Source organism: Nicotiana tabacum, chromosome 6, assembly GCF_000715075.1.
Source record: "Nicotiana tabacum cultivar K326 chromosome 6, ASM71507v2, whole genome shotgun sequence".
NCBI classification, from domain to species: Eukaryota; Viridiplantae; Streptophyta; class Magnoliopsida; order Solanales; family Solanaceae; genus Nicotiana; species Nicotiana tabacum.
In genome coordinates, this window is record NC_134085.1 from 173,584,683 (window position 1) to 173,873,040 (window position 288,358).

At 38.9% G+C, this 288,358-nt stretch overlaps 2 protein-coding genes and 1 long non-coding RNA gene across 10 annotated transcripts; 2 read left to right on the plus strand and 1 right to left on the minus strand.

The window, feature by feature from the left end:
* Positions 1 to 48,940: 48,940 nt before the first annotated feature.
* LOC107763003 (serine/threonine-protein kinase ATM) lies at positions 48,941 to 140,963 on the plus strand. 8 transcript variants are annotated; one of them, XM_075255955.1, is made up of 79 exons: positions 48,941 to 49,265; positions 49,442 to 49,553; positions 49,634 to 49,777; positions 51,194 to 51,355; positions 51,450 to 51,645; positions 51,757 to 51,913; positions 51,999 to 52,138; positions 52,983 to 53,070; positions 53,358 to 53,461; positions 54,176 to 54,274; positions 54,486 to 54,542; positions 54,778 to 54,862; positions 56,397 to 56,471; positions 58,374 to 58,415; positions 58,506 to 58,576; positions 66,023 to 66,071; positions 67,927 to 67,998; positions 71,379 to 71,516; positions 71,617 to 71,706; positions 71,785 to 71,972; positions 72,217 to 72,817; positions 72,908 to 72,979; positions 73,077 to 73,229; positions 74,070 to 74,195; positions 74,327 to 74,454; positions 83,277 to 83,433; positions 84,056 to 84,102; positions 84,174 to 84,237; positions 84,385 to 84,459; positions 84,548 to 84,667; positions 84,853 to 85,038; positions 85,598 to 85,719; positions 85,804 to 85,873; positions 85,988 to 86,115; positions 86,604 to 86,760; positions 86,842 to 86,982; positions 87,092 to 87,190; positions 87,287 to 87,333; positions 91,557 to 91,749; positions 91,882 to 92,070; positions 93,347 to 93,418; positions 93,753 to 93,822; positions 102,549 to 102,666; positions 102,761 to 102,884; positions 103,910 to 104,050; positions 104,205 to 104,318; positions 105,257 to 105,304; positions 105,425 to 105,529; positions 105,691 to 105,777; positions 109,019 to 109,312; positions 112,566 to 112,675; positions 115,489 to 115,555; positions 115,639 to 115,713; positions 115,978 to 116,094; positions 117,703 to 117,867; positions 117,941 to 118,036; positions 118,722 to 118,873; positions 119,431 to 119,632; positions 119,738 to 119,785; positions 119,883 to 119,966; positions 120,518 to 120,601; positions 120,947 to 121,027; positions 121,170 to 121,259; positions 121,397 to 121,459; positions 121,657 to 121,797; positions 121,907 to 121,963; positions 122,144 to 122,203; positions 122,585 to 122,679; positions 123,012 to 123,120; positions 123,635 to 123,724; positions 124,182 to 124,261; positions 124,350 to 124,428; positions 128,955 to 129,001; positions 137,802 to 137,901; positions 138,101 to 138,232; positions 138,546 to 138,680; positions 138,764 to 138,829; positions 139,902 to 140,048; positions 140,663 to 140,963. In XM_075255955.1, exons 1-79 carry the CDS (start codon positions 49,188 to 49,190, stop codon positions 140,738 to 140,740), a joined length of 9,045 nt encoding a protein of 3,014 aa, XP_075112056.1. In that variant the 5' UTR covers positions 48,941 to 49,187; the 3' UTR covers positions 140,741 to 140,963. The 8 variants fall into 8 exon arrangements, 7 of the variants coding, with proteins under 7 accessions (XP_075112056.1, XP_075112058.1, XP_075112057.1 ...); XM_075255957.1 differs by having other exon boundaries at positions 115,978 to 116,058; XM_075255956.1 differs by having other exon boundaries at positions 86,604 to 86,745.
* Positions 140,964 to 149,375: 8,412 nt separating this feature from the next.
* On the plus strand, positions 149,376 to 150,098 carry LOC107763002 (pectinesterase 3). The gene has a single exon (XM_016581407.2). It carries the CDS (start codon positions 149,376 to 149,378, stop codon positions 150,096 to 150,098), a length of 723 nt encoding a protein of 240 aa, XP_016436893.2.
* A 2,550-nt stretch (positions 150,099 to 152,648) lies between these two features.
* LOC142181516 (uncharacterized) lies at positions 152,649 to 154,045 on the minus strand. Its single transcript, XR_012710171.1, has 2 exons — positions 153,872 to 154,045; positions 152,649 to 153,028 (listed from the first exon to the last, which is right to left on the minus strand). It is a non-coding gene; the product is annotated as an uncharacterized LOC142181516 (long non-coding RNA).
* Positions 154,046 to 288,358: the final 134,313 nt, after the last annotated feature.

Genomic DNA, 288,358 nt, shown 5'->3' on the forward strand with positions numbered 1-288,358 from the left:
AACTTGAATTTGTGGCACTTGACATCACCGGAAGGAACTATTTATCATGGGTTCTTGATGCTGAAATTCACCTTGACGCTAAAGGTCTTGGAAATACTATTATACAAGGAAATGAAGCATCAAATCAAGATAAAGCGAAGGCCATGATTTTCCTTCATCATTATCTACATGAAGGGTTAAAATTGGATATTTAACCGTAAAAGATCCACTTGAATTATGGATTAATTTGAAGGATCGATATGACCACCTAAAACTTACGGTATTACCGAAAGCTCGGTATGAGTAGATACATTTAAGGTTGCAAGACTTTAAAACCGTAAGTGAGTATAATTCTGCTATCTTTAAAGTAAGTTCTCTATTAAAATTATGTGGAGACACTATCACAGATGAGGACTTATTGGAAAAAACATTTTCTACTTTTCACGCTTCAAATGTGGTGCTACAACAACAATACCGTGAAAAAGATTTTAAGAAATATTTTGAGTTAATCACATGCCTACTTGTGGCTGAGCAGAATAATACACTATTAATGAAAAATCATAAAGCTCGTCCCACCGGGTCAGCTCCATTTCCGGAAGTGAATGCTGTAGCAACATATGATAAGTTTGAAAGAAAACAAAATAATTACTATGGTTGTGGACATGGTCGTAAATGTGGACGTGGCAGGGGGCGAAACAATTATCGTCATTATGGTGAAAATAAATTGGAGAACAATAAGGGTTCTCAAATTAATCATTCAAAAGGTAAAGCTAGTATGTGTCACTGATGTGGTATGAGAGGTCATTGGGCATGCATTTGTCGTACGCCAGAACATTTTGTCAAACTTTATCAAGCCTCCCTCAAGAAAAAAGAAAATAATGTGGAAGCACACTTGACCTTTCAAAATAATGATAATGAAGCGGGTCCCTCAAATAAATATGATTCTAAGGCACATCTTGCATATAAAGATAATGATTTTGAAGGCCTAACAAATATTACTCATTTAGAAGTTGGAGACTTCTTTGAGGATATTGACTGAAGAACTAATCATCTTACTGAGGAATGAAGCTATAAAAGTTGTTATTTTTATGTTTGCAACTAGTTTATTTTTCTTGAGTGTATTTTCTTAATGCATCATGTGTTGCTAGTTTCTACATTCCTAATGTATTTCTTAATGTTTTTTTTTAGCTTGTCTTTCATATTTCTTATGATTTATTTGTTTTTTTTATGAAGAATATGAAAATTCCCCAGTCTTCAGTTGGACTCAAGATTAATAAAGATGATATATGTCTTCTGGATAGTGCTACAACACACACTATTTTAAAAGATAAGAGATATTTCTCTTATTTGGTAATGAAAGAAGCGAATGTTAATACAATATCCGGTACAAGATTAATTGAAGGTTCTGGAAGAGCCAATTTATTACTACCAGGAGGAACAAATTTGACTATTGATGAAGCACTATATTGTAGTAAATCTCAAAGAAACTTATTAAGTTTCAAAGATATTCGCCAAAATGGCTATCATATTGAGACTACAAATGATGAAAAGATTGAATATCTTTATATTACTACAATAATGTCCGGTAAGAAATATGTGCTTGAAATGTTACCTGCTCTTTCCTCCGGCTTATAATACACAAGTATTAGCAGGATTGAAACATATGCCATAGTAAACGAGAAGTTTACTAATCAAGATAATTTTATTATTTGGCATGACCGGTTGGGCCATCCTGGTTCTAATATGATGCGTAAAATAATTGAGAATTCACATGGACATGCAATGAAGAATCAGAAGATTCTTCAATTTAAGGAATTCTCTTGTGCTGCATGTTCTCAAGGAAAATTAATTATTAGACCATCAACTATTAAAGTTAGGATAGAATCCCCTACATTTTTGGAACGTATACAGGGTGATATATGTGGGCTCATTCACCCTCCATGTGGACCATTCAAATATTATATGGTTTTGGTAGATGCATCTACAAGATGGTCACATGTGTGCTTACTATCAACTCGTAATATGGCATTTGCGAGATTGTTGGCTCGAATAATAAAGCTAAGAGTACAATTTCTAGATTATGCAATTAAGACAATTTGTCTTGATAATGCTGGTGAGTTTACATCCCAAGCCTTTAATGATTATTGTATTTCAACTGGGATAACAATTGAGTATCCGGTTGCTCATGTTCATACACAAAATGATCTAGTAGAATCATTGATCAAACGCCTCCAATTAATTGCTAGACCAATGTTTATGAGAACAAAACTTCCCATTTTAGTATGGGGTCATGCTATTTTGCACGCAGCAGCACTTGTGCAGATAAGGCCCACAAGTTATCATAAAGTTTCCCATTGCAATTGGCTTTTGGTCAGGAGCCAAATATTTCCCATCTTAGGACCTTTGGTTGTGCGATATATGTTCCAATTGCTCCATCACAACGCACAAAGATGGGTCCTCAAAGAAGGTTGGGGATATATGTTGGATATGAATCTCCTTCTATTATAAAATATCTAGAGCCGATAATTGGAGATTTATTTACGACAAGATTTTCTGATTGCCATTTTGATGAATCAGTATATCCAGCATTAGGGGGAGAAAATAAGCAGCTGAAAAAGAAGATAGATTGGAATGCATTATCACTGTCTCATTAAGATCCTCGAACAAATCAATGTGAACAAGAGGTTCAAAAGATTATTTATTTACAAAATATTGTAAATCAATTGTCAGATACATTCACTGACCTACCAAGGGTGATTAAGTCACATATTCCAGCTGCTAATGCTCCAATTCGAATTGATATCCCGGCAGGACAATTAAGTAAAGCAAATGAGTCTAAGTCATGCTTGAAACGTGGTAGACCAATCGGTTCTAAAGATAAAAATCCTCGAAGAAGAAAAGGAGCAAGTGATCAAAGTGAACATAACACAGAGGTAGTGGCTCAAGAAGAGCCCCAAGACATAAAAATGATAAGACCTTAGGAGAGGTCCAGGTACCTGAAAATAATGAAAATGAAGAGATATCAATAAGTTATGTCTCAACCGGGAAAAGATGGAACCGAAATAATATTGTTATCGATAACAATTTTGCTTATAATGTTGCTGTTGAAATAATGCAACAAGATGAGGATCTTGAACCAAAATATGTCAATGAATGTAGACAGAAAAATGATTGGCCAAAATGGAAACACGCTATCCAGGCAGAGTTAACTTCACTTGGAAAACGTGAAGTCTTCGGACCCATAGTTCGAACACCTGAAGGCATAAAGCCAGTAGGGTATAAATGGGTTTTTGTGCGAAAACGAAATGATAAAAATGAAGTCGTTAGATATAAAGCGCGACTTGTGGCACAAGGGTTTTCCCAAAGGCCTGGAATTGATTATATGGAGACATATTCTCCTGTAGTGGATGTTATCACCTTCAGGTATCTCATAAATATGGCAGTGCAAGAAAAACTTGATATGCATCTAATGGATGTTGTTACAGCCTATTTGTATGGATCATTATACAACGAAATTTTTATGAAAGTACCTGAGGGATTTAAAGTTCCAGAAGCATATAAAAGTTTTCAAGAAACTTGTTCAATAAAGCTTCATAAATCTTTATACGGATTGAAACAATCAGGTCGTATATGGTACAATCGCTGAGTGAATACCTGTTGAAATAAGGGTACAAGAATGATCCAATTTGTTCTTGTGTCTTTATAAAAAGGTCTGGATCTGAATTTGTTATAATCGTCATATATGTTGATGATTTAAATATCATTGGAACTCCTGGGGAGCTTCCAAAAACAGTAGACTGTTTGAAGAAAGAATTTGAAATGAAAGATCTTGGAAAGACAAAATTTTGTCTTGGTCTACAAATTGAGTATATGAAAGATGGAATATTTGTCCATCAATCAACATACACCGAAAAGATTTTAAAGCGATTTTATATGGATAAAGTACATCCATTGAGTAGCCCGATGGTTGTGAGATCACTTGATATAAAGAAAGATCCATTCTGACCTCATGAAAATGATGAAGAGCTTCTTGGTGCCGAAGTACCATATCTTAGTGCAATTGGGGCATTAATGTATCTTGCCAATAATTCCCGACCAGATATAGCTTTCTCAGTAAGCTTATTGGCAAGATTTAGTACTTCGTCAACACAAAAACACTGGAATGGTATTAAACATATATTCAGATACCTCCAAGGGACCATTGATATGGGTTTATTTTATTCAAATGAATCCAAGTCATCATTGATTGGTTATGCAGATATGGGATATTTGTCTGATCCACACAAAGGTCGATCTCAGACAGGCTATTTATTTACAAGTGGAGTTACAACCATACCATGGCGTTCGACAAAACAAACTATGGTTTCTACTTCTTCAAATCATGCAGAGATAATAGCCATTCACGAAGCAAGTCGAGAATGCGTTTGGTTAAGATCTATAACTCAACACATTCAGCAAACATGTGGTCTTTCTTCGAAAGAGAATATTCCAACAATATTGTATGAAGACAATGCTGAATGCATATCTCAATTGAAAGGAGGATATATCAAAGAAGATAGAACAAAACACATTTCACCGAAATTCTTTTTCACTCATGATCTTCAGAAGAATGGTGAAATAGATGTACAACAAGTTCGTTCAAGTGATAATTTGGCCGATCTGTTCACTAAGGTGTTACCAACCTCAATATTTGAAAAGCTGATATATAAGATTGGTATGTGTCGTCTTCGAGACATTAAGTGATTTTTCATCAGGGGGAGTAACTACACGCTGCACTCTTTTCCTTAACCAAGGTTTTATCCCACTGGGTTTTCCTGGTAAGGTTTTTAATGAGTCAGCAAGCAATGCATATTATAAATAGCTATGTACATCCCAATATATTTTTTTTGTAAGTTTTTAATGAGGCACATTATCTTACATGGACATCCAAGGGGGAGTGTTATGAATAGTTTGTACATTGGATACTACTTTGGATACTACATTGAATGCTACATTGGATGCTCATGTTGTGAATAACTTAAAGATTAAATTTCTTACTTTATGTCCATCATCTTTAATTTTTATGCCTATAAAAGGCCATGTAATTGCAATGGAAAAATACACCAAAGTGAAAGAAGAAAATACTTTTCCCTTCTCTCTAAAATACTTTTCCCTTCTTTCTATTTCTTCTTATTTACATTTTATTGCATTACTATTATTCAATATTTTGCTCTCCACTACTCAACCCTGGCCCACTCACAAAATATTCCCTGACAAATACACTCACAAAAAGTCAAGCATTCACTGATATAAACACTCACGGAATGCAGAGAGGGGTCTCCCTCTTAGTCACTTCCTCTCCATCATCTCTCTCATTCATTGATATAAACACTCACCACACAAGAAAGGAAAAAAGAGAGCAAAAAAATAGTGGGTGGGGAACGAGATAAAAAAGACAGTAGAGAAAATAGGGGGAAGGGAAAGAATAGATCTGAAAAGGAACTGAAAAAACAGAGTAGAGTGACAAGGAGGAGAAGGAAACGAACTGAGGGAGAAACAAAACCAGAGCAGATCTGCCCGTTCTATCTCCAAAAAACCAAGCATCTTCCACCATTTTCCTCCATAATTTCAGCCATGGGAGCTTCAAAAGCTGAGGTCCGTTTCTGCCGTACGAAACCAGCAAAGCTCGTTCGAGAAACCAATCTCAAATGACTGATTCAACACCTGAAACCAGTCCAAAAACCAATCAGTGACGAGGTATTGTTGTTCGAGTTTGAGGGTCCGTCGAGGTCGAGTTTTCCGGTGTGGTCTTTCGTTAACGGGTTTGTTCGGGTTGCACCGTTGGAGGCTCTCGGTCGTGGTCGCTGCTCTTGGCTCGATTATTGAGTAGCAAAAATTCTAAAGTTTGGATTCAATCAATACAAGGTCTATTTTACTTGTCTGACCAACTTTTTTATAATGCTACATACTCTTCTTCGTTTCTCTACTTATAGTCATGTGAATATTCATCTTTAAATGTGATTATGGTTTGTTTTTTGCCTTATTGTTAGCTTATATGCCTATAAAATTTTGTTTAGTTGTTTATTAAGTTGACAATTTTTATAACCTCTATTTGCGGAACCTTTCAAATATAGGCCTCATGGGTTTGCGTAAAACTAATAAACTTTGTTCAGATGGTTGAATATTGTTTTCTTGGTTCTATGTTTGCATGAGATTTGGCACGCCAATTGCTTGGCATGATTTATGTTGCCTTCATCCTATTGCTTTTATTTTTGTCACTTTGTGGCAGATTTTGGTACTATCCATATCTAGAGAAGATTAGTTCCTTTTGTTTTGATCAATCAACTTGTCAAGTTGTAACTAATTCATACTAGTTTGCTAATATTTAAAGAGCTAATTACAACTCCATATCTCTAATTCACGATCTTACAACGATTTCAAAATAGTTTGAGTAAACAATCTCATATGAACATTGTACCTTGTTTTAGGCGCGATTAATAAATAAATTATCGTGACTATGGGTACGGTTCCCGTGGCATAGTCATGATACACAAATCTCATTCGGGTGTGCATTTCATGTGACCTGACCATAAATTTGAATAAAAGTTAAAATAAACATGTTATAAATCGCGGGTGCATTTCATGTGACGTGATTCACAATATGTACAAAAAATAACGAGTGCACAATATCGTGACTCGTTCAAATAATTCCATAAATAATTAAAAGTGGTTAAAAAATAAAAAATGCACAATAGGTCTAAACATGTAATCAATCAGATAATTAGGCAATTATTAATAGTTGAGCGACCGTGCTAATACTACAGAACTCGAGAGTGCCTCACACCTTTTTCCGGGTTAACAGAATTTTTTACCCGGTGACTTGGGACACCATAAATTATCACAAGTGGCGACTCTGAATTTGAATATAAATAATCCTGTTTCGGTTATTGTCACTTTAATTGGAAAAACTCCCTATCCCCCTTGGGAAAAAGGAGGTGTGATAGCTCTGGCGACTCTGCTAGGGATAAGAACCCAGAACTTCTGGTTCGGGGTTCAAAATTCGAGCTTAGAATAGCTATTATGATTGGCTTTAATGATTGTCTGATTTTTTACGTGTTCGAGCCTAATGTGCTAAATGCCTTTTTTTACGGCTTTGATATTGATTGAATTGTATATATAAATTGTTACGAAACTCTCTACTCTCTGAGTCTTCTAAATCTTCTGGGGAGCGTGCGCTTCGCGTGGCTTCTTTTATGTTAAAGTCACATCCTAATTTTAGAACGAGGTCCGGACAAGTTGCAAAGCCGGTGAAGCTTTTGTATTCTCGGTACGCTGCCCCCCGCGGCTCGAGTTGCCCGCTCGGATAAGCCAGGTCTAGAACAATACACCCCAAAATTTAAACTTAGAATAACATAGCCTCATGCCAGATCCCTAGTAGGTACGCTTGTTTGCATCACGTGCATTTGACTTTGGGGACTCAATACAGGGGTTGGGTCCGTCTTGGACAAGTGTACCCAAATTAAAAAGACCATCATGATGCATCTTACGTGTTACTCGCACATTTGTTTGTTTCGGCTTGCATGTTGACCGGCTTCTAGAATAGGGAAAGAAATTTTTTAAAAAAAAAAGCAAAAAAAAAAACAAGAGTGAGGTAGGTATTTGAAAATCCTGAAACTCTTCCGAAATTCTGGAAAAAAAAAAAGAAAAAAACAGTTATTTCAAAATGAGCCAAAATTTTCAGGGGCCATGTTTCCTCTGTTCCGTCAAAACGGCGGAACTACACGGGTCTGATTCTCACCGGATGTAAGATACGTAGGCAAACCTCATCAGTTCCAGCCCACAATTTTCAAAAATTTCAAAAAAATACTTTTTCTTTACTTCCTTATTTAGAAAGTCTTTCTTTTAGACCCCAATTTCAAATAAAAAAAATCCAAAATATTTTTTAGTTTCGTCTCAAAATCCAAAAATATTTTCATTCTTCTTTTGAAAATTGAAAACAACAGTCAAGATCCAAAAATATTATCTTTCTTCTTTAGAAGTTTTCTTTCACACATTCAAAATAGAAGTCCAAAAATCCAAAAATATTTCCTTTCTTCTTTAGAAGATTTTCTTTCGAAATTCAAAAAAAGATGTATATATTTTCTTTCTTCTTTAGAAGTCTTTCTTTTTTTAAAAAAATCCTTAAAAAAATCAAAATTCAAAAAAAAAATCTTACTTCTTTATAAGTCTTTCTTTCGGAAATTTAAAAAAAAATCAAAATCCAAAAAAAAAAGAGTTAGTTTATTTACTTTATTCCTGATCTTCCCGAACTACACAAGATCTGATTCATGTTCCAACATGATACGTAGGCAACCCACATCAGGTTCGATCAAATGATTTTTAAAAAAAAAAGGAAAAAAAGAAGAAGAAAAAAAGAGAAAGGAAAGAAACAAAAAAAAAGAAAAAAAAAGAGTGTTCATTCTAACATGCTAGTTGTTTTGAAGTAAAAGATAATCAAAGGTAGTCGGTTTGTTGTTTTGCAATGGCGAGTCACAAAAACAATCCAAGAACCGTCGGAAATAAATGCATCTTCTCAACCAATGGAACAAGCACCACTGTTGTTGATCCAAAGTCACGAAAAGGCAAGTAGGCAAGTTGGTGATAAAATAGATGCAACTTCTACCAGTTTTAAGCACAATAGAACATGCTCTGCTTGGATGATCTTTGATGATAGGGAGACATGAGAATTCGTCCAAGTTCTTTGACGAATTAAGTACTGTGAAAATTCCCATGATGTCAATCCTGAAATCCGACAGCCAATATGGGGAACAGTTTGATCAAAAGTCAGAATTTGAGTGTTGAATCCATAGCAATAAAAACTGTCGAACACCGTAGTAATGCTAATGTGCAAGTCTGTGGTGAGATGTCACTTAGCAACTGGAAAGTCACTCTTCTTTTAGACAGAGAGGAGTCATGGTAGCTTATGTTGTCGTCTTTTCTTCTTCTTTTTGTGCTATTGGACCCTTCTATCCTTTATTCAATAAAAAAAGGCAGTCAGTCATTGTATGTCCATTTTGTGCATAGTTCTTTTCATGTAGTTCTAATGACATGACATGCATGCGGAATTTTTGGCCAGATCTTAGAAAACTGATTTGGTCTTGAATTGGACAAGTGAGAAAGAGACACTTTTGAAGAAGAATAGACACGTGAAACATTTGGAAAATAAGCATGAGCTAAGTTTACATGGAACCAAAGCAGTCATGCTCATGAAAATTAAGGATATCTACCTTTTGAATCATTTGAGAAGATCGGGCTTAAGGATAATCGGACGGGTTGAAGTGTGTTTAGCACTAAGAGATAGAAAGTGTTTTTCAATAGAAGGTATATTCCAGACAACTTGAAATGGATCAGTTAGTGGCAAATTGCATCTTCTACATCAAGACAAAATCAAAGAAAAGTCACTCAAATTGACAAAGGCCATTCACAACGAGGAAAGAATTGTTCATACAGCTTTACACTGAAAAAGACCTAAGTAGACACGCATGTTCATCAATGATGCGATCGCAAAAGGATACTATAATTGGCGTTCTCGAGGCTGGGAGGCCCTTTTTCTGCTATCCAAACAATTTATACCCTTTGTTATCCCTTTTGAACCTACGTTATTTTCTTTGACCATCCTCTTTTGGAGTCAAGTTTAGAGTCAAGAGTCAAAGAAAATGGAAAAAATAAAAAAGAAAAAGAAAAAGAATCCATATCCCGAGAGTACAAATTGGGGCAATTCTTAGAAAGTTCATGTAAAAAAAATGAAGAAAAAAAGAACGATCACAGGTCCATGCCCTCAGAAAATAAAGGCTATGGCAACTTGTTTTGAAAATGAAAAACAAAAGAAAGGAAAAAAAGAAGAAAGAAAGATGAAATAAATTAGCTAGGTCACATGTTTGAACTACGTTCGACCTGATTCCTTAAAAAAAGGGATACGTAGGCAACCTTAACGGTTCAGTCCAACCAAATAAGAATACAGAAAAGAAAAATAAATCCAAAAATCCCCAATAGCTGAAACTGGGGCAAAGATTTTATTTTACTTTTGAAAGAGTCGATTCCAAGAGTTGTAAGTCTACAACCCTCTTATTTTGAGTCTATTTTTGAGCCTTCATGACGTCCTTTATTTCCAACCCTATCCAAAATCCTTCCAAATAAAGACCTCCAGATATGCCTTCAAGACTACCAAGAGAAGCATGCAATGAGCAATGGTTGTCACACGATATAGAACACTATCAAGATGCTCGCACAAGAAAACAAAAGAAAAATAAAAATAAAAGAAATTATAGTCTTACTAGTGAAAATCCTCACGGGCACTATAAGGAGGCAGTAAGCAGAGATGAATAAATGAGACAGACTTGTTGGTGAAAACTCCTCGGGGCACCACTAGTCGAAAGTAAGTCATGAAGCCATGCAAAGGATAGGCACGAACAAGCCCGACTTCAAAGGTCATAAGAATGGTAAAAGGGAAGATTGGATTAGTTTGATAGATCAGGCCGTTAAGTCCAAAATGCATGTCATGATCATTAAGGCTAGTTACCGTAAAAAAATTCCTTTTGTCCTTCCCGACAGAGGCATTCCTTTGTATATTGTTTTTTTTTTTGCATCATTGTGTCCTTCACTTTGAGTCCGTCCTTGTCAAAACGAGCAAGAAAGGATTTCAAAATCTGCTACCAGCTTTTCAGTTGCACAAAGTAAATTTTCCCGGCACACTCAGTTATTACTTTCAATATGTCTTGAGGATTCATGCAAATGCTACCCCAAAAGACTCTTGTCAGCCAACTTAGCACAAACAAAGATAACTTGTGATTCTCTCAGACAAACAAATTGCTCAAAAGTAGAAAGTCATTCAAGATATCAGAAAAGGTCACTTAAGCAAAGATCTCCAGTTAGGATAAGGCTGATTGAGCCGCAAATACACATGGTACTAGGTGTGAAATAATCAAAGTTGGTGTAGAATAAAAGTCTCTTGAGACCGACTCAAGCTGATCGAGCAAAAGCCAAGCTGCTCAAGACTCAAGGCCACAAACCGATCACTCTTTTAAAACTGACAAAATTTTCTTTATTTGAAAGAAGAACATAGCAGTAAAGAGAAAGTGGTTCAAAAAAAAAAGAAGAGAAAAATAAAGAAAAAAATAGGAAAAAAAAGAAAAAGAGAAAAGGAAGAGAAGAGAAAAGCCGACAAAGGGAAGTTTCTCAAATCTTTGCATTTATTTGTCTTGATAGTATGCATAAAATCTTGTCATTGCTCTTCACATTTTTTCCTCCTGGGGTAATACATCCTAGTCTGATGGATTTCCTCCCAATAAAAATCTTAGTCTGATGAATCTTTCTTCTAAGATAAAGAAAACCTAGTCTAATAAATTTTCTCCTAGGATCGAAATCTTAGTCTGATGAATCTTTCTCCTAAGATAACAAAAAAAAAGACCTAGTCTGATGAATCTTTCTCCTAAGATAACAAAAAAAAAGACCTAGTCTGATGAATCTTTCTCCTAGGATAAACATCTTAGTCTGATGAATATTTCTCCTAAGATAAGGAACCCTAGTCTGATGAATTTTTCTCCTAGGATAAAAATCTTAGTCTGATGAATTTTTCTCCTAAGATAGAAGACCTAGTCTAATGAATTTTCTCCTAGGATACAAAGTCTTAGTCTGATGAATCTTTCTCCTAAGATAACCAAAAAAAACCTAGTCTGATGAATCTTTCTCCTAGGATCGAAATCTTAGTCTGCTGAATCTTTCTCCTAAGATAGAAGACCTAGTCTGATGAATTTTCTCCTAGGATACAAAGTCATAGTCTAATAAATCTTTCTCCTAAAATAAAAAAATACCTAGTCTGATGAATCTTTCTCCTAGGATCGAAATCTTAGTTTGATGAATCTTTCTCCTAATATAGAAGACCTAGTCTGATGAATTTTCTCCTAGGATACAAAGTCTTAGTCTAATGAATCTTTCTCCTAAGATAACAAAAAAAAAGCTCCTATGATCGAAGTCTTAGTCTAATCAATCTTTCTCCTAAGATAACCAAAAAAAAAGACTTTGTCTGATGAACTTATTCCTAGGATCGAAGTCTTATTCTGATGAATTTTTCTCCTAAGATGAGAAAACCTAGCCTGATAAATTTTCTCCTAGGATAAAAATTATAGTCTGATGCATTTGTCTCCTAAGATAATAAATTAGAAAACCTAGTCTGATGAATCTCTCTCCTAGGATAAACATCTTAGTGTGATGAATCTTTTTCCTAAGATAACCAAAAAAAAGTCTAGACTTTTTTTGAAAAGAAAGAAGAGTCATGTTCATGCCTTTGAAAAATATTTCTTCTTGGTTCGTTTTAGCATAAAGTACGCAATTCCCTAGTCTCCTTTTCCAACATAGGGTCACCACTCCCTAATTGATGCCAGCATAACCTGATGCCAACATAGGGTCACTACTCCTTAGTTGATGCCAACATAGGGTCTCCACTCCCTAATTGATGCCAGTATAACCTGATGCCAACATAGGGTCAACATCCCCTAGTTAATGATTTTCCAACAATAGGGTCTCTAATCCCTAGTTGATCTTATTTTAGATATAGGGTCTCCACTCCCTAAACTCTTTTTCCAAAGGATACACAATCTTGACTTTTATTGATTTCAATAAAGAAGTAGTTTGGAATTTTGTTACAATAACTCACGAAATTTTCCTAGTGAAAACTGGGGCAGAAAAATTTTGTTCGTTTGTTTGTTTTGGTGTCTGAGAAGGTTTTACCTCGAGGCACAGGGTTCGAGATGATCAAAAGAAGGAGTCTCAATCCAGAATTAAAAAAAAAAAAGTGAACTCAAAGTGCAGAAGCGGAGAAAATATGTGAACTGCTCAAGATGTGATTGAAGTCACAAGCTTTGCATGTCCCGCCTTGATCCGAGAAGTTGAAAAAGGAATGAACCAACACCTGTAGCTAACAAGAATCAAGATTCAGATCAGGGTCTGCATGAAGAATAAATCAAGACTTAAGATCAAGCTTTAGAAGACTCATAAATAGGAATCTTGTAACTCGTAGCTGATAGACTTAGTTAGTCTTTTAATTTTAAATTTGATGTAATAACAGGACCACAGACCGGAGCATCGACGAAACCTCGCTCAACCCTCAAACTCATCACTCCATCATTCTCCTTGAACTACACACGACCTGATTCCCTTATGACTCGAGATATGTAGGTTGTCCAAAACCAGGACTCGGTTGCACCCTTTCCTTTGTTTATTTTCCCTTTTGAATAAACATTTGGTCAAAAATTAATTGCATGGCTCACTTTGTCTTTTTCTGAAAACTTTTCATATTTCCAAGCAAAGAGGGGCAGTTGTGTAACGACCTGGCCGGTCGTTTTAAGAATTAACATCCCAATCTCATATTAACTACTTTCCCCGTGTTTGTTTATGCTATTTTGATTTGCCGGGATGTTTGGTTTTGAGCTTCGGAGTGTTTTGGGACACTTAGTCCCTAAATGAGAGTTTAAGTTTTAGAAATTGGACCGTAGTCGGAGCAGTGTGAAGATGGCCTCGGCATGGAATTCTGTTAGTTCCATGAGCTCCGCTGAGTGATTTTGGGCTTAGGGGCATGTTTGGATTGTGTTTTGGAGGTTCGTAGCTTATTTAGGATTGAAATACTAAAGGTTGAATTTCTGAAGTTTCCGGTTCGATAGTGAGATTTTGATATCGGGGTCGAAATGGAATTTAGGAAGTTAGAGTAGCTCCGTAGTGTTGAACATGATGTGTGTGAAAAATTTCAGGTCATTTGGACGAGGGTTGATAGACTTTTTGATCGAAAGTGTAATTTGAGAGTTTTTGGAATTCTTAGGATTGAATCTGATGCTAATTGGTTGATTCGATGTTGTTTGAGGTGTTTTGAAGATTTGTATAAGTTTGAACAGTGGTATTGGACTTGTTCGTATTTTTGGTTGAGGTCTCGAGGGCCTCAGGATGATTTCGGGGGGTTGTCGGAATAATTAGGAGTGGCTTGAAGCAGCTGAAATTGCTGATCTTCTGTCATAATCGCACCTGCGGTTGGGTTCCGCATATGCGGAGCCGCAGAAGCGAGCGCTTCAACGCAGAAGCGGCACCGCATCTACGTAAGGGTAATTGTAGGTGCGGAAGCTGGGTTTTAGTGAATTGTCGCATATGTGACTTTAGTTCCGCAAAGGCGGGACCGTAGGTGCGGTCCCATGCCTGCAAAAGCGGGTTTGTTGGGCATAAATAAGAATTTCGAGGGTTTGAAATCAAAAGTTAGACAATTGATTTAGAGCTCGGGAGAGGGCGATTTTGGGAGGATTTTGAAGAGGAAATCAGTGGGTAACGATTCCTAATTCCTTTCTAGTTGTATTCCTTTAATCTAATCTTAGCTTTGTCAATTAATTTTAGAATATGGAATGAAAATTGAGGGAAAATTGGAAAAAGTCCTTAGACCTAAATTTTGAGTTTTAATTGGGGATTTGACATTGGATTTGGATAATTTTGGTATGGTTAGACTCGTGAGAGTATGATGATTCTGAAAATATAAATTTTATCTGATTCTGAGACGTGAGCCCGAGGGGCATTTTGGTCATTTTACCTAATTTCATGTATTAGCTTAGAACTTATTTGTAGAATTAGTTACTTGAAGTGTTATTTACATTATACAATTGAATTGAATAAATTTGGGCCATTTGGAGTCGAGTACTCGTGGCAAGAACGTGGTTTCGGGTTAATTTTGAACCGGTTCGAGGTAAGTGGCTTGCCTAACCTTGTGGGGGGAACTCCCCTTAGGATTTTGGTATTATTGATATTTGAAATGCCTTGTATGTGAGGTGATGAGTGTGTACTTGTGCTAATTGTTGAAAATCCGATTTTCCTTAAGTAACTATAATTGTGTTTCCTTTCCTGTTTATACTACTTGTAATTTAAGCTTGTTGTTAGCTTAGGGAAGCATGTATAATTGACTTAATTGCCTTACTTGTACAAACTGCCTTATTTGGATTATGGGCAGCATGCTAGGCTTGAGATACCTGCTTTACCTTGGTATGGAATTGAATTAAATTGTGTATTCTTTGTGTTGTTGCTATGTGTTTACTTTGGGACTACGGGACGGTATCCCGGGAGATCCCCCTGCATGTTTACTTTGGGACTACGGATCGGTATTCCGGGAGATCCCCCTGCACTTTTATATTAGAACTACGGGACTGCACCCGATAGATTCTCCCAGTACTGAGTATTTATATTTAGGACTACGGATCGGTATTCCGGGAGATTCTCGCACATTATGAGTTGGACTACGGAACGATATCCCGGGAGATCCGTTGGATATTTATATTTGGGACTACAGGACGGTATCCTGGGAGATCCCCGGTTGTTATCTCTGTGTTGAGTTGTATTCCTTTCCGTGATTATTTCGTCTTTGTTATATTTGTTGTTGTGGTTGTTATCTCTATGTTGAGTTGTATTCCTTTCCGTGATTATTTCGTCTCTGTTATATTTGTTGTTGTTCTTTCTCTCCTGTGTTACTTCTTACCATTGCACTTAATTATGCCATCTTATTCTGTACTGTTATACCTTGTATTTCATTTAACCTCAGTAGGGCCCTGACCTTACTCGTCAATACCCGACCGAGGTTAGGCTTGGCACGTACTGAGTACCTTTGTGGTGTACTCATGCCCTTTTCTGCGCATGTTTTTCATTTGCAGATCTAGGTACTTCCACTCAGTCTTATCATCCTTGAGGCGAGGCGCTTTGTAGAGACTTCGAGGTATACTTGCCGCGTTCGCAGACCGAGGAGTCCCTTTCTATTTCTTGTACTAGTATAGCCCTTATGTATTTTCCTTTTGATAGACATTTCTGGAGTTAGAGCTTTTCATGTATCTTTTAGCTTGTGATTCATGGGGTTCCGTATTTTGGGAGTGTTAGGTTGAGATTATTGTATTGTTATATGCCAGGCAGCATTTTAAACACTATTTCATTTTGTTATTTCGATTTTATATTATTTTCTTTCCGCAAATTGTTTCTTTTCCGCATTTGTTAGGCTTACCTAGTCGTATAGACTAGGTGCCGTCACGATAGTTCACGGAGGGCGAACTTGGGTCATGACAAGTTGGTATCAGAGCTTTAGGTTTATAGGAGTCATGAATCACAAGACGGTTTATTAGAGTCTCGCGGATCGGTACAGAGACGTCTGTACTTATCTACCAGAAGCTATGTAACTGTTAGGAAAATTCCACTTCATTTGATTTCCTTGTTGTGTGAGATTTTGACATCACAATTCTAAACTTTTGTCTTCTATTCTCTCACAGATGGTGAGGACACGTGCTACCAGAGATGACCAGGCACCCGCGCCCCCTACTGGAGCCGTTAGAGGTTGGGGTCGGGGTAGAGGCCGAGGACACGTCTGTGGTGCAGCCAGAGCACCCGCGCGAGCTGCCACCAAGGTACCACTAGCAGTTCTATCCGGAGTCCAGGTACCTGATACGCCTACTGCTACTACTACTCCAGCTCTCCAGAAGACTCTTGCGCAGTTCATGAGCATGTATACCACTCTGGCTTAGGCAGGGTTGCTTCCCCTTGCTGCAGCTATATCTTAGGTCGGGGGAGGAGCACAGACTCCCGCCGTCCATACTCCTGAGCAGTGAGTGTATGTTGATCAGGTCCTAGAGATTATTCTTGTATCGCCTGAGTCCCAAATCGGCTCGATGACAGGGTAGCGGCTTCAGAGGATGAGAAGTGGAGGCTTGAGAGGTTCAAGAAGTATGATCCTCATGTATTCAGTGGGTCAGCATCATATGTGTCTTGGGATTTCTAGAGGAGTGTCACTGTATCCTCCGCACTATGGGTATATCAGGATCAAGTGGGGTTTCTTTCACTACTTTCCAGCTTCGAGGAGCCACCTATGAGTGGTGGCGTACCTATGAGTTAGACAGTCCAGATGAGGCAGCTTCACTGACTTAGACTCAGCTTTTGGATATGTTCCTAAGAGAGTTTGTTCCTAAGAGCCTCAGGGACGCATGGCACGCAGAGCTTGAGCATTTGTTCCGGGGTGCTATGACTATCTCGGAGTATGTTGTCTGTTACACTAGCTTGGATAGACATGCCCCAACCTTGGTTTCTACTGTTCGCGAGAGGGTTCGCCGGTTTATTGAGGGGCTTATTCCCAGCATCAGGTCTAGTATGGCTCATGAGTTAGAGATGGATATTTCTTATCAGCCGGTGGTGAGCATTGCTAGGAGAGTGGAGGGTATGCATGCGAGGGATAGAGAGGAGAGGAAGGCCAGGAGGTCTCGAGAGTCGGGCCATTATTCTGGTGCCCGTGCTCCAGCTGCAGTTCGTCATGGTAGGGGTTATATGAGTCGCCCCGTTCATTCAGCTCTTCCAGCAGCCAGTGGTATTCCAGCTCCTCCTAGGCCTCAGGAGCCTTATTATGCATCTCCAGTATCTAGTGCGCCTCCAGCGTGGGGTGCTTTCAGTGGTTAGTCCAGCAGACCTGGCCTAAGCCAGTCACAACTGCCACGTCCTCCCAGAGCTTGTTTTGAGTATGGTGACACACGTCATATGGTGAGAGATTGCCCCAGACTTAGGAGGGGTGCACCTCCAAAGATTTCCCCAGACTTAGGAGGGGTGCACCTCCAAAGACTTCTAAGCCATAACATGCCCCACATAGTTCTCAGGCTATGATTACAGCACCAGTTGCTACCCTACCTGCTCAGCCAGCTAGAGGTGGAGGTTGGGGAGGTAGAGTTCGCCCTAGAGGGGAGGCTAGGCCAGGCCAGATATTATGCCCTTCATGCCCGTATCGAGGTTGTTGCCTCTGATTCTGTCATTACAGGTATTGTCTTGGTTTGTTATAGAGATGCATCTGTTTTATTCGATCTAGGCTCCACCTATTCTTATGTGTCTTCTTATTTTGCCCCGCATTTGGGTGTATCTCGGGATTCTTTGAGTTTCCCTATTTATGTTTCTACTCCTGTGGGATATTCTCTTATTGTAAATCGCATTTATCGGTCGTGTGTGGTTGCTCTTAGTGGTTTTAAGACTAAAGCAGATTTTTATTGCTTAGCATGGTAGATTTTAATGTTATCTTGGGCATGGACTAGTTGTCACGCCATTATGCTATTATTGATTGTCACGCCAAAACCATGACATTGGCTATGCCAGGTATTTCGCGAGTTGAGTGGAGGGGTACTTTAGATCACACTTCCAGTAGAATTATTTCATTTCTTTAGGCTATGCATATGGTTGAGAAGGGGTGTGATACGTATCTAGCTTATGTGAGAGATGTCAGTATTGATACTCCTACAATTGATTCAGTCCCAGTAGTATAGGATTTTCCTGATGTGTTTCCAGCTGATCTTCCGGGCATGCCGCTCGATAGAGATATTGATATTGGCATTGATCTGTCGCCGGTCACTCAGCCCATTTCTATTCCTCCTTATCGTATGGCTCCTCTTGAGTTGTAGGAGTTGAAGGATCAGTTATAGGAATTGCTTGATAAAGGTTTCATTCGACCTAGTGTATCACCTTGGGGTGACCCTACCTTGTTTGTGAAGAAAAAGGATGGTTCTATGCGTATGTGCATTGATTATTGCCAGTTGAACAAAGTTACAGTGAAGAACCGGTATTCTTTGTCTCGTATTGATGATTTGTTTGACTAGCTTCAGGGTGCACTAGTGTTTTCTAAGATTGACTTGCGTTCAGGTTACTACTAGTTGAAGATTCGGGAGCCGGATATCCCAAAGACTGCTTTCAGGACTCGGTATGGTCATTATGAGTTCCTTGTTACGTCACTTGGGCTAACCAATGCCCCAACAACCTTTTATGCATTTGATGCACAGTATGTTCTAGCCATATCTTGATTCGTTCGTCATTGTCTTTATTGATGATATTCTGGTATATTCCCGGAGTCAGGAAGATCATGAGCAGCACCTGAGGACAGTGCTTCAAACTTTGAGGGAAAAGAAGTTATATGCAAAGTTCTCGAAGTGTGAATTTTGGTTGGATTCTGTGGCCTTCTTGGGTCACGTGGTATCGAGTTAGGGTATACGGGTGGATCCGAAGAAAGTGGAAGCAGTGCAGAGTTGGCCCAGACCATCTTCAACTACAGAGATCCGTAGTTTCCTTGGCTTGGCGGGTTACTACTGTCATTTTGTGGAGGGGTTTTCATCGATTGCAGCCCCTATGACCAAGCTGACCTAGAAGGGTGCTCTGTTCCAGTGGACGGAAGAGTGTGAGGCGAGCTTTCAGAAGCTCAAGACAGCTTTAACTACAACCCCAGTTTTGATATTGCCTACATGTTCGGGGTCTTATACTGTCTATTCTGATGCCTTGAGGATTGGCCTTGGAGCAGTATTGATGCAGGATGGTAGGGTGATTGCCTACGCATTCAGATAGTTGAAGGTACATGAGAAGAATTATCCTGTCCATGATCTCGAGTTAGTTGCTACTGTTCACGCCTTGAAAATCTGGCGTCATTATTTGTATGGTGTGCCTTGTGAGATTTATACTGATCACTAGACCTTGCAACACTTGTTCAAGCAAAAGGATCTTAATTTACGCCAGAGGAGGTGGTTAGAGTTGCTGAAGGACTATGATATCACCATCTTGTATCACCCGGGCAAGGCCAGTGTGGTAGCCGATGCTTTGAGTCGCCGGGCGGAGAGTTTGGCTTATTTACCAGTAGTGGAGAGGCCTATGGCGATGGATGTTCTGGCCTTATCCCATTAGTTTGTGAGAATGGATCTTTCGAAGCCCAGTCGGGTTCTAGCTTGCGTGGTTTCTCGGTTTTCCTTATTTGATCGTATCAGGGAGCGTCAGTATGATGACCTTCATTTGCTTGTCCTCAAGGACAAGGTTCTGCACGGTGATGCCAGAGATGTGACTATTGCTGATAATGGGTTATTGAGGATGCAAGGTCGGATTTGTGTACCCAATGTGGATGGGCTTCGGGAGTTGATTCTAGAGGAGACCCATAGTTCGCGGTATTCCATTCATCCGGGTGCCGCAAAGATGTATCAAGATTTGAGACAGTACTATTGGTGGAGGCGGATGAAGAAAGATATAGTTAGAATTGTAGCTCGGTGCCTCAATTGTTAGCAAGTGAAGTATGAGCACTAGAGACCGGGTGGGTTGCTTTAGCAGATATAGATTACAGAGTGGAAGTGGGAGAGGAACGCCATGGACTTCATAGTTGGACTTCCACGGACTTTGAAGAAGTTTGATGCCATTTGGGTGATTGTGGATCGGCTGACCAAATCCACGCACTTCATTCCTATATGTACTACTTATTCTTTGGAGCGGTTGGCGGAGATTATATCCGGGAGATTGTCCGTCTGCATGGTATTCCAGTTTCCATCATTTCAGACAGGTACTCAGTTCACATCACTATTCTAGAGGGTCGTACAACATGAGTTAGGTACTCGGGTGGAGTTGAGCACAACATTTCACCCTCTGACGGATGGACAGTCCGAGCGCACTATTCAAATTCTTGAGGATATGCTTCGCGTGTGTCTGATGGAGTTTGGAGGGTCTTGGAATCAGTTGTTGCCACTGGCGGAGTTTGCTTACAACAACAGTTATCAGTCCAGCATTCAGATGGCACCATATGAGGCTTTGTATGGTAGGCGATGTAGATCCCCGGTGGGTTGGTTTCAGCCGGGTGAGGCTAGATTATTAGGCACAAACTTGGTTTAGGATGCTTTGGAGAAGATTAAGGTGATTCAGGATAGACTCCGTACAACCCAGTCCAGACAGAAGAGTTATGCGGACCGGAAGGTTTGTGATGTTTCTTGTATGGTTGGAGAGCGGGTTCTACTTCGGGTTTCGCCTATGAAGGGCGTTATGAGATTTGGGAAGAAAGGGAAGTTGAGTCCGAGGTTTATTGGTCCTTTAGAGATATTGAAACGTGTTGGGGAGGTTGCTTATGAGCTTGCCTTACCTCCCAGATTGGCAGGAGTTCATCTGGTATTTCATGTTGTGATACTCTGGAAGTATCACGTTGATCTGTCACACGTATTGGATTTCAGTTCGGTCCAGTTGGACAAGGCTCTATCTTATGTTGAGGAGCCAGTGGTGATATTGGATAGGCAGGTTGGAAAGTTGCGGTCAAAGAATATTGCATCAGTAAAGGTTAAGTGGCAGGGTCAGCCGGTCGAGGAGGCGACCTGGGAGATCGAGCAGGATATGCGAAGCCATTACCCTCATCTTTTCACTAGTTCAGGTATGTCTCTATGCTCGTTCGAGGACGAACAAATGTTTAAGTGTAGGAGGATGTAACGACCCGGCCGGTCATTTTAAGAATTAATGCCCTGATCCCCTATTAACTGCTTTCCCCGTGTTTGTTTATGCTATTTTGATTTGCTGGGATATTTGGTTTTGAGCTTCGAAGTGTTTTGGGACACTTAGTCCCTAAATGAGAGTTTAAGTTTTAGAAATTAAACCGTAGTCGGAGCAGTGTGAAGATGGCCTCAGAATTGAATTTCGTTAGTTCCGTTAGCTCCGTTGAGTGATTTCGGGCTTAGGGGCGTGTTCGGATTGTGTTTTGGAGGTTCGTAGCTTATTTATGCTTGAAATGTCAAAAGTTGAATTTTTGAAGTTTCCGATTTGATAGTGAGATTCTGATATCGGGGTCGGAATGGAATTCCGGAAGTTGGAGTAGCTCCGTAATGTTGAACGTGATGTGTGTGCAAAATTTCAGGTCATTCGGACGAGGTTTGATAGTCTTTTTTATCGAAAGCGTAATTTGAGAGTTTTGGAGTTCTTAGGCTTGAATCCGATGTTAATGGTTGATTCGATGTTGTTTGAGGTGTTTTGAAGATTTGTATAAGTTTGAACAGTGGTATTGGACTTGTTCGTATTTTTGGATGAGGTCCCGGGGGTCTCAGGATGATTTCGGAGGGTTGTCGGAAGAATTAGGAGTGGCTTAAAGCAGCTGAAGTTGTTGATCTTCTGTCATAATCGCACCTGTGGTTGGGTTCCACAGGTGCGGAGCCGCATAAGCGGCGCTAGCATCGCAGAAGTGGAAAGGGGAGAGCCAGCAGGGACCGCAGAAGCGGGCGTTTCACCGCAGAAGCGGCACCGCATCTTCGTAAAGGTAATCGCAGGTGCGGAAGCTGGGTTTTAGTGAAAGTCGCAGATGCGACTTTAGCTCCGCAAAAGCGGGACCGCAGAAGAGGGTTTGCTGGGCAGAAATAAGAATTTCGAGGGTTTGAAATCAAAAGTTAGACAATTGATTTGGAGCTCGGGAGAGGGCGATTTTGGGAGGATTTTGAAGAGGAAATTAGTGGGTAGCGATTCCTAATCCTTTCTAGTTGTATTCCTATAATCTAATCTTAGCTTTGTCATTTAATTTCGGAAGTTGGAATGAAAATTGGGGAAAATTGGAGAAAGTTCTTAGACCTAAATTCGAGTTTTAATTGGGGATTTGACATTGGATTTGGATAATTTTGGTATGGTTAGACTCGTGAGAATATGAGGATTTTGAAAATGTAAATTTTACCCGATTCTGAGACGTGGGCCCGAGGGGCATTTTGGTTATTTTACCTAATTTCGCGTATTAGCTTAGAATTTATTTGTAGAATCAGTTACTTAAAGTGCTATTTACATTATGCAATTGAATTGAATAGATTTGGGTCATTTGGAGTCGAGTACTCGTGGCAAGAACGTGGTTTCAGGTTGATTTTGAACCGGTTCGAGGTAAGTGGCTTGCCTAACCTTGTGTGAGGGAAACTCCCCTTAGGATTTTGGTATTATTGATATTTGAAATACCTTGTACGTGAGGTAACGAGTGCGTACTTGTGCTAATTGTTGAAAATCCAGTTTTCCTTAAGTAACTATAATTGTGTTTCCTTTCCTGTTTATACTACTTGTAATTTAAGCTTGTTGTTAGCTTAGGGAAGCATGTCTAATTGACTTAATTGCCTTACTTGTTCAAACTGCCTTATTTGGATTATGTGCAGCATGCTAGGCTAGAGATACCTGCTTTACCTTGGTATGGAATTGAATTGAATTGTGTATTCTTCGTGTTGTTGTTGTGTGTTTACTTTGGGACTAGGGACGGTATCCCGGGAGATCCCCCTATATGTTTACTTTGGGACTACGGATCGGTATTCTTGGGGATCCCCTTGCACTTTTATATTGGAACAACGGGACTGCACCCGGTAGATTCTCCCAACACTGAGTATTTACATTTGGGACTACGGATCGGTATTCCGGGAGATCCCCGCACATTATGAGTTGGACTACGGGACGGTATCTTGGGAGATCCACTGGATATTTATATTTGGGACTACAGGATGGTATCCTGGAAGATCCCCAGTTGTTATTTCTGTGTCGAGTTGTATTCCTTTCCGTGATTATTTCGTCTTTGTTATATTTATTGTTGTTCTTTCTCTCATGTGTTACTTCTTACCATTGCACTTAATTATGCCATCTTGTTCTACTCTGTTATACCTTGTATTTTATTTAACCTCAGTGGGGCCCTGACCTTCCTCGTCACTACCCGACCGATGATAGGCGTGGCACTTACTGAGTACCGCTGTGGTGTACTCATGCCCTTTTCTGCGCATGTTTTTCATGTGCAGATCCAGGTACTTCCACTTAGTCTTATCATCCCTGAGGTGAGGCGCTTTGTACAGACTTCGAGGTATATCTACCACGTCCGCAGACCGAGGAGTCCCTTTCTATTTCATGTACTAGTATAACTCTTCTACATTTTCCTTTTGATAGACATTTTTGGAGTTAGAGCTTTTCATGTATCTCTTAGCTTGTGATTCATGGGGTTCCGGATTTTGGGAGTGTTAGGTTGAGATTCTTGTATTGTTATATGTTAGGCGGCATCTTAAACACTATTTCATTATGTTATTTCGGTTTTATATTATTTTCTTTCCGTAAATTGTTTCTTTTCCGCATTTGTTAGGCTTACCTAGTCGTAGAGACTAGGTGCCGTCACGATAGTTCACAGAGGGCGAACTGGGGTCATGACAAGCTGTGAGCACCTAATTTTTTACTATATTTGAATTTTTCATCACTTTTTAGTATGTAAATATATGCAAAGTTTAATCTTGATGTTTCAGCTTAAAAGCACAAAAAAATGTCATTTCTAGAGTAGTAATTTTAGTCTACCCAAAGAAAGAAAATTCAGAATAAAAACGTTTTCCTTCAATATTATTAAGCTACTAATGTTATCATTATTTTTATATATTCCGTAGCCTAAAAATAGTTAGTATTTAATTTTTAGTACTTTATTTATTAGTTTTAAAAAAAAAAGACAAAAGAAAATGAAAGAATGAAATAAAATCAGTGTTTTATGCCATCTCACGGCAAAAGAATAATTGGTAACAAACTTCTTATGTCAAAAGACCCGTTTGGCCATTACGAGCACATCTTTTTCAATGCACAATATAACTTATTAGTACTTTGTTTGGAATTATTCAGTATTTTTCTCTTCACTACTCAACCTTGGTCCACTCACAAAATATTCCCTAATAAATACACGCACAAAATAGCTATGCACACACGAAACACAGAGAGGGGTCTCCCTCTTACTTCCTTCCTCTCCATCATCTCTCTCATTCATTGATATAATCATATAAACACTCACCACACAAGAAAGGAAAAAAGAGAGAAAAAAACAGAGGGTGGGGAACTAGATAAAAAAGACAGTAGAGAAAATAGGGGGAAGAGAAAGAACAGATCTGAAAAGGAACTGAAAAAACAGAGTAGAGTGACAAGGAGGAGAAGGAAACGAACTGAGGGAGAAACAAAAACAGAGCAGATCTGCCCGTTCTATCTCCAAAAAACCAAGCATCTTCCACCATTTTCCTCCATAATTTCAGCCATGGGAGCTTCAAAAGCTGAGGTCGTTTCTGCCGTACGAAACCAGCAAAGCTCGTTCGAGAAACCAATCTCAAATGACTGATTCAACACCTGAAACCAGTCCAAAAACCAATCAGTGACGAGGTATTGTTGTTCGAGTTTGAGGGTCCGTCGAGGTCGAGTTTTCCGGTGTGGTCTTTCATTAACGGGTTTGTTCGGGTTGCACCGTTGGAGGCTCTCGGTCGTGGTCGCTGCTCTTGGCTCGATTATTGAGTAGCAAAAATTCTAAAGTTTGGATTCAATCAATACAAGGTCTATTTTACTTCTCTGACCAACTTTTTTATAATGCTACATACTCTTCTTCGTTTCTCTACTTATAGTCATGTGAATATTCATCTTTAAATGTGATTATGGTTTGTTTTTTGCCTTATTGTTAGCTTATATGCCTATAAAATTTTGTTTAGTTGTTTATTAAGTTGACAATTTTTATAACCTCTGTTTGCGGAACCTTTCAAATATAGGCCTCATGGGTTTGCGTAAAACTAATAAACTTTGTTCAGATGGTTGAATATTGTTTTCTTGGTTCTATGTTTGCATGAGATTTGGCACGCCAATTGCTTGGCATGATTTATGTTGCCTTCATCCTATTGCTTTTATTTTTGTCACTTTGTGGCAGGTTTTGGTACTGTCCATATCTAGAGAAGATTAGTTCCTTTTGTTTTGAGCAATCAACTCGTTAAGTTGTAAAAATTCATACTAGTTTGTTAATATTTAAAGAGCTAATTACAACTCCATATTTATAATTCACGATCTTACAACGATTTTAAAATAGTTTGAGTAAACAATCTCATATGAACACCGTAGCTTGCTTTAGGCGCGATTAATAAATAAATCATCATGATTATGGATACGGTTCCCGTGGCATAGTCATGATACATAAATCATGTTATAAATCGCGGGTGCATTTCATGTGACGCGATTCACAATATGTACAAAAAAATAACGAGTGCACGACATCGTGACTCGTTAAAATAATTTCATAAATAATTAAAAGTGGTTAGTAAAAATATACAATAGGTTTAAACATGTAATTAATCAGATAATTAGGCCAATTATTAATAGTTGAGCGACCGTGCTAAAATTACGGAACTCGGGAGTGCCTCACACCTTCTCCTGGGTTAACAAAATTCCTTACCCGTTCTTCTGTGTTCGCGGACCAAAAATAGAGTCAAATTTTCTCGATTCGGAATTTTAAACCGATGACTTGGGACACCATAAATTATCCCAAGTGGCGACTCTGAATTTGAATATAAATAATTCCGTTTCGGTTATTGTCACTTTAATTGAAAAAACTCCCTATCCACCTCGAGAAAAAGAAGGTGTGACACCACCTTCTTCACATAGCCTTCAACATGTCGCATCTCCAAATCTCCACCACAAAGTTTGTCTCAACGTGCATAGAACACCGATCAAATTTCTCAGAAAAAATTACGATTATCGTCAAATATGTTGCGACTAGAACTGAACCCACCAAGATGAACCTGTATTGCACCTCGCTCTGATACTACTATTATATCGCGGAAGAGGCAACCCGAAAATAAAGAAGATAAAGAACACCAAATTTTAACGTGGAAAATCTTTCAAATCGAAGGTAAAAACTACGGGATCACAAAGATCCCAAAAGCTCCACTATAACAATAAGAGGGTTACAAAAGCTCTCCAAATTGGCTACACAATAAGTTCCAAACACGGAGCAATAATAGCAACAAGAGCAACAACTAATCAATTGAAGAAAGTGGAAAATCCACAAAAACAAAGCTACTGTTCGAGGCTAAAAAATCAGATGCTACGAGCTTCAAATCCGATCTTCACCTTTCAAATCAAAGATCAAGATATTGCAAACACATAGTCAAAATTTCAGCCTGATCCAACGATTAACGAATTGGAAAACATGATTTGAAGTTGGTTAGTCGGAATAAAAATTTGCAGCAAAAAAAATATTTTTCTTCTCTCTTCTCTTTTGATGAAAGCTCTCTCAAAAATCACTGTTATATGCTTAAGTCTTTCAAAGACTTGTATCAATGAGCATAGAACAATTCTCCTAGTTTATCATATTTATAAATCATGAGTGGCGCTTTCTTTTAAAGCCAAAACCACTCAAAATAGGAACAAAAATCGAATCCAATTCCGAATAGGAATGAAAACCAAAAGAGAATAGAATTAGGCTATTAGACCTTTGGCTAGACAACATACGCATGTGCCCAACGGGGAGAGGAGGAGGGGGGATAATTAGGATGAAAGTTTGTATGCACATAATAAATTATCTTACATTATAATTTAAATATAATTTGTACGTAGATCCAACAATATGTTTGATAAGATGGACGTCATTTTTCATTAAAATATTTTACAGGAGAAAGTCATTTTTGATGTTTGGATACGAAAATCCAAAATGGGCAGAATAACTTCACTCATTTAAGGACACTAGTCTTTAGGGTACGCGCGTTACGTGTGTACCTCGTATTAATGAATATTAAATTTTAAAAGAATAACATAAATTTTAAACTGAAATTTTGATTGAATTATCATAAAAGAAAAGTTAAAACAAAGTATAAATTTATTAATATAATAATTGTTTGGTGTACTCCTATATATAGGTGGTATTTTCCTATTTTAAATTTGTACATGAGTGTGCTCTTATTTTAGGACTCCTTTATTACATACAACTGCAATGTTTATTTATGTTTCTTTATTAATCATATAAGAATTAAGTATTGTCACACCTCCTTTTCGCGCGCCCGTCCTGAAGGGTAAATGCGCGAGGGAGTTTTTCCAATTTAAGTGACAATATTCGAAATGAGATTATTTTTTAATTCAGAGTCGCCACTTGGGAAAGGTTTGGTTTTTGATGTCCCAAGTCACTGATTTATCTTGAATCCCAAATCGAGGAAATTTTCGACTTTTCCAAATGAAGTCTGTGAACCAGAAATTCTAAGTAAGGAATTCTGTTGACCCGAGGAAAGGTGTTAGGCACCCTCGAATCCCGTGGTTCTAGCACGGTCGCTTAAATTGTTATAATGACTAAATATCTGATTTAAATACATGCTGTGACTTATGTTGCTTTTATTAAGTTTAAACCGCTTTTATTATTATCATTTATTTTTTATAGAATTGCAACGTCGTGAAAATGCATCTCGAACCACGTCACAATCAATGCACCCGTAGTTGTTAACACATTTCAACTCCGTTGAAATTTGAATTTGGGTCACATAAATGCGCACCCGAATTTAAGAATGTAATTTGATTAGATCGCGCCTAAAGAGTCTGACGCGTTATTATCTTTGGGGAAGACAGTGAAATTCACTAAACAGTCATTCCCAAATCCTAAGTATTTATTATGATCGATTATTGAGGGCCCCGTGATTTGCATTTTATTTGGCGTGGCTCGTCTCATTATTTGAAAGGATAAACCTACAGCGACTACATTTCTATTATGTTTGTCTCTAAAAATGTGGAAGAAAGAAAATACATGTTAATTAAATTACATGCTTGGCCAATTCTGGCCTCTTATTAGTTATTGGATTAATTCTGTTGAAGAAAGAATTGAACATGCTAATTAAAAAATGTGGAAGAAAGAAAATACATGCTAATTAAAAAGGTGGGGAATTTTGTGCCTTATTGAACATGCTTTCAATTTGATAAAAGAAATTGCATACAAGGTAAATAGTATGCTAAGCTCACCCTAGACATCTTTCAAGTTTAAATTTAAGCTAACTTTTAACTAGATTAATAGAATTGATTACTAGAAGCTACTACCAATGGGATTCGGGCGTGGTCCTATAAACTGCCTAACGAAACCCAATTTGATAGAGTTAGTTTAAATGACTCAGAATTATGATGCGTCTTTTGCCGAATTAAAAGCATCCTGCCTTACATGTTTGAAATAAAGATAGAAGCTGAGATTTAAACTGCCAATATACTAAGCACATGCGCACTCTACGTCATACAGACAACTGAACAACTAAAATCAATAGTGTTAAACAAAATAAAAGCTTCTATTAAGCACACACTACATAATGTATTTTTCTATTGAGCTACAAACTAAAAATTACATAAATCTAAACAAATTTAAAAAGCTGTAAGTGCAGCAGCCGATGATTAAAACTCCTTTGCATCTTTCATTTCATGCTTTTAACTGTTACATCAGTATGAGATTCAAATGTGTACCTGGAAAGTGCTTACAATTGAAGAGGCAGAAAGTCAGTAGAGCAGTAGTAGCATACACAAAGCAGCAGTACAGTAGGACTTAGTAAAACCAATAACAACAGCAGCAGGAATCTCTAGGAAAGAATAGAACCCAAAGAAGAAGCCAGTAGCTTGAAAAGTAGTACTTGAAAAATCAACAAACAACTAGGATGCCCGATAAATCCCACAGTACAAGAAGATTGCTAAGATTGCAAGCAGAGAAAATAAAACAGTAGTTTCTGAGCAGAAGACAAAACTGAAGTTCTTTGTTGTGAAACCTAAACTTTAACACACTAAGACCCTGGAAAATTCGTCTTTATGGTTTTTAAAACTCTTGCTCTCTTTCTGATTTTAGTACTCTCTCTTTTCTGATTTTTTAGAACTATCTCCTATTTTTCAGAACTCTCTTTCTGATTTTCAGAACTTCTTTGCTGATTTTCAGAACTAAACCCCTGAACTCTCTACTGTCTGCCCACTCTCTTCTTTTTTCTTAGTTTCTGTCTCTTATGTGTGTATTTGTATATCTCCCCCCTTCTCTCTTTCTCTGTCTGATTTTTTATCCCCTGTTTCTTCTCCTCTTCTAAACTGATGGAAAAAATCCTCTACTTATAGCCTCAGCCCATTCCACAGCCTGTTAGACAAACTCAATTCCCTCCCATGTTCTCCTGCTGTTCTTTCCACTCAACAGATTAAAATAAAGCCTTTCCCATCAAATTCTCCTGACAGCCTCTTTCTCATTATTATAAGGACTTATCTCTTATTATTTTAAACAAGTATGGGCAGCAGGAGTATGTCTTGACAACACATGCTGTCCATTACACTGCAATGCACATGCTGCCCAAGGTTGAAAATGAGTAAACAATGTCATCAATTAAACTAAAATCTGAGACCTATCCCAGACTGCAGCTATAAATCAATCCTTAAATGTTTTCTGATTTAGCTAACAGACTAATACACAGTGACAACAAACTAAATTGATTCACAATGCTTCAGTAAATCAAAATAGCATGAGTCGAATTGCTATCATTCCAACTGAAACTAATTGACGACGTATATCGACTCGACTATACTAATTATAACACAGGACAAGCAGTCGACCAAACAAACAACACAAAATAAGGCATAAAACTGTTCTTGACAATTTGCACGATACAGGGGAAAACCAGGCATTATTGATTCGACGATGTTAATCACATTGAAATATGTATACTACTATATGGATTCAACATAACAGAATAAACAATCGACCAATAACAGGTCTTATGGAGATGGAGAACAACTGACAACAGAAATCCCAAAATAAACAAACAAACTAAATAAACATGCCGATAAACTAATCTAGACTAAATAGATAACAAAAGGGAACAGTGAACAAACCAGAAAAGCTTAAACACAGATGACCCAGGCCCGAGCTTGATTTGACCATTTGAGGTCGAACAGATCTTAATCGAGGTGTTCTCAATTGAGAACACTTCGATTAGGGTCTATTAGATCCCGAACTTCCGTTAAATCTAAATAGACTCCACAAATTCTTGTGCTCTAGGGTTTGAATCTTCAGATTTGGGGTTTTGGGATTTGTGGGTGATTCGGACCAAACCAAGCTTGGTTTGGTCACGAGGGAGGTCAGAGGAGTGTCTAGTGTGAATCTGGGGTAGGTCGGTGTAGATCGAGGTTTTGCTCGAATCTTCAAATGAAGATTCGAGAACCTAGGGATTGATTCGAACTAAACGGTTGGTGGATTTGGATTCAGGGTGATTGAGTGGTCCTAGGGTGTTAGTCTGGTGGCCGACAGCGTTGATGCCGCCGGGTTTCAAACGAAAGGGGGCTAAGGCAGCTAGGGTTCTAAACCCAGGTCCGTCTCTGAAATGAGAGAGACGGAGGAACAGTGAGGAGGGGGGTCTGGCTCGAGGGGTGCGGGGTGAAAGAGGTGAGCTTATATACGGAGTGAATGGTTTGATGTTGGCCATTAGATCAGTCGAGATCAACGGCATGGATCCAAGGGTTAATCAAATAGTGTCGTTTGGTTTATTATTGGGGTCGGGGTTGGTCCGGGTAATGGGTCGGGTATGGGGTTATGGGTGAGTGATCTGGACCGTCAATCTAGTGAGATTAACGGTCCAAATTGAAGGTGACACAACGACGTCGTTTTGGACGGTCGTGTGGCCAGCTTAATTGGACCGGGCAAAAGGGATTTGGACTGGGTTATTTTGGTTTGGGCCTGTTCAAACTGGCCCAATCTGGAAACCCCTATCTTTTCTTCTTTAATTTAAAAATCCCACCTAAATTGTAAAACAAAACTATACAATTATTAAACAACTATCACACACATTAATATTCAATAAAAATAAAATCACTCAAGGACGACAAATAGAATAACAGCTGCATATTTTATGATTTTCCTTTTAATAACCGAAATATGGTTACACACGACATATTTTTTGTATTTTTGTTTGATAAGACTAAATGAGAATGGACAAAACCACAAATAACAACCAAAAATGTCACGTAAATTCCAAAAATTGTACAGCACGGCCATTTGTTATTATTTTGATTTCTTTTGGAGTGATTGTCGCATAAACAAAAATCACGTGCTCACAGCTGCCCCTCTTTGTCCGAAAACACGAAGAGTTTTCGTGCAAAGATAAAGTGAGCGGATACGAGCGATTTTTGCCTATTGGAATACTCCGTGTGAAGCACATTTTGAAAGATTTGACCGAATCTATGCTTCGAAGATTTCCTACATATCCTGGGCTAAACAGGAATCGGGTCCATGTAGTTCGGGAAATTTTGGTAGCTGGGACTACCGTGGGATTGCAATGCTTGCTGTTACTGCTGCTGCTGTTGTCGCTACTGCTTACCGACCCCTTATTACAACCAAAGGAAATTGAAACTGAACTGACTATTTATGCCTGTCAACCGCTAGTTACAAGATTCCTATCCATAATTCTTTTGTAACTTGATCTTGGGTCTTGGCTGATTCTGCTTGTAGACTTCGATCCGAATCTTGATGCTTGCAAATTGTAGGCACCTGTTTATTTCCGCGATATTGAGTGAGACGGGATTGGCGGAGTCGGGACCTTGATTAAATTTTGGAGTGATCCGCCCTTTGTTTGTTCCAATGTCTAGGAACATCTTCTTTTTGTCCTTTTCTTCTTTTCTTTATTCTGGATTGAGACTCATCCCGTAGGTCGTCTCGATCCATGCGCCTCGAGGCCAAACCTGCTGAGACAAACAAAACAAACGAACGAAATTTTCTCCCCCAGTTTCACTAGGAAAATTTTGTGAGTTAATTGCCATAATAATCTACAGCACTGATGCGGGGATAAAAAAACTAGTCTGCAAAACACAACTCAGAGGCTGGAGCCCTAATGTCGCCAAAGGTAAAAATGCTCAGTTCAGGGTTGGAGCCCTAATGCTGGCTAAATGGAAAATGCTCAGTTCAGGGTTGGAGCCCTGATGCTGGCTAAAAGAAAAATGCTCAGTTCAGGGTTGGGGCCCTAATGCTGGCTAAATGGAAAATACTCAGTTCAGGGTTAGAGCCCTAATGCTGGCTAAATGGAAAAATGCTCAGTTCAGGGTTGGAGCCCTAATGCTGGCTAAATGGAAAAATGCTCAGTTCAGGGTTGGGGCCCTAATGCTGGCTAAATGGAAAATGCTCAGTTCAGTGTTGGAGCCCTAATGCTGGCTAAATGGAAAATGCTCAGTTCAGGGTTGGAGCCCTAATGCTGGCTAACAGAAAAATGCTCAGTTCAGGGTTGGAGCCCTAATGCTGGCTAAATGGAAAATGCTCAGTTCAGGGTTGGAGCCCTAATGCTGGCTAAATGGAAAATGCTCAGTTCAGGGTTGGAGCCCTAATGCTGGCTTGCCAGGTTATGCTGGACACTATTCGGGTTATGTCGGAAAGATTTGTCAGGTTATGCCGGGAAAAAGGAAAGAGTTCTCGGGTTATGCCGGTAGGTCATCGGGTTATGCCGGAAAGATTCATCGGGTCATGCCGGGAATATTCGTCGGGTTATGCCGGGGAAGTCATCGGGTTATGCCGGAAAGATTCATCGGGTTATGCCAGAAAGATTCATCGGGTTATGCCGGAAAAGGTCCACGGGTTATGCCGGGAAGATTCGTCGGGTTATGCCGGGAAAATGTAAGAGTCCTCGGGTTATGCCGGGAAAGATTCATCGGGTCATGCCGAAAAGATTCATCGGATCATGCCGGGTAGATTTATGCCGGGAAGATTTATCGGGTTATGCCGGAAGATTCATCGGGTTATGCCGGAAGATTCATCGGATCATGCCCGGAAGATTCATCGGATCATGCCGGGAAGATTTATCGGGTTATGCCGGAAGATTCATCGGGGTATGCCGGAAGATTCATCGGATCATGCCGGAAGATTCACCGGATCATGCTGGGAAGATTCATCGGGTCATGCCGGAAAGATTCATCGGGTTATGCCGGGAAGATTTATCGGGTTATGCCAGAAGATTCATCGGGTTATGCCGAGAAGATTTATCGGGTTATGCCGGAAGATTCATCGGGTTATGCTGGAAGATTCATCGGATCATGCTGGAAGATTCATCGGATCATGCTGGGAAGATTCATCGGATCATGCCGGGAAGATTCATCGGGTTATGCCAGAAAGATTTATCGGGTTATGCCAGAAGATTCATCGGGTTATGCCGGGAAGATTATCGGGTTATGCCGGAAGATTCATCGGATCATGCCGGGAAGATTCATTGGGTTATGTAGGGAAGATTTATCGGGTTATGCCGGAAGATTCATCGGGTTATGTCGGAAGATTCATCGGATCATGCCGGAAGATTCACCGGATCATGCCGGGAAGATTCATCGGGTTATGCCGGGATTTTGATAGAAAAGGCTCCTTGGGTTATGCCAAGGAGATCCGTGGTTTATACCAGAATAGTTGAGGAATGAGGTCCTATGTTACCATGATTTTTCTTTTGGGTTTTTTTTTTATTTATTTATCAAAAATGCATGAAAGAATTCCGGGGAAAACTTACTTTTGGTCGTTTTCCCGCTGCAAAGCAGTTTCAACGTTCGCGCGCTTCATTTCTTTTGGGCTACACCTGCTTCTTGCATGGTTGCTTTGGATTGCACCTGCCTCAATTTTGCTAAACAAAGAAAAATTGTCAGTTTGAAAACGGTGGTTGATTCGGTGGCCTTGATCGTTCCAGTTGCTTGGTCTTGGACTAATTCCTGTTGAGAAACTTTGCCATTGATTGGATCCACAGGCGACCCGTTTTAAACCGATCAGACTCGCATTTCCGGATTTGTGATCATTTGTTCGTGTAAGGCTTTGGTTCTTTCATCCCATTCTGCTTGGGGATTCTTTACGAGGCCAACTCAGTGGGGATTTTTTATTGGGGAGACTTTGTGGGGACTTGTACAATGCAGACATGTTGGGGATTTGCTGGGCAGACTCTTTGGGGGATTTTGCAAGGGGAGACTCTGTGGGGATTCTTACAAAGGGAGACCCTGTGGGGATTTGTACAAAGGGAGACCCTGTGTGGATTTTGATCCTCAAACCTAAACTGCAGTGGCTAACCGCGTGGGACTTAACCTTTCCAACTTTATTTTGCCTTCGTAGGCTATTCTCTTCTTTCGAACGTCTTTACTTTGGAAGCAAATCAACTACCATGGTCAGTCGGGATGGGACTGACGCACCACTGAGGCCGTGTATTTTCTTTGACTCTTGCCAGGCGGGGCCCTATGAAACCGGTCCTGCCACCTTTTCTTTGTAATTGTTACGGAATCAGAGTTAGATCGAAAGAGATTCAAAGAAAATTATGCAAAAAGGAAAGCATATGAGTTTAGAGAGAAGCGTCCCTTTCGGGGAGAAAAGAAGGACTTATCTGGAGTGCATGCTGGCTTCAAACTGACATGACATGCCTTTTGGACTGGATGTCCGATCCGTATCAAACTCCAGCTTCTCATGAACCTATTGATCTGGGTTTCTAAACCGGAGAACCTTTCCAGGACTTTCAGTGATGAAGTATCCTTTTTCCGGTCGACCACGCCCTTTGCGGGTTTTCGCTAATCGACCTCTCTCATTTTTGATTTCTCTACTCTCATCGCCTCATGGTGCCCGAAGGTTTTCACCGATAAGACTCTCTCACTTTATTCTTCTCAATTTGATTTCTATCAGATTCTAACAATGATGTTTTCCACTTCCCTGTTTTTGCCGAGTAATCAGAAGGACTTGGACAGGGTTTGGGGTGAAAATTCCCATAGGATTGAACTACAACTTTGGAACCTTTTGGGCGGGATCATTGCCGAACCATTATAACTTCTGCCCCAGTTTCACTTTTGGGGGACTTCTCGGATTTTTATTTTGGTGTGACTGAACCCCAGGGAGAGGTTGCCTACGTATCCTTTCGGAATCAAGTCAGACGTAGTTCAGGCCACTTTTGTTTTTTTTTGTTTTTTTTTTTGCTTTACTTTGTTTTTCACTTCCTTTTCCTTTCCTCATTTTCATTGTATCTATATATATTTTCTTATTTTTCTAATTCTTTCTTCTTCTTCCCTTTTTTTTTCTATTTGTCCTTTTCATTTCAATTTCTCTTTTTCTTTCATTTTGTTTTCAATAATACTTTCAGATTCCAAAGAGGGCAATCAAAGAAGAGTAATCGACTCAAATGGGTTTGCAAAAGGTTGATAGTGTTTGGGTAGCGAGAATGAAAGCCTTCGTCATCTCAAACTGTGCAAAGACATCGCCAGAGCGATTTAGACATAGCACTGCATCTGCTTTCAAAGCGGGGTCGGCGTCATTTCTTTCGACGTCGCCGAGATACAAATGCTCTTCTTCGTAATATTTTCCAATGATGTATGGACCCTTCTTTGTCGATACAATTGCTCGGGACAAACAACAGTCATTAAAGTTAACATTCCGTACGGATCTAAACCCATTTACTGTCCTCAAACTCCGCTTTAGTGACGGACATTTTCCAAACCATGAACCAATTTTCTTTAGTTGTCCCTATTTCTCAAATTCTTTATATTTCAAATTTTTGACTCATTATTTGAAGTCTGACGGAGTTCTCGGGATCTGGGCATGAAGTCCGCAAGCATGTCATGTTATTTAAAGCTGCATCATTAGAATTGAAGAGAACTAAAAAAAAGAAAATATAGCAGATCTCTGAAAAAGAAAGTGAGTGATGAAAAATGATTTCATTTCTTGGAATTTTGGGAAGATAAAAAAAAAGGGTTGACATTCAGGAAATTAAAAAAAACAGGAACTGAAGGAAAACGATCTGAGTTACACCCTGGGGTAGCTCATGGTGCAGAGAAAGTGGCAGGACAGGTCCATTAGGACTTCCGTTTGATCAAGAATGGCGTAGCCTTCCAGTTTTGAAGCTTGGCGCTTGGTCCCATGTACGATACCTCAGCGGTGCTAGTGCCCTCTCCTGGCTGGATCACGTGTGTTTCGCAAATCTTTTTCCTCATCGCCTCACATATTTCCTCACTCTCTTCGAGCGGGAACGCCTTATCATCTTCCTCTTTACTGTATTTTGGCTTCTGTGGTATACGTCCAACAACCACTGGCTCGTTCAGCCGAGGTGGTTTGATCGTCCCCCATACCATATAGGCCTGCTTGGATACATCAATTTTTCCCTTTTCTTGCTCCGGGGTTGCCTTGGGCTTCCTTTCTGTATTAGCAATAGAAATTATGGTCTTAAGCGCCGGATCAAATTCCTTGTCTTCACAAATCATCCCAATTATCGGCCCGTTATTGTGGGCGGGCAGCGGATTATTGGTCACATTTGGGACGTCCTCGTCTTTCAACACAATCTTCCCTTGCTCTAACAAATTCTCTACAGCTTGTTTCAATGTCCAACAGTTGTTGGTGTCATGCCCCTCTACCCCTGAATGGTATGCACACCTGACACTCCCGCTGATATGATGGTGATCCCGGGTTCTGCCCGTTTGGTGGTATGGGCTGCAACAAATTCATCTGGACAAGCTTAGGGAATAGGGTGGAGTAGGGTTCACCGATTGGTGTATAGTTGGGTCTCCTGGGTGGTTCCCGAGGACGGAAATTATTCTGGGAAGGTCGAGGATTGTAGTGGTTTTGGTGAGGAGGCTGATTTCTGGGATGTGGAGCTTGTCCCCGATTGGCTGGCTGCGACCGCTGGACGTAAGGCTGGGTGCTCATGACCATGTAGGGTTGAGGAGCATAGGTCACATTTTGGTGGGGGAAATAATGTTGCGGGGTTCTTTCCGAAGAACAAAGCCCGGGATTATGATATTCTCCTGCCTCTGATGCCGCCATGGATGTCTCTTCCTTTTTATTCCCTCTTGCCATTCCTCCAGTCCCGCTTTGGACGGCTTGGGAGGTTGCCCTTATGGCTGCCTGACTCAAAATTCTACCCGTTTTCAGACCATTCTCCACCATCTCCCCAATCTTAATCGCTTCTGCGAAAGGCTTTCCCATGGCTGACATAATGTTTTGGAAATAGTCGGACTCTTGAGCCTGGAGGAAAGTAGTGACCATTTCTATCTCGTCCATGTGAGGTTTTACCCTTGATACTTGCTCGCGCCATTTGATGGCGTATTCTCTGAAATTTTCCGAGGGTTTCTTCTTCAAGTTTGACAAGGCATTTCTGTCCGGTGCGATGTTAATATTATATTAAAACTGTCCTACGAAATCTCTGGCAAGATCATCCCATATATGCCAACGAGATATGTCCTGGTCCATATACCACTCTGAGGCGATTCCTACCAGACTTTCCCCGAAGTATGCCATCAACAATTCTTCTTTGCCTCCGGCTCCCCGCAGTTGGTTGCAATACTTTTTGAGATGAGCAATGGGGTCGTCGTGTCCGTCATACTTCTCAAACTTTGGAGTTTTGAAACCCACGGGTAGATGCACGTAAGGGAACATGCATAGATCGGTATAGGAGACGCTCTTCTGTCCGCTCAAACCTTGCATGTTTTTCAAATTCTGCTCAAGGCTCCTCATTCTTTTGGCCATCTCATCTTGTTCAGCAATTTTGGGGTTTTGATCCTGCCCATGTGCAAACTCGTATTGAGTTTGTTGAGGATGAGTGCTAGTGGTGAACCGAGTTGGTTCCAGTGAGAAGGATGGTGCTTGAAAGGTGAATGAGGAAGAGTCAAAATTGGGCCTGTGTGTAGTGGGTTGTGCCATGATTGGGCAGGGCGGTGCGGTGAATATGCTTGTAGCGACATCCGTCGTTGACATCCAAGGGCAAGACTCAGAGGGTGATCCTGCGGAGTGGGCTGAAATGGCCGGGTACCCGAATGGGGTAGTTGGATAGCTTATAGGGATATTGGAAGTCCCACTTGTTCTGTAGAACAACTCAGGGAACTCAGGGATTACACTCGGTGGCTCCTTTCCATTATTCCAATCATCCAACATCTCCATCATGCGGAGCCTCAGGATTCTGTTTTCCTCAGCAGTTGCTGACTCGGAAGTCGGGACGGCCGAGATTGGACTCTCCTCAGAGACAGGAATTGTCGGCAAGGGAATTTCCGAAGACATCGCTATGCTCCCCTTCGATCTTGTGAAGTAGGTGTGAATACCCCCTCTTGTCTTAACAACGGGTAACTGAACACTCCCTTTTGACCTCGTGAGGTATGAATGTGAGGCCAGACTTCCACCAAACCAACCACCTTTCTAAAAACCTGGAAAGACTCAACGGCAAACAAACGGTTAGTTCGAAACAAATTATATATAGGTAATCTCACGTTGGGGCATGATGCACCTATACCGTTAAGTGAATTTCTACATGTTTGCAACGAAGACATGCGTCATTCCGGCTTCTTTTTAGGCTTCCCTTTATTTTATTTTATTTTATTTTTCCTTTTTTTGTTATTACTGTTTTCAATTTTTGCAGTTAAAATGTGACCGGATCCGATGAGGATTGCCTACGTATCACGATGCCGCGTGAATCAGATCATTACGTAGTTCAAAATAATAAAAGATAAACAATACTAAACATTTTTTTTCAATTTTCATATTAAAACAAACCGGGTTCCAAAGGTTTAAAGATGACCTACAAACTCGAAAATCAAACAACCCACGTATTCTAATTAAAAGATTTACAAACTCCAAAAACAACTGGCCAGCTTCCTTTCTCCGTTTGACAAATGCAACCGAACGGTTATTTTTGCAAACGTGGCCCCTTCCAAATTTCACATGAATTTTGAGGTCGGGGAGGATTATTTTATGACGCTTTACAAAACTTGTCCATTCTTTTACGAAAATAACCTTTCGACAATTGAAAGATACTCTAAGGCTATTTCGGCAAGAACGGTTTAAGACGCGGCCGAAGCTGGCTCGGCTTATTTTTGACTAAAAACCCAAACAGTATTTACTTGACCGCTGACTATTTTTTTTTCAAATTACAATAAAAACCGGGTGTTGCAAACACGGCCCTTCAGCGCCTCGGGGACGAAGATTTTTAAGGCTGTATGGGTCAACTGGACCAAAATCCTAAACATGACCCAAAAAGTGGTTGTTTATGCAAAGTCAGCCTTCCGGCGTCCCTTTCGGGAATATTCGGCTATTTTTGACAAAAACAGCATCACCCGACTTATTTATGACTCTTTTTATCGTTTTTCAAAAATGGAAAACTCAATATTGCAAACACGGCCTCTCAATGCCTCGGGGACGAAGATTTTTAAGGCTGTGTGGGTCAATTGGATCAAATCTTAAACATGACCCAAAAGGTGGTTGTTTATGCAAAGTCAGCCCTCCGGCGTCCCTTTCGAGAACATTCGGCTATGTCTTGATAAAATAGCGTCACCCGACTCATAAATTAAAATTCTGATATTTTGGCTATTTCTGAAAAAGGGGAGGTTAGACCCGATGAGGGTTGCCTACGTATCTCATACCCAGTGAGAATCAAACCGGCGTAGTTCGGGGCAGATCAGAAACTACGGAAATATTTATGAATTTTAAACTTCTTTTCACTTTTTTTTTTGAAATTTCGAAAATATTTTAAAGAGATACTACAAATGAAACAACATTTTTTTTTAATTTTGAACTTTCCCCCTTTTTACTTTTAAATAAATACCTTTATAATTTTTCCCTTTTTTATTTATTTATATATATTTTGGATTTTGAAAGTGATTAAAAGGAATAAATCAAACTAAAAGACAAACTTTGTTTTCATTTTTCTTTTTCTTTTTTTTTTAAGAAAATTCCGGCGAGGTTTTGACATTACTTGGACATTGGTTTTATTTTTCCAAAAATAAGTAATTATCTCCCTACCCTGCTATTCTTTTTTTTTTATATATTTTTCTTTTAAAAGTTTTTTTTTTTAGAAACCGGTCGGCATGCAAAACTGAAGCAAATAAATGCGCAAAACAAACGAGATGCAGCAGGATGGTCTTTTCATTTCAGGTTGCCTGTCCTAGACGGACCCAACCCCTGTGTTGAGTCCCTTTTGTCAAATGCAACATGATGCAAATGAACGTTCCTACTAGGGATCCGGCATGAGGTTTCGTTATACTAGGTTTATAACCTGGGTATATGTTCTAGACTGTGTACCCGAGCGGACAACTCGAGTCGAGGAGGGGGCAACTTACCGGGAACCAAAAGGCCATCCGGCTTCGTAACTTGTCCGAGCCTCTTTTTTATTTCAGGGTATTGCCACTAACAGAATAGGGAGTCTTAACCAGTAAGCACATCCCCGGAGGTGAAGAGAGAAGGGTTTCAGCACAGTTTATATATAGTTCAGATAATATCAAAGCGGTAAAAGACAACATTTAGCACATTATGCCAAAACATGTAATAAAGATCAGATAATAAAGCCAAATATAACAATTATTCTAAGCTCGAATTCTTGAACCCTGAACCGGAGGTTCTGGGTTAACAAATCCCCAACAGAGTCGCCAGAGCTGTCACACCTCCTTTTCGCGCGCCCGCCCCGAGGGGTAAATGCGCGAGGGAGTTTTTCCAATTTAAGTGACAATATTCGAAATGAGATTATTTATTTAATTCAGAGTCGCCACTTGGGAAAGGTTTGGCTTTTGGTGTCCCAAGTCACCGGTTTATCTTGAATCCCAAATCGAGGAAATTTTCGACTTTTCCAAATGAAGTCTACGAACCAGAAATTCTAAGTAAGGAATTCTGTTGACCCGAGGGAAGGTGTTAGGCACCCTCGAATCCCGTGGTTCTAGCACGGTCGCTTAAATTGTTATAATGGCTAAATATCTGATTTAAATACATGTTGTGACTTATGTTGCTTTTATTAAGTTTAAACCGCTTTTATTATTATCATTTATTTTTTATAGAATTACAACGTCGTGAAAATGCATCTCGAACCACGTCACAATCAATGCACCCGTAGTTGTTAACACATTTCAACTCCGTTGAGATTTGAATTTGGGTCACATAAATGCGCACCCGAATTTAAGAATGTAATTTGATTAGAACGCGCCTAAAGAGTCTGACGCGTTATTATCTTTGGGAAAGACAGTGAAATTCACTAAACAGTCATTCCCAAATCCTAAGTATTTATTATGATCAATTATTGAGGGCCCCGCGATTTGCGTTTTATTTGGCGAGGCTCGTCTCATTATTTGAAAGGATAAACCTACAGCAACTACATTTCTATTATGTTTGTCTCTAAAAAATGTGGAAGAAAGAAAATACATGCTAATTAAATTACATGCTTGGCGCCTCTTATTAGTTATTGGATTAATTCTCTGCGAGGTGGGGAATTTTGTGCCTTATTGAACATGCTTTCAATTTGATAAAAGAAATTGCATACAAGGTAAATAGCGTGCTAAGCTCACCCTAGACATCTTTCAAGTTTAAATTTAAGCTAACTTTTAACTAGATTAATATAATTGATTACTAGAAGCTACTACCAATGGGATTCGAACGTGGTCCTATAAACTGCCTAACGAAACCCAATTTGATAGAGTTAGTTTAAATGACTCAGAATTATGATGCGTCTTTTGCCGAATTAAAAGCATTCTGCCTTACATGTTTGAAATAAAGATAGAAGCTGAGATTTAAACTGTCAATATACTAAGCACATGCGCACTCTACGTCATACAAACAACTGAACAACTAAAATCAATAGTGTTAAACAAAATAAAAGCTTCTATTAAGCACACACTGCATAATGTATTTTTCTATTGAGCTACAAACTAAAAATTACACAAATCTAAACACATTTAAAAAGCTGTAAGTGCAGCAGCCGATGATTAAAACTCCTTTGCATCTTTCATTTCATGCTTTTAACTGTTACATCAGTATGAGATTCAAATGTGTACCTGGAAAGTGCTTACAATTGAAGAGACAGAAAGTCAGTAGAGCAGTAGTAGCATACACAAAGCAGCAGTACAACAGGACTTAGTAAAACCAATAACAACAACAGCAGGAATCTCCGGGAAAGAATAGAACCCAAATAAGAAGCCAGTAGCTTGAAAAGTAGTGCTTGAAAAATCAACAGACAACTAGGCTGCCCGATAAATCCCACAGTACAAGAAGATTGCTAAGATTGCAAGCAGAGACAATAAAACAGTAGTTTCTGAGCAGAAGACAAAACTGAAGTTCTTTGTTGTGAAACCTAAACTTTAACACACTAAGACCCTGGAAAATTGTTCTTTATGGTTTTTAAAACTCTTGCTCTCTTTCTGATTTCAGTACTCTCTCTTTTCTGATTTTTTAGAACTATCTCCTATTTTTCAGAACTCTCTTTCTGATTTTCAGAACTTCTTTGCTGATTTTCAGAACTAAACCCCTGAACTCTCTACTGTCTGCCCACTCTCTTCTTTTTTCTTAGCTTCTGTCTCTTATGTGTGTATTTGTATATCTCCCCCCTTCTCTCTTTCTCTGTCTGATTTTTTATCCCCTGTTTCTTCTCCTCCTCTAAACTGATGGAAAAGCCCCTCTACTTATAGCCTCAGCCCATTCCACAGCCTGTTAGACAAACTCAATTCCCTCCCATGTTCTCCTGCTGTTCTTTCCACTCAACAGATTAAAATAAAGCCTTTCCCATCAAATTCTCCTGACAGCCTCTTTCTCATTATTATAAGGACTTATCTCTTATTATTTTAAACAGGTATGGGCAGCAGGAGTATGTCTTGATAGCACATGCTGTCCATTACACTGCAATGCACATGCTGCCCAAGGTTGAAAATGAGTAAACAATGCCATCAATTAAACTAAAATCTGAGACCTATCCTAGACTGCAGCTATAAATCAATCCTTAAATGTTTTCTGATTTAGCTAACAAACTAATACACAGTGACAACAAACTAAACTGATTCACAATGCTTCAGTAAATCAAAATAGCATGAGTCGAATTGCTATCATTCCAACTGAAACTAATTGACGACGTATATCGACTCGACTATACTAATTATAATACAGGACAAGCAGTCGACCAAACAAAAAACACAAAATAATGCATAAAACTGTTCTTGACAATTTGCACGATACAGGGGAAAACCAGGCATTATTGATTCGACGATGTTAATCACATTGAAATATGTATACTACTATACGGATTCAACATAACAGAATAAACAATCGACCAAATAACAGGTCTTAGGGAGATGGAGAACAACTGACAACAGAAATTCCAAAATAAACAAACAAACTAAATAAACATGCCGATAAACTAATCTAGACTAAATAGATAACAAAAGGGAACAGTGAACGAACCAGAAAAGCTTAAACACAGATGACCCAGGCCCGAGCTTGATTTGCCCATTTGAGGTCGAACAGATCTTAATCGAGGTGTTCTCGATTGAGAACACTTCGATTAGGGTCTATTAGATCCCGAACTTCCGTTAAATCTAAACAGACTCCACAAATTCTTGTGCTCTAGGGTTTGAATCTTCAGATTTGGGGTTTTGGTATTTGTGGGTAGATTCGGACCAAACCAAGCTTGGTTTGGTCACGAGGGAGGTCAGGGGAGTGTCTAGTGTGAATCTGGGGTAGGTCGGTGTAGATCGAGGTTTTGCTCGAATCTTCAAATGAAGATTCGAGAACCTAGGGATTGATTCGAACTAAACGGTTGGTGGATTTGGATTCAGGGTGATTGAGTGGTCCTAGGGTGTTAGTCTGGTGGCCGACGGCGTTGATGCCGCCGGGTTTCAAACGGAAGGGGGCTAAGGCGGCTAGGGTTCTAAACCCAGGTCCGTCTCTGAAATGAGAGAGACGGAGGAACAGTGAGGAGGGGGGTCTGGCTCGAGGGGTGCGCGGGGTGAAAGAGGTGAGCTTATATACGGAGTGAATGTTTTGATGTTGGCCGTTAGATCAGTCGAGATCAACGGCCTGGATCCAAGGGTTAATCAAACGGTGTCGTTTGGTTTAGTATTGGGGTCGAGGTTGGTTCGGGTAATGGGTCGGGTATGGGGTTATGGGTGAGTGATCTGGACCGTCAATCTAGTGAGATTAACGGTCCAAATTGAAGGTGACACAACGACGTCGTTTTGGACGGTCGTGTGGCCAGCTTAATTGGACCGGGCAAAAGGGATTTGGACTGGGTTATTTTGGTTTGGGCCTGTTCAAACTGGCCCAATCCGGAAACCCCTCTCTTTTCTTCTTTAATTTAAAAATCCCACATAAATTGTAAAACAAAACTATACAATTATTAAACAACTATCACACACATTAATATTCAATAAAAATAAAATCACTCAAGGACGACAAATAGAATAACATCTGCATATTTTATGATTTTCCTTTTAATAACTGAAATATGGTTACACACGACATATTTTTTGTATTTTTGTTTGATAAGACTAAATGAGAATGGACAAAACCACAAATAACTACCAAAAATGTCACGTAAATTCCAAAAATTGTACAGATAGACCATTTGTTATTATTTTGATTTCTTTTGGAGTGATTGTCGCGTAAACAAAAATCACGTGATCACAAGTATAATTTAATGATTATTCTATCATTTCAAGTCGTCTTATATATGTAAAGTAACTTGCGTAAGTTCATATATTTAAGTTGGTGTAATTTTATGTGTTTATTGGCTTATATCAATGAAGTGGTAAATTCTCAATAGATTATATATATAGTAATGAATATAAGGAATTTTTACCTAATTTGATAAGTAGTGGTTCAAATCAGATTCATTCCTATTTATTCTCGTCTCATTGTTTTAGGCTTTGCAGCTCATGAAACAAGGGTTAAACATGAAATAGGACTTATGTTTACGAATGCAATAAGAAAAGCATTATAGTGTAGATGCATAATACAAATAAAATAAGGAAGAAGTATCTATACATAAATTCTTGATTGATTTAAATTCCTTAATATTAGGAAAAAACTTAAATGTCGGTAATTTTTTAAAATCTGGAAAAATTAGTATTGTTAATTATTAAACGTAGAAAAAATAATAGGGAACTAATAAGACATACATCGAATTTCTAACTAATTATTTTTATTGAATCACCCAGACAAATTATCTCAAATTTGAAATCCTTCGAGTCCAAAACATGAAATTGAAAAAGATATGTTAAGGGAAAATAATTGAGAAGTTGGTGTAGAAGATTTTAAGATAAAGAGCAAATAAAAACTATCTTCATATAAAACCCGAATTATTGTCAAAATGAAATTATGGTAGCTTTGTGTATTCAATAATAATGTGCTCTGTATATTCAATAATAATGTAGAAACGACTTTTACTTGTACTATCTATGTGTATTTTGCTAGGGCTAGTCATTGCTTGATTTTAGCACATTATCAAATCTTTTCTTCACAAAATTACTAACGTGGTTACAATTGCAGATTCTAAGGCTAGTTAATTATCATATCACGTTTTCTATATTACACTATGTTGTCTATAATAAATCTGTCTAAATAGAGTATTGCAAGACTTTAAGCAAAAGAAGATTTTAAGTTGGTCAGCATAAACAAACTACCAAGAAATCATAAGAAACGTAATAATGACTTTTTCGTTTTCCTTCTTCTTCACGATGCACTGCATATTCTTTTTAACTGATCTTCACGCTTATTAACAACAATAACATCTGTGTGCAACAATGGTTGATAACAACTATTCCTACTAATTAATAAATAAAAAATGTCATCGGATCAGAACTAACAAATAATACTCCTAAAACAAGAGGTAGTATGCATGCTAGCATAGTTTATGTTCTTAGTTGGTCAAATATCAGAGAGTTAAACACAACTCAAAAAGTAATTATCATAATTAAAAAGTCAAAAAATCCGAGCATGAATAAATATAAATTGTTTGTATTTAGAAAAAGAGAATCTGGAAATCGAGACTTGGAATAATAGCTCTTTTATAGAAGTTTTGCCTATATAATTCGAAAAGGAAAGAATTTATGATTAGGAAAAAATTAAATGACTATTTCTATATATTAGGAAAATAAATTAATGAATATTCAGATATTAAAGAAATAACTAAATGACTATTTTGTCTAGTGTGAACTCTGTTTTAAAAGGGTAGAAAAGACGAACACATTTCGCTAAGGGCCTTCGTGCTTTTAATATAGTATAGATATAGATAAGTCAAGTGAAAAATGATTTCCTATGCTTATAGATGAAAATTAATTTCGGTAAAATATCTTGACTTTTACTTTTATATTACTTGTTATCTGTCACGCTTAAATATTATTATTAATCTTTACCACAAAATAATTTATTCAAAAACTAAAATATATTATTTGGACAAATATTTTCAAACATTTTTCTTCAACCAAACAGGCCACAAACCCTTTTCTTTTCACACTAATAGAAAATAAACATAAAATTGTAAAGAAGTTGATGAAAATAAAAAGACATCGGCCAACAATTGATTAGGAGAATACATTTCGAAACAACAAAAATTATTAATTTTAAAAATAATAAAAGAGCATTTCATATGAAAGTTTTTCATAAGAATGTGCTTTTCATAAGGAAGTCATTTTCGATTATTCGATTGTCATTCAAAAATGATTTTGCTCATGTATGTATGGAATCGCTCCTTTATAATTATTTAAAGGTCAAATACATACACATGCCATTAAACTTGGTCAAATTTTTCATTTTGGCACTTTAACTCAGTCTTGTTCTATTTTGGCCCTCCAACTCCATTTCTTTTTTACCACTTTAATACAAAAGCCGACTAGATTCCATATGTGATTTGCCTCACTCTTGCAGGCGCATGAGAGTCATTTTTTAAGCCAAATTTCATACTCTCAACGCAGTGGCGGATCCAGGATTTAAGTCATATGGATTCAATTTTAATGTTTTTAATATTGAACCCATTATATTTTTAAAGTTATGTTTTCATATCTATTATTTTTGCAATTTTAATGAATTTTTACATACAAATTTTTACTCCGCGTCGAAAGTTATGGGTTCAGTTGAACCCATAGTTATTACTGAAAATATATAAAAAAAAATATTTTTTTCCCTAGGAGGGGGCAGAAAAACGAAAAAAAATAATAGTTTAAAATTACAAAAAAAAAAGTTAAAAAAAATTGTGAGGGGGGGGGGGGGGTCTATTTGCACGCGCTGCATTTTTACCTGGGATAAAAGTTTTTTGTGTTAAAGTGGAAAAGAAATGAGGTTGAAACGCCAAAATAGAACAAGACTGAGTTAAAATGCCTAAAAAAAAAAAATTGGGCAAATTTAATGGTCTGTCTATGTATTTGGCCCTATCTAAACCTTATGATACTTATTTCAACTAATATTTAAATATTATTATTAAATACGTGCTAAAAGTTTATTGACAATACAGAATCTTTAAACTTATGCTGGAATAATTTTAATACTTTTAGTTTTTATGAGAATATAAGTTTTCAATATTTATTATATTTCGATATTAGAAAAAGGATCCTTCCAAGTATAATGAGGTCCATCCATGACGGACAAATTACCTAGTTAAACTGATTAAGAGCCTATTTGGCCAAACTTTTAAGAAGCCAAAAAGTAATTTTTTTTTTTTTTTGCGAAAATTCAAGGTATTTGGCCAAATCAAAAAAGTGCTTTTGAGCAGCTGTGGAACTAGCTTTTCGGAAGAAGCTACTTCTTCCAAGAAACAGAAGCAGAAGTAGAAGCAAAAAAATTAATTTTTTCTTGACAAAAATATCCTTATCATAAATATTATATTTTCAAAATACTCCTCACTGATTTTACCCTTTTCTTTTTTACTTCTACCATCTTTTTTCTTAATTCTGCTTCTCTTATTCCTCTTTGGAATAGTCTACTATAAATAGATATCTTCTTTTTTCTTTTGTCATTTTTTCTTTTCTCCATCTCCTATTCCTCCTTGAATAGAATTAAAGATGAAAATATTGAAAAATGGTATCATGTATGAAGGAATTTCTTTAATATTTTATGTTGGGTTTTTCGATATATAGTGATTGTTATGGAGTAGATATTTAAGTTATAGTAAATGATATATTTTATATATTTAAATAATAATATAAACGATAAGTAGTTATATTAGATACACAATATTATTTCTTTGATATAATAATATTTTGTATTGATTAAAATATTTAATATATATTTTTACTTTAGATTTTATATTTTATTTAAAAAATAAAAATTAATTGAATTCTCTTATAAAAATATTATTATTTCTCTATTTTAAATAATACTAATTGTACACTTAACATTAATATTGTCCTTTTTTGCAATTTAACAATCAAGTACTTTTTGAAAAGATTGGTCAAACAAAATTTTGTTTATCAAATATTTCAAAAAATATTTTTTAAATAAATTAGTCAAATACAAACTGCTACTCTCCAAAATTACTTTTCTGAAAATAATTTAAAATAAAATTACTTTTTAAATAAATAGATTTTGCTGGCTTAGCCAAAGGGACTAAGATGAAATAAGTCGAAGTAAATAAGTTTCATTTTTTCGTTCCCAAACACGGTAGTAACTTCAACGAAGTCTTTTTCTTTTTTTCTTCTTTCTTCTTTTCTTTTCCTCCATCAGGAGTCCATTTCGCTGCGGCGTGGAGCGGACCAAAATCCAGAAAACACGGTTTGGAATCGACCCGTCTATTAAAGGGTCTTTTTGTCTCTAAACCCCATTTAGAACTCCGCTCACTCCCATTTCTCTACTTCACAATCAACAGCAACAGCCCTTCCTTCTCTTCCCGCCTATTCTCTCTTTATCAACCAAATAACATTGGCGATCAAGCCCTAGTTCTATTTCTTGGTATTCAGAATCTCATACAAACAGTGATATGGTCAATACTGTGACGTCCAGAGATATTCAGGACATTGTCTCCAAACTCTCGTCAGACAAAGCAAAATCTCGTGAAGTATAAATACCTATTGTTTGATTTTTATTTACTTATAAGAAATTGAATTCAATAAGTAAAGCTCAATTAATCTTGACGGAGAAAATTGATCAAAGAATTTGAATGTTAATGAACACCGTGGTTATAGTTATTTCCTTTTGAGTCTGGACTAATTGGTTTGCTTCTTATTAAAATAGGAAGGGATTAAGTTGTTAAATGCATGGCTAGAAGAAGGCCAAAGGTCTGTTGAGTTCTGCAGATACGTTGGAGAGAAGACCGCGAGGCTTAAACCAGGCGAAATTCCTCATTGTCAGTATAATAAATATAACAATGTTCTTTGCATATGTCCGCACTTGACAGATATTTGAGGGGTGTATAATTTTATGCAGCTGAGACGTGGCCCTTTCTTGTTACATTGCTTACTAAATGCGTGTCCCTGGAGATATCTGGGAGCAAAAAACGTTTGCCCAAGTTGAATTTTGCTAAAACTCTTCGGATTGTTGTCCAACGAGCAGAGGATGCCAAATTTTCAGGTACTATGGACTAGAAATATATTTTATTGTCATTGTCGATTCTGCCTTCTAGTCTGTGTAGAAATTTAGGTTGTTTCTTTTTATTTCCTGAAAGTGAATACACAGTTAAATGTGTTTTCTTTGTTTTGTGGAGAGATCCTTGAAAGTGATCTGCATTTGCCTATGGATGAATTCCACATAGATTGTATTCGTCTGCCGATATAAACTCGAACAGACATTAAGCAATACATAGGTTAGTCTGCTTGTTGCCCCATCCACCCAAACAGCTGAAAATGTTATTGCATGTCTCCAAATTTTGAAGACACGGGTAATACCCATGAGTAACCAATATCTTCTCGTTTTTATCTATCTCAGATTTGTGTGCACTGGTATAACTATTAGAGTATGTGTATTTTGATAAATGGTATTAGTTTTAGAATATTGCAATGTGGGACTGCTTTTCACAGATCCATTTCCAATGATTAAATTGATCTTTTCGAGTTGATATGCATTCTCTTCAATAAACATCCATGCTTGCCTTTGTTTACTTTTTGTGGCACTGAATCTCTTTGTTCATGTTGTTTACTTTGGGAGGTAACTGACCCGCTGAAACTCTTTGTTCATTTTGTTAACTTATGGAGGTAACTCACCCATATCCTTGCATGTCTGCCAGCAAAATATGATTTCATGTGGAAAATTTCGTATCATGATGGAACGTTCAAAGTTGCACGAACCTAAAATCTCAAACTATCATTACTTATTAAACAAAAATCTCAAACTTTCATTCCTTCGATGTAGACTTGTTGGAACCTTGAGGATTTTCTTCTACATACTTTTTTCTATTAAGATGAAAGGTCAATATTATCTCATGTTAATTTTTTTCAAGTATTGTGTGATTTTATTCATAATGGCAAAGCTCTCGTATGCACGAGGTATTCAAAAATAGAGGATCTATTAAAAGATATGATTCTCTACGAAAAGACACCCGATCTTTTATACAAGTAGGAACCTCATGAGTGCACCAAAAGACATTAAAAACTGGAGGCTATTCCTCAGATTTATAAAGATCAAGCTATTTCCCTTTTCTGCATCCTATCCACGTAAGTACCAATAGAGCAACATCTCACACCCAACGTCTTCTCTTCTGTCCTCTAAAGGGCCAACTAAATAGTTCATAGTGTCCAACATTGTCATTTTATCCTGAACCATCTTAAAAGTTCCCCCACAGACGTGATGCTTCCTGACAATGTAGTAAGATATGATTCGCGTCCTTTCTCGAGTGTTTACACTTGAAACACCAACATATGTGTTCTTTCTCAAGTTTTCGACCACCAGAATTGCACAACCACCAACCAAGCCAAAAAAAAAATAAACCTTTCTTGGTATTATCCATTTCAAAAATGATGAATTGTTTCATATATTTGTTATGTCTGGCAGGCAAAGATATGCCTCTTTTACCTGTGGCAAAATTGCTTTTCAATCATGTCTGGGATGTTTTAAAGGATACTCCTAGTTTTCAATCCGAGTATGGAACTATTCTCCGGCATCTTTTGGCAGTGAGATCTTACCGTTTTCACATGAGGAAGCGGGTTTACTGTTGTAAGTAAGCATGTATCTTTTTTTACAGCAAAGAGGTGCCTATAATCTAACATTGCATTTCAATCTTAACTATAGTTTTTGTGTTAATCTGCAGGTTTGGTGCTTCTATACATGGAAAAGATAGAAACAAGTTTAAAAGAAAAAAGTGATAGCCAAATAAATCCAAGAGAGGAGGTCTTTCGATGCATCTCGACACTTCATTCTCTCCTTGAAAACCCCCCTGGAGGTTTTCCTGATAGCCTTCAAGAGGATATTGTCAAGGGTTTTATTGAAATTTTTTCTTATGTAAGGTAGAGAGATATTCTGGTTCTCATGCCTTTTGTTCTATTTCCTTCTTTTTTTTTTCTTTCCAATTTTTAATTGTTTCACATTCCACTGAACTCTTTACTATTGTGGTTTAGGGATGAAGGGAAAATTTCACGCAAGCTAATCGAGTGCATTAACATATACTTGCTGAGGGATGGCCCAAATTTGGGTTCTAAATCCCTGGAAATCCATGATGCTCTGCATCATTTTGTCTTCCGATGTTGGATGACAACTCGTGATCGTGGGTTAAAGGTATACAATTTTATGAGATGCAGTACTTCATGCCTATATCTATGCATCGGACATGAATTTCTAATGTCCATCTCTTCTTTTATAGGATTCACTTGTTTTTTATGCAAGGCTACAACTAAATTTGACGAGGGATTTTGCTGATGGGAGCTCTTTATTAGAACAACTTCAGGATGTACTAGGGAAGGAATTAGATCAAATGAGCAGTTGGACCATCAATTTACCCTGGTTAGTACTGTTCGATGTGCTGTCCCAAGTGCCTGTGTATAGAGCTATCTGTTTTCGGTGTCATGGATGATTGGTAAACATGCTAAACGTGCTGGGGTTTTCAAAAGTTCATGGAAAAAAGGTCCCCCCCTCCCCCAAACGTTCTATACGAATGTATATGTTGGACACTTAAAGTTTCATCCAAAGCTCACCCCAATCTCCAAAATCTTGTCTTAGCACTCTTCTGATGGTCTTTCATTCCATTGTCCCATCTCTAGCTTTTCCTTTAAATCTTCAACCGTCTTCAAATTTGAGTCCTTCGTCTCAAAGCAGTGAAGTGGTAATCAAAAGCTAGAGCACATTTCATCTTCAGCTCTCAAGTTGCCCCCCCCCCCCTCCTATTTCCATCTGAAATCTGTGTCTGCAAATCCGCCAACCGATTGCTATTGACTTGTCTGAGCTTCCAATCAATCTGAATCTGCAAACTCACCAACTCATTACAATTATTTATTTCTCTTTATTTATTTTGGATCTCTGATTTTTGTTCAATTTTCCTTATAATTCAAGCATGAAGAATGAGCTCTGTTGCTTCAATATTATGATTAGCTTTGATTCTGAAGGACTTCATATATGAACTTCTATTTGGGTTATGAGCTTGGGATAAAATGAAACTCAAGCTTGAGCTCCCTCGTCAGTCGGATTTGAATGGCATCTTGGTTCAAATGATAGCTGAGCAGAGTCAGAGTGCCCATAACTCAGCTTGACCCCGTTCATTTACACTGTGATGAGTTGCCATCTTTAAGTTTATAAGTTGTCTGATCTTACGATTTTTCTCAATGTTTTAACGATGTTCCTTTCTGTACAGGAAAGACACAACCAGAAATGACAAATGTGGAAGCTTGACAAGCTCTCAATGCGGTCTTATGGAGCTTGCAGCACTTGTCTTTTACCGGGTAGTTGTTTGTTAAATTATTCTTGTTTCAACGTTGTGATCAGATGATGACGCTCTCTGTGAAATTTTAACTGTTCAATCTTATTTCCTACGAAATTGAGTCAGATATCCCTTGGTACTTCTGTAATTCTGGTATTATTATAGATTTTGGAAGGTTGATATCTGTATATCAGATTCTTCGATTTTGGATCTAATGCGCATATTTTATCCCCTTAAAAAGTTCTTAACATTTGTAAGCAACTAGAGGTAACTAGGATGACATACTAACTCCGTGATTATGATTATCAGGCATGTCTTAACACACCTATAGCATCGTCATCTGAGAAACGACTTAGAAGGGAGCATGTTGTAGTCCAGATAAGGGAGAGGCTCTCAAGGGGAAAGTGGCCGTGGTATGTAATCCTGTGTGCTGTTCCTAGTCTTTGCCTCTAGCTATCTACATAGTGACATAAGTATCACTATTGCAACTTTGCAGATGTAGTATTTGAAGGAGACCTTCCTATAGTTGCTCATCAGTTTTTGTGGTCTATTGATAGTTTAATAATCAAAGTAGAAATTTGATTCTTTGTTCCATGATTCATCATGTCTTTTACTGAAGGGCATCTAATGAGACAAGTTTGTTAGCAACACTCACCTTCTGACTTTTCCTCGAAGTCTTTCATCTGTTGTCTGTATGCATGATCTATTTATTACACATTATCAGACGTATATTCTGCTATTTCTTCATGATATTTTTGGAGAAAGCCTCTCGGATACTTAATTATTCCATAATTTTGGTTGTGGTCTGTGCCATTTCCTCCTCTCATTTTGAGGTTATTGGTAGAGAGAAGAGAAGTACAATTGTTTGAAGAGTTTTCACATTGATAAGGAGAAGGAAGCTTATTGTTCTTGTGATGCCCTTGTTTTTTGGTACACTGTTGAGCGCTTCCCATAAATTTATACTAGGCATTCAGACATGTCTGTTAGCATCAATTTCTGAGGTCACTGATACTCCAATTGACCTGGTTGCCATAAATCCGTGTGAATTGATTGGTAGCACGATCAACTTATTCTTGAGACATTCCTTAAAATTGTAAAGTTATTCACTTTGTATGTTTTGGCAATAGGCATGCAGCTTTCTGTTACCTCATCCACAATTATTATGGTCGCATAAAGAAGGATTTATTGATCTATTGGTTTGAAGGTATATGTGCAAGCTTTGAAAGGTTAGTTTTCTGGTCCTTGTTTTGGATGCATTGCCCTTTTTTTTTGTGTGTGTGTGTGTGTGTTGTAGCTTATGGATCTTGTGTCCTGTAAGAGCATCTAGCAATTTCTTCATGGCTACCTCCCTGTTATAGTTTTATAAATCTTTGCTTTTCGATCCTGTATATGAGTATGTTTAAACTGCGGATCTGGCACTCTTTGTTTTCTTTTCAGGATAATAAATGATGCAAACATGGAGCATAGTTATGAAGGTCTCTTGTGGGCATTGAGGTGTGTTCTGCCTGATTTTCATCGATATATTAGCTTTATCACGTTGTACTGGACATGTGGGACTGACTAGTCTTCTATTTTATATTATCACTGTTTGTGTTACTTCCATTTACTGTTGGTAATTTCTAACTTCTATGGTACTGCACCATAAGATTCTGCATTAGAATGCTAATATATAGGAGTACTCTGTTTCGTTTTTACATTTTCTTCTGAATTCTACTCTCAACCCATCTAGGAGTCTTCAAGGACTTTCTTTGATGCTGCGGTTTCCTGTTCCAGCACTGCAAACTTCTTCAGAGTTGGCATCCACATTTAATGGGGTAACAGTCTGTTCTTTCAAAATGTGTTGGCATATTCAAGTTTTTGACACCTTGGTGACCTGTTTGGCCTTTTGCTGTTAAATATAGAGAACTTTTTGTTGCCTTATAGCTGGTAAGATTGTTATTTGAATTATTTGCTTTTTTTGAGCTCTATCTTTCTTGTACTTGTGTGTTCATAGTTTATCAAAAGCTGTTAACTAAGAACTTAAAATTGGGGAAAATAGAACACAATTAAATGGTGCAAAGATAGAAAGATGAATTTTCTAATTCAAATTTGATGAAGTGACCTTCCTAACCTTTCTGCTTTTGACAATGGGGGAATTTGAGGGGGTGTTTTTGCAAGAGTGATAGACTTAAATTAAGTACACCAATTAGCTTGCTCTCACTTTTAAATGTTCTGGCTTTTGTCCTTGAAGTAGTTTTAAATTTGAGCTGTTGCTCTGTTTTTGGATTGAGACCCTTTATGGGGAATGTGAGAATGCTCTTTTCTTGATTATTCCATATTGATTTTCTTTTGAATTTGAGACAGATTTCTTTCCTAACCTTTATATGACTGCATAAGATGGAAGCTTCCCTGCCTAATCGTTTTTCTTTTATTGTCTTTGCTATTTTCCCTTTTTTTTTGGGGTCTCATGCTGGCATTTGCTTCGATTTCCTAAAACACGGGCAGAGTGGGCGATTAGCCTCTCACAGGGATAGTAGCTTGAGATATTCTTCCCTTTGCAGTCTAAGACCATCATGTCAGGAAGCGACTATTACATGGTTCTCTATCTCACCTCATGGATACGGGGTTTTCACTACAACATTAATAAAAATAACTTTACCCCCAGAAAATAGTGACTTCAGTTCACCAAAATCTAGCTTTCTCAGCTACAACATCTTATGCTAGGAAGAGACTTAATGAGCTTGCGATTTTGCATTTTATTAATTTGAAATACCATCTTATTGGATGAATTTCAGTAAGACACTGATAAAGAGCACACCAGAAATGCTCTCTCATTTCTTATCCTTACCAAATAAAGAAAATTCTAGTAAACAGTGTGAACTGAGCTTATAAGTGGAACTGCTGGAGTTCCACTTATAAGCTCAGTTCACACTGTTTACTAGAATTTTCTTTATTGAGTAAATTAAACATTTTAATAGGATATTTTGTATAGAAGCCTTAATCAAGTTTATTGAAAAAAGATTTGCATGTGAAATCACAAGGACGGGAAGATTTAAGTAAGGTGGACGAACAATCAGTAAGTAGTTAATACCTAGTAAGTAGTTAATACCTGATTTAACAGCATGACATACCCTGATTGGTGGTTTTTGCATTAGATGCTGAGTTAGCAGCACAAGCTCGGGTGGCCCAATATTCAAATATCCTTGTGGCAAAAAGAGGAAAGAGGAACAAATGTTTCACGCACAAGTCTTTTTTTAATTGTTCACTTGGGGGTTTGTGGTCCCTGGCAACCATTTTATTGGGACAACCCAATTAAATTCATCTATTTGTTTTTTGGTTTAAGGATTTAGCTCTTGACTGTATTTGCAGGTTGAAACAGGTTGGCGTACGATATGGAACTGTGTTATTGGTGGTTTGCCCACATTCAGTACTTTTACAGCAGTTGTAAGTTGTGACTTCATTGATCTTTTAAAGACGGAATCCTGTTTCTTTTTCTAGTATTTAGGTGTGGTATAATGCTGGTAGCGTGCTTCCAAGTACTCAAATATATTATTTCCAAATTTGATAAAGAAACACGACCAAAGCCACATGTAGGATAGGTATTAGAGGCTGGGCATGTAGAACTCAAAAGGTATCCATCAAGTAAACCAACTCATCTAAGGTCATGCTTTTTGCATCCCATTTTTTTGCGACACTATTTGATGTCAATAAGCATGAAGGACTTAATTCAATTTACATGTTATGTAATGTAAGGTGATAAACAGTATATTTTTTGATAGAAGTGAATACAAAGTTGGTTTGATAGGATAAAACCATCACATTGTGGTTACGGTTTAAATTGGTTAATAAATTAAGAATTCTTGAAACTGATCTGTGACAGGTCTTGGATGGTTCTGTTTATTTGTTCTTAGTCAGTTAGCTTCTTTTTGTTTTGTTTGATGAAGCTCGTCCTTAGTTTGTTGTTTAAACCATGACTTCTCGTCCTTTAGCCTTGTACTGCTTATTCTTCTATTGGAAGAATCTTTTGCGGAAAGCAGTCATGAATATCTTTTACTTCAATTACTAAAAGTTCATTAGTTCCATACTTCCATTTGCCCTGTACTCTGAATGACTAATGCAGTTGCAGTTGCATAGTAATTATGATGTTTAATTTGCAAGGGCTTCTAAGTCTTAAGTACCAATGCTAAGTGATTTTCCTACGGATTTGGGAATACTGAAGTACTTTAAATCTGAACATACTTTTATTTTCTTGATTTTTTCTCTGAATGTCGGATATCCTATTCAAACATTGCAGTGTAATTAGGTGTTTTTAAGTAAAAAAAAAAAATGCAATTCAAGTGATTCTGACTCGGGTATTTAGAAATCAATTGTCTGCCTTTGTTGACTCCAGCAGTATCGATAGAGTTTTATGGATATTTATGTCAGGATGAGTATATCTTCTTAAACTTAAGTTGCTTAAATGTTATTTGAGCAATGCAAGATTTTCTCTTATTTGCTGATTATTTCATATATCTGTTTTTTGTCTCTTCAAGTTTGTTTCTCTAAAAGCAACTGATTACTGTTCGTAGAAAAATGTCTGAAAGAGTACGGAATCATTTTTTTTAATAAGGTAATTAAATTTTGTTAACAATTGGGCCCCAAAATGCTTATATACAAGGAGTATACCGAAAAATAGAAAACCTACAAAAAGATAAGATTTTCTATGAATGACATCCAATCATCTGTACATAACGGAACTTGTTGGGTGCACCAAAAAGTTATAAGGAATAAGAGGCTACTCCTCAATTGTACAAATTTATCACAACACCATCAAAAGCTCTCCTATTTCTTTCTCTCCATACGATCTACATAAGTGCAAGTGTAACAACATTCCACGCCCTGCGTCTTCTCCTCCCTCTACCACACTTCAAGCTGAAAAGAATTTCTTTGACAGTGCCTGGCATCACCCACTCAAGTCCAAACTGTCTCAGGATTTCCCACCATAGCCTCGAAGTACCTGACAATGTAGAAGAACTTGTCTTTGGTTAACGAACCCTTCAAAGTCTCGTTTAAGGAAAATTGAACCGATGCCACAATGTACTTGGGATGCAAGTTCTCAACAAATAAGAAAGAAAAAAGTGATGCAAGTAACTTATCAGAACAGATTGGCTTCAACATATCTTCAGCCTGCACTACTGGTGGGAGAAAAACAAAGCAAATGAAATGTTTTCCATTGAAAAGTATATCTGATAAGTATTTAAGTTGTCTGCAAGCAGTTTTTTCTTGTGAAGAGAATATTCAGAATTCTTAAGTCTAAAACAAGTTATTAGGCTACTTGTTTACTTTCTTGTTTCCATGTATGTGCAGGTGGATGCTGCATTAAGGCTACTTAGAAACATAATACTCAATGTGAGCACTATCCTTTTGCAGACTTGTGATATTTTTCTTGATTTATTTCTGTTGGAATATTTGGACGTCTTTGTTTCTTATTTCTTTTAGGATAAAATGAATGCATACCTTGTGCCCCAAGACTTGTGGGATCTTCGATTACTTAAACGCGTGCCATCAATGTAAGTAATTCATTCTTTTCATATTATTATGGGAATTAGTATATGAGCCTACTGATGTCAGCATTATTTTGTTCTTTGGAATCTCGAATGTACGCTGGTAACTTATTGTAAATTGTCCTGTTAAAATGAAAAATTAAGTGCACAGTGCTGATGAAAACACTTAGTCTATTGTGTTAGTCAACTTATTATTTGCAAATATTTTGTGTTGAACTTCCACACAAGAGAAATGAATCGAAAATCTCATTAAAGAGGCACTTCTTGAATTATCTTCACTCTATCTTTTCGAGGAAGCATTCTTGTAGCTTAAACCTGCAATGAGCTATGATAAGAGTGGTATTACAACAATGTGCCATTCTAGAAGCCCTTAGGATAGGTAGAAATGGGTCTATTATAAGGTATCCTGAATCTGAACTAGAACAGAGAAGACTTGTGTACTATCTATGCATGCCATAGAGGTAAAGGTACAAAAGGTTAAATTGAAATGCCTTGTAGGGAATTTATAGATTCTCATGCAATGTCTTATATAGGTGATAGTGCCCCTATCAGACAGTATATCTTGAAATTGGTAATCTCTCAGACAGTCACAGCATGATGGTTATGTTGAAGGACTGAGTTTCTTCAGAGGTCACTGTTACTGCTTGCTTCCCAAAAAAATGGATACTGATGATCTCTGATGAATATGAGTTTGTAAATAAGTGCTCAAGTAGGTTTGTCTTACTAATTGACAGAAGAATCCTTGTAGAATGGGCTTGGATTTGAGTGTCGTCTGTCAAAAAATGAGCGTCGTCTGTTATAAAAGATGAAATGTGAAGGTTGGTTAGTAAATGGTTAAATTTCAGACATTGTTGATGATGTGTTTGCAACCTTGATTGTTCAACATGGTCATAGCTCCCTTACAGAAATGTCTGTACCATATTGGAATAAAGAAAATTCTGTTAGTGAAAGAAATTATGCATATTTCTGGGAACAACCTGTGCTTTACTAAATATAGTTCAACAGAATGTTTACTTAGTATAGCTCTCTAATCTCACCACAAATGTCACAATGAAATGATAACACCACCTCCTTATCAAGGAGAATCGATAAACCACCAAGACTCCCAACCACTTCGTACCAGAGGAGCATAGAATGCCATTCTGCCCCATATCTGGGGGACTTTAATGTTATTTGAGGATTCTAATAGGTTTTACAACATTTACTGCATGTAATGCGACATCTTTTGTGAGAGTAAAATTATACCTTAATTCCTGGTTTTCTTAGTATTTAATGGACTAGACTCTCTTCTTTTATGTCCTCTGAGATTATATGATTATTCTATGATGTATGTTTGAAGTAGTTTGATCACTTATGAAACTTTTGACTTGAAGTATTTTTTTTTTGAATTGGTAACTATTGTATATATTATAAAAATCAGTACATAGGTTGCACTGAAAACCAAATTTACATAGAGAGAATTTGAAGATATTCTAATTTAAAACCTAGCAGGATCCTAGTATGTCTATGATTGTCAATGTATCTTCTGTGTACATCTGTTTGCACCAAAAACAAAATAGAAGAATACAATTGAGTTTGATCTTCTGCAGTGGATTGCTTCTGTCTTCAAAACATCTAGTGTTCCTTTCCCCTCCAGACTGTCCACCAAATACAAGCCGGAACAGTCCTCCATCTATCTCTGCTAGTTGCTTCAGCTCCAGCTTCTTCCCAACTATAAATGACATCTTTAATCCTGTATGGCATTGACCATGAAATACCCCTAAGACTAATAAAGATTTTCCATAGTTGGTCTGTAATCTTGCAATGTAGAAACAAATGGTTGACAGTTTCTGCATTTTCCCCACACAGAAAACATCTTGAACACAGAGATATTCCCCTTTTTATGAGATTATCCTGGGTTAAAACCGCCTCCTTTGCTAGTAGCCAAGTGAAGCAAGCTACCTTGTATGGAATCTTTGTTTTCCATATATGTTTCCAAGACCATGTGTCTACCTGTTGATTATCATGATTCAAAATCTTATATGCATCCTTCACTCGGTAAACCCCTCTGTTGTGCCTCTTCCACCATATTGAATCAAAACCTTCCTGTAATCCTGTAAATGCATCCAGCTCTTTGTAGAGGTCAGTTAGTCTTATTATCTCCCAGTCATTCAGCTGTCTTCTTAGAGCTATTTCCCATCCTTGACAACTCCTCATTTCAGCTACTGTCTTATGCTGGTTTTGTGCTAAAACGAACATATCTGGGTATCTTTCCTTTAAGCTTCCAATTCCTAACCAGTTATCATTCCAAAATGATGTGTTCCTTCCGTTGTTCACTCTTATGGATGAGTGATTCTTCATTATTGGCCAAAGTTCTCTGATGGATTTCCACACACTTACTCCATGTGATGTTCTGACTTTTTTTGACACCCAGTTGTTTTCTTCACCATACTTTGCTTTGATCACTTTGGACCATAAAGATTGGGGTTCTTTAGAGTACTTCCATAACCATTTAATTCTAAGAGCCTTGCTTTGGTTCTTCAAATTCCTTATCCCCATTCCACCTTGTTTTTTATCCATTGTTAGCGTCTTCCAATTGACTAAATGGAAGACCTTTTTCTCCTTATTGCCTTGCCAAAGGAAAGTTCTTCGGAGTTTGTCCAATCTCTGTAGAACGCCTGCTGGAATTGGGAACAAAGACATCATGTAAGTAGGTAGAGAGTCTAATACTGAGTTGATTAGAACTAGCCTACCCCCAATGATAGGTACTGCGATTTCCATCTTGACAACTTCTTCTCACACTTTTCTATGACTGAATTCCAGATTTCTTTTGATTTGGATCTTGCACCAAGAGGCATCCCAAGGTAAACAGTTGGTAGGGACCCAAGTTCTCCTCCCAATATCTGAGTCAGTTGCCCCATATTGTTAACTTCATTAATGGGAAAAATATTGCTCTTTCTCCAGTTAATGTGTAATCCTGATACTCCCTCAAATAAAACCAAAATGATCCTTAAGAATCTAAGTTGGTCTTTTTCAGCATCACAGAAGACTAGAGTATCATCTGCATATTGGAGATGTGTGATCTCTAGATTGGTAGCCCCACTCCTGTTTACCTCAAAGCCTTTAACCCATCCACTGACTTTAGCCGTTTTGATCATGTTGTTTAATCCTTCCATGGCTATGATGAATAGAAAGGGAGATAAAGATCACCTTGTCTGAGACCTTTGTGTGAATGAAAATGACCTTTCGGACATCCATTTATAAGAATGGAAAATTTCACAATAGATATACAAAATTTCATCCATCTAATCCATTTTTGCCCAAAACCCATTTGTTCTAACATTCGTAGTAGGAAGCTCCAGTTCACATGGTCATAGGCCTTCTCGATATCCAATTTGCATAAGATTCCAGGTTCTTTCTTTTTTATTCTTGAGTCCACTGCTTCATTAGCAATCAACACTGCATCAATTATTTGTCTTCCTTTGATGAACGCCATTTGTTGAGCATCGACAATTTTCCCAACCACCCTCTTAAGTCTTTCAGTTAAGACTTTTGCGAGCAGTTTGTAGAAGCTCCCTATCAGACTGATCGGTCTGAAATCTCTCAATTCTTTCGCACCTGTCTTTTTTGGAATCAAAGCTATATATGTTGCATTGAAGCTTTTCTCAAACATCTCTTGTGAATGGAAGTTGTTAAAAGCCGCCATGATATCTTCCTTCAGAATGTCCCAGCACTTTCTGGAAAAACCCATTGTGTATCCATCTGGCCCTGGAGCCTTGTCACTTGCACACATCTTCAGACTGCTCAGCACTTCTTGTTCCTCAAAATTACTCTGTAAAGACTCCCTTTCTGATTCAGAAATGCTTGAACTATTTTCGAAATTGACTGTTGGTCTTCACTGTTCAGGTTCTGTGTAAAGCTCCTTGTAGAATTCTATGATCTCGTTCTCTATTCTTTCTGGATCCTCGATTACTTCATGTCGAATCATTATTTGGTCAATGTTGTTGTTTCTCTTGCGTGCATTTGCAGTCCGATGGAAAATTTTTGTATTCCTATCCCCTTCTTTGAGCCACAAAGCTCTTGATTTTTGTCTCCAAGCCAATTCTTCATTCTTGAGTTGCACCTCAATCTCCATTAGAGTGGCTGCTTTCCTGACTGATTCCTCCTCTGTCAACGCTCTTAGTTGTTGCGTTGTCTCAAAATCTGCTAGTTGACTTAGCAATTTTGATTTCTGCAGTCCCAAATTCCCTTCGTAACTTCTACTCCATCCTTTTAGCTTGCCCTTGAGAGCTTTTAACTTGCAAGCTAAAATGTAATCAGGTCTTCCTGAGAATTCAAAAGATCCCCACCACTCTCTAATTCTATCCTCAAAGCCTTCCACATTCAGCCACCAATTTTCAAACTTAAAGTATGATTTAGCTTGTTCCCACGCACCACAGTCTAGAGCCACAGGTGAATGGTCCGAAATCAACCTTTGTTGGATAGATTGCTTGATATTTCTGAACCTTACATCCCATTCTTCTGAGATGAGAAATCTATCAATTCTTGAAGCCGCTGTATGATTGTCCCTTTTGAACCAAGTATAGTTTCCTCCTTCAAGTCGAAGATCTATTAACTCCATATCTTCTATACAATCCGAAAACTCCACCATCGCTCTGGACCTCCTTGAACATTCCCGTTTTTCAGAAGGGTACCTTGTAACGTTAAAATCGCCACAAACCGCCCAAGGACCTTCCATCAATCCCCTCACTGCACCCATTTCTCTCCATACTTTTTTCCTTTCTATTCTACAATTTGGAGCATACACTCCTATTATGTGACATTGAAAATTCTGTAGAAGAGCGTCAAACTTACACGTCAAAGTGTATGCACCAGTCTGTAACACCTCCCCTTTCCATACTCTGCAATCCCATAACAACAAAATCCCCCCTCTCGTGCCGCTAGCTTCTAAACATGCATACCTCACCCATCTACCACCCCATATTTGCCTGACTATTTCCTCGATATCCCCCTCGACTTTTGTTTCTTGCATGCAAATAATGTCTGCCCTCCAATTCTGCACTTGACTTTTTATTATCTCCCTTTTCTTCTTATCGTTTAATCCCTTACATTCCAGGAAATTACTTTGATCATCATATAGAAATGATTGATAGATCTCTTCCCCTACTCCTTTTTCCATCACTCTTGAACTTGACATCGAACGAAGTTAAACCTTTTAATTCCAGTGATCCTTTGAATCTTTGTTTCTTCACCTCCAACTCTGTCTCCACCCTTCTTACCTGTCTGCAGCTGTCAATTTGCATTAGCAACTCCAGTACTTCTTCATGTCCTTGAAAATCTACTCCAAACATTTTCCCCAATTTGATCATATTTTGGTGGACCCATATTGTTGCATCCATGTCTTTATCCAGTGATGAAATGTGTTGCTGAACTGCTATAGGAATCACCTCCTCGATTTCCCACTCTTGAATAGAGCTAAGTTGCTTTAGGTGTTCCCCAGTGCTTCCCACATGTTCATTCCCCATCTCTGAGTTTATGCTTTGCTCCCCTTCCTTCTGTTCCGATCTTGCCCAATCTGCTCCTCCATCTGACTGATTGCAACTGATAATTGTTTCCTTTTGCATACTTTCGAGATTCACATTGAGGGTTTGGTCCCCTGGAGAACTCTTTTGCCCCTGAGTAAGAAGGCCCTCCCATTTCGTCGATATAAGGCTTCCGCCCAATATCATCAGAGATCTCACACGAGAGGTCATTAAAAATGACTTGTGCAGCCATATCGTGACACTTTACTGCTCTGATTCATCGAAGTTGAACCTTGTGCAAATTGTCCACTTGCCTTTCCTTTACCAGTGTTAAGCTCATACCGTGTCTTTCTTTCAGCCCAGATTGGGATGAAAAATTTGGTTCTGTCTCTTTCAATCCCCACCTCATTGGGAGTCTTTCTGCCATCACCAACAATTTTGATTCTTGCCCACTTAAGATGGTTTTTGAGATCAGTTTCTTCTTCTGTAGCTAACCATCCCCCACAGAGATCTCCTATTTCTTTGAAGGTCTTTTGTGACCATAGATGTAAAGGAATCCCCATGGCTCTAATCCAGCATGTTTCCTCAATTTGTGAGTTTGGAATGCAACCGGCAGTATGATTCCACCATTCCAGATGAAGCTTGAATTTTTTCCATCTCCATTCTCCTTGCACAATCTGCTCTGCCATGAATCTGTTTGGAAATTCAAAAAGAAACATGTTTCCTGTCATTTCATATATGTTTACTCCGTATGCTTTGTTCCATGAAGCACTAGCCCATCGCCTTATGTCTGCTAAAGTGGGTCTCTCATTGATTTCTTTCCCAAAAGACCCGATAATACATCTTTTTAGTAGGCCTGTATCCTCTCCTCCAGTAGGTTCCATAACAGAGATTTCCCCATTGTTCGTGTTGACCCTTGCCTCTCGAAGTGTATTGGACTGCCATTTACTCTCCTTAACTACTTGGGCATAAGGGATATTTTCCACAGTGTTTCTGGGTGGTGCTATGGAAATCAGCCTGGTGGTCTGATTAATGAATCTTTCTATCTTAGCTGCTATGTCTTTCCAGCCAGAGTTCAGAGTTAACTCTGGGAGTATTATTACTGACCTCCCTTCTCCCTTCAGTGACAGAATACTCATATATCTTCCATGAGCGTTATATTTCCTAGTACAGAAATGTTCTGTCATTTGTTCCTTGTACTTCCATCTCTTCACTAGATTGTTTTGATCTGTCGAGGCTTCATTAAGTGCAAAGCAGATCCATTCCATTGCCTTTCTGCCCATGGATGATCTTCTCATCATGTTGCGACTTCTCTCAACCCATTCAAACCATGTGTCTTTGTTAGAGTTCCATCTGGTGATGTCAAAAGATTTGAATCCTGCGTTGAAATATATCCTGTTGTCTCCCATATTGTACTAAAACCAGCTGCTCAACTTATGAAGGTTAGAGTTTGTTTGGAAGTTATCCCGGTGGGCTAGAAAACTCGAAAATGAAAGAGGAAAAACCAGAACCAGAAATCTGGAAGGTTCCTACCACCGGCCAAAATAAAAGTTGTCGGAATTCAGAAAGGATTGTATGGTTGTGGTCGGAATTCCCTAGTGATTGTGCTGTCTAGAAGAAATTTTTTGAAAAAGTGGTCGGAAATGTGCTCACGCGCCGGCGCGTGGCTTTGTCCTCGCCGGAGTCTGGCTGCGCGTGGGGGCGCGTGGGGGTGTTTTATCGGAGCTATTTTCAGAGGGGTGGCCGGAATTTGATCGGCGTTCTAATGGTGTTAATGGATTCTCAGAATTCCTTGTTCTCAGGCTCCTCGGGGAGTGTGCCTGAGAGAGTGAGAAAATCTCATGTCCAAATGCTTGATGCTTCTCATCATTGACTTGAAGTATTTTACTTGTTGCTCTTTTCGATCTGCACTGATTTTGCTGTCTTCTCATCTTTCCCCTTCGATTTTCAGATCTGTTTTGTGCTTCATTTCGTGTTACTTTTCAAGGAAAGGCTATCAAGTAAGTGCTCCTCTAATAAGTTCATTCTGATTTTTGCTTTATATTCCTCTTCGGTTTTCCGACAAGGGTTAGAAAAGAAATACATCCTAATCATTTGATGAAGGCATGGTGGTAAACACAATTATTGAAATTATTCATGCTGCTCTTTTGGTTGATGCACCAAGATAATGTCTTAACTCTGCATTTGCAGATAGATCTTTTAGTCCCTGGATTATTGACATTTTGTTAACATTTTGATGGTGGGCATCTTCTCTCTATCCACTCTTCAAAGTGCATCTAAGAGTTGTAGTCTCCTCACTGGGATTTAAAGAAAAATGAAAGCTGCTATTCCATCTTTACTAGTTTTATATCCTATAAATAGTTATACAATGAAGGCTTCTTTTTGATCAGTCAACATTTCAAAAAAAAAATTTAGTTTGTTTATTGTATCAGCACCAAGGATTTTGTAATTTCTGATACTTTAGCACCGAGGATTTTATTATACTTTGATAAGTTAGCACGAATTTTTTTCCACAAGGAAAAAACTACATTTACAGATGAAACTTCTGAAAGATGAATCAATTAATGGGAAATAGTAGATACAAGAATTTGCTTCATCTGTTCTTTATCCAAAAAAAAAAAAAAACCAAAATTTGATGTATCTGCAGAAACCTTTTAATACTAAGCCAATTAAGTGAAATATGCAGTGTTTTCAGAGGCTCATTTGACGCGCACTTAAGCCTTGAAGCTCAGGGTAGGCGCTTCGCCTCACTTAGGCTGCTTCAGTGTAGATAAGGCACTGCAACGTGCGCCTAATTGCTCATAAGTTGTATCCTGAATAGAGCTGTACTAGACAATAAATATGGTTGGCAAAAAATATATATTAATCAGTTGATTGTCAAGGAAATTATTATGAATTAAGTTGTCACTTTCTCTTCGTTGCGCCTTTTTTTTAACTAAAGCTCACACTTTAATTGCGCTTTGTGCTTAAAGCCTGGATAGACCTGGAGTGCTTTTTAACGCTTTTTTGCTTTTGACGATGGAAATATGACTTGTTATATGCTCTACCAGATTTTGGTCATCCTTGGAAGTCTCTCATATAAGGCTAACAAAGTGACAACAGTCACGATGAAACAACAATGGAACTAAAAGGCCTATTCGTAGGAGATTTAGTGCTCTTTTTTTCTTAATGTTTTAGAGATTTTCTCTGTTAGCAAGCAGGGAATACATTTTTTTTGTAGTTTTAGGGGTCGTTCAGTTACCAGGATGGGATAGACAAGGATATCCCATGTGATTAGCTATCCCACCTTCTATATGGGATAGCTAATCCCACCATTTTAGTACAAAATGGTTCCTGGGACTAATTAATACTCATAACCAAACACGGGATAAAATAATCCTGCATTTTATCCCGGAATTATTATCCCTTATCCCACCAACCAAACTATCTCTTAGATCATTGCTATCCATGTTTTAGAAAGCTTGCATAACTACCCTGGTGGACCCACACTGAAATAAAGGTTGTAGATTTGAACTTTCCATTTAATTTGGCTAGTTAAGAATAAAACAAAGGCTCTAGGACAGGCTTTGTTCTCATGTGAAGGGGATTGATGTAGCGTATATGTGGCCTTAATAAACTCAAGTACCATGGTGAATTTGGGCTTTTGTCAGATTGATTTAGTAGTGTATCTGGGAGCTTCTCTTCTTTGAACTCTTAACATTTAACATTCTGACAATTTGTATTGACCTTTTTCCATGGTTGGTGGTTTATATAGTTTTGCTTTATTGTGCATTAAAGATGTGTTTGGGAAAATTAACTTGCTTAGCTATCTTCTTTTATTCCTGTCTTTTAAAATAGTATCTTCTTTTCCTGTAGGGTGATCTTAGAGACGCTTTACATTTGAGGCAAAATCTTTTGAGAGCTGTTTTGGCTGTTCCTTTCTGGAAGGTTTGTTATATTATACTGTTATATGTTGTTAGATAGTTAGTAGTTATGTAAATAAGTGTAGTCCCACATGGAATAGGAGAAGAGTAGGTATTGTATGTTGTTATAAATAGGGTTCTTGTATTATAGTTAACACACATCAATAATATAATTTTCCTCTGTATTATTCCTCACACGGTATCAAAGCGTGAGTGAGACACATCTGGGAAAGTCAGACAGTCGCTGTACGTCAAATTCCGGCGACTTTCTAGGGCTGAATTACATCAGATCAGTCTCTGTTGGTGTTGTGCGAAAACCAATACCACCACAGGCCCCAGCTTCCCAGACCAAACCCCAATAATAACCTCCGGCAACCAACTCCTCACGCGCTCTCACACACCGATCAGAGGACAAATTTTCCAGCGAGATCTACTCCACGCGCTGGCGGGTGGAGCCTTTTCTGGCCATTTTTTGAAAAACTTTCTTCAGGACAGTGTGATCGCCCAGTGATTCCGAGCCTACTCTTCTCCTATTCCATGTGGGACTATACTTATTTACATAACTACTATCTATCTAACTTATGTTATTATCCCTTTTTTGTGGATAAAGTAGTATTTTGTTGATGTTTTAGGGTAATGAAACATCGTATACAAGTTGTATACCAAAGATAAGGAACCTACATAAAAATATTGTTCTCCAATCTCTACCAAAAGACAACCAATTGTCTATATAAATAGGGATCTTTTGGATGCACCAAAACTTAATGAAAAACAAAAGAGATGTCCTAATCTGTGCAAGATCATATTCACCCGTTTGGACGCGCGCCTGTTCCTTTCCTTTAAAGCACCCACATAACTGCATTTATCTTTTAACTGATTTTGGCCAACGATGGTGACTGAAAATGTGAAGAACATGAAAGGTGCAAGAATGTATTTCATGATTCTCCTACTCATTTGATGTTGTTCCTGGTACGCTTATTCTTTCCCCCATTTTCGGAGCATCTAATATTTAGTCTTTTGAAAGCCTACATAGGCACAGTAAATGTGTTAGAGCTGGACTCCATGATTGATTTACTCAGCTCTTTATACACATTGTAGAGCTCTTACATTTTTGGATGTACATTTCACCAGCATTATCTTTTTGCTTGTTTACATAAAAAAAAACACATATGTTACCTATTATAAAAAAAGCCTGTATTTGTGCAAAGGTTATAGCATCTGACCTTTTTGTCTTTATTTTTGCCCCAATTATTTTAGTAGTGCACAATTTATCGATACCAAAAACCCATATAAGAAAGCTGTATGAAAGAATTCTTTTCTACATAAGCATTCCAATCTTACATGTTTGGGTTAATCATGTTTGCACCAAAACTATGCCAAAAAAAAAATAAAAAAATAAGACCTCCATCTTTATTTGAAACAAGGTCTTCGCATTAAAAGCTTGATTATTCCTTTTTCTCACTCTAGTCCAGATTGCTGCTAGAGGAGTCACTTCCAATGCTCTATTTCTTCTTGTTGTTTACTATTTGAGTTTCTGACATTTAAGTAAAGCCCTGTATTTGGAATTACACAGCGAATAATTTCTGGATAAGAAAAAATATCTGGATCTAACTCCACATGTTGTGATGACTATGGAGTGAAAGAGTAGTTTGATCTACACAACTTCCCCTGCTTCTTTACGTTTGTAACACCCATTTACGTGGTTTCTTAATCAAGTTAATGGCTAACACACGTTTGTGTATATTCTGGACTATTTGGCTAGTGAGGAATAGAGCTTGCTTTGATGGACAGCGAGATCATATTGTTAGAGTTAGAAGCAAGTGTTTGCATAATCTGTTTATTTGGTGTAAGAGTAGTCTGATTGATAGTAGTGATCATTATATTGACTTCTTGGAGTTACTAGGGAAATGCTGTAATTGACTGTATGGTTATTCCCAGCAGTCTTTGGTAGCTTTCTTGTCCCGTCTTGATACTTGATTAATAAACCTTTACCTTATTAAAAAAAACACCCATGTTGGGTGCTTTTCCACGGTACCTCATTAGTGGTATTTACATGGTCTTGTCCTTTGCTTCCTTAGATGTTCCAGCTGTTACGTTGGCTGTTCTCCCAATTTTTCTTGGAGCCCTCCTATTCCACTGTTTGGGAAGGGTAAATCTTTTCTCCCTATTTAGTAGTTTTGACTTCATACTGAAGCAAAACCCCTCTAGTGCTCCTTCCATATCCTGGAGTTGCTCTCTTTCCCATAACATAGATGAAGTCAAATGAGTAGCTCCTTTTTCTCCTAACCATGGAAAGCCTACCGATGCTTCCATCCAAAATCACTATACCTCCTTCCCTCTTTGATGTATTCCCTACCCAGCTACCCTGATTTTGCGAGATGAAAAAGGCTGCTGAATTTCTCTTTTTCCAAAGGCGATCTCATGGTTCAGATTGTTCTTAGAATGTAATCCTACTTCCCCTTTTGGGTTCCACAATGGTTGGCAGTGAGGTTGAATTCTTCACAATCCACTCCTAACATGATCTTTCAGCCACTGATCTCCTCTATGACATCTCTTCCTCCACCCAGACCTTCCCTCCCATGAAATCTCAATTAATCAGTCATATTTTTCACCCGCAGACGACCACCCTTATTGTAAGAGGTAACCTTTGCTGCATGGGATGATATTTTGTTCACTTCATCTAATGGAGAATTTCCCTGGAAACGTTCGTTTATATCTGCCACATTAGCTGGGAAGTTGAGCAGATATGTAAATAAGTAGGGAACTAGAGAATCTGCTTTTGATTAGGGCAGTTTCCTCCTATGCAAGAGAATTTTGTTGCTGACTTGCTAATCTTTATATCTGGAGCACTGGGCTCCATGCTGTCCTTTCTTTATAACTGGTTCCAACGGCAGTTCCGAAATAAGTGGAGGGAAGAGAACCCACCTTGCTTCGAGCAATCTGGACAAGGTTGAGATATAATGGCACTTCTCCCTCTACTGCGTTTGAGATAATCTTCTGCTGTCTGACTTCTTGAAGCCAAATCAGGGTCCCTCTTTGATGTCTCTATTTCCCATCCTCTAGTGAGCCATTTATCAGCCCCTAGAACCTGACTGAAACATGAAAAAGTTGATCATGCTCTCCACTTGGGCGGCAAAATCCTTCTTTCTCATAATAAACTCCAGGATTCTCATAATGTTAACAAACCCCAGTTAACATGGTAATATGCTTCCTTAAAATCAAGTGCACCTGAAATTCTAGGATCCTCTCCTTCCAATCTGAAGTCAATCCACTCTTTGAAAATCAAAGGGGCATCAAGATATTGCTTCAAAGTGTAAGACATTATGGCACAATGATGTTGCATGTTCTCTGCAAAAGCACAAGGTGTTTTGGTTAATGGTGGTGCTTGACTGCTTTCACATGTAGGACTGTTCAATGTTGAATAAACAGCTGGTTGCTATATTGCCTACAGCTGTTTATGCTCTCTGTACTGGTGGTACACCATTGCTTGATAAAGGACTTTCCCCGTCACACTATGTTCCTGAAATTCTGAATGATGTGAAGGTATATATTGTTGTTTTTGCATAAGTTTATGCTTATACCTATTCTCTCTCTCATGAATACTGTTAAGTTGACTAAGATGCTGAAATGCCCATTGTTGTAGGTCGAAGATCATACACATGAAAGTGAGCATGAATTTTTTGAATGCTCCGTTGAAGTTCTTGCAAGAATTGGACATGAATCTGATCTGGAGGTGCTACACTCTTTTATTGTGTTTTCATCTCTTTGTGGTCAAAGTACTTCATTTCTACAGTCTTTTAACTGGTTTCAGGACGTTCAGTCACCTGGTTGCCAAAGCATACGTCTTCCCCGGCAGATCAGAGATCCACTTTGTCACGAAGTCGAAAATCACATTCTTGAAATTATAAAAGATGAAGAACATGAAAAGATGCTTCTATCTGATGTCATCTTCCTCTGTGCTATTTTATCAAACTTCATGTATTGTTCATATAGTACAAGGTCTGTCCTTTTTGATTTAATGTTTGCATGATTCAGTCTTAGTCTTAGTGATTGTCTCTGATAATGATGTTAATAGTCTTAGTCTTAGTGATTGTCTTTGATTTCCATACTGGTATATCATCGGTAGGGAACTGATTATTGGCATTATCTTTCCCTCTGCTTTTAAGTTTCATCTCTTGCTTGCAATGGAATGCCTTCATTAATCTTTCTATTTGTGTTGGCTTCATGTGCTGTTCACTCTTAGGCTAGGAGAAGAAATTATGCCTTGCCTTGCCACTCTGAGTCAATATGTGTCGAAGTTGTTGGATCGAGCTGCTTCTATCTTAGAGAAAAGTTATGACGACCTCGTTTGTGGTTTGTCGGGTTCAAGGTCAATATTTGACACAATTGGGACCATTGGTGTGTCCTTTGAAAGCTTTCTATGCTCCCCATTGTTTAATGAGATGCAAAACGACGACAACATAGATGTACTAGCTGCAGTAATTCAATCTGTGGAGAGGATTCTGAAGGTTCTTGCTAAACTGTATGAAGGATCCTCAAGTAGTGGAAGTAATTTTCATTCAAAGAGGGGCGACCTTGACTCTTCTGCATCTGTTTCTAGTCACGATTCTCATCCAGTAAATAGCCGTACTAGTATGATCATGGACATGGAGTTGGATGTGAACATTAGTTCCAAAGATACTGATGCTGTAAAAATTGGGGGAAAAGCTACTGCTGAAATATTGGCTTCGTCTGTAAATCAGAGAATGGAAGTCGTATCGATCATCACAAAGTTCTTTTCAGCTTTACCATTTCATACATGGGATGTCATCTTTGAGCTCATGGAGAAAGAAAGTGATCCAAGGGTAATCCTATTGGAATTTTTTGTTCTGGAATTGTTTCTTGATGATATCGCATTTTGTTGAGTTTTTTGTGAGCTTTTGATTTTTAATTAGGTCCTGGAAGTAATTATACACGGCCTTTGTCAACATCCTCATTGGTCTTCCAGCAGAAAGTTCTTAAATTTGGTAATGCGGCTCTTTGATGTTTATTTGTCTTAGTTATTGCATGTTATTTATGCTTTTGAAAACTCTGATAATTACTTAGTTCTTCTTTTCTTTACAGGTTACTTCCTTAAATGATTTCCTAGACATTCAGGCAAATCTCAAGGTCCAGTCTCTGAATGTGCTAGCTGCCATCTGCAGTTTGTTGGAGAGTCTTTTATCCTGTGAAGATGTTGCAAAGTTCAAAAAGAGTCGGGAAAAATTATCTGAAGAGGTATAATAGGTGTATCTTAGATTTTCCTGCATATTACACGGTGCTAAATGTAGTTCTAGTTAAACCAAGTTATGTATTCAAAAGAAAGTTCCTATATAACGTGCTCCTTAGAGCTCTTTCCTGCAGTGTACACTGGTAATGCTTCTCTGCATGTTTGCTTTTACCATTTTAAGGTCTTTTCAGATTGTATAGTACGCAAAATTCCATTCTTGATCATCGTGTACTTCGTATCAAGTAAAATTCGATTGGATGAAATGATACAGACAATCCGGATGTCTTGGATAGGAAGATACTTAATTGCTGCAGGGTCAACAAGTTTGGACCTCTTTAGCGAATAGTCAAACTTACAATAGGTTACAACAAGGATTCTGAAGTGTCAGAATTCTTACTGCTATTTATATTTAAAATTGGAATTTCTTGCCTTAAAAGTAGAAGAAAAGAAAATCCCACATATGAGATTTACCGGTAAAAGAAAAAGCTGAAGGATACCGGTCTCATGGTTTCAGCCAAGGCAATTTAAACATTGATTGACATGAAATGGAAGAATATCTATCAAAGATAACCTGCCAGAACTTCCTCCTACAAAGGTGCTGGTTAATTTAATGCCTCTTTTTTCGTTCTTCTTCTGAAATATATGCTCCTTTACAGTCCAAACTGCTAGATCTGTGATGCAGCTTAATGCCTTATTCACATAACATTTTAGTATTTTTTTTCTTTCAATCGGGAGGAAAGCTGTTTTCCTTTCTGTTGTACTTATCTACTTTCTTGAACAATAGAATCTCTTTTCTGGTTATTAACAAAACTTTCTCAAATTGCATGTCCTGTGAAATGGAATTATAGGGCTTGATTTCTCTTGGAGACCTGGTGAACAAAATTGCAGACAGCGACCTCTTTGATTGGGTTGGCCGGACCAAGCTTATTGATTGCATTTGCAATTTCATTTTAGTGGATCCTCAAATTGGTCAGGTATCACCTTCTAAAATCTTTATAAAGAAAGATTGGAACGAGATCACTTTTCCTTTTTGTCTAGTTTCAGTTTAATTTTTGATCTACAAAAACATATTCTCTTTCATGATACCTGCTTCAAATTTGAGCAGTCTATGATTGAAAAGCTGTTGTTGATGCTTCGGGATGCTGATTATCGAGTTAGGTTATGCTTTGCTCAACGAGTTGGTGTGCTTTTCCAAACTTGGGATGGTCATTTTGAACTATTCCAGGACATATGGTACGATGCTTGGTTTTCTTTTGCTTTTTGTTGCATATTTACCTTTTTAGTCTGTCAAACTAACTGATTGGCCAGACATAACTTATCCTAATAAATCTCAAGTGAGCATGGTTATCACACAATCAATTATATTTTTGCATGGAGTTGTTTGAAAGTTACTCAAAAGTTGATTGAAGACAATGTTCATAAAAAAGGTCACTCAAAAGTTTAATAAGACAAATTACTGTGAATTTGCATGGGTAGGTTTTCTAACTTAGCGCATGTTGTAAGTCTTCCCTACTTAAAATTAAGTACTTGGGCATGTAACTTTGGTTGGACTAAAGCATGAACCCCAATTTATTTTATGCTGTTCAATAGAAATAAGATATTGATTGTAATCTTTGCCTGGAGAATCTACAAACTATTGCATCTACCCCTTTAAAGAGCCCTACCATTTTTTTTTTGAAGCAAGCACATCTGCTTACAGTTGAAGAAAATATGTGCAGATTGAAAGCTTTACAATGATTTGCTAAATCTACTGTTATTCATCTTTTGTTTGTTGAAATAGTAATTTTCCTTTTCCCCTGATTTGATAAATTCTTTTCAATTAATTTTGTAATGCCTAAATGGGTCTATGGAATTAGAAAAGGAGATTCAAATAAAATTTGGGTTGAAGTCCTTGCTTATTTTGAATCAAGGAGACATGACTGAGTGGAGGAAGAACTATTTAATGTTTGTTTATCTTTCACTTATCAGGAATTATGGGTTATCATTTATTAGCATTTGTCATATTGTCTTTATCTCCTAGGCAAGGTTTCACTGCCATTTCCATCTGCAAAGTGGATCCAATAAGGCTTTCTATGCTTAATTTTACTTTAAGGTAGCTTTTGGGGGCCTAGGAGGGGAAGGATATATCACTGGATATCATTACTCACTGCTCAACACTCAATAGAGGGTGATTTGGCACAATTGAAGAATAGCCTCTTATCCCTTATTTCTTGTTGGTGCGTCCATGATGGTCCTTTATGTATTGTAGATTGGATGTTGTTCGTAGGAAACCATATGTTTGTGGGTTTTCTTTTTGGTATACTACTTGTATACGAGTGTTTCTGCATATGTGTGCAATTAAATCTTATCACTTTGTCCCAATAAAAAACACGGAATATGCATGTTTAGAAGTTGAATTTGCACTTTTTCTTTCAATTGGAAGTGTTTGTGAAAGGATCTTAGATCCAACCCAAAAATTGTAATGTAATAAGTGGGGTAGCCCAAGACCTTATAATGTCACTTGGAAATTTCTTACACTAGTAATTCGAGATGTTATATATGCCTAACACCATCCGACGTGTAATCAGTTGTAGGGTTTACATGTGGAATGATTTTTTTCCTAGTTCTTTTGTGGTTAATGAGTTCAAATTTTAAGAGAGCTCAATAGGCATAAGAGTGGGGCTGGTGTAGAGAGCAACTCAAGAAGCTAAAGCAGGGGTTTGGACTCGAGATAGTACGCTTAGAAGTGGGCTTGAAGCAAAGTTAATGATTTAATGGTTTGAGTTGATAGATATGCTTAGAGAGAATAGTTGTGATAATGACCTTACTAGTGGAAAAATTGGCTTACAAAAGCTAGGCTCTGATACCATGTAAAAGAATAAAGAAAAATGCTCTCAGGCACGTTCCCCGAGGCGCTTGAGAACCATGAATTCTAGGATTTCACCACCACCATCCGAGAGTCAACCCTGCTGCGACACAACCCCTGAAAACAGATCCAACATACGAACCTCCACGCGCGGCAGAGCTCTGGCGACCCCACCACCACGCACCGGCGCGTGACACTCACCCAGGCCAGATTTTAATTTTTTTCCTTCACACAGCCTCTTCGCGAGGCTGTTCCGACCCCATCCATCAAACTACCTCCATATTCCAACCACTTTTACTATTTTCCGGCGACGGGGAAGGATTTTTTAGGCCAGATTTCACTCCCTCTTCTTCATTAAGCCTCCTAGCGAAGCTCTTGGGGTACCTGCATTTAGCTACGATGGACTATTCAGAGAGAAGCTCCTATTTCTCTCTAGAATCTAAAAAATTGGAAAACATGTCCTTCATCAAAGCTGCCTCTTGGCCAGCCCTAGAACTAAGGGGCAGATGCCACCGCAAGCTCGACGAAGGGCAGGAGCCGCACTTCTCGTTGTCTGAGGAGCACACTCTCAGGCACAAGGGTTTCTTGGAATCTTGTCTGATTGGGTCTTTCTCCAAATGGGTTGGTTCTCTAGAGGCTGTTAGGAACTGGGCATCAGAGGCATGGAACGTCAAGGACGGGCTAAAAATATCGCAATTGGGGGACACACAATATATCTTTCGTTTTGTTGACAAGTCTCAAGCTTCAGAAATTCTTGTCAAAGGAAACAGGTGGTTTGATTGGAACTTTTTAAAGCTAGACAGATGGGTGGAGCACGATTGGTGTCTCGACCCTTGTTTCACCGGCGAATCATTGGTGGTCAACATGGTGGGTCTCCCGGTGCATCTTTAGTGTCTTGACCTATTCAAGAAAATTGGGGAAATTTGTGGGGGTGTTATTGATGTCAATTGCAGCTTACACGATCTCTCGTGAGTAAGGATTGTGGTGAGGAAAGGGGGCAAAATCCCTGTCTCCACTGTGGTGGAAGATGACTACTTGAGTTATAAGGTTTGGTAGAGCCCTGAATTTCGCCCTATCTTTATGCCTGTGATAGTGGTGGAAGAAAAGGGAAGGTCAAATAGAAGGTAGATGAGGGGAAATCAGTCTCTGAGGGGAGGGGAGGGCACACCAGATAAGTGGTCTAAGCCGGAATCAGATGTTAGATCAAGAAGACGGGAGGTTGAAATTTGGGAGAAGAAGACAATTTCAACAGGAGAAGACGTGAATGAGTTAGTGATGCGGGCTGGAAAGGCAGAATGGGCCGGTCCTCTTCTAATTATCATAGGGCCGGGCAAGTTTTCAGCAAGCATAGGCCTGAGTCTCCTCACATGGGCCCAACAACTTTTCCCAATTCTATTAGAATTGATCCAAAGTGGCCCAGATTATTTCAGCTGCGTCTGATAAGGCTCCTAAGCATATGGGAACAATTGTTCCTCCTTCTGCCAACGGTGCTTCGCAGAGTGGCATTTCTTCACCGAGTTCTAGTGACCAGCGCCCCTCTTCGATGGCTGCTGCTTCAGGGGCTGCACCGGCTAAAGGTGGTGCTGTTATTCCACGGCCTCCCACCTCTGATGGACCCAGCTCCATCGCCCCCTCATCTACTCTTGGGCTTAGTTGTGCTGAGGTTACTCTTCAAGCTTCTTCTTCATCTTCTGGGGCAGTGTTTGGAAAAGCGATCGCTTCGTCACTTTAAGCGCGAAGCGACATGGCATCGCTTTTTACTGCCTGAGGCGACGCGATCGTGTGAAGCGCACGCTTCAGTAAAAAAAAGCGACAAGGCGACGAGGTGAGTGAAGCGATCGTTTCTGTTAAAAAAAATTGCAGCTGGGCCCTTTTTAAAAAGAAAAAAGATTGGGCCTGTTTGTAAATTATACAAAACAGACCCCTAAGCTCACTATTATAGATCCTCGACAAAACAGAGTGTAAACAGACGCCTTCTCTCTTCTTCATCGCAAAACTAGGGTTTCTGCCATTTCTCCGGTCCAGGTAAATTCTTCTCCTCCTTATTTTTTTTCTTTCTTCTTCTTGTCCAAATTCTCCTTTTTTTTCTTTCTTTTTCCTTCTTTCTTCCTTCTTCTTCTTCTCTTCTCTTTTTCACTTTTTCTCGTCCAGCGTCTGCACAGCTAGGGCAGGTGCTGTTTTCTCCCCCCCTTTATTCTTCTTAATTTTAATATTTATTTTAGTTTATAAAATTACTTATTATATATATGTGTTATATTTTTTAGTTTATTTGATTAATTTTATATGTATTTCAGTTTAGAAAATTAATTATTATATATATATATATTTGATTTTTTTAATGTGTATTTCAGTTTATAAATTAATTATTATATATATGTTATATTTTCAGTTTGATTAATTGTAAAATGTATTTCAGTTTAGAAAATTAATTATTATTATTATTATTATATACACATTATATTTTAGTTTATTTGATTTTTTAATATGTATTTCAGTTTATAAATTAATTATTATATATATTATTATATATATTATATGTATTTTAAGAATTGCGCTTCACTTTAATGAAGCGTGCGCTTCGCTTTTGAAGCGAGGCGAGCCCCTGTCGCTTTTTTGCACTTCGCGCTTTCAAAAACACTGTTCTGGGGAGATTGTTGAGCATGCCCCAATTGATGTTACTGTCGGACCAGTATTTCTAGTTAATATGCCGCCAAAGGTTTCATGAAAAAGACGCACGTTCAATTTCGTCACGAATTGGAGGAGGGGATATGTCTTTTTGGATGGAGGATAAACTATTAAACTTTGGGAAGTTTCTAGGTGTTTCTTTTGAAGGGAAGGAAGATAGGGTGTTAGAACTGAGGGAGATTGAGCAACAATCTATTTATGATGGTGCAAGGAGGGAGTTGGGTCAAGGCGTTAAGCAAAATAATTTAGGGGATGTAGTGGTGTACCAGAGAAGGGGCCGGGTGTGTGACAGGGAGGAATGGAGCTCGGCTAAGGGGGATGGGGAAAAGGGGGATATTGGTACTTATGGAAGTTAAGATTCTTTCATGGAATGTGAGGGGATGAATGATCCAAACAAAAGGGCCATCATCAAAGTGGGAGTTAGAGAGTGGGGTGCTAACCTAGTTTGTTTTCGGGAGACAAAAATGGAAGTTTTGTCGGATGTGATTGTGAGTGTTTGGGGAGGTAGTTGGGTAAAATATGACTGGGTCCCAGCAGTGGAAAGTGCCGGAGGCATTCTTTTAATGTGGGACAATAAAAGCTTGGAGATAAAGGAGATTAAGAAGGGAGTTTTCTCTTTAGCAGCACTTGTCAAAGATAGAGTGAGTGGGGTGGAGTGGGGATTTGGGGGAGTGTACGGACCGGTAGGAGAAGGGTCCAAGGTATTTTTCTGGGAGGAACTGGCAAATGTGATGGGGGAATGGGATATTCCATGGGTTCTAAGGGGTGACTTTAATACTATTAGATTCTCGGAGGAGAGATTAGGGTGTAGTCTGATTTCGAGGGCTATGGAGGAGTTTTCTGACTTCATCAATGATCACTTTCTCATTGATCTTCCTCTGTCAGGGGAATGATTTACTTGGGCAAGGGCGGAGGATTCTAACTCAAGGTCTAGACTCGATTATCTGATATCGCCCTCCTGGGATGAGCTGGTGCCGAATGTGCTGCAGATTCCTTTACCTAGGCTGACTTCAGATCATTTGCCTATCTTGCTAGATGGATGCAGAGGGAGGGGGTGCGTGCTCCCTTCCGATTCGAGAACATGTGGTTGAAAGTGCCAAGATTTGGTGACAAGGTGAAAGAATGGTGGACGATCTACGGGGTGTCAGGGACACCTTCATTTCGTTTTTCGAAGAAACTTAAATTGCTCAAGGTAGATATTATTAGGTGGAATAAGGAGGTTTTTGGGAGGGTAGAGGTAAAAATGAGGGAGCTTATGCATGAATTGGGGGAATTAGAGAGAGGGGAAGGGACGAGGGAGTCAGATGAATCTGAGAAAGAGAGATTGGGGGAGGTTAAGAGGGAAATTGTCGAGTTAGCAATAGTCCAGGAGACTAGTTGGCAGCAAAAATCGAGGGCGCTATGGTTAAAGGAGGGGGATTCGAATACCAAGTTTTTCCATAGGGTGGCGGTTGCAAATCGAAGGAGAAACTTCATATAGTCCTTAGTTGTGGATAGGGTGAGGATTGAGGGAGAGGAGGGGGTAAAAGAGGCGATAGTGGGGTTTTATGAGAACTTATACAAAGAGGAAGTTAGTTGGAGGCCAACTTTGGGAGGAATAGAGTTCAACCACATAGGGGAGGGAGACAATGAGTGGCTAGAAAGGGCTTTCGAGGAGGAGGAGGTGCACGAGGCTGTGTCGAGTTGTGCTGGTGATAAGGCCCCCGGGCCTGATGGTTTCTCCATGGCCTTCTTCTAGCTCTGTTGGGACTCCATCAATGGGGAGTTGATTGAAGCCATTGAATACTTCCATGTGAATGGTGTTTTCGAGAGAAGTATCAATGCTTCTTTTATTACTATTGTGCCTAAGAAAGAAAGTGCATCTTGTATCAGAGACTACAGGCCTATTAGTCTCGTGGGGAGCATTTACAAGATTATTTCTAAAGTGCTTTCCAACAGACTCAAGAAGGTTCTTGACGTGTTTGTTTGGTCCTTCTAGAATGCGTTTGTGGAAGGTAGGCAGATCTTGAATGCTGCTTTGGTGGTAAATGAACTTGTAGACTCCAGAAGGAAAAATAGAGAACCCGGCTTACTATGCAAGTTGGACCTTGAGAAGGCTTTCGATCATGTCAATTAAGAGTTCCTGGATTTCATTATGATGCGGATGGGGTTTGGGGCAAGATGTAGGGGATGGATCAAGTTTTTCATTTCCTCAAGATGGTTTCTTTGGCAGCTCCAGGGGTCTCAGGCAAGGTGACCCCCCTATCCCCCATGCTCTATTCATTCTAGGGATGGATGCTCTGAGTAAAATGATGGATCGTGCTGTGGGCAGTGGTTTCTTGCGAGGATTCTCAGCTCCGATCGGGGTGCTCAGTGCCCGAAGGGTCTCTCATTTGCTCTTGCGGATGACACCCTGGTTTTCTGTGATGCCGATATGGATCAGTTGACCTACCTGAAGCAGGCCTTGCAGTAGTTTCAGATAGTATCATGACTCAAAATCAACCTCACCAAGTGTGAGATTTTTCCGGTGGGTGAGGTTGCTAACATTGATGCTTTGTCTTATGTTCTCAGATATAAGGTGGGCTCCCTTCCCACTACTTACCTGGGTCTCCCGTTTGGCGCTTCGCATAAGGATACTACGGTTTGGAATCCAGTGATCGAAAGGGTTGAAAAAAGATTAGCAGGCTGGCAGAAACAGTATTTGTCAAAAGGCGGTAAGGAAGTGCTTATTAAAAGCACTTTATCGAGTATGCCTACCTATTACTAGTCCTTGTTGCAAGCTCCCGTGAGCATCACATAAAAATTGGAGCGACTTCAAAGGAATTTTCTTTGGGATGCGGCGGATGGAACTAGAAAGTTTCATCTGGTGAATTGGCAGACAGTCACTTCCCCAAAAAAGTGGGGTGGACTTGGTGTAAAAGATCTTAGGGTATTCAACAGAGCTTTGTTGGGGAAGTGGCTGTGGAGATTTGGGGTAGAAGAGCATCCTCTTTGGAGGGAGGTCATCGCAAAAAAGTACGATTCCACGGGAGGGGGTTGGAGGACCAAGGCAACCACAACACCTTTCGGGTGTGGCATATGGAGGAGCATCATGAAGAATTGGGAAGCCTTCAGTGGCAACATCACTTACAGGGTGGGAGATGGAAGGAGAATCAGCTTTTGGAATCATAAATGGTGTGGAGAGGATACTCTGAGGGTCTCCTTCCCCCACGTCTTCAGAGTTTCAAACTAGAAGGAATTGATGGTCCAACAGATTCGTAAGGAGCATGTAGGGGGGGGGGGTAGTATGGGACCTCTCATTTAGAAGGAACATGCAAGATTGGGAGATTGCGAAGCTCCAAGCTTTGTTGACACTGCTATATGGGCAAGACAGGCCCCAACCATCTTGTGATTCTTGGAGATGGGGTTTGCGTGGCGATTGTTTGTTTACTGTAAAGTCGTTTTACCAGACTATGTTGGTGAGAGAGGAGGCCACTTTTCCATACTCCTCGATCTGGATTCCTAAGGCGCTCACGAAGGTGTGCTTTTTTGCATGGCTAGCGGCGAGGCAAGTGATTTTGACTGCTGAAAATGTGCGAAAGACAGGAATTAAGCTCAGAGGAAGAGGTTGATCATCTTTTGTTGCATTGCCCTGTGTCCTCGGCTTTGTGTAGGGCAATCCTGAGTCTTTTTGGTGTTCAATGGGTGATGCCAAGCACTGTAAAAGAAATGTTATATAGCTGAGCCGGTTTCCGTAGAAGAAGAAAGCAAAAGGCGTGGAAGTTCGCCCCGTTAGCTCTCATGTGGATAGTTTGGGGGGAGAGAAATAGGAGAGCTTTTGAGGGGATTGAGTCTCATTTTTCACATCTTAAGAATAGTCTTTTATCTTTGATCGCTTTTTGGTGCACTCATATAGCCCCTACTTGTATAGAAGATTGGGCATCTTTTGTAGAGAATATATTCTGATGTAAATTCTCTACTTTTTGGTATACTTCCTGTATACGGGAGTTCTTTCCGTTTTGATTAATACAATTTACCTTATCAAAAAAAAGAATATGAGCATCTAATTGGCAATTTTAAGACAATATGTGGAGTGGCCCAAGACCATTATAAATTCCTTTTTGGAAACCCTTACACACTATTGTATATTTTTAAAAAGTGCAGTGGAAGAGATATTGAGGTCTGAAATTTGTGAAAACTTGGAAGAAGGAATGAGCAAAATTTCAATGAATGAAAAGGGTTTTAGGGAGGCGGGGAGGGACAACTTCTTTCCTGCTTCATTGTCAAGCTGGTAATTCTTGATTGTTCTAATTTACTTTTAGTAGTTTCTCTTATCAGCATCTTTCATCCTCTTTTGCCTCTAATAAGCTGGTCAATTTGGAGTTGCATTTTGAGCATTTACCAGGAAAACATCCATTACATCTTTTATGCAGTTTCAGTTTTTAGGTTTATTTTTCTTCAGACCATTCTCTTTCACAATTGTTAATATTTTGTCTCTCTTTTGTTAGCATTTATGTTCTTGAATTGTTTAGCATTTCAATTATTCACCTAAAATTTGCTGTTCCAGTTCAAATTTTGGCACAAAGCTTGTGACTTGCTCCAGAGAGAAACTGGTGATGGCGAAGGAGGTTTTAGCTGCTGGTCCTCAGCCTCATACCATATTGGAAACGATAATTGTAACCCTAGCTCATCTTGCGCTGCACAGTGAAAAAATTGAATTGGAGGTATTCACGAGGCAGGTTTTACTTGAATTACACCCCCGCACCCCAACACACACAAAAAAAATAGAGGCTGGTTTTGCTTGGCAATTTTCATGTTGTTAGCTAAAAAATTTGAACATCTCTTACTGAGGAAGACGTGGTAACAAAATATGAGTCTTTGACCCTGTAAAATATAATTTATTATTAACATAAATGTAAACGGAAGGTGCACCATAAAGAGATTTTTACTGGCCCTAAAATGCCTGCTAGGTTGATTATTGAAAGAGGTTTGTTTTCCGTATTTAAAGAGGGGTATTTGCTTGAGCCTTTTCCTTGTCTTTGGTTGCTGTTGGTAAGAGGTTATCAGGTCCAATTGTATAAAAGTTGAGTGTCATGATAAACTTTAAGTTGTTCCAATTTAGCATGTGTTTCCATTGTGCTGAAACCCAAGTTATTTTTCTTTGTTGTTACCCAGCTGACACTTGACCTGATGAACATGATTTACATCTGATTTGTTTAAGGGGATTTATTGCAGTGAACATATTAATTTGCTGCAATTATTAGAGAGTGCATGTATATCTCTTCGCCCAAGATTAAATATTTTGACTTGATGAGGTTATATCTGTCCAATTTGTTGTTTTTGCAGGCTGTTTTTATGGTATGTGTTATTGCTGCTATTAACCCTTGTCTAAGGTAATCAAAAGTCATCAGCTGGTCATGTTTTTCTGGGAGGTCACTTGATTCTTATATTTTCCTGCTTTCAGGAAACTTGTTATTGTTGTCCTTGATAATCTATCAAGGGAGTTAAAGTATACTTCTAGGTCAAAGGTATAAATAAATCTCTGCTAGTATTTCCTTGTGTTGGTTCAAGAGCATAGGCAATTAGCCTTATAATTCCTGATGAAGAAGTGTGAGATTGTCAACCTGCTTGATTTTTTAAACATTTTTCTCTGGCACAATCTTGTCTGTTTGCAGTATATGGAAGAACTTATGGCGCCAATCCTCTTTAGTTGGGTTGCTTCTGGTGTAAATTTAGCTGCTCTTCTCGAGGTAGTGTGTTTCTTTTTTCTAATCCGACTCATTATCAACAATTTGTTGCAACCCAAGTAGCTGACACATTAGTTATACTTCACGCCAGGCAAGGGATCTGTTCGTCTTCAATGTAGAGCCTATCAATTTCATTCAGTCCTGCTGCCGTTGGCTTCTTCCATCTTTATTCTTGCATGGTGACATTTCCAACATGAATTGGCTTGCGAAGGTTGTTGTTTCTTTAGTCACTTTTCGTTCAGTTACAATTTTAAGTTAGCGATATACTTGTATGATTTCTCTAATATTCTTATGGTGCTTACTCCAGAAGTTCCATGCTTTCTCTGTTGAATATTCTCAGCTTTTAGTCACCGTTCTGCTCCGTACCTGAAATTTCTACATTTTCATCTTTTGCAGGTTGCTTGTGAGCCTCTTGCTGAAATGATTAAGAATCACTTTGTGGATATTTTCTCTGTTTGTATTACGTTACACTCCAGTAAGAAGGCTGGTTGGGAGAAGGGATCAGCTGTACTTGAAAGTTCAATTCTGGATATTGCTAAAATATCTGAAACTGAAAGAGACAAGCTTATAAAGAAGCACATGGTATGACTCTCTTTTATACACATCCGAGATAACATTTTCATGATTTATCTGAAATGAAATGTGTGAAGGGGAGCCTTGGCGTAATTGGTACAGTTGCTGCATGTGACCAGGAGGTCACGAGTTTAAGCCGTGGAAACAACCTCTTGTAGAAATGCAGGGTAAGACTGCGTACGATAGACCCTTGTGATCCGACCCTTCCCTGGACCCCGCGCATAGCGGGAGCTTAGTGCACCTGGCTGCCCCTTTTTTTTAAATCTGAAATGAAGTGTGTGCTATGCGAGGAAACTGCTGAAATTTTTCTTCTTGTGTAGAGATTTGCTCGCATGAACCTCATATCTAATTACATAGGTTTGGGATAACATCTGTTTCTCTGCATAGCAGTGGCTTCTATGGAGAGTAATCTACGATGCTATAATGTGATATGATTGTTTCAATTTTTTTTATAAGGCTGAATGTTTCATTTATTATCTCAATGTTACTGGAGTCTTCCTCTTTCACATGAAAAATCAATCTTCTTTCCCAAGGCTTCTATAAACAATTCCATCATATGTTTATGCAGGTTTCAATCGTGAATACTATTTTCTCTCTTGCTTCAACAGCTGTGGACCCTGTTCTTCCTTTATTTTCCAAGGAGACAATTGCACGTGCAATTATGACAGTTGTGGATGGATTCTTGGAGATGTGCAGTATCTTTTCTCGGTCATTTTTGTAATTTTATGCTGTTGTTGGCACGTCTTTAAATTTGCTTTTACTGCTTTCTTGTAGAGATGACTCTTGTCAAAATTTTGGCCTTATTGACAAGATTAACATTTTCCGACCTGATCGAGTATTTACGGTACTGCTCGCGATTTGTATATATATAATTCCCTGGTGAATTTTTTGTTTGACTATATGTCTTACCTAATAACTGCTGGTGGACAGTTTCTAAATAATGAATATTGCTGTGCAGTTTATAGTAGAGATGCATTACAAAGTTGCTGCAGCTGGTCATTTCAGGCACAAATCTGATAGGCTTGCTGGGATTGAAGTGCTTATTGATGTATTAGGGCATCGAGTTGCGGTTCCTAGTACTGCTAGGTAAGCTTAAATTGGACTTATGCCTCTGCTTAGGGGGACGGTATTTCATGGTGAGGCAAATGCGTCTCCCTTTCTCTTGTTAGCTTTGAACAAGCTGAGAAGGTCATCTGGGAAATGCAATAGCTTTTTAATTTATTGTTGTGTTTGATTGGAATTTCAAATGTTAATTATGAACTTTTCACTTTGCTTTTTATGTTTGTCCAGTATAGCTGTTTATTTATTTGAGCATAAACTTACAATTGTTTCATATTTTGAAGTAAAATAACTATGATGCACTTTCAGTATGACTTGAGTGAAATTGTCTGAGCTTTTGTTTGTCCTCAATTTTATTTACACATGGCTGATCGAGGTGGTACTTGTATGCCGTGGTTGTGGTGCTTTACTGCTTCCCTGCATTGCTTAGGTGGTGCTACTTTTGCTTCTTTTATTAAACATTTATTTCATGCTCAGAGGATCTCGCATCTAACATTAGTTTTTTTTTTTTCCAGTTATCTCCTAAACTTGATTGGTCAATGCTTGGACCTTGATGCTTTGCTGGACCAATGTTGTCGAATGATCTCTTCATTGCTAAAAATTTTCAAAATAAAGCAATTGGAGGGAACCGCTGTTGTCCTAGGTGAACAGCTTCAGGTTGATGCCACTGAGGTTCTTATTTTGATATTTATCTATATTATTTATGCCATAACTCAAGTGTTTTTTAACCTTTTGCCATTTTTTCCGTTACAGTTTTTAATTTCCAAGTTGGTAATGTGTTGCATTTCTTCCGAGTCTAGTCCCAAACTGTCAGCTGACACATCATCTCAAGTTTTGTCTCTGCTCAGCCAACTTACCTTGGACTCCGATCCATCTCTACACGAGTACATTAAAGTATGCATTTATGTTATTCTTATTACCTGAACAGTTTGGACCATCATAGTGCCTGAGTAGCCAGTGGAATGCTCATTGGCCTTACTAATTACTGTGTGCGTCACTTCAGGAACTAGAGCCATTCCCTAACCTCGATTTATTTCATGATATACGGATGTTCCACGAGAAACTATGTCAAAATTACTCGCCTAGGGAGCACTTGTCAATCGTAAGTAGTCACTTGGAACTTCAATGAACAGTTTGATGACCTTTCAGTTTATTATTCATAACACTTAATTTCATTTTTCTTATTTGGCTGTTTCAGTTAGGGAAACGATCTCGCTACCTTCCACCAAGGTTACTTGTCTGGAGGTAATACAGCTTCTACTTTTCATATTGTCTCTTCAATTGTTATCCTTTTAAGCATGACTTGGTTGTGTGGACTAAAATTGAGTTCTATAATCTTTTTTTACACATGTCGAAGTCGGTAAATAGAGCGTCGATCACTTGCTAATAAAGAACTATTACTTCTTAGTTTTAAAATAGAAGTAACAGAGTGAACTTCACTTCCGCCAAGATTACTTGTTTGGAGGTAATACAGCTTCTACTTTTCAGTGCCCCAATTCAGAGATAGTCTCTATGCTGTATCGCTTCTTCCCCAATTATAGAGGGCAACACCCACGCCCACTCTCCCCCACTACAAGTTACAACAATAACATTATGCCTCTGTCGCAAACAAGTTGGGGTTGGCTGTATGAATCCTCACTGACTATGTTTCTCCATTAAACTCTCTCTCCCCTTGCAAAGCATTTTTTTGCAAGATTTATTTGATAATTGTGTTTTCGATTGATTTGTTTTAGGTAGGTATTCCCTAAAACAGGAAGATGGGTTTGTTTTACAAGCATAAAGAGGAATGGTAGTAGGAACAAGTTAAACAGAACAACCTGCAGATTGCTGCATCAAAAGGTTTATAAATTAAATAGATTTCCAAGAGAATAATACCTTGAGAATAACTTGGGAGGTCTACTTGATAGAAATTAAGTTTCATGCAATTGATGAGTCGCGAGCCAGTGTTAACGATAGGCTGGAAGTTTGGAGACAGGCTCTTGAATCTAAGGGTTTCAAGCTGAGCAGGACGAAGACGGAATACTTGGAGTGTAAGTTCAGCGCGGAGCCGGGGGAAGTGGGCGTGGATGTGAGGCTTGAATCACAGGTCATCCCAAGTAGAGGCAGCTTCAAGTACCTTGGGTCGGTTATCCGGGGGAGGGGAGATCGACGAGGACGTCACACACCGTATTGGGGTAGGATGGATGAAGTGGAGGTTAGCATCTGGAGTCCTGTGTGACAAGAGAGTGCCACCGATACTCAAAGGTAAGTTCTATAAAGCGGTGGTTAGACCGGCCATGATGTATGGGGCTGAGTGTTGGTATGTTAAGAACTCACATATCCAAAAGATGAAAGTAGCAGAAATGAGGATGTTGAGGCGGATGTGCAGGCACACTAGGATGGATTAGATGAGGAATGATGATATTCGGGAGAAGGTATACGTGGCTCCCATTGACGACAAGATGCGGGAAGCGAGGGTCAGATGGTTCGGGCATATTCGAAGGAGAAACCCAGATGCTCCGGTAAGGAGGTGTGAGCGGCTGGTTGTGGAGGGCACGAGAAGAGGTTGAGGGCGGCCTAAGAAGTATTGGGGAGAGGTGATCAGACAGTATATGGCGAGACTTCAGATTTCCGAGGACATGACACTTGATAGGAAGAGGTGGAGGTCGAGTATTAGGGTTGTAGGTTAGGAGGTAGTTGAGTCTTGCCTTACCTTGTTACCTTTGTGAGCCTAGTCTGGTAGGGTTTTTGTCTAAGATAGCTAGTGGCAATGTTGTGTCTTACTATTTTGCTTTTCAGTGCAGGACCTATTTACTAGCCATCGCTTTTGCTTTGCATCTTTCTTCTGAATTTCATGTTGTTCCTATGTTTCCTATGATTTCTGTGGTGAAACTAATAGTCTCCTTTTGTCTTTTCATTTTCTTGAGCCGAGGGTCTTCCGAAAACAACGTCTCTACTTCTTCGGGGTAAGAGTAAGGTCTGCGTACACACTACCCTCCCCAAACCCCACTTGTGGGATTTTACTGGGTTGTTGTTGCAAGTTAGTATTGATGTTGAAGAGTAAAACAAAAAGAATTACTGTAATAATGGAACTTATAAACGAAAAAAGACTTTGACTTGGAAGCGTCGAACAATTTTTTTTTTTTTGGTTTCCTACCCGGTGCCCGGTACTCTCATTGAACCCCGACTATATCAGGATTCGCGCCGCGTAGGGCCCCATTCGGGGGGAAGCGCTCCCTACCAAGGATTTTTCCATACCCAAGGCTCGAACTCGAGACCTCTGGTTAAGGGAGGAGCAGTCCCATCCACTGCACCACATCCTTTGCTGGTGCGTCGAACAATTAATTTGATAACAAGAAACTAAAATTGAGCTCCGTCTGTCTCATTTTAATTTGACACACTTTCTGTTTTAATCAGTCTCAAAAAGAATGACACTATTTGATAACAATTAAAAATTAGTATCCCATGTTACCCTTGATGACATGATTTTTTTGGACTCACTTGATATAAAGTTCATTCTCTCATTAGGAGAGAGAAAATGAAGAGACGTGGAACTATCATCACTACTCCTTTAATTATTGATAGTATGGGCAATTTTGATACTTTGCATATTTTAAGTTATATGTGAAAAGTCTTTCTTGACTTAAACTCCATATCCATTCAAACAATTTGATATAAAATGGAAGGGAGTATTATATAATTTGAATTCTTGAAATTTTTTCTATTTTGAAGTTTGCTAATTCTGCACAGTTAATATGGTAATGTGAATCCAGCATTAATAAAATTATTTACCTTAAAAAAATGGTAATATAACATTAAAGATAACCACGGTAAAAATACAAGTAAAGCACCATAAGAATAAGGGGGAAAGTCACCACAAATATTAGGATTTAATCTTTTTAGTTTATTATGCTCTTGCTGGATAAGGTCTTGCGCAGTTATAATTAAGTGAATAAAAGTGCTTTCTCTCTAAGAGCTTAAGATTTTAGGTAAGAGGATCATACAATTCAACATGGTATCAGAGCAGGCAGAGGTGTTGAGTTCAAGTCTCATTGCTAAAAAAGGAATTTTCATGTGTTTGGTCCATGAAAAGGAATCAGCTCCACACGTGAGGGGTGTATTGAAGACATAATTAAGTGAATAAAAGTGCTCTTTCTCTAACAACTTAAGCTTTTAGATGAGATGGTCATTCAACTCAACAAAGTCCTTACATTTGTCCTAACATTAGGAAGTTGGAGATAGGATTCAATAGGTGTGCGTATAGCACAAAGTGTCCACCTTAACACAAACTAATATGGGATGGAAGTGAGCGGTGAGAAATTCAACTTAAACAAAAGGAACAATGATAAAAGTGGAACTAAAATAAAGACCCTTCAGGGAAAGAAAACCAGAAAAAGAGTCAAAAAGACTGATTTATCGTTTTTTACACTCTAAATCTTTATTTTTATGGGTAAGTACGGTGCGCTGTTTGTACACTCTAATCTGGAACTGGATTTTAAGAATTATCTGTTGGAAAAGTGTTTTTGATATTATTAATGTCTTGTTATGTAACTTTTAGTTGCCTAATTTGAAAATTAAAAGGAAGAGGTACTCTTGTGTACCCTCTTGGTACACTTTTTATTAATAGTAGTTTACCTTATTAAAAAAAAGGAAGAGAAGTACCAGAGTAACTCAGTAATATGAAAGTATATAAAGCATATTTTTCTTGAGTTCTAGCAATGTTTAAGTATTTTATTAATCCAATAATAGATAAAGCAAGTATCTGATTTATTCATTGTTATCATATGCAACGTTCAATCATTTGGAAGAGTGGTTTATACTTAATCCTGGTTGTCTTATGGAGGGTCTCAAGTATGGAATGAGTGCGTTAGTAGCTTTGATAGTTGTTAGGTGTCCCACATTGGTGGAGGAGAAGGTTATTGTTTCCTTATATGGTGTTGGACAATCCTCACCTCATGAACTAGCTCTTTTGGGGTTGAGTTTGACTCAAGGTCCATTTCTTATCAATAGTGCAGGAGAATCTTGGAGTCATGACTGAAGTTCAAATATACGAGCATTTATTTGATTACAGTATCATGGGAATCAAATCTATTCCCACATAATCCTTGCATATTAGAAGGAAATTAGAAAAGCTGACTTTGGAGGGTAATGTGAGGGGCATCTTTCTGGGAGGTTGGGTAGAAGATAATTTCTCTGATGTTGTAGTTGGCTTTCTCGGATTAATCTTGCTTGCAAGTTATCAAATTGATTTATAGGGTGCATTTTCAGCCAAATCTTATATTGAATATTTCTGGTCAAGTTTATCATCAGCATTTGTTCTCATGCAGTTAAATGTCCTTTTCTTAATATTTTCTTAATTTACTATCTTTACAATTAGGGTGAAGTCATAGATGAGTATACTAATCTGCTTCAGATTTCTCCCAATGCTATCTATTTTGGTCTGTTGCAATCGACTTTGGTAGTTAAAAGTTCTTCTCCTTTGGTGGCAGTCTAAAAGCATTACACAAAAAATTGTTTGAAGATGAAGCATACCCAGCACAAAAGAATGAGGAAAATATTTTCGAAGATGCATATTTGGATTCTGACCATGACATTGTCCACACAGTCTGGAACCTGGTGCACACATGTAGTTTGAGTGGTGCTGGCAATTTTGGGTCGCTGGTCTCTGATTTTTTATCTCGGGTATCATTTTTAGTATCGCTATGCTATTGAATTATTCCTTTTGCTGTTATTTCATTTATCTCGGCTGTCTACTTTCTTTCTTTTTTCTCTTCACGTATCTCAGTCGTTTGCTTTCTTAACTACAATTTGCAGGTTGGTATTGGCGATCCGCATGGTGTTGTGTTCCATCTTCCTATCCAGTCTAAATCTGTACATGAGCATAACTTCCACCTTGATACGGGCATATCAGATGACCTTCTGGTGGCAATTATGAGGCTTTTAAAGAAATATTTGATGGATGACTCTGTTAAGATAATTGACATAGCATCTCAAGCTTTGCGGGTGAGTAAACATACGATGGATTGTGTACTGTTATTTCAAGCAGATCTCTGCCAGAACCCATATTTCCATTCTGTACTATTATTCATAAGAAGTCATCATTTAAGTCAGTTTTAATGCACGAATTTTGGATTAGCATCAATAATCTCTATTGTACTTGTTAATAAGGCTGGTCACAAAGAAGGTGGTTCAAGCTTAGGCTTCATATCTAGTGACCTTAACTTACGTGCCAACCAATCAAACCACCCTGCCTTTCGACTTGGGAACCAGAAAGAAAAAACGAGAGACAAAAAGAATGCTCTGATGGAAGAGAATGGATGAACAAATGAAAGAAAGATTCTAAGTGATTACAGAGAGTTAGATACAGTGTTAGGTTATCAAGTTTTGCAGTTCCTGCATTGGGTTGGATAAATGCTATATGGTTATCTACTGAAGCTACATTGTTAACTGATGTATTAATGCTTGAACAAGCCGAGTCTATCAAAGTGAAGTTACTGAACATAATATCTGTGTCATTGAAGGGATCTTATGACTATTTTCATGATGTCCTTTACCCTCCAAGAACAATTTTGGTTCCTCAGATCCTCCTTATTGATTCCTTAGGCACCATTGGATATATGTCCAGTCTCTACTGTTGTGCTTATGTTCCGTCATCTGTGCTAGGAGATTAGCTTTGTCCATGTTTGAGATGTTAATTTCAGGTTGATACTCTGTTTTTGCATACCGTTTGAAACCTTTGAAATACATATTTCAAGGTTGCTCTTGTAATTTTTACACTGTGATATTCATTTTTGAGAATGAGGGCCTTTCATACCAATTAAAACCGAAGTCATTCATGAGGATCTGGTATAAAACCTTGGTACTTGTATTGCTGTTTTCAGATTCATGAGTGCATCCCAGCTTCGTGTGCAGCAGATCAGTTTTGAGTTCTTGAAATTGGTGTTTTATTGACCCTATTTCGGTGTTAAAAGGCCTGATGCAATTAGTCTTGGTAGAGAGTGCCAAGAGCGAAGTATATTTTATTGATTAAAATATTGAAGGTGCTTAATTAAAGATCCTGGTTTACTACATTCTTAGCCATTTGATCTTGGGTGCTCGTGTATTTTAACACCTGTGTCTGCTTCTCACTTTCATTCTTTCAGTAGTTGTTTCTTTTTTGTGTCATTCTCAACTATTCTGTGCAACAACTTCATAGTTTCTCTAACAGTCATGGTTTTCTGAGGATAAAAGTTCAAAAGATCTTTTATTCTGTTTTTCCTAAGCTCCTCTGTTCAAGCAGGGGATACTTTCAACTGAAAATGGTCAGAGGGCTTTGCTATCGTTTGATTCTTATCAGAGATCCCTTATTGAGGTAAGTGAAAATGTTCTGTTATAGTCCGTGCTGTTAGTTAAACCATATATCTGATTAATGTAACCTAACATCTGCAAAAGTTGGATGGAACACTTAAATTAACAAATCTTTTAAGTCAACAGCCTTTTTCTCTTGGAATGTATCTTGGATATAATTATCTGCCTTTTTTTTCGCTTGACATTCAGTAATATTAGTTCTATGATGTGTCAAAAAATGTTGAGACAGTTTGATACAACCAGTTTAGACAAATTGTCAGGGGTTTTGCTTATTATTTTTGGCGTTACTCATTTGTTTCCCAATATTGGAAGTTAAGCTGCTCTTAGTGTGTTTGTAGGTGCATTCCAAAGGTGTCAATGTCAACCTGGTTCAGAAACTCCTGGCAGATCTAGAAAGAAAGCTTAACGGTATTCAGTTCAGTGATTAAGTTTAAGTTTTGTTGGTCATCTTGTATGTTGTTCCGGGCTTTCTTTTGCTTGTACCGAATATTACTATATAACTGTTGAATGATGAGAGAAAAAACGTATTCCCATGTTCCTCTTAAAGTTGTGAAATAGCTTTTGTTATTTTATTTCTACTAGGACCTCTTTTGCCTGAGAAGTGAGGCTATTATTCCAGCATTTCCATCCTGGAGTTTAGACTCTGATGAAGCTTGTTTTTATATTCAATATTTCCGTTTTTTTTTGGAAAAAACATTTCTTTTTCAAAAGATAATGCGCATAAGTTTAGTACAGTTCGGCTTGTGAAACGGGTATATCAGCAAATGCGGGGAAAATTTGGCACTTCCTAGTTCATTCTGGATATTGTATTTACTTCTATGAATGCAAAATGTGTTATTTTAATGTCTTTCCTCAACTTGTTGTGTATTAACCTATTCTTGCAAATGAAATTCCTTACGAAAAGCGCTTGAATCTATAAGTTAAGGGGGAGTTGATGGAAGCCATTAAATACTTCCATGTGAATGGTGTTTTCGAGAGAAGTATCAATGCTTCTTTTATTACTATTGTGCCTAAGAAAGAAGGTGCATCTTGTATCAAAGACTACAGGCCTATTAGTCTCGTGGGGAGCATTTACAAGATTATTTCTAAAGTGCTTTCCAACAGACTCAAGAAGGTTCTTGACGTGTTTGTTTGGTCCTCCTAGAATGCGTTTGTGGAAGGTAGGCAGATCTTGAATGCTGCTTTGGTGGCAAATGAACTTGTAGACTCCAGAAGGAAAAATAGAGATCCCAGCTTACTATGCAAGTTGGACCTTGAGAAGGCTTTCGACCATGTCAATTAAGAGTTCCTGGATTTCGTTATGATACGGATAGGGTTTGAGGCAAGATGGAGGGGATGGATCAAGTTCTGCATTTCCTCAGTCAGATTCTCTGTCCTGGTTAATGGTAGCCCATGTGGTTTCTTTGGAAGCTCCAGGGGTCTCAGGCAAGGACACCCCCTATCGCCCATGCCATTCATTCTAGTGATGGATTCTCTGAGTAAAATGATGGATCGTGCGGCGGGCGGAGGCTTCTTGAGAGGATTCTCAGCTTCGATCGGGGTGCCCAGTGCCCGAAGAGTCTCATTTGCTTTTTGCGGATGATACCCTGGTTTTCTATGAAGCCGATATGGATCAGTTGCCCTACCTGAAACAGGTCCTTCTGTGGTTTCAAATAGTATCAGGTCTCAAAATCAACCTCGGCAAGTGTGAGATTTTCCCGGTGGGTGAGGTTGCTAACATTGATGCTTTGTCTTATGTTCTCAGATGTAAGGTGGCTTCCCTTCCCGCTACTTACCTGGGTCTCCCATTGGGCGCTTCACATAAGGATACTACGGTTTGGAATCCAGTGATCGAAAGGGTTGAAAAAAGATTAGCAAGTTGGCAGAAACGATACTTGTCAAAAGGCGGAAAGGAAGTGCTTATTAAAAGCATTTTATCGAGTATGCCCACCGATTACTTGTCCCTGTTGCAAGCTCTTGCGAGCATCACAAAAAACTGGAGCGGCTTCAAAGGAATTTTCTTTGGGATGCGGCGGATGGAACTAGAAAGTATCATCTAGTGAATTGGCAGACAGTCACTTCCCCAAAGAAGTGGGGTGGACTTGGAGTAAAAGATCTTAGGGTATTCAACAGAGCTTTGTTGGGGAAATGGCTGTGGAGATTCGGGGTAGAAGAGCATGCTCTATGTAGGGAGGTCATAGTAGAAAAGTACGATTCCACTGAAGGGGGTTTGGAGGACCAAGGCAATCACAACACCTCTCGGGTGTGACATGTGGAAGAGCATCATGAAGAATTGGGAATCCTTTAGTGGCAACATCACTTATAGGGTGGGAGATGGAAAAAGAATCTGCTTTTGGAATCATAAGTGGTGTGGAGAGGATACTTTGAGGGTCTCCTTCCCCACGTCTTCAGAGTTTCAAACCAGAAGGAATTGATGGTCCAACAGATTCGTAAGGAGCATGAAGGGGGGGGGGTAGTATGGGACCTCTCATTTAGAAGGAACATGCAAGATTGGGAGATTGCGGAGCTCCAAGATTTACTGACACTACTATATGGGCAAGGCAGGCCCCAACCATCTTGTGATTCTTGAAGATGGGGTTTGCGTGGCGATGGTTTGTTCACCGTAAAGTCCTTTTACCAGAGTATGTTGGTGGGAGACGAGGCCTCTTTTCAATACTTCTCGATCTGGATTTCTAAGGCACCCACGAAGGTGTGTTTTTTTGCATGGCTAGCGGCGAGTGGAGTGATTTTGACTGCTGAGAGTCTTGAAAGAGAGGAATTACACTTGTTAGTTGGTGCTATATGTGTAAGAGCTCAGGTGAAGAAGTTGATCATCTTTTGTTTCATTGCTCCGTGTCCTCGACTTTGTGGAGGGCGATCCCGAACCTTTTTGGTGTTCAATGGGTGATGCCAAGCACTGTAAAGGAAATGTTATATAGCTGGTCCGGTTTCCGTAGAAGAAGAAAGCAAAAGGCGTGGAAGCTAGCTTCGTTAGCTCTCATGTGGATAGTTTGGGGGGGAGAGAAATAGGAGAGCTTTTGAGGGGATTGAGTCTACTTTTTCACATCTTAAGAATAGTCTTTTATCTTTGATTGCTTTTTGGTACACTCATATAGCCCCTACTTGTATAGAAGATTGGGCGTCTTTTGTAGAGAATCATGTTCTGATGTAAATTCTCTATTTTTTGGTATACTTCCTGTATACGGGAGTTCTCTCCTTTTTGATCAATACAATTTACCTTATCAAAAAAATATGCGATGTTGCAACTTGTCATCAATTTACATCCAAATTTGTTCCTTCCTTTTTTTATTGGAAGTGTGAACTAGATTCCCACCACCATTATAAAGCAACTAAGTAGCGGGAAGTTGTAACTTAGGCGATGTAGAACTATCTCAATTTGTTTTTTTGTTAGTTTATTTCACATCTTTTATTCTTGATCCCGGAATTTTGATCCTTACTTTTCTCTACATTGTATTTTCAATTACTTTCCCCATATCTTCAACTTTTGATCTCGCATCTTAATCCTTAATTTTTCTTCAGAACATTATATTTTTTTACTGGGTGTGTTGTTGTTGTAACATTATATTCTTTTAAATACGTAGTCCTGTAATTTTTTGTTGTATTTTAGATGCTTTCTTATTACTATTTTCAGAATCCCAATTGTCAAAGCAACAAATTTCCTTGTCCTCTCGTGTACTGATCTGGGAATCAGTTCTCTTTCTATTAATTAAAAAGTTCAGTATATGCATCAGGTACCATAGGTTATAAGTTTGAGTGGCCCTTTTAGTTTCAAGCATCGGGGTTTGGCTGTATTATGGAAGGGAGAGTCGTGCCAACATCTGCAACATTCAGCATTGTCTGATGTCTTCCATTGATAGTGATGCAAGAATAGCTTGCATAATCTGCTTTCAGTGTTTGTATGCAATGCCATTTTTTCTTGGCTTCTATATAAGATCGAGCATTTGTTCCTAGAGGTGGCTTTAACAGATAATCAAAGAGATTGGAAGTAATTGCGTAGTTGAATTTGTTTCTCTCTTTATTTTGAGGTCATGATGTTACAACTTACAAGGATGAAAATTAGTAATATTTTGATGTGATAAATTTTGTTGGTTTGGAGGAACCATTTAAGATGTTTATCATCTATAGAAAGAAAGGAATCAGAGATGTTTTGAGGATAACCATAGTTCAATACAAAAACTGAAGATGAGCTGTTTAATGCTCTTTTATTTTTGGTGTAAACAAGAATATCTAGAAGAGAGTGAGTTAAGGGAGCTCGATTAGAGGGGTGGGTAGAAGAGGGATAGTATTTCTTATGGAACTTAAGATTCTTTCATGGAATGTGAGGGGGATGAATGACCCAAACAAAAGGGCTATCATCAAAGTGAGAGTTAGAGAGTGGGGTGCTAACCTAGTTTGCTTTCAGGAGACAAAAATGAAAGTTTTGTCGGATATGATTGTGAGGAGTGTCTGGGGAGGTAGTTGGGTAAAATATGACTGGGTTCCAGTAGCGGGAAGTGCCGGGGGCATTCTTCTAATGTGGGATGATAGAAACTTGGAGGTAAAGGAGATTAAGAAGGGAGTTTTTTCTTTAGCAGCTCTTGTCAAAGATAGAGTAAGTGGGGTGGAGTGGAGATTTGGGGGAGTGTACGGACCGGTAGGAGAAGGGTCCAAGGTATTTTTCTGGGAAGAATTGACCAATATGATGGGGGAATGGGACATTCCATGGATTCTCGGGGGAGACTTTAACACTATTAGATTCCCGGAGGAGAGATTAGGGTGTAGTCCGATTTCGAGGGCCATGGAGGAATTTTCTGAATTCATCAATGATCACTTTCTCATTGATCTTCCTTTGTCAGGGGAAAGGTTTACTTGGGCCAGGGCGGAGGATTCCAACTCAAGGTCTAGACTTGATAGATTTCTGATATCGCCCTCTTGGGATGATCTGCAGCCGAATGTGCTGCAGATTCCTTTACCTAGGCTGACTTCGGATCATTTGCCTATCTTGCTAGATGGATGCAGAGGGAGGGGGGTGCGTGCTCCCTTCCGATTCGAGAACATGTGGTTGAAAGTGCCAGGATTTGGTGACAAGGTGAAAGAATGGTGGACAAGCTACGGGGTATCAGGGACACCTTCATTCCGTCTTTCGAAGAAACTTAAATTGCTCAAATGAGATATTATTAGATAGAATAAAGAGGTTTTTGGGAGGGTAGAGGTTAAAATGAGGGAGCTTATGCATGAATTGGGGGAACTGGAGAGAGGGGAAGGGGCGAGAGAGTTAGATGAATATGAGAAAGAGAGATTGGGGGAGGTTAAGAGGGAAACAGTCGAGTTAGCAATAGCTTAGTAGACTAGTTGGCGGCAAAAATCGAGGGCGCTATGGTTAAAGGAAGGGGATTCAAATACCAAGTTTTTCTATAGGGTGGCGGTTGCAAATCGAAGGAGAAACTTCATAGAGTCCCTTATTTGTGGATAGGGTGAGGATTGAGGGAGAGGAGGGGATAAAAGAGGCGATAGTGGGGTTTTATGAGAACTTATACAAAGAGGAAGTTGGGGGAACAGAGTTCAACCACATAGGGGAGGGAGACAGTGAGTGGCTAGAAAGGGCTTTCGAGGAGGAGGAGGTGCACGAGGCTGTGTCGAGTTGTGCTGGTGATAAGGCCCCCGGGCCTGATGGTTTCTCCTTGGTCTTCTTCTAGCTCTGTTGGGACTCCATCAAGGGGGAGTTGATGGAAGCCATTGAATACTTCCATGTGAATGGTGTTTTCGAGAGAAGTATCAATGCTTCTTTATTACTATTGTGCCTAAGAAAGAAGGTGCATCTTGTATCAGAGACTACATGCCTATTAGTCTCGTGGGGAGCATTTACAAGATTATTTCTAAAGTGCTTTCCAACAGACTCAAGAAGGTTCTTGACGTGTCCGTTTGGTCCTCCTAGAATGCGTTTGTGGAAGGTAGGCAGATCTTGAATGCTGCTTTGGTGGCAAATGAACTTGTAGACTCCAGAAGGAAAAATACAGAACCCGGCTTACTATGCAAGTTGTACCTTGAGAAGGCTTTCGATCAGTTCAATTAAGAGTTCCTGGATTTCATTATGATGCGGATGGGGTTTGGGGCAAGATGGAGGGGATGGATCAAGTTCTGCATTTCCTCAGTCAGATTCTCTGTCATGGTTAATGGTAGCCCGTGTGGTTTCTTTGGCAGCTCCAGGGGTCTCAAGCAAGGAGACCCCCTATCCCCCATGCTATTCATTCTAGTGATGGATGCTCCGAGTAAAATGATGGATCGTGCGGCGGGAGGAGGCTTCTTGAGAGGATTCTCAGCTCCGGTCGGAGTGCCCAGTGCCCGAAGAGTCTCTCATTTGCTTTTTGCGGATGACACCCTGGTTTTCTGTGATGCCGATATGGATCAAGTTGACTTACCTGAAGCAGGTCCTGCAGTGGTTTCAGATAGTATCAGGTTTCAAAATCAACCTCGGCAAGTGTGAGATTTTCCCGGTGGGTGAGGTTGCTAACATTGATGCTTTGTGTTATGTTCTCAGATGTAAGGTAGGGTCCCTTTCTACTACTTACCTGGGTCTCCCATTGAGCGTTTCGCATAAGGATACTACGGTTTGGAATCTATTTATCGAAAGGGCTGAAAAAGGATTAGCTTGCTGGCAGAAACGATACTTGTCAAAAGGCGGAAAGGAAGTGCTTTTCAAAAGCACTTTATCGAGTATGCCCACCTATTACCTGTCCCTGTTGCAAGCTCCTGTGAGCATCACAAAAAAACTGGAGCGGCTTCGAAGGAATTTTCTTTGGGATGCGGCGGATGGAACTAGAAAGTATCATCTAGTGAATTGGCAGGCAGTCACTTCCCCAAAGAAGTGGAGTGGACTTGGAGTAAAAGATCTTAGGGTATTCAACAGAGCTTTGTTGGGGTAATGGCGGTGGAGATTCGGTGTAGAAGAGCATGCTCTATGGAAGGAGGTCATAGTAGAAAAGTACGATTCCACGGGAGGGGGTTGGAGGACCAAGGCAATCACTTTTCGGGTGGCATGTGGATGAGTATCATGAAGAATTGGGAATCCTTCAGTGGCAACATCACTTACAGGGTGGGAGATGGAAGGAGAATCAGCTTTTGGAATCATAAGTGGTGTGGAGAGGATACTTTGAGAGTCTCCTTCACCACGTCTTCAGAGTTTCAAACCAGAAGGAATTGATGGTCCAACAAATTCGTAAGGAGCATGAAGGGGTGGGGGGTTAGTATGAGACCTCTCATTTAGAAGGAACATGCAAGATTAGGAGATTGCAGAGCTCCAAGATTTATTGACACTGCTATATAGGCACGACAGGCCACAACCATCTTGTGATTCTTGGAGATGGGGTTTGCGTGGCGATGATTTGTTCACCATAAAGTCCTTTTACCAGAGTATGTTGGTGAGAGAAGAGGACTCTTTTCCATACTCCTCGATCTGGATTCCTAAGGCGCCCACTAAGGTGTGCTTTTTTGTATGGCTAGCAGTGAGAGGAGTAATTTTGACTGCTGAGAATCTGCAAAAGAGGGGAATTACACTTGAGTTGGTGCTATATGTGTAAAAGCTTAGGGGAAGAAGTTGATCATCTTTTGTTGCATTACCCTTTGTCCTCGGTTTTGTGGAGGGCGATCCTGAACCTTTTTGGTGTTCAATGGGCGATGCCAAGCACCGTAAAGGAAATGATATATAGCTGGGCAGGTTTCCGTAGAAGAAGAAAGCAAAAGGCGTGGAAGTTCGCCCATTAGCTCTCATGTGGATAGTTTGGGGGGAGAGAAATAGGAGAGCTTTTGAGGGGATTGAGTCTACTTTTTCACATCTTAAGAATAGTCTTTTATCTTTGATCGCTTTTTGGTGCACTCATATAGCCCCTGCTTGTATAGAAGATTGAGCGTCTTTTGTGGAGAATCATGTTCTGATGTAAATTCTCTACTTTTTGGTATACTTCCTGTATACGGGAGTTCTCTCCCTTTTGATTAATACAATTTACCTTATCAATTTTTTTTTTTTTGATGTCTTAGATCAATTGTGAGTCTTATAGAATCTTAGGCCTCTCTTCTGGTTTCCCCATTGTAATTATCAGAAGGTTACACTATTAGTGTAACCATTTTCATATTCAATACAAACATATTACCTTTTCAAAAAAATAAAAACATTGGGTTTAAAACTCATCATGGAGGAAATTTAGCGAAATACCGACGTGATAGTAAAAGTACGCAAAAACTTTTAATGCCATAAAGGGTACATTAGGGATGTGGATATCGTGGTAATTAAATCAAATGTGCAAAACCTAGCTTTATAAACATCATTCTGTGATCCAATTCGATGTCCAATAATAATGATATGACAAGGATTGGTTCCTGCCCATCTCATTTAACTGTATGTTCTTGATTCATCTACCACAAAAATCTTTAGACATGGGATTCTAAAAATGATTTTAAGAGAAGTGTAAGACTAGATGCCTTTGTTCTAAAGAAGGCAGGTGTACTCTAAACACTATTTCAAGTGATTTTAGTAGGTTACAGCAAGGGTTAATTGCTTTAAAAACATTTATGCTTGGGACCCTAGCCTAGAAAAAGGAAATGATTCATTCACTCTCCTTAAAGCTAAAGAATACTTATGTGCCACTACAAAGCCAAAATCATGAGGGATCCAGAAATGTAGATTTTGCCCCTATATTGCTTTGTTTCCTGCGTGGGGTTATTCTGGGAACCGGGTTATTATGGGAACCTCAGGACCTTGCTTCTCATGCCTTCATGAATGAAGGAGGCAAAACTGAGTTAGCAGGCTTAGAGTTTCAATCCAGCGCGTTTCGAAGTATAGGCCTTCCAATAGGAAATATGGGGTCCCTTTTGCTTTAAGAGAAGTCGAGATGCCTACAGGAAATGGTGGTAACAATGAGTATCTGCTAGTGAAAGTTGCATTGTAAAACTGAAATTGTTGTTCTATCAGGGCTAATCTAAACATCTGGAGAAATAGATGTTACTGTCATGTTCCATATGTTCAGTATTACACTGATAGGTGTACCATTGAGTTTGTGCTCAATTAGGCCATAAACTAGATCGTATTTGTCATTCACATTAACAAAAGGCTACTTCAGTTTCCATCTTTTCATGCATCTCCTGGCTTAATATCCTTGCAGTTGAGGCACTTTCCTTGAAGGATTCTGCTATATGGAAGACTGATGGAAAAACATTCGAGACATGGATTTGTCCTCTTGTCTGTGCTCTGGTTGAATATTGTGATGATATGATCCTGAGGTTATTTCTTCCCAGAGCATCCCTCCCTTTATTTAGGATTATCAGCTTTTTTGCTTTTGTTTATGCTGCTTTAGTAAGCTCATGGTCCTTTCAGATTGTGTCAAGATATTGTCTTGGTGAAATCTGAAGTTGCAGAACTCTTGTTCCCTCATGTGATGGTCAATTTGTCGAGTAGAAGAGACGTGGATGTTGATCTTTGTCAACTGATCTCCTCACAGGTTATTGTTACAGTTTCTTGTTCCATCTTGATTATCCTTGGCTTCCACTTATTTTAACGATTTTCACCATCTTGTGATGTGGCATGAGCATATAAAAGAAAGCAAATTAATTACTTCTGTTCAGTCAATTAACATAGAACATGTTTTGTTATGATTAACTTTTAAGTTTATGTTGTTCCATGGTTATTCTATTCATTTAGGTGTCTAAGCCATTTAACTGTTTGGGTGATTAACATGATTAGGTCTTATGTTACTGTGTACAGTCTTTCTTGTTCAATTAATTAGCAGTTTAGACTGGTTTTAATTAGTCATGAAACTCACTGAAGTATGCATACCTGCATATTCAATATGTATACACAGGATTCTTGCGACGGTCCGCCTTTGACCTTTGTTCTTGCAAAGTCTCCATTTCCATTATTTTCCTACATCATCCTATATTGGTTAAAGCATCAAGATATCTGTATATGCCCTTGTTTTCCACTTCTAATATAATCCAATCTATTTGATTAAATGAATCAATTATGCCTTTCCTATCTCTATTTAAATTGTTCAGAATTAGAAGATTCAATTGCATACTTCATTAGTCAGTTCATCACACATGAATATACTAAATGGATAGATAAAGGACGGGAATTGTAGATCATAGTAGGTCAAGAACATCAAAATAGTCAATGCTTTATAATGAAAAACATCTACCATTAGGATCTAATTTCAAAGAGATGAAACAATATGTATGAAAGTATGTAGTTCCCTTTTTCATAACCTGTGCTTACAAGCTATATATTTCTCTTTCTTTATTGCAATTAATATTATTTCAAGTTTTCCCATTTGCATGTGATATATTGAATTCACGTGTATCTAAAGCTATTGGTAAACATTGTAAATAAGTGCCTTTTTTTGGTGAACCAATCTGGAGTTCTTTGGACGAAATGTTTTAACATGCTTGTGGAAGTCAGTTCCAATAGGGTACTATTTCATCTTTCTATTGAGAACAAAATATCAATACTCTTTGCTTTTGTATGTAGGTGCAAGAGAACATTTTTACGGAGGACAATAAGTTGACCAAATCAATTCAAGTTATCTTAGATGCTCTTAACGAGCTTCGGTTGTGTCACGTGATGGAAAGAAGCACATCCTCTAATCCCTCTAAGCGAGAAAATGCAAAGGTTTAAATGATATGCATTCACAGATACTTCTTCATAGAGTGATACCTAATTTACTAATTTGCGGAATTTGTTCTTAAATTTCCTCTGTTGATTTTGTTTTAAAAAAAATTAAGTTCACTCAGTAGAGATGATATGAGTAACATAACAATTTCAGCAATATGGAAGGCCTTCTAGCTATGGATCAAAGTCACGCTCCACGCCTCTGAAGGCAAAGCATCAGACAACCACTTCATCTGTAGTATCAATATCCACATTGTCTTGGGAAAAGGTAAATAAATCCTAACATGTATTCTTCTGTAGCAACAACTCCTTCATCCTGTACATAAAACGTAGTTGTTGACTCTGCATAGTTGATTATCATTTGATAGTGTTTCTGATCTCTATTATGTTGTAGTGCAGTTGAACACTGCCATAGATTAGTATTCCCTGTTATTTATTGTTTGGCTGCTTGCTGACCAATTTTATCTGTTTTCTTGCTTTAATTGTTCTTTTCCAGTAACCCTTTGGGGTGGGACGGACCTTGCGGCTTCTGTTGGTTGTTCACCTGTTAAATCTTCAGTTACTTTTATGCTTGTGTGACCAGTTAATTCTTAAGTTTTGTGGTCTGTCTTTGGGCCTTATATTGCTCCTGATTTCCAGTCGTTATACCTGATCAACTTTCACACGTTCTAATTTAGGAGCTAAGCGTAGTTCTTGAACTGGCTTTTGCACCAATTATGAAAGCCAGGATCACCTGCTGGCTAATTTAACCAGATTGAAGGCTTAGATGGTTTTGGTGCAAGTATCATCATGACCGGAGCCCATTGGAAACCTGGTTTCACTTCCACTGAACTATTTCACCTGGTATTATCAAGGGGTTTCTGGTCAAATTTTGATTCTGAAGTTGTTGAAACATCTTTGCTAAATAATTATCCTCGTTCAAAAGTGTACATGTCAAGTTATTTTACCGAAGGATCCAAATCTTATTGACCATGCTGAGGGATTAGTATCCCATTTGTATAATTCCGTTCAGAGGATATGTGAAACACTTTCACATTTCAAAGATGTTGTAAGCTAGATTTTTTTAGAATTCCAAACTTGATGTCTTTCTCTTGGCCTCTAGTGTTCTGGAAGTTAGATTGAATTATTGAGAGAACAGTTTATGACCCAAGTTCTCTACTTAGGGTTACGGACTCATGCCCTTTCCATCTCCTGTTGTTTTACTAGGTTTATTGGATTTCTATGGATTATCTTGCTGTTGCAAGGTCTGCTATTGTGAGTGCCAAACTTTTATTCATGCTCTTCCATTTCCTTTTTCTCTTTGATGTTCTTACCTTTCTTACCTTGGCTCTCTCTCTCTCTCTCTCTTTCTCTCCTTGATGCCAAAATTGACAGACTTCTGGTGCTTACTTTACTGCTGTTCTTTACGTGGAACACTGGTGTGAAGAGAATTTCAATTCCCTGACATTGGGCCCTCCAGATTTCTCTCATGTTGAGATTGTGAGTTCATATGTGCATTTAATTGTTGGTCATCAGTTATCATTTGTTAGAGTCTCCTATTTGTTAACACTCCCGTTGCGGTCACTTAGCATATCGAAAGTAATGATTTTTGCTATGAAGCTATCCTATATTTTGAAGGCATACTTTCTTTGATGTTGCAGCTGCCATGGCACATTGAAATTCTTTTATCTGCAGTGACACAAATAAATGAACCTGACAGCCTCTATGGAATCATCCAATCTCACAAGGTCAGTGAACATAAACGCCAATCTCTGCTGCTTATTACATTTTTATTATCTACTCTGACTCTCATTTTAAAATTGTCTCTTGCCTGCTATATATACATGCCAAGAAATTAAGAACATAAATCTAGTTACCCAAACAAGATGTCCAAATAAGATCATCCATGCCCAAACCAATAAACTATTCATACCAAAGGGTTATATATCCATTGATAACTTGTGAAGAGTTTAACCGCATATAATCCCTTAACCAGCCCATCAAATAAGTGGACGATTCATTAAACTGTGAAACTTTACCCTGCCATAACGTGATGTGCTTCCAATGCCAATAAAAAGTAACCCATAGTATCTAACATCCAAAAAATGCCAAATAAATGCGCCCAAGCCGAAATATCACAAGTACCGCCTTATGGTTTAATCTTAGCTATGGCTCTTGAATTTATTGCTTCTGTGATAGCCTCTTGTGGTAATCCAAAAAAGGAAAAGAGGGAGAAAAAGAGTATAAGTGGTAGACTTGGAAGACAGGAGAATAAAACGTGAAAGAATATGCAGTGAGTGGAAGATTGTTGCTTCCTAAACCTCATGTTGGAAATCGGTGTTCGCTTCGTCGCTTAAAGCGATGAATGGATGAAGCTATGTGAAATGAAGGGTTATAACTTCATGAGTGAAGCCATGCACTTCAGGGAGGTTTTTGCTTGAAATAATGATGCCCAAAGTGATTTCAATGAGAAACGATCGGTTCTTTGAATCTCAACTTTAAGAAGTTGGATTAATATTGACTTTTTTGTATATTGGATGCTGAAATTAGTTTGTTAATTGCAATTTGATTATTATGGTTCTAAATTCTAATGTTTTTGAATTTCATAAGTTGTGCACTTCGTTTCTCTCTTTTTGCTTCAAAGTGATTTCAGTGAGTGGAAGTTGTGCACTTTTCGCTTGTAAGAATAATGAGAACTTGGCTTTCTTTTGCATCAAGACTCCATTATTCCCTGTCATAAACCCTTTGACCTTACTTCAGCAATTTGAGAAGCTACTAATTTTTTTAGTAGGGATTCTAGCTTCGCACGTTCAAGTGTCCTTGGACCAAATCATGGTATTTTTCTAACTGATCTTCTACGAGATTGAAGTATATACAGAAGTTTCTCTCAACAGTCGAAATCAAAGTAGTTTCACCAGAGCTTTCTAATTGTTTCGAAGTATATTTTTGATTGACGTTGCAATAATAGAAGTCTTCTAGTGTCTTTTGATTGACGTTGGAATTATAAAATGTTCTAGATCCACCCATCTATTTTATCCAATTTAGTATTTTATTTCGAGAAAAGAACTGATTATTCCACTTCCCATTTACCCTGTTCTTCAATCCGTTGTAACAAACGTATTGAGGGTGTACAGAAGAAATAAAAAGGATGAGATTCGAAGAGAAACTAGACCAACACTCAAAAAGCATCTGAAAGCTGAACGATTCGCACAGGAAAAAGAAGTTTATCTGAATATATTTTCCAAACAATGATAATAAATAGTTTAAGAATAAAGGTGATCAATTGTCAGGACTTCAGAGTGATTTTTAGCATCTGTTGAACATTAAAAATTGTTCTAACCTTATATCAAGTTCGTACTTACCTTTCATCAGAACTGACAAATCAGATCAAAGTTTAGAGAACTAGTCTGTTTGATAATAATAATAATAATGGGATTATTCATGCTGATACCTAACAAATTTTTACATAAGAAGCATAGTAGTGTTTCAATCCAGATCTTGAAAAATCTGAATGAGCTAACATGCTATTACTTTTATGTATTGAGATTTTACGTTGTTTTATTGTAATTATCTGGAATCTAAAAAAGAAGTTGACTTTCATTGTACAAAGAAGACACCAAAATACTGTATTAATATGATTCATTTAAGTTCACAGTTTAACTATTGATTTGAATTCTTCAAAGTAATGAAATAAAATTTTCGATAAGCAAACTCATCGAAATCAAGAAATTATATTTAGATTGATTCTATATAAGTTGACTAAATAACATTCAACTTATGTAATTCTTGGTCTCAATTCATATTGCAATCCCTTAAGTTTTCTAGATGAAATGGACATACTTTGTAAACAATATAAAAGTACGATTATGTCACAATATTCTTATTAAAATATTGTAGTCAAAGAATGAACATTTTGATTGCACAAATAGTAATATTGTCATACAATGAGACGTCGAAAGTACCAAGTAAACCATAAAAAGAGTACAAATAGATACTATACTCTTATTTTCTTATAAAAGAGCAGAAGGACACGAGTGATTCATATAGCTCGTCTCAACTAAGTTTAGCTTTAGACATTGTTGATTGTTCTAGAGAAAGACGTACTCTCTTTCCTGGAATTTTGTGTATAATTGTTTTAAATTATCATATGAAGAATTATATTGTGATTATTAGCATAGAAATTTTAAAAGCCTAAATGTCCATGACATTATTTTTTTCATTAAACTAATATCAATAGAAGGTGAATAAGGTAAACTCGATGATAAAAAAAACTTTGAAACACGCTTTCCCTCAAAATGGCTGGAGAAGGGCTGGGATCAGCAAAGCTTTCTTCAAAATATGGAACTCTATACATATAACAGTCTGGTGGGTCATATGCAGAGAAAGGAACTCCAGAATTAGACGAGAAAAAGGATTCTACATTTGGTCTTAAGTTAAAATCTATACTTTTACTTTTCTTTTAGAACATAGCTGTTGTAAATGATCCTGAAGCCATGGCTTACTTCATCAACTCATTGCATAACCTGTGAAGAATTACAGTTAGGTTGATATTTTAGATGTCACTACCAGCACTCTCTTTATGCTGTTTTTACTCAATATAATTACCTTCTCAAGAAAAAGAAAAAAAGAAGAGAAAAAGCACTCTTTTACTTGCTTTTGGATATTTCTATTTGTTCTAATACAATGTCCTTATTTAACATTTGGTAGAAGTAATAATTTGTTTTCCTTTACTACCATGTGCAATACTCATGCCCATCAAATTGACACTCAATTAACAGTAGGGCGTTCAATATAAGATGGGATAATAATCATGGTATTCTTCTTTTTGCAAAACATTCACAACCTAAACACTAGTTTAGCCATACTTTGGGAAGCCTGTCATATTCCCTGCTCTTTTCTTATGCTATTGCCCACGGAATTGTTGAATTTTGAAAATTTACCATTTGTGACCACCTCTTTGTCCGTTGCTTTCAATTCTGCTCTTTGCAGTTGACCTCTCAAATTATCACATTTGAACATGAGGGAAATTGGAGTAAAGCTCTTGAGTACTATGATTTACAAATTAGATCTGATCCAGTGGCTCAAGGAAGCAGTTGTACTCCTAAAAATTTTCTTCATTCATCTGGGTCCGCAGTAGATCAGATGATTGAAAAGAAACCATATAAGGGCCTTATTAGATCCTTGCAGCAAATTGGTTGCACTCATCTTTTGGATGTGTACTGCCAAGGGTTAACCTCTCAAAAAGGAAGATTTCAACATGATCCGGAGTTCACTGAGCTACAGGTTTGCCTCATAACTTTTCTTTTTCTGTTAACAAATAAGGAGCATGAATGTAGACACAATATTTAGAATGGAGGGCATTACAGGAATGCGACACAAAGGTGTAAACACAACAATATTACCTATATAATATTTGTGATGCCTTTGATCAATATTCCTAATAAAGGTTTGGTTAAATAATGCGGATTGAAAGTGTTTTTTTCATACTGTCAGTTAGTTATGTAAATAAGAATCGTCCTACATGAATAGCAGTAGTGTAAGTATTATTTATTGTTATAAATAGGGGTACTTGTATTATAGTTACGTACATAAATAATATAATTTTACCGTCTCATATTTCTCACATGGTATAAGAGCGGCAGTGAGAAAACATCCGGGAAAGAAAACCCAGCCGAAACAGTTGCCGTGCTTCAATTCCGGCGACCTTTTTAGGGCTGTTTTTCGTAAAACCAATTTCCATCAGTGTTGTACAAAAACCAACACCACCACAAGGTCCCCCAACCCCCGGCGACCAAACCCCAACAAACACCTCCGGCAACCGACTTCTCACGCACTGCCATGCGCCGATCAGAGACAATTTTTTCCGGCGAGATCTACTCCACGCGCCGGGCCGTGGAGCCCTTTCCGGCCACTTTTTGAAAAGCTTTCTCCATAACAGTTGGACCGCCTTTTAATTCCGAGACTACCCGTAATTTTCTTTTTTAATTTCGAGCACTTTGAAAATTTTCCGGCAATTACAGTAGTTTTCCAGCGGCTACAAGATTTTTCCGGCAACTAAAGTTGATTCGTTGATTTATTTGGTGCTAATTTGCCTTTGGCAGTTGATGTTTTTGGGTCTAAAAACACTGGTTCTGGAAGTTTATTATGATTACCTCGGAACCTTTAATGGGAAGTTCAAACTACTTAGCTTGGGCTTCTTCTGTCGAGTTGTGGTTAAAGGTCAAGGTGTTCAAGATCATTTAAAAAAAGGCTAGCGAAGGAGATGAAAAGGCCAAAGCACTTTGGGAGAAAGTCGAAGCTCAGTTATGTAGTATCTTGTGGCGATCTATTGATTTCAAGTTGATGCCCTTGTTCCGTCCATTCCGGACATGTTAGTTAGTTTGGTAAAAGCTCGTACTTTATACACTAATGACATATCTCGTTTCTATGATGTGATATTGCGAATGACAAGCTTGAAGAAACAAGAATTGGATATGTCTACTTACTTGGAACAAGTACATGCATTCATGGAAGAATTTGAGAAGTTGATGTCAGTTTCTGCTAGTATTGAAAAGCAATAAGAGCAACGACAGAAGATGTTTCTAGTTCTTACACTTGCTGAACTTCCTAATGACCTTGATTTAGTACGTGACCAGATTTTAGCTAGTCCGACTGTCCCTACAGTTGATGAATTATTCTCTCGATTACTTCGCCTTGCTGCAGCACCAAGTCACCTAGTGATCTCACAATGGAAGTATATGCCTTAGACATTCTTGAGGAGATTGGAAGGACGTGCTATAGACTTGTTGACACTCTGACGAATCTGAATTCTAAATTTCTGCCAGGACAGGGGGAGCCGCTTAGCGATCCTGCAAGATGTAGGCGGCTGGTTGGTAAATTAAATTATCTCACAGTGACTAGACCTGACATTTTCTTTCCTGTGAGTGTTGTAAGTCAGTTTATGGATTCTCCCTATAGGCATTAGGATGTAGTTGTCCACATTCTTCGATTTATAAAATCGGCTCCAGGTAAAGGGTTTATGTTTGAGGATAGAAGCCACTAGCAGATCGTTGGATACTCAGATGTTGATTGGGCAGGATCACCTTCTGATAGACGTTCTACCTCTGGATATTGTGTTTTAGTAGGAGGCAATATGATGTCTTGGAAGAGCAAGAAACAGAATGTAGTTGCTCCGTCTAGTGCAGAAGCAGAATATCGAGCAATGACTATGGCAACATGTGAGCTAGTTTGGATCAAACAATTGCTAAGGAGTTGAAATTTGGTGAAATAAGCCAGTTCGAACTTGTGTGCGATAATCAAGCTGCCCTTCATTTTACATCAAATCCGGTGTTCCATGGGAGAACTAAACACATTGAGATTGACTAGAGATATTGTTACAAAGTTTGTGAAGTCGAGTGATCAGCTTGCAGATATTTTCACCAAGTCCCTCACTGGTCCTCGTATTAGTTATATATGTAACAAGCTCGGTACATATGATTTGCATGCACAGGCTTGAGGGGGAGTGTTAGTTGTTATGTAAATAAGCATAGTCCTACATGGAATAAGAGTAGTGTAGGTATTGTATATTGTTATGAATAGGGGTACTTGTATCATAGTTAACGTTCGTCAATAATATAATTTTCCCGTGTCATATTTCTCACACATACTAACTCTTGCATTTCTTTTTTTAGAGAAGGACCTAATTTGTATCTTTTATAAATTCTATTTTATACCATGAAGAAGGATGGAGAAAACTAGGTAATAGTGCCCCATTAGTGTACAATAGTGTGATAGCAGCAACCAATTTATCGTCTTACTGCCTGATGTCTGTCTGGCTCATAAGCTTAGGTAATAGTGCCCCATTGGTGTGCAAAACCATGATACTAACGACCAAACTTAAACAGTTTGTCTTTCAAATCAGCTTGCTGTCTGATTATGTGTCGGACTTATGCAGTGCCATACATAAGATGACTCAAATGCTCAGCTGAAAAGCAGTTTTCCATGGGGTCATGTCCTGCGTCGACCTACAGATGCCCCGGTCTGTAGGAGTGAAATTATGGTAGGGGAAGGTGTTAAGAGGGGACAAAATAGACCTAAAATCACATAGAAGGAAGTTGTCTCGAAAAAACCTACAAATCCTTGGAATTAATGCAGACTTAGCTAAAGATAGGGAATAATGAAAGAGAAAAATCCATATATGTGATACCTAGTAGTTGGAAATAGGTTTTAGATTTGGTAGAGAACTTTAATACTATTATCAAATATATTATTATCTCTATATATAGTTAGCTTGTTTTTTACTTTCACTTTTATTTTATTTTGATAAAATGATGATGATACGAGTTGAGCTTAAAGAAAGAAATGAGGATTCATATCGCCGACCTCAACTTGTTTGGGACTGAGGCATAGTTGTTATTGTTGTTGTTCTTTCCCTGTCTCCATTTGCATGCTGCACTCAGTGGACCGAAACATGTCTACCACTGCTTCTACCAGCGTTCTTTACATGCTTCATGTTATGGATTGGTTTCTCATCAAGTGTTGCTTGTGCTATTTGTAGTATGAAGCTGCTTGGCGTTCTGGAAATTGGGATTTCTCACTACTTTATGGTGAATCCAGTGTCCTCTCAATTCAGCATGGAGGTGACCATTTCAATGAAAATCTCCACAGGTATGGTCAGGTCTTGCATTTATTGAAGTTCTAAATTGGTATTTGCCATGTTATCAACTTTGACATAGCAAGAAAATACATAATGTTAAAAGGAACTATTACCAAGTTTCTAGGATTTTTTTAAAAGCTTTTTTGGGATCGCTTTCAGGGTACTGTTGAAGCTAGTTGATTCATGCGGTCTGTTTTGTTCATTTGATTGTGGTGCATGAAGTGTTATATCTTGATTACACCCTGTACGGAGGTATACAAATGGCAATATTGATATTAACTATGTGGCGCTCAAATGAAGTCTTACACCTTTAAATGAAGCGTAGCACAGTAGTTAGCAATAATAAACCCAATAAAGGTTGGGGTTGAATCACGCAAGGAGTAGGTGTGTGCTAAAATGTCCAAATGCGTGTAAACTTGGTGATTCTTAAAGTAATCTTCAAACAAAAGAGTGGTGATTCAATTACTTCTTAATTTACTTCTAAAATTACTACTAAACTAGGCTAGGAATTTTATCGGACACGTAGTACGCAAGTAAAGATCTAGTTGTGACTATTAAAGAAAGGCATTAGGATTGCTCCCTCTTTGCGTGGGTTATGTTTTGGGTATATGAGTATTTAGTTCTATTTAACCAAGCTTGTATTATGGCCTAATATACTATTTCACCAACATAATGTCTTCCGACACTAAGAGGTTTTTACCACAAGTTGCTCTTCCAAGTCAACTAAGGTTCAATTATACATAATTTGATTAGCCCAAGTAGAAATCACACTATTCCTAGTTAGATGTCATTAAGTGATTAACTCACCTAATTCCTTGCTAATTGCTTTATACCTAAGATAAATTCCACTCTTCCAAGTTAGAACAAGCAAAATAGGCATGGATTTAGTGTTTGCAACCACAAAATCAATCAATAAAGCATAGAGCAATTGGATAATACAAAGCTTAATCAAATTTGGAACTTGTATTAATCACCCAATACCCCACTTAGGGCTCACAATCCTAGCTTAAAAAAACTCAGCTAGACATAGATGAAAAAGAAAATACAAAGTAAAATGAAAATCTAAACATGTAGCTAAAAGAGGGAAGAAAGATTGTGCAGAGAATGATGAAGCTTCTTTAAATTAGCTAAGAAGAGCTCCATAGGCTGCTACACCAATCTTCCTTGCCAACAGATGCCCTAGAATGACTTAAAATATCTTTCTCAAAAGTGGACAAAATTGCCCTTCGGACAATTGCGTAGGCTTGCTGCATTGGTGTAGGCTACCTGCGTAGCCTACGCAAGCTTCGAACTCTTCAGATTTATCTTATGCGTAGGATATCTGCGTTGCGTAGGCTAAAACAGAATGCTCCAAAAATCAATCTTTTCAGGTTCTTCGTTTGTGTAGCCTTCGTAGCCTTGCGTAGGCAGGACTATGTAGAGTTTTCAGCTCAAACTTCAGCTTTTCTTCCATTTTTAACTTGGACTTGGTCTTCTTTTGCCATAATTTTGATTCTTTTCATTCTTTAAGCTCACCCAAAGCTTCATTAGCTGAAAATGAGCCATTCAAAACATAATTTGTCCATCTATTCCAACAAATGGGGCATAAAACTCTATAAAAGCACAAGAGAAGTTAGCTAAAAAGCTAACTTATCAACGGCAGCAAAGAAAATAACCAGTGTAAATTGCCTCTGGTTCAACTTATCCGGAAAAAAAGCCTCTGTTTTTAATCCTCGCAGAAATGATACACAAATACAGGACCTAACTAAACTGCTGAAATGGATTCAGCTCCTAGCGCTTCTCTCTCTTCAAGTTCACCTGAAAGTGCAGTTACGATGAGTTGCTAAATTTTTATCCCCTCCCTTCTCTCATGTAATGATCCGTATCCCTTTCAAAATCTATCTAAAGTGTAGGAACAGGTGATTTGTGCTCTTTTAGCACTCCAGAACATTGACCAACAGTTGGCATATGTCCGCTTCCTTCAAATAGCACTCCAGAACATTGACCAACAGTTGGCATATGTCCGCTTCCTTCCTTCTGGTTGACACTGTTAAGATTACCTTCCATGCTACCGCCCTCGTGCAAAAAGCAAATGGGCCTCCAGGTTTTCATACCATATTCATTTTGTCAAATTGAATGTCCTCTGTACAACATTCCTTGAAGTTTACCCTTTCTACGGATACCTGCTCTGGGCATTCAGAATCACAGAGCCTCCAATACCCTGTGATTCGTGACTTCTGTGGTGTTACTTGACTTTTTACTGTTCCATTCTGAAATAATGAATATTTTCTAGAGCGTTAATTTTTTTTTTTTATTGGAAGAAATCTCTGGGGATTTGTACATTGCTGGTAAAATCATATCCGTGTGATGTTATACTTTGTCAGTTCTCCTTAGAGCATCTGAGCTTTGTTCATACCAATTTTTTCCTGCCTCATAGGTAGTAACTTGTAATTCCATCATAACTCCCATCTCTGGGAAAAATAAGAAATAAAAGTTCAAAAAACGGTTATCCATCTACTGATATATCTGCCAAGCTTTAAATGGTACATACAACAACAACAAACCCAGTAATAATCCCACAAATGGGGTTTGGGGAGGGTAGTGTGTACGGAGACCTTACCCCTACCTTGTAAAGGTAGAGAGGCTGTTTCCGATAGACCTTCAGCTCAAGGAACAATGACAACGAATAAATGGTACATTAGTTTGATAATATTATTTCCTTGCGCACGTTACTTGTATGATTTCTGCTGCATTCTCTCACAGTAGTTAATACTTATATTACATGTAAATAGTGCTCTCTACCTGTTGGCCTTGTCCTCACTGTGTTGTGCCTGTTGTAATTCAGCTGCTTGAGAGCATTAAAAGAGGGAGGATTTGATGAATTCCAGATAAAATTAAAAGATTCCAAGCAGGTATAGAAGTCCTACGTCATAGTTACCTTTTCATAGTTGTGTTTGGACATTTACACCTTGTAGCTGCTTTTCGATCTCTTTAGGAGCTTTTGCTGTCTATCTGTCATGCAAGTGCGGAGAGCACCAAATACATTTATCAAGCTATAGTTAAGCTTCAGGTATCCTGATCTCTCGGCTGGCAATTTGTGTTTTTTCATTTGCATGTATTACATTGTGTCCTTGTGGTCTGGTCCTTCCCCGGACCCTGCGCATAACGGGAGTTTAGTGCACCGGGTTGCCCTTTTTTTTTTTTTTTTTTTTTTTTTTTTTACATTGTGCTTAAGGTTCCCTTTCACTAAGCAACTTATCCATGAAAAGAAGAACAATTACATATATTAGTACAGAACTACAGATCCTTTGCAAGTTTATCCATTCTTATGCAGATACTTTATCACCTCGGGATGACTTGGGATTCACGTTGGACTTCATCTTGCACAATGCTGGATTCTTTGAAGATGCCAAAGGTCTCATCTAAACCTGTACTTCCATCAATTACTCAGGTATTATACAGTTTTTGTTTCTCTATGATAACAAAAACAATAATTACTCTTCAATCCCAAGCAAGTTGGATAGGCGGTGCGAAATCTCACTAACTATGCTACTCGATTTAAGCTCATGTTGCAATAATAATAATAATAATAATAATGATAATAATAATAATAATAATAATAATAATAATAATAATAATAATAATAATAATAATAATAATAATAATAATAATATAATAATAATAATAATAATAATAATAATAATAATAATAATAATAATAATAATGAATGTAGTAGCAATAGTATTAATAATAATAATAATAATAATAATAATAATAATAATAATAATAATAATAATAATAATAATAATAATAATAATAAAGTAGCAATACATTTTGTAATAAATATTGGCATGTAATTCTCAAATAGGATTAAAGGACTCTTGAAAACATAAGATGTGAAGTAAATGTATTAACCTGTCTAAAACATAGTCCAATTAATGGTATCCCCTATATAGATCTTTTTCTTTTTATTGTGCTTATTTTCGCTAGGCTTGTATGAATTCCAAGAGATTGAAGGTCGTTTTCTACTTTCCTTTAAACATCTCCGCTCACCATGGTTTCGCATTTAGAGACCAGTGCATCTGGAGGTCAATGCAGGACATGACCAGACCATTACAAGAAACCTCCTATTTTATCCTCGATGTGTTCTAATTGCACCTTCTATTGAACATGATCATTTCTAATCTTGTAGGACCGCACATTTATCTTAGCATGTCCTTCTTAGAGACACTCACAACATTGTTGGTTTTATAACTATTATAGACCTTTTTTTAGAAGGTAACAATTTTTGCATATATATTAAAATCATCAAAGATAAGTACATAATTACAGGGAAGAGTATAGGAGTCTCTTAGTTATTAATCTGTTACAAGGATTCTATGACATCAACAAAAGACTCATGATCTTCCATATACTCTTGTTTACTCCAAAAGTAGAAAAGGGCCAAACATTTCATCTTCAAGTTCTGGACAATGTTATATTTGTCTCAGAACGGTTCTATAGAACTTACCTTTCACTTGTATAGGTGTCCTTGTATCACATAACACTTTCGGTAGCACTTCTCCATTTCAACCATCCTATTTTGATCTTATGCATAACATCTTGTTCGTCATACCATTCTCCTGAAACTTCGAGCCTACATATGTAAATCATTTGCATTTAGGCACCACAATCCCGTTGGATACCACCTCAACTTCATTCTTCTCATACTGACTAAGCTTGCAGTACATATTCAATCTTACTTCTACTTATCCTAAAACTCTTACTTCTATAGTGCTTCTCTAAAGTTCAAGCTATTGGTTGACAATTGACACCCTTGCTAGTTTTGTCAACTAGCGAAATATTAAAAATATAACATTGTATCGTTCTACATATATGGCATGTGATAGTCTTAATTATCCTTTCCCGTAGATAATTGAATAGTTCTGATACCCATTTTGCCTCTGATGGCATCAGAATAAGAAGCATTTTGCATGTATATTATTCGTGATGCTTATCATGGACCTGGTTAGTAACGTACTGAATACTGTGCCTTTTGACTTGGAATTGGCCAATGCAGTTATCATGGCTAGACATGGACTGGAAGCGGACTTTGAAGCAAGCACAGTTACATATGAATTTGCTGGAACCATTTGTGGCATTTAGAAGAGTTTTGCTTCATATTTTAAATTGCCAGGATTATACTGTACAACATCTGCTTGAATCTGCAGCTACTCTCCGCAAGGTGATTCTGGTATAATGGGTACTCCCTGTAGAAATGATCACTATAATTTTTGCTAAATATCTTCTTTGTGTAGGTGGCTAGGTTTTCTCAGGCTGCTTCAGCTTTGCATGAATTCAAGTTTCTCTGTGCAGAAATGGGAGAACATTCCAACCTTTACTGGCTTGGACGAGTATGAACATGTTCTTTAATAAATTAATGTTTGATGCAATGCGACTGCTTGTCCGATTTGATTATTCTTTGTGCTCTAGTATCGAGTAACTTGGAAGGGTATGAACATGGTTTTTTATTCCATGAAGAATATATGCAAGTGGGCAGCTGTGCAATTTAGTTCTCATATGTTCCATTGATGTTTCTCAGGAAACCATAAGCTAAGACAAAATCCACTTTCTAAGAATTTGAGATTTTCGATAATGTGATACAAATGATTCAACAAAGAATCATAAATGAGACTTTAGAAGATGTTTGACCTGATTACCTGTTCTTGTCAACTAACAGCAAAAAATAAATAAAAAGGGATTTATAACCCATGCTGAAGTTATATTGGTATAACATTTTAAGAAAGTGCTAATACATTTGATTATGAGTTTTCTGAAGTTTTACATGTTTCCACATGTTTCTGGCTTCTGATATTTGATGAGTTAACTGACAAAATGAGGTATACTTTCTGTATAGTCCATGTTATGAAAGGTCTCAAGTAGTTCTTTTTGCTCGGGTTTACTTTGAGATCTTCAGATATTTCTTCCGCTGCAAGTTCTTACTCTTCGTTCACTTTAAAAATCGATGCTAAACTCTGCTTACTGGTTCACCACTTTCTATTATACTGGTACTAGTATGGTTCTTTTCATGTGCTGCAGCTTGAAGAAGCTAAGCTTCTGCGTGCTCAAGGCCAACATCAGATGGCAATCAATCTTGCAAAGTATATTTCACTAAACCACCAGACGAATGAAAACGCATCTGATGTTTTCCGGTTAATTGGGAAGTGGCTCGCTGAAACACGATCAAGCAAGTCAGTAGTATTCCAACAACGGAACTAAGTTTCCATATAAGTCTGATGTTTTTCATCTGTTTAATTGTGATATATATTTTGACTTCTTATCTGGCGCTCTCTCTCCCCACTTGCCCTAGTCTCTTCAGCTTCTTGATCTTATGTTTCCCTTTAAGGCCAGTATGTTTCACTTTTTATTGTTTCTTTCTCTTCAACAAGCTCTTTGAATGTCCCACCAATTGACTAGTACATTTAGGGATTGATTCCTGCCCAGCCATATCCAATTTCTTCTTGTTTTACTGTTACCGATTTCTGTCATAGCCTAGTACATCAGCCCATCCCCAATAGAGACGTCCATATTCAGAATGGCTCCAACGGGGCCGGGGGGGGGGGGGAGGAACTTGACATACAAATCTGTAGTCAAACAAAACAAAGGCTCCTGACGAACACTGAACCTAATGCAAGCATCATTCGAAAATAGATAACAGACAATAATAGATTTAAAGGGTGATACTGCATTTCACCTTCTGTACAAAAAAATGATTGCCGCTTTCTCACTCTGTAGTATGGTTATGCAGCTCAAGAACTATACTAGAGAAATACTTGAAGCATGCAGTCGTTCTAGCTGAGGATTGCATGGCACGAGGAAAGGTTTCCGCCATAAAACGAAGTCAACTGCATTTCCATCTTGCGCACTATGCGGATGCTCTGTTTCGTAGTTATGAAGAACGACTTAATTCCAGTGAATGGCAGGCAGCAATGCGGTTAAGAAAGCACAAGGTATGCTATGGAACTGAAATAAACCAAAGAGTAATAGGAAGTCATGAAACGATGGTGGCAAATCAATAATCCCATGGTTATTTATGTAAATTTTTTATTTTTCAGACAAGGGAGCTGGAAGCATTAGTTAAACGATTAAGAAGTTCAACAAAGGTAAGCTTGATGATGGTCATCCTTTCTTTTTGGTGTTATAGAGATAGGATGATTCTGAATTTGCACCTATTTAAATGTGATATTTCTCTAATACTAGGGAGAAAAGACCGACTTATCAGCAAAAATACAAGAGTTGCAGAAGCAGCTGGCAATGGATAAAGAAGAGGCTGAAAAATTGCAGGTGGCATGATAATTACTCTCTTTAGCACTGCTTCAGGGAGAACCCTTTTATCTTCTTTATTTTAAAAAAACTAATTTTAAGGTGGTTTCTACTGTATTCCAGATGTTTTTTCTCATTGATTCACGTGTAGCATTGCAGCTTTAAATATGTTTAGTCTTAATTTCCCATTGGCAACTTTTAACAATTTTGAATTTGCTAATAATGTTAAGGTACATAAGAGCTGTATAAATGATCTTGTAGGTTATATGGCGGGAAATTACTATTAAAATATTATCGTTTTATTCTGTCAAATGAAGTACTTTGAAAAGACAATTCAAATTAAAGTAGCTTTTATAATTCTCCTTAATTTTTGTTACACTGATAAACCTTTGTCCTAGTCTTCACTGTTGTTAAAAGTTATTGAACTGTTCCTTCTCCTCTTTTAAAGTTCAGGAGGAGTAATTTTAACACTTGCAATTATTTCCTGTGCAAACTGTTGCACATTACCTGAAGCTGATTATGCGTTTGTTAACTGTCATGATTTGCTTTCTTTTCTTATCTTGGCTGTTCAGGAAGACAGGGACAACTTTCTGAGCACGGCGCTTGATGAATATAAACGCTGTTTAGTAATAGGAGATAAATATGATGTCAGGGTGGTATGTATTGCTTGCTGCTTTCTGATTTTATGGGTTTTTCTGCTGAGACCAAGTCCTGGATCCTTTTTTTTTTGGGTGGGAAGGGGGAGGAGAAGATTTGAAGTTATTTTGTTCTAAATCAGCTGAAACAATGATTATAGATGAGTCTAATCGTTGATTTTTTAATTATATAGTTTGTCAAGATTTATTTTAATGGATGAAATGCTTCTGTTTTACTGCCTTTAAATGGGGAAAGTAGAAATGTTTCAAGATTTTTTCGGCAAACCAACACTGTATGCGGTCATTAGAAATTTCATTAAGCTGTCTCTGGCTTTATTTAAATTTTTAGAGCTACCCTTTTTACAGGTATTTCGACTTATTTCACTGTGGTTTGGTCTCTCATTTAGACCAATTGTTGTGGATAGCATGCTCGGCACAATAAGTGAGGTATACTTCGATCATTGTTATAAGTTGACATCGGAAGCTTTACAAGGCTGTATCTTCAAAAATAATCTGTTTTGTATTTGCGTATTTTATATTAGCTCTAGACTGTAAATTATTCAGGATACAATGTATCATTTACTTTCAGGTTCAATCTTACAAGTTTATTCCACTAGTTTACCAAATTGCTTCAAGGATGGGAAGCACAAAAGAAAGTCAGGGAGCTCAAAACTTCCAGGTATAACCTGAGACTCTGTGCTTGTGCTTTTTGCTGTTTCACTTTGATTTGCTTTTATCTGTTGGTTGAGTTGATACTTTTTTTTTCATAAAAAAAGAGGTTTCTAGGTGACTGAATATGAATTTTGCGTTATGCAGTTTGCTTTGGTTTCTCTCATCAAAAGAATGGCCATTGACCATCCATATCATACGATATTTCAGGTAATTAGGGCACGATATGTGAAGTTGAATGTTCCATATTGTTTCAAACTTTTCTTTCTTCTAAATTTTAGTGGCAGTTCGCATCAGAAAGATATTTAAAATATCTTAACTTGAAGGATGCACTCCTTTCTAGTATTTCATGAATATGTTTATCAACCTACTACATCAGGATTTTATTTTCCTGGTGGTTGTGTCAGCTTCTAGCTTTGGCAAATGGTGATCGAATCAAAGACAAACAACGTAGCAGAAGTTCTTTTGTGGTTGACATGGATAAAAAAGCCGCTGCAGAAAATCTGTTGAAGGAGTTATCTTCGTATCATGGAGCTGTCATCAGACAGGTACTGACTCATCAGCATTCTGGTTAGATTTTCGATTATAATTCAGCAAGTTTTCTTTGTGTATTTTATATTTTGTGCACCATAAAGTGGTTATCTCTTTGGTAAACAGATGAAGCAAATGGTTGAGATCTACATTAAACTAGCTGAATTAGAAACAAAAAGGGAGGTAAGCAGATGTCTTCATCTTCTTGTTATATTGATATTTATCTGCTTTATGTTCCATTCTTCTTTTTTCATTTCTTTCTTTTTCTCGTTGGATGGGGGTGGCGGTAAGGCTTGTTTTATTGTAAGTGGAACTGCAGCATCTTTTGCTATTTCACAACTAACAACTAGAATTTTTGAGCAGGATACTAACAAAAAGGTTAATCTTCCGAGGGAAATTCGCAGCATCCGAGATCTTGAACTTGTAAGTTCAATAGTTATTTCTTTCAAACTGTAATTCAAGTCTACATTACTGTTCTCGGCGTCCGCTGTCTGGGTCTGCACCCTGAGTGACAAGCAGTCTTGGATGATAATTGTCCTAGGCTTTTTCAACCTGTACTTGTTGCAACTCACTTCTGCATGTAGGCTGGCTTGATGCTTTTATCAGTAAAAAAGTGAGGGATTGGAATATAAGAGCAGATTTTCTCTTATGAGGTTCTTTTTTTTTGGTTTTTTTTTTTGTGTGTGTGGTGTGTGTGTGTGGGGGGGGGGGGGGGCTCATGTTTGCTATAGAATCTTCTGAATTTAGTTCTCTTGTTGGAGTCGATTGATACAGCTAACACCTCTTGGTATAATGTGTCTTCAGGTTCCTGTGGTAACAGCCAATATAGCAATTGACCCGAGTTGTCAATACACTGAAGGCTCCTTTCCGCACTTTAAAGGATTAGCAGATTCTGTCACGTAAGTAACAAAGTATACATGCCACTCTGTAGCAGTTTCTTATGGTTTTCCTGTGACTTAAACTGTTGTGCTTCGGAGTGCAATAAATGGAGTTAGATAGTTATGTATATAAGTAAGTCTAGTCCCACATTGGAATAGGAGTAATATGTACTTTGTAGAGTATAGCTATAAATAGGACTTCTTGTATTATATTGAAAAACTAATATCAATAATATAATTTCTCCCGTGCTTTCTCACAAATGGTTTAAGTGCTCTAGATGTAGTTCAATACAACAGGCTGTTCAAATACAGTTGTCATAGTTCTCCTGTGTTTTAACTATTGTGTTCTACAGTGTGATGAATGGTATAAATGCGCCAAAAGTTGTTGAATGTTTCGGCTCCGATGGCAATAAATACCGACAACTTGCAAAATCTGGCAATGATGACCTGAGACAAGATGCTGTACGTGCTTAAACTCTTTCTTTTACATCCGCTATATTTGGCACACTGAAATTCAGCACAAATACATGACAATTTTTTTACTAGCATGCTTTATGAGAATCATGGAAGATTGAGGGGAGTGTCAGATACCACAGAGTTAGTTCTTTTCTTTACATATCTGTCAAATTTGGAAGCATGGACTAGCATCAATGTTTAAGGCTTATAATCCATTATTTCTGCTGGTTATTGTAGAAGCATTAATTCCGTTGTTATCAGTGATTGCCCGTTCTTCCCTGATTTCTTGGTGTACTTTTACCTTGTTTGATCCCAGCCATAAGTAAGAGCCTTATAGGTGCTGGTAAAATGTATAGTTGGCCTCTTGTTTATTTCATGTCTGTGGATGCCTTCCCTTTCTGCTTGTAATTTGTGTTGTGTGCATTGAGCTCAAGAAATGGTATGTCATGGATTGCAAATTCCCTGCTATAGGTTTTCTTTTCTCGTGAGTATTGATATACATTTTGAATTTAATACACAGGTGATGGAACAGTTCTTTGGCTTAGTAAATACTTTCTTACAGAACCATCGGGACACTTGGAAAAGAAGGCTGAGAATTCGCACTTACAAGGTAACATCTTAAAAGGGTAAAAGCACCTTCAATTCCAAAAAAAATTATAATGGAAAACAAAAATCCTTGACTTAAGTTCCTCTTTGAAGGGGCGCGTGCCAAATTATTTAATTCTTTTCTGTTGAACTTAAAACTGTACTCTTTAATTACACTTGTTTTGCTTAATGATAATCTTTCAATTACTATCTATACTATTCTTCCCTACTGCTTAATATGACTATTAACTATATCACCTCCTGATTTAATGTTATTGAGTAGATTGTTCAAGTCTATCTTGCCTAGGAGTTGTATAAATATTGGTTCACGATCTTATGGTACTTTGTTAATCATATGCTTGTTAATGCATTCCACATGGTTCGGCAGGAATGAGTTGTTATATGACCTTGTACAAATTCTCCAGCTCATTTTATATACTTCCTCTGTCCACTCATTTTAGATTGTTGTGTTTGTGAGACAGGTTGTACCTTTTACTCCAAGTGCGGGTGTTTTGGAATGGGTGAATGGCACTCTTCCACTCGGTGAATATCTTATAGGCAGGTCAGTGGAACTAGCTTCTGCATTGTTCTCTACCCGTATATTTCATGGATTGAGTTGCTTATTGAACCTTTTGTTATTAAAATACCAGCACTAGAGATGGAGGAGCCCATGGACGCTATGGAGCAGGAGACTGGACATTCATGAAATGCCGGCAGCACATGACTGTGGTAAGTGCCACAACTTATCTGCTTAGTTTGTTTTCCACTTTGCAAATCTTGCTGTAAATCTCTCAACCATTACATACATTCACTGTATTGCTAGCAATTCAGCTGGTGCCTCAACAGTCTTTTGAGGCTTTGGAGCCTTAATGCCCTGCTAAGTTGAATTACTAAGCAAAATGTTTTGACAAGTTTCTCTTCTCTTGCAACAATAGGCGTGGGTAAGGATTTTGGTTACTGAACTCTTTAGCAGACTCCATAAGCATGTACCAAAAGGTAGGAATTCTAGAGAGGAGAAAAAATGTATGATTGAGAGACAAGGGGAGTAAAAACTTAAATCTACTACCTATTTGGGGTTACCGCTGGGTGCTTCGAGCAGAGATCTTGCGGTGTGCAATCCGTTGACAGAGAGAGTAGAGAAGCAGTTAGCGGTGTGGCAAAAGAGATACTTGTCGAAACAAGGGAAGCGCGATGGCAAAAGAGGTACTCGTCGAGAGGGGGGAAAGAAGTATTAATCAAAAGCACACTTTCTAGCATACCAACTTATTTGCTGTCACTCGTCGAAACAAGGGAGACTGGACATTCATGAAATGCCGGCAGCACATGACTGTGGTAAGTGCCACAACTTATCTGCTTAGTTTGTTTTCCACTTTGCAAATCTTGCTGTAAATCTCTCAACCATTACATACATTCACTGTATTGCTAGCAATTCAGCTGGTGCCTCAACAGTCTTTTGAGGCTTTGGAGCCTTAATGCCCTGCTAAGTTGAATTACTAAGCAAAATGTTTTGACAAGTTTCTCTTCTCTTGCAACAATAGGCGTGGGTAAGGATTTTGGTTACTGAACTCTTTAGCAGACTCCATAAGCATGTACCAAAAGGTAGGAATTCTAGAGAGGAGAAAAAATGTATGATTGAGAGACAAGGGGAGTAAAAACTTAAATCTACTACCTATTTGGGGTTACCGCTGGGTGCTTCGAGCAGAGATCTTGCGGTGTGCAATCCGTTGACAGAGAGAGTAGAGAAGCAGTTAGCGGTGTGGCAAAAGAGATACTTGTCGAAACAAGGGAAGCGCGATGGCAAAAGAGGTACTCGTCGAGAGGGGGGAAAGAAGTATTAATCAAAAGCACACTTTCTAGCATACCAACTTATTTGCTGTCACTCTTACAGTCCCCTGGTAAGGTGACCGAGATGTTTGGAAGACTTCAGCGGAACTTCTTATGGGACATGGCGGAAGGAACAAGTCATTTAGTGAATAAGAGAGTTGTCACATCTCGAAAGGTATGGGGATGAATCAGAGTGGAAGATCTCAAGGTTTTTAACAAAGCTTTGTTAGGAAAGTGGATATGGATATTTGGGATGGAAGAGAACGCATTTTGGAGGGGCGTGATAGCGAAAAAATATGGTATAATTGAAAGGAGGACCAGAAACATCACAGTTCCATAGTGGCTTGTGGAGAAGTATCGTGAAGGGGCGGGGAGACTTTAGTGGACATATTTCTTTTAGGGTTGGGGATGGAAGTACTGTTAGTTTTTTAGCGCATAAGTGGTGTAGGGAGAACGAGTTGAGGGAAGCCTCCCCTAACTTGTATAGTGTATCAAGCCAAAGAGGGATGACAATTCAACAAATCTATAAGTCTCATGAAAGGATAGTTTATTGGGATTTGAGATTCAGGAGGGACTTACAAGATTAAGAGATGGTGAATTTCACAATGTGGTTGAGATGCTGTATGGGTTGAATACGCCAAACTACATATCAGACGCATGGAGATGGTTGGATGCAATTTTCACTCTTAAATCATATTATAAGAGGTTGCTAAGGGGAGGAATGCATCTTTCCACATTGCTCTATTTGGACTCCTAGAGTGTTGAGAAAGGTGTGTTTCATTGCATGGTTGCAGCAAGGGGAGTGATTTTAACAGTGGAAAATCTAAGAAAGAGGGAGAATCACTTATCTTGGTTGGGGTTTCATGTGTAAAAGCTCGGGTGAAGACGTAAATCATCTTCTATTGCATTGTCAAGTGGCTAATCGGTTGTGGAGGGTGGTGCTTAATTTGTTTGGGACACAACGTAGAAGAGGCGTTGCATAGCTGGGTTCACCCGAGGGGAAAGAGAAGTCCTAGGGCATGGCAGGTTGCCCCATTAACATTCATGTGGGTTATTTGGAATGAAAGAAATAGGAGGGCATCTGAAGTATAAAGTAGTTTTTTGTTTCTAGTTTCTTTTCAATGTTCTCATGAAGTCCCTATTTGTATAGAGGATTGAGCCTCTTTTGTTGAGAACCATATTTTGGTGTAGGTTCTCTTCTTTTAGGTATACGGCTTGTATGTGGGGTTTCCCCCAATTATTAATAAAATTATTTACCTTATAAAAAGAAGTTTAGTTTTGTTATGGACAATAGCCCACAAGTCTTGGTAGGAGATAGAGATCAATCGGTATAGAGAGGCTATTCGAACAATGGCTCAACTCAAATCAAGAGGACGAATTTACATATCTCCTTAAATCCGAGCAGGATAGAAAGCATATGTTAACTGTGGTTCTTTTAACATTAGAGATCTACTTTGAGCACGTACTTGTTACTCTAGTCATGCATTGGGTTAATCAATAGAATACAAGGTGAGGTTTTATGGTGTATGGTATTCCTAGATGATATTTTGTTAATTGATGGAATTGGTGAGAAAATAAACTAAAGTGAAGAACTCTTGATAATAAGGCTTTTAGGACATGTCGAAGTGAGATGGAATATATGCACTGCAGGTTCATCCAACATAAGAAAAATGATGTTGAGGTGAGATTAGACGACTCAAATATTTAGGCTCGGTATTTTAAGAAAATAATGATGGATGAAGACTAAGTTTCATGGAAGTGTCGGGATACGTACCAGAGTGAAAGGCAAATTCTTGAAAACAATTGTGAGACCAGAAACACTATATGAGAGTGAATGTTGGTCCTATAAGTATTCACAGCATGAGTATGACAAAATGTAGATGTTTAAATGAAATTGTGGTCATATAATATTAGATAAGACTACAAAATGTAACGTGCGACAGAAGGTGCAAGCAGATTCATAGATGTGATACCATGATGGCTAAAGGTGTCGAGAAAAAGGTTGAGGTTGATAGAAATTCGCGTAGAGAAGTATCTCAAATGATTTACAATTTCTTAGACCTTATGTGGACTTAGCGAAAAATAAAACACATTAGGGGTGAAGTATCAGTATTGTTCGATACCAGCTATTCGGATTAGGATTAGTCGTCGTTGGGACACATTAACTAGATCCGGATGTTTACTGGAGTCTCATAAGTTTGGTTGGAGACTATTCAATAATGTAGGGATTGGTGAGAGATTTACAGAATCCATAGTTTTAGAGAATTCCTGTTACTGAGTAATGTAACGAAAGAGGCTCAAATTTAGTCCAATAAATACACAGATTCATGTAATCAACTCCAACTAGTTCTGAGTGAGACATAGTTGTTGTATCCTCTCTCAGTGTATCCCACTTAAATCTTTTCCGTTTCATCCACGATATGTTTGTTTGTAACCAGAGAAACATCATTGAGGTTAAACAGGAACAATTTGCTTACTTTTTGGGCAAGCTTACCTCAAGTATATGTTCATGCTTGGAGGGGCTTTCGAGGAAATCCCTCAACCTTTTGCATGTTATAGCAGCTTCCTCCCGCAATCTCTTTTGACATGTAGGAATATCTAAATCGGAGATAGTAAATGGACGAGAAACTTTATATGACCTTAGAGCCATGACTTTGAATAGTATTAAAAATGGACTTTGAGGTTAACTCAACTCCAAAAGTTAGCTAATGAGGTGAGTATTGCGGAACACTATATGTGGAGGTAACAGTCTATTCCCTCAACCAATGTGTGACAGTTTAACTCTTTGCATTGGACATGGACATTTGGAGTGTGAACTATAGAATGTAGGGTCTAACATTGCGTAAATCAAGAATAGGAATGGGTCTGGTTTTGATACCATGTGAAAAGCTGGACCTTGGGTTTAAATTAACTCCAAAAGCCAGAGCAGAAATGTTAGGATTGCCGAGGATCATAGACACCAGCTCATTCCCTCAGGCCTCAACCAATGCGTAAATTCTAACAAATAGTGCAAGCAATTGAAACTCGTTTGAGAATGCAGAATGCATGACATAAAATGAGATATAAAGATTATGTGAAGCTGCATACAGTTGGATTGTAATTCTTAGTTTCAAGTTAGTCATACCGATAGATTTGCTTTTAGTTCCATAGGCGTAACTCTGTTCTTTTTCTTTCTTTTATTGTTGGGGGGAGGTGTTGGTCAGTCATGCTGGCTTTAGTTATTATGTTCAGTGAAGCTCAAACACCATATTTAAAAGTGGCTGTATGAGTTGAACAGTAGAAGGACATGGCATAAACGTGTGACATCTTTTATTATAATTTAAAATTGAAGCTCAAAGTGCATCAATTAGCACATTGAAACTCGAACACCATATCTAGTTGGGAGTCTTGTATATGACTTATTTCAATAATGTTCACTTTTTTTTGTGTAGGAAAGTAACAAGCGGAAGGCCTTCCAGGAAGTCTGTGATAACTTCAGGTATTACTCACAGCATAAGCAATTCAAAAATGGCTCTGACTTGGGAAACGTGCCCAGCTTTTTTCTCTCTCCTTTTGAAACATGTCTTGCCGGCATCTCTGTACTCCGTTACTCTCCTCTAACTTTCTTTACCATGGAAGCCAAGATATTTTTTATTTCAGGTGAGAAATCTTTTGAGATCACCGATGGCGAGGGGTGGTTTACTATAGTTGAAAGGGGAAGAAGATTTTCGTGTCAAATTAACATAGATGAGGAAAGTCTCAGGCGAGTTTGCACAGCACTCAGACAAGCAACCGAAAGGGAGGGGAATTACTACAGACGTTGGGGGTGGAGTTCACAGTCATACTATTACAAAGCCTTTGTAAATTTCAATAGCTGTGGTAGATTCATACGTATTGAAGCATGGTTGGGGAGCAGGAAGAAGGCAGTGATTATTCCTGAAGCAGATTACAACTTGGGATGGGAAGATATAGCAAACAAAATTTTACACTTTCTGGGGAAACAAAGTACAAGCAGATCTAGACTTCCTCCTACTCTTCAATCCTATGCAGAAACAACAAAAATTTCTCGGTCGCCGGTGACGAAGCTTCCAGCAAGGATGGTTAACACTGTCAAAGCAGTTAACCCACGCGCAGATGACGGGAATCGCTATTTTCTCTCAAGGTGCTTAGTCGGCACTTTCAACGATCCCTTCAACTACAGCCCCAACCATGAGGTGATACAAAAATGGTTTCTGAATAGGTGGAAGGTTTGCGAGGGTCTGAAAGTAACTCCAATGTCCCACAATCAATTTCTCTTTGAATTTCCATAAAAAAAAGAAGCAGTGATAGTCCATGCTGGAGATTGGTTCTGGAACGGTCGACGCCTTTCATTGGAGTGGTGGTCGCCGGTGGCGGGCACTGAGTTAGCCTCGCAGAGATCTGGTAAAAAATGGATTAAGGCTTTAGGAATTCCCATTAATGCTTGGAACCTCGAGACATATAGAATCATTGGCGACATGTGTGGTGGCTTCATAGACATTGACGAAGATACGAGGCACCAGAATCACTACCTCTGGGCAAGAATCTGTGTTAACAATGGTAATATTGAATGTCCAGATAAGATAGAGCTCGATGTGGAGTGCTGGAGTTTCGAAATATCAATTCTGAAGGAGGTAGCAGCCTCGCCAAAACCTTTCCGGCCAACCGATGCAAAAATAGCGGCCAAAACTAAGGCGATATGTTTGGGGGAAAACGATAGGGTTGCAGTCAGTTCAGAGCACGTGGAGGGACAGCTGTCAAATGGTCACTTTAATTCAAAACTTTTGGGCCCTCTTCCATCCCTTCTCCATACACGGGCTAATAATAATATTAGCCAGTGCAGGCCCAATAAAGAAAGCACCTCAGGAGTCATTAAAGAGAAGATGGTGGGCCAATCTTTTAATTATTACAAAGCCCCAAAAAAGAAGGCCCAACAAAAGATGAAGGCAACTAAACCCACAATCATTCAGGAATGGCGTGCTAAAGGGCCTCTACTGGATCTACGACTTAATTCCAGCATTGCTATTCCTTCTTCTTCTTCAACCTTCTATCAGCAGCCCCAATCCATAGTGCCATTCTCTGAAGCAGTCACGCATGCAACACCTGTGACACACTCAGAAGCTGATGACGAAGCTGGTGATGAATCAGAAAATTTTCTTTCTAATGTAAGGGGTCTTCCTCAACAACTGGGTTGGTCCGATGCTACCTCTACTGCATTAATGCGCTCAGAAACAGATTCATACATTGAGTCACTTTCTCTACCATGGCATGATGATGAACATCTGGAATTACAGGGATTCCAGCAAGGAATTCAACAACCTACAACAGTAGAAACCTCCAAATGGACCAAATTGGTGTTGGGTAAAGTATGCAAGGCTTTCGGGATCAACGGTGCTGGATTTGAGCATGAAATTTTTGACTTAATCATGAGAATGGACCAGAAAAGACAGGTTCAACTACAACAAAGGGGATCACCCTCTTCAACTAGTAAGAAGGGGAAAGGGAGGAAAAAGGGGAAACTGAGGTCCAGAACTTAATATGTGGCATCAACTATGAGGGAAGGAATAAAAAGGAAAGGGGCAGGCAAGGCAAGGCTCTTTTCAGATGAAAGTTAAAATTCTCAGCTGGAACATTAGGGGCCTCAATGACAGGGATAAACGGAGCACTATCACATCACTAGTTAGGAAGTGGAAAGCTAATATTCTGTGTCTTCAAGAAACCAAAATGGAGAATATTCCAACCAATATGATTTACCAAATTTGGGGGAATAGGTGGGCTGAATGGGCAGACTTGAAGGCTAGTGGCACTAGGGGTGGCATTCTTATTCTATGGGATAAGAGATTGTGGAGGTGTATTGACTCTCACTAGGGGTGCTTCACTAATACTTGCTTTCTTGAGAGCCTCCATGAGGACTTCAGATGGGGGTTTACAGGTGTTTATGGTCCTCACTCCAATGCTGAAAGGGAAGATTTTTGGCAGGAATTGGGATCAGTCAGAGGTATTTGGGAGGAACAATGGGTTGTTGGAGGGGATTTCAATGTATGTATGTATGAATCTGATAGATTGAACTATTATAGAAGGACCAAAGCTATGAGATGCTTCTCTGAAGCAATTGAGGACCTGCAGCTAATGGATTTGCCATTACATGGAGCACAATACACCTGGTTAGGAGGGGAGGATATTTTCCAAGCCTCAAGAATTGACAGGTTCTTGGTCTCTACAGAATGGAATGAAAGTTTTAGAGCCATCAAGCAACTAGCACTCCCAAGAGTCATCTCAGATCACAAACCTTTATTGCTAGAAAGTGGAGAATGGGATTCAACAACATCTTACTTTAAATTTGAAAACATGTGGCTTCAAAGAGAAGGATTCATTGATATGGTGAAAGGGTGGTGGCAAAATTACACAATAAGTGGCAACCCAGACTTTGTGCTTATTCAGAAGTTGAGGAGCTTGAAGAAGGACATCTCCAAGTGGAACAAAGAAGTTAATGGCATGTTAGACACTAAGAGAAGCAGGGCTCTTGATGAACTCTTAGCCTTAGAAAAAGCAACTGAAAGCAGAGCTCCAACTCAAGCAGAAAAACAAAGGTTTCTGACTCTAAGAATGAAGTTGGAAGAGATTGCTAAAGCTGAAGAAATTTCTTGGAGGCACAAATCTAGATGCTTATGGCTAAAAGAAGGGGACAGGAACACTAAATACTTTCAAGCGTTGGCCAACTCTCATAGGAGATGCAACTCAATAGACACGCTCAAGATAAACAATGAGATTACAGAAGATAAAGAATTGATCAAAAGGGAGATATTAAACTATTACCAATCTCTATACACAGATAAGGAAGAGTGGAGACCATCTTCCAACTTTGAAGATGTTGCCAGACTATCAGAGGAGGAAAGTGAGCTGCTTGAAAAAGGTTTTGAGGAAGATGAAGTTTATGCTATCATTCAATCATGTGCCCCAGATAAAGCCCCAGGTTCAGATGGCTTTACCATGGCCTTCTTTCAGAAGTCATGGGATTTCATCAAACCAGACATTATGGCAGCACTAAATCATTTTCACCAACATTGTTACATGGAGAGATATGCAATGCCTCTTTCATTGCCTTGATACCTAAGAAGAAGGGAGCTATTGAGCTTAGGGATTACAGACCAATAAGCCTTATTGGTAGTATTTATAAGATTGTGGCCAAGGTGTTGGCAGAAAGACTGAAAAAGGTTATTGGAAAGTTGGTTTCTTCTCATTAAAATGCTTTCATTAAACACAGACAGATTACTGATGCAGCTCTCATAGCTAATGAAGTGTTGGATTGGAGGCTTAAAACTGACACACCTGGTGTTATGTGTAAACCTGGATATAGAAAAGGCATTTGATCAATTAAACTGGTCTTACTTGCTATCTATTTTGAGGAGAATGGAGTTTGGAGACAAATGGTTAAAGTGGATCAGATACAGTATCTCTATGGTCAAGTACTCAGTCTTAATCAATAGAGGTCTTGTTGGTTTCTTTTCACCTCAGAAAGGAATTAGGCAAGGGGATCCTCTTTCCCCCTTCCTATTCATACTAGCCATGGAGGGTTTAAGTAAAATGGTGGAAAAAGCCAGAGAAATGCAATGGATCCAAGGATTCAGTGTAGGCACAAACACCGGAAACTCAGTCACTATCTCACATTTATTAGACGCTGATGACACACTGATTTTCTATGAGGCAGATAGAGCCCAAGTCTTGTACCTGAATCTTACACTCCAGCTATTCGAAGCATTGTCAGGACTTCACATCAACAAGCAGAGAAGTATTATATATCCAGTCAATCGGGTGAGCAACATTGAGGAGTTGGCAAGGATCATCGGTTGCAGTATAGGGTCATTGCCTACAACCTATTTGGAATGGTGCAGTGGAGAATTTTGAGAAAAGACTGGCTTCATGGCAACAACAATACCTCTCTATGGGAGGAAGACTCACTCTCATCAGCAGTGTGCTTGACAGCATACCCACCTATGTCATGTCGATGTTTCCCATCCCTAAAAAAGTACTTAAAAGGCCGGACAAGATCAGGAGGGACTTTCGATGGGAAAGAAACAACAGTTCTCACAAGTATCATTTGATTAAATGGGATAAGGTATTGCAACCTAAATGCAAAGGTGGATTGGGGGTCAGAAATCTAGACAAGCACAATAAAGGTTTGCTAATGAAATGGCTCTGGAGATATGGCACATGTGAATCAAGTCTATGGAAAGAGGTGATCAATGCAAAACATGGGATTAAAGACAATTGGAGCACCAAAACTATCAGTGCATCCCATGGAGTAGGGCCCTGGAAGCATATTAGCAAACTGGAGAATGAATTTTTTCAGAATATTCATTTCAAACCAAGCAGTGGATGTCATATTAAGTTTTGGAAAGATAAATGGCTAAACAACACTTCTCTCATGGAGGACTATCCTAGCTTATTCAACATTGCCTTGGACAAGAATTCTTCTATTGCTCATAACAGAGCAAATGATAATTGGAATGTGCAACTCAGAAGATCTGTTCAAGATTGGGAGATAGAAGATTTGATGGAAATGCTAGCAAGATTAGAGGCCTACAACATTCATGAGAATGCTCCAGACAGTATGAGATGGGGATGTAAAGGTCTTTATACTGTTAAAGATTGCTACATGCAATTTAACAATCAGAATCAGGTATTGCATTCATGGCCTTGGAAACTGATATGGAGAACAAAGTTACCTGTGAAGGTGACATGCTTCAACTGGATTGCCCTTCACGAAGCCTGCTTAACGCAAGATAACCTATGCAGAAGGGGATTTCAGCTGGTCAACAGATGTTACCTTTGCAGGAGACACTAGGAAACAGTTAGTCACCTACTTCTACACTGCTAGTAGCCACAGACCAATGGAACATGTTCTTTTGTATTTTTGGTCTAAGTTGGGTAATGCCACAGACCCTGAGAGAGGCACATATGAGCTGAAGTCTTTGGGAGGCTGATAAGGTCATCAAGAAGATCTGGCTTATGATCCCTGCAACTATTTTTTGGTGTTTATGGAACGAGAGGAATAGTAGATGCTTTGATGACACCTCAACCTCGAACCAAGCAGTGGATGTCATATTAAGTTTTGGAAAGATAAATGGCTAAACAATACTCCTCTCATGGAGGACTATCCTAGCTTATTCAACATTGCCTTGGACAAGAATTCTTCTATTGCTCATAACAGAGCAAATGATAATTGGAATGTGCAACTCAGAAGATCTGTTCAAGATTGGGAGATAGAAGATTTGATGGAAATGCTAGCAAGATTAGAGGCCTACAACATTCATGAGAATGCTCCAGACAGTATGAGATGGGGATGTAAAGGTCTTTATACTGTTAAAGATTGCTACATGCAACTTAACAATCAGAATCAGGTATTGCATTCATGGCCTTGGAAACTGATATGGAGAACAAAGTTACCTGTGAAGGTGACATGCTTCAACTGGATTGCCCTTCACGAAGCCTGCTTAACGCAAGATAACCTATGCAGAAGGGGATTTCAGCTGGTCAACAGATGTTACCTTTGCAGGAGACACTAGGAAACAGTTAGTCACCTACTTCTACACTGCTAGTAGCCACAGACCAATGGAACATGTTCTTTTGTATTTTTGGTCTAAGCTGGGTAATGCCACAGACCCTGAGAGAGGCACATATGAGCTGAAGTCTTTGGGAGGTTGATAAGGTTATCAAGAAAATCTGGCTTATGATCCCTGCAACTATTTTTTGGTGTTTATGGAACGAGAGGAATAGTAGATGCTTTGATGACACCTCAACCTCGAACCAAGCAGTGGATGTCATATTAAGTTTTGGAAAGATAAATGGCTAAACAACAGTCCTCTCATGGAGGACTATCCTAGCTTATTCAACATTGCCTTGGACAAGAATTCTTCTATTGCTCATAACAGAGCAAATGATAATTGGAATGTGCAACTCAGAAGATCTGTTCAAGATTGGGAGATAGAAGATTTGATGGAAATGCTAGCAAGATTAGAGGCCTACAACATTCATGAGAATGCTCCAGACAGTATGAGATGGGGATGTAAAGGTCTTTATACTGTTAAAGATTGCTACATGCAACTTAACAATCAGAATCAGGTATTGCATTCATGGCCTTGGAAACTGATATGGAGAACAAAGTTACCTGTGAAGGTGACATGCTTCAACTGGATTGCCCTTCACGAAGCCTGCTTAACGCAAGATAACCTATGCAGAAGGGGATTTCAGCTGGTCAACAGATGTTACCTTTGCAGGAGACACTAGGAAACAGTTAGTCACCTACTTCTACACTGCTAGTAGCCACAGACCAATGGAACATGTTCTTTTGTATTTTTGGTCTAAGCTGGGTAATGCCACAGACCCTGAGAGAGGCACATATGAGCTGAAGTCTTTGGGAGGTTGATAAGGTTATCAAGAAGATCTGGCTTATGATCCCTGCAACTATTTTTTGGTGTTTATGGAACGAGAGGAATAGTAGATGCTTTGATGACACCTCAACCTCGAACCAAGCAGTGGATGTCATATTAAGTTTTGGAAAGATAAATGGCTAAACAGCAGTCCTCTCACGGAGGACTATCCTAGCTTATTCAACATTGCCTTGGACAAGAATTCTTCTATTGCTCATAACAGAGCAAATGATAATTGGAATGTGCAACTCAGAAGATCTGTTCAAGATTGGGAGATAGAAGATTTGATGGAAATGCTAGCAAGATTAGAGGCCTACAACATTCATGAGAATGCTCCAGACAGTATGAGATGGGGATGTAAAGGTCTTTATACTGTTAAAGATTGCTACATGCAACTTAACAATCAGAATCAGGTATTGCATTCATGGCCTTGGAAACTGATATGGAGAACAAAGTTACCTGTGAAGGTGACATGCTTCAACTGGATTGCCCTTCACGAAGCCTGCTTAACGCAAGATAACCTATGCAGAAGGGGATTTCAGCTGGTCAACAGATGTTACCTTTGCAGGAGACACTAGGAAACAGTTAGTCACCTACTTCTACACTGCTAGTAGCCACAGACCAATGGAACATGTTCTTTTGTATTTTTGGTCTAAGCTGGGTAATGCCACAGACCCTGAGAGAGGCACATATGAGCTGAAGTCTTTGGGAGGTTGATAAGGTTATCAAGAAGATCTGGCTTATGATCCCTGCAACTATTTTTTGGTGTTTATGGAACGAGAGGAATAGTAGATGCTTTGATGACACCTCAACCTCGAACCAAGCAGTGGATGTCATATTAAGTTTTGGAAAGATAAATGGCTAAACAACACTCCTCTCATGGAGGACTATCCTAGCTTATTCAACATTGCCTTGGACAAGAATTCTTCTATTGCTCATAACAGAGCAAATGATAATTGGAATGTGCAACTCAGAAGATCTGTTCAAGATTGGGAGATAGAAGATTTGATGGAAATGCTAGCAAGATTAGAGGCCTACAACATTCATGAGAATGCTCCAGACAGTATGAGATGGGGATGTAAAGGTCTTTATACTGTTAAAGATTGCTACATGCAACTTAACAATCAGAATCAGGTATTGCATTCATGGCCTTGGAAACTGATATGGAGAACAAAGTTACCTGTGAAGGTGACATGCTTCAACTGGATTGCCCTTCACGAAGCCTGCTTAACGCAAGATAACCTATGCAGAAGGGGATTTCAGCTGGTCAACAGATGTTACCTTTGCAGGAGACACTAGGAAACAGTTAGTCACCTACTTCTACACTGCTAGTAGCCACAGACCAATGGAACATGTTCTTTTGTATTTTTGGTCTAAGCTGGGTAATGCCACAGACCCTGAGAGAGGCACATATGAGCTGAAGTCTTTGGGAGGTTGATAAGGTCATCAAGAAGATCTGGCTTATGATCCCTGCAACTATTTTTTGGTGTTTATGGAACGAGAGGAATAGTAGATGCTTTGATGACACCTCAACCTCGAACCACTTACTCAAATCTAAATGCCAGCTCAACCTTTTTTTCTGGACAAAGTTGTCCCCCGTAAATAGTACAGGACACCTTTTGGACTTTATTAGCTCTGTTGTCCTAGATTGAGACTTTGTTTTGGGGTAAACAATGTTCTCCTGTAATTTTTTGTTTATTTAGCTCATATGCCTCTTGTAACTTTGCATCTTCTTGATGCCTTCTTAATGAAACATATTACTTCATCAAAAAAAAAAACGTCAGGTATTACTCACCTTCCATAAGACCTTGAGCTCAAGTTGTTTGAGCTATCTAATTTTCTTCGCTGCAGGCCTGTCATGCATCACTTTTTCTTGGAGAGATTTTTTCATCCAGCTGACTGGTTTCAAAAGAGGCTTGCTTATACCAGAAGCGTGGCCGCAAGTTCAATGGTACTTCTTCCAGTGATTTAGCAACTTCCCGAAACAGTTCCCTCTCTTCAAATATTTCCTAGTAAACCAGAAAAGAAATTGTGTAATCATAAACAGAAATTAGAGAACTGTGTTTGAGCTTAAGTTCTTGCTAGATATTTAATGTCAAGATCTTGATTTATCTAGTAGTTTTGAATGTTCATACTTCTTTTACATTCAGGTCGGATATATTGTTGGACTAGGAGATCGGCATTCCATGAATATCCTTGTAGATCAAGCCACTGCAGAAGTTGTTCACATAGATCTTGGGGTTGCATTTGAGCAGGGCCTTATGCTGAAAACTCCCGAAAGGGTTTGTTTATTTCAACCTTGAGTACTTCTGTTCTGTTAGATTAGTTATATTAAAGTTGGTCATATTCATAAAGAAAAGTTAATCAGATGTGTAAATATGTATTAGTGGCCCACATTGGATGGATTTTTTATATACGCTATATAGGGTATCTACAAAAGAACTTAGGTTGAAGTCACTTGTCTTCTTGCATTCCTAATCTTTTCACTCATACTCTCACATATCCTATGTCACTCTTTTGTTTTTATAAGATCATGTCATTGTTTAAATTTCTTCAGCCTGTATCTCAATGGTCATCCATAATGATCTATTGCAGGTACCCTTCAGGCTGAGTAGGGACATTATTGATGGCATGGGCGTAACTGGGGTGGAAGGGGTTTTTAGAAGATGCTGTGAGGAAACCCTGTCTGTTATGCGGACAAACAAAGAAGCACTGCTTACCATTATCGAGGTACCGCATTTCAGATGCCTATGCCTACCACATTAGGAGTTTAAACTGTGTCCGTCAGTCATACTTACAGACCTTTGCTGCAGGTCTTTATCCATGATCCTTTATACAAGTGGGCTTTATCCCCTCTAAAGGCTTTGCAACGTCAGAAGGTATATCAATGATGGCGTTTATCCTTTTCTGAGGTCCACTTGCAATGTTAGTGTCATATTCATTAAGAAAACTGAAAGTCAAAAGTTCATTTAAGATACAAGGTAAAAGTGGTAAAAAACATTACTGATGAAATGTCATTCTCTGTGATTCTTGAATGTATGGGATTTTATCAATTTAGGAGTCTTGCTTAGAATGGATATCAATAATTTGACATGGTGCACCTGCAATGGATCTTCCTAATTGATATATATAATATTTTTAAAGTGCTAATTTATATATTTGCAGATATGCTTAACATAGGTTATTGGTCATTACATATGAAAGCACGCTTTTTGCTAACTTGTACGAAAACCCTGATTCTGGTTTTGTTTTGTGACCTAGACTGTCATTCCACTTCCATTAATGTGACATTTATAGGCATATTATCCACAATGCATATGCACCTGTCTCTGTCTGAAGGAGCAACCAGAAAAGTATTGTTGTGTGGGTTGTCTTGGACATTACAGCTGGTGAGACATGCATATGCATTTTGAACCTGAATTTTGTATATTAAATAAGTGTCTACATTATCTAAGTAGTGTTTTTGCTTGTGAAGTTCAATGAGATGGGATAAATCCAACACTCTTCTTTTTCCTCGAATAAGTAAACAAAATCCAACTTTCATAATGCCCAAATTTAACATTAGTCCTTGATACCACTCCTAATTTGAAAATTTTGGTTTCGAACAGACTTGTCAGAAAGTATGTGGCATGCGGAGGCGTAAAACTAATTGAACGGCTGAGTATGAGCAAGTCAAGACCTCATACTGCTCTGTTCCAAAGTACACTCAGTTTTGTAGGAGCCCATTAGTTTATAGGTGGTGAAACTAGTTTTAGCTAGAAGCAAGTTCTTGTCTTACTATCGTAAAGCACTTGACTTACTACCCAGTTCCCATTAGAATAGCCTGTAGTCATGTTTTTACAATTCAAACTTAAAATGCGTGTATATATGAACTGGTTGATATCTGAAGAAGGTATAATAATGTTCATCTTCGCATTTACAAAGGCTTATTGAACTATTTCTGCTTGTTAGGAAAGTGAAGATGATCTGGAAACCAGTTTGGAAGACTCTCAACAAGATGACTATGAGGGGAACAAGGATGCTGCTAGAGCCTTGATGCGTGTTAAACAAAAGTTAGATGGATATGAAGAAGGTGAAATGAGAAGTGTTCATGGGCAGGTAATCTGTTAACCGGAATAAGGCATCAATTCGCACACACTATACACTAATAAATTATTAATCTGATTATTAATTTTAATCCCTGCTAGCCCAGTGATATGTCTTATTGCTCTTTGTTTAATTAAACTTGAGAGCATCATTCTTTACCTTCTACACAAATAATACACACTACTATATGAATGCTCTTTTCAGAAATTGTGCTTTCAGGTTCAGGCAACTCTAATTATCTTTATTTGCTTTCTCTCTTGACTGAAATTGATCAGCAAATTCTTTCCAATAGCTATATGGGTTTAGATTGGTCTCCTTTATTTTTACTATTTTTTGGAAGAGCGGAGGCATTTTTGTAATGAAACTAAACTTATCTTGAGTGCTAGTTAGAAAAGAAAGATTAACAAAGATAGCAGTGTCTTGAAATAATATTGAAACAGTACAAGTCCAGGCAAGTGAGGAGGTAGTTCTATTACTTGAATAGACAACCCTAGAATTGGCTGATAGGGTACTGTGCTTCTAAGACGCATACTTTCCTTTTACTCAAACTTGAATTTCCCATTGGTATCTCAATCTATGTTGCATAAAAGAAAGGAAAGAGGTGATAAGTGCCCCCCTTTTTGCAGGTTCAACAACTCATACACGACGCCATTGATCCTGATCGTTTGTGTCATCTGTTTCCTGGATGGGGAGCTTGGCTATGAGAGCTTTCAAACTAGTGTCAAGCACTGATTAAATTTTTTAGGTTCTTCCTTTTCTTTTTCATTTTTTCCTCAGCTTTGATGAGTGTAATCTTGTGCGTGATCTTAGGTTATGGGTGTAATTTAGTGTCGCTGTAATGAAAAGACCTCATGTAAAGAAGTCCTGTAAATATGTCAGCAACGCCGTCGTTTATTCTAACTTAAGCTCATGTTTTGAGTTTCAGCCTCATATTCGGTTCTCCCCGTGCATCTACAACTTAAGCTATCACAATCTCACTTTCAAATATAATAAGACGACAACAACAACCCGGTATAATCCCACTTAGTGGGGTCTGGGGAGGGTAGTGTGTACGCAAACCTTACCCCTAAGGGTAGTGGGGTCTGAGGCTTTGAAAACAGCCGGCATCCTTCCCTCCAAGAACTTCTCACCTTGCTCTTGGGGAGACTCGAACTCATAACCTCTTGGTTGGAAGTGGAGGTTGCTTACCATTAGAGCAACCCCTAGTCTTTCAAATAATAAGACAAAATTTGGAATTAGAGCTCTTTTTCTCGCGATTGAAACCTTGAACTTTAGCTCAAAACAAATTTATACTCCTCTACAGCGCAATTTTCTTTTTTCTTTCTCTCTATTTGTCCTCCCGTAGAATTGGCTCTCAACAAGACAGGGAAATGCCTGAAAATATTTTATTTTCTTTTTCTTCTTGTACATATACAAGAACAACAGGGATCATCCATGTATTTACACATTTACACCTGTCTACAACATATAGCATAGAACTCTCTCGAGACAAATAAAAGTCTAGGAATCCTCGTTAATAAAAATTCCTTCAACTAACGATTTGGTATTGAACATCAGTAGAGCTGTTATCTCGCAGGATTCCATTAAGCGATCGGAGTATCAAAAATAGATCCTCGTTCTCAACAGCTTCTTGGCTTTGACCTCAGCAATTAAAAAAACATCTTCGGTCTTCACTCCTGTTACTTCCAAATTTAGCTTCGAAAATTTTCCAAAAGTTTGGAAAGAAACAAGATGGATGAATCATTCAGTAACAACTACAAGGAAAGCCATGTGCAAGATCAGTCCTCTTCAAGAACCAAAAGGAAACTACGTTTGATAATCTGTCTGGTAACTCTCTTCCCGCTCATAATTGCTGCTATCATCTCTGCTTCAGTAATACTAAAACAAAAAACAGAGTCCAAATCACTGTCCTTTAACCCAACAAACGCTATTACAGCAGTCTGTGAACTCATCAGCCAAGATCCGGACTCATGCTTTGACTCTATTGCTTCACTTTACGATGCCCAAATCCCATTATTATCATCTTGGTCAAATGGAGATTCTAGAATTAACCCATCTCGAATCTTTATTCTTTCGCTTTATGCTTCAAGAATCGAGCTTGAGAATGTCGCTTCCTCAATTGAAAAGATAATTTCAGTCAGCCCCAAGACTGTTGGTGCCTTGAGAAATTGCCAAGGAATGATTAGATTCTCTCTAAAGCAACTCAATGAATCAGTAGTGAGTTTGGGCGTTGACCCAGATGAGAAAATCCTGACAATTAATAAAGTTGTTTGGGATTTGCAACGGTGGATTGGGGTGGCCCAGGGTCAAGTACAAAGGTGTGTTGACTTATTGGAGGACGTTCCTTCGACGGTTGCGGTGAATATTAATGCAGCCCAGCAAAGCATGAGGAACAGTAGAGGAATATTGCTAAAAGTGGATGACATTTTCGACCTGTTTTATCCAAGAATAGGAATAGCATTAGGCTCTTTAGTTTTGGAATTTGAATATGGGCTAACTGCTTGGCTCTTTTGCTTTGAGTATTTGCTCTTGGTATTTCTTTTTTGCCTGTTGTTACGTATATATTGATATCCATTTAGTTCTATGTTTTTTACCTTCAGAGATTGCCAGCTTGTTTACTTCCAATTACAAGAGATGAAAATATAATTATGCTATCCAGTTGTTCGTAGTTAATTGCTGGTTTTCCAATTGTCAATTTTCCGTTGCTGTGACATGTTTAATTAATTCCAAAAAGTGAGATGAAAGAAGCTTTTTCTTTCTGGTCGTCAAAATAATGGATCGTTGCTGATAATTTTTGGCATGGTCAATTAATAGTTTCCTATATTCACTTACAATATGAATTAAAAAAATAACTCTACAAATTAAAGATTTTGTATTATTTTACAGATCTGTCATATAACTAAAATAACATGAGTAATTGCACATATCAGTAGAGAATTCCAATTGCTGCTTATGTAACAATCAGGTTATGGAGACGAGTACGCATTTGTTTGTGGACTGTAATTGGATCACAGCTTTTTGAGAGTTGAACTTAATGGATAAATGTTCAGGTTCCCGCTGGAGAGCTGAAACAGGTGTTGGAATGTATCAAGAGGAAGCACGGGAAAGAATTACAAAAGGAAGTGATAGCAGCAGTTTGGGGAACCATGACATACCAGACCTGGCGAGCTCGGAATTACAAAGTGTTTAAGGGTGCTATACTACAACCAGCAGAAGTAGCAACACAGATAAAGAGAGAAATTGTACAGAGAATAGAAGTACTTAGATCGTCAAAAAAAGCACATAGGAGTAGAGAGTTTTTACATAGAATACTTAGTACCTAGAATACATGTTGAATTAAAGTAGTTCTGCATATTTGTAATTAGCTACTGTCGGAGGCTTATTGTTCAGAGTACCGTTCCTAGAAGGTGGTTATGGAAATAAGTGCTCTATGGGCGTATTAATTTGGTTTGTTAATGGTAATATTCACATTGTTACAAAAAAAAATAGATTACAAAATAAAATTACCCAATTTGAAAAGTTTTATTTTGTGTCTCATACAACTTACATTAGTTGTATGAGGTTGTTTTTTGTCTCACAAATTTATGGACCCCAATCTTACACTTCTGGATCCACAAAACTGTGAGACAAAAAAGTTGACTCATACAACTAGTATCACAAATTTATGGAACTCAATCTTAAAATCTGGATCCACAAAACTGTTAGACAAAAAAGTTAGACTCATACAACAAGTATCAGCCGTATGATACACAAAATAAAATTTTCTCTCCATCAATAAAGTATTTCCTACTTGACTTCTTGACATAAAGGAAGAGTGACCAAGTCTCTGGCCGCTCACAATTTAGCACTATCTCAGCACCATATTTTCACTTACCCAGAAAAAACCTCAAGATTTCAATTCTAACCATGGAATCATTCTCCGCCAACAAAATCTCAAAGACATCAGTTAAAGATAGCCTTATTTTGAATACTCAAACGTACTCAAGAAGAAGACAGCAGCACCTCAAGTTGTTTATCGCTTTAATCATCTTTTTCATCCTAATATTCGCTGCCATTATCTCTGTTTTAACGATGATTAAGCGAGATTATGAATCTGAGTCACCTGCCAATAACCCACACAAGGCAATCGAATCCATTTGCTCCCTGACTCCGTACTACCAGGATTGCTTCAGGTACATGTCTAATTCCCTCTACAAAAATAACCAATTATCATCAACAGCAATCGATTCATCTCAGATATTCTCCTTATCTCTTCATACTGCAATCAACGAGCTCAATAAATTCACTTCGTTTCTCAAATCGAACATTTTCCGTAATGATCAGTCAACTCCAAGTCAATGCGAATCTATGTTCAACAGTTCAGTGAGTCAACTGAACAGTTATTTGGCGATTATCAACAAGAAAAATTTGACAGTAAAGATATCTTTGAGATCTGAAATGATGAGCTGGCTCGAAACTGAAAGACCCAAAATTGGGAGTTGCTTGTATTGGTTGGAGTACGAGAAGGAATTGGATACGAAAAACGCAAGCAATAGCTTAATGATTCTGGCTAATATGAACAAGATTAATGAGATATTTAACCCATCGATTACTAGTGTCCTGGGTTTTGATTTATTTCAACGCTCGGGGAAAAGCACCTTAGCTTTATTTCTGTCGGATAATGACTTCGTGGGCACCGTATGTGTTTTTGGATTGCAGTTTATTTTCTTGCTGATTTTGGTATGTCTGCTTTTACGTGTATGGTGATACTACGTATGTGATTCAATTTGATATAGTTTATGTAGTACGTGGTTCGTCACTCTTTGAGTTTTGGAATTATGAATAAAATGATATGGGTATTTATTGTTACGCTGTTGTTTCATTTGTAAAATAACAGAGTAAACTTCAAGTTATTTAGGGAATATCACACAAGTAAAATTTTCCTTCCAACCAAATTGAACTAAACATTATAATTACCTTTTTCATTTCATTGAATAGTCCAAAGTTTAATTTTCAATCAAGGACATGGCTAAGTTTTTGAAATTTGAACAGGGAAAAAAAATTCCTCTAGGCTATAACAACAACAATAACAATAACCACCAAAGAATGTGGTGCAGTAAATGGGACTGCTCTTCCCTTAACCAGAGGTCTCGGGTTCGAGTCCTGGATATGAAAAAATTCTTGGTAGGGAGCGCTTCCTCCCAAATAAGGATCTACACGGCGTGAATTCGAATATAGTTGGGCTCCACTGCGAGTACTGGACACCTGATAGGAAACAAAAAAAAACAATAATTACAATAACATTTCCTTTACTTTTCAATACAAGTCAATAATAATAACAACAACAAACCTAGTGATCCTACACGTGGGGTCGATAAGGGAAATGTGTACACAATTTTTACCTATGCCTAGAGAAAATAAAGAGTCTGTTTCCGATAGACACTTGGTTCAGAAAAGATACAAAGGTAAAGAAGAAAAAAGGCTCATGAAAAATAAAAAGCAGAGAATAACAATAAGCAGCAATACCAGCAAAGCAATCAGAAAACCAAAGCGCAAGAACCAACAAGTAATAACAGAAATCTAAGAACAAGAAATACAAGACTAACACTAAATAGAGCACTAAAACTACTGGTATGAACGAAGAAGACGCTCAGCTACCTAACCTTCTACCCTAATTCTCGACCTTCACGCCTTTCTATCAAGGATCATGTCCTCGATGAGCTGGAACATTGCCATGTCTTGCCTAATCACCTCTCCCAATACTTCTTCGGCCTACGTCTACCTTTTGGTAAGCCCTCCAAGACCAACTTCTCACACCTACTTAATTACTTGGGCATCAACGCCTCTCCTCTTTACATGTGCGAGTCATCTAACTCTCGCTTCCCGCATTTTGTCCTCCACCGGAGTCACTCCCACCTTGTCCCGAATAACTTTATTCCTAATCTTATCTAACCATATATGCCCACACATCCATCTTAACATCCTCATTTCTGCCACCTTCATCTTCTAGATATGGGAGTTCTTGATTGTCCAACACTCATCCCCGTACAACATAGTCGGTTTGACCATTGCTTTATAGAAATTACCTTTAAGTGTTGGTGGCATTCTTATCACACAAAATATCGGAACGAGCCTCTAGCTTACCCCCAAAGGATGTGGTGCAGTAAATGAGATTGCTCTTCCCTTAACCAGAGGTCTCAAGTTCGATCCCTGGATATGAAAAAATTCTTGATAGGGAGAGCTTCCCCCCAAATAGGGACCTACGTAGTCGGGCTCCATTGCGGGTACTAGACACCCGATAGGAAACCAAAAAAAAAAACAATAATAACAATAACATTTCCTTTACTTTTCATTACAACTCAATAATAATAACAACAACAAACCTAGTGATCCTACACGTGGGGTCGATAACGGTAATATGTACACAACTTTTACCTCTGCCTAGAGAAAATAAAGAGGTTGTTTCCGATAGACACTTGGTTATGAAAAGATACAAAGGTAAAGAAGAAAAAAGGCTCATTAAAGATAAAAAACAGAGAATAACAATAAGCAGCAATACCAGCAAAGCAATAAGAAACCAAAGCGCAAGAACCAACAAGTAATAACAGAAATTTAAGAATAAGAAATACAAGACTAACACTAAATAGAGCACTAAAACTACTGGTATGAACGAAGAAGACGCTCAACTACCTAACCTTCTACCCTAATTCTCGACCTCCACACCTTCCTATCAAGGATCATGTCCTCGATGAGCTGGAGCATTGCCCATGTCTTGCCTAATCACCTCTCCCAATACTTCTTTGGCCTACGCCTACCTTTTGGTAAGCCCTCCAAGACCAACTTCTCACACCTACTTAATTACTTGGGCATCAACGCCTCTCCTCTTTACATGTGCGAGTCATCTAACTCTCGTTTCTCGCTTCTTGTCCTCCACCGGAGTCATTCCTACCTTGTCCCAAATTACTTTATTCCCAATCTTATCTAACCAGATGTGCCCACACATCCATCTTAACATCCTCATTTCTGTCACCTTCATCTTCTAGACATGGGAGTTATTGACCGTCCAACACTCATCCCCGTACAACATTGTCGGTCTGATCATTGCTCTATAGAACTTACCTTTAAGTGTAGGTGGCATTCTTATCACACAAAATATCGGAACGAGCCTCTAGCTTACCCCCAAAGGATGTGGTGCAGTAAATGAGATTCTTCCCATTCCCTTGTATAACAGACCCAAGGTACTTGAAACTTTCTATCCTAGGGATGACTTGTGAATCCAACCTCACATCCTCGTCTGCTTCCTGATCCGCTCCATTGAGCTTGCACTCCAAGTATTTGGTCTTGATCCTGCTTAACTTAAAACCTTTAAACTCAAGGGTCTGCCTCTAAACCTCTAACCTCGTATTAATACTGCCTCGCATATCATCAATCAAGAAGCACAATTAGGTTACTTTTTAACGATTATGTTAGCACCGACATTCAATTTACCTACAAATAATATACTTAACTAGTATAAATTTCAAATACAAAATTTAAGAAAAACAAGAGTTAACAATAAGACAACAGAAAACTTATAATTGTTGCCACCTGTCTCGTCTTATATAGCTCTTTTATATATTAACAGACAAACTATATTTCAAATATATTCTAAATATAATGTTGGTATTAAATATGTAAATATCATTTTAAACATAAAATTGCTACTATCCAGATGGAGTAGTACAATAATTAATAATAGGCCGAATACATACGGAGACACTTAAAGTTGGCACGATCTTTAATTTAGACACTTCATCTAAAGTTTGTTTCATTTGAACATTTTAACCATGTATTTACTGTGTCATTTAGACACAAAATTTTTAGGCATCCATACGTAATAGATGCGTGAAATTCACACGCTAGGGTAACCAATAAGATGGAGACACATGGATTTATTAACAATTAAAAAAAGACTTTAGAGAAATGAAAAAAAATAAAAGAAAAACAAGAATCCCAACCCACCCCTACCCTCCGTCATCTTCCCCAACGACCCCCACCCCCCTTCTTTTCCATCTTCATCTGCAAAACAAAGTACTCTCATAACCATGGCTTGGTTTAATTCTAGGCCACATTGCCGGAAATGGAGTTTCAGGGTTCCAAATCGAACAGAACAAATGCAAAATTTTGCAAAATTCTTAGATTTCACCGGAAAAGTTCGTACTTGGGTTTTTTGAAAATCTGAAAATTAGGGTTCGAAGTTGGCTGGGTGTTCGAGTTTTTGGTTGTAAACGCTGATACGAGGTGAGGTCTGAAGATTTGAGCTTTGATTTGAACTGCTTTTCTAGGGTTTTGGGTTCAAAACTTGAACTGATTGTTTGACAAAGAAGACGAACTTCGGTCTTTTGATTTTGCGGTTGTTTGTTCGAATTGATCACTGGGCTTGGTATTGATATTGTTTAGAGTTTTCATTTCAAGTTTTAAATCATTTGGTGAAGATTTGAGTGAGATTGGTTCATTTTGGGTATGCTGAAGCACAATGATATTCTTGGCTTTCACTGGAAAAGTTCAAGCTATTTCCATTCATTTTGCTTCTTCTTCTTCTTCTTCTTCATTTCAGTTCTAAAAGGAATGAAAATAGCCAAGAATCTCTGCCAAGAACTTTTCCTTGGCAAACAAATAAGGACTTGATAACAAACAAACAAATGTCATTATGCTTCAGCACTGTCATATTCCTTTCCAATAAGAATCTCTGCTATTTCCATTCATTGTGCTTCTAAGTACTACTGTATTTTATATGACATTTTTGAAGAAAGTACTAATGTATTGAACTTTTCGTTTTCGGCTGAATTTGAATCTGGTATGAGATTCGAAAGAAGAAGAGGAAAATAAGTCGGAGAAGATGACGGAAAGTGGAGGAGACAATGGTGGAAATGGTGGTGGACATAAAGAAGAAGAAGGAAATAAAAAAACAAAAAAGAATAATTTGTTTTTTGGGCTTTTCACGCGCCCATATTGGGTAAAACTCACTCTATATGCCAACTCAGCAAGAAGTGTTTAATTGGAACAAAGTTCATCTAACGTACGTGCTAAATAGGAACTCTCTTAAGTTCAGATGTCTAAATGAAAGATCGTGTCAACTTTAAGTGTCTCCGTATGTAATCGGCCTTAATAATATAAATTCGTCATCAATTGTTAGTAGTATAATTTTTGATTTGTCGGCAAATTTATTTAATGAAAAGAAAAAGAGCAGGACGTGCTTACAGTTAACATTTGCCCGCAGAGTATACCCACCCAAATTCTTATCTAAGTCCTCAAACCGTGTCTTGCAACTTTTCCTCCCTCTTTGCTCAATTCTCTTTCCCTTTCATTTCTATGGAATCTATGAACTTAGTCAAAGGCTATGGCAAAATTAACCTTTCAGAAGATCCAGCTTCTTCTTTGTCTACTCGCAGAGCCGCCCACAAGCGCCGCCTCGCCATCGCCCTCTCTCTCACCCTCTTCCTAACTCTACTCATCTGCGCATTGGTCGGCGCGTTTATCCACGCGTCAAATTCCAAAGACCGAACACCATCTGTATCATCCAACTCGGCCGATTTGCTCAAAGCCGTGTGCGCAGTGACTCAGTATCCAGAGTCATGCTTTGACTCCATATCCTCCCTCCACAGCAGCCCACAAAAACCCGACCCGGAACCATTCCTGAACCTTTCCCTTCAAGCAACAATTAGAGAATTAACCAACGTTTCTTCGCTCCCGAAATCGCTGATCTCGAAAGTCAATGACCCGGGAACAGTGTCGGCGTTGAAGGACTGTGTCAGTTTGTTCGATGACGCGCTGAGTCAACTCAACCAGTCGGCCGAGTTGCTCCAAGTGGGCCCCGGTGAAAAGGCTTTGACGGATAAGAAGGTGAAGGACATGCAAACATGGATCAGCGCTTCAATGACTGATCAGGACACGTGTTTGGAGGGACTGGATGAAATGGGATCGCCGTTGGTTGGGGAAGTGAAAGCGCGGGTGCAGAATGCTAAAGAGTACATGAGTAACACCTTAGCAATTCTCAGTAATATGCCTAGCCTTCTTCAAAAGTTTGGTATCACTTTGCATTGAGGCTTCAAGCTTGACATTTCAATTGAACACCTTGTACCTTTTTCTTTTTATTGTGTCTTATTTATTATTGCTGGTGTAAATTCATCAAACTAGTTATAGTAAAATGTAAATTTTGAGTTGATGTTTTCTCTTTTAAAACCACATTTTGATCATTTTATTAAGATTTTCTTTGACTATCACTAATACAATTAACATCTTCAACTTCATATCCAATCATATAAAATGAGCGATGGAGTAATTTTTATCCCATAAGTGTTTAAATTTACATGGAGACATTGTAAAGATCTTTTATTATAAGTCAAATAGAATGAGAAAGACGACCATTCCCACTATAAGATAAAGAATTTTGCAACGCCGGTTGCTGTATCCTTTAGCCACAGCCCACAAATGTGTTTAAAGCATTTGGTCGCTAGTTTGGGTTCTGACTTGTGTAGCTTCGGTTGAGCTTGTTTCTAGCGCGCGCTGAAAAACAAATTTTCTCACTTTCGGTATTGCACCAAGTTTATAATTGAATAATAAATTGAGATGAAAGTATATATTAATTGTAAGAGATAAAGCCATGTGTAAAGACACTTGTAATATATTTATTGATCTGAAGCAAATATTGTGTTAGAGGTGCTATTGAAAGTTTCTTGCCTTTTCCCTTGAACCGGTATGAATTCTTAAATCCTTTCACCTTGATCAAGATCAACTCCTTTTATCTCCCAGGAAAAAGCTAAACATAAAGCTTACTAGTGCTCAAGATAAATAGACTATATCAAAAGAGAAAAGGAGAAGAAAAAGAGCCGAAGCTGAAAGAGGGGTTCATTTTCCTCATGCTACTACTATATTTACCAGACTGAAAGAAAGAGCACGTTACTGGACCAATGAGTTTTGTTCTGTATTCACTTTTTAGGGTCATGATTTTCCTTTGCCTACTTCGTCCCTTCCCTCTCGTGACAAAAGGCCGAAGTGTATTTGCTACTATGTGATTAAGAGCAATCATTCTTTCCTGATTGCAACCAATATTATTACGAATTCAAGCCAAATTTTCCTTATCAGACTGGAATTCTCCATAGTATTTGCAGGCAAAGTAGCATAAAGTCGTTTGTTTAACCAATTTTTTAGTCGTTCCAATTACTTTTCTTCTTAGATCACACGATTTTTTTTCCCCAAAAGATTAAAATTAAGTTTTAAGCCAGTAACAATATGATTCTGCAATTTCTTTCTTTCTATTTTGTCAATTTCTTTGGATCGGGGGTAAGGGTGATAAGAGGGGTGAAGCTTATGTAACAATTCGACATCGTCATCAGGGGCTGATTTAGGCCCTTTTTATGGTGCACGTGAACCCATGATCTTTCTGCTAAACTAAGTATTTTATGTATATATTTCGTAAAATTGAACTAATATTATATGTTGGCCTCCATGTTCCAAAATGTTTGAATGCTGTACTTGGTTTAATGCTAAGTAATTTATTCAAAGGAACATGGATCGATTCTGAGTTCGCTTTATTGGTGAATTTCAAAAAGTACAAGTATAGAAAAGAGAAAAAGTCGTTCCATATGAATTGAAGACAATATATATATATATATATATATATATATATATATATATATATATATATATATATATATATATATATATATATATATATATATATATATTTTAATTTAAAGTCACAATAATCAGAGTGGAATTGAAGACAAGTTTAAAGGCCACACTATAAAGATGGAGCTTTAAATAATACGTAGAATTTATAATTTCTATCATGAGTGTCTCTCTTGGAGTAACTCCTTCACCCTTAATTGGCTCTTCTTTTTTTGATGGACCCTTTGCTCTTGCTCTACCAGAAATAAATACAAATTATAATATCCAAAATCTGTTTTTAAATTCAGACGCAAACGGAGTCAACAGATTTACTACCTATGACTTTAAATTTTGAATTATGTATGGTATTAACAGAGATGGTGTCCCAAGGATCCATTTGATACACTAGATGAGAAATCACGAGAAATACTCTCGTGGCCTCATATGATTTCCTGATCTTTAATGAATACTGCAGTTGCATTTGCATATATTCCTCTGCACTATCATGTTTGGCAAAGTTTCTTTTTGATCAAAAGTATTTTTTACTAAAGTTAAAATATTTGACCAAACTTTTAGAAGGAAAAAAATACTTATGAGTTGAAGCATGATAAGTGGAAAAAAGTAGATTTCCCCCAAAGTTACTTTTTGAAAAAGTACTTGTGAGAAAATTACACTTAAAAACACTTGCTTCTCTTCTCATATGTGAGGAGTAAGTGACTTTTTAGGGATACGTACTTAAGGGTAATTTTGGAAAAAGCAAATCAAATTTTTTCTTGATTATATAAATGGACATTTATTTTAGACCAAAATAAAAAAAAATAGATCACTTATTATGAACCGGAGGTAACATTGAACTTCATAAATCATGTCCAATCATTACATCATCACACTTTACCAGAAAATCCAAGATTAGCCACATTTTTCCCGTGGGACCCTATCGGATGCTTTTATTTCAGAATTACCAACATGAATCAAATACACCAATTAAGCATAACTTATATCCACAATATATAACGAGACATAAGATATATATTTGCGACACGTATAAAACTCTAGGTACCAACCAAGGAGGCGCAGGGAATGTAACTTAGTGAAGCACGAAATGGTAATAAAATACTAATCTAAAGGATCTACTAATTAATACAATACTCAAAGATGCCTATACCCCTGGGGTTTACTTTCTTTTTTGTTAGGGAAGGATGGTTTTACTGTTGAAGAAGACTTATTAAAGTGTCTAAAACATCAACAGTATTTGTGTCCACAGAAGCCAGTATTTGGGAGAGCCTCTCACTGAGATCATCCACCTCATTGTGCAGCATTCTGATGTAATTACACGTCTCCTCTAGTATCTTTGGTGCTGGTACCTTTCAAAAGTTAAAGGAAAAGTAAAAACATCTTAAAAAGTTTGGTAGTTAATGAGGTAATGATCCATAAGACACTCTTTGCTCGTAACATGTAGCTAAATCTCTGTTGGGATTTAACAAAATTACCTTGGCGCATTTTTTGTTAAGCAAATGGACACATTGAGCCTATATATTTTGAAGGTTCGTAATTGTCTAAAATATCATATTAGGAGACAATAGCCTAACTATATATCAATCCAATGTAAGACAATCTACTACTCCTTTGCACGCGCAGGGTTGGACATCTGGATAAACAATATAACATGGGGCTCAATGTTAGATAAATCAAGAATAGGGAAGGATCTTACTCTTACACCATGTGAAGAAAACGAACCTTAGGCCTAAGTTAAACCCAAAATTTAACTCATATGAGGCGATCGGACCATTTTAAGAGACAACAATTCATTTTCTTAAGAAAAATTGTAGGACAATCCAACGACACATTTGGTAAAACATTTCTATACATGTATTATATCTGTGTGAGCTTAATAATCACCACTTTTAATGACTTACTTAACAAAATTAATACGTGTTATTTCGTAGTTTCTGCTTACTTTGATAACCATATATGTATGTGTAGGTCTTTCTTATCTCTCTTCATTGTTTCCACATGCAGCTGTAAATTTACACTAGCGGCAATTAAATAGATTGTGCATTCAAGTAAGAAAAATTAATGACAATAGTCCTATGCTGCACACTGTCTACCATTATGATGGCAAAGAACTAGACTATAGGAAAAGGAAAAAAGAAAAAAAAAGTAAATATATAATAGAAAAGATAATAAATATAGGACGACGTACGTACCCTCGAGGTGCAATGTGAAGAGGAATTTGGCAAGAGAGATTGCAGTTTCAAGACGAGATCATTAATCTCATCTTGACTGAATCTTGAACTTGATCTTCTACTGCTAGACATTACTTTTTCTAGCTATATTAACCTAGCTCCTTCACTTGCCTACGTACTTTCTACAATGATAAGAATAAGCCAAGTGAGAAGTTAAAGCGAAGAGGTTTGATTTGCTTTATAAGGCCGTGTAGGGTGAGGTTTGGACAAAATCTAAAGATAAGACAAAACCACAAAAGAGGTCCCTTCCCTACAAATTTTCCCTCAACAACAACAACATACCTAGTTTAATCTCATTAGTGGAGTCTGAGGAAAGTAGTGTGTGCGCAGACCTTACCCTTATCTTGTACAGACAATGACAAATACAGGATTTTGCATAAGGTATCATAATTTAAAGAAATAAAAATGAAATGACAGGCGGTGTCATTTCCTAAATGTATCCCCGATATTATTATTTTTCTTATAAATATCTAGTGAAAAATTCGATGAAGTGATATCCCATGATACCGCATGATATAAGATGCATACACCCATATATGTAAGTAAAGAGGTTGTTTCCTATAGACCCTCGGCTCGGGCAAACAAGTCGCAACAACTTAGAAAACGGGATACAGTAATAAGGAAGAAAAAAGGAAAAAGGTTATTGGATGAAGGTACGAGAGGTTATGAATACAAAAAATAGTAGAAGCTACCTAAACCTAAACCAACATTAGAGTGGTTCCATTTGTACTAATCTTGACCCAATTATGTGGGCCTTAATTAGGACAAACTATCAACTAATGATTAAACGAAGCTCAAAACTCACGACCAAATTTCCTAATTTAGATTACTAAACATTCCATCACTTAATTGGGGAAGTATTCTAAATAAATGCCACCAGAAAGATTCCTTGTCTCTCTCTTCTAGTTACTTGTTAATTTCATAGTACTTAAGCTGTGGGGGCTATGGCCCCCTCCTGTCTCTACTTTAATTTGCCTTCTCCTTTCCCTTTTAGAAATTTTGAGATTTGAGTTCACATCTTTCCACCAACATTTCTAGTTTAACCAAAGTAGAGTATTCTTTTGCAGACAGCACTTATTTTTATTCGTGTTTAACAAGTTTTTAGTATATTTATCAACTACTCTCAAATGATTTTGGAACTATCTGTAGACACAAAACTAAAAAGGTGGTGCATTTATGTTATCTCTATATGTATTATAGACATGATGTATGTATATTAACGTTTTTGTTTTTCAGATTGGGAATCAAAAAGGATGCTTCTAAAGGACAAAATGAAAGCAAATTTTATAATTAATGTTGATAATAACTAGAGGTTTCGAAACAAATGAAACGCCACCATTCCGCTAAGAGCTAGGCAGACCTAGGATTTGAAGGTCGCGGTGCACTTTTACATTCAACTAAAATCTTCTTTGTATATAGGGTATCACTACTAATATATTATTATTTTTTAAAAATATATATGTGTACATGCAATATTTACTGAGTTTTCCGGATGCTGGTGACCCATCTCTTTACGACATAGGTCCGTCTCTGATTCCGCTTACCGTAAATGTGGCACTTTCACTTGTGTTAGAAACTACTAAGCGATTTTGGCTTCTAAATCTGTTTTTTTTTTTTTTTTTAAATTTTTCTTTTCTATTACATAAGAAAACTGGAAAAGGACAACGGGCAAAATGAAAATTGAATACACACTAGACGATTTTCACTAGTGTCACTGGACTATAAGTCTTTGGTGACCTATTTTTAAATACAAATATTGCCTACTCATGGATGCAAAGGGCTTCAATAGTAGACTTTTCAACAACTTTAATTTTTAGTGCAATCTTAATTAGGACTTCTTTTTAAAATTTGGTATTAACAACTCATTTTAACACGGATAACAGATACTTAGTACCCAATTATAGCTACTAGCTAGGCTACAATAATGGATGGAAAATGTACGAAAATGGAAACTCTTTTCGAGGAAAACAAGGTATATATACGCAAATGATTATTTGTGATCTGAGAGTCTAAGATCACCTGATCTTTGGCCAAGGGGTTTGAAAAATCGCAAGTGGTTCATTGGTTTTAGCATTGAACTGTCTAATCCAGGTTGGCTATGGACAAGAGAGTTGGAACTTGAATTATGAATCTGGAAATCTCCTGAATAGTTTAATGTTTGAGGTAACTAGCGAGAAAAGTAGGTTTCAAATAATTTGGTTTGACCTATTTGAGGTTAGGTTTGCTGAAGTTTCTATATTAAGGTTGGCAAAGGTTGAACTAACAATTCAGAATGTCATGGTTAATTCACCTTTGACGCTGTGCCTTTTTTTTTTAAAAAAAAAAATTAACTTATAAAAAGAAATAGAAAAGGATGATAGCTAATTAAGGGAGATGCATGCATTACATATCCAGCATGCGAGTCGCGAGAAACCCTACTCAGAGAATCCAATGTGAAAATGTCTTTCGTAACGTTTTGAAAATCTCGACTTCAAGAAAATCGGTCGAAATACAACGTTTGATGGTAGGCAATCGAGCTTAAAATGCAACTCAGGCTATTCAACTTGACGTATAATCACTTGACGTATTCAACTATTCAAGTAATCTCGCTTTTGCAGACGTCCTTCAAGCAACGACAATATGTATTGGGGAAAATCGTTTTTCCACTTAGGATTGATTATGTGATTGACATGTCAAGACACGTGAATTAATAGAAGAGTGACAGTTGGCAAATAGTATTTAAAGAGACACGAGTATTAATAGGTACGGGCGAAAGGTCAGGAAAACAAGAAGGAAAAATTACTCAGGTCTCTTGATAATTTGAAGAGACACCGGTGGAATGAACCAAGATAGCAAAAAGTACAGATACGTAATATCTGCAATTACTGAGCATAAATAATGGGAAACGTTATAGAATCTTCACGAAACAGTTACGATTGCCAATTATAACGTTTCATTAATGTCATTAATTGCTCATAATGGCTCTATTATGAGAGAAAGGAAACATAGTACTTAGAAATAGCTATAAAAGGGAGAGAAATAACATTTGTATGGACACACTGATTATTATTGGAATATACTTATTTACATTGCTTTATTTTGCTTACTCGGCTTCTTCTCAGTCCAATTTTTCTTTTCTTATTACATAATTATTTCCTTATTTGATTATCAGTAACCCGAGTTCTTCTAAAATTCTGCTTTGACCGAAATTCCTATTTTCTAGTTAAACAAATTGGTTCCGTTGCCGGGACATTGATAATCTTTTACTTTCTAAATCAACTCTCTTTGTCAAAACAATCATGTCGAATGTCAACGACAACAACCAACAAAATTTACAGCACCAAGAAAATCAGCAACATTAGGAGAATCAACAAGGTGATGGAACTCCAGTCCCCTCACAACGAAACTCTCCTCGACAGTCTCGAGAAGGGATTTCTGATGGATCTGAATCAAATATGAACGAGCAGTTTGAGAATGATCAGGCTATTGATGAAGCTTTGAAAAAATTAATTGCTCAATAGATCAGTAATGCTCTTCAGGCTTTTGCTAACCAGTTGCTGGCTGTACCACCAACACCAACTCCAAACAACAACACCGTAGAAAATCCTCGCTCAGGACTCGTTAACTTAGGCAGTGGAGGAACTCCCAGCGAATCTCATGATGGAGGGTCAGGTAACCCAGTTAATTTTGATTTACAAAGTTTAGTACTAACTTTGCAGAAACAGCTCAAAGAGCAAAGCGATCGCAGAGAGCAGATACCTGGAGTGGCGCCTATAATCAAGGGAATAGATATGGACAAATACTCTCAACAACCTTGGAATCCAAGTGCCGCTCCTTTACCAATTCCAAAGAAATTCAAGATGCCTGATATTCCAAAATACGATGGAACAACTGATCCACAGGATCACGTAACTGCATTTGCAACTGGTGTAAAGGGCAACGATTTGACCAAGCAAGAAATTGAATCAATGTTGGTCAAAAAATTGTGAGAAACACTCACGAAGGGAGCATTGACATGGTATTCTCTTTTACCTGAAAATTCTATTGACTCTTTTGCTGAGCTTGCAGATTCATTTATCAAAGCACACTCGGGAGCCCAAAAAGTTAAAAAGCGAATGGAGGACATTTTCAAAATAAAACAAGGAGATACTGAGCTGCTTAGGGAATTTGTAGACAGATTTCAGGGTGAAAGGATGATGTTGTCACGTGTACCAGATAACTGGGCGGCTATGGCCTTTGCCAGTAATCTAAATGAAAAAAGCTCGGAAGCCACGAGGAGACTCAAAGAAAGCTTACGAGAATTTCCAACAACAACTTGGAATGATGTTTATAATAGATACAATACAAAGCTGCGGATAGAAGAAGATACTATGATTCATTCCCGGAAAGATGAAAGAATGAGTTCAAGACGAGCTAAAACTGAAAAAAGGTCCGGTAAAAACAGGTACGAACCTTATATGGGACCAGCAGGTAGGGATTCGCATTCAAAATAGGAAAACCCAAGGTATGATCCTAGATCAAGGGATAGAGAGTCAAGTTCATCGTCAAGGTTCGAAAAAGATCGAAACATGCGAGATACGCGAGACGATGACAGAAGCTCAAAAAGCAAAAATCGGTGGCTACAATTTTAATGTTAGCACATCCGACTTGGTGGCTATTCTAAGAAGCACGAGAGACAAGGTACGGTGGCCAAAAGAAATGAGATCAAACCCAAACAGGAAAAATCCCGATTTTTGGTGCGAATTTCACAACGAGCACGGTCACAAAATGATAGATTGCAGATTGCTACAAGGAGAAGTAGAGCACTTACTAAAACAAGGTTACTTAACTGCATTATTTAGTGAAAAAGGAAAGCAAGCATATATGAAGAATAGGCAGGAACCGCCAAAACCTTCTTCACCAAAGAGAACGGTTAATGTCATAAATGGAACAGAGGAGATCAATGGCGTAACATATACGGCAGCAAAGAAGGTGTCAAAAATTACAGTCACACACAGGAAGCGAGTTCGACAGGTTTTGGAAGAAGATAATATAACATTTGATGATGCAGATACAGATGGCGTGCTGACCCCGCATAATAGTGCACAGGTAATATCTTTACTTGTACATCACACTAATGTAAAAGGAGTTTTGATTGATCCAGGTAGTTCTGTGAATATCATTGTGTTGAGAGTGGTAAACGAGATCAAGCCAATGATAAGTTGTTACCCAAGGCACGCACCTTGTGTGGTTTTGATAACTCGAGCATCATAACAAAAGGGGAGATAATACTCACCACATTCGTAGAAGGAGTAGTCAAAGACACCAAATTTCAAGTGATAGAAATGGATATGGTTTACAATATGATTCTCGGCAGACCATGGATTCACGAAATGGATGCTGTTCCATCTACTTTACAGCAAGTTATCAAGTTTCCTTCACAATGGGGAATACGGCAAATCTGTGGTGACCAAAAAGCTTCTCGAAACATTAACTCCATGGCAGATTCAAGCGCAAAAAGCGACGAAAAATAGCAATTACAGAATTCAGTTGAGGATATATATATATATATATATATATATATATATATATATATATATATATATATATATATATATATATATATATATATATATATATATATATATATATATATATATATATATATATATATATATATATATATATATATATATATATATATATATATATATATATAGCACATATGCAGTTATAAGCATGCATAAGCATTTTTTATAATATTTCTATAATTTTTAAAAGCTCCAAATTGATTTACTTCTTCCCTTTTTATTTATAAAATTTCCAATAATTATCCTTCAAATTATTTTTTTGGTGATTTAGTCATCTAAATTCTTTATTTATGCAAAAATATTATTTAAATATTTTAGTGCATTTTTTATAATTGCATGTACATTCTTAGGCTAAATTGCATATCTTTGCAATAATAGCCCTACTAATGCATAATTACATTATTGATGCATAAAATGATTTTTTACATTTTAAAATGTTAAATAACTATTTTAAATCATTTTAGTACACGAAAATATTTTTTGGAAATCACTTATTATTTTTATAAATTATTTAACTATTAAAAGTGGCTATTTAAAATCTAGCCTATTTTATTTTCAATTTCAGCCCCAACCTAACCCGATTACCAGCCCAATTTCAATTAAATTACCCAACCCAAATCCTAGCTACCTGATCCGGCCCCCAAAACCTTTTAATCTCGGCCGTTGATCATAAAGATCAACGACCACAAACGACCATTCCTAAAATAAACCCAAAAGACCCCTCAAACCCTATCATTCCATACTACCCACCGCCCTGAAACCCCTCTCTGCTCTCAAATGCTCTCAAAGCCTAACCCTAATAATCTCACTGACCCTCGTCCATGGCCATCTCAGATGATTTCACACCACCTCTTAGGCCTCCAATGGCCTCCCTCACGTTAATCTTGCCATCTCCGGGGCCCTCAAGGGACCAGGGCTAGTTGACTTGCATCTATGGTTTCTCTCTCGCCTGTTTCAGGCCATTCCAGTGTGATTCCGAGTAAGATCGTCCTATATTGACTACGATCTATGATTTTCTAAGCAGGTTTCTTCACCTCTGTATGGTTCTCTTCGAAACTCTAATTTCTTTTCTAACCTCTTAGATCTGTACAGATCTAAGATGATTTGGGTTTGTTTCGTGTGAGTTTTACAATAACCTTAATTCTTTACAAGAATCATATGATTTTCAAGTGATTTTCATTTTTTTCTAAACTAGGGTTTCCGGAATTTCTTTTTACAAATTGTTTGATAACTTTTTGTGTTTAGTCTTCTGCTTCCCATATATTTTGACTGATTTTGTAAGTCTGCTACAACCTTAGCCCGTTTGTACTGAAAGCCTTAGTTTTTGGGGTTCTTCGTTTGGTTTCTGAGTATTGGTAAATCTGATTGTGTTCTCGCTTTGGGTTCTTGTGATTTCTCGTAATTTTCTTGTCCTAATATGCTTCTACTGAATTTCTTAGTTCAACCCTTTTACTGTTTCTATATGCTCATCCTGACTATTTGTGTTAAGACCTGTAACATTAATCTTGAATAAGTGTCGTTCTAACTATTTGTTTTGTTAAAGTTATGTGGAATCCTGACTATTCATGTTCTACCTTATTTTATATGCTAAATATGCTGACTCTTTCATGACTTTCTCTTTGATTATTCTGAATTCCTTATGTCTTGGTTTGATTTGAACACTTTCCCTTAGACTTTCGATTCTTACCTCGCTACTCGATTTGATTGAATTGCTTGACTTAATTAATTTTCCTTTGCCTTGTTTGTATTTTGCTGATTTTACTGATTTGTTTCCTTAATTAAAACTTCTATTCATTTACCCCTAATTACCTACTCTATACTAAACCTTACTTGATTCTTTTCCTTAAATACTTAGCATACTTTTACCGTTGATTTAATTGTCCCTTGATTAAGGGAAGGACCTGCTGATTTACATGTGACTTCCTTGATTTGCTACTTAATTGATCTCTTACCTTATTTGTTAAGCTTTTGATTACTACATAAACCCCCTCTTATTTTAATTTCTGAACAATGAGCATTAGTTCATCTACACTATTATACTCTCAAAAGCTCTCTAGTCTCTCCTGTTCTTTGCAATTCTTGTTAGTCCATCCAGTTGTAAGCCAAGGCTAGCTACTGACATTGTCACGACCCCGGTTCGCCCTCCGTGAACTATCATGACGGTACCTAGTCCTGTATGACTAGGTAAGCCTAAATTGCGAAAGATAACCAAAGTGCGAAATAAAAACAAATTAAAACAAAATAAAGAGTGATAAAACAACGTTTAAAAGTGCCGCTCGACATACACAATATTTAACTCTCAGGAACCAATACATATCTCCAAGACCCGGAAACCCATGAATCACAAGCTAAGGATCACTACATAGTACTCTAACTCCAGAATATCTAACAAGGAAAAGAAATACAGAAGGGCAAATGTTTAAAAGCTAGAATAGAAAGGGACTCATCGGTCTGTGGACGCGACAGATATACCTCGAAGTCGTTAGAGCTTTAGCCTCGCCTCGCCTCAAGGGTGATAGGACTGAGTAGCAATACCTAGATCTGCACATGAAAAACATGCGCAGAAGGGGCATGAGTACACCACAGCGGTACTCAGTAAGTTCCAAGCCTAACCTCGGTCGGGTAGTGACGAGGAAAGTCAGGGCCCTAGAATATAAGACATGACAGTATAAAATGAGCAGTATAGTTGAAAACTAACGATAAAAATTTAATACAGGAAAATAAGGAATTTAATAACTGAAACAGAGGCAAAACCAATCACAAGAAAATAACCAGGGATCTCTTGGTATCCTGAGGATCTCTCGGTATCCTCAATACATGCTAGGGATCTCTTGGTATCCTCAATATATGAGCCAGGGATCTCTCGGTATCTCGCACCTCAGTTCAAATCATAAATACGTACAAGGGATCTCCCTGGATGCCGTCTAGTAGTCCCAAAGTAAAACACACAGCAGAAACACAAGAATACTCAATTAAGCTCAATTTCGTATCAAGTAAACAAGTGATGTTTTAAGCGTTAATACCACACAAGAGGGGGGGGGGATGTGATTTGTGTGGCACCCAATTTTCGCTTAACTGTACTATAGAAGAACTTGGTTCTTCTAGATGTTCCAACTACTACTGTTTGCGGAATAATAAATACAGAAAATAAAGAACACAACAATTTTGCGTGGAAAACACCTGGCTCAAAAGGTGAAAAAACCACGACCTACTACTCAGTAGGATTTTCCCAAACTTTTACTAAAATCACTGAGCCAAAACAGCATTTACAAAAACTCTTTGTAAACCTAAGGTTTAACTCTAATCCCGTTGTGGCACACAACCTCAACTGTTGCGACAACTTCAAGTTAGCCATAACTTGAACACTCTAGGTACCTAATACAATTGCTTCTATGAAAGCTGAAAGGTACAATGTTAAATTACCTACTACAATTGAACTAGAATAAAAGATAGACATAATGGAACTGGTCCTTCAATCTCGTTCAAGTAGCTTCAGGATTGCACACTTAAATTACATATAAATTGCTTGCAAAATCCCCTTGCTCTTTTGCTCTCAATTTAAGTTTAACTTCTGCTTATGTGCATTACTTGTAAAAGAGAACAACACTGACATTTAATAGGTTAGTAATCAGAGTTTGAGTGAGATTCAATTGCTACTCTTCTATCGTAGAATAGTTCATGATGATCTTAAACTCTAACGCAATCTTCATCGTAAACTGTGTTCTCTTCATGTAAGGAGTCTTTCTCTCCTTATCCAATATGCAACCTTTTCGATCAGATCAGGAAATATTGCAGCTTGATCCGTTAGACTTATCTCCTTCACGTGCATCTTACATGTACATGCTGATCATGACTGTGCTTCACAAGATGGACCTGATCCATGTCTGAGTTCTTTTGTCAGTCTTCAAAACATCACCTGTTCTTGGGCCAACAAATTCCCCTTTTTGATGATGACTAACTCTGTGCTTTTTACTTATATGGATCCTGTAAGAACTCAGCTTAACCATCAATACAAAGTTTAGTAAATTCACTTATCATCAAAGACCAGATTAATTAGGTTATAAATATCACTTTTTCAGAATATGTAAAGCACAATATCTCTTCCCCCTTTTGGCATCATTGAAAAGTTGCATAGTGTGAGTTCCAGATTTTAATAAGTACTCATGGCCACTGGGGCAACTGCAAGTGCATTCATGGTTTAATCATCAGTAATCAAGCAAACATATTTAAACTTTCAAAGAAAGATTAACATTGAACAAGAGCAAAATAGTAGTTATCATTGATAGAGATATGCTGCCATCACAATCCACAACCAAAAAGAAAAACATTTAAACCATGAGCAAAAAGTTAGAAAAATCCCTAATTTGGGTCACTGAGGTACTAGACAAGTTCAGAAGACAAAAGCTAGGAATCCTAAGGCTTGAAGGAGCTAGAGGGTTAGTTTTAGGCTTGGAGAAGATTCAACATATTATGAAGAATTCCATCACTCTTCTCCTTTTCTTTGGTAAGCTTAGTTCTGAGAGCATCCCTATCAGATTCCACCTCTACCACACGAGCCTCCAGCCTAGCTATCTCAGCATCCTTGGCTTCACATTCCTGAACCAGAGCCCTAACTTTGTCGTTGATAGGAGTCTTCTTGGATGAACCAGGTTCATTTGGGATGGCACTGACTAAGTAGTCACAAGCAATCAGAGTGTTGATGCCAACATGTTCTTTGCTTGAGGCCATTTCCCATTTCTTTAGAGGCATATTGAGCCTATCCAGAATCATGGTTAGAATAAAGCCATAGGGAGTAGCATGAGCCTTGGAGCCATTTATTACCCTGTCTAGCAGCTTGATAATGAAGGCAAGCCAATTGATTTGCTTTCCATTCTCCAGGCACTCCATAAGAACCAGGTCCATATAATTGGCGATGTGCCGTCTCTCCTGCCTGGGCAATAAGCATTTGTTGACAAATTCAAACAAGACCTTATGCTGAGGCCTCATTTCATTTTTCTGAATAGCCCTGACTTCATTCACATTCTCTGCATCACAAAATCTCCTGGTAATCTCAAGTGCAGTAGAGACGGAGTCCAGACAAGGCCACCTTTGCCTTGTATAATCATCAAACCCTTCAGAGGGTACATCAAGGATTTCTCCAAGTTTTTCTGCATCAAAGGACACTTGGACCCCTTTCACCAGACTGCTGACCTTGCCATCCTGAACCTCTGCATTTGCCATGAACTCAATTATTTCATTCCTGGCTAGCCTACCATCCATATGAAGGACCATGCCCTTCCACCCCTGAGCAACTACGACATCTACCAGTCTCATCATCCCTGGCTCCACCAGGTCTTTCAATAGTCTACCCTTCAAGATCTTTGTTTTGCCAAACATGGCAACCTTGTCCTTGTCACTATCAGGATCTTCTACTTCTTCTCCACTCCATTCCTCATCTTCATAAATTTTCACTTGTTTTCCTTTCAGAGCAGACCTTGTCCTCTTGGCTAGGGAAGGTTCAATAGCCTCAGACACAGAGGAAGACTTCTTGGAAGAAGTCTTGGGCTTTTTGGGCTTGGGGGTCTGAACCTCCACTGGTTGAACTTCCTCTTGATGGACCTGTTCCATCTCCTCAATCTCCACATCCACTGAGAACTCTGCAACCTTTCCCTTTCCTTTAGCCAGCCTTTTCTTCTTACTCTCATCTAGAGCTTTCTGGAGATCACTCTCACTCTGCCTCACCCTGCTTCTTGCTTCTTGTCGCTCTACCCTTTGGTGATGGAAGTACAGTAGTTGGTGGGGGTGAAGCCTTTCTTTTCTTGGAAGGCTTAGGAATACTGCAGGCTTTTGGTGTGGGAGTTCTGCGTTTCTTTGGGTCATAGCTTGCCCCAACCTTTTTCAGCAAGTCTACTAGGGTCTCTTTAATAGATGAACCAGGTTTATCACCCTGTGTGCCCAGATTAATCAGCCCCTCAGCAGCTTCCCCAGAACCACTTCCCCCTGACTTCTTGCCACTCTCTTCTACCTTTCTTGTGCCACTCCACAGATAGCAGGCACCTCTCTTTTCCCATTTCCCCTCTCTTCACCACATGCACCCTCTCTCTCTTTTTCTTTTTCAAAATTCTTTTTACCTCCACTCCTTCTTAACCCTAGTAATTCTACATCTTTAACAGACCCAACCAGAACAAACATAGTTTCTAGATTTTCAGACACAAAAGAAATTACCTTGGAAGGTGATTCTTGAGTCTTTTCAGAGTCAGAAGTCCCAAGTTCTTCTCCCTTAGTGGCGGATTGATATGAGTCAGAATCAGAACTGGAATCAGAGTTTTGGGCCTGGCTTGCCTTCAACTTCTCATTTAATTTCTTCCTCTGAGCCCCAGACGCTACTGCCTTTCAAGTAAGCATTTTCACCCTTCTCGGTCTAGGTTTTGGTGATGTACTGGGTGGAAGAGGTGCAGATAAATTTGAGGGAGTGGGTGGTGGAGGAGTTCCAGGATTGTCTTGTGGGTTGGTCATGATCGTTTGTTTCTTGAGAGAATTTTTGTGAATTTGAGATTTGGAGAAGAGGGAAAGTGAAGATGAAGAAGAAATTTTTGATGGTTTGAAATTATGGAGAAGGCAGAAGAAATGATGTGTATTAAAAGAGAAATACACATTTAATAGGTAACAGAAACTTTTGGTAGTGGTCAATTAGAGGTCTAATCACTCTGAAATTCTAGATTTTGAATGATCGTTTTATCTTCCCTAGATTTTAGGCAATTCTTTGGTTTAGAGTTCTAGGCGGACGGAACTGGTTCAAAGCTAACAGATATAATTTTCTATGAATTGAATAATTATAGGACTTCTGCTCATGATTTAAATATTAATCTTTCTAATTGTGCAGAGTATAGAAAACATACCTTAGATTTCATATGAACCCATACTGATGAACCATGTTCTTCATTTAGAATTCTCTTGAACATGCCTCAAATGCCATAATAGAATTTTTTTTGTAAGAGATCAGTGAGTCATATTAACACATGTCACAGGAGTATACTAATTAAAGTATGAAGCTGAGTAAGAACTAATCTAGATATTTACAAAAGTTCAGAGTTCCTAGCCAATTTTTTTTTCATTTGCATTTTGAGTTGGACCTATTAGGTGATCTTAATCATCTCTAATTCCAACCTGTTCCTCTCAAAGTTTTCTCTACTCAGTGCTTTAGTGAAGATGTCAGCAATTTGTTTATCAGTAGCACAGAATTCTATGGAGATCAATCCTTTCTCATAGTTATCTCTTAAGAAGTGGTGTCTAACATCTATGTGCTTAGTCCTTCTTATGATGAACAGGGTTCTTTGCCATACTTATAGCACTAGTGTTATCACAGAATATAGGAATGCAACCAACTTCAATGCCAAAATCTACCAGCTGCTATTTGATCCATAACAATTGAGCACAACAAGAGGCAGCAACAACATATTTAGCCTCAACAGTGGATAAGACCACTGAATTTTGCTTTTTAGTGGCCCATGATACAAGACATGAACCAAGAAAGTGAGTCATATCTGAGGTGCTTTTCCTATCCATAAGAAAACTTGCATAATCAACATCAGCATATCCTACTAGATTGAAATTACTACCTTTAAGGTACCAAAGACAGACTAGTGGTGCCTTTCAAATATCTCAGTATCCTCTTGACAGCAGTCAAGTGAGACTCTTTTGGATTAGCCTGAAAGCGAGCACAAAGCCTTACACTGAAAACTATGTCAGGTCTGCTGCTAGTAAGATACGAAAGTGAACCAATCATACCCCTATACAACTTCTGATCAACTGATGAACCAGTTTCATCTATGTCTAATTTAGTGGCAGTTGCAATGAGGGTGTCTATTTCCTTAAATTCATCCATTTTAAACTTTTTGATCAGCTCTTTTGCATATTTCTGCTGATGGATCATGGTTCCATTTAGGCTTTGTTTGATCTGTAAGCCTAAGAAAAAGTTAAGCTCACCCATCATACTCATTTCAAACTCACTCCCCATTAATTTGGCAAAATCCTTACTTAGTTTATCAGTAGTTGCCCCAAAAATTATGTCATCAACATATATTTGTACCACAAGGAGATCCTTACCTATTTCCCTTAAGAATAGGGTACTGTCAATTTTACCTATTTTGTAGCCATGTTCAAGCAGAAATTTGGACAGTCATTCATACCATGTTCTAGGAGCCTGCTTGAGTCCATAGAGAGCTTTGTCTAATTTGTATACATGCTCAGGACATTCCTTGCTCTCAAACCCTGGAGGTTGTTTCACAAATACTTCTTCTTTTAGGTAGCCATTCAGGAAGGCACTTTTGACATCCATCTGATGGAGAGTGAATTCCATGTGTGCTGCAAAGGCTATGAGGAGTCTTATTGCCTCTAGTCTTGAAACTGAAGCAAAAATCTCATCATAATCTATACCCTCCTCTTGGCTGTAACCTTGGACCACCAGTCTTGCCTTGTTTCTTGTAACTGTTCCATCTTCATCAAATTTGTTTATGAAGGCCCATTTTGTGCCAATAACTGATCTGTCCTTGGGTCTTGGAACTAGATGCCAAACTTGACTTCTCGCGAACTGATTGAGTTCATCTTGCATTGTATTCACCCAATCTGCATCCTGCAAAGCCTCAACAACATTTTAGGTTCAATAAGAGATAAGAAGGCATCAAAAGCACACAGATTCTTCAATTGTGATCTAGTTTTGACTCCAGATGTTGGATCAGTGATTATGTTCTCAATAGGATGAGCACTTTGATACTTGTGAGGTTTCACAACCAACTGATTTCTGCTAGATGTTTCTTCCATGTTCTGTTGCTGAGGAACATGGTCATGAACAAGTTCTTTTAGGGGATTGGTTTCAATTCCTCTTTGATCAGTTCCCCCTGTTAGGTTGCCCTGGATGGACGAACCTGTTCCATCACCTGTTCCTTCTTTTGGTGCCACTTTAACTTGTGCTAAGACTTCAATCAAATCCTTTACCAAACCAATGGCTTCATCTTCATGTTCCTGTCTCTCAGAAAGAATGTTAGTTTCATCAAACACTACATGCACACTTTCTTCTACACACAAAGTTCTTTTATTGAACACTTTATTTGATTTGCTATGTGAAGAATATCCCAAGAATACTCTCTCATCACTTCTGGGATCAAACTTACCTAGAGAGTCCTTTCCATTATTGTGCACAAAGCACTTGCATCCAAATGCCCTAAGATGGGATATATTTGGTTTTCTCCCTTTAAGTAACTCATAGGGAGTCTTCTCTACAAGAGGTCTAGTAATGCATCTATTAATAATATAACATGCAGTGTTTACAGCCTCAGCCCAGAAGCCGTGGGGCAGTTTACTAGAAAGAAGCATAGTTCTAGCCATGTCTTCAAGGGTCCTATTCTTTCTTTCAACTACTCCATTTTGTTGAGGAGTCCTAGGGGCAGAGAAGTTATGATCTATACCATGCTCATCACAAAATTCAACAAACTTAGCATTTTCAAATTCAGTTCCATGATCAGACCTAATGAATGCAAGTTGATTACCTAGTTGTTTATGAGTCTTTCTAACAAAAGCAGTAAACATGTCAAATGCTTCATCTTTGGATGTTAAGAATAGTACCCAGGTAAATCTAGAATAATCATCAACAAGAACCATCACACATTTCTTACCACCTCTGCTCAATGTTCTCATTGGACCACAGAGATCCATATGAACCAGTTCCAACGTCTTGGTTGTGCTTACCATTTTCTTTCTTTTAAAGGATGATCTTACCTGCTTCCCCATTGCACAGGCCTCACAAACTTTGTCTTCCTTGAACTTGATGTTAGGTAGCCTTATCACCAAGTCCTTGTAGACTAATTTGTTGAGTTGATTTAGACTAGCATGACCAAGTCTTTTGTGCCACAGGAGGGGATCATTATCCAACACACTTAAGCAAGTGAGTTAATTTTCTGAAAGAGTGGACAAATCTAAAATGTAAATATTGTTAACTCTTTTTTCTTGCAAAACAATCTTGTCAGTGGTAAGGTTAATCACAAAGCATGTGGCAGAGGTGAATGCTACAAGGTTACCTCTGTCACACAGTTGTGACATACTGATTAAGCTATATTTCAAGCCATCTAACAAGTAGACATTCTCAATGGAATGTGAGTATGTCTTACCTACCTTTCCAACCCCAATAATGTCACCTTTCTTCCCATTTCCAAAAGGAGACATTACCTCCTTTTAAGTCCTCAAGTGAAAGGAACTGGTTCTTGCTTCCAGTCATGTGCTTTGAGCAGCCATTATCCATGTACCGTATTTGGCTACTTCCCTTCACTTGCACCTGCAAAAGGAAATTAAGGGTTAGTCTTAGGAACCCAAACTAGTTTGGGTCCCTTTCTATAGGCAAAAGGGTAAATCAAATTCCTTTTAGCCCACCCAGGCAGCCTATTTTTCTCCTGAACAAAAGCTTTGTTCTTTTGACTGGCCTTTTCTTTTGCATTACATTCATTTTTGTAATGGCCAGTCTTGCCACAGTGTGTGCAAATTTTTTTCTCAGGAAGAGTGAGGTACTTGCTTTTAGGGTCCCACTTAGGTGATTGAGTCCCATAGCCAAGTCCTCTTTTATTGCTATTGTGATGTTCTTGTAGCCAGAAAAGTGCATCATAAGCCTTATTCCATTTGCAAGTTCTATCTAGTTCATGCTTTACCTTCCCTAGGTCTTCTTTTAAGACTCTTATCTGCTCATCCTTCCTGTATAACTCATCCTTCATTTTTCCTAAGTTTTCTTCTAGGGTGAGATGTGTGTGATCAGCTTTCTTTTTACCTGTTCCTAGTTTTAACTTTAAGTTTTCAGACTTAAGTTCTAAGACACTTGTGTCAAGTTCAAGAACTTGGTTCTTCAACTCAGTATTTTTACTATCACTCTCATTAGCTCTAGATTCTAGATTTTTGCACTTGGCTTTTAAGATCACACACTCCCTAGACAGATCTTCCTTCTCATTGTTAATTACCTCAGACTCATCAATGAAGTCTAGCAATAGCTCAGACAACCTTTCTTTAGACAGGAATTTAATCTTGTCTTTGAGATGAACGACACTTACCTCTTGTTCATCATCTGATTCTCCGATGGCCATAAGTGCTTGTTCTTCTCCAGCTTCATCTTTTGAGTCCTCATCTGATGTTTCTCCCCAAGTAGCAACCATAGCATTTGTTGAACCTTTGTTTCTTTTGGGTTGAACCTGTTCCTTCGTTCAGCCCTTTCCTTCTTCCATTCAATTTCCCATTGAGGACAGTTCTTGATCATGTGATCAGTCTTACCACATTTGTAGCAACCCTCGTTGGTATGTTTCTCAGGAGCCCTTGGTTTGTTGAAGGTTGTACCTCTAGAAGAACCCTTTCCCATCATCAAGTACTTTTTGAAGTCTCCTGTGATCATGGCCATTTCATCGTCCTCCAGATCTGCTCCTTCAGCTATTTTGAGGGCCAGACTTCTTTCTTTCTTTGGTGCATCCATTTTCATGGTTTTCCTTATCAGTTCATAGGTAGTGAGGTTTCCAATCAGTTCATCCAGCTTGAGGGTAGCAATGTTCTTAGATTCCTGAATAGCAGTAATTTTGCTTTCCCAAGTCATTGGTAAGACTCTTGCCAAGATTTTCTCAACCTTGTCTTCTTTGAGGATAATTCTCTCAAGAGATTTAAGTTCATTGGTTAGTGTTGTGAACCTTATGTACATCTCCTGGATAGATTCTTCTTCTTTCATAGTGAAATTCTCATATTAAGAATATAGCAGTGTTCCTCTTGATCTCTTTACTTGAGGAGTTCCTTCATGGGCCACTTGTTAGGTGTCCCATATTCCCTTGGCAGTGGTACAACTTTGAATCCTGTTGTACTCGTCTGGACCCAGTCCACAAACAAGCCATTTCTTGGCCTTGGCATTCTTCTCCCATTTTTTCAAGTCTTCAGCAGTGCAATCAGCTCTTGTCTTTGACACATCCACTCCTTCAGTATTCTTCTTTGTAGTTGCCAGGGGACCATCAGTGACTATGTCCCAGAGTTCATAGTTTTCTCCTATGATGTGATCTCTCATCCTGTTCTTCCACCAAGAATAATACTGACCATTAAAGAGTGGAGGCCTAGCAGTGGATTGCCCTTCCTAGTTTCCAGGTGGTGCACTCATTTTGATCTTTTCCTAAGGTGTTAGCCTCTTTAAGGAAAATCCGCTCTAATACCAATTGATGTTTTAAGTGTCAATACCACACAAGAGGGGGGATGATTTGTGTGGTACCCAATTTTTGCTTAACTGAACTATAGAAGAACCTGGTTCTTCTAGGTGTTCCAACTACTACTGTTTGCAGAATAATAAATATAGAAAATAAAGAACACAACAATTTTATGTGGAAAACACCTGGCTCAAAAGGTGAAAACACCATGACCTACTACTCAGTTGGATTTTCCCAAATTTTCACTAAAATCACTGAGCCAAAACAACATTTACAAAAACTCTTTGTAAACCTAAGGATTAACTCTAATCCCGTTGTGACACACAACCTCAACTGTTGCAACAACTTCAAGTTAGCTATAACTTGAACACTTTAGGTAACTAATACAATTACTTCTATGAAAGTTGAAAGGTACAATGTTAAATCACCTACTATAATTGAACTAGAATAAAAGATACACAGAATGGAACTGGTCATTCAATCTCGTTCAAGTAGCTTCAGGATTGCACACTTAAATCACACAAATTACTTGCAAAATTGCCTTGCTCTTTTGCTCTCAATTTAAGTTTAACTTCTGCTTATGTGCATTACCTGTAAAAGAGAATAACATTGACATTTAATAGGTTAGTAATCAGATTTTGAGTGAGATTCAATTGCTACTCTTCTATCGTAGAAGAGTTCAAGATGTTCTCAAATGCTAACGCAATCTTCATCCTAAACTGTGTTCTCTTCATATAAGGAGTCTTTCTCTCCTTATCCAATATGCAACCTTTTCGATCAGATCAGGAGATATTGTATCTTGATCAGGTAGACTTATCTCCTTCACGTGCATCTCACATGTATAGGCTGATCATGACTGTGCTTCACAAGATGGACCTGGTCCATGTGTGAGTTCTTTTGTCAGTCTTCAAAACATCAGCTGTTCTTAGGCCAACAACATTTAATTCTAATCTAACATGCTTTACATAATTCAATTAAGGCAGTTTAAGCAAATAAACAGTTAAGTCAATTAGACATGCTTTTTCTAAGCTAACAGTAGGTTTAAATTGCAAGTAAAATGAAATAGAAAAAAGGAACATAATTGAAATTACTTAAAGAAAACCGGATTTTCAACAATTAGCTCAAGCACGCACTCGTCACCTCACGTACAGAGAATTTTAAATATCAAATATACCGAATCCTAAGGGGAAGGTCCCCCGCACAAGGTTAGACAAGCAACTTACTTCGAACCGACTCAAAATCAACCTGAAACCACACTCTTGCCACGAGTACTCGACTCCAAATGGCCCAAATCTATTCAATTCAATTGCATAATGTAAATAACACTTCAAGTAACTGATTCTACAAAGAAATTCTAAGCTAATACGCGAAATTAGGTAAAATGACCAAAATGCCCCTCGTGCCCACATCTCGGAATCAGGTAAAACTTATATTTTCAGAATCCTCACACTCTACCGAGTTCATGCATACCAAAATTATACAAATCTAAGGTCAAATTACTAGTCAAAAGTCAAATTCTAGGTCTAAGAACTTTTTTCCAACTTTTTTCCAATTTTCATCTCCAATCCAAAATTAAATGATGAATTCATGTTTGGATTAATGGGATACAAGCAAAAAGGAGTTAAGAATCGTTACCCAATCGATATCTCTGAAAATCCCTCAAAATCTCGCTCAAATCAGAGCTCCCAAGCTTAAGTTTTGATAAAAATGGCTAAACCCTCGATTTTGAAATTTTATATTCTGCCCAGGTATTTCCTTCTTCGCGAATGCGTAAGGACCCTTGCGTTCGCGAAGCATAACTTCGCTTGGTCCACCTTTCCTTCATCGTGAATGCGATGCCCTAGTCGCGAACGCGGTGCACAATCTCCTCCTCCTACGCGAACGCGGGAACACCATCACGAACGTGTAAGTATAAAACCTCTCAGCTTCGCGAACGTGGGAGACACTTCGCAAACGCGAAGCATTAAACCTCCCCAACCCCAGCTCCTCTTTGCAAACGCGAGATCTCACTCGCGAACGCGAAGAAGGAAATCAGAACTAGGTTGCTGCAATTTTCTACAATTTCTCTAAGTTCCAACATGACCCGTTGAGCATCTGAAACACACCCGAGGCCCCCGGGACCCCAACCAACCCTGCCAACCAATCCTAAAACATCATTCAAACTTGTTCCAACCTTCGGAACACTCAAAACAACATCATAAAGCCTAATTTTCATCGGATTTAAGCCTAAGAATTTCAAAAACTCTAAAAATACGCTTTCGATAAAAAAGTCTATCAAATCTCGTCCAAATGACCTGAAATTTTGCACACACGTCACATTCAACATTATGGAGCTACTCCAACTTCCAGAATTCCATTCCGACCCTCGGATCAAAATCTCACCATCGAACCGGAAACTTCAAAAATTCAACTTTCGGCATTTCAAGCCTAAATTAGCTACGGACCTCCAAAACACAATCCGAACATGCCCCTAAGCCCAAAATCACCCAGCAGAGCTAACGAAACCATCGGATTTCCATTTCGAGGCCGTCTTCACACTGTTTCGACTATGGTCAAATTTCTAAACTAAAGCTCTCATTTAGGGACTAAGTGTCCCAAAACTCTCTGAAACTTAAAATCGAACATCCCGGCAAATCAAAATAGCAAAAATAAACTTGGGGAAAGCAGTTAATAGGGGATCAAGGCATTAATTCTTAAGATGACTGGCCGGGTCGTCACATCCTCCTACACGTAAACATTCGATCGTCCTCGAATGAGCATAAAGAAATACCTAAAGTAGCGAAAAGATGAGGGTAACGGCTGCGCATATCCTGCTCGATCTCCCAGGTTGCCTCCTTGACTGGCTGACCTCGCCACTGAACCTTCACGGATACAATGTTCTTTGACCTCAACTTTCTAACCTGCTTGTCCAATATTGCCATTGGCTCCTCAACATAGGATAGATCCTTGTCCAACTGGACTGAACTGAAATCCAACACGTGCGATAGATCACCGTGATACCTCCGGAGCATCGAAACATGAAATACTGGATGAACTCCTGCCAAGCTGGGAGGTAAGGCAAGCTCATAAGCAACCTCCCCAACACGCCTCAATATCTCAAAAGGGTCAATAAACCTCGGACTCAACTTTCCCTTCTTTCCAAATCTCATAACGCCCTTCACAGGCGAAATCCGAAGTAGAACCCACTCTCCAACCATATAGGAAACATCACGAACCTTCCGGTCCGCGTAACTCTTCTGTCTGGACTGGGATGTATGGAGTCTATCTTGAATCACCTTAACCTTCTCCAAAGCATCCTGAACCAAGTTTGTGCCCAGTAATCTAGCCTCATCCGGCTCAAATCAACCCACCGGGGATCTACACCGCCTACCATATAAAGCCTCATACGGTGCCATATGAATGCTGGACTGATAGTTGTTGTTTTAAGCAAACTCTGCCAATGGCAAGAACTGATCCCAAGTCCCTCCAAACTCAATCACACACGCACGGAGCATATCCTCAAGAATCTGACTAGTGCGATCGGACTGTCTGGCTATTTGAGGGTGAAATGCTGTACTCAACTCCACCTGAGTACCCAACTCATGTTGAACGACCCTCCAGAACTGTGATGCAAACTGTGTACCTCTATCTGAAATGATGGACATTGGAATACCATGCAGACGAAAAATCTCCTAGATATAAATCTCTGCCAACCGCTTCGAAGAATAAGTAGTACACATTGGAATGAAATAAGCGGACTTGGTCAGCCGATCCACAATCACCCAAATAGCATCAAACTTCCTCAAAGTCCCAAGTCTAGGGCAATCCCTCACCACATGGCGTGTGTCACTACACTCAAAACAAGCTCTGGAAGGACGTGGTGGCTGTGACTGGATCGGCCCAGGTCTGTTGGACTGACCTCTGAAAACACCCCACGCAGGAGGCGTGCTAGATACCGGAGGTGCATAATAAGGCTCCTGAGGTCTAGGAGGAGCGGGAATACCATTGGCTGCTGGAAGAGTTGAATGAATAGGGCGACTCATATAACCCCTACCATAACAACCTACTACTGGGGCACGACACTAAAGAAATGGCCTGACTCTTGAGACCTCTTAGCCTCCCTCTCCTCTCTCTCCCTAGCATGCATACCCTCAATACTCCTAGTAATGCTCACTACCTGCTAATAAGAAATATCCATCTCCAACTCACGAGCCATGCTAGAACTGTTGCTAGGAATAAGGCCCTCAATAAACCGGCGAACCCTCTCGCGAACACTAGAAACCAAGGCTGGTGCATGCCTAGCCAAACTGGTGTAACGAAGAGCATGCTCTAAGACAATTATAGTACCTTGGCGCAAATGCTCAAACTCTGCGTGCCATGTGTCCCTGAGGCTCTGATGAACGTACTCTCTCAGGAATAGATTGAAAACTGAGTCCAAGTTAGTGAAGCAGCCTCATCCGAACTTTCTAACTCATAGGTGCACCACCACTCATAGGCGGTTCCTCGAAGCTGGAAGGTAGTGAAGGAAACCCTGCTCGATTCTGATATACCCATGGTACGGATAATGTGGTAACTCTCATCTAGAAATCCCAAACATCCTCCGATGCTAGATCACTGAATACAGGAGACTTGTACCTCTTGAACCTCTCAAGCCTCAGCTGCTCCTCCTCGAAAACCGCTGCCCTGCCCTCGGGCTGAATTGGCACTGCAGGCGGTACGAGAATAATCTCAAGGACCTGCTCAACATGCACTCCTTGATTAGGAGTGCGGGCGGCGGGAGTCTGTGCTTCTCCCCCGGCCTGAGATGTAGCTGCAGCAAGGGGAAGCAACCCTGCCTGAGCCATAGTGGTGTACATGCTCATGAACTATGCTAGAGTCTCTTGAAGAGCTGGAGTAGTAGTAGCAGTAGGCATGTCAGGTGCCTGGACTCCGGTTGGAATTGCTGGTGGTACCTCGGCGGCAACTCACACAGGTGCTCTGGCTGCACCACGTGCGCGTCCTCGGCCTCTACCCCGGCCTCTGACGGCTGCAGTAGGGGGCGCAGGTGCCTGATCATCTCGGGTAGCACATGTCCTCACCATCTATGAGAGAATAGAAAACAAAATTTAGAATAGTGATGTAAAAAATATGGCACGATAAGGAAATCAAATAAAGTAGAATTTTCCTAACAGTTACATAGCCTCTCGTAGATAAGTACAGACGTCTCCATACCGATTACCAAGACTCTAATAAACCGACTTGTGATCCATGACTCCTATGAACCTAGAGCTCTGATACCAACTTGTCACGACCCCGGTTTGCCCTCCATGAACCATCGTGACGACACCTAGTCCTCTACTACTAGGTAAGCCTAAATTGCGAAAGATAACCAAAGTACGAAATAAAAATAAATTAAAACAGAATGAAGAGTGATAAAATAGTGTTTAAAAGTGCCGCTCGGCATACACAATATTTAACTCTCAGGAACCGATACATATATCCAAGACCCGGAAACCCATGAATCACAAGCTAAGGATCACTACACAGTACTCTAACTCCAGAATATCTAACAAGGAAAAGAAATATAGAAGGGTAAATGTTTAGAATCTTGAATAGAAAGGGACTCGTCGGTCTGCGGACGCGACAGATATACCTCAAAGTCGCTGGAGCAGTCGCCTCGCCTCAAGGGTGATTGGACTGAGTCGCAGTTCCTGGATCTGCACATGAAAAACATGCGCAGAAGGGGCATGAGTACACCACAGTGGTACTTATTAAGTGCCAAGCCTAACCTCGGTCGGGTAGTGACGAGGAAGGTCAGGGCCCTATTGAGATAAAATAAAGAATATAGGACATGGCAGTATAAAATAAGCAGTACAGTTGAAAACTAATGATAAGAATTTAATATAGGAAAACAATTAATTCAATAACTAAAACAGAGGCAAAACCAATCACAAGGAAATAACTGGGGATCTCTCAGTATTCGGAGGATCTCTTAGTACCCTCTATATATGCTAGGGATCTCTTGGTATCCCGAGGATCTCTCGGTATCCTCAATATATGCTAGGGATCTCTTGGTATCCCGAGGATCTCTCGGTATCCTCAATATATGCTAGGGATATCTTGGTATCCCAAGGATCTCTTGGTATCCACAATATACGTGCTAGGGATCTCTCGGTATCCCGCACCTCAGTTCAAATCATAAATACGTACAGGGGATCTCCCGGGATGTCGTCCCGTAGTCCCAAAGTAAAACACACAGCAGCAACACAAGAATACTCAATTAAGCTCAATTTCGTATCAAGTAAACATGTAATTCTAATCTAACATGCTTCACATAATTCAATTAAGGCAGTTTAAGCAAATAAACAGTTAAGTCAATTAGACATGCTTTTTCAAAGCTAACAACAGGTTTAAATTGCAAGTAAAATGAAACAGGAAAAAGGAACACAATTGAAATTACTTAAAGAAAACCGGATTTTCAACGATTAGCTCAATTAGGCACTCGTCACCTCACGTAGAGGGCATTTCAAATATCAAATATACCGAATCCTAAGGGGAAGGTCCCCCACACAAGGTTAGACAAGCCACTTACCTCGAACCGACTCAAAATCAACTCGAAACCACGCTCTTGCCACGAGTACTCGACTCTAAATGGCCCAAATCTATTCAATTCAATTGCATAATGTAAATAACATGTCAAGTAACTGATTTTACAAAGAAATTCTAAGATAATACGCGAAATTATGTAAAATGACCAAAACACCCCTCGGGCCCACGTCTTGGAATCGGGAAAAACTTATATTTTCAGAATCCGCACACTCTCGCGAGTTCATGCATACCAAAATTATCCAAATCTAAGGTCAAATTACCAATCAAAAGACAAATTCTAGGTCTAAGAACTTTCTTCCAACTTTTTCCCACTTTTCATCTCCAATCCGAAATTAAATGATGAATTCATGTTTGAATTAATGGGTTACAAGAAAAAATATGTTAAGAATCGTTACCCAATCGATATCTCTAAAAATTCCTCAAAATCTCGCTCAAATCCGAGCCCCCAAGCTTAAGTTTTGATAAAAATGGCTAAACCCTCGATTTTGAAATTTTATATTCTGCCCAGGTATTTCCTTCTTCGCGAACGCGTAAGGACCCTCGCGTTCGCGAAGCACAACTTCTCTTGGTACAACTTTCCTTCATCGCGAACGCGATGCCCTAGTCATTAACGCAGTGCACAATCTCCTCCTCATACGCGAACGCGGGAACACCATCGCGAACGCGTAGGTATAAGACCTCTCAGCTTCGCGAACGCAGGAGAAACTTCACGAATGCAAGCATTAAAATTCCCCCAGCCCCAACTCCTCTTCGCGAACGCGAGACCCCACTCGTGAACGCGAAGAAGGAAACCAGAACTGGGTTGCTGCAATATTTTGCAATTTCTCTAAGTTCTAACATGATTCGTTGAGCATCCGAAACACACCCAAGGCCCCCGGGACCCCAACCAACCCTGCCAACCAATCCTAAAACATCATTCAAACTTGCTCCAACCTTCGGAACACTTAAAACAATATCATAACACCTATTTTTCATCGGATTCAAGCCTAATAATTCCAAAAACTCCAAAAATACGCTTTCGACCAAAAAGTCTATCAAACCTCATCCGAATGACATGAAATTTTGCAAACACGTCACATTCAACATTATGGAGCTACTCCAACTTCCGGAATTCCATTCCGACCCTTGGATAAAAATCTCACTATCGAACCGGAAACTTCAAAAATTCAACTTTCGGCATTTCAAGCCTAAATTAGCTACGGACCTCCAAAACACAATCCGAACATCCCCCTAAGCCCAAAATTACCCAACGAAGCTAATAGAACCATCAGATTTCCATTCTGAGGCCGTCTTCATATTATTCTGACTACAGTCAAATTTCCAAACTAAAGCTCTCATTTAGGGACTAAGTGTCTCAAATCTTAAAATCGAACATCCCGGTAAATCAAAATAGCAGAAATAAACTTGGGGAAAATAGTTAATAGGGGATCAGGGAATTAATTCTTAAGACGACCGACCGGGTCGTCATAGGCATCATCTCTACTATGTGTTTTCCTTTGTTGCTGCAATTCATCATTTATGATTTTCAGTTCTATGTGCTATTCTACTTAATATGCAATCAGCATGCCTAGATTACTGTTTCACAAAGCATGTTTAAGCTTATAACTATTATACTATTTGGCATGCCAATCCTCCTTTAAATAATTGGTTCACTAGCATATCCCAAGCTACATTGTGTGCTTATGATTTCACCTAGCATGACCAAATCCTGCCTGTTCTGTATATGATTAGTATTTCTAAAACCTTGAATGTTTCATGAAGTGTTTGTCTAGTCCAATTTGTTCTATTTCACTAATGAGATCCTATTTGTATCTTAACCTTATGTGTTCTCAACTTAACTTTGCAACTATAGTCTAGGTATTTGATTCCCATCACTAAGGTTCATTCTAGGTGTTCCCCCTACCTCTTTCCCTTGTGTGAGGTCAGTTCTGAAACTGTGTGTTCTCTGACTTGCTTTCTGATTGTTGTAAAAATGCTCTTCATGTTTTCTCAAACTATTCCTACTCTAACTATGTTCTGATTTTTATAAAATTCTTTCTATTACTAAGACCTTCTTCCTTTGTTTACCAAACTCTTTTAAAGTCATTATGCACTCTCACATTACTCTTTGAATACTAGGGTCTGCCCTTCTGATATGTGTACTGCCTTGAGACCCTTTGAGGTCTCTCTGAACTCTGGCATGTCAGAGCTGGCCTTTCCACACTACACCTAAATCAGTTATTGTTTGAGAAAAGGTTTAGGTGTGAGCACTGCCCGGGATCCTTGAGGTCCTTAGGGAACTCTTACACACCTAGACATGATATTGTCTATGGAACTTCGACATTTGAGGCTATTGGAGGCTTGGAAGTCATTTAGGCCTAATGCAGGCTCCCTATAGATTGACTCCTATTTATTTATGTATTTTTATTTAATTCATTGGTTTGTAATAATTATTATAAACAACATTAGGGTGATTAGAGAAAAAGGGTGGGTAGTCATATATATGTTGGGTAGCTTGGGTAGATACCATACCTATATGGTTATGTTAATTCAAATGTATTTGCTACGTTTGCTTTACTTCCACAATAAAAACCATGCCTATAGGATCTAAATGACTTAAATATTAGAAATCATGCCTATAGGATCTAAATGGTTTTAATAATAGAAATCATCCCTATGGGGTTAAAATCAGCTTTAATAACTAGATATCATGTCTATAAGTTCAAGAGTCAGCTTTAATAACTAGATACCATGCCTATAGGGATTAAAATTAGCTCCAATGGAAATCATGCCTATAGAACTTAAAATTAGTCTAGTTAAACAAATCAGTTTAATTCATGTTTGAATTGGTTTAATTAACTGTCCATTTCTTTAAATAAGTTTTCAAACACTGGCTTAAATCAATACTGCTAGAAAGCATGCCTATAGGATCTCAAGTTGTCCGTTTTAAAAACTGTTAATTATTTTACTGCATTCCTAATCAATATAGATACCATGCTTTTAGGACGTCAAAACATGCCTTTACTTGCAAGAACGTGTTAAAATTGTTTATTTGCTAAATATGACTAATTCACATAATATAAGTTCGGTCAGGACCCACCGTTGTGGACCAAGAGAGGTGCCTAACACCTTCACCTCAAGGTTATTTCGAGCCCTTACCCTAAATCTCTGGTAATGCAAACTAGTCTAAGAGTTAATCACTCTAAGTGCCGTAACTCACCATAATCCGTTAGGTGGCGACTCTTCAAACACCCAAATTCCCAAAAAAGGAAATGAGTTATTACCCCCATGAACGTCGGAACCCAGACTTCTCTCTCCGTAGAGGCAAAAAAGGGGGCGCGACAGCACGTCGATTCTGCTGGGGATACCTTTAGGCTCTTACCATAACGAACTTATCTTTTGTGAATTAGTCCAAGCATGCTCCATTCCACGTACCCCTTTTCCCTTATTTGAATTTAATTGTCTATTTTCATGCATTTATAATTTCTTTATTCCTAAAACTGACTTGTCTCTTTGTTTTCTTTTTCTGTAACTGTCTTTCAATTATTTAAATACTGTATTTATTATTTTCTTACGTGCAAATACTTGACTACATGCTATTTATTACTGTATAAATCAGGCTCCACATCATATTCCACTAGTGCGTATTAAAATTTTATAGCAACGCTTGATGAGTGTTGTGCTCTTCCTATTTATTACCTTTAAATTTGAAAAGGCTTATTTGTGGTAAAACTAGTCGATCAGTGGTGCAGTCGACGGTTCCATGCCTTTCTCTCTCAATTTGTCTGCTTGAGGGTACCAGTCTAGACCCCCATAGTAACCTTACTCTGATTATAATTGTGCATGCATCATGGTCAAACCTAGTCAGATTAATATGTTATCCACATAATAATCCTTTAAGACAAGCCTTATCCAAAATTCCACTGGGGTTTCCATAATCCCAATGGACACTACCATATTTTGTGCATTAATTTGGAGAACTAAATGCCAATATGCTAATCATGAATGTATAAATAGTCGAGTCCAGTGGGGGAGAAGAGCCTAACTCTTTTGTTTTGCAGAAAATGAGGCACGAGGTCCCCAGATTCGGTATGGTTAGCAACATTCCACCATTGCTGCTAGATTGGTGGGAGGACCTTTCCTCAAGTGACAAGAAACATGTAAGGAAGTACCTGGGTAACTTGCTTTCCCTGCTAGACATTGAGCCAAATAACAAATTGATCGAGGCTGCCACTTTGTTCTAGGACAGTGAAAGGTCTGTGTTCCGTTTCAAAGATATAGAAATGACACCACTTCTAGAAGAAATCGGAGGGCTTGCGGGATTGACTTGGGATAGTCCCAGGTTATTGGTACCGGAGAACCGTACTAGTAAAAGGGTTTTTAAAGATGATGGGGCTAAAGAAAACTGTCGACCTGGTATGCCTGAAAGAATCTTACATACCCTTCGAATATCTGTATGAGAGGTATGGCCATAGCAAGTCCTATCGTACCTACCATGATGAGCTCTCTCTCACGTCTCTGGGTCACATCTGCCACAGAGTGTTCGTGTTCATTGTATGCTTCTTAGGCCTGATAGTATTCCCAATGAAAAGGGAAAGAATCCACACTAGGTTGGCCATGGTCGCCAAGACTTTGATGGAAGGGATAAATGGACAGACATACACTATAGTCCCTATGATCATAGCCGACATCTACAAGGCTTTGGAGTGCTGTCAAAGAGAGGTCAAGAATTTCGAGGGTTGTAACTTGTTGCTGCAGTTATGGTTATTTGAACATCTTCAAAAAGCTCACTATCGCCAAGAATTTCTGCGAAGGGCTTGGAAAGACCATATTGCCTTCCATCACCCCAAGCGGATGACTTAAATTCCAGACATTGCTCAGCCGGAAAGTGCCAAAGAATGGGTAGAGTTTTTTGACAATCTGACCGAGGAACAGGTGCAATGGATATTTGAATGGTTCCCAATAGACGAATTCATCATCAGATCTAGGGACGCTCCACACCTGGTGCTGATTGGGTTGAGAGAGATGTACCCTTATGCCCATATCCGATTTATGAGACAAGTAGGAAAGAAACAAGTTGTACCAATGGTTGCCAAGATGAGTCATTTAAGAGCAGACTTTCAAGACGACGATGTCCCTTACAAGTTCCAAGCTCAGCACATATGGCACTGCAAAATCATTGTGGAAAAGAACACCATTGAGCCAGACAGGTATCATGCGGGGTGTGAACCTCTCTACCCAACATGGTTAGGGGGAAATCTAAAAGGGATGGTGATGCCAGGAGCCGGTCAAGGGAATAGAGTCATAGACGAAGAAGCTGAAACTCAAGTCAAATACAATAGGCTATGCAAGAGGGTCCACGACTCTGAGAATGAGCACCGGGAAATACATGAGAGGAGTGCAAGGTTGATCGAAGAATGGAAAGAAATGTCAGTCACTTCCAATAGGAAGTTGGAATATCTGGAGCAAGGAATAGTGGAGCTGGAAGGTAAAGTCATAAAGGGGATCGAGGATTGCCAAAACGCTGAAGGAACTGAAGGAGGACATCTGGCCAAAGCCTACTTACTGCTGGGTCTGCGCGAGCTAGGAGACCTGTATGATGGAGTTAGGAAGATCGAATCTGGGGAAGGTCCTTCTGGGACCAAGTAGGCTAGATTTATTTGCTTTCCTAAATGTAATAAGGCCAAGTGCTAGTAGTGACTTACTTTTTTATTATCTTTGTGTCGTTTTGGGATTCGTCTATTTTTACATTATGAAATGAAGTATTTATTGACATCCAAAGTTCTCCAAATCTATTTATCATTAGGCCTACCTCGGGCACAACGAGGCTCCCAAATTAGGACACGAATTTACATTTCTGCAATATATGTTTAAATACTGCAAACATTTCCTCACTAACTTGTTACCTTTTTGTTTTTCCTTATTTTGATTATTCCTATCCCCTTAGGTTGGTTCACTCATACTGGCATCATCAGCTTATTATACCAGATCTAGAGGCCCTCCATCTCCTCCTTCTCCAAGCAGTACAAAAGGCAAAGGAAAAACAAAAATGGACGGCTTAAGTGGTATCTGAAAGGAGAATGTTGAGAACGCAGAAACTTCAGATGGACGAAGTACTCCGGCACCAAATGATCTAGTCTTGAGATTAGAACAAAAGATACTAGAACTGCAAGGAGAACTTGAGCAGATTCGCAACTTAGAAAACTTGTCACTCATTTTGAATGTCCCCGACATCAACCAATAGAACACAAAAAACCCAACACCTCCCCAAAACACACAAAACCAACATCCACAAAATCCTCCCGCACCAAATCAATAAGCAACTCCACCCCAAAATCTCAATCCCTTACCAATACCAACTCCGCCATAACATCACCATCAACTAACTCATTACCCACCAACCGCCACTTATCACACTCCTCAGAATACGCCACAACCCATTTCCGATCCTCAACACTTAACCAATGACCATCATTACACCCAAGTCCTTGGCACCCATCAAAGCAACCCTATATACGTAGAAACTGTACCTCACTCTATTAAACCAATCTCCTATACACCGGAATCCTCCGAGAAGGACCTGCTCATTAAAAACATGGTTGAAGAACTCAATAAGTTGATGAGTCGAGTTCAGGGTGTCGAAGGCGGCAAAGGAATAGAAGGGTTGAACTATGAAGACCTATGTATACAGCCAGACATAAAACTGCCAAAGGATATAAACCTCCCAAGTTCGAGATATTTGATGGTACAGGTGATCCCAAGGTTCATTTGAGGACCTATTGTGACAAGATCGTCGGGGTCGGAAAGGATGAAAAGATCCGGATGAAACTCTTTATGAGGTGTCTTACTGGAGATGCTCTGTCCTGGTACATCATCCAGGATCCCAAGAAATGGTCTAATTAGTGAATATGGCATCGGATTTCATGGACTGATTCAGGTTAAATACAGAGAATGCACCTGATGTTTTCTACATCCAGAATTTTAAGAAGAAACCCACTAAGACTTTCCATGAGTATGCTACTCGTTGGAGGTCGGAAGCGGCCAAAGTCAGGACATCTTTGGACGAGGAACAGATGAACAAGTTCTTCGTCAGAGCGCAGGATCCACAGTATTATGAAAGGTTGATGGTCATTGAAAACCATAAGTTCTCCGATATCACCAAGCTTGGGGAAAGAATTGAGGAATGCATCAAAAGCGGGATGGTAATGAATTTTGAGGCACTACATGCCACAAATAAGGCATTACAATCAGGCAGCATATCAAAGAAGAGAGATGTTGGGGCAGTAATGGTGGCTCAGGGCCCAAAATCTCCACTTACCTATCAAACACCTCCACCCACATATCAAACACCTCCACCCACATATCAAACACCTCCACCCACATACCAAGAATCACCACCTACATATCAACCCTCGTCTCCCAAATACTCTCAAACAGCCACTGTCCATCACACCTATAACTCCCAACCATCCCATTTCCAATCACCTCCAACTCGCCAAAACTTTCCAAGACCAAGACCCAATTTCGACTGCAAGCCACCCAAACCATACATCGTTATTGTTGAACCATCGACCAACTGTATGAAAGGTTGAAAGACACTGGTTATGTCAACCCCATTCCCGCCGTAGCATTGGAAAATCCATCCCAATGGGTCAATCCGAATAAAACTTATGTGTACCACTCCCGTATGAAGGGGCACACCACTGATGAGTGCCGAACATTGAAAGATATGATCTAGATGCTAATTGACAACAAGGTCATATAGGCAAAAGGGGCCGTACCCATTGTCCGCAACAGCCCCCTCCCTTATCATAGAGGTGGTGGGGTACATGTGATAGAGACGAATGAAGAATGGGACCCTGAGGGGTCGATTAGGCTTATTCGAGAAGGCGATGACTTTAAAGTTGCAGTCACGCTTACTCCTATTGTGGTACAAACTCAGTCACCAATCGAGGTCGAGGTAGTTGCACCGGTTCCCTTTGAGGTAGCTCCACCTGCGGCCACCCCCGCTCCATTTGAAGTAGAAGTGGTTACACCTTTCAAAGAGACAGTGTCAACCACATCTCCTTTCGACTCAAAAAGCAATACCTTAGGATTACATTGCCAAAGCTCGGCAAAAAGGGAAGGCGAAGGTAGAGGAATCTGATGCTGCACAAGGAATGACTAGGACTGGAAGAGTCTATATGCCTGAACATTTGGGAGTACCAAGCAAGGATGCCACTACCAGGCAGCCTGTCATTGAGACAGGGCCAGATGACCTGTGGAGGAAAGTACAAGCAAAGGAGTATTCCATCATTGACCATCTGAACAAAACCCCAGCTCAGATATCCATCCCGTCACTGTTGCAAAATTCAGAGGCACATAAGAATGCTTTAATGAAGGTGTTGAGCGAGGCTTATGTACCCAATAACATCACTAGAGGAGAAATGGCCAATATGGTAGGGTGAGTACTGGAAAGTCATAAGATCATCTTCTATGAAGATGAGCTATTGCCTGAAGGGATGAATCACAATCGAGCATTGCACATCACAGTGCAATTTGAAGACAAATCCATTGCCAGGGTCCTGGTTGACGGAGGTTCGAGCCTCAATATTTGTCCGTTGGAAACTCTGAAAAGGTTGGACAAAGGTTTCCATGAAATACAGGTAGGAAGCATGAACGTGAAAGCTTTCGATGGGTCCCAAAGGGCCACAATCGGAGAAATCAACCTTTGTTTGCAGATGGGGCCAACTTGGTTCGACGTCGAGTTTTAGGTACTCGACATACCAGCCTCATATAATCTTCTGTTGGGCCGATCATGGATCCATGCCGCTGGGGCCGTGCCTTCCACACTAAATCAAGTCATGAAATTCGAATGGAATCGTCAAGAGGTGATCATTCACGGAGATGGGAGTAACCCCATTTACACCAGTCAAACCATCCCGGCTATTGGGCATAGAAGAAGGCTAGGGGGAAACTTATCATCACATTGAGTGTATCAACGCCATTGAGAAGGAAAAATGGTGGAGTAGAAAAATAGAAAGCATATTGACATGGTCTGGGTATGAGTCGAGCAAAGGGATGGGGAAGAACCTTCAAGGTATCACTAAACCAATACGGCTGAAGGGTCACAGTACTACTTTTGGGCTCGGTATCAGTACACATGGCAAGAATACAATGATTGGTCGCCTCTATGGCGCGGACCATATTACCCTCTCGAGCAACCAGTGCCACGCTTAGAACAAGCTTTTCACCAAGCTGATATGATATGGGGGACTGTAGAAGAGGAATCATTAGCTGGGTTGAAGAATTTGTTCTTGGAGGATGAAGACATGGACTGTAGTGCCATAATTGAGGAGGAGGAGGAAGAAGGCCTCACTATTCAGACCGTAAAGAAGGGATATATTCTCAGGAACTGGACCGCTACATCATCCAGGGCCCGCCGAGTCCCTGGGTAGCTTGGCAGATTTTCTTTCTATAGCCATTCTAGGCATTTAAGATTTTCAGTAATTTTGATTTAAAGACTTTACTTGTTTCAAAATAGATGCTCGATTCATTGAGCTGCACTTGTCTAGATGTTGTTTAATTTTAATCAAATGCATTTGATCTTTATTATTTACTACTATTTTCTACACTGTTCTTTTCTACAACATTATTATTACTTTTCCTGATGAACCGGTGACTGTGACATGTAATGAGGCAATGCAACATAAGGATAGTGATTCAGATGAAAAAGATGAGATACCCGAGGAAGTTGTCAGGGAAGTTGAAAATTTCGAGAATATGCATAAGTCCAATCTGGACGAAACCGAAGCAGTAAATTTGGGGAATGCTGAGACCGTCAAGCAGACTCGCATCAGCTTTCACTTGTCACCAACAGAGAATGAAGAGTACATCCATTTCTTAAAATAGTATGAGAACATTTTTGCATGGTCATATGATGACATGACCGGTTTGAGCACGTCCATAGTGGCTCACAAGTTGCCCACTAATCCCATGTGTCCACTAGTAAAGCAGAAAATCAGAAAATTCAAACTCGAAGATTGTGACAGTTCCGGTGGAGTACCTAACCTGATCAAAGCCAAAGTTCTCAGGGTGGTCGACTACCTAACCTGGTTAGCTAACATTGTGACAGTTCCGAAGAAGGATGGGAAAGTCAAGGTATGTGTTGACTATCGGGATTTAAACAGAGCAAGTCCCAAGGATGACTTTCCACTGCCAAACATACATATTTTGATCGATAACTGCGCCAAGCATGAACTCCAATCCTTTGTAGATTGCTTCGCGAGTTATCACCAGATCTGGATGGATGAAGAAGACGCGGAGAAAACAACTTTTATCACACCTTGGGGATTATACTGCTACAAGATGATGCCATTTGGTCTAAAGAATGCTTAGGCTACCTACATGAAAGCCATGACAACCATCTTCCATGATATGATACACAAGGAGATAGAAGTGTATGTGGACGACATCATTATTAAATCTAAAAGAGCCGCATATCACATAGCAGACTTGAGAAAATTCTTTGACAGGCTAAGGAGGTACAACTTAAAGCTAAACCCCGCAAAACGTGCATTCGGGGTTCCTACAGAAAAGTTACTGGGATTCATACAAGAAGATGAACTCAACGATGCAGAGTGGATAAGGAGTCGCTATGAACAATTTGCCCTTATCAATGGAAAGAGGATGAACGCGGTGTGTCACAACCAACTTTATCAGAATAGAATGTCCAGAGCTTTCAACAAAAGGGTCAAACCAAGGCAATTTGCATCAGGACAACTGGTGTTAAAGAAGATCTTCCCATATCAAGATGAAACCAAAGGGAAATTCTCTCCCAATTGACAAGGTCCTTACATGATTCACAGGGTGCTGACAGGAGGATCACTCATACTTGCAGATATGGATGAAGAAATCTAGCCAAAACCAATCAATTCAGACGCAATCAAGAGATACTATGCTTAGCTTATTTATATTTCCTCATCTAATATAATTGAACTACGCTTGATCTGATTCCCATTTAAGAGGGGATACGTAGGAAGCCTTATGGGTTCGGTCATATCATAATAAAATTTCCATTTCCCCCCAAGATCAGAAACGGGGGCAGAATTTTTAGGAGGACCCTCAAAATTCCGGAGCAAGTCCAGCCAACGCCAACATATGTCAGAAAGTCAGAAATTGGTTAAGAAACTGGGGCAAAATTTTGAGAAGGATGCTCAAAATTCCGAATAAGGTTCAGCAAGGCCCATTATCCGCAAACGGTCAAAAGATCATCTACCAAACTGGGGCAGAATTTTGAGGAGGACCCTCAAAAGTCCAATATAAGAGAGATCTGCAATGCCTTTGAGATGTGTTACAGTCGCTAGTTCATCTAAAATTACTTAATATATCAATATATTTTTAAAATGACTCTATTTTTATCAATAATTGCATATTTTTCGAAAAACAAAACTTTATTTCTGTAACAGTCAGATGTTGCCCAGGGGAACTCGAAAAGGCCTCCAGAACAGAGCAAAGCAAGGCCAGTAGACGAAGGCACGAACCAACCTCTCGTCACAAAACTTACAATTTTTCTTTGAATGTAGGCACATCTGACGTAGTGATAGCATCCACGAATATATACACGTAACAAATTTGCTATCAATCAGGACATCAGACACCGAATATATCTCCAGCTAAGACATATACTACTCTTATTTGTTACTTGCTCTCTGTATGAGGCTAATCCTTGCCTCTATACTTGCATAAAGCTAATCCTTGCCTCCATATTTGCATGAGGCTAATCCTTGCCTCCGAACTTACATGAGGCAAATCCCCGCCTTCCTACCTGCATGAGGCTAATCATTGCCTCCATATCCGCATGAGGCTAATCCTTGCCTCCATATTTGCATGAGTCTAATCCCTGCCTCCATATCCACATGAGGCTAATCCCTGCCTCTATATCCGCATGAGGCTAATCCCTGCCTCCATATCTGTATGAGGCTAATCCCTGCCTCTATATTTGCCTTAGGCTAATCCCTGCCTCCATACCCGCATGAGGCTAATCCCTGCCTCCATATCTGCATGAGGCTAATCCCTGCCCCTACATTTGCATGAGGATAATCCTTGCCTCTATATTTGCATGAGGCTACTCCCTACCTCCCCACTTGCATGAGGCTAATCCTTGCCTCCATACTTTCATGAGGCTAATCCGTGCCTCCGTACTTGCATGAGGCTAATCCATGCCTCCACATTCACATGAGGCTAATCTTTGCCTCCATATTTGCATGAGGCTAATCCCTGCCTCCCTATTTGCATGAGGCTAATCCTTGCCTCCATATGTGCATGAGGCTAATCTTTGTCGCCATATTTGCATGAGGCTAATCCTTGCCTCCATATCTACATGAGGATAATCCTTGCCTCCCTGTTCGCATGAGGCTAATCCCTACCTCCGTATCTGCATAAGGCTAATCCCTGCCTCCACATTTGCATGGGACTAAGCATTGTCTCTCCTTACATAAACATTGCTCTTTTCTAGTACTATCTATTTGCTTTTCTATCGGGCTAAGCTCTGCCCTTCATTTCACAAGACTAAGCCCTATCTTGTTAACATCACATTATTGCATATCATGAGCTGAAATATCACCAAATCTATCCAAAGGAGTCATAGTCTAAAAGGCATCGTCCTCATAGCCGGAAGACACCATGCCATGGCTTGAGGATCCCTCAAATTTGCATATCATTATTCAAAGGCGTCATGGTTCGGAGGCACCATCTGCATGGCCCGAAAATAACATTTCATGGCCAGCGAATCCCTCACTAAACAATTCATAGCCCAGGACATCATGGTCCAATGACATCATCTTTAACCATCCAAATACAACCTTCATGGTCCAAAGGGAATCTACATCATGTTTAAATTTTCGCACAAGTACATGTCGGCAACATCTTTTCATCTGTAGGTGACCAGCAAGAAACCACTATCCTATCAGGAGCGACCTTGCTCCAGTTCCTTCAACTAGCTTAAACCTTAACCTTTCACCACAACCGCTCTTGCATCCCGTGTCCGTTCTTGTAATGACTTCATCGGTATATTTCACTAATGAATCCAGAACTACACATGGCATGATTGCTGTGAAACTAGGGATATGTAGGCAACTCAAGACCAGGGTCCAGCCTCTGTCTTTCAAAACATCCCGTTCGGTCGAAATTGGCCATAATTTCTTTACCCGAAAACTCTTTCATCCTTCCCGAGTAAAGAGGGGCACCGGTTGATACCCAATTTTTCCTCAAATATTTTTAATATATATATATATATATATACACACACACACTTTCAAAATAGCACATATGCAGTTATATGCATGCATAAGCATTTTTTTATAATTTTTCTATAATTTTTAAAAGCACCAAATTGATTTATTTCTTCCCTTTTTATTTATAAAATTTCCAATAATTATCCTTCAAATTATTTTTGTGGTAATTTAGTCATCTAAATTCTTTATTTATACCAAAATATTGTTTAAATATTTTAGTGCATTTTGTATAATTGCATGTACAATTTTAGGCTAAATTGCATATATTTGCAATAATAGACCTACTAATGTATAATTACATTATTGATGCATAAACTGATCTTTTATATTTTTAAAATGTTAAAAAACTATTTTAAATTATTTTAGTACATGAAATATTTTTTGGAAATCAATTATTATTTTTATAAATTATATAACTATTAAAAGTGGCTATTTAAAATTTAGCCTATTTTCAATTTCAGCCCCAACCTAACCCAATTACCAGCCCAATTTTAATTAAATTACCTAGCCCAAACCCCAGCTACCCGATCCGGCCCCCAAAACCTTTTAATCTCGGCCATTGATCATAAAGATCAACGGCCACAAACGACCATTCCTAAAATAAACCTAAAGGACCCCCGAAACCCTATCATTCCATACTACCTACTGCCTTGAAACCCCTCTCTACTCTCAAACGCTCTCAAAACCTAACCCTAATAATCTCACTGACCCTCGTCCATGGCCATCTCCGATGATTTCACACCACCTCTCAGGCCTCCAATGGCCTCCCTCACGTTAATCTTGGCATCTCCGGGGCCCTCAAGGGAGCAAGGCTAGTTGGCTTGCATCTATGGTTTCTCTCTCGCCTATTTCAGGCCATTCCAGTGTGATTCCAAGTAAGATAGTCCTATATTGACTATGATCTATGATTTTCTAAGCAGGTTTCTTCACCTCTGTATGGTTCTCTTCGAAACCCTAATTTCTTTTCTAAACCTCTTAGATCTGTACAGATCTAAGACGATTTGGGTTTGTTTCATGTGAGTTTTATAATAACCTTAAGATTCGTTACAAGAATCGTATGATTTTCATTTTTTCCTAAACTATGGTTTCCGGAATTTCTTTTTACAAATTGTTTGATTACTTTTTGTGTTTAATCTTATGCTTCCCATATATTTTGACTGATTTTGTAAGTCTTCTACAACCTTAGCCCGTTTGTACTGAAAGCCCTAATTTTTGGGGTTCTTTGTTTGGTTTCTGAGTATTGGTACATCTGATTGTGTTCTTGCTTTGGGTTCTTGTGATTTCTCGTGATTTTCTTGTCCTAATATGCTTCTACTGAATTTCTTAGTTCAAACATTTCACTGATTCTATATGCTCATCCTAACTATTCTTGTTAAGACCTGTAACATTCTCCTTGAATTAGTGATGTTCTAACTATTTGTTTTGTTAAAGTTATGTGGAATCCTGATTATTCATGTTCTACCTTATTTTATATGCTAAACATGTTGACTCTTTCTTGACTTTCTCTTTGATTATTCTGAATTCCTTATTTCTTGGTTTGATTTGAACACTTTTCCTTAGATTTTTGACTCTTACCTCTCTACTCGATTTGATTGAGTTGCTTGCTTTAATTAATTTTCCTTTGCCTTATTTGTATTCTGCTGATTCTAACTGATTTGTTTCCTTAACTAAAACTTCTATTCATTTACCCCTAATTACCTATTCTATACTAAACCTTACTTGATTCTTTTCCTTAAATATTTTGCATGCTTTTATCGTTGATTTAATTGTCCTTTGATTAAGGGAAAGACCTATTGATTTACATGTGACTTTCTTGATTTGCTACTTAATTGATCTCTTACATTATTTGTTAAGCTTTTGATTACTATATAAACCCCCTCTTATTTTAATTTCTGAACAACAAACACTAGTTCATCTATACTATTATACTCTCAAAAGCTCTCTACTCTCTCATGTTCTTTGCAATTCTTACTAGTCCAGCCGGATGTAAGCCAAGGCTGGCTACTGACATCATCTCTACTCTGTATTTTGTATGCTCTCCTTAACTGGTATGTTCTGATTCAATTCACATTCCAAACTATGTGTTTCCTTTGTTGCTGTAGTTAATCAATTTGTGATTTCCAGTTCTATATGCTATTCTACTTAATTTGCAATCAGCATGCCTAGATTACTATATCATAAAGCATGTTTAAGCTTATAGCTATTATACTGTTTGGCGTGCCAATCCTGCTTTAAATAATTTATTCACTAGCATGTCCCAAGTTGTATTGTGTGCTAATGATTTCAGCCAGCTTGACCAAATCCTTCATGTTCTGTATATGATTAGTATTTCTAAAACCTTGAATGTTTCATAAAGTGTTTGTCTAGTCCAGTTTGTTCTATTTCGCTAATGAGATCCTATTTGTGTCTTAAACCTATGTGTTCTCAACTTAACTTTGCAACTACAGTCTGTGTAATTTATTGCCACTACTAAGGTGCATTTGAGGTGTTCCCCCTACCTCTTTCCCTTGTGTGAGGTCTGCTCTGAAACTGTGTGTTCTCAGACTTGCTTTCTGATTGTTGTAAAAATGCTCTTCATGTTTTCTCAAACTATTCCTACTCTAACTATGTTCTGATTTTCATAAAATTCTTTCTATTACTAAGATCTTCTTCCACTATTTACCAACACTTTCAAAGTCATTATACACTCTCACATTACTCTTAGAATACTATGGTCTGCCCCTCTGATATGTGTGTCGCGCCCCTTTTTCTCACGAAATCGGGTTTATGACATTTGGTATGGGACACCTCGTTCCTTTGAGGAACTGGGTTTTGCATTTTTGAAGAGTTGCCATCTAATGATTTAAGGTGCATTAGGACACCAATGGGGTTCAATGCTAAGTTATTTAAATAACCAGAGATTGGGTAAGGGATTGAAGTTATCCCAAGGGGAAGGTGTTAGGCACCCCTCATGATCCACTAGTGTGGTTCCTGATCAGATAGTTATTGTGAATTTAGCAAATATACAAGTACGGGCTCAAATATTAGGGGATTTAAACACATAAAAAAGAAAGAACAATTAAAAGAAGAGTTAAAAAAAAGTTTGCAAATAAAAGGAAAGGGGATCCTAGGTTTATATTTAACATGGATCACGTCAATGCAATACCCAGTAGTCACTCCTCAAAAGAGGGGTTACATGTGGCATTAGCGCACCGGTCATCATATCCATATCTACCCTTCCCACCCCGTTAAGGTATTAAAGTACGGATTGGTCTCGATTACTATTGCATGCTATTATCCGTCCCATTCTTATAAGTCCCGGAGGCATTTAGGACTACTAGTCCTAAAGGGTGGGATATTAGGCAGATTGGTTTCAAAGGATAAAAATCTAAGACGACATACAAAAAACACATATTGCATATTGGGGAAGCATATAAACAGATAAAGGCTCAAATATGCCTCCTTGAACAAAAGAACATAACTAGCATGACTTGCACATACTTTTTAGGTCTGATTAAAATACTAAAGACGAGGGGAGTTTGATTATTGAAGAAGATTTGTTTATTACATAACTCAGATAAGAAGTCTGAATCAGGCATGCCTGCTGGTTGTAACAATTAACAAAGGCGGACTCAATTTTACAGTCATTACTCTAAGGCTTGCCTAAGTATTTAGACGGGGTCCTATAGGCATGATATCTACTTAATTCAGAAAGTGGTGAAACATTGATAACTCAAAGTAAATTGTTTGAAATCCTATAGGCATGCTTGCTAAACCTCGTTAAAATAAGGGAATCAGACTATTAAAAAAAGATTCAGGAGGGACGAATTTTAAGTTAGACTAGTTTCAGTTTCTACAGATGATAGTATCCACTATCGTTGATTTTTACTCCTATGAACATGGTATCTAGGATTACTGATTTTAGACCCTTGTAGACATAATTGCCGATTTTAAACCTTTGCATACATAGTATCTGAATAATGTCAAACCCCTATAGGCATAATATCTAGTAGACAATGGAAACATATGGGTTTTCAATTAGGAATTCCTATAAGCATGATTTCTATTCATTATGCTAATTTTAACAGGCAGCTGGGTTATAACCAATTGGACCCTAAAAAACATGATATCTAAACGGTAACAAACATGCAGAATTTTAGATAATTCCTATAGGCAGGCTATCTAGATGTGAAGTTGAACAAGTAGGTCCGATAGACATGATTTCTAAATGTGATGTGAATATGCAGAATTAAAAGCAGTCCTATAGGCATGTTTTCTAAATGCGAATTGAACATGTAGAAAAAGTAGTCCTATAGGCATATTTTCTACCCTTGAGCATGCATAATTACCCAATCCTTTTCACTAGCAGCCCCAAATGTTCATATACAAATTATTACAAACTAGGAATACTGAATCACATCAGAAAAGTATAAAGAAAAGTTACAACCAGAGGAAGCCTGATTCTTGACTTCCTCTCTAAGTTATGGAATAAACAACCTCAAAATGCCATTGATCCCAAGCCTTTCTCAGACTTAAGTGAGTAAGAGCTCCCTAAGGGCCTCAATAGGACCCCAGGCAGTGCTCACACCCAAGTTACATAACCAGAATGGAGATGAGTGCAGTGTGGAAATGCCAGCCCTCATGTGTCCAAGTTTAGTGGGAGCTCATGGGTCCCAAGGCAAGGCTCACATGAGGGGGGCAAAACTTAAGTCTAAGAAGAGAGTGAAAGTGCAGAAACAGAGTTCTAAGAGCTGAGGGAATAAAGGAGAGGGAAAGGGTGATGGGAGACAACCATTAACATTTCAAGGAGTCAATAACTTCACACAAAGGGGGCAAGGGATTGGGAATCCATTGCAAGGAGCTTATACACTTAGACATGGGCTAACTTTGGGCATGTACAGCAATAGGAAGTACTGACATGCCTGTAAATCAACCAGAACACACAACATATAAGAGAAACATGGAGGTTATTATCCTAAGAGGATCAAGTTTGGGTCATGCACATCAATTTCCAATGTTGTCATGCCCCAAACCAACCACAAGTATTAAACACATTGGGGTAGGGATTTAGAATTCACAGGTCATGATACATTAATTCAGAATGGGAGAAAGAAAATTACAACATGCTAAATAATGGTATTGGGAAAATTACAAACAGTAGGCAGACAAGAATACAAGAAACAGTAAATAAGCATATTGTTGTTGGTGCAGAAAACTTAATTAGAACATACCAGTAAGAAATGCAAATGCAGAAAATAAGCAAGTTTCCCTACAACCTAGCCTTGGCTTTCAGCCGGCTAGGTAAGACAACAATATAATAGTAAAAGAGAAAAGAGAGATTTGGTGGAGTGTGTGTTTGAACTCAAGTGTTTATGCCTTGTGTTCGTGTTTTTGAAAGAAAAGAAGTACATGGTATTTATAGCTTTTTTGAAAACGAGTAAGAGAGGGTAATAAGCTATAAACATGGAAACAATCATGATTCAGAATCAATTTTACAAGTGATTGCCTTTAATTAAGGGATCACTTTGCTTAACGGGTAGTGACCGGTTCAAAAATAAGGAAAGAAATCAATTTATAAGTAGGCTGACAGTTGCCATAAAAGAAGTAGTAAAACATTACGTAGGCCATCAAGTCTATGGACTCTAGGTGCAGAGATACACTAATTATTGAAAGAATTCAGCAAGGTAAAACAGGAAAAGAAAATCAATTAACCCTAATATGCTAGTGAAATCAGAATTTCACAAAGGAAAAGTTCGAAATCAGTCACAAGTTGAAGGTCAAACAAAGAAGGAAATTTAACATATAAATAGGGTGCATAAACACTATACATGCGAGGCCAAGCCTGTTGGCAGAAGGAAATAACATACAATAGTAGCACAAAATTCAATGGATAGCAACATTCAAAACATGATAGCCCAGTAGGTCAAGTAGTGAAGAAAACATAGAATATCAAAGCATGTGAAGATCTCACAGTAGCAGGTGAAGAAAACCCCTCTTGAAAATTAGGGTTTCGAGCATAATCGATTTTTAGAGATGATAGAAAACCAGAGTCAGAAGAATCACACAGAGAAATAAGAGATTTTGAGATAAAGAACTTCAAAATCGAGTTATGCACTTAAATGAACAGCCTCAGACCCAAAACCATAGGATTTTCAACAACAGAAGAGTTTTTAAAAGAGGATAAACAAACAAATCGGATAGAAACTCAGGCAAACAAACATTTGTGTAATAAACAGTCATAAGAAATTAGGGCTTTTAACATGCAAACTCAAGTAGAAGAAAGATATAAGGAAACACAGCAGAACATGTCAAAAATCAGAGAAATGTTTAGAAATAAACTAACAAAAACCCTAATCGGAAAAAGATAAGGGGTTTTGAAGGCAGAGTTTTAAAAGAAACTTCGAGAAAAATGCTTAGCAGTTCAGAGCAAACATAGATCTAAAAGAAATCGAAAGAACCTTAGAGGTTAGGGTTTTAGAAGAACCCCAAGTGATGAGAAAGGCTTTGACAACCATTGATCTAAGCAGGAGAGTTAAGAGTCTGACTCGAATAGCCATGGCTGACCGGAGAACAGTCATGAACTGAAATCGAACAGGGTCTGGACCAAGCTCTTTCAAGATCTAGCCTTGAGACCATAAGAATCGAACACGTAGAAGCCATGGGAGGTTGATACAGGTATCCGATGACCTTGGAAGCCATAAATTTGGGAGGTATTAGGGTTGGGTTAGGTGGCGGCGGCTAGGGTTCATGAGGGATTGTAGAGAGAGTTGAGAGGGAAAGGGATTCAACGGCAGCGTTTGGTGTGAAATGAGGTGGGGTAAGGGGTCGTTTGAGGTTAAAAATGGAAAGGGCCGATATTGGCCGTTGATCTAAATTATCAACGGCCAGGATTGAAAGGGTTAGGTAGGGGATCCGGGTTGGGTTATTTAGATTGGGTTAGGGGTTGGGTTTAAATTGAAATTGTGTTGGGAAATTGGGGGCCTATTTTGGGTTATAATTGAAACTCAATTTGGGCTATAATTGCAATAACCACTTTTCCCTTTTAATTTTATAAAAAATAGTACATTAATTCCTGGAAATAAACTGAATGTACTAAAATAATTTTTAATACATAATTATCAATTTAAAAATACTGGACTTAATATTTTATAAATATAAACGCAGTTAAATCTAAAAGAAGCTAATATTGCAATTATATGCAATTTAGCTTTAAAAATACTAAATAAATTTGTAAAAGTATGCAAAAAAATTATATTGACTATATTTTAGTATAAATATTAGAATCCAATAAATGAATCACCAAGATCGATAACTTTGGGAATTATTATTGGGTTTTTATGAATAAAACAGAGGAATAAATTGGTTAAAAAATCTTTAAAATTAAGAAAATTAATTAAACATTGGGACATACTTATATATGCATATATATGATATTTTAAAAGTATTTTGCATATAAAAAATATACAGGGAAAAATTTGATATCAACAGTTGCCCCTCTTTACCCGAGAAGGATGAAAGAGTTGTCGGGTAAAGATATGATGGTCAATTTTGACCAAGCGAAATGGTTTGATAAATTAGGCCACACCCTGGCTTCTGATTTGCCTACATATTCCTGGTCTTACAGGAATCAGGCCATATGTAGTTCGGGATTCGTTGGCGGGGTATGCCGATGGAGACTTTCGTGAACAGACGCAATATTCAGGACGGGGGAATGGTTAAGATTGGACATGGCTGTGGGAACTGGAGCGGGATCTCTCCTGCCGGGATGGACGTTGTTTGCCGATTTACCTACAAATAAGCAATACAAGCATATATTGTGCATAAATTTAAATATGATACAATCTCCCGTCGGACCATGAGGATTGTCTTCAGACGGTTAGAATGACGTCCTTAGACCATGATGTCCTGGGCCATGAAGCGTATAATAAAGGATTCGCAGGCCATGAAATGATTCTCTCGGGCTATGAGGATTATGCCTCCAAACCATGACGCCTTTGAATAATGATATGCAAAAGATTAAAAGGGGTCCTCAGGCCATGACATGGCGTTCTCGGGCTATGAAAATGGTGCCTCCGAACAATGACATCTTCGAATGATTTGGCGATCTTTCAGCCGATGAGATGCAGTATTTGGCGATCTTTCAGCCATGCAAATGTGGATAAGATGGCGATCTTTTAGCCATGCAAATGTAGATAAGGTGGCGATCTTTCAGCCATGCAAATATAGATAAGGTGGCGATATTTTAGCCATGCAAATGTAGATGAGGTGGCGATCTTTTAGCCATGCAAATGTAGATAAGGTGGCGATCCTTCGAACAATGATGCCTTCGGATGATTTGGCGATCTTTCAGCCCATGAGATGCAGTATTTGCCAATCTTTTAGCCATGCAAATGTAGATAAGGTGGCGATCTTTCAGCCATGCAAATGTAGATAAGGCGGCGATATTTCGGCCATGCAAATGTAGATAGGGTGGCGTTATTTCAGCCATGCAGATGCAGATGGAGGTTGCGTTTAACCTTGGAAGGCAGAATGGTAGTCTTATGCAATGCAGAAATGCAGATAGAGACAACGTTTAGTCTCGGAAGGCAGAATGGTAGCCTTATGCAATGCAGAAATGTAGATGGAGACAACGTTTAGTCTCGGAAGGCAGAATGGTAGCCTTATGCAAGAAATAAAGTAGCAAACGGTAATAGAGCTTTCTCAGCTGATAGTAGATTACGATATTGTGACTGCTGGGAACGTGGTAACACATGGAACGTCACCGGTATGCATGGATGGCAAATATGAGTAAGTGCGACAGTTTTGAGAGTTATATTCCTACATGATGTTTGTCTCGTGAGTGTATTGTATCTATGATGTTTTCATAATCCATGTGCCTGCATCCAAAGAAAAATCGTGAGTTTTGTAAAGGGGGAAGGTTAGTTCGTATCCCCACTGGCTCCGCTTGACTTGCTCGGCTTCGATCTGGTGATACTATATGTATCATTGGGGTAGCATTGCTAAATAAGGCAATTTTAGTAATAAACATGCATGATTTGTAAAAATATAACATAGGTATATAATTAAGATAGTTTTTTTAGATGAACCGATGACTGTGACGTAGTTCGAGACATTGCAACCTCTTTTGCTACAGAATTTTGAGGGTCCTCCTCAAAATTCTGCCCCAGTTTGATGGGATGGCGTTTCTGACTATTGCTCGTGTGGCGATCAGCTGAAATTACTTCGGAATTTGAGGGTCCTCCTCAAAATTCTGCCCCAGTTTCCAATTTCAGGGGGAAAATGAAAATTTTATTGAGTTGTGACCGAACCCGTAGGGCTGCCTACGTATCCCCTCTTAAACGGGAATCAGGTCAGGCATAGTTCAATTTACATCATATAAGGGAAATATAAAGATAACACATAGTAACACTTGACTGCATCTGAGTTGATAGGTTTTGGTCAGACTTCTCCGTCCATTTCTGCAAGTATGAGGGCTCCTCCTGTCAGAACCCAATGAACCATGTATGGACCCTGCCAGTTGGGAGAGAATTTCCCTTTGGCTTCATCTTGATGCGGAAAAATTTTCTTTAACACTAGCTGCCCTGGTGTGAACTATCTCGGCTTGACTCTTTTGTTGAAGACTCTGGACATTTTGTTCTAATAGAGTTGACCATGGAAAACTACATTCATTCTCTTTCCGTCTATAAGGGCTAGTTGCTCATAACGACTTTTCACCCATTCTACGTCGTCGAGCTCAGCTTCTTGTATGATCCTTAAGGAGGGAATTTCTACTTCGGCGGGAATGACGGCTTCTGTACCATAAACCAGCATATAGGGGGTTGAGCCAGTTGATGTGCTGACTGTGGTGCGATACCCCAATAAAGCAAATGATAACTTCTCGTGCCACTATTTATGCTTCTCTACCATTTTCCTCAATATCTTCTTGATATTCTTGTTGGCGGCTTCTACAGCTCCACTCATCTGAGGCTTGTATGTTGTAGAATTCTTGTGTTTGATCTTGAAAGTTCCACACCTAGCTTTCATCAAGTCACTGTTGAGGTTGGAGCCATTATCAGTAATGATTGACTCTGGAATCCCGAATCGACAAATAATGTGGTTGCGGACAAAGTCTGCCACGACTTTCTTAGTCACTGCTCTGTAAGATGCTGCTTCAACCCATTTGGTGAAATAGTCAATTGCTACTAGGATAAATCTGTGCCTGTTGGAAGCGGCAGACTCGATTGGTCCAATAACATCCATTCCCCAAGTGGCGAACGACCATGGTGAGCTTGTTGCATTAAGCTCATTTGGAGGTACCTTTATCATGTCTGCAAGTATCTGACAGCAGTGGCATTTTCGGACATACTGGATGCAGTCTGTTTCCATAGTCATCCAAAAGTAACCAGCTCGGAGTATCTTCTTTGCTAAGATAAAGCCGTTCATATGTGGACCGCAGGTCCCGGCGTGAATTTCCTCTAGTAACCTGGATGCTTCTTTCGCGTTGACACACCTTAGTAATCCAAAATTAGGAGTCCTCCTATATAGGATTCCCCCGCTGTGAAAGAAATTATTGGACAACCTCCGAAGCGTGCATTTCTGAGTAGGATTTGCAAGCTCTAGGCACTCTCCTTTTGCCAAATATTCCTTGATATCATGAAACCAAGGCTTTCCGTCTGCTTCTTCTTCGACATGGGCACAATAAGCTGGCTGATCATGGATCTTTATTGGAATGGGATCAATGAAGTTTTTGTTCGGATGCTGTATCATAGATGACAGGGTAGCCAATACATCGGCGAACTCATTCTGGATTCTGGGAACATGCTGGAATTCTGTCTTTGTGAACCTCTTTCTCAATTCCTGTACATGATGCAGATACGGGAGTATCTTGGAGTTCTTGGCTGCCCATTCTTCTCGGACCTGATGTATAAGTAGGTCCAAATCTCCAATCACTAGCAACTCTTGAATGTCCATGTCAATAGCCATTTTGAGCCCTAGGATGCAGGCTTCATACTCGGCCATGTTATTGGTGCACGGGAACCTGAGTTTGGCGGATACCGGATAATGCTAACCGGTTTCTGATACTAGGACTGCTCCTATACCAACTCTTTTGAAATTTTCTTCTCCATTGAAAAACATTCTCCAACCATCATAGGATTCTGCGATGTCTTCTCCTATGAATGATACCTTTTCGTCAGGAAAATACGTTTTCAGGGGTTCGTATTGTCCATCCACGGGATTTTCAGCAAGGTGATCTGCTAGTGCCTGTCCCTTGATTGCCTTCTGAGTTACGTAAACAATGTCGAACTCAGTCTACAGGATTTGCCACTTGGCTAGCTTGCCAGTGGGCATGGGCTTCTGAAAGATGTACTTCAAAGGATCTATCCTTGATATGAGATATGTGGTATAGGACACAGAAATAGTGCCTCAGCTTCTGAGCTACCCAAGTTAAAGAACAACAGGTGCGCTCTAACAGAGAGTACTAGGCCTCGTACTGGGTGAACTTATTACTGAGGTAATAGATGGCTTGATCCTTCCTCCCCGTTTCATCATGCTGCCCCAGGACGCATCCAAAAACTCTATCCAATACTGCGAGGTAGAGTAATAGGGGTCTACCTGGCTCGGGCAGGACTAAGACTAGTGGTGTTGATAGGTATTTCTTGATTTTGTTGAAAGCCTTTTGGCAGTCATCAGTCCATTTGCTAGCGGCGTCCTTCTTCAACATCTTAAAGATTGGCTCACAAATAATTGTAGACTGTGCTATGAACCAGCTGATATAGTTAAGTCTCCCCAAGAAACTCATCACATCCTTCTTGTTCTTTGCGGTGGTAGTTCTTGAATGGCTTTGACCTTTGATGGATCCAATTCTATTCCTTGGCGACTCACAATAAACCCCAGTAATTTTCCAGCGGGGACCCCAAATGCACACTTTACGGGATTCAGTTTTAGGTTGTACCTCCGCAATCTATTGAAGAATTTCTTCCAATCTTCCCTTTGATCAGTGGCCTCCTTAGACTTGATGATAACATCATCCACATATACCTCTATCTCCTTGTGTATCATATCATGGAAAATGGTAGTCATGGCCCTCATGTAGGTAGCCACAACATTCTTTATCCCAAACAATATCATCTTGTAATAGTACATCCCCTACGACATAATGAAAGCCGTTTTCTCAGCATCTTCTTCATCCATACAGATCTGATGATAACCAACAAAACAATCTACAAATGATTGCAACTCGTGTTTGGCGCAATTATCAATCAGGATGTGTATATTCGGCAAAGGGAAGTTGTCTTTCGGACTGGCCCGGTTGAGATCCCGGTAGTTGACACAGACTCTAACCTTCCCATCCTTCTTTGGCATCGGTACAATGTTGGCTAACCATGTCGGGTATTCTACTACCCTGAGAACCTTAGCTTTGACCTGCTTAGTGACTTCTTCCTTGATTTTCAGGCTCATATCAAGCTTGAACTTTATGAGCTTTTGCTTTACCGGCAGACATGTTGGATCGGTTGGCAGTTTGTGAGCCATAATAGACGTAATTAAACCAGTCATGTCATCATACGACCAGGCGAATATGTCTTCATATTCTCTTAGAAAATCTGTGTATTCCTTCTTTTCTGATGGGGATAAGTGGATGTTGATTCATGTTTCTTTGACGTTTTCTGCATCTCCCAGGTTAACAACCTCAGTATCGTCCAGGTTGGACTTGGGTCTATTTTCAAAATTCTTAACTTCTTTAACAATCTCCTCTGGTATGTCATCTTCCTCTTAATCTATGTCCGTTTGTTGTATTGTCTCGTTACATGTCACAGTCATTGGCTCATCAAGATAAGTAATAGTAATATTATATAAGTAAAGTAATGAGAGAAAAATAATAATGAGCGTCGAATCATGAGAAAAGTTAAAAAGTTTTGATAAATTGCATAACTGTTTTGGAACATTGGAGATCTTATTGCAGGAATTAAAAATGCAAAAAGAAAATCATTTAATAAATAAAAACAGTGAATGATGCTTGTTTTAGCCTTGCTACCCCGAAGCTCGTCGGGCTTTGGTTGTCCAGATGGTCCAATTATTGAGGCGTGCCCCTCTACTCATAACCTGTATGGAAGGGCCTTCCTCCCCATCCTATTTGAGAACAACACAACAGTCCATGTCATTATCTTCTAAGAATAAGTTTTTCACCGCTGCCAGTGCTTCTTCTTCCTCTAACCCATAAATAATATCGACCGGTTGGAAAGTCTGCTCCAAATATGGTATTGGCTGCTCCTACGGACAGTAGGGACTGTGCCATAGTAGCGACCAATTGTTGAATTCTTCCCAGGTGTACTCGTATCCCAGACCAAAAGTGGTGCCATGTTTTTTGAGTTTTATGGGCTTAGTGATTCCTTGGAGGTTCTTGCCGAGCCCCTTTCCAGGTTCGTACCCACTCCAATTCAGTATACTCTCGATCTTGTTATCCCACCATTTATTTTTGTCAACAACATTTACCCGTTTAATGTGATGGTAAGTCTCTCCACCCAGCTTCCGTCTTCCTTCGATTACCGGGATGGTCTGGTGACTGTATATAGGGTAGCTACCATCGCCGTTAATGATCACCTCCTAGTGATTCTATTCAAACTTTAGTGCCTGATACAGTGTTGATGCTACGGCCCCAGTAGCATGAATCCACGGCTGTCCCAATAGCAGATTGTAAGATGCCGACACGTCTATCACTTGTAAATCAACATCGAACCAAGTTGGCCCCATTTGCAGACACAGACTAATCTCCCCAATGGTGGACCTTTGGGAACCATCGAAGGCTTTCACGTTGATGGTTCCGTCCTTTATCTCGTGCAGTCCTTTTACCAACTTCTTGAGTGTTACTAGTGGATAAATGTTGAGACTGGAACCCCCGTCGATCAGAATCCTGGTGATGAAATAGTCTTCGCATTGCACGGTGATATGCAGTGCTCTGTTGTGACCCAACCCTTCAGGTGGCAGCTCATCTTCATGAAAAGTAATTTTATGACTTTACAATACCTGTCCTACCATGTTAGCCATTTCCCCGCCAGTGATGTTGCTTGGCACGTATGCTTCACTCAGCACCCTTAGCAGGGCATTCTTGTGTGCCTCAGAATTTTGTAGCAAAGCAAGTATGGAGATTTGCGCTGGTGTTTTGTTCAACTGGTCGATGACTGAGTATTCCTTGGCATGTATCTTTCTCCAAAGATCGTCTGGACCTGTCTCAATAATGGGTGGCCGGTTGGAGGCCTACTTGTTTGACTCAACCAGGTGTTCAGGGGTATAAACTCTACCAGTTCTCGTCATACCTTGTACGACAATAGTTTCTGCGAACCTACCCTTGCCTTTCCTCCTTGCCTCGACTGTATAGTCCCATGGTATAGCCTTTGTATGGTATGGTGTCATGGTTGACATCACTACTGGAATCGACGTGGATATCTTTACTCCGAATGGATAATGTGCCTTGGGTAGTAAAACCGCAACTTCAAATGGTATGGGTGCATTTGCTGGAGACATGAATTCGACCTCAATTGGTGCTGGTGTCTTTGCAGATGACGTTGTTTCAAACTCAAGTGGCATGGACATATTTACCTCGGCATCCCCAGAGGGCTGAATCTGGGCCACGATCGGATTGAGAGTAATTATTGGCTTCTTTAGGTCATTACCTTCTGTGATTAAACCAATCGATCCCTCGGGATCCCAATCATCCTCTATTTCAATCATGTGAATGCCTCCACCCTTGTGGTCTGGCAGCAGGTTATTGAAGACATTCGGAACGGGTAACTTTGCCACAATAATTTTGTTGTCAATTAAAGTCTGGATCTTGTCCTTCAAAGAACGACATTCATCGATGGTGTGTCCCTTCATGTCGGAGTGGTATGCACAGGATTTGTTTAGGTTAACCCACTAAGAAGGGTTCTCAGGAGTTGTAGCAGGGATGGGGGTGACATAACCAGCAGCTTTGAGTCTTTCGTACAACTGGTCAATAGGTTCAGTAATGGCTGTATATTGTTTTGGAGGTCTGCGGTCAAAATTTGGTCGAGGTTTAGGGAATTTTCCGTGCAGGAAGAGATTTATAGTGGGATGGTTGAGCATTACAGGCTTGGTAAACATGTGTGGGTTGGGAATATCTGGGTAAAGTAGGCTGATATGTGGGAGGTAGAGGTGATTGATAAGCGGGTGGCGGAGTTTTGTAAGAGGGTGAGAGTGCTTGGTAGTTCGGGGTAGGCTAATATGTGAATGGAGGCATTGGGTAGGTTTGGTATTTGATGGGATATTTGGTTCTTTGTGCAACCATTACGACCCTTATGTCCCTTTTCTTGGACACACCACCAGACTGTAAGGACTTATTTATAGCTTGCAAGGCCTCGAAGTTTGTAACCATACCGCTTTTGATGCCCTCTTCGATCCTTCATCCAGCTTGATAATGTCAGAAACTTTGTGGCTCTCGATCATCATTAGTCGTTCATAATACTGCGGGTCCTAAGACCGGACGGAGAATTTGTTCATTTGTTCCTCTTCTAAGGCAGGTCTGACCTTAGCAGCTTTGGACCTCCAGCGAGTAGCATACTCGCGGAATGTTTCTGTGGGCTTCTTCTTTAGATTCTGAATATAGAACACATCTGGCGCATTCTCTGTGTTGAACCTGAACTTGTCCACAAAGTCGGATGCCATGCCTACCCAATTTGACCACTTCTTCGGATCTTGGTTAATGTACCAAGACAAAGTATCTCCCTTCAAACTCCTCGTGAACAGCTTTATGTGGATTCTTTCATCTTTCCCTACTCCAACCAGCTTGTCACAGTAAGTTCTCAAATGGACCCTTGGATCCCCTATACCATCAAACATTTCAAACTTCGGAGGTTTGTACCCCTCGGGCAGTTTGACATCGGGCTGTATGCAAAGATCTTCATAGTTCAGCCCTTCAATTCCCTTACTTCCTTTAACACCTTGAATTCGGCTAGTCAATTTCTTGAGTTCTTCAGCCAGGTTCCTGATGAGAAAATCCTTGTCATCAGACTCGGGTGTGCTTGAGATGGGTTGGGTGGAGTGTGGCATAGTCTCCACATAGATGGGGGTGTTATGGTAGGTGTGGAAATGGTCATTTGTGGAGTTTTGGAGTTCTAGGATGAGCAGCGGGGTGTTGTTTGAGGTATGGTAGGTGTTGCAGTGATGGTGAGGAGAGGGATGGTTTTGTTGCTTTAGGATATTTTGTGGAGGTGTAGGGTTCTGAGCATTTGGGAAATTGATAGTTGGAGTGGTGAGGGAAAATGATAGATTTGCCAGATTCCAAACCTAATCAAGTTCTTCCTAGAATTTCAGCAGCTTTTGTTCGAGTTGGGATGCATTTTCTTTGGAAACCTGAGTACTGTGACCATGAGTGAACTCTACCCGTTCACTTGAGTTCTCTTTTCTAACATTATTCAAATCTTCCATCTTCCCTTTGTTCTTGTTTTTAACAGGACTAAGAGGAGGAGTGGGTGGAGGGCCCCTGGATCTCGTAGAATAAGATGATGTTGCCAGAGTGCATGAACTAACCTTTTGGGAGGGGAATAATAAACAAAAAGTAAAAAACAAAAAGGTAACAAGTTAGTGAGGATTATAGGAAGTATTGCAATATTTAAACACATAATGCAGGAATGTAAATCGTGTCCTAATTTGGGGACCTCTTTGTGCCCGAGGTAGGCCTAGCGACAAATTGATTTGGAGAACTTAAAATACTAAAAGCCTCATTTTATTGATAAAAAATAAGACGAATCCCAAATCGGCACTAAATAAATAGGAAATAAATGTCATTACTGGCCATTGGCCTACTATATTTTATAAAGCGAAAAGAAAAAAAACTCCTATCTACTTGGTCCTAGAAGGACCTTCCCCAGATTCGGCATTTTTGGCTCCGTCGAACAGCTTTCCCAACTCGCGAAGTCCCAACAATAGGTAGGCACTAGCTAGATGCCCGCCTTCATTTCCTTCAGCATTTTGTCAGTCTTCGACCCTCTTGAGAAACTTCCTTTCCAATTCCAATATGCCCCGCTCCAAGTATCCCAGTCGCTTGTCGGCACTGACAGCCATGTCCTTCCACTCCTCAATTAACTTCTGGTTGGCTTCTTGTATCTCACGGTGCTCGCTTTTGCACTCCCGGATCCTCTTGCGTAGTTGATTGTGTTTGACCTGTGCCTCGGTCCTTTCATCTATGATCCTGTGGCCCCTAGCGAACCCTGGCTGGCCCAGACCATCGTGATTATCTTCCAACCAGCCTAAATAGTAAGGAGCGCAACCAGTATGGTATCTGTCTGGCTCGATGGTATCTCTCCCCATGATGATCTTGCAGTGACACATATACTGAGTTTGGCACTTATAAGGACTATCATCAGCCTAAAATTCAGTCCGAAAATGACTCATTTTGTCGACATTGGGTATAACCTACTTCCTACCAGCTTGCCTCATAACCCGGAGGGGGGCATAAGGGTATGTTCCTCACAGACCGATTAGTAACAGGAAAGGTGCATCTCTGGATTGGGCGATGGATTCCTCGATCGGAAACCACTCGAACATCCACTGTACCTGGTCCTCAGTTAGATTATCAAATAACTCTACCCATCCTTTGGCATCTTCTGGCTGGGCGAACATGTTGGGCATGTAATTCATTCGCTTCGGATGATGGAAAATGATATGATCATCCCAGTCTCTTCACTGAATCTTTTGTCGGTATTCACCCCTTTGGAGATGTTCCATGAGCCAGAGCTGAAGTAGTAAATTGCAGCCTTCGAAGTGTTTGGCTCCTCGTTGACACTTCTCCAAGGCTCGGTATATTTCCGCAATGATCATGGTCACAATACTAAAGGGTTGCCCGCCAATTCCTTCCATTAAGGTCTTAGTTACCATGGCCAACCTGGTATGGATTCTTGCTTTCTTCATGGGAAACACGATCAACCCAAGGAAACAAAACATGAATACAAAGACCCTTCGGTGAATATGCCCTAATGATGTGATGGCAAACTCGTCAGGATAGGTACGGTAGGATTTGTTGTGACCGTACCTTTCATATAAATAGTTAAAAGGAATGTAAGATTCTTTCAAACATGTCAGTTCTGGATTCTTCTTCAAACCCATCATTTTGAGGAAGCCCCTGCCCTTGCGGTTCTCAGGCATTAACAAACCCGGAGTTCCCTATGCTATAACGGCCAATCCTCCTACTTCTTCTAGCAAGGGTGTCATTTCAATGTCCCCGAAGTGTAATACGACCCTCTCACAATCCCAGAACAAATTAGCAGCTTCTATGATCTTGTTGTTTGGTTGAATCTCCAGAAGAGAAGCTAGATTGCCTAGATATTTTTGGACAAGAGTTTGATCACTAGAGTGAAGATCTTCCCACCAGCTTAGCAATTTTGGGTGGCTGTTGGTGACCATGCCGAATCTGGGGACTTCGTGCCTCATTTCTGCAAGACAAATAAGGTTAGACCCTTACCCCCGCCAGAATCGACTATTTAACATCAACAATTAGCATAAAACATTTAGTTCTCCAAATAAATGCACAAAACATGATGGTGTCCATTTGGGTTTTAGGGAAACCCAGTGGACTTTGGACAAGGCTATCTTAAAGGATCATTATGTGGACAACATAACTGACCCGGCTAGGTTTGACCATGATGCATGCACAACTTGAACAGAGTATAGTTTTTATGGGGTTTTAGACTGGTACCCTCGAGCGGAGAACTCAAGGGGGAAAGGAACGGAACCGTTGACTACACCATTGATCGACTGGTTTTACCGCAAATATGCCTTTTCCGGATTTAGGGGTAATAATATAGGAAGAGCGCAACCACTCATTATAAGCATTGCTATGGTATTCATTTGGCACGAGTGGAGTATGATGTTGACCATGATTATGCAATAATTAAAATCATGTTGGCACGTATTTTCACGTTAAGAAAGCAGTAAATACAGCAGTTTCATAATTTAAAGCAGTAGTAAAGGAAAGAAACAAAGAAGACACGTCAGTTTTGCAGTTGAAAAGGGAATTGAATGCTTAAAAGAAATAAACAAGTAATTGCACATAAAGAGGCATAAATCCACAATAATAGTCTGAAATGGTAAAAACCTAAATATCCCCAGCAGAGTCGACATGCTGTCGCACCCCCTTTTTCTTGCGAAATCAGTTTATGACATTTGGTATGGGACAACTCGTTCCTTTCAGGAACTGAGTTTTGCATTTTTGAAGAGTCGTCACCTAATGATTTATGGTGCATTAGGACACCAATGTGGTTCAATTCTAAGTCATTTGAATAACCAGAGATCGGGTAAGGGCTTGAAGTTATTCCAAGGAGAAGGTGTTAGACACCCCTCAAGATCCACTAGTGTGGTTCCTGGCCAGACAATTATTGTGAATTTAGCAAATATACATACATGTACATGCTCAAATATTAGGGGATTTAAACACATAAAAAAGAAAGAACAATTAAAAGAAGAGCTAAAAAAAGAGTTTTCAAATAAAAGAAAAGGGGATCCTAGGTTTATATTTAACATGGATCACGTCAATGCAATACCCAGTAATCACTCCACAAAAGAGGGGATACACGTGGTATTAGCGCACCGGTCATCATATCCATATCTACCCTTCCCACCCCGTTAAAGTATTAAAGCGCGGATTGGTCTCGACCTCTATTGTATGCTATTACCCGTCTCTATTCCTATTAGTCTCGGAGGCACTTAAGACTACTAGTCCTAAAGGGTGGGATATTAGGCTGATTGGTTTCAAAGGATAAAAATCTAAGACGACATACAAAAAACACATACTGCATGTTGGGGAAGCATATAAACAGATAAAGGCTCAAATATACCTCCTTGAACAAAAGCACATAACTAGCATGACTTGCATATACTTTTTAGGTCTGATTAAAATACTAAAGACGAGGGGAGTTTGATTATTGAAGCAGATTTGTTTATTACATAACTCAGATAAGAAGTCCGAATCAGGCCTGCCTGCTAGTTGTAACAATTAACAAAGGCGCGCTCAATTTTATAGTCATTACTCTAAGGCTTGCTTAAGTATTTAGACAGGGTCCTATAGACATGATATCTATTTAATTCAGAAGGTGGTGAATCAGTGATAACTTAAAGAGAATTGTTTGAAATCCTATAGGCATGCTTGCTAATTCTCGTTAAAATAAGGGAATCAGACTATTAAAAATTCAGAATGGACGAATTTTAAGTTAGACTAGTTTCAGTTTCTGCAGATGACAGTATCCACTATCGCTGATTTTTACTCCTATGAACATGGTATCTAGGATTACTGATTTTAGATCCTTGTAGACATAATTGCCGATTTTAAACCTTTGCATACATAGTATCTGAATAATGTCAAACCCTTATAGGCATAATATCAAGTAGACAATGGAAACAGGTGGGTTTTCACTTGGGAATTCCTATAAGCATGATTTCTATTCATTATGATGATTTTAACAGACGGCTGGGTTATAACCAATTGGGCCCTAAAAAACATGATAGCTAAACGGTAACAAACATGCAAAATTTTAGATCATTCCTATAGGAAGGCTATCTAGATGTAAAGTTGAACAAGTAGGTCTTATAGACATGGTTTCCAAATGTGATGTGAATATGCAGAATTAAAAGCAGTCCTATAGGCACGTTTTCTACATGTTCAATTCACATTTAGAAAACGTGCCTATAGGCATATTTTCTACCCTTGAGCATGCATAATTACCCAACCCTTTTCACTAGCCAGCCCCAAATGTTCATTACAAATTATTACAAAACAGGAATACTGAATCATATCAGAAAAGTACAAAGAAAAGTTACAACCAGAGGAAGCATAATTATTAACTTCCTCTCTAAGTTATGGAATAAACCACCTCAAAATGCCATTGATCCAAAGCCTTTCTCAGATTTAAGTGTGTCAGAGCTACCTAAGGGCCTCAATAGGACCTCGGGCAGTGCTCACACCCAAGTTTCATAACCAGAATAGGGACAAGTGCAGTGTGGAAATACCAGCCCTCATGTGTCCAAGTTCAGAGGGAGCTCATGGGTCCCAAGGCAAGGCTCACATGAGGGGGCAGAACTTAAGTCTAAGAAGAGAGTAAAAGTACAGAAATAGAGTTCTAAGAGCCGAGGGAATAAAGGAGAGGGAAAAAGTGATGGGAGACAACTATTAACATTTCAGGGAGTCAATAACTTCGCACAAAGGGGGCAGGGGATTGGGAATCCATTGCAAGGAGCTTATACACTTAGACGTGGGTTAACTTTGGGCATGTACAACAATATGAAGTGCCTACATGCCTGTAAATCAACCAGAACACACAACATATAAGAGAAACATGGAGGTTGTAATCCTAAGAGGATCAAGTTTGGGTCATGCACAACAATTTTCAATAATATCATGCCCCAAACCAACCACAAGTATTAAACACATTGGGGTAGGGATTTAGAATTCACAGGTCATGATACATTGATTCAGAACGGGAAAAAGGAAATTATAGCATGCTAAACAATTGTACTGGGCTAAATACAAATAGTAGGCAGACAAGAATGCAAGAAACAGTAAATAAGCATATTGTTGTTGGTGCAGAAAACTTAATTAGAACATACCAGTAAGAAATGCAAATGCAGAAAATAAGCAAGTTTCCCCACAACCTAACCTTGGCTTTCAGCCGGCTAGGTAAGGCAGCAATATAGTAGTAACAGAGAAAAGAGAGATTTGGTGGAGTGTGTGTTTGAACTCAAGTGTTTATGCCTTGTGTTCGTATTTTTGAAAGAAAAGAAGTACATGGTATTTATAGCTTTTTTGAAAACGAGTAAGAGAGGATAATAAGCTACAAACATGGAAACAATCATGATTTAGAATCAATTATACAAGTGATTGCCTTTAATTAAGGGATCACTTTGCTTAACGGGTAGTGACAGGTTCAAAAATAAGGAAAAAAATTAATTTATTAGCAGGCTGATAGTTGCTATAAAAGAAGTAGTAAAACATTAAGTAGGCCATCGAGTTTAGGTACAGAGATACACTAATTTTGGAAAGAATTCATCAAGGCAAAACAGGAAAAAAAAATCAATTAACCCTAACAGGCGAGTGAAATCAGAATTTCACAAAGGAAAAGTTCGAAATCAGTCACAAGTTGAAGGTCAAACAAAGAAGGAAACTTAGCATATAAATAGGGTGCATAAACACTATACATGCTAGGCCAAGCCTGTTGGCAAAAGGAAATAGCATACAATAGTAGCACAAAATTCAGTGGATAGCAATATTCGAAACATGATAGCCCAGTAGGTCAAGTAGTGAAGAAAACATAGAATATCAAAGCATGTGAAGATCTCACAGTAGCAGGTGAAGAAAACCCCTTTTGAAAATTAGGGTTTCGAGCATAATCGATTTTTAGAGATGATAGAAAATCAGAGTCAGAAGAATCACATAGAGAAATAAGAGATTTTGAGATAAAGAACTTCAAAATCGAGTTATGCAGTTAAACGAACAGCCTCATACCCAAAACCATAGGATTTTCAACAATAGAAGAGTTTTTAAAAGAGGATAAACAAACAAATCGGACAGAAACTCAAGCAAACAAACATTCGTCTAATAAATAGTCATAAGAAATTAGGGCTTTTAACATGCAAACTCAAGTAGAAGAAAGATATAAGGAAACACAATAGAACAGGTCAAAAATCATAGAAAAGTTTTGAAATAAACTAACAAGAACCATAATCGGAAAAGATAAGGGGTTTTGAAGGCAGAGTTTTAAAAGAAACTTCGAGAAAAATGCTTAGCAGTTCAGAGCAAAAATAGATCTGTAACAGATCTAAAAGAAATCGAAAGAACCTTAGAGGTTAGGGTTTCAGAAGAACCCCAAGTGATGAGAAAGGCTTTGAAAACCATCGATCTAAGCAGGAGAGCCAAGAGTCTGACTCGAATAGCCATGGCTGACCGGAGAACAGTCATGAACTAAAATCGAACAGGGTCTGGACCAAGCTCTTTCAAGATCTAGCCTTGAGACCATAAGAATCGAACACGTAGAAGCTATGGGGGTTGATACAGGTCTCCGATGACCTTGGAAGCCATAGATTTGGGAGGTATTAGGGTTGGGTTGGGTTAGGTGGTGGAGGCTAGGGTTCATAAGGGATTGCAGAGAGAGTTGAGAGGGAAAGGGATTCAAGGGCAGCATTTGGTGTGAAATGAGGTGGGTAATGGGTCGTTTGAGGTTAAAAATGGAAAGGGCCGATATTGGCTGTTGATCTAATTGATCAACGACCAGGATTGAAAGGGTTAAGTAGGGGATCTGGGTTGGGTTATTTAGATTGGGTCAGGGCTCGGGTTGAAATTGAAATTGGGGGCCTATTTTGGGTTATAATTGAAACTCAATTTGGGCTATAATTGCAATAGCCACTTTTCCCTTTTAATTTTATAAAAAAATTAGTAAATTAATTCCTGAAAATAAATTGAAGGTACTAAAATGATTTGTAATACATAATTATCAATTTAAAAATATTGTACTTAATTTATTTATAAATATAAACGCAATTAAATCTAAAAGAGGCTAATATTGCAATTATATGCAATTTAGATTAAAAATACTAAATAAATTTGTAAAAATATGCAAAAAATTATCTTGACTATATTTTAGTATAAATATGAGAATCCAATAAATGAATCACCAAGATTGATAACTTTAGGAATTATTATTGGGTTTTTATTAATAAATAGAGGAATAAATTGGTTAAAAATCGTTAAAATTAATAAAATTAATAAAATATTGGGACATACTTATATATATGCGCTACTTTGAAAGTATTTTGCATATAAAAAATATACAGGGAAAAATTGGATATCAACAATGCGTACTGCCTTGAGACCCTTTGAGGTCTCTCTGAACTCTGGCATGTCAGAGCTGGCCTTTCCACACTGCACCTAAATCAGTTATTGTTTGAGAAAAAGGTCTAGGTGTGAGCACTGCCCGGGATCCTTGAGATCCTTAGGGAACCCTGACACACCTAGACATGATATTGTCTATGGAACTTCAGCATTTAAGGCTATTGGAGGCTTAGAAGTCATTTTGGCCAACTGCAGACTCCCTATAGATTAACTTCTGTTTATTTATGTATTTTTATTTAATTTATTGGTTTGTAATAATTATTGTAAAAAATATTGGGGTAATTAGTGAAAAAGGATGGGTAGTCATATATATGTTGGGTAGCTTGGGTAGATACTATGCCTATAGGGTTGTGTTAATTCAAATGTATTTGCTACGTTTGCTTTACTTCCACAATAGAAACCATACCTATAGGATCTAAATAGCTTCAATATTAGAAACCATGCCTATAAGATCTAAATAGTTTTAATAATAGAAATCATGCTTATAGGGTTAAAATCAACTTTAATAACTAGATAACATGCCTATAAGTTCAAGAGTCAGCTTTAATAACTAGATACCATGCCTATAGGGATTAAAATAAGCTCCAATAGAAATCATACCTATAGAACTTAAAATGAGTCTAGTTAAACAAATCAGTTTAATTCATGTTTGAATTGGTTTAATTAACTGTCTGTTTCTTTAAATAAGTTTCCAAACACTGCCTTAAATCAATACTGTTAGAAAGCATTCCTATAGGATCTCAGGTTGTCCGTTTTAAAAACTGTTCACTATTTTACAGCATTCCTAATCAATATAGATACCATGCTTTTAGGACGTCAAAACATGCCTTTACTTGCAAGAGCGTGTTAAAATTGTTTATTTGCTAAAATGACTAATTCACATAGTATAAGTTCGGTCGGTACCCACCGTTGTGGACCAAGAGGGGTGCCTAACACCTTCCCCTCAAGGTTATTTCGAGCTCTTATCCTAAATCTCTAGTAATGCAAACTAGTCTAAGTGTTAATCACTCTAGGTGCCCAAACACACCATAATCCGTTAGGTGGCAACTCTTCAAAAACCCAGATTCCCAAAAAGAAAATGAGTTATTACCCCCATGAATGTCGGAACCCAGACTTCTCTCTCCGTGGAGGGAAAAAAGGTGGCGCGACAACAAGCCTCAACTGAAGACGGGAAAACTGATGTAGACTCGAGGCCTAATACTATTCAAGAACCAGAAGAAAATGAAAACATCATAACAACAATCGAGGAACTGGAAGTTGTGGTACTATTTGTACATTGGCTGGACAGAAAAGTCTACGTTGGGACCAACCTCAGCCCAGAGATGAAACAGAAGTTGATTGAATTTTTAAAGGCTAACGTAGATTGTTTGCTTGGTCCCTTTCAGATATGACAGGTATACCACCAGAGGTAATAACCCACAAATTAAATGAAGATCCATCATACCCACCTGTTAAACAAAAGAAAAGGAAGCAAGGTTCCTTCAAGAATCAGGTGATTCAAGATGAGGTGCAAAAGCTTTTAAAAATCGGGTCCATCCACGAGGTAAAGTATCCAGATTGGTTGGCTAATACTGTAGTAGTGCCCAAAAATAATGGTAAGTGGCGAGTTTGTGTAGATTATACTGATCTAAATCAAACTTGCCCTAAAGATTCTTTTCCATTACCGCACATAAATCAACTAATTGATGCTACTGCAGGACATGAATTATTAAGTTTTTTAGATGCCTATTCAGGATACAATCAGATTAAAATGGATCCTCTAAATGAAGAAAAAACTTCCTTTATCACAGACAGGGGGACTTACTGCTACAAAGTTATGTCGTTCGGCTTAAAAAATGTTGGGGCCACGTACCAAAGGCTAGAGACCAAAATATTTCAAGAATATCTAGGAAAAACCATGGAGGTGTATATAGATGATATGCTGGTCAAATCACAACAAGCAGGGAATTATATTCAACACATATTAGAAACGTTTCAGATTCTTCGCAAATTTAACATGAAGTTAAATCCTGGGAAATGTGCATTTGGCGTGTCATTAGATAAGTTCTTGGGATTCCTTGTTTCTAACCGTGACATTGAAGTAAATCCTGCTCAGATTAAAGCTATTGAGGAAATTTCGGATATACATATGAGCAAAAAAGAAGTACAGAGGTTGACAAGAAGAATAACAGCTTTGGGAAAGTTTATTTCCAAGTCATCGGAAAAATGCTTCAAATTCTTTTTAGCCCTAAAAAAGTAAAATCAATTTGAATGGTCTAAAGAATGTCAACAAACGCTCAAAAATTTAAAAGCGTACTTGTCAAATCCACCATTACTAGCCAAACCAAAAGATGGAGAAAAACTACTCATCTACCTTGCTGTTTTAGAAGTAGCGGTAAGTGTCGTATTAGTTCGAGAGGACCAAGGTAAACAATCCCCTATTTATTATGTTAGCAAGTCTTTATTGGATGCTAAGACTCAATATCCTCATTTAGAAAAACTTGCACTAGAATTAATTATGGCATCTAGGAAATTAAGGCCTTATTTTCAATGTCATCCTATCTCTGTAGTAACTGCCTACCCCTTACGTAATATATTACATAAACAAGAGTTATCAGGGAGATTAGCCAAGTGGGCTATAGAGCTAAGCGAATATGATATTACATATCAACCTAGAACTGCAATAAAGTCACAAGTTTTAGCAGATTTTAGCCCAGGGATACAAGTAGAGGTAGAAAAAGAACTGCAGGTATTTAACAAGTCTAATCCAGGTACTTGGACCTTATTTACCGATGGTTCATCAAATGTAAAAGGAGCAGATCTAGGCATCGTCTTGGTACCACCTACGGGAGAAACCATACGACAATCCATAAAATGTTATCCTATTACTAATAATGAGGCAGAATATGAAGCTGTGATTGCAGGTTTAGAATTGGCAAGAGAGCTCGGAATAGAGTAGGTCATAATCAAAAGCGATTCGCAACTCGTAGTTAACCAAATGCAGGGGAGTTATATAGATAGAGAGGCAAGGATGCAACAATACCTGGAAAAGGCACCGGACTTAGTCAGACAATTCCAAACTTGGAAAGTTACACAGATACTAAAGGAAGAGAATGCTGAGGCAGACACTTTGGCTAATCTTGCATCCGCTGCAAAAGTAACAAATGAAGAAAACGCTTCTGTAATACATTTGTTTCATTCAGTGCTTGATCAAGATAAAAACAAGGTAAATTACAATAATCTAACTTGGGATTGGAGAAACGAGATTATCAATTTTTTGCAGTATGGAATACTACCTGAAGGTAAGAAAAAGGCTCAGGCACTTCGCTAAAAGGCTGCTCGTTACTGTTTAGATCGGGGCAATTTATATCGAAAAATGTTCGGTGGCCCTCTAGCAAGATGTCTCGGGCCTTCTCAAACAGAATATGTGATGAAAGAAATACACGAGAGACATTGTGGAAATCACACTGGATGAAGATCTTTGGTAAAAACTATAATTAGAGCTGGCTATTATTTGCAAAAAATGAAAGAAGAGGCGGAAATTTTTGTGGCCAAATGTGATAAGTGCCAAAGATATGGTAACAACATGCATCGACCAGCTAAATTATTACATCCAGTTGTTGCACCATGGCCTTTTATGAAGTGGGGGATGGATATCGTAGGTCCACTACCACAAGCCAAAGGCAAGGTAAGATTTCCATCAGTACTCACAGACTATTTTACTAAGTGGGTAGAAGCAGGAGCCTTCAAACAGGTACGATAAAAAGAAGTCAGAGACTTTATCTAGCGAAACATCATATGCCGTTTTGAGGTTCCAAAAGAGATCGTGTGTGATAACGGCCTGCAATTCATAGGTGCACAAATCACAGAATTATTCCAAAGTTAGCAAATTAAAAGGATTACCTCGATACCTTATCATCCAGTGGACAATGGACAAGCTGAATCAACAAATAAAGTTATTATAAACAACTCGAAGAAAATACTGGAAGAATCAAAAGGCAAGTGGCCAGAGGTACTACCTGGAGTCTTATGAGCTTACCGAACAACAACAAAAATAAGTACGGGAGAGACACCATTCTCACTTGTGTACGGTGCTGAAGCCTTAATTCCAGTCGAAATAGGGGAGCCAAGTATGATATATAATCAAGCTACTGAAGAGTCAAATAAAGAAAAGATGCGGGTAAATCTGGATTTGCTTGAAGAAAGGAGGGAAACTGCCCTAATAAGAATGACAGCGCAAAAACAAGTTATTGAGAGATATTACAATCGGAAAGCTCGTCTCAGATACTTCAAGATTGGGGACTACGTACTCAAGAAAGTTTTTCAATCCACAAGAGCAGCCAATGCAGGAAAGTTAAGTCCAAATTGGGAAGGGCCTTACAAGATTCGTGGTATTGCAGGAAAAGGTGCATATAAGCTTGAAACCATGGATGACAAGATTCTGCCTTCAAGTTGGAATACTATTCATCTGAAGAAGTGCTATTTCTGAGGGAAGGAAATACCAACGGTCAGGTATCCCCACTTACGATTTTTATTTTTGAATTGTTAAAATTATACTAATAATTTTAGATGATAAGCAAAAAGCTAGCCCACACCAAATGATGAAATTAGACATGAAAGACACGCGGAAGAAACATAATTCCTGGTTTAAGGTTACAACTATTCTGATGAAAATGTAATGGATTAAGCAGTCTTCATCTAAATTATACCACCTAGTCCTGTATGTTTTTCCTTTTCAGAAAAAGGACCGCATGGAAGTAATAATCAAGTGCTCGAGATTTCATACTTCAAAGCTCAAACACTTGGGGGGCTATATAATATACATATAATATATGTATAAGGAAGGCAAAGAAGACTGGAACAATTAAATTTCAAGTCAAGCCTAAAGTCTATTCAACAAATTCAAGTTCAGAGCAAAGTCACGAGCCAAAAACACAAGCCTAATTCAAAAACCTATGAAGTATTACGAATGTTTAGGTTAAAGGCAGTATTTAGTCATAGGTCATAAAGAAACCCTTGGGCTTTCTTTTTACAAATCTATTGTAAAGCAAACAGTTACAGAAGAGTTATAGAAGATACTTAAATACATGTAAGGTATTATTCAGTTCGAATGGAATAAAACTTTTCTCAAAGTTATTCCAAGAAACATGTGTGTTCCTATTTCTCCTTTCATATGTTTACACCATTATGAAGTTGAGACCTCTTCTTTATTAAGTGTCGTATATAAAAGGGCCCTATTTTATAATTCATGCTTGATTCAAACAAGTCATGAAATTAGCTAAGCATTTTTAAATGCAAAAGTTAAAAGTGTAAAACAAAAATCGACGTATTAAAATTGAAGTGGAAAACAAAGCCTTAAACTTAAAAGGAAAAAGCAAGGGCAAACCACTAAAAGAGTAAAATAGAAACTCAAATCAAAGGCATCATAAAAGTTGAGCACAAACTTTTTGATATCTTAAATTATTTAGTTAAAACTAAGTATGAACTTAGTCCTAAACTAATTGTCATTATAAACCCCCCGAAAAAGACTGAAGGAACGATGTTACCAAAAAACATTACCTCTATATGGGACCAGGGGTAAACCCACCAATTGTTCACCAACAAAACAAAAAAAAAGCTAGTTAACTTCACAATTAAACTTTCACTATGGAGAAGGTTTTGAACCAGTATTCAAGATGGCATCATCAGCAGCAGAAGGATCAACTTGATCAGAAGGAGCTGGGACATCTACTATGCCAGGATTAGCTTCAACAATTTCGGGAGAATTAGCCATGGGTGAAGAAAAACTTTGGCTTTGCTGAGTTTTTTCAATTTTCTCCTTTATCTTTGCTAACTCAGCGTCCAAGTTAAAACCTTTCTGGCTTACCTCCATAAAAGTATCATGGCGAGTGTTCAAAATGGCCCAACTTGCTTCAATAACGGCCTTGTCTTCAAGAGCTTCGTAGTCTCTTTCCTAATGATTAATTTCACTCTTGAGCTCTTCTCTCTCAGCTAAAGCAGCATCATAAGAAGCCTGTAACGGGGCAAGCGAACTCTCCAAAAACCTAACTTTATCGGTGGACACTCGGAGGTCTTCTTGGGCTTGAGTGAGCGTTTGGACAAGCTCACCTGCATAAACTTCTTTCTCATCTAGCAAGGCTTTTAGACATCTGATCTCTTCTGTAGCCTTAGAGAGTTGTTCAACAAAAGATGACTCAAGAAGGTGCTTGTCCTTGCCTGCCTGGTTGGAAGAGGCTTTCTCAACAGCTAGCTCTGCTGCCATGACTTTTATCTACTGCTCCAAGGTACACTTGTTCTCCTCTAAAACTTCCATCTCAAGCTGAAGACTTTCATATTGTTCTTTCCAATTATCAGCCTCAATCTAATAGTCATACATCAACTACTCTGTATGGGAAACCCTTTTTATCATCTCCATACCGATGACATTAATCTACATAAAAAGAAAAAGATGAGAATCCTAGTAAAGGGAAATTACATAAGGTAAAACGAGAAACCTATACCTTCAATGATGATAGCACAATGTCGTTCATCCAAGTCAAAGAGCTTTGACTCTCCAGTTTTGACTTTTCCACCGGATCTATCAAGGGTTTTAGCCATACATCAGCTTAGCCCGACATCTTCAGAAGATTACCATCAGCAAGAACCTCAATGGTAATTTGCTTCATTGCCCTGCTACCACTTGAAGAACCAATTTCATGGCCAGAAGCATTGGCAGCATGAACGGTTGAAGAAGTTATAATAGCTTCGAATTGAGCAGAACAACAACGGTGGGAACTGGCACATGGGATTCCATTAGAACTAGCACAGAAAAAGAGGCAAGAGGTGTTTCCTCAGTAACCACGTCAAAACTTTCATTGTCAAACCCACGTGAAACGAGTTGATCAGCAGAGTCACGAAGTGCCACATGCGTCTCTTCATCAGAACTCACTAAAGTGGCTTTAGCAGGTTCGGTCACAGAAATAGAACGAGGAGGAGGAGTAGCTTCGTCATCCGAAATGACGCGTCTTCTAACCAGCGGCTTATGCACTAAAGAGCCTCCATCCCGCTCATTTTCATCCTCAGAATCTTGTAGTCTATCAGCCTTCCTTTTCGATGAAGAACTCAAGATTATCTCCTGAGCGCTTTCCAAAGAAAGTCTAGAAGCTGCAGTTGTATCAGCACTCATACCTCGAATAGGAAACCCTGATAAAAAGAAGGGTTAATACAATCTAAAGATAGAATAGACAAAGGAAAAAAGGAAGAAATAAAAATTTTACCGTGAGTCTTAACCTTCCACCCAAACCTATTCGAAACGTATTTCCAAGATCTTACTTGCATCGGAGCAATTGCCAATAATTTTTTTACCCAACCATAGAAATTGGGAATCTCTTCAACAGTTCCCATGGTTGCTGAAAAATAAAAATAAAATAGTTACGGGAAGTAAACTCTTAAAAAAAGTTGTAAAAAAAACTTATGTGCAAAGTTCCACTTCTCAGGGAAGGGAATATTTTCTTTACCTACTAACCCTTTCGTAGGAGCAGCAATAAATCGGGCGTATCAACCACGATCTTTATCATCCTCGGAGTTAATTAAAACCCTCTTACTCCTTGCCGCCAGAGTAAAAACTTCGTGACAAAATAATTTAGGAGAATAAAGGTGGATTAGATGGTAGAAGGTGAAAGGCAACTGAGCCAAATTAGCCAAATACCTTAAACATGTAACAAACCCTCCATACAATAGGGCCAATTTGTCGTAAACACACATTGAAGAAGCGGGAGAATTCAATAATGACTGGATCAATAGGAGGTCTAAAGTCTAATGTAAAGGGGTATTGTACACAAAGAAAAGCCAACTTTGAAAGAAGTGATCCTTTGATTTGCATTAGGAATCAAAATTGGGAAATCAAACTTCCAATGACAATCTCTACGAACAACAAAGATTAAACCTTCAGTAATCTGTGAAGGATAAACATCGACACAATCATGAGAGGACATAGAAGAGACCTGATTTCTAATAGACTCTCTATCAGTATAAAAAGAAATCGCAGCGGGGATAATCTCGTCTACTGTAGGCTCACGAATTGTCTCGCTGGATTCCCTACTTCTAGCAGAAGACCTATGTGAAACAGAAGCCCTAGTTCTAGAAGACAATGGAGAAGTAGAGCTAGGTTGAGAAGAAGAACCTCAAACAAAGACTGACCCTAAACTACGCAGTCTACCACCTCTCCTGCTTCTGGTAGGATTAGGGGGAAGTTCATCTACGATAAGGACCTTTTGAGGATCAGGGTTTGAAGAAGACATAGTTATATGAAGGTGAATAAATAGGTTGAATGGCAAAGTATGAGAGACTTTTTCGTGAAAGAAAAGACAAAGGCCCTAAAAGACACTGAGGAACTGCAGAACCAATCAAAAGACACCACGTGTCATGTGCATTAAATGGAAGTGACATGCGAAGCGTTAGTTCAGAAAAGCGTATAAAGATATGTGGGAACGACGGCAAAAATTCCCGCTTTTAATGAGATCCACTTCCCAAATATTCAATTGCTGAATAAATGGCAAGTGGGGGACTATCTGTATTGGGGAAAATCGTTTTTCCACTTGGAATTAATTATATGGCTGACATGTCAAGACACGTGGATTAATAGAAGAGTGACAGCTGGCAAAGAGTATTTAAAGAGACACGAGTATTAATAGGTACGGGCGAAAGGTCAGGAAAACAAGAAGGAACGGTTACTCAGGTCTCTTGATAATTTGAAGAGACATAGGTAGATTGAACCAAGACAACAAAAAGTACAGATACGTAACATCTGCAATTAATGAGCATAAATGATGGAAAACATTATAGAATCTTGACGAAACAGTTACAACTGCCAATTATAACATTTCATGAATGTCATTAATTGCTCATAATGGCTCTATTATAAGAGAAAGAAAATGTAGTACATAGAAATAGCTATAAAAGGGAGAGAAATAACATTTGTATGGACACACTGATTATTATTGGAATATACTTATTTACATTGCTTTATTTTGCTTACTCGGCTACTTCTCAATCCAATTTTTCTTTTCTTGTTACATAATTATTTCCTTATTTGATTATCAGTAACCTGAGTTCTTCTAAAATTACGTTTTGACCGAAATTTCTATTTTCTGGTTAAACGCAATATTCAATGTAATCTTACAAGTGAGATCTGAAAAAGGCAGTATGTATGCAGACCTTATCCCTATTTTATGTGAGATAGAGAAATTATATCCAATACCCGTCTCAAAAAAAAAAATCAAGTATGAGGAAAAAAAATAAAAGCGAAAAAGTTATGTTAGAAACATTGAAGAAAAGAAATAATGACAACAAGATAATGAGGTAGCCGACGCAAAGGATGCAGACGTCCATCCATGAGCATGATATAGCTAGTCACTTAACGTACATTTAGTTATTTTACTAGTCTCTGCACACGCGCATTGCCCCTATATGAACTATTAATTATAAAAATTTAAACAATCATATAAATATTATTAGAAATTGACTTATAAAATCTTTAAAATGTAAAAAATAAAATGTAAGTTTCTGAACAATGATTAGTTTTTGTAGTTAACTAACTCAAAAAAGAAATAATTTTGAAGAATTTTTTTGATAAAATTTAAGAAAGTAATTAGCTCGTATTAAGCAAGAGGAGAATATTAGTTCAATATGATACCTCAAAGTTTTTTGATACCAAAGATTGTAAACACCTTTAATTCGCAGAAGATTGTATATACTTATGATTATAATAAGTAAGCTAAAAAATTCAAGATACGTTTTTTATTGAGATTTTTTATTTTTAGAGGATAAAATGTCATTCAGCTTTTAATGAGAATTTTGGTGATTCAAATATCTATATTGATCAGGCTTCTCATATTTATAACAGTAATAATAAATGGACAATAAATAAATAATAGATAGTATTGTGGTCAAATACTCGGAAGAGGCAACAAAATATTTTTAAAAAAAAAATACTAAAAGGGAATAAGGGAAAGAAAGTGATGCAGATGATAAGGATTAAAGTGTAATTTGCAATAGAATGTTTGAAAAATTAGCATATGTATGATAACTCACCAAATCCCCTTTGTATAATGTGACAAACTTGCAACATCTAATTATCAATTATGACGAACAAATTAAGATGAGAGTTGGATAATATGTGTTAAAATACATTCTTACAAGCAGTGGGGCTCCAGCATAAAAACAATTTTTTTTTTTTCCAAATTTAAAAGACAGTTCTTGGATGATGAGATAAATTTTCAAATTTAGATGAAAGTTCCCAGGTCAATAAAACTTTTTCTCCAATATTATTTGCGCTACTTAGAGGCCTCCAATTAAACAGCTCGTGCCAAGAAACGAGCACAGACAGTAAAAATTGCACGGGGCGCTCTATTTGGTCGCCCCCATTTAACCTATACCCATTTTTTAAAAAAGTTTTAACTTGTACCTACTTTTTAAACAACTTCAGCCCCATTTCTCCTCCTCATGCTTCAATTCTCGCACCATTCTCCTCCTTCTTCTTCTTCTTCTGTTGTTGGTGCTGCTCTCTTACTACTATGGCTTTTGCGAGTCTGAATTTTGTAACAACTAAATATAATTATTTGAATCACTTCCTATTTTTCCTTCACAAGACAGACGAATCGGGATCACAACTCGAATAATGGTGTTGGCTACCCAACAGCAGTAGTTGTAGCTGCATTTGTTGTAAAATAAACAAACTATATTTTTTGATCGAAGCACAATTGTTATTATCGCATTACCACTGCCATCTACTTATCACGACCCGAATTTCCTACTCTCAGGAGTCGTGATAGCGCCTACTAATGAGAGCTAGGCAAGCCAAACCTTAACTACTTGATGCACTTTCATTTTTGCTTCTTTTAACAAACACAAGTGGATAATATGATAAAAGCGGAATTTTAAATAAATAAGCGGAAGTCAACAATTATATATCTTAAGGCTACGTCTAAATACCCCAAAACCTGGTGTCACAGTGTTACAGACTGTCTAAGAGTTACTACATACAAGGTCTGAAGAAAATACAATACATTGTTTCTGAACAAAGGAAATGAAACAGAAAATAGAGATAGATGGAGATGTCAGGGCCTGCGGACGCCTGCAGGTCTACCTTGGGTCTCCGAGTGGACTGAAGGAAGCCCTCCAACTACTGTCCGAAAGCTGCTCCTGGATCTGCACACAATGCAGAGTGTAGTATCAGCACAACCGACCCCATGTGCTGGTAAGTGTCTAGCCTAACCTCGGCGAAGTAGTGACGAGGCTAGGACCAGACTACCAAATAAACCTGTACAATTCCTATATATATATACAGCGGAAAAGAGATACAGAAATTACCAGTCAATGTGGGAGGAGGAAACATGTTGCGGGGGAGATAATAGTTCCGAATAGAAAGGCATCAAGTAAGGAAAGAAACAACATAACTAGAATATCAACAAGGAAGCAGAAATCAACAATTTGCACGGCATCACCCTTCGTGCTTTTACTCTTGTTCTCACCAAAATAATACACGGCATCACCCTTCGTACTTTACGCTATTCCTCACCCAAATAACAATCACAAGGCAAATAGGGTAAGGGGATCTATAACCTCGAAGTAAATCAAATAATAACAAGTAATGAAATAAAACAACATAACTCGGATATCAACAAAGAACCAGAAGTCAACAAATGCACGGCATCACCCTTCGTGCTTTTACTCTCTTTTCTCACCTTATAATCAATAAAATCGGCACGGAATGGTACATCGTGCTGCACGGCATCACCCTTCGTGCTTTACATTCTTTCCTCACAATAGCAAACAATGCACGACATCACCCTTCGTGCTTTAACTCTCTTCCTCACCCAAACAATAGGGTAAAGAAATAAAGGAAATTTTGCAATAAGAATTCCGGCAAGGGAACAACAAATCACCAATTAAATCCCGGCAAGAGAACAACAATTAAACAATTAAATCCCGGCAAGAGAACAACAATTAAACAATTAAATCCCGGCAAGAAAACAACAAATAAATTAACAATAGCCCGGCAATGGTGACAACATAAGGATCCCTTCTCTTTCTCAATTTTACTTCACAATTCACTTCACAACCCGAGCCAATGCTCTAGAGGTTCGATTATCGCTTATACTTTCACAACTCATTTCACAACTCGAACCAAAGCTCTAAAAGTTCAATTGTCACTTATACTTTCACAATTTCGCTATATAAACTGCGCCAACGCTCCTCAATGTTCATAGGTCACAATTCTTTTCACAAACTTTATACAACAATTAGAAATCTTCACCAAGGCATGAATAATACAACAAAATTATGAAAATCACAATATAAGACCCACGGTCATGCTTGACACCAACGTATAGATACTCGTCACGATGCCTATATGTCGTACTCGACAAGAAGCAAATAGCAAATAGGACACAACTCCTAATCCCTCAAGCTAAGATTAGACCAGACACTTACCTCGATGCAACGAACACAATTCAAGCCTTAATTACCGCTTTACCTCTTGTTTCCACCACCAACTCGCTTGTATCTAGCCACAATTTGCTTAACAATATCAATAAATGTTAAATGAATCAATTCTAATGCATGAAAATAGGTTTTATAAAGATTTTCCCAAAAAGTAAAAAATCGACCCGGACCCGCTTGGTCCAAACCCGAAATTCGGACCAAAACCCGATTACTCATTCCCCCACGAGCTCAAATATGTAATTTGTTTTGAAATCAGACCTCAAATCGAGGTCCAAATCCTCATTTTTGTGAAAACCAAGGTTCTACCCAAAACACCCAATTTTCCCCATGAAAATAATTGATTTGAAGTTGAAATCATGTTAAAAGATGTTAATGATTGAAGAAAACTAGTTAAAAATGATTTACAATTGATTTGGAGAAGAAAGGTTATTTGAAAAATCGCCTCTTATGTTTTTGGGGTTTTGAAAAGTGAAAAATAACCGAAAAGTCCGTTTAAATATACTCCTTTCAGACCCTCTCCGCGGACCGCATAAAAAAGACTGCGGCCGCAGAGTTTCCACTGCGGACCGCGAGACCTGGCTTCAGAGACTTGCAACTTCTATGAATCTGCAACTTTTTCCTAAGTTCAAAACTTGCCGAAACACATCCGAAACACACTCGAGCCCTCGGGGCTCCTAACCAAACACACGTACTAACTCAACAACATCATACGAACTTATCCGTGCGATCAAATCGCCAAAATAACCTCAATAACAATGAATCAAACCTCAAAATCAAGAACTTTTTCTCAAACTTCATCAAGTATCAAATTTAGCAATTTAGGTCCGAATTACGTCAAACGACGTCCGTTTTCGACCAAACTTTACAGAAATGACTTAAACCATATATAAGACCTGTACCGGACGCCGAAACCAAAATACGGGCCCGATACCATCTCTTTCTAATCAAACTTCATTTCAAATTTCCTTAAAAATTTTCAGAAAACAACTTCCTTTAAAAATTCATTTCTCGGGCTCGGGAACTCGGAATTCGATTTCGGGCATACGCCCAAATCCCATATTTTCCTACGGACCCTCTAGGATGGTCAAATCACGGATCCGGGTCCGTTTACCCAAAATGTTGACCGAAGTCAAATTTATTCATTTTATAGTCAAAACTTATCATTTTTCACAAAATTTCATATTTAATCTTTCCAGCTACGCTCCCGGACTACGCACGCAAATCGAAGTGACACTAAATGAGATTTTCAAGGTCTTAGAATACGGAAGTTTCGTTTTAAAATAAGTGATGACCTTTTGGGTCATCACATCTACATTCCCTTGAGATATGTTATGGCATGAAAAGTTAATTATTAATAGGACAAAATTTTAATAAAAGTTTTAGTAAACAAAACAATTATGTAAATGATTTGACAGTTCGGACAAAAACTTCAGCTCTAGAGCTGAAGTTCGCCAGTTACAAAACAAAAACACAAAAATAAAAACTTCAGCTCTAGAGCTTAAGTTCGCCAGTTACAAAACAAAAACTTCAGCTCTTGAGCTGAACTTCAGGCCTAGCTACTAGAATGCTGAAGTTTTGCATGATTGTCTTTGCTACTTCAGCCCCGTATGCTAAAGTTATGCAAAAAAGTGGGTGCGCTTGTAATTTTTTTTGCAAAGCGGGCACAAGTTAAAACGTGACACAAAAAGCGGGTATAGATGCAAATCCTCCCACTAATTAATCTACGTGGTTGAGATTTCATCGAATTACACTCTAAAATTTACAAAATCAACATATTAGAATATCCAACTTTGGTTGAATGAGATCAACCATACAAAACATTAGAAACTGCCACATTCAAGAACACCTAAATGTTTGCTAACTAACCAACCAAAGAATTTCTTTTCACTTCAAGTCTTTATACAAACATCAAACTCCAGCTAAAGTATCTTCAAACAAATCAAATATTGAAAGGGGTTGCATGATATATAAAATGTACAAACTGTGGCTCTCTAGATACGTATATCGTATGAGAAATATGAGATAAACCAACGAGGAAATAAGAAAAACAGGAAAAAGGAACTTTCAAACTATTACTCCCGTTGTTTACTTTTACTTGTAGTATTCTAAAAATAGATTTTCACTTTTACTTGTCACTTTTAGCATATTAAGAGAAGACAATTTCTTTTTTCTAGTTATACCTATAGTATTAATTATTCATTTCAAATTATTTTCTCAAATCCATTAAAAATATGTATCAATTAATATGAGTATCATAGTAAATTATGTACTTCATTTATTATCTTTTAAGGGGATGTGCAAAGTCCATAGTGAACAAGTAAAAGTAAACGGAGGGAGTATTTTGTACCTCTTGAATTTAATTTCTGTGAATTGTACTTCCAAACGGCTCCATGAATGTGATTCTTGCTGGAATTTACGTGTGCGCGTCATTCACAAGTCCTGATTTACATGGTATTCAAAATTAATGAAACAAACTTTTTAATCAGGGGAGAGCAGAATTCATTTTCATTGATCTCATTCGATCTAGCTTTATTTTCTAGTTTCATTGTATGTTTTCTAGGACAAAGCTCATAAGAATAAGAGGCCTCTACTACATGAAACTGTTAGAAAACATGGGAATTGTAAAAGCTAACTCTTAAATGGTCATACATGTATGAAAAATTAAAAGAAATTAATACATGATAAATGAAAAGGCATTACAATCATTAAATCAAATACATAAATTATGTCTTCTCATCACCTAGACGTTTATTGTGGTCCAATTTTATTATTTGTTGGAAGATAATTTACTTTTTAGTCCAAGGATATTAAAGTGAGATTTACGCTTTCAAGGTTAATACATAAGAGGATTTCAAATCGAATCGGAAAACCGCACTAAATCGAAAAATCAAACCAAACCGATTAAAAGACCCGACTAGGTTTGGTTTGACTTGGTTTGGTATTGAGTAAAAAAACCCGAACCAAACCGACATATAAATATATAAATTTTATTTATATTTTTAAGACTTTATAGTGATTTTTCTTTAGAAAATGTAGAAATATTTGGGATCCTCTCATGTATTAACCTTGAAAGCGTAAAATCACAAAAAATTATTGTTAGACGACTAAGAAAATAACTATCATGTATTACTAAAAAAATTCTCCTATTAGAATATTCTAATAGATCATATGTTTGTCAATTTTTTCCATATTTACTAAACATATATTCACTTATCAAAGCTTTATCTATAATTTTAACAAAGTAAGATTGAAATAATATTCATGTAACAAAAAACCCCGAAAACCCGAAAAACCCGACAAAACCAGACCAATCCAAACCGATATAGTTGGTTTGGTTTGGTTTTGATAAAAACCGAACCAAGTTGGTCCATATACACCCCTAGGTAAAATAGTTATTTGATTTTTGTTGGGTATTTTGGTAATTCAACTTTTGCATTAGGAACTTCCTACTTTTAGTATAGTATGACATGATATGATATGATGATTATCAAATATATGTGCAAAAAATGGGTGCTTCTCTGCAAAGGCGGATCCAGGATTTAGATTATGTGGGTTCAACTTTTAAAGCTTTTAGCATTGAAGCCATTGTATTTTTAAAGTTACGGGTTCAAACCTACCATTTGTTGCAATCTCTCTCTCTCTATATATATATATATATATATATATATATATATATATATATATATATATATATATATATATATATATATATATCTATATATATTGGACAATAAGAAAGTGAGGTGGCACCTCTCTTAGGCCAAGAAACATATTTATCTTTTTTCTCCCCTCTTTTGGGATTTTTCATCATTCTTTCAATTTATTTTATAATAAAATTAAAAAATTTATTTTCATAACTCACAACTCTTTATCGTCATAACCTATACTTTTAATAGTCTCAATAACTCCAATCCCTTTCATATTCATAACCTCCAAAAATTTAATGTGTAAGTTTATAATAACATATCTCATTTTTTTAATCTTCCCCTTTATTTCTCTCATTTTCATAACTCATACTACCTTAACGTCTACTTTTAATAATATCCATAATTCTCATTTTTTTCATATTCATAACCGCTAAATATTTAATTTAAAAATTAAAATGCCTTATGGTATTCATCTATTTTTCCTATATAAATTCATAACTTTGTTTCATGAGACCCCTACCCAAGACTACCCTTTCTATTCTTTACCTGAAATAGCAATGTTATCATATTTACTGTAACATTCGATTCATATTTTAGTTTGGCTTGAAGAAGAAGGCTCTTGAATAATGATCGATATTGTGGGAGGGAGTGTCGACAAGAACACGAAAAATTATACGCTGATTTTGCATTTCTATTTTCTTAAGATTAAAGTCTCATGTTGTATCTTTTTCTTCTCTATTTACTTTCTCATGTGTTCTCTTTCGCTTTATTTTATATGAACTTTTGTTTGTCGCAAGTTTGTATTTTCGTTTAGACTCAAATTAATTACTTATGAGTTAAACTTTGTTTAAATTCTGCTAACTACTAACCAATAACAACTCATTATGTAAAAGGGATAAATTTTAAACGTTCAAATACGCCATTCATTGGATATTTTGACAACACTTCTTATTTCTTTTAGCGAGTAAAAAGTGTTATAGCTAAAAGTCACAGAGCAGACACAGGTTCTTCTTTGCCGAGCCATCGGCATATGTTGTTTCTTGTAAAATAGAAATTATTTTCTACTTCATTTCTACTTGTGATTTTTATAAAGTAAGTAGTTATTTTATTCGTATGATTGGAACATGTATTATACGTACGACAAAATTTAAATTATTTGGTTTAATTTATAACTTTTGATTCTTTTGAAGTATTGTAATAATTATCTTTCTTTTTGCAAATTATGTTTTGATCTCTTCTTTGAATTGCCTATAATTTGTAAACCAAAAAAAAAACTTTTTCATTTTGCTGAGAGGATAAAAATAATTGAGCAAGTATTCTGAAGTGACGTATTCCGTTCTCCTTGGAATGGAGAATATGAGAGGGAAACTAATGAATAGAAAAGAAAAGACAAAGATGAAGGCTAAAAATGGCATAACAAGAAGGAATAGAAAAAAGAATAATCAAATGATTCAAGACTTGAACTGAAAGAGACTCTACAAACAAAGCTTTCCGACTCAGCCTTGAGAAGCTTGTATCCTTTGGATTCTTGAAACCTAATAAGCCAGAACAGCTCTCTTTCAGGATCAGTCTCGTCCCTAAATGTAGTAGTCAATCAGCAGGACATTCAAAGAAGCTATGCACCTTCACTGCATGTTAATGAAAGAAAGCCCTTTCATCCTAATCTCATCTACTGAAAAGGGGGCCGGGCGTAGCACGACGTTACAATTTTCACATATTTTTTTTGTTTTATTTTATTTTCTTTTCATTAGTAGTTGCTTTACTTTTATTTCATATTTCTGTTATTTGAATATGAGAAATTTTAGCAAAGTCGATGTTTTACTATCTAATGAAAAAATAATCGATTTACATGCCTCTAACATATAATTGTACTTAAAAAGTCATGTATCAACCTCTCACTTTCTCTTCATTTATTATAATATATGTAAGTGAAATTTTGTTCTTAAAAACTCTTTCTCTTCTCTTTTCTTTTAAAAACAAAATCAGGAAAAAATGCAGTAACCTAAAATCTAATTCTAATTAAAATGCTAAGTATATGATTTATCAATATGTAGAATTATCTTTTACATCCATATTAATTTAAAAAATTATCTTTCTCATTTCTTATATGTCGTTATTTTTCTTTCTTTCCTTTTTTTTTTTTAATTTAGTGATAGTTTTTTTAACCGCAACAAAAATATTGGGTTCAGATGAACCCGACAGACATACTCTACCTCCGCATCTGCTTCTCTGTGTGTAATTTCTTTAAGTTTATTTCCTTTGCTTTTCCTTATTTCTATCATGCCCACTCTCTCTCATCTTTTTCCTGCAAACGAAAATTGTGAAAAGCCATTTAGATCAGAGAAGCTTAAGATAAGCAGTGAAAAATCTCAAAAAAATTAGGACTTCACATTAGATATTTTGCACCAAGAGTAAAGAGGCCGGTTTGTACTAATCATATCAGTTCGGATTTCTTGATTATATATGTCATTTTACTAATTTTCCTTAATTTAATTGCCTTTGTTGAGTATTACTTCTATAAGGTTGAATTGAAAAAGGAAAAAGAAAAAAAATACAACACAACACAAAACAAAAGAAAGAAGAGAGTTGATGTGACAAAGCATAAGAGGAAACTAAAGAATGAATGACTAAACCTTAGGAAACGCATGGACAATACAAATGCTACAAATACCGTGTGAATGCGTCATTTGAGGCAGTGTCTGACCCGTGACTCACTCTTTGCTTCATAATTTTCTGATTGTTGTTTCTGCTCTTTGGCCTCATTTACCAAACAAAATTTCCTACTACTTTTTTCCTTCAACCCCCAATTTTCGGCGAGTTCCTCTCTTTCTATTTCTGCGGTACCAAAAGCAACAGTTGGCAATTTGTACTGAGCAAAGAATGTATTGCCACGTGGGGCACCTAAAACTGTTTGGGGAGCAAAGCCATGTCATCCTAGCACTGTGATACCCACACCACATCAGCCTCAATTTTACGTACCAATGCTTCCTTGGCTTTATTCTCTTTTGTGTGGGCTAAGGTAAGGGGACTTTAAAATGTGCAGAACATTAGTTATTACTGAATGTGCATGGCTTGTTATTTTCGTTAGGGGTTTAGCTTGCATTTGGACATAGATTTAGTTGAAACTTGGAAAAAAAGTTTTTGAGTTGTATTCGAAAATAAATTTTGGAAGTTAATATTGTGTTTGGACATGCATTTTATTTGAAAAAACTTGAAGATTTAGAGTGGAAGAAAAAATTCGCCCAAAAAATGCTATAACCCAAATTTTGGGAACTTGTAAAAATATTTCAAAAACTGATCATATTTTATGAACAAACAGTGTTTTCAAAAAATTTTAAAATTTTTTTTGCCAAATTTATGACCAAACAAGTAAGCTCATTAAGAATGTATGTTTTTCTTATTAAAAGGTTAGACATTTTCAAAACTCGAATTCGAAACTTCTCAAATAATGGAAGAATTCTAACGATTTCACCGCACCTTTGCTGGTATAGTTACTCTACATATACTAACTAACTGCTTTCCATTGTTCAAAAGTTGATGGTCTGATGTTACAACTCCCAAATGTACTCGGAGATTCGAGGATTCAGAATTCAAAATTTATGGATGTCTAACGGGCCGAGTCAGCCCGTTTTCGGATCGGTCCAATCCGGTTAAAACCGGAACTGGCCAGGACCGATACAAGGGGGCCAGGTGAGGCTGGATTAAAGGGGTAGGGGCCCGGACCGACCCAGATCGGTTAACGGGTAATTTTTTTTTTTTTTTTGAAATTGTTGATTGAGCAACCCATGTTAACCGTTGGCAACGGTCGCCTGCCAAGGAGTCGTTGCCCAACGACTGATTTGCACAATTAGCCCTTTTTGGGCCTTTTTTTTTTTTTAAAAATTAACACTTTTGTAATTACAAATTTAATCCTTTGAAAAACTATAAATACACCCCCCTTTCGTTTCTTCACTCATCTCTTATTTCTCAAACTCAAATTCTCAATTCAAGTTAAATCATGCCTCGTACTTCTAGAGTGCACTCATATGTTTGGGAACACTTTAAGGTGGTAGTAGAAAATGAAGTAGTTCAGAAAGTAAAGTGCAAGAACTGTGGTCGAGTCTTAAATCTTCGTCCAAAGTGTGGCACAGGCAGTTTAAGGAGGCTTATGAAGAGTTATCTTGAGCGTCCTACGGAAATTCGTATTTAAGTTGATTTGAGACAACTTGTGTTATTTTAAAATTATTAGACGTATTTATGCTTAATGTTTTAGTTTGTTAGATTAATTTGAAGTATTATTATGCATGAAAATTTAGTTTTAATCTTTTTTTTGTTAATTTACTTGTTAAATGCAAACTTCAGTTTTGTAATTTTGAAATAAATGTAGCCCTTGCAATTTATAAGTGCAATTTTTTCCCATCTTCATTGTATTCTTTATATTTTTACTTTATATTAATATAACTTACAATAGTTATACAAAATACAAAAAAGAAATAAAAAATTACACTAACCCGGCCTGGACCAATTTATTTTTTACCCGGATGAATCCGAACCCGTTAAATCCGGTAAGCCCCAACCCATAACCGGCCCGGATCCCAACCCGTACGGTTCCTAAATTATCCTACCCAGTCCGGCCTAGCTCACCCGTTAGACACCGTATTTCAAATCTTATGATGCTGACTTTGCTATAACTATGTTGAATTTCCACCTCAACCAATTAATACAAAGTCGTCTTCTCTTTCGTAGTAACGGTTTAAATTTTTTTATAAATCAACAAATAACTTAATTCAAGGAGCTCAATCATTAGTTCTTCAGGGCTTGCCCCCCTGCTTTCAGAACCAACCACATGACTTTACTTCTGAGCAAATGCCTGAACTGAGCGCTTGCAAGCCAATAATTGCATAATCTTTATTTACTTTTAGCTACTATTTAGGTATGGAGATCGTAAATAGAGATGGCAGACTGATAAGTTATGTGTATTTTGTTTTGATGATTTGACAAACTTCATGAGAGAACCAGATAAGGAACCTAAAACAATTAGTTACTTTGTGTTTAGAGTAACTAGCTAGTCAGATTTCTGGTTCAACTCTTAATGAAATCATTTAAGGGAACAACAGAGAGAACAGATAGGGATCGGTTCCTCAGGTCACAGTACACAAATCAACTCTAACAATTGTTAAAGTTATTGCACTGTACACGCAACAGTACAACAACACTGTTGAAGCGTGCAGTGTACTGGACACTCTATTGCATCATCTTTGATGACCTTACCACACATATTATCAAGACGAGGCAAGGGATTTTGTTCTCTAACATTTGCAAATCTAAAATCATATTCTCTCAAGTGCTAGCCACCATCTCTCTCAAGAATAAAGTTGCTGGAACCTCAAGGACCATATCCAGATATTGAAGATATCTTAAGTCCTTAGGTTTGTTGAATCTTTGTTATTTTGCTCTTCATTTGTAATCCTACACTACTTTCAAGAAGTGTCTTTGTAGAACAAATTTAAATCATTGTTTGGTTTAGTTTCTTGGCTAGAGTTAGTCAAATTTTGTTGCTTTGTAATAGAGTTATTGCACAGACCTTGTAATAGATTTATTGTAAGGGGTGAAGGATTAATAGTTTAATTCCTAGATTGCAATATATTGTAATTTGAAATTTGCTCCATTTAGTGGAGTTGAAATCCTACGAGGGTATGTCATGATTTTTAATCCCATTGAGCAAGGAGTTTTTCACGTAAATATCGTGTGTTCTTTATTTACTGCCGATTTACTATGGGAACAGATAGAGAACCTGGTTCCCTATACTGTTTGGTTTTATAGTCAATTGTTTACTGTGGGAACTGATAGAGAACCTGGTTCTCTATATAGTTTGGTGGACTCTTAGTTTCTATCAATTGGTAATGGATCGAGTCGAGTCGGTCGGATATGGGAGGGTCAAAAATGGATAATGTAAAACAAATAAATTATCCGACTCAGCTAGTATTTAACACGAATAAAAAATGGGTTAACCGTGATAAATCTGACATGACGTATCTCACTCGAAGATTTCAAAGATAATTCGTAGAAATGGTGGGATTCCAAAGAAAGGAAGTTCTAGCAGGAACTTCAAAGGAAATGATTGTTGTCATAAGTGTGGAAAACCTAGACACTTCATTAAAGAATGTCCTCTTTATAAGCAGGATCATTACAAAACCAACACTGAAAAGATGGCTAAGAGGAACCAGATCCCTGATAAAAAGTTCAAAAGAAGAGATGTTGCTAACAATATGGTAAAGCAAGCCCTGGTTGCCTGAGGAGATTCCTCCAGTGAATCTGAAGGTGAAAATGACCAAGGAGATACATCTATGATGGTTGTTGACAATGGATCTTCAAAATATGAGTCAATATTTGCATTCATGGCCAAATCTGATGATGATAATGAGGACAAGGAGGAAGATGAGATTAGTTTTCTTGATGTTCAAAGATATTTAAACACTTACACTAAGAAAAAATTGATGTCCTTAGCAAATGTACTAATTGATGTCTATCATAGCCTCATTAATAAGAAAAATATTTTAATTGAAGAAATGGGTGACATAGAACAAGAGAGGGATGATATGGAAGTTTTCATTGTATGCTTGAATGAACAAGTGAAAGAAGTAAATAGAGAAAATACCTTGTTGAAAACTAAATGAAAAAAATAGACGGACACCCCTAAGGGTAAAGAAGTGGTTAGTGAGGCTTAACTTGAGCTTGAGAGTGATCTTAAGAAAGTTAAAACAAGTCTTGTTGTCGAGCTTGAAAAGGATAGACTTATTGTAGTTAAACTGGTCATTACAATGGCTCTTGTAAAGTTAAAATTCAGTCTTTACAGAAAAATAATTTTTGTTGAAAATAAGCATACTGTTGAGGAGCCCGTTCCTCTAAAAGGAAAATATGTGTTGCCTGCATAGATAAAAAGAAGTTTGATCCGCTCATTCTATCATTGTAAGGGACCCAAGCTGGTTTGGGTTCCTAAGTCTAATCAATGATTCGTGTGCAGGCTGTAGTGAGAGGTAGCAGTCAAATAATGGTACATAGATAACGGCTATTCCACGCATATGACTGAAAGAATGGATGATTTCCTCTCACTCTTGGCCTTCCAAGATGGGAGTGTATCATTTGAAAAAGGCAAGAAAGCTATATTTTTGGTGTTGGAAAAATTATCAAAAAACACTCTCCCATGTAATTGAAAATGTGTACTATATGAATGGCTTGAAATATAGCTTGTTGAACGTGTCTCAAATCTGTGATAAGGGAAAATAAAGTGAATTTCTTATTCAAATCTTGCATTGTCACCAATCTCAAAACTGGTGAAGTGGTGGAGATAGCCAAAAGGTTCAAAAACATATATGCTTTAGACTATGATTCACTGAATGGTGGTGATCTTACATGCCTAAGTGTCATTGATGATGATGTTGAGTTATGGAACAGACGACTGGGGCATGCGAGTTTTTATATGATGAACAAGTTGGTTGTGAAGGACCTAGTTCGTGGGTTGAAGAAGTCAACACTGCCTGCTACTTGATTAACAAGTGCATGATCAGGTCCCTACTTGAGAAGCCTCCCTATGAACTACTCAATGGGAGAAAATCCAAGCTGACTTACCTAAAAGCCTTTGGATGCAAACGTTTCATTATCAACAATGGTAAGAAGACTTTGGAAAAATTTGATGTAAAAAGTAATGAGGAAATTTTTCTCGGTTACTTCTCTCAAGCAAGGCATACAAAGTCTACAACAAGAAAACTCAATGTGTAGAAGAAAGTGTGCAGGTGATGTTTGATGAATCTCACGAATCTAGTAGGAAAGGATTGCGTGATAAGGAAGATCAAGATGGAGATTTCTCAAGGTTCCTGGAGAAGCCATAGATATTGCCAATGGAAAGACTGATTTTATTAGTTAAGTCAAGCAATGTGATGAAGAATATGCAGCAAAATCTCCAGCAGAGACAGAGGAACATGGTCCCTCTATCATCTCGACTGAAGCTGAACATAAGGTTGCTGATATTGCATCAGGAACTCCTGATGCAGAATAAAGAAGTGGAAGTCATAATTCTGTTGATGTCAATGATGTTTCAAATATAGAGGAACCTGGTCCTTCGAATTCTAAAGTTTAAGTACTTCAAGGAGCCGCTAAAAAGAATTGAAATAGAGAATGCTAAGACCATTGATACACCCATTGCCACTACTACTCGGATAGACATGGACGAACCTGGTTATCCTGTCAATGAAACTATGTATAGGTGTATCATTGGATCTCTTCTATACTTGACTGGTAACAAACCTGATATTGTTTTTAGTGTTAGGTTGTGTTCTATGTTCCAATCAAGCCGAAAAGAATCTCACACGAAGGTTGTCAAAAGAATTTTGAGGTATCCTAAGGGAACGTAGGACCTGGTCCTCTTCTATCCTTCAGAAAGACAATTTTGACTTGGTTAGATATGCTAATGATGATCATGTTGGATATCTGGTGGATCAAAAGAGCATATCTAGAATGGAACATTTTGTTGGGTCATGCTTGATCTATTAGGGTACAAAGAAAAACTTTGTGGCTCTTTCCATTATTGAAGTTGAATATGTGGTTGTTGCCTCTTGTTGTGCTCAACTACTATTGATCAAGCAACAACTAGAAAATTTAGGTGTGTTTATAGATTATGTGTCATTTTTGTGTGATAATACAAGAGCTATAAACATGGCAAAGAACAGGTACACCACAAGAGGACAAATCACATTGATGTACGATATTACCTTTTGAGGGACAATGTTGAAAAAAGGATTATTTGTATGGAGGTTTGCACGACGGAGGATCAGGCAGCAAATATCTTCACCATGGCGCTGAGTAGGGAACACTTTGAAAGAAACCGTCTGGAGTTGGGTTTGATCAAGCTCAATTAAGGACCTAGTCTCTCGATGATTGGCTATGTTAAGAAAGAAAGGTACAATGCTAAAAAGTATTTTTTTAGTGATATCTAACTCAAATCTATATTGTTACAGGTATACACACATGGCAGTTTCAGGACAAAACAAGTAAGAGTGATATTGCACTTCTAGAAGCTTTTGCTCATATTTTCAAAATCGTAAAGGAACCTGGTTGCTTTGACTCAGGTTAGTAGTCTCTTCAATACTTATATGCCTTTTAAACTGCTAAAGTGTCATGTCATTAATTTATTCCTGTCTCTCTCTTAATATTTGAAGTCCAAAATGTTAAACCTTTTCTAAACTAACATGTTGCCTCAAAAAACTATTTCCTCTCTTACACCCAACCAAATCGATTCTTTTCTTCTAAAATAGAATCAATATTGTATAAAAAATAATCCTTCTATCCAAATATATCAGAAGTGAATCAAACCCTATCATCTTCCAAAATCCTAAGTCCATCTGAATCAAAACCTCAAGAAGTTTTTGGTAGATTTTGATGGGACTTTAACTGAAAAGGAACATGGCGGATCTAATATTCTAGAGAGCGAGGCTGAAATTATTGTTGGGTTTGTGGAAGCCTTGAAGGGTGAAGAAATTGGTGAATGTGCTGGAAAAGGGGGAATAAAATGAGGGACCTAGTCCTTCAAGTCTTGCTCAGGATGTTAATTCTGAAGATGATCTTTTTCTCTTGAGCTCTGTGCTTAAACGAACTTCTGATCCTGTAAAAAAAGGACTGATGAAAAGTAAGCTAATTGATGATGCACGGGAGTGTCCTGCTGATGTGGTAAATGAGAGAGAGAGAGAGAGAATGAAGTGGAAAACTATTCATTTGTGAGAAAGAATTCAAAAAAGGAGAAAATTGAGAAAATAACGTCGGTTGAGAAAGATGCAACAAATGATGAGGGTGAAAAAATTGAGAAGAAGAAGGAGGAGGCCTAACAGCTCAGAAAAAGAAAGAGTAGTGTTAGTGAGGAGCCCGGTTCCTTACAGAAGTAAAATGTTGAGTTATCGGGTTTAGAGAGAAAGAATATTCTGAAGTCTCACGAAGTGTTATTAGGCAGGGTGTTTGACTCTGATATTACTGAAAAATTGAGGAACTTCTTAACGTTGTTGAGTTCCAAAAATAAAATCACCTTTTTGTTCCTCCAAGTCCAAAAGTTTATAGAGAAGAAGTAAAAAACTTCTATGTTGCATGGGACTGAGTTTGTTCTTGATGAGGAGAAACTTGGGGAGATTCTTTGTGATCTAATTGATGGTTCAGCTTGCTCAGATAGGTAGAGAACTAGGTCCCGTGGTCCCTTGGCAGAATAGAATGCTCAGTTGAAGTGTAAGAATGAAATATTGAGGAAACAAGTGGAGGACCTGAGATAGATGATGACCATTGATCAAAGGATTGTGAATGAACGAATGGACAAGATCATCAAGGCCTTAGCCCCTTCTTTTTCTTCCTGCCTAGTAATCCATGGCTTTCACTTCTTCCAAATTCCCTTGAATTCCTATCTTCTTTTGATCTTTATGTTTGATGACATTGGTTCTTTAGTGGTTTAAATTGACATATACTGTATTGATTAAAATTGTTGTGCTTTTGTTATAATTAATCTACTATGGGCATCTCTCTATTCTGTGTAATGATATTCACTTGTTGTTAATGTTACTATTTATGCTGTGTTGCCCAAGTGACATGAGTTAATGTTGATGAACTTCTTCTACTTGTGATTTTTTTGTTAATCTTTTCAGTGATGCCAAAGGGGGGAAGTTCAAGGGGGTCAGAATTGATGGTTGTCAAAGGATAAGGTGCATTGCTGTTGTCATGTTGATTATCGGTATGATCCGTAAGGGGAACATGTAAGGAATCTGGTTGTCATGGGGAATATCAATTTTGGGTTTGTCATCATCAAAAGGAGGAAAATTGATAAGTTATGTTATTTTGTATTTTGATGATTTGCCAAATAGTCTCGAGGAACCAGTTGTGATCAGTTCCTTTGGTCTGGTTCTCGGGGAGACAATATGCAGATCTGGTTCTCATGGGGAATATTGTTGATTCGAAGGGGGAACAATGTGCAGATCTGGTTCTCAAGGGGAATATCTGCTCTAAGTTTATCATCATAAAAAGGTAAAAATTGATAAGTTATTTGTCTTTTATTTTGATGATTTGACAAACTTCGTGAGAGAACCAGATAAGAAACCTAACACAATTAGTTTCTTTGCGTTCAAAGTAACTAGTTAGATGTCTGGTTCAATTCTCAATGAAATATATTAAGGGAACAACATAGGGAACAAGTAGGGATCAGTTCCTCCGGTCATAGTTCAAGTCAACTCTAACAGTTGTTAAAGGTGTTACACTAGACACGCAACAGTATAACAGCACTGTTGAACCGTGCAATGTACTGGACACCCCATTACATCATCTTTGATGACCTCGCCACACATATTATCAAGATGAGGCAAGGGATTTCATTATCTAATACTTGAAAATCTGAAAATCATATTCGCTCAAGTGCTAGCCACAATCTCTCTCAAGAACGAAGCTGCTGCAACCTCAAGGACCAGATTCAGATATTGAAGATATCTTAAGTCCTTAGGTTTGTTGAATCTTTATTATTGTGTTCTTCATTTGTAATCCTACACTACTTTCAAGAAGTATCTTTGTAGGACAGATCTAAATCATTGTTTGGTTTAGTTTCTTGGCTAGAGTTAGTCAAATTTTGTTGCTTTGTAATAGAGTTATTGCACAGACCTTGTAATAGATTTATTGTAAGGGGTGAAGGATTAATAGTTTAATTCCTAGATTACAATAGGTTGTAATTTGAAGTTTGCTCAATTTAGTAGAGTTGAAATCCTACTAGAGTAGGTCGTGATTTTTAATCCCTTGAGTAAGGAGTTTTTCACTTAAATATCGCATATTTTTTATTTACTACCTATTTAGTATGGGAACAGAAAGAGAATCTGTTCTCCTATACTGTATAGTTTTAAGTATGTTGCTTACTGTGGGAACTTATAGAGAATCTAGTTCTCTATACAGTTTGGTGGACTCTTAGTTTCTATCACATACTAATGGATCGGGTCGGATATAAGCGGGTCAAAAACGGATAATGTAAAATAGATAAATTATCCGACTCAGCCCATATTTAACACGAATACAAAATGGGTTAACCGACAAACAATATGGATACTATAACGACCCGGCCAGTCGTTTCATGATTTACCGCTTCGTTTCCCCTATTTCTGCTTATTATTTCTTGGTTTATCGGCTCTATGTGCGATCGGGTTGGATGGCTTGGGTTCGGAAAGGTTTTGGTAAGGTTTGAGACACTTAGTCTCTTTTGAGGAAGCTTAGGTTGGAAAAGTCAACTGGATGTTGACTTATATGCTAAAGGGATCAGATGTGAGTTCTGATAGTTCGGATAGCTTCAGGAGGTGATTTGGGACTTAGGAGCTTGATCGGAATGTGTTTTAGAGGTCCGGAGTAGATTTAGGCTTGAATTGACGAAATTGGAATTTTGGCATATTCCGGTTGATAGGTGAGATTTTGATATAGGGGTCGGAATAGAATTCCGGAAGTTGAAGTATTTCCGTTGTATCATTTGGGATGTATGTGCAAAATTTCAAGTCATTCGGACGTGGTTTGGTAGACTTTTTGATCAAAAGCGTAATTTAGAAGATTTTGGAATTCTTAGGCTTGAATCCGATGCGAATTTAGTGTTTTGATGTTGTTTTGAGCGTTCCGAAGGTTGGAACAAGTTTGAATGATGTTATGGGATATGTTGAAATGTTTGGTTGAGGTCTCGGGGGGCCTCGGGTGAGCTTCAGGGTGGTTAAACAGACCATTTCAAGATGTTGAGAATTGCACAAAATCTGCTGAAGTGATGCAGAAAATTGACCTTCGCGTTCGCGAGTAGGACCTCGCGTTCGTGAAGGGTTAGCAGGTGAGGCTGAGGATTTAGCCTTAGCGTTTGCGAGGAAGGCTCCGCATTCGCGAAGGTCTGGGGTCTTGTGCATCGCATTCGCCAGGTATCAGACGTGTTCGCGTAGAGGAAAGTTGAGCAGCTGGGTTCAGGTGGATTTGTTCTTCGCATTCGCGGAAGGGGAGTCGCGTTCGCGGTGACTAAGGGAGTTAGGTTTTCGCATTTGTGAGCTGGGAGTCACGATCTCGATGAAGGAAATTTGGTCAAAGTCAGTTTGTGCTTCGCGAACGAGAGGCGTTGACCGCATTCGCGAAGAAGGATTGAATGCCTGGGCAGAATGTTTAAATAGCCATTTGTCCGCGATTTTGGGGTTAACTTCCACCATTTTTGAGCGATTTTGGAACTTTTTGAAGAGGATTGAAGAGGGATTCAAAGGGAAACACTTGGAGGTAAGATTTATGGACTTAATACTCGATTCTTATGTGATTTTTACCTAATTAATCATGGAATTTAAGCCTAATATTGAAGAACTAGGGCTTGTAATCGGGGACCTAGAATTTGGGATTTAAGGGATCGTTTGTAGTTGGATTTTGATGCTTTTGGTATGAATGAACTCGGGGAGTGATAAGGAGTCTATTGATGTAAATTTTATCGGAATCCGAGACGTGGGCCCAGGGGTCGTGTTTGGCCAATTTCGGGATTTGTGTTGTAATTTGATTTCTTTCGTATGGGCTTTGTTCCCTTAGCATATTTTGATAGTTTTGCACTAATTTTGATTAGATTTGGAGCATCTGGAGGCCGATTCGAGGGGCAAAAGCATTGCGAGCTAGAGATTTGGACCAAATAGAGGTGAGTAATGATTGTAAATGTTATCCTGAGGGTATGAAACCCTGGATTTGCATATCGTTGTGCTATATTGAGGTGACGCACACGCTCGATGACGAGTGTGGGGTCGTGCACCGTTGGGGATTGTGACTTAGTCCATCCCGAATGACTGTTTTACCGCGTATTTGATTGAAAACTATTTGTTATCATCATGTTTGGGCTGAATGCCATATTTGGGCCTCATGCCAACTATTTGGACCGTTAGGGGATTTTTACCGATTTTTCCTCACTGTTTTGACTTTATACTTGTACTCAGTCATGCTATATTCTACTGTTTCATAACTCAGCCATGTTTACTTTGTTTTAACACATTAAATGTTATTTTAAATGATAATTTGGGTCGAGCATCATGTCTTACTATTGCCCAAGTGGCTTATGAGATTCTGACTGAGTAAGGCCGAGGGCTTGTGTTATGAGGATACACTGATTTATAATTATGAGGCTGAGAACCTGAGATTGTACGCCACGAGGTGACTTGTTGATATGAGGCCGAGAGCCTACTGATTATGCCATGAGATGGCTTGATGTTGCCCTTGGGCCGTAAGGGGCCCCTCTCGGAGTCTGTACACCCCCAGTGAGCTTAGGTACTCATTGTGTTATGAGATATTGCCCGAGGGGCCAATTTTGTTGGTATTGTGCCCGAGATGCGGTTCTTTATGTGTTTATCTTTTCTAACTGCCTGCCATTTACTTGCTTAACCGTTAAAAGGGTATTTTAAAGAACCTTAAACTGAACTAAAGTTACTTTACATATTTTCACTGTTTCATTGCTTTTACTGGATTTTACTGCTTCTTTATAGCCTGTTGATGTGCCTTTACGTGATTTCTTATTTCTCAGTTTGTATTTTTTATTATTACTCACTGAGTTGGAGTACTCACTTTACTACCTGCACCCCGTGTGTAGATTCAGGCACTTCAGGTCCTGCTTGTGAGGGTTGAGATCTTCCAGCAGACTTCGGAGATTCACTAGGTAGCTGCTCGGCGTTCGCAGCCCAGTGCTTCTCCCTCTATCTTATTTTTCTCCTGTTTTAGTTATGTAATAGTTGTGTAGACTCTTTCAGACTTGTAGTTTATTTTATGATAAATGCTCATGACTGGTGACACCCCGATGTCGGGCTATGTCTATTCCACAAATTGTATTATTCACCATATTTTGGGATTTTTATTATGTTAACGACGTAACATTTATTATGTTAATTACTTAAAATGAATTAGGAATGTGTCGACTGGACTTGTCTTCACGAGAGGTACCATCACGACCGGGTCCGGGTTTAGGGTCATGACAAGTTGGTATCAGAGCCTAGGTTACATAAGTCTCACGAGTAATGAGCAAGTTTAGTAGAGTCTCTCGGATCGGTACGGAGACGTCAATATTTATCCTCGAGAGGCTGCAGAACCTTTAGGAAAACTTCATATTCCTGAAATTCTTGTCGTGCGAATCTGTTGATTCGAGTACTAAAATTCTGTTATTCTATTCTCTCACATATGGTGAGGACACGCGCTACTGGTCAGGATGGACAACCATCAGTACCACCAGCCGTGGCCACTAGAGGCCGAGGACGCGATCGTGGTCACGGTAGGGGTAGGGGTGTGGCCCGCACAGTAGCTAGGGCAGCACCTGCAGATCCACCAGCTGCCCCAATTCAGGATCAGGTCCTAGTTATGTACGCTCCAGCAACACCAGCTCAAGCACCAGCTGTGCCCATTGTGATTCCGGGTCTTCATGAGGCCTTGGCTCAGATTCTGTCAGTATGCACTAGCCTAGCTCATGCGGTCTTAGTTACTACAACCACCGCTACTTCTCAAGCCGGGGAGGCACTCAGACTCCCGCCGCTCACATACTTGAGCAGGTTGTGCAGGGAATTCAGACACCGGGGGCACATGCAGCCCAGTCTGTTGCAGCTACTCAGGACTTTATAGCTCTTGCCATGCCAGAGGACGAGCAATGTATGTTGGAGAGGTTTGGTAGACTTCAGCCTCCGACTTTCAGTAGTGTAGAGTGCGAGGATGTCCAGGGTTTCTTGGATAAGTGTTAGAGGATTCTTCGCACATCGGGTATTCTAGAGACCAGCGGGGCCGCTTTTACTACTTTTCAGTTTTCTGGAGCTACCTTCACTTGGTGGGAGGCGTATGAGAGGCGTAGGCCTGTTGGTGCAGCACCCCTTACCTGGCAGTAGTTCTCCGTTCTCTTTCTGGAGAATTATGTGTTGTAGTCTAGTAGAGAGGAGCTGCGCAGGCAGTTTGAGTGGTTGCATCAGGGAGAGATGACTGTGATGCAGTATGAGATGAGGTTCTTCGAGTTAGGTCATCATGCTATTTGGTTGGTTCCGACAGATATAAAGAGGATTAAGAGGTTTGTGGATGGCCTCACTTATCAGCTTTGTATTCTCATGACCAGGGAGAGGGTGTCCGGTACTGCTTTTGAGGAGGTTGTGGACATTGCTCTTGATATTGAGTTAGTTCGTTGCTAGGAGCGAGATGAGAGGGAGGTCAAGAGGCCTCGAGGATCTGGTAGTTATAGTGGTGCTCCTTCGAGAGGTCGGTTTCAGCACGGCAGAGGCCGTCCATTCAGGCATGCTTAGCCAGCTCGCCCAGGTTATCGTGGGAAATCATCGGGTCATGATTCTCATAGTTATCATCAGGTCCAATCATCACTAGTGACCTTTCAGCTCAGAGTTCGTCCCGTGCTCCATCAGTTCAGGGCTCTTCTATGCCGGGTGCATCTGCTAGTCATTCGGGTGCTAAGGGTTCCCTTTAGTCCCCGTTTCCAGCACTTGGGAGTTTCTATGAGTGTGGAGATATGGGCCATATATGGAGGCAATGTCCTCATCGCCTTGCGAGTTCATCTCAATAGAGGAGTCAGCCATCGGCTTCAGCACCAGTTACTTCACCACCACCCGCCCAGCTAGCTAGGGGTGGAGGTCAGTCAGCTAGGGGTCGCCCTAGAGGGGGAGGTCGATCAGGTGGAGGTCAGGCCCATTTCTATGCACTTCCAGCTAGAACCGATGCTATTATTACAGGTATTGTTTCAGTATTGTCTTATCTGCCACAGAGATGCTTCTGTATTATTTGATCCCGGTTTCACCTTTTCTTATGTGTCATCATACTTTGCTTGTTAGTTGGATACGCCCTGTGAGTCTCTTGTTTCACCTGTTCATGTATCTACTCCAGTGGATGATACTGTTATTATAGATCGTGTGTATCGGTCGTGTGTGGTGACTATTGGGAGTTTGGAGACCCGAGTGGATCTGTTGTTATTATGTATGGTAGACTTCGATGTCATTTTGGGCATGGATTGGCTATCTCCGTGTCATGCTATTCTGGACTATCATGCTAAAACAGTGACATTGGCTATATCGGGTATGCCACGGATTAAGTGGCGAGGTTTGACTGGTTATGTTCCCAGTGGGGTAATCTCGTTCTTGAAGGCCCAACATATGGTTGGGAAGGGTTGTCTTTCATATCTAGACTTTATGAGGGATGTTGGTGCAGAAACCCCCAGTATTGATTATGTTCCAGTTGTGAGGGATTTTCCCGATGTATTTCCTGCAGACCTGTCGTACATGCCACCAGACAGGGATATTGATTTTGGTATTGATCTAGTGCCGGGCACTCAACCCATTTCTATTCCAATGTATCGTATGGCACCAACGGAGTTGAAAGAGCTAAAAAAACAGCTTCAGGAACTCCTTGATAAGGGGTTTATTCAGCCTAGTGTGTCACCTTGGGGTGCGGTGGTTCTATTTGTGAAGAAAAAGGATGGCACTATGAGGATGTGCATTGATTATAGGCAGTTGAACAAAGTAAATATTAAGAACAAGTATCCTTTGCCTCGTATTGATGATTTGTTTGACCAGCTTCAGGGAGCAAGAGTGTCCTCCAAGATTGATTTCCATTCAGGTTATCACTAGTGAAGATCAGGGACTCGGATATTCTTAAGACAGCTTTCAGGACCCGATATGGTCATTATGAGTTCTTGGTGATGTCTTTTGGGCTGATCAATGCCCTAGCAGCGTTCATACATTTGATGAACAGCATGTTCCGGCCTTATCTTGACTCATTTGTCATAGTCTTTATTGATGATATTTTGGTATACTCGCGTAGTCAGGAGGAGCACGCGGAACATTTGAGAGTTGTGTTGCAGAGATTGAGGGAGGAGAAACTTTATGCAAAATTCTCCAAGTGTGAGTTTTGGCTTAGTTTAGTGGCTTTCTTGGGGCACGTGGTGTCCAGTGAGGGTATTCAGGTTGATCCGAAGAAGATAGAGGTGGTTCAGTTGGTCCAGACCGTCATCAACCACAGAGATTCGTAGCTTTCTTGGTTTGGTGGGCTATTATCGCCGGTTTGTTATGGCATTCTCGTCTATCGCATCGCCCTTGACCAAGTTGACTCAGAAAGGTGCTTCATTTGTATGGTCGAATGAGTGTAAGGAGAGCTTTCAGAAGCTCAAGACAGCCTTGACCACAACTCCAGTGTTAGTTTTACCATCAATTTCAGGTTCCTATACCGTGTATTATAATGCTTCGAGGGTTGTTATTGGGTGTGTTGTGATGCAGGAGGGTAGAGTCATCGCTTATGCTTCTCGTCAGTTGAAGCCCCATGAGAAGAACTACCCCGTTCATGATTTGGAGTTGGCTGCCATAGTTCACGCGTTGAAGATTTGGAGGCATTACTTATATGGTGTGTCTTGTAAGATGTTTACCGATCATCATAGTCTCCAGCACTTGTTCAAGCAGAAGGATCTCAATTTGAGGCAGCGGAGATGGTTGGAGTTGCTAAAGGATTATGATATCACTATATTGTACCATTTGGGAAAGGACAATGTGGTGGCCGATGCTTTGAGCCAAAAGGCGGTGAGTATGAGGAGTTTGGAATATATTCCAGTTGGGGAGAGACCTCTCGCAGCTGATGTTCAGGCCTTGACCAATCGGTTCGTGAGGTTAGGTATTTCGGAGCCCAGTCGGGTATTGGCTTGTGTGATTTCTCGGTCTTCCTTATATGATCGCATCATAGAGAGCCAGTATGATGATCCTTATTTGCTCGTCCTTAAGGACAGGGTTCAGCAAGATGATGCCAGAGAAGTGATGATGGGGTGTTGAGGATGCAGGGCCGGATTTATGTGCCTAATATGGATAAGATTCCGGAGTTGATTCTGGAGGAGGCCATAGCTCGCGGTATTCCATTCATCCGGGTGCTGCGAAGATGTATCAGGATCTGAGACAGCATTATTGGTGGAGGAGAATGAAAAAAGACATTGTGGGATTTGTAGCTCGGTGTCTCAATTGTCAGCAGGTGAAGTATGAGCATCAGAGACAGGGTGGGTTGCTTCAGCAGATGGATATCCAGAGTAGAAGTGGGAGAGGATCACTGTGGGCTTTGTAGTTGGGCTCCTACGGACTTTGAAGAAGTTTGATGCTATTTGGGTGATTGTGGATCGGCTGACCAAGTTCGCGCACTTTATTCATGTGTGTACTACCTATTCTTCAGAACGGTTGGCAGAGATCTATATTCGGGAGATTGTTCGTTTGCATGGTGTCCCAGTTTCCATCATTTCAGATAGGCACTTAGTTTACTTCGCAGTTTTGGAGGTCGGTGCAGCGAGAGTTGGGTACTCAGGTGGAGTTGAGCACAACTTTTCACCCTCAGCCGGATGGGCAGTCCGAGCACGCTATTCAGATATTGGAGGACATGTTGTATGCTTGTGTCATTGATTTCAGAGGTTCATAGATCAGTTTCTACCTCTTGCGGAGTTTGCTTATAACAACAACTACCAATCGAGCTGTCAGATGGCTCCATATGAGGCTTTGTATGGGAGGCGGTGTAGATCTCCAGTTGGTTGGTTTGAGCCGGGTGAGGCTAGGTTATTGGGGACAGACTTGGTGCAGGATGCTTTAGAAAAGATGAAGGTAATTCAAGAGAGGCTTCGTACAACGCAGTCGAGACAAAAGTGTTATGCTGACAGGAAGGTTTGGGATGTGTCATACATGGTTGGTGAGAAGGTTCTGTTGAAGATTTTGCCCATGAAGGGTGTTATGAGATTTGGGAAGAAGGGTAAATTGAGTCATCGGTTCATTGGGCCTTTTGAGATGCTTTGGAGGATTGGGGAGGTGGCTTATGAGCTTGCTTTGCCACCCAGCTTGTCCAGTGTGCATCCGGTATTTCATGTTTCTATGCTTCGGAAGTATGTTGGGGATCCGTCTCATGTTCTGGATTTTAGCATGGTGCAGTTAGATGGTGATTTGACTTATGATGTCGAGCCAACAACTATTTTGGAGCGTCAGGTTTGAAAGTTGAGATCAAAGGATATAGCTTCAGTGAAAGTGCAATGGAGAGGTCGGCCCTAGGAGGAGGCTACCTGGGAGACCAAGCGGGATATGCGGAGCAAATATCCTCACCTGTTTGAGGCTTCAGGCATGTTTCTTGACTCGTTCGAGGACAAACGTTTGTCTAAGAGGGGGAGGATGTAATGACCCGGCCGGTCGTTTCATGAGTTATCACTCTTTTTCCCCCATTTCTGCTTCTTATTGCTTGGTTTATTGGTTCTATGTGCGATCGGGTTGGATGGCTCGGGTTCGGAAAGGTTTTGGTAAGGTTTGAGACACTTAGTCTCTTTTGAGTAGCTTAGGTTGGAAAAGTCAACTGGATGTTGACTTATGTGTCAAAGGGCTCGGATATGAGTTCCGATGGTTCGGATAGCTTCAGGAGGTGATTTGGGACTTAAAAGCGTGATCGAAATGTGTTTTGGAGGTCCGGAGTAGATTTAGGCTTGAATTGCGAAATTGGAATTTTGGCGTTTTCCGGTTGATAGATGAGATTTTGATATAGGGGTCGGAATGAAATTCCGAAAGTTGAAGTAGTTCTGTTGTGTCATTTGGAATGTTTGTGCAAAATTTCAAGTCATTCGGACGTGGTTTGGTAGACTTTTTGATCAAAAACACAATTTAGAAGATTTTGGAATTCTTAGGCTTGAATCCGATGCGAATTTAGTGTTTTGATGTTGTTTTGAGCATTCTGAAGGTTGGAAAAGTTTGAATAATGTTATGGGATATGTTGGCATGTTTTGTTGAGGTCCCGGGGGCCTCGGGTGAGTTTCGGGTGGTAAAACGGACCATTTCAAGATGTTGAGAATTGTAGAAAATCTGCTGAAGTGTTGCAGAAAATTGACCTTCGAGTTCGCGAGTAGGCCCTCGCGTTCGCAAAGGGTTAGAAGGTGAGGCTGAGGATTTAGCCTTCACGTTCGCGAGGAAGGCTCCGCGTTCGCGAAGGGTTGGGGTCTTGTGCATCGCGTTCGCGTGGTATCAGACACGTTCGCGTAGAGGAAAGTTGAGCAGCTGGGTTCAGGTGAATTTGTTCTTCGCGTTCGCGGAAGGGGAGTCGCGTTCCTGGTGAGTAAGGGAGCTAGGTCTTCACATTTGCGAGCTGGGAGTCGTGATTGCGATGAAGGAAATTTGGTCAAAGTCAGTTTGTGCTTTGCGAACGAGAGGCGTTGACCGCTTCGCGAAGAAGGATTGGATGCCTGGGCAGAATGTTTAAATAGCCATCTATCCGCGATTTTGGGGTTAACTTCCACCATTTTGAGCGATTTTGGAGCTTTTTGAAGGGGATTGAAGAGAGATTCAAGCGGAAACACTTAGAGGTAAGATTTATGGATTTAATACTCGATTCTTATGTGATTTCTACCTAATTAATCATGGAATTTAAGCCTAATATTGAAGAACTAGAGCTTGTAATTGGAGACCTAGAATTTGGGATTTGAGGGCTCGTTTGTGGTTAGATTTTTATGCTTTTGGTATGAATGAACTCAGGGAGTGATAAGGAGTCTATTGATGTAAATTTTATCGGAATCCGAGACGTGGGCCTGTGGGCCTGGGGGCCTGGGGGTCGGGTTTGGCCAATTTCGGGATTTGTGTTATAATTTGATTTCTTTCGAGTGGGCTTTGTTCTCTTAGCATATTTTGATGGTTTTGCACTTATTTTGATTAGACGTGGAGCATCCGGATGCCGATTCGATGGGCAAAGGTATCGCGAGCTAGAGATTTGGATCGGATAGAGGTGAGCAAAGATTGTAAATGTTGTAATTGGAGACCTAGAATTTGGGATTTAAGGGACCGTTTGTAGTTGGATTTTGATGCTTTTGGTATGAATGAACTCGGGGAGTGATAAGGAGTCTATTGATGTAAATTTTATCAGAATCCGACACGTGGGCCCAGGGGTTAGGTTTGGCTAATTTCGGGATTTGTGTTGTAATTTGATTTCTTTCGTATGGGCTTTATTCCCTTAGCATATTTTGATAGTTTTGCACTAATTTTTTTTAGATTTGGAGCATCCGGAGGCCGATTCGAGGGGCAAAGGCATTGCGAGCTAGAGATTTGGACCGGATAGAGGTGAGTAATGATTGTAAATGTTATCCTGAGGGTATGAAACCCTGGATTTGCATATCGTTGTGCTATATTGAGGTGATGCAGACGCTCGATGACGAGCGTGGGGTCGTGCACCGTTGGGGATTGTGACATAGTCCATCCCGAATGACTGTTTTACCGCGTATTTGATTGAAAACTATTTGTTATCATCATGTTTTGGGCTGAATGCCATATTTAGGCCTCGTGCCAACTATTTGGACCCTTAGGAGATTTTTATCGATTTTTCCTCACTGTTTTGACTTTATACTTGTACTCAGTCATGCTATATTCTACTGTTTCATAACTCAGCCATGTTTACTTTGTTTTAACACATTAAATGTTATTTCAAATGATAATTTGGGTCGAGCATAATGTCTTACTATTGCCCAAGTGGCTTATGAGATTCTGACTGAGTAAGGCCGAGGGCCTGTGTTATGAGGATACACTGATTTATAATTATGAGGCTGAGGACCTGAGATTGTACGCCACGAGGTGGCTTGTTGATATGAGGCCGAGAGCCTACTGATTATTCCATGAGATAGATTGATGTTGCGCTTGGGCCGTAAGGGGCCCCTCTCGAAGTCTGTACACCCCCAGTGAGCTCAGGTACCCATTGTGTTATGAGATATTGCCCGAGGGGCCAATTTTGTTGGTATTGTGCCCGAGATGCGGTTCTTTATGTGTTTATCTTTTCTAGTTGCCTATCATTTACTTGCTTAACAGTTAAATGGGTATTTTAAAGAACCTTAAAATGAACTAAAGTGACTTTACATATTTTCACCGTTTCATTGCTTTTACTGGATTTTACTGCTTCTTTATAGCCTGTTGATGTGCCTTTACGTGATTTCTTATTTCTTAGTTTGCATTTTTTATTTTTACTCACTGAGTTGGAGTACTCACTTTACTACCTTCACTCTGTGTGTAGATTCAGGCACTTCAGGTCCTGCTTGTGAGGGTTGAGAGCTTCCAGCAAACTTTGGAGATTCACTAGGTAGCTGATCGGCATTCGCAGCCCAGTGCTTCTCCCTCTATCTTATTTTTCTCCTGTTTTAGTTATGTAATAGTTGTGTAGACTCTTTCAGACTTGTAGTTTATTTTATGATAGATGCTCATGACTGGTGACACCCTGATGTCGGGCTATGTCTATTCCACAAATTGTATTATTCACCATATTTTGGGATTTTTATTATGTTAACGACGTAACATTTATTATGTTAATTGCTTAAAATGAATTGGGAATGTGTCAACTGGACTTGTCTTCACGAGAGGTACCATCACGACCGGGTCTGGGTTTAGGGTCATGACAAGTTGGTATCAGAGCCTAGGTTACATAGGTCTCACGAGTAATGAGCAAGTTTAGTAGAGTCTCTCGGATCGGTACGGAGACGTCAATATTTATCCTCGAGAGGCTGCAGAACCTTTAGGAAAACTTCATATTCCTGAAATTCTTATCGTGCGAATCTGTTGATTCGAGTACTAAACTTCTGTTATTCTATTCTCTCACAGATGGTGAGGACACGCGCTACTGGTCAGGATGGACAACCATCAGTACCACCAGCCGTGGCCACTAGAGGCCGAGGACGCGATCGTGGTCACGGTAGGGGTAGGGGTGTGGCCCGCACAGTAGCTAGGGCAGCACCTGTAGATCCACCAGCTGCCCCAATTCAGGATCAGGTCCTAGTTATGTATGCTCCAGCAACACCAGCTCAAGCACCAGCTGTGCCCATTGTGATTCCGGGTCTTCATGAGGCCTTGGCTCAGATTATGTCAGTATGCACTGGCCTAGCTCATGCGGTCTTAGTTACTACAGCCACCGCTACTTCTCAAGCCGGGGAGGCACTCAGACTCCCGCCGCTCACATACCTAAGCAGGTTGTGCAGGGACTTCAGACACCGGGGGCACATGCAGCCCAGTCTGTTGCAGCTACTCAGGACTTTGTAGCTCTTGCCATGCCAGAGGACGAGCAACGTATGTTGGGGAGGTTTGGTAGACTTCAGCCTCCGACTTTCAGTAGTGCAGAGGGCGAGGATGCCCAGGGTTTCTTGGACAAGTATTCAGAGGATTCTTGCACAGTGGGTATTCTGGAGACCAGCGGGGTCGCTTTTACTACTTTTCAATTTTCTGGAGCTACCTTCACTTGGTGGGAGGCATATGAGAGGCGTAGACCTATTGGTTCAGCACCCCTTACCTGGCAGCAGTTCTCCGTTCTCTTTCTAGAGAAGTATGTGCCGTAGTCTAGTAGAGAGGAGCTGCGCAGGTAGTTTCAGTGGTTGCATAAGGGAGAGATGACTGTGATGCAGTATGAGATGAGGTTCTCCGAGTTAGCTCATCATGCTATTTGGTTGGTTCCGACAGATATAGAGAGGATTAGGAGGTTTGTGGATGGCCTCACTTATCAGCTTTGTATTCTCATGACCAGGGAGAGGGTGTCTGGTGCTGCTTTTGAGGAGGTTGTGGACATTGCTCTTGATATTGAGTTAGTTCGTCGCTAGGAGCGAGATGAGAGGGAGGTCAAGAGGCCTCGAGGATCTGGTAGTTTATTGCTTCTTTATAGCCTGTTAATGTGCTTTTACGTGATTTTTTATTGCTCAGTTTGCATTTATTATTAGTACTAACTGAGTTGGAGTACTCACTTTACTCCCTGCACCCCGTGTGCAGATTCAGGCGCTTCAGGTCCTGCTTGCGATGGTTGAGAGCTTCCAGCAGACTTCGGAGATTCACTAGGTAGCTGCTCGACATTCGCAGCCCAGTGCTTCTCCCTTTATCTTATTTTTCACCTGTTTTAGCTATGTAATAGTTATGTAGACTCATTCAGACTTGTAGGTTTTTTTATAATAGATGCTCATGACTGGTGACACCCCGATGTCGGGCTATGCCTATTCTGCAAATTGTATTATTCACCTTATTTTGGGATTTTCATTATGTTAATTGCTTAAAATGAATTGGGAGTGTGTCGGCTGGCCTTGTCTTCACGAGAGGTACCATCACGACCGGGTTCGGGTTTAGGGTCGTGACAGATACAATTTCAACTCACAACTTCAAATTCTTTTCAAGTAAAATGCATGTCCAAATACAATTTCAACTTTCAAAAATTACTTTTTGTCTCATCTTTAAAAACTCATTTTTTTGAGTTTCAACCAAATCTATGTTCAAATGCTAGCTTAGTCTTGCAAGTATAAAAGTTAAACCCATTGGTTATCCATTTTAAAAAATGGATTCTTATTTGACCCAATTTTAAAAAAGTTCATTATTCAATTTATTTTTAAGTGAATAATATGGATGGATAATTATTTTGTAATTCATTTTCCCACCACTAACCGTAAGTAAAGTTTGTATTTCAATTTGAGTCAAGCCCTAATCAACCTTTCAACACCTTTCAATAATCAATTAAGGCTTGCGTTATTGACAGAGCATTTCCACTTTTAATCAAGGGAATCTTAAAGATATGTCCCAAATAAGTCCCAACTTACCAACCTCTAGCCATTAATCATAGACTTACCAAAACTAACCAAGTATATATAAAAATTAAAAACTCAAATAAATAAGGTTCTTTCTCTCCGAGAATCACATGCAAAGATCCCATTCCATATTTTTAAACGTGATTAGCAGCATTAAATGCAAGACGGAAAGGAAATTTCACAGATGAGTAGCAAATAAGGTGATGAAATAAAAATCTAAGGAAAAAAGGACCTTTTTCAATGGGTATGGTTGAAATTCATTGAAAACATATAGATGAGTCAATATATAAAATTTGAGGAAGTTTGGAGGTGATTTGGTATCAAAATTCATAGTTAAAATCAAGTTCAAAAAATTCTTCTACGACAGATGTATCAAATATGTATCATGCATGTATCTCACACAGAAGTATATATGGATATACATGTGATACACCTTTGATACAAATATGATACATATGTGATATACAAATAATACATAGTGTGATACATATATCATTTTTTCCCCATGTTCATCTTCTATTTCGAATTTTCAATTCAAACCACCTCAAAACTCCACCAAATCATCCCAAAACTGAGATTCAAGATTCTTAAAATGTATTCAATCTATTCTAATAACATCCACTCAAAAGAAAGCTAAAATTTGATTATTTTGTTTTAGCTACAAATACCTAATTGACTAATATTAGTAATATTTTACAAATTGACTAATTTTTGTAAAAAAACTACTTATGAATGAACATAGTTGGTAGTTTCCTTTAATAATAAATAAGTTGACGTTCTAATCATTAGGATTAAGTATCACATGGCACCAGAGGTAATACAGTTAACAAAGGCAAGCAATCAACCAAACCAACTGATTTCTTGGTATCCTTTAAATTCAACGGGCCAGCAGAACCAATTGTAAAAATAGCACGGTATAGTCAGTTTTCGGACTGGTCCTTCAAAAATAAAATAGCCAATATTTTGCTGCAACAGAGACCGGTCCAGCATAATATACTGGAGTTCGGTGCACCTGTGTATGAACTCCAGCATATTATGCTGGACTGGTATACTTTGCTGACTCCAGTATAATATACTGGAGACTGGAGCACCAATGCTCCAAACTCCAGTATATTATACTAGACAATTATACTTGCTGGAACTCCAGTATATTATGCTGGAGTTCTAGTGTACTTATGCTGGAACTCCATCATATTATGCTGGAGTTCCAGCATAGTTATCCTGGAACTCCAGTATAATATGCTGGAGTTCAAGCATACTTATGATGGAACTCCAGTATAATATACTGGTGTATTTTCCTGATTTTGAACAATGTTTTTGCACAGATTTATCTTTACATGAAAAGTGACTAAATTTCGATTACTTTTAAAACTGGGCTATTTCTGAACGACCAGTTGTAAATCTGGCTATTTTTGAATTTCTCTCAAATCCTCACCCTACCACAAACCCCAGCCCATGGACGAATTGTTCTATTTGAAAAACTAACCATTATAAGCTTCGATTTTATCGTTAAAATGGCATGGCGTAGCCATTTTTACGGTTGGCTATCGAAATATAGCCACCGATATAAATGTAATCGATTTCTAGCCATTTTAACTTAAATATATTGGTAAATAACATAATTGCCCTTGACCTTTTTAACATACTGTTTAGTTACTTTTTATTGCCTTTCTCTTTGTTTTTACAGCAGTGTACGGATTTCGCTTTCGTGAGAGAGAACTTTTCTACGAATCTTTTCTGGTTTAGGTCTAATTTTCTTTAAAATTTTATGGGTGAGTTTTGTTTTTACAATAATGTGTTTGAATTTTCATTGTTATTGTTGGTTCTTTAGGTTTAAGTTTTATTTCTGTACCGTTAGGGTTTAAATATTTGTTGTATTTTAACTTTTACGATTTTTTCTCTATTCATTAGTTTGTCTTATTTCTGGTAATTTTGTCACTCTGTTATTAGTTTTATGTTATAATGTTGTAATCGTTGTGTAATTTGTTTTTATAAGTTTTTCAAATTTTTTTCTAGTCTCTGTATATTAGGGTTAATTTTCAAGTATTTTCTTGCTTCATCTGCATTTTAGATTTCTCCAGTTCTTGTTAAATATGGTGTAGTATTTTATACGTGAACTCTATCTTCTGAAGGCTTGTTTCCCAGTTTTTTATACTATGTGGTTTTTAATTATGTTTTTTGTTTATTAAATTTAGTAAAAGTTTGTCCAGTATATTATACTTGAAGTCTGTCATGTGAATGTTTGTCTTCCAGTATGTTATACTGGATGAATATTATAATATAGTTGAGTTTTGTTTCATTCCAGTATATTTTACGGGACGTCTGCCGTGTGTAAGCTTTTTCTTCAGTATATTATACTGGATGAGTTCTGTTTAGACTAAAATTTTATTTTATTTGTCATTACTTTTTAAAATATCCAAATAAGGGAACAAATAAAGGTATGAATTGGAGTTTGAAATATATTCGAAGATGTTGCTGGCATTATCGGAAAACAATCAAATCTTCTAAGGATAATTTTGAAGCATATTTAAAAAAAAACTGTCACGACCCCGGTTCGCCCTCCGTGAGCCCTCGTGACGGCACTTAGTCTCTACGACTAGGTAAGCCTAACAATGCGTAATATAAACAACAATTGCGGGAGAAAATAATATAAAATCGAAATAACAACTGAAGTAGCGCTTAAGATGCCGCCTGGCACATAACAGTACAAGAATCTCAACCTAATACTTCCCAAAATCCGGAACCCCATGAATCACAAGCTTAGAGATACATAAGAAGCTCTAACTCCAGAAATGTCTAACAATAGGAAAAATACAGAAGGGCTATACTATTACAGAAAGATAGAAAGGGACTCCTCGGTCTGCGAACGCGACAGATATACCTCGAAGTCTCTACAGAAGCACCTAGCCCCAAGGATGATAAGAGTGAGTGGAAGTACCTGGATCTGCACATGAAAAACATGAACAGAAGGGGCATGAGTACACCACAGCGGTACTCAGTAAGTGCCAAGCCTAACCTCGGTCGGGTAGTGACGAGGGAGGTCAGGGCCCTACTGAGATTAAATAAATTATACGATGACCGGAAAGGATAAGCAGTACAATTGAGAATCTACAGTAAAGGTAACACATGATATAAATGACAACAACAACTACCATAGAGGCAAAGTAACATAGAAAGAGGTACATCTCAGTACAAGGATAACAAGCGAGGATCTCCCAGGATACCATCCCGTATTCCAACTTATAATGCGAGGGGATCTCCTAGAATACCGATCCGTAGTCCCAAGTGTAAATACTCAGTACAGGGGGAATCTACCGGGTGCAGTCCCATTGTTTCAATGTAAATGTGCAGGGGGATCTCCCGAAATACCGTTCCGTAGTCCCAAAGTAAACATACAGGGGGATCTCCTGGGATACCGTCCCGTAGTCCCAAAGTAAACACACAGCAACAACAAGAAGAGTACACAATTCAATTCAAGTTCCATACCAAGGTAAAACAGGTATTTCTAACCTAGCATACTGCACGTAATCCAAATATGGCAGTTTGAGGAAGTTAGGCAATTAAGTCAATTAGACATGCTTTCCTAAGCTAACAACAGGCTTAAATTGCAAGTAATATAAACAGGAAAAAGAAACATACTAGTAATTACTTAATGAAAATCGGATTTTCAACAATTAGCACAAGTACGCACTCGTTACCTCACGTACAAGGCATTTCAATTATCAATAATACCAAATCCTAAGGGGAAGGTCTCCCACACAAGGTTAGGCAAGCCACTTACCTCGAACCGACTCAATATTCAACCCGAGACCACGTTCTTGCCACGAGTACTCGACTCCAAATGGCCCAAATCTATTCAATTCAATTGCATAATGTAAATCACACTTCAAGTAACTAATTCTACAAAGAAATTCTAAGCTAATACGCGAAATTAGGTATAATGACCAAAACGCCCATCAGGCCCACATCTCGGAATCGGGTAAAATTTACATTTCCAGAATACTCACACTCTCACGAGTTCAGTCATACCAAAAGTACCAAAATCGGACCTCAAATGGTCCCTCAAATCATCACTCAAAGGTCTCTAATTAATCAAGCCCTAACCCCCAAATTACCACTGATTTTCCTTAAATTTTCATGCTTATAATAATAAAAATCACCTCAATAACAAGTTTAGGGACCAAAGACCTTACCCCAATGAATTCCTCTGAAAATCTCTCTTGAAAATGCCTCCCCAAGGCTTCTTCCCGTTAGAAAAGAGGTGAAAATAGCTCAAATTCGCGAAGGCAAGTATTTATATGTTTCTGCCCAGCTAATCCGCTTCTGCAGTCATGGGACCGGACCTTCGGTCCCGCTTTTGTGGACCAACAATCGCATCAGCAACAAATCACTAACTCGGCCTTTTCCGTACCTGCGACTCCCCATTCGCAGATGCGGTACCGCTTCTGTGGTAAATCTCCTGCTTCTACAGCTCCTGCCCCTTCCTCATCTAGCCGCTTCTGCGGCTTGATTCCGCATCTGCGGGGGTCGCACCTGCGGCCTCTCAACCACAGATGCGGTTATGACAGTAGTCATAGCTTCAGCTGCAACTCCAAATTCCAAATCCTTCCGTCAACCATCCAAAATCATCCCGAGGCCCCCGGGGACCCCTACCAAAAGCACAAACAAGTCTAATGCCACTGTCCAAGCTTATACCAATCCTTAAAACACTTGAAACAACATCAAAATGAAGAATCAACCACAGATTCAAGCCTAAGAACTCCCAAACTCTAAATTTATGCTTTCGATCAAAAAGTCTATCAAACGTTGTCCGAACGACTTGAAATTTTGCACACACATCACATTAAATACTACGGAGCTTCTATAACTTCCGGAATTCCATTTCGACCCTCAGATCAAAATCTCACTATCGAACCAGAAATTTCAAAATTCGAATTTCGGCATTTCAAGCCTAAATTAGCTACGGACCTCCAAAACACAATCCGAACACGCCCCTAAGCCCGAAATCACCCAACAGAGCTAACAGAACCATCGGAATTCCATTCCGAGGCCGTCTTTATACTGTTTCAAGTACGGTCAAATTTCCAAAACTTAAGCTCTCATTTAGGGACTAAGTGTCCCAAAACTCTTCGAAACTCAAAACCGAAAATCCCGGTAAATCAAAATAGCAGAAATAAACACAAGGAGAGTAGTTAATAAGGGATTGGGGCGTAAATTTTTAAAATGACTAATCGGGTCGTTACATCCTCACAGACTTAAAACATTCATTCGTCCTCGAACGAGCATAAAGACATGCCAGAAGTACTGAAAAGATGAGGGTAAAGGCCGCGCATATCCTGCTCGGTCTCCCAGGTTGCCTCCTCGACCGACTGACCTCGCCACTGAACCTTCACTGATGCAATGTTCTTTGACCTCAGCTTTTGAACCTGCCTTTCCAATATCACCACTGGCTCCTCAACATAAGATAGATCCTTTTCCAACTAGACCGAATTGAAATCCAACACGTGCGACGGATCACCGTGATACCTCCGGAGCATCGCATCATGAAATACCGGATGAACCCCTGCCAAGATGGTAGGTAATGCAAGCTCATAAGCAACCTCCCCAACACGCCGCAATATCTCAAAAGGGCCAACAAACCTTGGACTCAACTTCCCCTTCTTCCCAAATCTCATAACGCCCTTCATAGGCGAAACCCAAAGCAGAACCCGCTCTCCAACCATATAGGAAACATCACAAACCTTCCGGTCCGCATAACTCTTCTGTCTGGACTGGGCTGTATGGAGTCTATCCTGAATCACCTTAACCTTCTCCAAATCATCCTGAACCAAGTCTGTGCCCAATAATCTAGCCTCACCCAGCTCAAACCAACCCACCAGGGATCTACACCACCTACCATATAAAGCCTCGTACGGTGCCATCTGAAAGCTCGATTGATAGATATTGTTGTAGGAAAACTCCGCCAATGGCAAGAACTGATCACAAGACCCTCCAAACTCAATCACACACGCACAGAGCATATCCTCAAGAATCTGAATAGTGTACTCGGACTGTCCATCCGTCTGGGGGTAGAATGTTGTGCTCAACTCCACCCGAGTACCCATCTCATATTGAACGGCCCTCCAAAACCGCGATGTGAACTGAGTACACCTATCCGAAATGATGGAAATTGGGATACCATGCAGACGAACAATCTCCCGGATATAAATCTCAGCCAACCGCTCTGAAAAATAAGTAGTACACATAGGAATGAAGTGCGTAGACTTGGTCAACCAATCCACAATCATCCAAATGGCATTGAACTTCCTCGAGGTCCGTAGGAGCCCAACTACAAAGTCCATGGTGATCCGCTCCCACTTCCACTCCGGAATCTCTATCTGCTGAAGCAACCCTCCCGGTCTCTGGTGCTCATACTTCACCTGCTGACAATTGAGGCACCGAGCTACAAATCCAACTATATCTTTCTTCATCCGCCTCCACCAATAGTGCTACCTCAAATCCTGATACATCTTCGCGGCACCCAGATGAATAGAATACCGCAAACTATGGGTCTCCTCTAGAATCAACTCCCGAAGCCCATCAACATTGGGTACACAAATCCGACCCTGCATCCTCAATACCCCGTTATCACCAATAGTCACATCGTTAGCATCACCGTGCTGAACCTTGTCCTTGAGGACAAGCAAATGAGGGTCATCATACTGACGCTCCCTAATACGATCAAATAAGGAAGACCGAGAAACCACGCAAGCTAGAACTTGACTGGGCTCCGAAAGATCCAATCTAACAAACTGGCTAGCTAAGGCCTAAAAATCCATTGCCATAGGCCTCTTTGATGCTGGTAAATAAGCCAAACTCCCTAAAATCTCTGCCCGATGACTCACGGCATCGGCCACCACATTGGCCTTGCCTGGGTGATACAAAATATTGATATCATAGTCCTTCATCAACTCCAACCACCTCCTATGGCACAAATTAAGATCATTTTGCTTTAACAAGTGTTGTAAGCTTCGATGATCAGTATAAATCTCACAGGGAACACCGTACAAATAATCGCACCAGATCTTCAGGGCGTGAATAATGGTAGCTAACTCTAGATTATGGACAGGGTAATTCTTCTCATGTACCTTCAATTGTCTAGACGCGTAGGAAATCACCCTACCGCCCTACATCAACACCGCTCCAAGGCCAATCCTCGAGGCATCACAATAGACCAAATAAGACCCCGAACCTGTAGGCAATATCAAAACTGGGGCTGTAGTCAAAGCTGTCTTGAGCTTCTGAAAGCTCGCCTCACACTCTTCCGTCCACTGGAATGGATCACCATTCTGGGTCAACCTGGTCATAGGGGCTGCAATCGATGAAAACCCCTCAACAAAACGACGGTAATAACCCGCCAAGCCAGGTAAACTGCAGATTATTGTAGCTGAGGATGGCCTGGGCCAACTCTGCACTGTCTCTACTTTTTTCGAATCCACCTAAATACCCACACTCGACACCACGTGACCTAAGAATGCCACAGAATCTAACCAAAACTTACATTTCGAGAACTTAGCATATAACCTTTTTTCCCTCAGAGTTTGGAGCACTATCCTCAGGTGTGCTGCTCATGATCTTCCCAACTTCTGGAATATACCAGAATATCATCAATAAAGACAATGACGAACGAGTCAAGATACGGCCAGAACACACTGTGCATCAAATGCATAAAGGCTGCTGGGGCATTGGTCAGCCTAAATGACATAACAAGGAACTCATAATAACCATACAGAGTCTTGAAAGCAGTCTTCGAGATATCTGGCTCCCGAATCTTCAACTGATGGTAACCTGAGCACAAGTCAATCTTAAAAAACATTCGTGCGCCCTGAAGCTGGTCAAACAGATCATCAATACGAGGAAAAGGATAACGGTTCTTCACTGTAACTTTGTTCAACTGGCGATAATCAATGCACATACGCATAAAACCATCCTTCTTCTTCATAAACAAAATAGGAGCACCCCATGGTGATACACTGGGCCTAATAAAACCCTTATCAAGCAATTCCTGTAACTGATCCTTCAACTCCTTCAACTCAGGAGGATCCATACGATACGGAAGAATAGAAATGCACTGAGTGTCCGACAACAAATCAATGCCAAAATCAATATCTCTATCCGATGACATGCCCAGAAGATTAGCTGAAAACACATCAGGAAAATCCCGCACTATTGGGACTGAATCAACTGAAGGGGTATCAATACTGACATCTCTCACATAAGCTAGATACACGTCACACCCCTTCTCAACTATATGCTGAGCCTTAAGGAAAGAAATAACCTTACTGGGAGTGTGATCTAAAGTACCCCTCCACTCAATACATGGTACATCTGGCATAGCCAATGTCACGGTTTTGGCGTGATAGTCAAGAATAGATTAATGGGGCGACAACCAGTCCATGCCCAAGATAATATCAAAATCTAGCATGCTGAGCAATAATAAATCGGCTCTACTCTCAAAACCACTAAGAGCAACTAAACACGACCGATAAATGCGGTCCACAATGAGAGAATATCCCACCGGAGTAGAAACATAAATAGGGGAACTCAAAGAATCCCGAAGTACACCCAAATGTAGAGAAAAATAAGAAGACACATAAGAGTAAGTGGAGTCTAGAACGAATAGAACCGATGCATCTCTATGACAAACCAGTATAATACCTGTGATGACAGAATCGAAGGCAACAACCTCGGTATGGGAAGGAAGGGCATAGTATCTGGCCTGGCCTCCCTCTCTAGGGCGACCTCTACCTTCATGGCCTCTACTCTAGCTGGCTGAGCAGGTGGGGTAGCAATTGGAGCTGGGACCATAGCTGAGAACTCTGTGGGGCACGCTGTAGCTGAGAAGTCTACGGAGGTGCACCACTCCTAAGTCTGGGGCAATCCCTCACCATATGATGTGTATCACCACACTCAAAATAAGCTCTGGGAGGACGTGGTGGTTGTGACTGGCTCGGGCCAGGTCTGCTGGACTGACCATTGAAAGTACCCCGTGCAGGAGGCGCACTAGATACTGGAGGTGCATAATAAGGTTCCTGAGGCCAGGAGGAGCTAGAATACCACTGGCTGCTGGAAGAGCTGAATGAATGGGGTGACTCATATAACCCCTACCATGATGACCTACAGCTGTGGAATGGGCACCAGAATAATGGCCCGACTCTCGAGACCTCTTGGCCTCCCTCTCCTCTCTCTCCCTAGCATGTATACCCTCAATCCTCCTAGCAATGCTCACCACCTACTGATAAGAAATATCCATCTCCAACTCACGAGCCATGCTAGACCTGATGCTGGGAATAAGCCCCTCAATAAACCGACGAACCCTCTCGCGAATAGTAGAAACCAAGGCTGGTTAATGTCTAGCCAAGCTAGTGTAATGGACAACATACTCTGAGACATTCATAGCACCCTGGCGCAAATGCTTAAACTCTGCGTGCCATGCGTCCTTGAGCCTCTAAGTAACAAACTCTCTTAGGAACATATCTGAAAACTGGGTCCAAGTCAGTGAAACAGCCTCGTCCGGACTATCTAACTCATAGGTGCACCACCACTCATAGGCGGCTCCTCGAAGATGGAAGGCAATGAAAGAAACTCCACTCGATCCTGATATACCTATAGTGCGGAGGATACGGTGAGACTCCTCCAAAAATCCTAAGGCATCATCTAATGCTAACCCACTGAATACCGGAGGATCATACTTCTTGAACCTCTCAAGCCTCCGCTACTCATCCTCTGAAGTCACTGCCCTCTCCTTGGGCTGAACTGGCACTGCAGGCGGTACAAGAATAATCCCTAGAACCTGATCAACATGCACTTGCTGCTCAGGAGTGCGGGCAGCGGGAGTCTGTGCTTCTCCCCCGGCCTAAGATGTGGCTGCAGCAAGGGAAATAACCCTACATGATCCAAAGTGGTGTACATGCTCATGAATTATGCAAGAGTCTCCTAGAGAGCTGGAGTAGTAGTAGCAGTAGGCGTATCAGGTGCCTGGATTCCGACTGGAACTGCTGGTGGTACCTCGGCGGTAGCTCACGCGGGTGCTCTGGCTGCACCACGTGCACGTCCTCGGCCTCTACCCCGGCCCCGGCCTCTGACGGTTGCAGTAGGGGGCACGGGTGTTTGATCATCTTGGATAACACGTGTCCTCACCATCTATGAGAGAATAGAAGACAGATGTTTAAAATTGTGATGTCAAAATCTCGCACGACAAGGAAATCAAATAAATTGGAATTTTCCTAACAATTGCACAGCCTCTCGTAGATAAGTACAGACGCCTCCGTACCGATCAGTGAGACTCTAATAAACCGGCTTGTGATTCATGATTCCTATGAACCTATAGCTTTGATACCAACTTGTCACGACCCCGGTTTTCCCTCCGTGAACCCTCGTGACGGCACCTAGTCTCTACGACTAGGTAAGCCTAACAATGTGGAATATAAACAACAATTGCGGAAGAAAATAATATAAAACCGAAATAACAACTGAAGTTGCATTTAAGATGCTGCCTGGCACATAATAGTACAAGAATCTCAACCTAATACTTCCCAAAATCCGGAACCCCATGAATCACAAGCTAAGAGATACATAAGAATCTCTAACTCAGGAAATGTCTAACAATAAGAAAAATACAGAAGGGCTATACTATTACAGAAAGAAAGAAAGGGACTCCTCAGTCTGCGAAAATGGCAGATATACCCGAAGTCTCTACAGAAGCGCCTTGCCTCAAGGATGATAAGACTGAGTGGAAGAACCTGGATCTGCACATGAAAAACATGCACAAAAAGGGCATGAGTACATCACAGCGATACTCAGTAAGTGCCAAGTCTAACCTCGGTCGGGTAGTGACGAGGAAGGTCAGGGCCCTATTGAGGTAAAATAAAATATAAGGTTCAACAATGTAGAATAAAGCAGTATAAATAAGTACAACAGTAAAGGTAACACAGGATATAAAGGACAACAAAAACTACCACAGAGGCAAAGTAACACAGAAAGAGGTACATCTCAGTACAAGGATAACAAGTGGGGATATCCTAGGATACCGTCCTATAGTCCCAAATATAAATATCCAGTGGATTTCTCGGGATACTGTCCCATAGTCCAACTCATAATGCGAGGGGATCTCCTGGAATACCGATCCGTAGTCCCAAGTGAAAATACGTAGTACAGGGGAAATCTACCGGGTGTAGTCCCATAGTTCCAATGTAAATGTGAAGAGGGATCTCTCAGAATACCGTTCCCTAGTCCCAACGTAAACATATAGGGGGATCTCCCGGGATACCGTCCCGTAGTCCCAAAGTAAACACACATCAACAACAAGAAGAGTACACAGTTTAATTCAAGTTCCATACCAAGGTAAAATAGGTATTTCTAATCTAGCATATTGCACGTAATCCAAATAAGGCAGTTTGAGCAAGTAAGGCAATTAAGTCAATTAGACATGCTTTCATATGCTAACAACAAGCTTAAATTGCAAGTAATATAAACAGGAAAAAGAAATATACTAGTAATTACTTAATAAAAACCAGATTTTCAACAATTAGCACAAGTGCACACTCATCACCTCACGTACAAGGCATTTCAATTATTAATAATACCAAATCATAAGGGGAATGTCCCTCACACAAGGTTAGGCAAGTCACTTACCTCAAACCGGCTTAATAATCAACCCGAGACCACGTTCTTGCCACGAGTACTTGACTCCAAATGACCCAAATCTATTCAATTCAATTGCATAATATAAATAACACTTCAAGTAACTTATTCTACAAAGAAATTCTAAGCCAATACGCGAAATAAGACCAAAATGCCCATCGGGCCCACGTCTCGGAATTGGGTAAAATTTATATTTCCAGAATCCTCACACTCTCATGAGTTGAGACATATAAAAAGTACTATAATCGGACCTCAAATGATCCCTCAAATCATCACTCAAAAGTCTCAAATTAATCAAGCCCTAACCCCCAAATTACCACTGATTTTCCTTAAATTTTATGCATATAATGATAAAAATTACCTCAATAACGAGTTTAGGGACCAAAGACCTTACCCCAATGGATTCCTCTAAAAATCTCTCTTGAAAATGCTCCCCAAGACTTCTTCCCGTTTGAAAAGAGGTGAAAATAGCTCAAATTCGCGAAGGCAAGTATTTATGTTTCTGCCCACCTAATCCACTTTTATGGACCAATGGTCGCATTTGTGACAAATCACTAACTTAGCCTTTTCAGCACCTGCGACTCCCATTCGTAGATGTGGTACCGCTTGTGCAGTAAATCTCCCGCTTCTGTGACTCCTGCCCCTTCTTCATCTGGCCGCTCCTGCAGCTTGATTCCGCATCTGCGGGAGTCGCACCTATGGCCTCTCAACCGCAGATGCGGTTATGACAGTAGTCATAGCTTCAGCTGCAACTCCAAATTCCAAATCCTTCCGTCAACCATCTGAAATCATCTCGAGGCCCCCGATACCCCTATCAAAAGCACAAAAAAGTCTAATATCATTGTCCAAGCTTATACCAATCCTTAAAACACCTGAAATAACATCAAAACGAAGAATCAACCACGAATTCAAGCCTAAAAACTCCCAAACTCTAAATTTATGCTTTAGATCAAAAAGTCTATCAAACCTCGTCCGAATGACGTGAAATTTTGCACACAGGTGATATTCAACACTATGGAGCTTCTCCAACATTCAAAATTCCATTCCGACCCTCGGATAAAAATCTCACTATCTAACCGGAAACTTCAAAATTCGACTTTCGGCATTTCAAGCCTAAATTAGCTACGAACCTCGAAAACACAATCCGAATACGTCCCTAAGCCCGAAATAACCCAACAGAACTATCAGAACTATTGGAATTCCATTCCGACGCCGTCTTCACACTTTTCCGACTATGGTCAAATTTTCAAAACTTAAGCTCTCATTTAGGGACTAAGTGTCCAAACTCTCCGAAACTCAAAACCGAATAGCCCGGAATAGCAGAAATAAATACGGGGAGAGCAGTTAATAGGGGATCAGGGCATAAATTGTTTAAATAACCGGCCGGGTCATTACAAAAACAAGAGAAAAGGTCATCTACTAAAGTGAGTTTGGTTATTCGGCTTATTGTATTTTTATTTGATATATATGTTATTAACAATTCTCTTTTATTTTGTTTTTCATATTTTTTCTATCTTTATTTTTTTAGGGGAATAACTGATATTTACAAAGTAGATCATGTACTGAAAGCAAAGCCATATGAGCTTTACAATGAGAAAATTCAGACAAGAATGTTCTTTAAAGAGATTGTAGATGATAAGTATACTTTTAATGATGCGGTATGTATATATCTTTTACGTTGTGAACTCATGATTTTATTTTTTATTATATTTGACATATATATATATATATATTCAACATATAGATGTTTTATTGTATTATCTGAGGAAGAAGCACATATATCACATCAATGGGTATCCTTATGCTTCAACAACAACAGATGTGGACTTTAACGACACTTTGAAATTTTCATATAAGGACTGGAATGATAATCCAAAAGGCTGGACTGATTTTGAATTTTGGAATGACCCTTCTGGATTGGGATTTGGGCTTTGTCAATATATATTGGGTGAGAATTGTAAATGTGGGATTCCATGGTGATCTGTTCAAAAAGTTTTCTATTCGATTTGGCTTCCTGCACCATTGGTAAATGGTAAAATTCCATTAGATGCTTGCACTCGTTATTTTCTAGCAATATTAGACTTGAATGAGAAGACCATAGATGTATATGATTCGGTGTACAAGGGAGATGCGCATGATGTTATAAAGGAGTAGCTTATTGCTTATCAGCATTTCATTCCTGTGGTTTAGGAGCATTGTAAATTTGGTGACTTGTATCCTACATTTGGGCATGTGTATGAACCATTTGTGGTTCGCTGGAAAGAATCACCAAAACAGATAGGAAACAAAAGTTGTTGTGCATTTGTTATAAGGTATGTTGATATGTTGATGCAGGGTGAAGATGTTATGACATTTGTACCCAATACAATCAAATATTATCGTGAGTATCTTAGTTTTAGTCTATGGGGACTTGCATATTGGAAACAAAAATCAAGGTATTCAACTCCTCCAAAGATGGTTGGTGATGATTATGGAGAGAATAGAAATAACTTTTGTAAATATCCTTTAGCACTTGGTAATCCTCCAATGTAAATACCTTGATAAACATAGTTTTTGCATTATATATTAAATATGAATACTTTGTTGATTGATTGTGATGACCCGGCCGGTCGTCTTAAGAATTAATGCCCCAATCTCTTAATTAACTACTTTCCCTATGTTTATTTCTGCTACTTTGATTTGCCGGGATGTTCGAATTTGAGTTTCGGAGAGTTTTGAGACACTTAGTCCCTAAATGAGAGCTTAAGTTTTGGAAAATTTGACCGTAATCAAAACAGTATGAAGATGGCCTCAGAATGGAGTTCCGATGGTTTCGTTAGCTCCGTTGGGTGATTTCGGGCTTAGGGGCATGTTCAGATTGTGTATTGGAGGTCCGTACCTAATTTAGGCTTGAAATGCCAAAAGTTAAATTTTAAAGTTTCCGATTCAATAGTGAGATTTTGATCCAAGGGTTGGAATGGAATTCCAGAAGTTGGAGTAGCTCCGTAGTGTTAAATGTGATGTGTGTGCAAAATTTCAGGTCACTCGGACGAGATTTGATAGACTTTTTTGTCGAAAGCGTAAATTTAGAGTTTTGGAGTTCTTAGGCTTAAATCTGTGGTTGATTCATCGTTTCGATGTTGTTTTAGGTGTTCTAAGGATTAGTATAAGTTTGGTTAGTGGTATATGACTTGTTCATGCTTTTGGTTGAGGTCCCGGGGCCTCGGGATGATTTTGGATGTTTGGCGGAAAGGTTTGGAGTTGAAAGTTGCAGCTGAAGCTTTAAGTCTGCTGTCATAACCGCACCTGCGGCTTGGGGACCGCAGGTGCGAGGCCGCAGAAGCGGTTGAGCAACTGCAGAAGCAGTTTAAGGCAAAAAGGGAGTTGATCGCAGATGCGGTCAAGGCACCGCAGAAGCGGCTCCACATTTGCGATAAGGTAGTCGCAGGTGCGGAAAGTCCTCCTTTAATGAAAAGTTGTAGATGTGACCTTGGCTCCACGGAAGAGGGACCATAGGAGCAGTCCTAGGACCGCAGATGCGGTTTCACTGGTCAGAAAATAGGGATTTCGAGGATTTAGTTTCAAAACATGGAGAAAACAATCAAATTGGAGCTCGGAAGAGGGCGATTTTGGGAGGAAGTTGAAGAGGAAATCATTGGGCAAGAATTCTTTAACCCTTTCTAGATATATTCCATCAATATATTGTTAGTTTTATCATTTAATTTCGGATTGGAGATGAAAATTGGGGAAAAGTTGGAAGAAAGTTCTTAGACCTAGAATTCAAATTTTAATTGGGAGTCTGACCTGGGATTTTGGTACTTTTAGTATGACTGAACTCATGGGAGTGTGAGGATTCTAACAATATAATTTTTTTCAATTTTGAGACATGGGCCCAAGGGACGTTTTGGTCATTTTATCTAATTTCACGTATTAGCTTAAAATTTCTTTGTAGAATCAGTTACTTGAAGTGTTATTTACATTATGAAATGGAATTGAATAGATTTGGGCCATTTGGAGTCGAGTACTCGTGGCAAGAGCGTGGGTTCGGATTGATTTGAGCTGGTTCGAGGTAAGTGGCTTGCCTAACCTTATGTGGGGGACATTCCCCTTAGGATTTGGTATTGTGGTAATTGAAATGCCTTGTACATGAGGTGACGAGTGCATACTTGTGCTAATTATTGAAAAACCCATTTTCACTAAAGTAGCTTTAATTATGTTTCCTTTCCTGCTTACTCGACTTGAAATTTTAGCCTGTTGTTAGCTTAGAGAAGAATGTTTAATTGACTTAATTGTTTTATTGCTTAAATTGCCTTAAATTGTATTATGTGAAGCATGTTACGTTAGGATTACCTGTTTTACTTGGTACGAAATTGAGCTTAATTGAGTATTCATTGTTTTGTTACTGTGTGTTTTACTTTGGGACTATGAGATGGCATCCCGAGATATCCCATGTACGTATTTATGATTTGAGCTGAGGTGCGGAATACCGGGAGATCCCTAGTATATATTGAGGATACCAAGAGGTCCTCAGGATACTAGGAGATCCCTAGCATATATTGAGGATACCAAGAGATCCTCGAGATGCCAAGAGATCCCTAGCATATATTGAGGACACCAAGCCTGGCACATATTGAGGGTACTAAGAGATCCTCGGGATACTGAGAGATCCTCGGTTATTATCTTTGTGAAGAGTGGTATTCCTTGTGATTGGTTTTTCCTCTGTTTTAGTTGTAGTTATCTTTATTATCATGTATTAATTCTTATCGTTATCTTTCAACTGTACTGCTTTATCTTATACTGCCACACCGTATATTTTATTTAATCTCAGTAGGGCCCTGACCTTCCTCATCACTACCCGAACGAGGTTAGGCTTGGCACTTACTGAGTACCGCTGTGGTGTACTCATGCCCTTTTTGTGCATGTTTTTCATGTGCAGATCCAGGTACCTCCACCCAGACTTATCACGCTTGAGATGAGGCGCTTGTAGAGACTCCGAGGTATATCTGCCACGTCCGCAGACCGAAGAGTCCCTTTCTACTCTCCTTTTTAAGTATTAGCCCTTCTGTATTTTCTTTCCTTTGTTAGATATTCTGGAGTTAGATACTTGTAGACATTCAAAGGCTTGTGTTCATGAGATTTCGGGTTGTGGGAAATGTATTTAGTTTTCGAGAGTTGATATTGTGTATGCCGAGCAGTATTTTTTAACGCTATTTTATTTCACTATTTCGGTTTTTAATTGTTTCTTCTGCAAATTGGTTTATTTTCTGCATTGTTAGGCTTACCTAGTCGTAGAGACTAGGTGCCGTCACGATGGTTCACGGAGGGCGAACCAAGGTCGTGAGAAGTTGGTATCAGAGCTCTAGGTTCATAGGAGTTGTGAATCACAAGCCAGTTTATTAGAGTCTCGTGGATCGGTACGGAGACGTCTGTACTTATCTGCGAGAGGCTATGTAACTATTAGGAAAATTCCACTTCATTTGATTTCCTTGTCGTGCGAGTGATGTCACAATTCTTAACTTCTGTCTTCTATTCTCTCACAGATGGTAAGGACACGTGCTACCCAAGATGATCAGGCACTCGCGCCCCCTACTGTAGCCGTCAAAGGCCAGGGCCAGGGTAGAGGCCGAGGACACGCCCGTGGTGCAGCCAGAGCACCTGCACGAGCTGCCACTGAGGTACCACCAGTAGTTCTAGCCGGAGTCCAGGCACATGATTCGTCTACTGCTACTACTACTCCATCACTTCAGGAGACTGTGGCACAGTTCATGAGCATGTACACCACTTTGGCTCAAGCAGGGTTGCTTCCCCTTGCTGCAGCTACATCTCAGGCCGGGGGAGGAGCACAGACTCCCACCGCCCACACTTATGAGTAGCGAGTGCATGTTGAACAGGTTCCCGAGATTATTCCTATACCGCCTGCAATCCGAGATCAGCCTAAGGACAGGGCAGCAGTTTTTGAGGATGAGTAGCTGAGACTTGAGAGGTTCAAGAAGTACAAGCCTCCTATATTTAGTGGTCTAGCATCGGATGATGCTCTGGGATTTCTAAATGAGTGTTACCGCATTCTCCGTACCATGGATATATCAGGGTCGAGCGGGGTTTCCTTCACTACTTTCCAGCTTCGAGGAGCCGCCTATGAGTGGTGGCGCACCTATGAGTTAGATAGTCCGGATGAGGCTGTTTCACTAACTTGGACTCAGTTTTCAGATTTGTTCCTGAGAGAGTATGTTCCTCAGAGCCTCAGGGACGCATGGCATGCAGAGTTTGAGCATTTTCTCCAGGGTGCTATGACTGTCTCAGAGTATGTTGTCTGTTACACTAGTTTGGCTAGACATGCACCAGCCTTGGTTTCTACTGTTCGTGAGAGGGTTCACTGGTTTATTTAGGGGATTATTCCCAATATCAGGTCTAGTATGGCTCGTGAGTTAGAGATAGATATTTCTTATCAGTAGGTGGTGAGCATTTCTAGGAGGATTGAGGGTATGCATGCTAGGGAGAGAGAGAAGAGGGAGGGCAAGAGGTCTCGAGAGTCGGGCTATTATTCTGGTGCTCGTGCCCCAATTGCAGGTTGTCATGGTAGGAGTTATATGAGTTGCCCTATTCATTCAGATCTTCCAGCAGCCAGTGGTATTCCAGTTCCTCCTAGGCCTCAGGAGCCTTATTATACACCTTCTGTATCTAGCGTGCCTCCTGCGCGGGGTGCTTTCATAGGTTAGTCCAGCAGACTTGGCCCGAGCCAGTCACAGCCGGCACGTCCTCCTAGAGCTTATTTTAAGTGTGGTACACGCCATATGGTAAGAGATTTCCCTAGACTTGGGAGGAGTGTGCCTCCACAGACTTCTCATCCACAGCGTTCCCCACAGAGTTCTTAGGCTATGGTTACATCTCCAGTTGCTACCCCACCTGCTCAGCCAGCTAGAGGTAGAGGTCGCCTTAGAGGGGGAGGCCAAGCCCGGTACTATGCCCTTCCTGTCCGTACCGAGGCTGTTACCTTCGATTCTGTCATCACAGGTATTATACTGGTTTTTCACAGAGATGCGTCGGTTTTATTCGATCCAGACTCCACTTACTCTTATGTGTCTTCTTATTTTGCTCCGCATTTGGGTGTACCGCACTTATCGGTCGTGTTTGGTTGCTCTTAATGGTTTTGAGACCAGAGCCGATTTATTATTACTCAAAAGGTAGATTTTGATATTATCTTGGGCATGGACTAGTTGTCTCCACATTATGTTTTTCTTGATTGTCACGCCAAAACCGTGACACTGGCTATGCCAGGTGTACCGCATGTTGAGTGGAGGGGTACTTTAGATCACACTTCCAGTAGAGTTATTTCCTTTTTTATGGATCAACGAATGGTTGAGAAGGGTTGTGATGCGTATTTATCTTATGTGAGAGATGTCAGTATTGATACCCCTTCAGTTGATTCAGTCCCAGTAGTACGAGATTTTTCTCGATGTGTTTCCAACTAATCTTTCGGGCATGCCACCTGATAGAGATATTGATTTTGGCATTAATCTGTTGTCGGGCACTCAGCCTATTTCTATTCCTTCGTATCGTATGGCTCCTCCTGACTTGAAGGATCAGTTACAGGAATTGCTTGATAAGGGTTTTATTTGGCCCAGTGTATCAACTTGAGGTGCTCCTATCTTGTTTGTGAAGAAAAAACATGGTTCTATGCGTATGTGTATTGATTATCGCTAGTTGAACAAAGTTACAGTGAAGAATCGTTATCATTTGCCTCGTATTGATTATCTGTTTGACCAGCTTCAGGGCATACGAGTGTTTTCTAAGATTGACCTGTGCTCAGGTTACCATTAGTTGAAGATTCGAGGGCCAAATATCCTGAAGACTGCTTTCAGGACTCGGTATGGTCATTACTAGTTCCTTGCTATGTCATTTGGGCTGACCAATGCCCCAACAACCTTTATGAATTTGATGCACAGTGTGTTCCAACTGTAACTTGACTCATTCATCATTGTCTTTATTGATGATATTCTGGTGTATTCCCAGAATCGGGAAGATCATGAGCAACACCTAAGGATAGTGCTTCAGACCTTGAGAGAAAAGAAGTTATATGCTAAGTTCTCGAAATATGAGTTTTAGTTGGATTCCGTGGCATTCTTAGGCCACGTGGTGTCGAGTGAGGATATTCAGGTGGATCCGAAGAAAATAGAGGACGTGCAGAGTTGGCCCAGACCATCCTCAGCTACAGAGATCCGCAGTTTTCTTGGCTTGGCAGGTTATTACCGTTGTTTTGTTGAGTGGTTTTCATTGATTGCAGCCCCTATGACTAGACTGACCCAGAAGGGTGCTCCATTCCAGTGGATGGAAGAGAAGCTCAAGACAGCTTTGACTACAGCCCTAAATTTGATACTGTCTACAGGTTTGAGGTCTTACACTATCTATTGTGATGCCTCAAGGATTGGCCTTGAAGTGGTTTAGATATAGGATGGTAGGGTAATTGACTACGCGTCCAAACAGTTGAAGGTTCACGAGAAGAATTATCCTGTCCACGACCTTGAGTTAGCTGTCATTGGTCACGCCCTGAAGATCTGGCGTCATTACTTGTACGGTGTCCCCTGTGAGATTTATACTGATCATCAGAGCTTGCAATACCTGTTCAAGCAAAAGGATCTAAATTTGCGCCAGAGGAGATGGTTAGAGTTGCTGAAGGACTATGATATCACTATTTTGTATCATCCGGGCAAGGCCAATATGGTGGCCAATACCTTGAGTTGCCGAGCAGAGAGTTTGGGAAGTTTGGCTTATTTACCAGCATCAGAGAGACCTATGGCAATGGATGTTCTGGCCTTAGCCAGCCAGTTTGTGAGATTGGATCTTTCGGAGCCCAGTCGGGTTCTAGCTTGCATGGTTTCTCGGTCATCCTTATTTGATCGTATCAGGGAGCATCAATATGATGACCCTCATTTTCTTGTCCTCAAGGACAAGGTTCAGCATGGTGATGCTAGAGATGTGACTATTGGTGATGACATGGTATTGAGGATGTAGGGTCGGATCTGTGTACCTAATGTTGATGGGCTTTGGGAGTTGATTCGCCGAATTGGAGGATGTGACGACCCGGCAGGTCGTCTTAAGAATTAATGCCATGATCCCCTAATTAACTGCTTTTCCCATGTTTATTTCTGCTATTTTCATTTGCAGGGATGTTTGGTTTTGAGTTTCGGAGAGTTTTGGGACACTTAGTCCCTAAATGAAAGCTTAAGTTTAGGAAAATTTGATCATAGTCGGAAAAGTGTGAAGACGACCTCGGAATGGAGTTTCGATGGTTCCGTTAGCTCTGTTGGGTGATTTCGGGCTTTGGGGCTTGTTCGGATTGTGTATTGGAGGTCCGTAGCTAATTAAGGCTTGAAATACCGAAAGTCGAATTTTGAAGTTTCCGGTTCGATAGTAAGATTTTGTTCCGAGGGTCGGAATGGAATTCTGGAAATTGGAGTAGCTCCGTAGTGTTGAATGTGATGTATGTGCAAAATTTGAGGTCATTCGGACGAGGTTTGATAGATTTTTTGATCGAAAGCGTAAATTTAGAGTTTTGGAGTTCTTAGGCTTGAATCCATGGTTGATTCATCGTTTCGATATTGTTTTAGGTGTTTTAAGGATTGGTATAGGTTCGGACAGTGGTACTAGACTTGTTTGTGCTTTTGGTTGAGGTCCCGGGGGCCTCGGGATAATTTTGGATGTTTGACGGAAAGGTTTGGAGTCGAAAGTTGCAGCTGAAGCTTTAAGTTTGTTGTCATAACCACACATGCGGCTTGGGGACCGCAGGTGCGAGGCCGCAGAAGCGATCGACCAACCACTTAAGCGGTTTAAGGTAAAAAGGGAGTTGACTGCAGATGCGGTCAAGGCACCGCAGAAGCGGCTCCGCATTTGCGGTAAGGTAGTCGCAGGTGCGGAAAGTCCTCCTTTAATGAAAAGTCATAGATGCAACCTTGGCTCCTTAGAAGTGGGACCGCGCAGGACCGCAAATGCAGTTTCACTGGTCAGAAAATAGGGATTTCGAGGGTTTAGTTTCAAAACATGGAAACAAATCAAAATATAGCTCGGGAGAGGGCGATTTTGGAAGGAGGTTGAAGAGGAAATCATTGGATAACAATTCTTTAACCCTTTCTAGTTATACTCCATCAATCTATTATTAGTTTTATCATTTAATTTCGGATTTGTGATGAAAATTGGAGAAAAGTTGGAAGAAAGTTTTTAGACTTAGAATTCGAATTTTGATTGGGAATCTGACATGGGATTTTGGTACTTTTGGTATGACTGAACTCGTGGGAGTGTGAGTATTCTGAAAATGTAAATTTTACCCGATTCTGAGACGTGGGTCCGAGGGGTATTTTGGTCATTTTAATTAATTTCGCGTATTAGTTTAGACTTTCTTTGTAGAATCAGTTTCTTGAAGTGTTATTTACATTATGAAATGGAATTGAATAGATTTGGGCCATTTGGAGTCGAGTACTCATGGCAAGAGCGAGGTTTCAGATTGATTTGAGCCGGTTCCAGGTAAGTGGCTTGCCTAACCTTATGTGGGGGACATTCCCCTTAGGATTTGGTATTGTGGTAATTGAAATGCCTTGTACGTGAGGTGACGAGTGCATACTTGTGCTAATTATTGAAAAACCCGTTTTCACTAAAGTAGCTTTAATTATGTTTTCTTTCCTGCTTACTCGACTTGAAATTTTAGCCTGTTGTTAGCTTAGAGAAGCATGTTTAATTGACTTAATTGTTTTATTGCTTAAATTGCCTTAAATTGTATTATGTGAAGCATGTTAGGTTAGGATTACCTGTTTTACTTGGTACGAAATTGAGCTTAATTGAGTATTCCTTGTGTTGTTGCTGTGTGTTTTACTTTGGGACTATGAGACAACATCCCGGGAGATCCCATGTATGTATTTATGATTTGAGCTGAGGTACGGGATACCGGGAGATCCCTAGTATATATTGAGGATACCAAGAGATCCTCGGGATACCAGGAGATCCCTAGCATTTATTGAGGATACCAAGAGATCCTCGGGATACCAAGAGATCCCTAGCATATATTGAGCACACCAAGAGATCCTCGGGATACCAAAAGATCCCTGACACATATTGAGGGTACTAAGAGATCCTCGGGATACAAAGAGATCTTCGGTTATTATCTTTGTGAAGAGTGGTATTCCTTGTAATTATTTTTGCCTCTGTTTCAGTTGTAGTTATCTTTATTATCATGTATTAATTCTTATCGTTTTCTTTCAACTGTACTGCTTTATCTTATACTATCACACTATATATTTTATTTAATCTCAGTAGGGCCCTGACCTTCCTCGTCACTACCCGACCGAGGTTAGGCTTGGCACTTAGTGAGTACCGATGTGGTGTACTCATGCCCTTTTTTGTGAATGTTTTTCATGTGCAGATCCAGGTACCTCCACCCAGACTTATCACGCTTGAGATGAGGCGTTTGTAGAGACTCCGAGGTATATCTGTCGTGTCCGCAGACCGAAGAGTCCCTTTCTGCTCTCCCTTTTAAGTATTAGCCCTTCTGTACTTTTCTTTCCTTGTTAGATATTCTGGAGTTAGATACTTATAGACATTCAAAGGCTTGTGTTCATGAGATTCCTGGTTTTGGGAAATGTATTAGTTTTTGAGAGTTGATATTGTGTATGCCGAGCGGCATTTTTAAATGCTGTTTTATTTTACTATTTCGGTTTATAATTGTTTCTTCCGCAAATTAGTTTATTTTCCGCATTGTTAGGCTTACCTAGTTGTAGAGACTAGGTGTCGTCACGATGGTTCACGGAGGGTGAACCGGGGTCGTGACATTGATATGCAGAGTTTACTTTAAAATGTTTTGCTTCCTGTATATTATGTTGGATCTCTATTATGTGAAAGCATATTATCTAGTAATTTATACTGGATGTTTACAATCCAGTTTTATTTTATGGAATTCAAGCTATTTATTGTTTGAAAGAAATATCTGTGGATTCCAATTTAGATTTTTATGGTGTGTTTTTATGTATATTACGTTAGATTTCATAATTTTTTCCTGATGCAACTCTAGTATAATTAGTTGGAGTTGCTTCCTGTAAATTAAGCTGGAAAAGCTACTTATGAAGCTATATCGGCCAGTATATTATAATGGAGAAGTGTAAAACAGTGAAAAATTTGTATCTAGAATAATTTGCTGGATTTAAATAATTTAAAAATTTTGTTTCCTGTATATTATGCTGGAGGTATACCATATAAAAGCACAATGTCCAGTATTCTATGGTGTGTTTTTATGTATATTAAGTGAGATTTCATCGTTTTTGCTGATGCAACTCCAGTATAATTTAGTTAGAATTCTTATTTTGGTTGCTTCCTTTAAATTATGCTAGAATTAGTACTTATGAAGCGTTATAGTCCAGTATATTATGACGAAGAAGTAAAAAAATAAAAATTTGTCTCTACAACAATGTTGTAGAATTAAATAATTAAACATTTTACTTCATGTATAGTATGCAAGAGATATACCATGTGAAAGAATAATATCCAGTATTTTATACTGGACATTATAATGGAATAGTGTCAAACAATGGACAATTTGTATCCATAATAAATTATTTGAATTAGGGACATACAAATATTTGCTTCCTGTATATTCTGCTGGAGATATACAATGTTAAAGCAAAATATTCAGTATTTTATACTGGATCGTCACAAACCAGATTTGTTTTTCTTAATTTGAGCGATTTATTTTGGTTGCTTCGTGTAAATTATACTGGAATTACTAATTATGAAGTGTTATAGTCTAGTATATTATAACGGAGAAGTGTAAAAAAAATGAAATTTTTTTCTCTAGAACAATGTTGTGAAATTTAAAAATTTACTTCTTGTATAATATGCTGGAGACATACCATGTGAAAGCATAATATCCAGTATTTTATACTGGACATTATAATGGAGCAGTGTCAAACAATGGACAATTTGTATCCATAATAAATTATTGGAATTAGGGACATAAATTTTTTTGCTTCATGTATATTCTGCTGGAGATATACAATGTGAAAGCATAATATCCAGTATTTTATACTGGATCGTCACAAGCCATATTTGTTTTTCTTAATTTGAGCGATTTATTTTGGTTACTTCCTGTAAATTATACTGAAATTACTACTTATGAAGTGTTATAGTCCAGTATATTATAACGGAAAAGTGTAAAAAAAATGAAATTTTTTTCTCTAGAACAATGTTGTGAAACTAAATAATTAAAAAATTTACTTCCTGTATAGTATGCTAGAGATATACCATGTGAAAGCATAATATCCAGTAATTTATACTGTTGTAAAACAATGGAGAAGTTGTATCATAATAAATTATTGGAATTAGGACATAAAATTTTGCTTGCTGGAGATATATGATATAAAAGCATAGTATGTTGCATTTTATACTGGACAATTATTTTATAAGATGTATAATCTGCTGCATTTCATGATTTTTTATCGTTCTATGCAAGAGTTGTTATTTTCGTATAATTTTCTGGAAAAGATTTTGATACTATGTCGATCATATTCCATAATATCAGAAACATAAAAGAAATGTTACAAAGAACAATCACACATAAACATAATAGAAGGTAAAAACCACCCAAAAAAAAAGAAAAGCCACACAAAAATAAAGAAAACATAAACAAAAACACAGAACAAAAACGTTAAAAAAGGATTAAGGAAAACTAAGAATCATCTACCTCATCAGAATAATACTCCTCAATTTCTCGATATATCTCATCATCATCCGAATCAGAGATAATTATAGGATACCCGGGTAAAGTACCACAAAGTCTCACGAGATCAATCTTTAACCTGTTGAAATCATGACGCAACTGATTTTGTTCAATTATTATTCTGTCCATAAGATAAAGAATATTCTTTCTTGTCACGACCCTAACCTTGACCCGCTCGTGATGGTACCTCTCGTGAAGACAAGGCTAGCCGACACTTCCCATTTTTCAATTTTTAATAGTTAAGCATTAAGACTACAGTCTAAACATGAATAAATAAACCAAAGTTTAAGCGATTAATAGCATACATCGCGAAAAATACTCAACACAGTCCGATACCGGGGTGTCACTAGTCATGAGCATCTATGAGTCATAATACAAATCTGCTAAGTCTATAAGCTAGTACAAATGTCTGAAAAGGAATAGAAATGATAAAGGAGGAGAAAATGGGACTGCTGACGTCAAGCAGCTACCTCGTGGACTCTGATATCTGCCAGGAGCTCACAACTTGCACTAGCAGGATCCACAACGCCTGAATCTGCACACAAGGGTGCAGGGAGTAAAGTGAGTACTCCAACTCAGTGAGTAACAAATGTAAATAAAGACTGAAAACAAGAAATCACGTAAGTCACAAAGCATTCTATAATGAAGCAGTAAAATAATTAAAATAATAAACCAGTGAAAGATAGGTAAAATTCTTTAACTCAAACGTAGTTTCATGAAAAAGCCCTTTTCAATAATTAATCAGGTAATTGACAGTTAATTATGAAAAGTAAACACATAAAAGCTCGCCCCTCGAGCACAATATCAACAAATCCGCCCCTCGGGCAACATCTTAAAATAGTACCAGCCCCTCGGGCAATCACATAGAACAATACTAGCCACTCGGGCACAATCTAACATCACAATGGGTACCCACGCTCATTGGGGGTGTACAGACTCCTGGATGGGCCCCTTACGGCCCAAGCGCAATATCAAGCCACCTCGTGGCATCATCACTAGGTCCTCAACCTCATATCAATCAAGCCACCTCGTGGCATACATATCTCAGGCCTTCGGTTGCATAATCAGTATCAAATGTTTCCTCACAACATAGGCCTTCGGCCTTACTCAATCAAAATCCTCACAAGCCACTCGGGCAATAGTAAAACAGTGTTTCTCAACCCAAAACATCATTTAAGTATTAAAACTGAGTAAACATGTCTGAGTACGAAAACAGTGGAAAATAACGTGACTGAGTTCAAGTATATAGTCAAAAAAATGAGGAAATATCAATAAAAAATTCTCGAAAGGTTCAAATAGTTGGCACGAAGCCCAAATATGGCATTCAGCCCAAATCATGATGATAGCAAATAGATTTCAGTCAAATATGCGGTAAAATATTCATTCAGGATGGACTAAGTTGCAATCCCCAACAGTGCACGACCCCACGCTCGTCATCCAGCGTGTGCCTCACCTCAATATAACACTACGATGTGCAATACGGGGTTTCTAACCCTCAGAACATCATTTACAATCATTACTCACCTCGAACAGGTCAAATCTCTAGCTCGCAATGCCTTTGCCCCTCGAATCGGCCTCCACGATCGTCGAATCTATCCAAAATTAGAACGAGGACGTCAAAATATGCTAAGGGAACGATGCCCAAGCGAAAACAATCAAAATATGACATAAATCCCAAAATTATCAAAACCCGACCCCCAGGCCCACATCTAGGAATTCAAATTTTTTTACATCAATAGATTCCTTATTTTCCCACGAGTTCATACATATCAAAAGTTCTGAAATCCGACCTCAAATGGTCCTTCAAATCCCCAATCAAACGTCTAAATTTTCAAGCCCTAGTTCTTCAATTTTTGGCTTAATTTCCATGATTTTCTAGGTGGAATTCACATTAGAATCGAGTTTTAAGTCCAAGAATCTTACCTCCAAGTGATTCTCCTTGAATCCCTCTTCAATCCCCTTCAAAAAGCTCCAAATACGACCAACAACGGTAGAAAATAACCCCACATTCGCGGACAAGACGACCTTTTAAACCTTCTGCCCAAGCTTATTTACCTTCATTGCGATCGCGGGAAATCCTTTGCGATCGCAAAGCACAAATTCTCAGCTCCCAAAAATTACTCTATGCGAACGCATAAAGCACCCTGCGAACGCGGTGCCCATGCAACTAACTCTACGCGATCACGGACCGTCTACCGCGTTCGCAATGAACAAATCCAAGCCAAGAACCCAGGTCTACTTATCTATATGTGAATGCGACCTTCACTACGCATTCACTATCAACAACTTCACCACTCTATGTGATCGCAACCCAACCTTCACGAACGCGAAAAGTAAATGGACTGCACCCTCAAAAGCTTCTATGTGATCGCAGAAACCCCTACGTGATCGCTTAACGACCCGATCGATCGTTTTGAGCTCTAGTGCATCGTTCAACAGTTTGAGGCCATGATTAGCTTCACTTCAGGTATTATGACTTGAGCGCACGGTCGGAATTGAATTCCGGGAAGTTCAAAGTTGATTTGGAAAGAGAATTCTCATTTCGGAAGCTTTAAGTTGGAAGAATTTACTAAGATTGGATTTTTGAGTAAACGACCTCGAAATTGGGATACGTTCTAGCAGGTTCGTATGATGATTTCAAACATGGGCGTATGTTCGGATCGGGTTTTGGAAGACCCGGGAGCGTTTCAGCGCCTATTGTGGAAGTTAGCATTTTGGAAGAAATTTCATAAGTTTGGGTGGAAGTGCATTTCACTGTTATCGATGCCTATTTGGGATTCCAAGTCTGGGAATAGCTCCGTATGGTGATTCTGGTATTAGGAGCGCGATCGGAAATAAATTCGGAGGTCCGTGGGTCATTTTGGAGTCATTTGGCTAAAGATAGAAATTTGAAGGTTTTTGAGAAGTTTGACCGGAAGTGGACTTTTTGATATCGGGGTCGGAATCCGATTCCGAAAGTTAGAGTAGGTCCGTAATGTTGAATATGACTTGTGAGCAAAATTTGAAGTCAATCGGACGTGATTTGATAGGTTTAAACATCGAAAGTAGAAGTTTGAAATTCTAAAGTTCATAAAGCTTGGATTGGAGGTCGATTCGTGGTTTTAGCGTTGTTTGGTACGATTTAAGGCCTCGAGAAAGTCCGTAATGTGTTTTGGGACTGGTTGGTATGATTGGTTGGGGTCCCGGGGGCCTCAGGTAGATTTCGGGAGGTTAACGGATCGAAATGGAATTTTTGGAAAAAGGCTGGAGCTGTTGGTTGCTATCATAACCGCACCTGCGGTTGGTAAACCGCAAGTGCGAGACCATAGAAGTGGTCCACCTATCGCAGAAGCGGCCCAAGGCCAGTCATCCCAAGACCACAGATGCGGCCCCAAATTCGCAGAAGCGGTGGGCCTGTCCGCAGAAGCGTCCCAGACCATAGAAGCAGTCTTCCTTTTGCAGAAGCGGTGGTCGCAGGTGCGGCCCAGGACCGCACATGCGGAAATCGCAGAAGGTAGTAGCCTTCATTTGTTCGGGATCTAGGCCATCTTTTTCTCATTTTCACTCATTTCTTGGGCGATTTTGGAGCTCTTGAGAAGGGATTTCCACATAGCATCGTGAGGTAAGTTCATCCCCTTTATTTCTAAGTTTAACACTCGAGTTTTGGGTATATTAACACCTAGAGATTTGGAGAAAAGGGGTTAGAGCTAGACCTAGGGTTTTAATAAAACTTAGATTTTACCACGAATTTGATTATGAAATGGATTAGAAATCCTATATTATTGATCCTTAGGTTATAGAGAACAGCTTTCTTCAAGAAATTTTGGAATCCGGGCACGTGGGCCCGAGGGCATTTTTGTCAACTTTTCTATCGAAGATTAGGAATTGTTATAAATTGGATTGAAATTAGTAATTGAACATATATTAATGGATTTGCATAATTATTGGCTAGTTTTGGATAATTGTGCATCGATTCGAGTCTTCGGAAGAGCGTGGAATGCCCGTTATGGATCTTTGGAGCAAGTTGAGTCTCCTTTCTAACCTTGTAAGAGGGAATTGTCCCCATAGGTGAGGTAATTGGTTATGTGCTCCTATTTGTGGGGGCTACGTACGCACGAGGTGACGAGAGTCCGTGCGTAGCTACTATTATGTTATTGTCCGGGTAGTCTAGGGCCCAAAAGTATGCTATACTTGGAATATTTGTAATATTATTGACAATTTGAATTGCTTAAATCACATCGAATTAGTAAATGAACTTCGAAAAAGATTAAACTTCATTTTCTTTAATTGTTAAAAGAGAATTGGCTTTTCCTTGGATAATTGTTCCTTGATGAATTCTTGATTGATTGATTGTTGAGTTTATTTATATTTGACTGCGTCGCATATATGATTTGCGAGTGGGGTAATAGATGCATCTATGGTTCGTGTCGTGCGACCCTCGACAATGCACAATTTAAATATTATTGGATCGGGCCGTACGACCTCGGCATGATTTGCGCATGCTTCTATTGCTTACCTTGAGATTTATTGATATTGATATTTGCTCTCCCCGACTTGAGATAATTGAAAACTAATGGATTATGAATCCGGAGACCTTTAATATAAAAAGGAACTTTTACCTGTTCGTGACTTATTTGAAATTACTATCGTTCTTAATAAATCCATGATTATCCGCATTAATAATATATCATTATTGGGCCAGTAGTAAGTGTTGAAGTCGACCTCTCGTCTCTACTTCTTCGAGATTAGACGGGATACTCATTGGGTACACGTTGTTTTCGTACTCATACTACACTTCTGTGCATTTTTTTGTTGCACAGGCACATGCATCTTTAGTGGCTTAGTGAGCGTAGTAGCATGGTTGATACGGAGACTTAGGTGAGCTACATTTTGGAGACGACCCGCAGCCAGCAAGTCTCTTTCAGATTACTGTACTTATTTTCTATCCAATATTGTATTCCGGACGGTTATTGTATTACATTATTTCTTAGAAATTGCTCATGTACTTCTGACACCAGGTTCTGGGATGTCTATGGGTTTATTAAGAAATTTTAAAAGTTGTTAAATATTTTATTATTTATTCAGTGGAATGTGCGATGTATTGTTTAAACGTATAAAAGAAGTGATTTCAGAATATTTTAAATGAGAATTTAATTAAGTATTTTGGTTGGCTTGCCTGACAGCGTGTCCGGCGCCATCACGACCCTTAGTGGATTTTGGGTCGTGACAACATGGTATTAGAGCACTAGGTTCCCTTAGGTCTCACGAGTCATGAGCAAATCTAGTAGAGTCTCGTGGATCGGTACGGAGACGTCCGTACTTATCTTCGGGAGGCTATAGGGCTATTAGGAGTACTTCCCTTCTTGATTCCTCATTGTGCGATTTGATTCCTTGAGGCTTATGCCCTTGTTTCCTTCCTACTCAATCTTACGCGATGCGAACCGCTGGTTAGAAATCGAGAATTTAAGGATTGTAATGGTACTACGAATGTGGTGCGGGGTGTTTCTCCCTACGGGGTTGTTTGAGCTATTATCGTCGCCTTGTGGAAGGATATTCTGTCATTTCAACTCAGTAGCAGTCCTTCTGAGAGCTCTGAGGTTAGGCACAAGTTGCCATGATTCTATGAACGATTGTTCCGCAGTATTGATATGATGGTAGGATGTTTGCCTACGTGTCATGGGTAGTGAATGACTTGAAGGGAGGTTTACTTAATGCATGATCTATAGATTCGGTATTTTATCCCTGGCAGGGGAAAGGCAATCGGACTAAGAATGTTTAGATTTGGGTGGATAAAGTAACGAGACTTGGTATTTGCGAGCTTGGTAGAATTTTTATCTGCGATGTAGTGTCATCGTCCTCGATTGAATATGATGAGATTGTCGGTGTTATGGTTTTCTTCAATTCGCCTTTGGGGCGGGATATTGTGAAATAATAATGGAGAGGTGACTGTTAGAGATCGCGATGTGCGGTGGTTCAGGATTGA

Coding starts and splice junctions, on each gene's coding strand:
- LOC107763003 (XM_075255955.1), top strand. CDS start 49,188: ATGGTCAATACTGTGACGTCCAGAGATATTCAGGACATTGTCTCCAAA. Junction 49,778..51,193: donor AGAGGATGCCAAATTTTCAG/GTACTATGGACT, acceptor TATGTCTGGCAG/GCAAAGATATGCCTCTTTTA. Junction 83,434..84,055: donor GTGAAAAAATTGAATTGGAG/GTATTCACGAGG, acceptor TTGTTTTTGCAG/GCTGTTTTTATGGTATGTGT.
- LOC107763002 (XM_016581407.2), top strand. CDS start 149,376: ATGAACTTAGTCAAAGGCTATGGCAAAATTAACCTTTCAGAAGATCCA.